General features: G+C 40.9%; 8 protein-coding genes and 1 long non-coding RNA gene across 36 annotated transcripts in view; 5 read left to right on the top strand and 4 right to left on the bottom strand.

Annotated features, from left to right (window-relative positions):
- The first annotated feature begins 30,535 nt into the window (after window positions 1-30,535).
- LOC122777406 (rhodopsin) lies at window positions 30,536-32,035 on the top strand. Its single transcript, XM_044038630.1, has one exon. The coding sequence runs from the start codon at window positions 30,629-30,631 to the stop codon at window positions 31,688-31,690; it is 1,062 nt and encodes a 353-aa protein (XP_043894565.1). The 5' UTR covers window positions 30,536-30,628; the 3' UTR covers window positions 31,691-32,035.
- Window positions 32,036-36,981: 4,946 nt separating this feature from the next.
- Window positions 36,982-152,310, bottom strand: LOC122777537 (membrane-associated guanylate kinase, WW and PDZ domain-containing protein 1-like). Of its 13 annotated transcripts, none has more exons than XM_044038839.1 (25): window positions 151,646-152,310; window positions 121,327-121,443; window positions 92,409-92,528; window positions 89,233-89,421; window positions 86,833-87,100; window positions 85,421-85,468; window positions 85,055-85,137; window positions 83,432-83,470; window positions 80,587-80,644; window positions 80,330-80,448; window positions 79,816-79,833; window positions 78,423-78,545; window positions 77,719-77,904; window positions 76,882-77,493; window positions 66,398-66,432; window positions 63,305-63,560; window positions 60,742-60,833; window positions 58,297-58,492; window positions 57,890-58,192; window positions 53,023-53,190; window positions 49,820-49,904; window positions 49,664-49,721; window positions 48,044-48,187; window positions 45,882-46,020; window positions 36,982-42,748 (listed from the first exon to the last, which is right to left on the bottom strand). In XM_044038839.1, the coding sequence occupies exons 1-25, from the start codon at window positions 151,941-151,943 to the stop codon at window positions 41,640-41,642; spliced, it is 4,863 nt and encodes a 1,620-aa protein (XP_043894774.1). In that variant the 5' UTR covers window positions 151,944-152,310; the 3' UTR covers window positions 36,982-41,639. The 13 variants fall into 13 exon arrangements, with proteins under 13 accessions (XP_043894774.1, XP_043894775.1, XP_043894771.1 ...); XM_044038840.1 differs by having other exon boundaries at window positions 53,023-53,226; window positions 86,833-87,055; window positions 151,646-152,309; XM_044038836.1 differs by lacking the exon at window positions 79,816-79,833 and having other exon boundaries at window positions 53,023-53,226; window positions 151,646-152,309.
- On the bottom strand, window positions 128,155-130,986 carry LOC122777538. Of its 2 annotated transcripts, XR_006361332.1 has the most exons (3): window positions 130,922-130,984; window positions 130,725-130,838; window positions 128,155-128,331 (listed from the first exon to the last, which is right to left on the bottom strand). It is a non-coding gene; the product is annotated as an uncharacterized LOC122777538 (long non-coding RNA). The 2 variants fall into 2 exon arrangements; XR_006361331.1 differs by having other exon boundaries at window positions 130,725-130,986.
- Window positions 152,311-162,272: 9,962 nt separating the features above from the next.
- On the top strand, window positions 162,273-186,362 carry LOC122777564 (ephrin type-B receptor 2-like). Of its 5 annotated transcripts, none has more exons than XM_044038887.1 (16): window positions 162,273-162,411; window positions 171,037-171,101; window positions 171,988-172,672; window positions 175,385-175,540; window positions 176,192-176,527; window positions 178,148-178,272; window positions 179,728-179,890; window positions 180,373-180,481; window positions 180,678-180,742; window positions 181,924-182,046; window positions 182,642-182,889; window positions 183,091-183,306; window positions 183,538-183,687; window positions 185,218-185,411; window positions 185,531-185,686; window positions 186,185-186,362. In XM_044038887.1, exons 1-16 carry the CDS (start codon window positions 162,297-162,299, stop codon window positions 186,291-186,293), a joined length of 3,015 nt encoding a protein of 1,004 aa, XP_043894822.1. In that variant the 5' UTR covers window positions 162,273-162,296; the 3' UTR covers window positions 186,294-186,362. The 5 variants fall into 5 exon arrangements, with proteins under 5 accessions (XP_043894822.1, XP_043894821.1, XP_043894820.1 ...); XM_044038886.1 differs by having other exon boundaries at window positions 181,921-182,046; XM_044038885.1 differs by having other exon boundaries at window positions 180,675-180,742.
- Window positions 186,363-192,514: 6,152 nt separating this feature from the next.
- On the top strand, window positions 192,515-197,491 carry lrrc38a (leucine rich repeat containing 38a). 2 transcript variants are annotated; one of them, XM_044037395.1, is made up of 2 exons: window positions 192,515-193,427; window positions 196,331-197,491. In XM_044037395.1, the coding sequence occupies exons 1-2, from the start codon at window positions 192,800-192,802 to the stop codon at window positions 196,576-196,578; spliced, it is 876 nt and encodes a 291-aa protein (XP_043893330.1). In that variant the 5' UTR covers window positions 192,515-192,799; the 3' UTR covers window positions 196,579-197,491. The 2 variants fall into 2 exon arrangements, 1 of the variants encoding a protein (XP_043893330.1); XR_006361256.1 differs by lacking the exon at window positions 192,515-193,427 and adding an exon at window positions 194,753-194,998 and having other exon boundaries at window positions 196,331-196,391.
- A 1,539-nt stretch (window positions 197,492-199,030) lies between these two features.
- On the top strand, window positions 199,031-200,521 carry LOC122776868 (dynein regulatory complex protein 10-like). Its single transcript, XM_044037625.1, has one exon. It carries the CDS (start codon window positions 199,031-199,033, stop codon window positions 200,519-200,521), a length of 1,491 nt encoding a protein of 496 aa, XP_043893560.1.
- Window positions 200,522-201,804: 1,283 nt separating this feature from the next.
- Window positions 201,805-246,983, top strand: vps13d (vacuolar protein sorting 13 homolog D). Of its 6 annotated transcripts, none has more exons than XM_044037621.1 (70): window positions 201,805-202,345; window positions 203,628-203,789; window positions 204,661-204,738; window positions 205,470-205,660; window positions 206,097-206,177; window positions 206,618-206,734; window positions 207,146-207,250; window positions 208,466-208,636; window positions 208,883-208,983; window positions 209,102-209,270; window positions 209,958-210,059; window positions 210,214-210,403; window positions 210,650-210,832; window positions 210,936-211,066; window positions 211,193-211,247; window positions 211,762-211,929; window positions 212,374-212,504; window positions 212,593-212,725; window positions 212,837-215,107; window positions 215,199-215,350; window positions 215,424-216,464; window positions 217,162-217,252; window positions 217,353-217,479; window positions 217,568-217,748; window positions 217,849-218,031; window positions 219,833-219,974; window positions 220,345-220,561; window positions 220,953-221,124; window positions 221,419-221,534; window positions 221,798-222,022; window positions 222,110-222,405; window positions 222,601-222,734; window positions 224,021-224,176; window positions 224,328-224,520; window positions 225,183-225,257; window positions 225,345-225,545; window positions 226,175-226,264; window positions 227,243-227,383; window positions 227,738-227,863; window positions 228,525-228,599; window positions 230,829-230,931; window positions 231,848-232,000; window positions 232,167-232,302; window positions 232,416-232,463; window positions 232,568-232,718; window positions 233,011-233,227; window positions 233,318-233,565; window positions 233,652-233,843; window positions 234,363-234,489; window positions 234,590-234,732; window positions 234,880-235,010; window positions 235,096-235,271; window positions 235,723-235,846; window positions 236,729-236,964; window positions 237,061-237,163; window positions 237,489-237,646; window positions 238,163-238,271; window positions 238,651-238,821; window positions 239,316-239,420; window positions 239,709-239,858; window positions 240,494-240,643; window positions 240,771-240,867; window positions 240,961-241,106; window positions 241,641-241,775; window positions 242,417-242,584; window positions 242,739-242,871; window positions 244,090-244,285; window positions 244,768-244,899; window positions 244,990-245,230; window positions 246,059-246,983. In XM_044037621.1, exons 2-70 carry the CDS (start codon window positions 203,693-203,695, stop codon window positions 246,188-246,190), a joined length of 13,119 nt encoding a protein of 4,372 aa, XP_043893556.1. In that variant the 5' UTR covers window positions 201,805-202,345; window positions 203,628-203,692; the 3' UTR covers window positions 246,191-246,983. The 6 variants fall into 6 exon arrangements, with proteins under 6 accessions (XP_043893556.1, XP_043893555.1, XP_043893554.1 ...); XM_044037620.1 differs by having other exon boundaries at window positions 217,849-218,073; window positions 230,826-230,931; XM_044037619.1 differs by having other exon boundaries at window positions 210,214-210,412; window positions 217,849-218,073.
- A 515-nt stretch (window positions 246,984-247,498) lies between these two features.
- LOC122777450 (immunoglobulin superfamily member 21-like) lies at window positions 247,499-258,608 on the bottom strand. Its single transcript, XM_044038709.1, has 10 exons — window positions 257,730-258,608; window positions 252,816-252,928; window positions 252,178-252,299; window positions 251,951-252,069; window positions 251,601-251,716; window positions 250,087-250,612; window positions 248,841-248,941; window positions 248,396-248,588; window positions 248,269-248,298; window positions 247,499-248,183 (listed from the first exon to the last, which is right to left on the bottom strand). The coding sequence occupies exons 1-10, from the start codon at window positions 257,797-257,799 to the stop codon at window positions 248,101-248,103; spliced, it is 1,473 nt and encodes a 490-aa protein (XP_043894644.1). The 5' UTR covers window positions 257,800-258,608; the 3' UTR covers window positions 247,499-248,100.
- Window positions 258,609-258,804: 196 nt separating this feature from the next.
- LOC122777449 (rho guanine nucleotide exchange factor 10-like protein) overlaps window positions 258,805-271,580 on the bottom strand; it is a 13,934-nt gene continuing 1,158 nt past the window's right edge. Inside the window, exons 2-23 of one of the 5 annotated variants that reach the window (XM_044038705.1) lie at window positions 271,077-271,202; window positions 270,618-270,812; window positions 269,655-269,758; window positions 269,322-269,399; window positions 268,006-268,185; window positions 267,310-267,426; window positions 266,625-266,717; window positions 266,382-266,552; window positions 265,265-265,410; window positions 264,344-264,516; window positions 263,976-264,091; window positions 263,604-263,731; window positions 263,405-263,505; window positions 263,187-263,308; window positions 262,863-262,949; window positions 262,532-262,743; window positions 261,534-261,691; window positions 261,273-261,415; window positions 260,546-260,717; window positions 260,193-260,309; window positions 259,406-260,031; window positions 258,805-259,336 (exon numbers count right to left, since the gene is read on the bottom strand). In XM_044038705.1, coding sequence (XP_043894640.1) covers window positions 259,427-260,031; window positions 260,193-260,309; window positions 260,546-260,717; window positions 261,273-261,415; window positions 261,534-261,691; window positions 262,532-262,743; window positions 262,863-262,949; window positions 263,187-263,308; window positions 263,405-263,505; window positions 263,604-263,731; window positions 263,976-264,091; window positions 264,344-264,516; window positions 265,265-265,410; window positions 266,382-266,552; window positions 266,625-266,717; window positions 267,310-267,426; window positions 268,006-268,185; window positions 269,322-269,399; window positions 269,655-269,758; window positions 270,618-270,660 — 3,066 coding nt within the window. In that variant the 5' untranslated portion in view covers window positions 270,661-270,812; window positions 271,077-271,202 and the 3' untranslated portion in view covers window positions 258,805-259,336; window positions 259,406-259,426. Of the gene's footprint in view, window positions 260,032-260,192; window positions 260,310-260,545; window positions 260,718-261,272; window positions 261,416-261,533; window positions 261,692-262,531; window positions 262,744-262,862; window positions 262,950-263,186; window positions 263,309-263,404; window positions 263,506-263,603; window positions 263,732-263,975; window positions 264,092-264,343; window positions 264,517-265,264; window positions 265,411-266,381; window positions 266,553-266,624; window positions 266,718-267,309; window positions 267,427-268,005; window positions 268,186-269,321; window positions 269,400-269,654; window positions 269,759-270,617; window positions 270,813-271,076; window positions 271,203-271,580 lie in introns of all 5 variants that reach the window. The other 4 variants (XM_044038708.1, XM_044038704.1, XM_044038707.1 and 1 more) reach the window with 4 other exon arrangements.

The following is a 271,580-nucleotide window of genomic DNA, read 5'->3' as shown; positions in this document are numbered from 1 at the left end:
GTCAGGAAGATCAGATTCTGATCACATACGCTTACAAATCTGATTTGGGTTGCAGTCTAAACAAGGCCAAAAAGAAGCAGAAACTACACTTTCTAGTGTGGTTGTATCAAATGCGGAACATTGATCAAATAGCAGTAGCACAGCAGGTCCTTTATCTCCCTCTCATACAAAAATATATTATACTTTACAGTTCATACGCTTTTTTCTGAAGCACATTTAAAAACCCTGTGCAGAAGCCATCTTCACATCCAGAAAGTAAATAAAGTAAAACAACAAAACAAAATCATACTGCACTGCAGCTTGTGAGGGAAATTCATAACCCTTGGTCAGGGGTTAGTCTTATTAAATCAGGTTTATTATAACATGGAGCCATTGCAAGTTGAAAGTCCAGTCGATAGGAGAACATATTAATGTACAGACTGAGCTATAGTTTTAAAATTGGTTCCAAGAGAAAGCTATTATGTTGCCAAAAAGAAGCGAGTCAGAGCCTGCTGTAAAACCAAAATATAAATAAGCATGGAGCTGGGAGCAGATCATTTGAGAGACAGTTTGTGCCTTCTTGATTCTAATCATTATATAGGTAATTATATGTGTCATCTGTTGGCGCTTTTCCACTTAACAGCATGACTCGGCTCAGCTCGGCTCGGCTCGACTTGACTTGTATTTAATTAGGTATAGTAACTGGTACATGGTGTTTTTTTTTAGTACCTGAGCCGATACTAAAATGTGACGTCAACAGAATGCCGGCCACTGATTGGTCACAGAGTGTCATCACTGGAAGAGTCATGAACACAGGAATGCCAAAAAATACTTAAAAATCCTGAAAACATGCTTTAATCTCTAATATTTAGCTAAGAAATGTCTAAAATCTCAATAATTTAGACAGGACTCTGGTGTATTTAGCGACAGCACTGCTGAAAGCCACTGATAGCGAGTCGAATCACAAGCCGTTAGTGTTAGAGTCTGTGCTCCGGTCATGCAGGAAGTAATGAACTGGTCTTTTTAATGAACCGATCCTAATGATTCAGTACACCGGGAAGAGCTTTGCTCGTCACCAGTTTGTGTGCGACGTCATGGCAGATTCATGCAGCCTTGCTATGACAACGTTGAGGTGTATAGTAATGGAAAATGACGAGTGGTACGAGACCTGTATAATGGAAAAGCACCATTAGAGGACTGATCTTCAGGATTGGCGATGCTGTCAGGCTGTGTACATGTCTGTCTTGATGTTGCATCTATTCTCCTTGGCCAAGTATATTCAAATAAACTTCCTTCAACTTAACTCATCACAGTTCATGGCCTTTTACACTGTTCCCCAAAACATTGGTAGCAAAATTCCTCCAACGCAATTCATGAAATGATTCCAGATTCAATAGACTTGAAGATTCAGTCACAGTTGACGTTTTGTGCAGGCCTCTCAAGTAACCAGTGCAGAAAAGCAGAATAAATATTACTGAAACAAACAAAGTTTTACAATCAGTACCCATAATAAAAACACTGTATATATATCCTGATACACAACAACAGCATTTATGGAAATATATTGCCCGTTCTGCGGTTGTATTGCACTTGTTTTATTCCCTGATTTGCAATAAGTCTAACTCTTGCTGGAAACAAGCTGTTGTAAAGACAAGTCTTGAGGCAGTTAATCAGCGTTCACTAGAGGATGTTCACAACTATCCTTGCTGTTCTACTCCCCCAAAAAGACCTGTAAACAGATATTGGTGCATAAAACAGAGCGAGCTTTCCTTTAAAGTTATATTAAGAATTCGAGTGAGACACCAACTCTTTCTGTCTGACCTCCTGAGAAATGTATTAAAAAAAAATATATCCATAATACATCCATAAGACTGCTGAAACTCAACTATGTGACCTCAGAACCATTGATCACAACCCTCTGCTGACCGGACCGGGTTTATCAGGGTGAATACCTATGAGGAACTGTCCAATACATTACAAAGAACAGAAACATATTTAATTTCAAATCTTCAAACATTGTTATTGATCTTGACTGATAGTTCATCTCACAGTTATGCTGGGGAATTCATTTTGAACAATCCATGCTTGCGTTAAGATTTAATTTGGCCTCAGACTCAAAGAGATTTGGAACATTTGTGGACTGTGAGGCACGTAATCCAATAAAAGTAACCCAATAACTCACCAAAAATAGTTTTAACAGCAATAGATCCAAAACTGTGGGGGTCTGTGACAGGGTCACACATCCAAATGAATTTCTGACACCTCTGATCCAGTGGGGGAAATAATTGAGCCAAAGGGCATGAAGATGACGATGTAACAGCCTCGAGTTAATGGAGGAACAGTGAGGTAAAGGAGATCAATAGCTGTTTGTCTCCAAGCAGAACAATAGCGGACTGCATGAACAATCCTATTCCTTATGAGTCATGCAGAGTCACTAATAAAGCCATTTCCTTTCCACACTTCTCTGAAGCAGGTCTGAGTGACACAGTTCTCTACATTTACAGTAGGCCTAACACAGAAATGACTACATGATGGAGTGGGAAACTGATTCAACTGTTCAGCATGAGTGAAGACACTAAAGAAAAGAGTGGACAACTGAGAATCAGATGACATTCATTACTTAGAATGTATATTATTACATCGAACGCATCACTGAGTAAGTTCAAAAATATCTACTGCAGTACCCACATCTCGGGCTTCAACTGGCTCAGTATCACATACATGGCACATTGCCTTGCGTATCCTCTCTCATTTGGCATGGTTATGACTGGGGAGATTAGAAGAGCTGCTTTGAGGGACAGGAAGAATCCAGAAAGATGAGAACGAAGGAGAACTTCACAAACTGTGCTAAAGAGACAGAGGAGACAAAAACGTCATTGGGTGGAGAACTTTGGACTGTGATGAAGAAGGATGAGACTGAGGAGATGAGAGGAACTGTGATAAAGAACTTGAAACTTTGATAAAGAACTTCAAACTCTGGAGGGCAGCATTAGACTTCTCAGTGTATAGCTTGCCAGAAATTGCTCCTCTCCACAGTATAACATTAATCGCAGTTTAAATTCTCCACCCAACTGATTTCCTGTAGTAAGTAACAAGTGTGACAAGAAGGAGCAGAGAACAGAAAGAGAAACTCGCCAAAAAGAAGAGGTGAGTTAATGTAAATGAAAATTTAAAAATTGTCCATTTGGTAACATGGCACGAATCAAAGTCAAGCTTTCAGATCTACCTGGACTTCACCGCCAGTGTTAGCAAGAAGTAAGCAGCATTAAACCCCATGCAGGCTCTTTTTCAGAAAGGAATACAGTTTTGCATGATTTGTCCTGTGACACTTAAGGTGGACTTTAAAGGGATGTCTCAATCCTTCAACACCACCGAAGACGCACAGAGGTTCCACAAACAGTGAAGTATGAGCAACTATCGTACCTACAGTATATGCTACAGAAATAACAATGACGCTGTTTTGTTTTGTGATTGTGATTTCTATTGTGCTATTAGTTGGCTATAATTTTATTTTATATTATATGATTTATTGTATACATTGTATGATTGTATTCATTGTATGGGAGCCAGCCCTTATTTAATGTAGTTTAGGTGATGATCCAGTGCATCTTGAGAAGATGAAGTTCATTTTTATAGGATATTTGTATTTTGTGTTTTGCTATATTTAAATCTAGTACAGACAAACCAATGACCACCAAGAAAGGATCAAGATGAGTTAGACACTATTTTAAATTGTCTTACCTTGTTCTGTCTAATTGTTAAGCCTATGTTTCCTCGCATTAAATGCTGAATAAAAATAACACCTGTGATGTTCTAAGGATGGGTGGTAACTGTTAAATTCATTGGACTAAATGGACTAGTAAAATGCTCAAGAGTGTTTTCACATCGAAATAATTAAAGAGCTCAGGACACTTTCCTCTAAGAGACACATTCAAAAATGTGTGACCATGCCAGACCTCGCAAACCTTGGTTTGGTAATGTTTTTCACTTCAATTTTAATGCTAAGGCCCAGTGGTTCACATAATAATGATAATAATACATGCTCCTAACTGGAATGATGTTGATTTTGCACACACCAATTGATATTTGTGGGGGATTTGAATTATGTAATAGATCCTAATCTCTACCACCCAAGCTCCAAGTCAAATCGTTCCATGAAAATGTGTAAATGGTTTTTGATGTTGATTGAAAAAAGAACAATCCCTCTGACTGTGGAATGGCGCTGGACAATTTCTCTACTTAATCCAGGTGCAAAAATCATAGCTGTGTGCTATGTGTGCTAGCTTGCCGACTAAATCACGCCTTTAATTATTTCAGACGATCAAACCAGTTCTAAAAAAGGACGTCACTTTTTTCAAACATTCCTAGGCTCCTCTAAATAATTTATACCTTATACTCTTAAGTGTGTTCCTGAGGCAGTCATCTCATTAGATGCTGTGAAGGCCTTTGACCAAATAAAGTAGGAATATTTATTCAAGGTCCTTCAAAAAATGTGTTTCTGGTGATGAATTCAGCTAGTATAGTTTACGCTCCTCTATTCATGTTGACTGGCAAGTGTTATCTTCAATTCACTCCACTCCACGTATTGCCCTATATCAAGAGGTACACAGCAGGTATGCCCACTGTACACATTAGCTATTGAATGGTGTCAGTTGCACTAAAAGCATCAACATGATGATATGGGATAGAACATCATGTATCTCGATTTTCTACATCCACCAATCCATTTTCTACCGCTTTATCCCATGCAGAATAAGCAGAGTCCAATCAATAAAAATGAACTCAAGTACAAGAATTAATTGCACAGTGTCAGGTTTTTTTGCATGGCAATTAACAATTAACACTGGATCCTGAGCAATGCCAACAATCAGCAAACAGTAGAAACATTATCAGCACACCAGTATTTTCTCCCCAGAAAAACTATCACCTAACAAGTGATGTTTCAGACCCAAGCATTTTCACAGATGTATGGTGCTGCAGATGTATAGGTTTGAGCTTTTACTTTTTCTGTTTGGGCAAATAATGCCTGTTATGGACATTTTTCAAATGATTATTTTCATCATTTATTCACTATCTCCTGCATTCCTTGTATCTGAATAAAGTTGTGTGCCAAAACATCACCTGGTCTGTAATAAAGAATTGTTTTAGGGGGAGCAACTGGTGTCTGGACATTTTTACTACTTGCTGATATATTGACAGCAACAGAGAGATACACTTGTCGGCCCATTAATTACATACATCTGCACAATTGCCTCTTCTTTATTTTCTTTTTTTAACAACCATTTTATTCACCAATTTAATGTGTACAAACAAATTAAATATTGCAAACATAAATCTAGGACATTGACAGGTAATGTGAGGCAGCAAGAAGAAGAAATAAAGCCGAACAAAACAAAATAAAACCAAGTACAAAGAAACAAGAGAGACAATAAAAGGGTAAACATCCAACCCACTTGTCACCAGCTTGCTTGTCAAGGTAGTTGCACTTTGGGACTTGTCTTGGCCAATATTGAAGACCTTCACATCTGAGCACACTGATGTTAAATGCTCTAAACTGGGGGGTGGAGGGGTTACTGCCACCTGCAGTACTCCATATCAGTTACTGAGCAGTTTCTTTGCTCTGGGGAACTGTGAGTAAGACACACGGGGGTTTTATCTCATCCATCACAGTGTGGTGTCAGGGGATGACAAAGCTGTCAGGCCCCAACTCTTAAGTCTTTCTTGTGAAAGAGTTGACTGTGTGTGTGTTTCTGTGTGTGGTGGTGGTGATGTTGAGTGAGATTAAGCACAGATGGTTTGTGTGTGTATCTGCACGCTTGGAAGTAACCAGAACACGTCACATATAGCACACTTCATTTTGTTGCATATAATATGCAAAACGGTGTCCATAGTCATTCAAAATGTAATCTGCAATCTCAAATACAAAATAGTACACGGTTTTGCCCACTCCTTCCCAGATCTCGAGTTGGGAGTTGGGTAGGGATGGGTACCCAACTCTGGAGGTTTGATTGACGTTAAAGGAATATTTCACAGATTTGCATTTAGCTTTGTATAACTAGAATAGGGGTAGTATTTTTTTTAAATAGTGCTTCCCAACCTCAGTTTCCCCTGAGTCGAGAAATATCTTCATTCTTTCTTTTTGTTACGTGCCCACCAGTGACACTTGGTCTGAGGCTTGAAACTGCAACGCTAATTCCGCACTTTTCAGACCCACTCGTAGGGAGACAGAACCTCATTCCCAGAATGTCAAAATGGGCCGTCGTCTTTGCTAACATTTACGCTAACAGGACCAAGTGTCACTGGATGGGAAGCACAATTTTTCTATTCTAGTAATACAAAGCTAAATGCAAATCTGTGAAGTATTCCTTTAAATCTAACTGCCAAATTTGAACTTGACGCCACATCTAGAGAGTCACGTGAGAGAGTCAGAATGAGTGCAGAGCAGAACGAGATGACGTCTCAGCTGAACCTTGTTAAATGCACACACGGCTAGGACGCATACAGTTCTCGTTGCACAGTGCAAACCTGGACAAGGCAGCACCTCCAACCTGAAGGGAACACTCAACAAAACACCAAACATGAAGAGTGCGGTGTATTATTGTATGTCAGAGCCTGAAGGGAAGCCCCATAGGTGCAGTCACAGGTAATGAAACAGCTAATGTTAGCCTGCTTGCAGCCAGCACTAGAGGTGACACATGACACATTGTTGTGAGTCAATACAATACATTTTCCTACATTGTAACTGTTTCTTCCCACTGTCATAATGTATCTAAAATGACGGTGCCGCTCTATTTTATTTTATTTTTTTTCTTACCAAATTTGAATTAAAAACTAAAATCGCTTGTTTACAAATTCTAACCCTTTGCTGTGGCACTGCGGTCACATCACTCCAGTTTGGTTTGAGTCTCCTTGATGAGTGTCTCGAGCTTGATTGGAGTCCACGTGTGGCAGACTGAATTGATTGTCTGAATTGAGACACTCGCAGGACCTTTGAGAAAGGTCAACGCGTGCAAAGACAGAAAGATTGTGGAGGAAAACATGGGATGGGAGGGGCCCGGCCACCTTTTAGCATTACTATGACTTGATGCATGACGTGAAGCTGAAACAATGCTGCAGTCGCTTTGGTCTTTTTCAATATGCATCACTGAGCAAACGGATAAATGCAGGAACATATTCTGCAACCATGCCATGCACTATATTCAGGTCAACTAGTGTATCTGCCTCTGCAGGTATGAATCAGCTCCACGCTGAGAATAGTATTTACTCTTACATAGACCGCTGGCCCACTGTATAGGGCAGGCAGTGTCACTGAGGAGTTTTATCTTCTATCAGTGTCTGCGTCCATGTTTGCTCTTTGATTTAACTGACTCTACAGGCTCATAAGCAAGACTATCATCCTTCACTGTCTCTGTGACAGGAAGTCCGACGCCCAGACGCTCATCAACAGAGGCAATGTCGCACTACAGAACTCACACAACAGAGACATATTGCAAGTTAATGATTAATGATACGACTGTCATTTGAGGTCTTTTCCTTTTTTTTTTCTTTTTTCTTTTTTCTCTCCTCACTTACATCACATCATTGTCTACCTGTGCTGGATGGATATTTATCAAGCAACATGATTCCTTGTAGTACAGCATACTGAGCCTGAGGAGTCATTTCATCCTCTCATTCATAAATCAGGTCATTCAAACAATGTGCATACAATGAGCAATTGGTTTAATAGGCTGGCTTCAAAATGTAATACACAAAGTAAAATAATATGCTCTTTTGTCATGTTTTTATTTATAATATCTTGAAATATTAATATAATATATATAATTGAGTCAGCCCCCATTGCAAAATAAGGCATTTTCTTACATTTCTCAATAGGGATGGGAAGTGATAAGATTTTCACAATTCTAATTCCATTAACGATATTGCTTATCGATCCGATTCCTTATTGATTCTCTTATCGATTCTCATTGGGTGAGGGACTAAGTACACATTTGTTTGTATTAACTCTCTTTACTATCTGATTTTCACATTAATTGGTCTAGACAAAAAAATAAATGTTTGGCTTTTTAAGCCCAGCTGCTATTATGTGCCATAAAAACTAAAAACACAGCCTGCTCTGTGACATTGGTGTATCCTCGCCTCAGTCACTTTATTCTTCCCTAGCTAGAGGTGCATGATGGACAATGACAATGGAGATTATTTGTATAGTAAAAGTTACGTAGCAGTGTACGTAGCAGTGTATCAAACACACGACAGTCCTGCAAATGAATTGCATGCTGTGTGGCCAAATGTTTCTGCATCTTGGACGAAATGGAAACTTTACAGGTGTTGCAAGTGACCGTCTTGTCGTCGTTTTGCGAGAAATATAACCCCACTTTAGCCTGCCTCAGGCGCCAGGTTTGCTGCGTTCTGAACCAAAACAACGCAGTGCGTGTGTGACGTCATGGCGCATTTGCAATGAGCAATGAGTACTATCTACAAACAGGTGGTGTGGTTCCAGATAATGATTTTAATGTTAGTGTCCGTGGAGGTATGTCTAGAGTTTTGTATTTGGTTTATAAATGCACCTGCTATTTGTGGTGCTGGGCATCAAGCCTTGATGTGTTTACTGAAACACTGAAACCATTCAAAGCTGCAGAAACGTATTTTTCTCACCCTACAAAACAGCGGCCATTGGTTTCATGCAGCCAAGATATCCCCTCACTGCAGCAGCTGCTATTCAGCCGAGACCAGAAACAATTCACACTACTTCTTAAAGGAGTGGAGGAACTGCCATCACACACACAAAAACTCCACAACATTCACAAAACAAACATGAAAAATGCTTATTTCCTCTGGGTGAAAACACATTTTGCTGTAGACGTGGGGCCAGAGAGACATGCGGTGTTCAGTTTGATAGGCCCTGCTTTTTATAGGTGACCTTCTCTATCTCCACAAAACATCACAATTCCCAGGAAGTGCCGTTTCCTGCCACCAAGGTGTGAACATTTACAAGACATACTAGGACTTTGATGGAAAGACTCTGTCCCAGTGTCCCATCTCCAATTACCATGCCTGCTTTTAGCTGAGGCAGGTCTGTGTTTTCCTCCTTAGATATCAACCACTTACAATCTAAAAAAAAAAGAAACAGCATAACTGTTTTATTTTTTGCTATTTGATGTTCAATTGAAGATTATTTTTCAGAGTATCAAGTGTTCTTTGACCTGAATATGTTAATTAGATGGGGTCCATGTGAGTAATCCATGTAATTGAGGCTAGATCTGTGTGCATCTGTGTTTATTGTTTTGATTTGAGGCTGGTGTTTTCTGGCACCTGAGGGGTTAACACTGGGTTCTGACTCCTCACGCTTAAAACCACTAAGAGCTTTCAGGAGATGAGCCATTGATTCCCTGGTGACTCAACGCACAACTGCACTGCTACAATACAGGAGGAGGAGAGCCATGTAGCAAAGTTAATCCACTTTCATGGGCCACACAACAGGGTTTGGATCATAACGTATAATTCAAAAGAAGATTTAGGAAGAATAAGCTGTGTGTTGATGTCTGTGCTAGACCCATGCATTCGCTGTGCATTAAAGCAGCGAGAACTTAGGAATGCCATTAAAATGCTACCCTGAAACAAGTTGTCCTTTCCTTTGTAACAGAGGTCACTAACTGGCAGCCCACAGTCTGTGTCTGGACCTCGACTTAAATTTTTGTAAATTATTATATTGTAGAGCTCAGATGATTAATCGATTGCTAAATTAATCGTCAGCTATTTTGATAATCGATTAATCAGTTTTCTCATGATTAAAACAAGATTTCTGATTATTTCAGCTTTTTAAATGTGAATACATTCTTTGTCTCTTTGCTCCATAAAACAAATAAATCATTAAAACTCAATTATTTTAGTTTGTGGACAAAACGAGACATTCGAGGTCATCATTTACAGGCAAACTATAAACACATGTCTATTACATTCAAACCATTGTCAAATAGCTTCATACAATGCTGATTAAATCTATCACGTCCACATAACTCTCTCTGTGTCTCAGTATAGCTCTGTTTAGATTTCATGTGGCCCGGTGAGAGTCTTGTGCTGCATACAGGAAGTGGTTCGTTTTATGTCACAACAGCAACATTGATTTTTAAATAAGTATCCATATAAATACAAACAAAAAAAGTACAAGTAAATGACTGCTCAAAAATCCCAGATAAATGCTTCTTGACCCCGCCCACCCGTGCTCTGCTGCTGTATACACACAAATGCACCCTCAGTCAGGCCGGAGAGTATTGCTATAGACAGAACCTGTTTTCCGATGAAGGACGCAGCACACAAATAATGTTACATTGTCTCTGTTCATGAATAACATCAACAACTACAGCAACAATCACCAAAACTGGTCATAAGACATGATAGTCCAGAGCTAGATGACCCCTCTCTATGCACATGATGTCCCATCTTGCCTGTCTCCACATGTTCCACCATTTACAATCACCTGTATCAGCCCTCCCTCACATACACGCATATAGAGATAATGTCGACAAACATTGTTACTTGTTACTATCAAATTACCTCTGGAACTGAGCTGTAAAAAACAGCTGTAAGAGAGACACAAAAGAAAACCCATGCTTGCGTGTCCACATTCAGGAGGACAAAATATTTGCAGGAGGACTTTGTGACAATACATTTACACACAGCATGAAATACAAGGGTGCAGTGGAACACAAAGCACTGAAGATGCACTTCACACTGTGACCTTGCTACGTCTGTATCAGCACTAGCTCGAAATCTCTACTTTGGTTTTTTTGAGACTTTATCTTTTCCACTGAAGTAAAAAGAAACCCTTTTTTGTGGAGATCTCATATTCAAGGGAGATGAAATTAAAATAGATGGCTCAGAAATGACAGGCAAGGTCTTTGGCTGCTTTTCTCTTAGAAGTCATCCTTGCTTCGTGCAGAGCTGTTTCCATCTGTCACAATTTCTAAAAGGTTGGTCTAACTGCTGTGTTCCTCTCCTTAACCTCCGCTGAAGCAGCCGCTCATTATACGGTCTGTGTGCATGACTCCCTCTGCATATATCACCACGACATTACAGAGCATCAAAAGTGTGAAGCCGCGAACACAATCCCTTCGGCTCTGCCACATCCACTTTGTCTGCATGTAATCTGATAAGACATTTAAAGACAACGCGTTCAGTAGTCGAGATAGAAACCACATGGGCAGTCTGTGCTCTAACCTCATCTTATCAGTTGCCGCCATTGCATGTAAACACACAAGAGTCTATTAAAGGTTGGATAGCCCCCATCTCTGGCCACACGTTTACTTTATAAACCGAATGTTCAAACTATAAATGAAATAATTTATTCCTATATGTACCTCTAAAAACCACATCGACATATCTATATAAACTTCTAAGTAATGCTGAATAAACCTCTGTGCTGCATAGCACAGTAAAATGATGAAAGTCATATCTGGAGATCAGATTGCTGATTCAATCAAACAGCCATTTGCCTGTTCTGTGTGAGGCAGTAAATCACCTGTTATTGAGTCTAATATGCAGTATGTGTTTAGAGATTGCAGTCCTCATCTCTCCAGCCCACCCATGGCAAGATGCAGAATTCACAAAGAAAAACTATACACTACACTACACTACTGTATGGGCCTACACTGTTTACCTTTTATACACTGCTTATACTGTACTGCAAGGATATTTATTGTTCCAACTTTTTTTAAACTGGCATAAAGCAATTAAATTGTTACCAGTGCAAGTTGCCAATAAATACACTGGCTACATTACTTGTGTTATTAACTCCTGGCTTGCCAGGTGAGGTGCAGGACTCGAAGAAGAGTCCGCCCTTTACAGCTTGTACCCATACGTATTGCCATTCAGTCCCTGTGGCCTGAAATGTTACACTGTATTAATGAAGGAGCTAGCATCTCTGTTTTAGCAGCTGCAGGGTGGAGGGCTTGGGATCTGACCTTGAGGACTGCTCTTATTCCGTGTAGATATTGGGATGTGGCAGATCTCCTTGCAGCCTCTTTATGGTTCCCATGTGCCTGTGGGACCCCAAGGTATTTGTAGCCGTCTTGCAGAGTTACTATGTTGCCTACAAGTAGTTCCACTGCCTCAGTCCTGACCACCATCAAGTGGAAGGAGTTTGCAGGACTTCAACTTGGTTAGGACCTTATTTCTTAGGTCAGTTGCCCTTGTGCGGATGGGCAATGTTCTTGCTGGTGCTTGGTACCCAGTCTCGGGGTGTTGGGAAGATGATGAAATCTCCCCACTGATCTGTCATCCTGGTTCCCCTATGCCATAGCAGCTTGGTACCACTGACGAGGCACGTTGTACCTTCTCAAGCTCTAACTGTGATAGTAAGCCGGACAGTTATGCGTTCTTATAAAAGAACACTGAGCTAGCAGTTGTTTCTTGCTCAATATAGATGTGAATTTCTAAAAACATCCTTAGGTTCCTCTATACTGTACCCCTTCTCTTTGGGCTTGCTCCTATCATAGCATTCCATCAGAATCCACCATCCTATTATCTTCACTTCTGGTGCAGTGGCTGGCATTGTTGCCACACAGCAAAAAGGTCACAGGATCCTAGTTCAGCCGAGGACTGGCAACCTTTGCAGGGTCTACCCCGCCTTTTGCCCTACTTCACTAGGGAATGGTTCCAGCGACCCCATGACCTCATGTGGACGATAAAGCAGTAGAAAGTGAATGAAAAAATGATTAATTGATTGATATGGTTTTGAGTGCTCACTGAATGATGTGGCAATAGATGTTGCCACAATGTGTTGCATGAATTAAATGTCAGGTATTAAACAATACATAAATTTGGGTGGAGAGCATTTTTGTAAACTGCACTGCATCAGCATTTCTTAAACCCCGACTTCATAACAGGATGTGGCACGTGAATGATAATGGTTCCTATATGACGTGTTATGCAACTCCGACCATTTGCATTTCTATTTCTGTCTGCTCCCAAGCATGCCTCCATGACTGTCAGGGATTTACAGCTCCAGTAGGATGTTACCTCATCATGCTGGGGGATGGGAGGTTGTTTGGGAGGGGGCAAGGGTCAATGGGGAAACGCTCACTCCTATTCCCTGCGAAATGGTCTGTTTCAATCATCTCTAATTTATATGAGAAACTCATTTTTGTGCAGGGCAGAGAGAGAGCAGCGGTTAGACAGATAGGGTTACTCTGACTATATTTTGGAAAATGAAAGGTGCAAACATTATTTTTTTTCTGGGCTAAACTCCTTTATTGGTCAAAAAACGTATTTTAAAAAATAGCACTGCTCGTCTGGTGCATCAATTTCAGCTGGTTCACAGAAATAAGTTACGTGCATGAAGGGGAGTGAAACAGTTTAGGCATCAATCTGACTCTTCTTCTTTCTTTAGAGGTCGCCACAGAGGATCATCTGCCTCCATCTTATCCTTTCCCTTACGTCCTCATCTGTTACACCAACTGTCTTCATGTTCTCCTTCACAACATCCATGAACCTTCTCTGTGGTTCTTTCCTCCTGTCCGGCAGCCCCATCTTCAACATCTTTTTAGAAGGTTGCTTGGAAAATTCATTGGGCTAAAAAGTATAATTTGCAGGGTACTTTGATAGGTATGACAGCAAAGGCTATCGATTTCACATTAGTTTATGTATTTAGTCAACGCTTTATTAACTTAAGAGTTAATATAATAAAAATTCACGTAAAATGTTATGGACATGGGTGTAGTATGCACCAGCTGAGGAAATTCATAATATGTTGAAGTACAATCACATTTAGGTAAGAATATACTGACTGTGCCACATGTTTTCCATACTAATCATCTCCATACAGCTGAGTGTCTGGAGATTCGGCAGGTAAGAGTCACCCTGCTCAGTTTTTCTGTTGCCTTCACTTGACTTTCTATGTTTTCTTTGGGTTGATTTTGTGCAATTGTTTCTTATTTTGGTTCACCCTATCTAATGGTTCCTACTCTAAAAGTGGGTCCATTTTCATTTGGTTGTCTATCATTTTGATAGAATAATTAGGTGGTTGAGAGGAGTTTTACTCCCACTGCCACCTTTTAGAAATCCAAAGTCCTGACATTATTTGTTCTCAAATGACAACCCCTTCAGCATTTGCTTCTAAATGACTTTTTACTCACTGGGTTACTGCTGCACACACACAGCTAACTGACGGCTACATGCCCAAAAATGAAATGGTGTTTGATAATAGTCAAACAGTTTAGGGGAAAGTCTGTTCTTGACATCAAAGTACTCTAGTACAACACATGCTCGGATGGCTGCCACCACAGGGAATGACTTAAGTAGATTTAAATAAACATGCCCTAGACACAAGTCAGTGACTAACACTGACACTAGTTTCCACTGTTGCTTCTGAATAGTTTTGCAACTGAGCTAAAAGACACATTCGGTGCTTGTATGCTGTGTTTTATGCTCTTACATTTTCTATACTGTGTAGCTCCTTTGCTGTGATTGATTTGACCTGCATGATTCAGTAGGTTTTTAGTCTTTGGTTCATATTTGGTTGAACAAAAGCAACAGTGAGATTTTTATTCATCAGACACTACACATACACCCAGTGTAGGTTGTTACAGGCTCAATGAAATCCAGTGTAAGGCCAGAACAAGGCCATGAATCAAGGCTGTGCTACTGTTAAGCATTTGTAATGTTGGTGTCTGGAATATTAAACTGGGTAAACTGGTTCTGCACTAAATCTCCGAGCTTAGCTGACATGAGCAAACTGTTTGACCGTGAGCTCAGACAGCGTGGAGCTCTGCTCCCTGGATGAGCAGTGGATTTTGGGAGGAGCTGTGCCACTTGCCTCGTCAATGACCAATAAACAAATCTGAATGTAAAAGGAATAGTTTAATTTGAAGATTTACTCTGGCATATAGTTTATAAGTAGAGTCTTTTAGTGATTTTTGTTATTGTTCTGCCTCTATTTGGCCTGTAGACAGAAACAATTGTATTTTGTATGCCACATCCTTCATCTGAATACAGGCTCTGTCAAGCAATACTATCAGACTTGACTGAGGGAGCATTTCTGTGTATACAGCAGTAGCACAGAGACTAGCGTGGACAAGAAGCACATACTGTCCACATTGTTTTGATCAATTGTTCTAAAAAACTCTTGATGAAAGCAAAATATACATGGAAACATTAAAGAAATGTTTCAAATGAATTATGGATAGGACAGATATAACGATATTACAAAAAAAAATCAAAACATTTTGAGTTCAAGCAAATCCACAGAATCAACAACTATGACAAGGTAGTGAAGTTTGAATTGATTTCAAATTGAATTCTAAACTGTACAAGGAACCAGTGTAGGGAAGCTATCCTGATAAACACAGTAGTGTGGAGCTGATAGGTTTGAATGTAGCGGACAATTGTTAATATTTAAAAGTTACACACTACACTTCAAATCTGTTTTTGCTTGTGTCCCTGGCGGCAGCAATATTTTTCAGTGACCATTCATGTCTTGCACACAATGACATCTGTGTTGACTATAGTCACACTAAAAATAGCGGGAATACCTGGGATGTGTGAACTCACTAAAAATAGACAATTAGCGCTTTTGCCATTTTTTCACACATGCATGAATTGTGATGTGACAAACTTGCCGAAAAAATGAGCAGGAGGAAGAAGAAAATAACACCACCACAGTGCCATCACGGCCAATTTGTACTCTGTGCAAAAGATGGAGACAGACTGAGCCTTTAGTTTGCACTTTGCATTAATTTTGTCTGTCATCGAGCACATTGCAGGAGAGCTCACGATAATGGACGAAACAGGGCAATACCACCGGAAATCGTGGGGGCAGTATAGAGTCAGTAGTCCAATCAGTCAGGAATACGTTGAAGAGGAGTCTATACGGGCACTTTAACCTGGCTGCCAGAGCTTGCTGACTTCTCCCTACAGCCAAAACTCAGTGGCATACTCCCAACCAGCATGTCAATGTTGGCCCCATAAGGGCTGAAAATACGCGTCCCAAGCGGGTTTTTCCCTGGTTTCCATGGTGGCCCCTCTCGTGTTTGAAAATATTAAGTTCTGTCTCAAATTGTAAAAAGTAAGGTTCGGAACAAATATTTATTGCTAATAGCTACACTTACAGCCAGAAGATGAGTGTGTGTCATAGCAAAAGTGCAGGAAAGATGCAGGAATTGGCATCATTGCAAAAATGAAGACGATGAAGACAAATTGTTGTATTCACCTGGGTCTTGGTTTCCCACCAAGGCCAAGCTGAATCAGATCAACACCAGGGTGCATTGCAGTCATTTGACTCAAGTGAAAACCATTTACATTCCCACTGGTCAAAAACCAGTTCAAATGTGTGATTAAACAGGATTTTTGACACATGGAGTAACGGGGGTGTATGTGGGTAGTACATCTATGATGATTTTAAAGTGTGCGGCAGCAGGTTGAATGAAAAGACTACTCCACCAGTAGCTACACGCAAGCACAAGTGCTTATGTAACTAAGTGGCGGATGATCATGTTAGCATTTTGGGTTTTTCAGTTCTATTCCAAGCTTGCAGGGATTACCGATGGGCCTGGCATATTTTTGGCAAGATCATCCAATGTGGACTGCGTGTCATTAAGTGTGTGAGTAGGTAGAGACAGAAGAAGCACAGCTGTGTGTTTACACATGGGGGAGTGAGGGGAGTCAAAATGTAACAACGTACCGTGCTTTATTTTCTGTATTGTGTTTAAAATAGCCGGCTTTAAGCCATTTAACAGCTGTGATCATGACAGACTGTGCAGCCTTCATGTATGACGATGGGAGACTGCCTTTTGCTTCACAATGCATCCAGAAACACAAGCAACACATATGCGTCTGATAGAGCTTTTATAAGCCATGATGACACAGAAACACACGAGATGTTTGTCACCTCATATTTGATATTTTAATGCGCGCAGAAGTTAAAAATATCCTTGTTAAGCATCTGTAAAGGCAGGGAGGGCGAGCTCCATATGGATGTGCTTCTGAGTGAGCTATTCCCTTTGATTGTCTGATGAAAACTGTTGGAAATGTTACTGCTGTCATGTGGCTAACGCAGGACCAACATCCTTTTTTTTTGCTGCTCAGACTTGCAAACGGATTGGTTAATTTGATGTAAACATCCCTCTTAACAATTGCATTTATAGTCTGTCATGTTTAGCCTTTATACTTTGCTGTGCCTGCTGTCAACACAAGGCAAGAATGCATCATTTAGAGCCATTTGCGTCAAGGCAAGACTGGACCATTTATAGCAACAAATAGCTTTACGTTTGTATTTGATGGAAAGGATGCACTATTCAGCATTCAGACAGGACAAAAAGCCGAAATAACGCGACAGACATGTTTCTGTGCGATATGGCATATACATAATGCACGAGGCGAGAAATGCCAGTGAATGTATGATAAGACACCACAACATGGGGCAGGAGGTTACTGGGCTGTAGAGATAGAGGCAGTAATGACCATGCAAGTGTAAGCTGGCCATTTTCTAAAGACCATCCAATTGACTTGATTGAAGTGCATCTGCAGCTAATGATTATTTAAATTATTCTCATTATTTTTATAGTGTTCCGCAGCTCAAGTTGACCTCAGCTGGAATGAGGCGGAAACATCAAACTTTGCTCGATAACTGCAAATGATGTGTAAATGCTCAATCAGCCAGATGGTTGTGCTGTCATTTAGAGTCACAAATGGCAATCTCGGGTAACAGAACAGCTCTCAAACTGCGAGTCTGATTGACTTGAACTTTGACTCACATGTCTAGTTCAATGTGCTCAACAAAAAGGATTTCCTTTGGAGAATGCCTCCTTTAACTGTTCCAGTTACTACTACATTTCCTTTAGATTTGTGATTGTGGATAAAAATTATAAAATACTGTCAAGCTGCTCGATCTTATTGAGTTCAGACATTTACTAACAAACTTACCAGATGGTGCAGCGTATAGCAGGAAATCAACCATAACTGTATAAAAATGGGTACATATTTATGAAATTAAATTCAACAAACCTCATTTCCAGGGCCACACGGAGCAAAGGCCTTTCTACAAGGAGTTTGCGTGTTCTCCGTGTGTGTGTGTGTGTGTGTGTGTTTCCTCCCACATTCCAAAAGCATGCAGCGGTTAATTGGACACTCACTGTTAAATTGACCACAGGTGGGACAGTGAGAATACATGGTTGTTTGTCTCTGTGTGCAAAATAGATTCATCTATACAATAAGCAACAAGTGTGTGTGCACTTAAAATCCAATTGAATTACAGTATCCCCTAGAGTGGTAAGAACATGAAGTGCCCAACTGGCTGCCATTCATATGTGGCCTCTAATGCAAAATATAAATAAATACATATATAAAAAACCTATTGTTTCTAAAGGAGGGCCTTTGTTGTGGAGAATTCATTTTAATTTCCGTCTCTCTATATGTCTGTGCACGATACGTAACCTCTATACTACAGTTCGTTCTGACCAGTTGTGAGCAAGTAATTGATTGGTTGAAGCATTCCATGAATCTCCCATGAATATCACAGGTGTGCATTATAATGAAAAATTACACTCACTGTCAGACACTGTCAACCCACACCGTTATGCCTGGTTCAGGGCAGATTCTCTCGTCGCTGTCTCTGTCTCTCTCAAGATGCAGTAGACATGCACAGCGTGATCCAGATGTTATAAATTATGCCCGAAATGACTTTTTTCCAGAAATTAAATTTGAATTCAAATTAGCAGTCATCAGGAGAGGAGGAGAGGATGAGAAGGAGCAGGATATGGAAATCTCACAGTGTTTATGTGACATCAGCGAGGGAGATCTTGGCAGTGAATGGGCACCGGTGAGATACTTAATATAAGCCTGATGTCTTATAATGCTTTCTGATTAAAACAAAACAAAAAATGTGTCAGGAAACAATAGAACAGTGAACTCAGATCGAGCTGTCAACTCGCCCAGATTCATACAAACCAAAGCAACTCTCACACTCCTTTTTCTCTGGCTGCACAATTAATGGAAATGTACATTAACATGAACAAAGTAGTGGAAATAGCCTGTGTAGTGTGCAGGATATGCTCAGTGTTAGTGTTGCTAGGCAACCGTCAAGTAGGTCCAGGTTGTGGAAGTATTACTGTTGGCAGAGCTAAATAAAAAACGTGTAAATGTTGCATATTTATATAGCAGTTTTATTCATTCTGATGACCACTTTACATTACATTGGTCCTACTGAGGTTCAATCTGAGCTTCAGACTGATGAAGAAAGGTGAGTCAAGTGATTATGAAAGTGCCATGGTTGTTGGTCTGAGTATTTTAGGAACTGATGATCTAATGGGTTTTTCACACACACAACCATCTCTAGGGCTCACAGAAAGTGGTCTAAGAAATAGAGCAGATAACCAGTGAGCTGCAGCACTCTGGGAAGAAAATATCATGCTAGAGGTCAGAGGAGAATGACCAGACTGGTTAGAAATGACAACAGTAACTCAAATAATCACTTGTTACAAAAAAAAGGTATAAAGAAGAGTATTTCTGAATGACGTCAAATCTTTAAGAAAATGTATCATGCTATTAGGTATCTCGCTTTGTCATACAAGCTTTGTATGACAATAGACTGCGGGTGTCACCCAGTTAGCTGATTGTTATGGCCACCCTGACTTTACCCAACCATTCTACTCTGGTTCCCCAAGGGTACATACAGTATGGGCTGGTAATTTTGGTACTATTCCTAATGGAAATGCAACAAACACCAAACCAAACTGAACTGAACCGTTCCACTCGATGCAAACACGAGACACTGGTGGAACTAAGGCAGACTTCAATCGACTCAATCAACAGTTTAACCACAGGCTTCTCAAATAAAGCCGTTTGACCTTGGAGACAGACGGAGCCTTTCATAGCGGCGACTTGACAGAACACAGTGTCATCTTGACATGAAAAGAGGGTTTGATCATATCTAGTGTTGTATTTGTCTTTTACAGTCAAACACTTACTATTCACCTGTAACCTCCTTCAGATCATCAAGCAGATGGGCTGTAAAAACCGTTCTAGTCCATTTTTCCCAGTCACAACCTTCCAAAGCCCGATCCATCATCTGCTCATCTGTCTCCTCGTCTGCTCTTGTCCCTCCCTCCTCGTTAAGAAAATTGGAAATTGTGTTAATTCCCTGACATGTTTTAAACTCCATCTCCCTTTTCTCTGCCTCTTAAATTGCCGACACACTTGACACATTTGTTGAGGCAGCCCTGTCGATGCATATCCTACTTAAATGTTCTCATCTTCACCCACTTTCCACCGTTCACGCCACATTAATGATGAATGCGTTCTAAACATATGAGCATGCTGCAATTTGCCAAAACTAATCTGCTGTGGAAAATTGGAATGGAGGTTGTGGCGAGCAGGACGTTTTGTACAGAGGCTTTTTGGGTTTTTCCTTCATGTTGGACACAAGAAACTTCATTAATGCAATGTCTAAAGTTTAACTACATTAAAGTACTGTGTACTGTATGAATATCAGCTAATGTTATTTAATCTTCACAGTTTAAAGTATTGAAATTAAACAGGTTGTGATGTGTTTTTACTGACTCTCTGATCACCCCAAGGCTCATTGTCCCAGACTCCTCCCCCCCAACTGTAATCTACCTGTGAATTTATCTGCCCTTAGACAAAGAGAGAACAGTTTTCATTTCTGTATTTTCCACTCTTTGTAAATTTGATGTTTTGGTTGTAATCTGTTGAAATAGTTTTCTTTAATTGTGACACTTACTGCACATTGGTCAGTCCTGAGGGAGGGATCCCTCACTTGATGTGAGGGGTCTAAAGACAGAAGGTGTTAATTGCTGAACAGACTGAAAAGCCCTTCGAGGCTAATTGCATTTGATGTTGGGCTATATAAATAAAATGGACTTGACTTGACTCTGACCTGACTGGGAAGGAGCCACAGTACTAAAAAGACAATTATAATCTCACATTTAGACTGCCTGTCAAAATCAGTCAATCTGCAGTCTCTTTGTATCTTGATTCATGTGTGACACATGTTTTTATTTGATGCTTTATGAATTTCTATTTTAAATACTTTAAATACTAAAAAAATTGTTCCTACCAGGTCATGCTTAGTTTCAGCTTGAAATCAGCTATAAAAAGCATAGATTTTGGGGCCACAAATACCATTAGACACACAGAAATATAATGCATTATTCAACCACCTTGGCTAATTGAACAAATTCTGAAGTAATATGAAGACTGACTGTGCCAAAGCTCACTGACACAGATCATAGTCATCTCGTTTTCCTGTGACTGAGTGTAACATTAATAGGTAAATCTCTAAAGCAAGTTAATCTGTACTAAATTGACCTGATGCTCTTTGACATAAACGGGTGTACCATCTTTAATTCAACACCACCAGCTCCAGCTTTATTCTCCACATGTGGGTGAAGGGCGGGGTACACCCTAGACAGGTCGCCAGTCCATCATATAGTTAGAGATGGAACGATACTATTCGAAATGGGAAAGATTTAAATAAAGATGAATCTATTGCAAAGCCTCCGTCTATGTAAACGTATTCTGACGCAACATGCAGCTGCCCTTTTGATCTCATTACAACACAGTCTCTTTGTCTTGTTTTAATTGGTGTTGTCTTTTTTGTCTTTTCCCTTTGCTTCATGTTGTGTACTTATGTAAATTCATGTCTTCTGTCATTTATATTCTGTTTGTATTTGTGGTCGTCATGTTTAATTAAATTCAGGAAAATGTTAATTGCAAAGAAACCTCTTCTAGCCCCACGCTAATAATAACTTGAAGTGTGGAAATAGAGTCAAATGACGTGTCAAACCCCTCTTTGTGTGAACATGCACAGAACCTGAAGACGAAAACCTGTTTAGACAAAACGACCAACATCGCGATCCTCATTATCTCTGACTTAGGCTTTAGGTTTTGTCGAGCCAGCTCGTACAAAGAAAGCCTGGATGTGGTGAACATGCTACAACCCTCTGTTTTTACACGAGGGGGCTACTGGATACTTGGTTACAGAAATGTCCCACCATTTTCTTCCGAATTATTATTTTTACAGTGACAGCTTTTGGGATAAAAGCCTTACATTAAAAAAACAGAGTAAATGCTGCCTCGTGCTAGAGGATAATTGGCCAGATTTCTGTCCCGATCTGGTCAATCGTGGGTCCCTTCCGATTTTAGGCTGATTTGAACAGATTATCTGGCCAAATTATCCTGTAGTGATTTCAAATTGTAAGTATTAAACACGTTTGATATTTACGACTGAACAGTGATTGGGGCGTGAGCACAAGCCTGCAATAACCAATGGGAGCGTACCTTTGTTTAGAAGCGTAACTTGGCCAAGTTGATTCCGTCTTCTCAGCCGTGACTTCATCCAGAGTTATTTGCTTCATGATACACTCCACACAGAAAGGTCCTCAGTTGAAGCGAGACTCAAACCATTGGCCCTCTTCCTGTGAGACAAGAATTCGAGCCGCTGTGACACCATGTGACCTGTCAATCCCTATATGTCATTGAAGTTGCAGAGAAATACAAAACCAAGGGATTGTACTTTGTCTTAAAGCCCACATAGACCGGAAGCTCCAATTAACGCTGCGTTTGTGTGTGTATCTGCATCATTACCGCGTTTTATGAAACCCTAAAGTTTCAGAACAAACAGTTCAGCCACTGCTGAGAAAATAGTGTTGTATTGTTTTCCTGGGCTCTGCGAAGCGGATCGGCACTTCCTTAATTTGATGTCGTCATCAAAAATCCTCACCACTCCTCTCACCACCGTAGCGCCTCCTGGTGCGGGCACTAGTCCGGGCACATCCGGTTGCGTACATTCAACCGCAGAAGAAGAAGAACTACTCTCGTTGTAGCTGCTGAGATGCAGAGCATCCACCGTGCCAGAGGGGGAGCTGTGTATCTGAGAGCTGGCGTATCTATTACGTCACTTCCAGGTACCTGGCCAATCACAGGACAGTGGGAAAGCTCTCGTTGGCTGGCCAATCACAACACAGTCCACATTCTAGGGGTGTGGTTTTGGTCTGAAACAGCGCGGCTGACGAGAGCGTCAGTGAGGAGATATTTTGATCGGCTCGTTTGCAGCGATTAGGAGGTTTTTAATGATGAAAACAAGTTAATATATGTAAGTAGACCTCCATAACTAACATATATGTGTGATACAAGCATTCTATGTCACCTTTAATATCTGAAGTAATCAAAATTAGTCAGAGCTTAAAGCTCTCTGATAGTCAAAGACACAAGAACAAGCGTTCCATAACAACACTTAAAAAATAGATGAATGAATTTTGTGACTGCCTCTTGGCTGGTAGACCATTATTAAAATACCTTCAAAGATCCACTAGCAGCTGGATAGAATTTTACAGATGATATGAGACTTCCTGTGAGCACGGATGCATGCCAGTTGGCTCGGTTGCATTTCACAGTTGGAGGTTTGGCTTTTTTTTTGGGATAGAATTTGGTCTATTTAGTAGCTCTGGACCAGTATTAGCCCAGCTGGGCTGACTGGCACATCTGTCATGACTACACTAGCATGAGTGTGGTTATCAGATGTGTTGGGTTCTGGTTTTGCTGCATTTAGTGTCATGGGCACCAAACGCGACAGGGAAAAAAAACATTTGTACTTGTACAAGCTTGACAGAAAAAAACTAACAATGGGATCAAGGCTGACCCACATGTTTATCCTTACTAGCTGCTAACTAAGCTTTAGTTAACAGCCCCAGAATCTGTGTCTGTTTAGCATGAGAATGATGAGAGATGATAAGAGTGTGGAGATGGCTGATGAATGTGTGGCTTTGAAGCGCTTGTTGTGTGATCATGTGCAGATGAGAGCGTAGGAGGTGTTTGTGCGTGCGTGCGTGCGTGTGCATGTGCGTGTGAGTTTTTGTTGATAAGGGTGCGCACACAGTGGGAGATTTAACGACCAGAAACTGGGGCTCCTTTTTTCTAAATCCTAAAACATCAGGCTTAGCCCCGGTGGTTTAGTCCTGCATCCTTTGCATATTCACTGAATGTGTGTGTGTGTGTGTGTGTATGTGTGTCACACTGAGCTCGCCACACACTCCACAGAATTTCTGCACTCAGCACATACACCGAGAAGATTCATCACCTTAGCAACCGTTCGATTGAAAGATGATGAATCACGCCAAAGAGTGCTAATTTCTTTGCAGTTGTCAAACATGAACAATGGGCAGTACGAGGGAGTCACAGTGACATCACAACAGGCAAAATGTTGTTTGTGTCCACTTAAAACACGACCATAAAGAGACCAAGGTTAATCACGGGATCGTTAAAGATGGAAATACTGACCAGAAGCAAACACCCAGCTCTGCATCAGCTTTATTTCCTCACAATACAAATGGCTACTTTCTTCGACGATGCCAATTACATGCAGATTTCAGATGCTGTGCCCAACCACCTGCACTAAAGGATCCAAATATAGGTCCAAGCACATGCCTGACAGATCACTCAGAGAAATGCTGATGATTTCAGGTGAGAGTGGATGAGGGTGTGTTGATGCAGTAAGATCTGATACCCTGCCGTGCACCCCTGACCTCATCATCTCTGCACATTTAAGCTGACTGAATGTGCTCTGATGCTTCTTCTTTCTTTTTTTTCCCTCCCCCTTACAAATGGCAGTCTTTTGTTGACTTGAGGCTCTGAGAGATCCCTCTCACACACGGTGTGGTCCATTAATCTGAGGCTGTAAATGGGAAATAGACCTCATCCCATGCTATATTTGAAATAATGAACACATTTTACCCCTAATACAGCAACAACAAGCAAATGATGCTTCAGTGACTGCTGTAGAGTCAGTACAGACTGAGGTTAAGAGCTCCCACTGCTGGTAAAGATGTGGAGAGCATAATGCAGCCTCTGGAGCTGGTAGCTTTGTTTGATTTACAGTCATATTTTTAAAACAAGTGACTGTAGTCCTGTGAATAAATGATATACACACACATGTGTATATCTATAGCTATATCTATATATATATATATATATATATATATATATATATGTATATACACACACACACACACATATATACATATTTCAATTTGTATGTGATATATTAGTATACAGTATATACTTTTGACTTTTTTACACATCTGTATTTGAAGCATGAATCACAACAAATTATACAATAGTATAAAAAGAAACAAAAAAACCTGAATATAACAGAGTATAACAACTTAATGAAATCCAACAAAAAGAAAATTAAAATCAACCACTGAGGTAAAATTGACACCAATTATGTAAAACTGTAAGAAACCAGGCACTGTTAAAAATTTGATTGAAAAAATCGGAATCCCTAGCTATCCAATAAAAGTAAGTTTTTAAGCGTGATCCGGATCTAGCTACTTAATTTCCTCAAGCAGGTCATTCCAGCGCCTCGGACCCGGAAAGCAAAAGCTCCATCTCCTTTAGTTTTGAACTTGCAAATAAAGAATTAAAATGTTCTGTAATTAGTCGATGGAGGGCATTAAAAACTATAAAAGATCTTACAGTCATTTCTAAAAACAAACTGGAAGCCAGTGTAAAGAGGCTGAAATGGCATTTAATCAAACGTTTTCAGGGAAAAGATTCCAGGGGTTTGGGATCTCACCGAAACTCACATGATTTAACGTGACTTCAGAATATAAACACATGACAGACTGATGACTGACTGTCGGCGTCATCAGTTAATAGCCAGTGTGTATGTTTTGTGCTGAGAAACACAAAAAAATGTGGATGAAGTCATGGCTGAGAAGACGGAAACAACTTGTACAAGTTACCGTTTTAAACAAAGCATGCAACATGTGTGTCCTCACTCACATTGATTATTACGGGGTTCTGCTCACGCTCCAATCCCTGTTCAGTCATAAATATCAAACATATTTGATACTAACAATTAGAAATCAGGAAGACTCTGATGGTTTCTTTTAAAAGGTTTGATGTAACCAACAAATAACCAGAAACAGTATTTTTTCAGTCATGTTACAAGGACTTCTGTTCTGAAGACTATGTTCCTTTAATTAAACTGAAGCAGGACAGGGCTGATTATAAAAGATTGCCTTTTTAAGAAAGAAAGATAAGGTGATGTACAAGTTATTTAATCGCATAAAATATTATTCATATTTATTTTACAAAATAAGTTATACATTTTTAAGACGTTATCTTACCAAAGGTTAAATCATATATTGCAGCTCAAGACAAATTTTGTTTAGTGAGAGAAGGGACAACATGCATATTATATACTGTACTATTACATATTACAGGATTACTACATTATATGGCAATTTTAATAACCTCATTACACTAAATCATTGAGAACCCTCAGATCTTCAGGTAGCAGTTTTAATTTAATTATACCCAAAGTTTCTGTTCTTATGGTCCTCGTCTTTGGAACAGCCTCCCTGAGGACCTGAGGGCAGCAGCTTTACCTCGCTTCTTTACTTCCATTGCTGTTTTTAATACATAGTACGAGCCATTTGTCGGCTGAAATAGTTGTTAGGTGCAGGCAGGCCGGTGGGTTGCTTTCTTTGATTATACTTTTATCCTGTGAAGCACTTTGAGTTGCATTGCCTTGTACGAAGAGTGCTACATAAATAAAGTTGGATTTATTCAATCAATCTATCAAATGCAGGGTGGCGCCTCCCTCTTGTTGTGGGAAACGTTCAGCCGCAAATTCACATAGAAATGATCCTTACTTTGTTGGGATCTGGTAACGTCAGTTCAGCCATGACTTGATCGTCATGCCACAGACCCTCAGTCTGAGAGTGGCAGGTTTTCTCATAATTCCCTGACACCAGCTGATGTTATTTTTGCTTTAATGGTCTGACGATATATAATCTTCAGTGTGATACAGTACGCATGTGGGAGCTGGTGCTGTGGAATGTGCCATGTCCTGGTCACAGTGTTCCCTTCTCTCTACCGGTCACTCAGCAAGAGAGTTCCTGTGGGCAGAGTGAGAGAGCATCACACTCTGCCCACTTACTTGTCCTTCTAAAAACCTCAGTCATCCTCATATGAAAGAGATCAGGCAGTGACTTGATGACTTAAGTTTTATTTGTCTAGGACTCAGTGTCCGTGTCAGATCTGTGGTTGTTAATCAGTAAATACATTTAGTTTTACATTAATTTTTCTGATTAAAATATGACTGACGTTTGTCAAATGGAACCTTTTCTAGAGTGTGTCCATCTCAAGGCTGTAACAAAACATGTTTCTCCTTCATAAATTCATAAATTATCCATTAGTATAAAACCAAATCTCAGTGTATTATTCATTGGAAAGGTTCTAATCTGTGGCATTTATAAACTCAAGGTGGACTTATTTTTAGACTCCACAATAAGGTGCACTTTTAGTTGAGTAAACTCTGAATGCTAAGTCACAATGAACCATTGAGCAGAACCTTGGTGTACTGATAGACTCAGATTAGACCTTCAGCACTCACATCAAGTAATAACCATAACAGCCATTTTTAGCTTAAAAACATATCCTGAGTGTAGAGGTTTTTGTCCCAAACAGAGCAGGAGAAGCTCATCCATGCTTTCATCGGTAGACTCACCTATAGTAAGGTCTTTAGGTCTGGAACACAAGCATTCCATATTAAAATCATATAAACCTTACAGACCTTCTGAACAAGCTATCAGTGGAATTGAAATCAGCATCAAATGTGAATAATTTTCAAATCCAGATTAAAACAGATACTTGATCTGATTGAACTTAAATCTTGACTCTTTTGCTTCATGGTACTTTAAAAAAAAAAAAAATCAAGGTAAATTGCTGTTTTCTATCATAGACAATGCTCTATTTTAGTCTAGCTTCTTGTTTTTCTGAATGGGTTTTGCCTCACCTGATTACAAGTTTGATATGAGATTTGTGCAAAGATCAAATTCAAATAACTTAAGTGATAAATCAGAATTACTCTGTGCGCATATAAAAGGAATTTCACTTCAGTTTGCCATTACTCACATATTAAACAGGAGCCTGTAATGAATTTAAAATAGTGGAAGGGTGGGCACAGTGTGAGAAACAAAAATATGTTAAAGAATAAACTTTTCTGGGCCACATGGTTGGTGTAGTGGTTAGGTGTATTCACTTAGGCTTCCAGAAGAGGGCAGCAAGACACCTACAGATCAGCCAATGGAGGGACAGCAGCTCAGCAGCAGATCTGTCCTCCTCTGTAAATCCTTTACAGCATGTGGATGAATAACAGCTACAGACTGTAGCTCATTACAGTTAAATGGTTTCAGTTTAAATTACAAAATAGTGAGACACTTTTTGTTAAACACCAGTTTACCTATGTAATATAATTATGTACACACTTACCAGAATTAGAATCAATTAAAAGTACTTTCTCATCATTAATATCAATGTAGCCATATTGTAACAATCTTCTATTTTAGACTATTTATTTTGTCACTGTTTGTTTTTAGCTTTAAGAACGTACTGGCATTACAAGGAGGCCGATACAAATACTGTAACACTGACATGTTGCCAGAGTTCATACCCTTTCAATTTACTCAAATGTACTCATTAATAGTGCAATTTTTCACCAAGATCCTAAGAACGGAAAAGAAATAAACGCACATCTGAGCGCAGACACCTCCTTCAGAGTGAGAGTTGACCCTCTGTGACATTAAATCCATTACAGGAGTGTGAGAGTAACACATTCATAAGCCCCAAATCTCTTTAACACAACACCCATTAGGAAAGTGCTGAGCTCTTTACCAGCAGCTAAGATGAGCCAGCATCACCACGGCCTCTGCTCTACATTCAACATAGGAATTGAAAATGTACCTTTTATCATTGAATAGCATATCAAAATATTTATTAAGTCATTTTAAAATACATATTTTGGCTTGGACATGAATGTATGTAATTTATTAATGTATTAATCTGGGACTTTAATCAAAAAAGTGGGTATAATATCCATCTCTAAGATAATGAATAAAAAGTATGTAGTTAAACATGCAAAATTAGATAAAGAGTGTGGGGTTTTAAGTTGATGAATTAATTAAACAGTGCCCTGTTTACTGGGGCTTTGAAGGGTCAAGGTCAAGGAGCTGGAGAAAAACATTAAACAACACAGAGACAGATTTGAAAGAAATCAATACAATTATGAAACATACAATCCATGGCAAACTGTTAAAAAAAAGACTGTAAAATAAATAAAGTTTGATGTTTAAGAAGAGTAAGAGTGTTGTGAAAGGAGTTAACTTAAATAATAAAACCTAAAGTTAAAAGATGCGGAAAAGTAAATAAATATTAAATAGTAAATAGTAAATAAATATTAATATATTAATTTACATTCACTGGCCACTTTATTAGGTGCAGGGGACAGCTAGTGACAAAAGTGTGGTCTTTGCTTTGAGTCACTGTCACTATCATGTCAAACCAATACTCATCAAGGCATTGTTCCCAGAGAACTGCTGCTCACTAGATATTTTTTCTTTTTTGTAAAGATATATTAGGCTATTATTACTCACTTTTCTTCCTCATTCTGATATTCAGTTTGAACTTCATGACCATGTCTACATGAATAAATGCAGTTCCCTACCATGTGATTGGCTGATTAAAGATTTGTGCTTACAAATTTACACTAGGGCATAGACACTTGACCCAAGCCTGTTGGGACCTGATGGAATCTTATAGGTCGGGCAGGTATGGACATATATTTTGAAATTGTAATCGGATTCAAGTCATGTTGACTGGTATAGCATCATATATATTTTTACTTCATATCCATGTTTGTATTAACAGTGATTAACAGTAGATTTGGGGTCAGGATCAATCATCACAATACTTTATTAATCCCCGGGGGAAATTTTTTTTTGTTCCAGATGCTCCGTGCAAAGTGAAATAGAAATACAGCATGAGTGGAAACAATGACTTAAGATATAGATATAAATAAAACAGTAAAATAGGCAATAAAATGCAATAAAATGAAATATAAAATAACACAATAATAAAGTAGACAATCTGGAAATATCAAGCAATTGAGGGAGCTTTCCCTCCAATTAAATGAACTGTATTAACCATGAATAAATATAAAAAAAGACACTTCAGTTATATTCACAGTAGATAGAGTACACAGAAAAGAACCTTAATGTGCGTTTCTGAATGAGATTCTTGGACCAAATAATAAATAAAGGAAATATATATATATATAAAAAAAACAACCCTGGAACCATCTCTCCAAAGGCAGTGCTGACACTGAGGACACAGAAAGGTGTTGTATAGGATGACTTGCTTGACCTAGTGAGACATAGCCACCCCAACAGGCGACCTGTCACACAGGTAAAACTAATTAATTCTAAAACGCCTTTTAAAGATAGAAATTCATGCTGATGACGCATGTTTGCTTTTGATTACGCCTGGACCTGCAGGAAACTTTTTAAACATAGTTTTCTAATAAGCAGTCATTGTGATAAAGTAGGGAAGCAGGTGCAACCTTAATATCTTGATGAGTGGTCAGTTATGTTTGCATAGGTGGCTGGATTAGATATTAACTGTGGCCTAAATCACTTTGTGCTGACGGATTTGGAAAGCGATAATCCAAGGTGTGCCTTTTTAAAAGCCCGACTGTGGCCAACTGGGTCCATTTGTAGCAAGGCCCCTCTCCTCCATCTCTCTTGAACAGCCAGAAGAAACATCACCGAAGGGCTGATCGCCACCGCAAGCCGCAAACATGAACGGCACAGAGGGACCATATTTCTATATCCCTATGCTCAACACTACCGGCGTTGTCCGGAGTCCTTATGAATATCCTCAGTACTACCTTGTCAACCCGGCAGCTTACGCTGCCCTGTGCGCCTACATGTTCCTGCTCATCCTCCTCGGCTTCCCCATCAACTTCCTCACTCTCTACGTTACCATCGAACACAAGAAGCTGCGAACCCCGCTAAACTACATCCTACTCAACCTGGCTGTGGCTAATCTCTTCATGGTGTTTGGAGGATTCACCACAACGATGTACACCTCTATGCATGGCTACTTCGTTCTTGGTCGTCTTGGTTGCAACCTGGAAGGATTCTTTGCTACCCTCGGAGGTGAAATTGCCCTCTGGTCGTTGGTCGTTCTGGCTGTTGAAAGGTGGATGGTTGTCTGCAAGCCCATTAGCAACTTCCGCTTTACGGAGAATCATGCCATCATGGGTTTGGGCTTCACCTGGTTTGCAGCCGCTGCTTGTGCCGTTCCCCCTCTTGTGGGCTGGTCCCGTTACATCCCTGAGGGCATGCAGTGCTCATGCGGAGTTGACTACTACACCCGTGCAGAAGGCTTCAACAATGAATCCTTCGTTGTCTACATGTTCGTCTGCCACTTCTGCATCCCACTGTTTGTCGTGTTCTTCTGCTATGGCCGACTGCTCTGCGCCGTCAAGGAGGCTGCTGCTGCCCAGCAGGAGTCTGAGACCACCCAAAGGGCTGAGAGGGAAGTCACCCGTATGGTTGTTATCATGGTTATCGCTTTCCTGATATGTTGGTGCCCCTATGCAGGTGTGGCCTGGTACATCTTCACAAATCAGGGTTCTGAATTCGGCCCACTTTTCATGACCATCCCCGCCTTCTTTGCCAAGAGTTCCTCCATCTACAACCCTCTGATCTACATCTTCATGAACAAGCAATTCCGCCACTGCATGATCACCACCTTGTGCTGTGGAAAGAATCCTTTCGAGGAAGAGGAAGGATCCACTACTACCTCCAAAACCGAAGCCTCCTCTGCCTCCTCCAGCTCTGTGTCACCAGCATAATAGGGCCATCTACCAAAGGCTCCATGATCCACTATCCAAGAAGAAGACTTCTGCTCCTCTCGGGAAACGACTGAAGGCTAATGTCCACAGAAATAACTTCTTTTTTGTATTTCTACAAACAAAGTTGTTTAAACCTAAAGACAGTTACAGGAAAGGTCAGCCCATTACAGAGTTGTTCCTGTATGTACAGAATATCCAACTTAACAGTCTATGATTTTTTTCCTATGAGTTAAAGGGGAAAAATGTTATCTTTTACAGTTGGATCCTATATGATATTGGCTTATTTTTGAAAGTAGAGGCATGTAATCAAGGCAACGTAAAATAAAACGCATTTTGCAAATGGCATCCTGTTTATGTTTTACTTGCAATTTGGTTGGCAAAGTCCATATGACTGTAGTTTATTTAATCAAATGAATAAATGTGAATAACCTACTCAATTTATATTATGGAGAGACTTCTGCCTTTTTGTTATTAGATAGTTACAGAGAGAGTGGTACAAAAGGTTCCCATCTTCTTTCACAGTGGTATTTGGATTTATACACTAATCTCCTTTCAATCACAGGTCACCTTGGACTTAGTTTGTCCTAACTGTGAGATTATGACCCATATGATTAGTCAGGACGAATAATACTTGGCACATCATCTAACTTTATCTCATACTGAAGAATTATCACATTAACTGAAGGTTAACATGCACAAAGATTTATTGGATAAAACAAATCCTCATCTGCAAGGTTAAAGAATTGAAATTGCTCAACTGCAGTCATGGGTTAGGGTAAAGACTTAAATAAATAAATTATGATAAACACACTAACAACAATACTATTATTAATAATAAAACTAAATTTGTAGAACAGAGAAACGGATCACATTATTCTTGCAACCATTCATTCTCATATTCACACCTATGGTCAATTTAGAGGGCCCAGTAAACCTTTGCATGTTTTTGGACCTTGGGAGAAAACCCACATGTACATAGAGAACATGCAAACTCCACACAGAAAGGCACTTGGTTGGACTGGGTCGCAACTTCCTTGCTGTGAGGCAGCAGTGCTAGCTAGTACAGAATTTAACTCAAATATTATCAAGGGAAGTAAACATGCCAATAAAATGGACTTGAAGGATGTCACTAACTCAGGTGACCTGGTTTCCTCAAGCTGGGCATTCCAGCATAAACATATTTAAGGTTTATAACGTTAAGTCATTTAGTAATGAGTAATTTAAACTTTTATTTATACTTATCAACAAGGCACAATCAATGGAGAGACAAGGTAATGAACAACAATACTGTAAAATAAATATTAAGATGAGCTGACATACTTGGTATTGGTCTGTTACTGGACAAAATCATTGCATCAGACACAGAAGGGCTCTCAATCAGTCCAGGATCCAAACCAGTGACTTTCGTGCTCTGAAATTCTTGCGAGCCACTACTCTACCCTTCAGATATGAAAAGGCAAAATCTGATACAATCTGTAAACTAAATACAGGCAGCAACAAGATGTCCACCACCACTGTCATGTGACCTGAATGCAAGTGAAGGCTCCAAGTGTCTTCCACAGAGTTTTGGAGCATCAGGTTTTGAAATGTGGTAAATTCACAGATTCTTTAACTTCCAAGTTGTTTAACAGGAAAAAATACTATATTGGACTGATAGACACAGAAAAGTGGTATCAAGCTAAACATATATTTTATAGGAAATCACTAATTGCAAACAAATGCATTAATATATACTAAACAAGTACTATGTGTGTGCAGCTGCTATATAATATCATTAATTTATTCATGTTTGAATACTTAACTTTTCGCAACTGTCAGAACCTAGAAAACTAACTTTCATTAAGGACAATCATTTTCAAAGTCTGTTCAAGTTTATAATATTGTTGAGTCCTAACGTGTTTTTCTGATGCATTACATTACATGTCATTTACCAGATGCTTTTATCCAAAGCGACTTACAATGGATGCTAAGGCTGTGACATGATTGATCCTTTTCAGTTTTTGTGCCACACTAACAAATATTATCTCAAGATCCCTCCCGTAATGACCTTCATGCGTAGCTATGGCAACCAACACAGGAAAGGATCTCTTGTGGAATACAGATATGCTCCAGCTAAGGTATCAAAAGTAAAAAAAGAATCACTTGCTGCTTTAATGTTACACTTTAAAGGGGACATATTATGCAAAATCAACTTTTTAACCATTTTAATACTTATATTTGGGACTCTGGAGGCCCTACCAGTCGCCAAAGTGTCGAAAAAGAATACGCAGTCATGTTTTCGTGGTCCCGCTTAGTGTAAGTATAGGCGATAAAACACTCGATGTTGAATTCCCTGCGCTTATGACGGCAGCATGCGCATTTCACCGCGAATGTTACCTTGTCCATCTTGTCCCTGCAAGAGTGCACGCGATGGAGGAAGAGTGGTATTATGTCAACGTGGAGGGACAAGTGTGCTGTTGGTGGCTGCACAGTGGAGCACAGTGTTTTACACAAACTTCCAGCCTCAGAGGATTTTATATATGAAGCTAATGTGCCGGATAAAGTCAGCAAACGTGTGTTTGTGTGTTCGCACCACTTTGCATCAGACTGCGGCCAGCGATCGCCATATTTAGCCGCATACAGTCACCGGTCTGATACGGTTGCATACAGCACCACTGGCGATCAGCGGTGGTGATCAGTGGGGCTGTCCCCGAAGTGTTTTTAACTGATTTACAGTTCGGCAGTGTTCGGCTCGATCCTTATGTAGGACGTCTCTTTCTGTGACGGCACTCTCGCTGTTTTCTGCGCACGCTGCCATGTTGATATTGTCAGAGAACTAGTGGAGGGAGGGGATGTAGGAGGCAATCTTAGGAGTGCATGAATATCAGACATAGAAGGTACTGTTTTTGTTAATAAACCACTTCATAAGAAGAGTCCAACATAAAACACAAGATCTGATATTGTGTTCATACAAGAGATGCATCAAGGAAACATTGCAATCTCAGGTGTGTCTCAGTGAGGCTGTAGACCAGGAGTCTCCAACCTTTTTCTCTTCAAGAGCTACTTTGACAAAATGAAATCGGCCAAGAGCATACTTGTGTTCTTTAAAGTTTATTCTTCTAAGACCTTATTTCAACTCCAACAAACTTAATGAGATTGTTCTGCCCGAACATTTACAAAATGTTGGTTTCCACAACTCACATTTTGCAATAAACATAACAAAAATTGTATATATTTCATGTATAATTCTAGAGCTGCAATTAACGATTATTCATTAATCGATTAATGGCTTGGTCCATAAAATATCAGAAAACCTTAAAAAATGTTAAGCGGTGTTCGTCAAACCTGGAAATAATGATGTTCTCAAATGTCTTGTTTTGTCCACAAACCAAAATGATTAACTTTTAATGATTTTGATGATTGTTTTATCTTAATTCAATCAACCTGAACCATTCCCACTGACAATGTTTCATATACATATATAAAATGAATTTTTAAACAGCCCACACACACAAAATGGTGTACATTAATTATTTTAAATGTTCTTAACTTACACCACCGCATAGTGCACACAAATTATTAATTAAATCACATGTCAATCGTGTTTGACAATGATTCATTGAATTACTGTCTCTCAATAACTCACATGCACAACTGCATGTGCTTTTAACTCACAAAACCAACTGTTTAGCTTTGTAGCATTAGCTAACATATAGCAACAGCACACGTTGTATTGCTAACACATAGCACTAGTTCGATTAGCACAGACAATTATCAGCACAGACAATTATCCACACAGAAATACACAATTAACCACATTCTCAAATTCAACACACTCTCATATACGCCCGATTGGTTTAAAACATTTTCTCAGAAGCATAAAGTCAAATAATAATGATATATTCATGAAATGAGTGAGTAATTAGCCGTGGTTGGCAGCGCTTAGCATGCTATGCTCACCGGAGTTTTCCTCGACAAAAACACGATACACCTGCGTGCGATGTCCAGCAAAACCAAAAACCTTCTCACAGGTGCGGGTACCTTTGAGCACCAATAACTCAAAAATAAAGTTAAAAAATAAAAGTTGTATCCACTCTTCAAGTACTTATTGACATTAACTTGCTCTCTATCTCGGCCGTAGTGTTTCTATTCTCGTCGGTGTCGGTGGAGAAAAAAAAAGAAAAGCCGAGCCGGGAAAAAAACAAAGGAACTATGACCGTGAGCAGTGCTTGACTAATGTGTGCCCTGCTGGTGAAAACAAGGAACTACAACAAAATACAAAGTCATATTCATACCCCGAGTGTGAGAGAGTGAGTGTGAGTGCGCCACAGGAATTCCCCCAGCAGTCAACTATAAGCTTTATCAAAAAAGGAAGGTTTTAAGTCTAACTTTAAATACAGAGTGTCCGCCTCCTGAACTATCATTGGGAGCTGGTTCCACAGGTCCACTCTTATCAAATCCTATTTAAATATTCATCTGACAGTCTTGTACTGATTTGACACACACACTTGTCGTTTACACTCGTGAAACAAAACTATTTCCTGTTTGTCGTGAAAATTACTTGTATGAGCAGCTGTCGCGGTCATTGTTGCTGACCATCTCACAACACCACTCACTCGAGATGACAGCAGCGCAACTGTTTGATTGACAACTAATTGTCAAATAACCGTTTAGTGTTAGAACAGGGACAGGACACCTGAGTTTTTACTGGATAAAAATGTAAGCAGGTTATGTTCCATTATTGAAACCTTTGATGAGCTACTTGGAAAGCGACTGGGAGTTACTGGGAGCTTGCAAGCCACTCATTGGAGGCCCACGCTGTAGACTAATTGCAGCTTTGCATTAACTTTGTATAGAGCTTAGAATTTGAAACAAACCACTCTTGGTCCAAAAAATTATATTTAAAAAAAGGCAACTTTTCTGTTAATGTTTATATCACAAAATTAATCTGTCTTTTGTCAACTTGATGTGGGCCATATGTTACCAGTATGTGCCTTATAACGATTGATACATTGCTAATAAAGGGACACTGCACATAATTATGAGTTATTATAGTTGTACACGTGTACGGACAATATGTGTTCTACAAATATGATTAATTATCTTTGCAAAGTAGAGAATAAAGGCAGTACAGCTGGCAGCTGCCACTTTAATATGTATCAAATTTGCTGTTGTGAATAAAACAGCCCTGAGCTGCCTATTAAAATTCTCTCTCTCTCACACACACACACGTGATCAAAAGAAAAAAGCTAACAAAGGCAAAAACCTCTCCTGAGGCTTTACTGTAAAGATATATGAGGAGATAGGAAACCTTTTGAATTTGTATGGAAAACTTTATTTGATAATAAAAATAGCATTCACAGACTTCTTTTGATAGCTACATATACATTGTAATCCATCTCAAGGAAAAGAAGCTGGATAAGTCCACATCTACTTGTACTTAGACTAATGTTATGTATAGCTTCATGAGTCAAATAAAGCTATGAACAATGTAGTATTTATACTGTATATGCATAGTTTTATAAAAAAAAAAAAAAAAACAAAAAAAAAAGATTGGCCCATATACATGTACTGCTTTTTATCAACACAGAGACAGCTTTATGTCCGGAGCACATTGCAAGAAATAATGCTTGAAGAACACAGACTGCATACAAGTGCTTTATAATACAAAGGCAGGCTAACCATCGAGAGAGATCCAAAGACAAGTCTTTCTTCTTCTTTTTTTTTTTTTTTTCAATGTCTTTACATACCTGATCCAGAGTCAATCAACACATTTCCCATAAATCATCAGGTCCATTTCAGAGATATAAACACAATATCACATTCCTCACTGCTGAGGTTCTTCATAAATTTCTCTTTTGTACAAGAAAAAGGCAACATTTCATTTTATTTACGGGTTCCTAATAGTTAATTTATCTCCTGTTGATGGACAACAGATTCATTTCTTAAATGTATTTCTCTTTTTTTTCTAAGTCTTTTTTTTGTTAAATACAGTACCATGGCAACAACAGTGATCAAACAATGCATTTGTTGTGGTTTATCCAATATATTTTAGTTCATTTTAATGAAACATAAAACAGAGAATACACACAAAACACATTATAAAGCAGCAGTTAGACTCCAGTGGGATGACGGCATGGCTCAGCATGGCAGATTGGTCGCCTCCTGTACCAGGACTCTCCATATGTTAGACCAACACAAAGAAATACATCAATTCTGTGTCAGAACCCAGGAGGTGGTCGGTGCACAAATCATCAACATGAGAACAGGGTTAACAGTTACTGTGGGATTACAGTGCATTTTCCTTTTTCCATTTATTCTCACTCAGACTTATCAGATAACGTGGTTAAACTACAGTTCAATTTACACATGCAGCTTGCACAGGGGTAATTTACACATTGGTTTGACTTTAAAGCCTCTGCACACCCACAAAGTGGTTTTCATTTAGTTACTCAAGCTTATTAGACCTGTTCTGGTTTGGAATTGAACTATTGTGGGCACTCGTGATGTCACAAAAGTCGAAAGTACTAACGAGAGTGATGTCACAACACTTCAACAAGTCATCCCACCCAAACAGGTGCTACAACAAGAATCCAGTTTGTAACATTTAGGACGATTTATTGGGAGAAATTTAATATACTACCCCATCATGTAAGTACAAGTTAGGTCCGTCACCTTTTCCAAAAATAAATGTTCGAATTTATAATGATCTGTACTTCATACTTCCATGAGCCGCCACCATCGCTCGCCTATTACACCACAAACGTCACAACTGTCATTACTTTATTGACAATTTTAATAATTGTTACTTGATTAACAGTGCTGTTGGTATTCATAATATACAGCACTCATCAGAGTAGTGCGGAATAAACACTAACACTCCCTTAACGGGAAATCACTGACAACAGCTTTTGACTAAACTTGAATTATCAAGACCCAACTACATTTCTATTCATTACTATCATTTGCCAAAAACACAAATCTGTCAACCGGATTTTCGATCGAGTGCGGCACTCTTTTTATTTATAATATTACAGAATCCTGGTACACGCAGACTTTTATGAACCATTTTACAGAGAGTGTCAAGTTAGATTATATGCGGTTATTCAGTGGACACCATGTCTCTCCACCAAAGCCTGGGGTTGCTTGCCATTTGCAGAGAGAGTTAGTACAAGTAGGCTTGCAACTCCAACATGCTGTCGCTGCTGCTGCTGACACCGTCATATGACATGACAAGTAAAACCAGATGTGTGCCCTCTGCTGGATTCTAAGGCGTACTACTTAACTAGGTGCTTATGAGATGGCTGCATACATTTTCAGCAGGTAGCTACAGTTCATATGTGAACTTCATGTAGAATTTCGAAGAATAAGTGACAGCCCCAGTATTAATCTATAATCTCATTTGTTTTTGGTTCATTGTTTTAGGCCTAGTCCACACAAAGATTTCCTCCCGCAGTTTAAAAAAAAAAACCTATTTCCTCCACACGTGTAAACACAAAAACCCAACGTTAGGTCCTGTCAAAAACAAGCCGAGTCAACAGGCGGTGATATAACTGTGACTGTAAAGCCTTGTTGGTCAATCAGAAGAGAGAAGAGAAAGTATCACCACCTGTTCCACTAGGTAAACAACAATGGCGCGCTGCAGGAAAAGGAGAATTGTTTGTTTGGACTGATAGCTTGAAAGCTAGAAAGTCTATTAAGCAATGCAAACACTAGCAGAGGTCCGGCCATTTCAGATGCCACTACATAACTTGCCTCATGTAAACAAATGTGATGACATCGCAGCACTGACAGAAGAGACACCGTAACATTACAACTGGAGTAAATGGAGATTATGAAAACCTTCAACCTGGGAGGAGTTTTCCCAAATGTGCCTTTTCAGAGACTGTTTACAGCTACATTTTCAAAAATATCCACCATTGTATGGACTAGGCCTCAGAATGAGACTTTTATATGTACTTGGGTCTTGTTTTACAAAAGTCTGCCATCTTACACTGATATGTTTCTATAACAGCCAGAACAGACAAATCAGCCAGCGTGTGCTTTTCCTGTTTTAAAGCAGAAACCTATCACGGAAAGAAGGAAGAACGGCTCCACCTAAATAAACCAATGAAGACAAAGGAAATGACAGAAGAGCTGAGAGTTATGAAAAGAGTGTTTACATCCTTTCTGGTATGTGAAGGCCACCGTAGTTCCCTGATGTGCTTGGGAAAGGGAGGGGAGAGCGGAGGAGTCCTCCGCTTGTTGCTATCTACAGTCTCACCATTAGATGTCACTAATTCTAACAGACTGGACCTTTTAACAAGTGGAGCTGTGCTGTCAAACCCAAATGTGTCCACACCTTCACCCCAGTCCCAAGAAAAGGCCTAAGGTGAAAATACCTGTGCTGGTGGACTATAGGTGTGAAGAGGCTTTAAATCGTTTTTCTTTTCTTTTTCCGATTTTTGAAAAAATTACATTATGGCAGCTTCAAGCTGGTGTCGTGGCATAATGCAGACTCAATCCAGACTCAAGTACTTCATTTAGATGAGCAAAAAACTCATTTCCCCACAACTGAGACTCTACCAGAACAGTAATGTGTGTAGCTGAATGCCAGTCAAGTCCCTCTACCTCCTACATCAGTACACACTGAATAAAGATTTTTATAATCCTACTCCAAGCAAGTAGTAAAATGGTATCATTGGTAGTGATCATAGACCATATATAAAATGTGGGTGTAGTCCTTTGCTTGCAAAACAAACCCGTTTTGAAGCCTTAAGGTTAGCACCATGTCAGAGTCGTCACCTGCAACCGAGCATCTACTGGACGGTACAAAGTGTCTATTACATGGCGTCCATGGTGTTTTTCATCCGTTTAAATCAAAATGGAAACATAACTTACAACACTGACATCACATTCTATTGAAGAAGACCTAAAATTAGTGATTGAGAACATTGACTCAACCAGGAAAATGAGAAAAAGCAGCTAATTTTCCCATAGACCTTTCTTTCTATGACCTTTTGTGATCTGCTGTGTTTGTTTCTACTGGCTGTGAAAACTAATTGCCCCTAGGGGATAATAAAGGTTCTTGAAACTTGAAACAGAGTTATTTTTGCAACCAGTGGAGCCTACGTCCACATATACGGTCTATGGTGGAAACGAATGATACCAGTGCCAGTTTTCGTATCAGTTGACTAGTTTTCTGTGTTGGTGTATTTAGGCAAAGAGCGGTGAGCTGCCACACAATTCATGGATGCAACACAAGTAAACATACAGCATGCTTTCCCAGGTACAGTGTACACTTCTACCTTGGTCCTTAAACGTTCAACGACGCTTGCTTGAGATATGTGCCAATTTAAAAAATAAATAGTGAGCAAAAAGAAAGTAATATATTACTTATATAATTATTACTCCTAGATTTAACCATCAGATCTTAATTCTTTTTTTCTTTTCTTTTTTTGACATTTTGCCTCAAGTCCAACGAGATTTTCACAGCTCTTGTGAGCCACCAGTGTCTTGTGCTATAGTTTGTTCAGTAAAGCGATTCAGGAATGGGAAAAAAATATCCACATAACGAGTTGAAAACAAGTTTAGTCGTTAGAAGTTACCACAACTGGAAGCATGTTTCATACCTCTGAGGGAACAAAATATTTAGATTCAGCAATGCCTACAAAAAAAGCAATATCACTGATTTCATATGCAGGCACATACAATACCTTTACTATAGTACAACAACCTGTTATGTTCAAAGTAATCGGAACGATGACAAATCAACCTGTATGAGCGGAGAGAAGGATTGTACTCCTGCTGTTTTTATGAATCTCTGGATGGAATCACAAATCGTTAAGTCAATCAAATGAATCATTAGATCAGTCAACCGAATAAAGCACAAGAGTCAGTATCCTCAGAAGTACAATTCCAGTGTATGGTACATAGTTTGCACAGATAGAGGAGAGAGTGGGGGGGTGGGGGTGGGGGTCTCTGCTCTGCTCTAGATGCTGAGGTCTTTGGAGCTTTCTTTGTACAGCCTTCTCTTGGGCTCAGGGAGCTGGCTCGGGCTGTGGCCTGCTGCTGCGTTATTGTTGTGGCCTGCGTTGTTGAAGGCAGCGTTGTTGTGCGGAGCGTTGTTCTTCATCATGCTGTAGTAGTCCTTCAGTCTGGGTGCTGCTGCATAGTTCAGCTCCTCCCTGCTGTAGGTGCTGTCGGGGGAAGAGTCCCGCTCCATTTTGTATCGTCTATCCGGCGTCCCATTCATCGGAAGTCTCTCCTCCCTCCGCTCTGAGGAGGAGTCGCTCAAGAGGTTGCCATTCTTTGTGGTTCTGTCATGTGTGCGACCCATGGAAAGAGATGACGTGTCTCCGTAGTTGTTGCTGCGCTCGGGGGTCGTGGCCTCGCTCATCCGCCCAGCCATCTGTGAGTCCTTGAGGAGCCTCCGCTCGTATAACTTGCGCTCGGGAGTGACCGCGAGGAACCCTCCGTCGTCGTTCTCCCTCTCAGGTGTGCGGTCCCGCTGTGCTCGCTCGGCCCTGCGGTCCATCGACTTGGCCCGCCGACGATCGGGAGACGAGGCACGTTTCCGGGTTGGTGAGCGGTCAAGGGAGCCGCGGCGCTGCAGCCGGGACCTCCCGTCCAAAGTAGAGCTGCTGCTGGAGAGCTCTCGTCCCCTCAGTTTCTCAGCAGCGGCAGCCTTCTTCCCCGAGCTGTCTTTCCTCAGAGTCTTTAGGAGTTTAGAGATGCCGCTCTCCGAGTCAGACTTTTTGACTTTGCGGCCTCGGCTCTTCTTGTTGCCACTACTATTGCTGTTACTGTTGTCTGGAGACTGTTGTCGCGGGGAACTTTTACTGTGATTGTTATTCCAGGTGTGATGATGGTTGGGGTTAAATTGCCGGCCTTGGTAGTCCATCTGATCTGACCCAGCCCTGTCCCTGTTCCTGTCCCCGTCTCGGCCACGCACAGCCTCCTCCTGGCGTGATGATTTGTGAAGGTCTGGTGGATAACTGGACTCCAATGAGGTGTGATATCGGCTGTTGGATGGCAGCGTTCTCACTTCCGGAGTGTTTTGTGCCCCGGGTGTGGGAGGGTGCCCGTCATTGCTGCCGTCTACATGAGAGGAAAAAGGAGAAGAATCGTGTTGAATGGAGATAACGCACAAAAGGAGCAGGCATGAGAGAACACCTAAAAGGTCCAGTGTGTAACATTTAGCACAGATGTATTTACTACCCATAAGTAGTTTGTATGAGCCTGTAATCACTTTAAAATAAAAACTGTTTCGCTTTCGAAGCCTAAAGACCCTGCACACCTGGTCACAAAGGTTGTTGCAGTGTGAGATGGAGCTGAAGCGACACTTCAACCGATATCTCGGCATTTCTCATCCAAACACTCATGGACAGTTAGTGAAATGTGCTGATGTGGAAGCTCTAGCTATCTATAAATGCAAGGAATATCAGTCTATGTTTGTAGCATGTTTGGTATTGCGAGTTCCATCCAAGCAAACTGGATTTTCCTTAAGTAGTCAAACTGAGTGACAGATGTGGTAAAGTTTAACTTCCTAAACTAAACAAGCTCTCTTCTTTGTCGGCTGTAACCAGGTTTTTTAAAATTTTTTATTAAGAATAAAGACCACGTCATCATCAATGGATGCTGACATCTCTTCTTTTCTACAAAGCGATTTTTCTTCTCGCCTTTGCTAATTTGTTGTACTTGATGTGAACAGAAAGGATGCATCGATCCAAATGATTCTCCATTCTATCTACGTTGCCGTTGATGTGCATTAGAATAAGCCTTCCGTAAGTACGTCAGCCGAGGGCCTTGCTCGTCTCACTGTTTCTATGGCAGCCATAGCATTTTGAAGCAGACGTTTACTGTGCAAAAAAGCAAGAACGGCTCCGCCCACATAAACCCGAAACATTAACCAGCAAGAAAGTAGGAGGAAACAGCAGGGAGCATGGGAGTCCAGGAGAGGGCGGTGACTGTTTGCATCCTTTCTGGTATGCAAAGGCCTTCATAGTTCTCTGGCACACATACGAAGGAACAGCTTCTACCCTGGAGCTGTCAGACTCCTGAACTCTCTGTAGCCCCCATCGCCTTGCTGCCCCCACCCCCCACGGACTGTACTTTGCACATGCCCCCAGTACCGCACACCACCCTTGCACCAAATTCTTTTTTGCACAGCACCTTACCTCCAGAGGTTTTAAAGTTTTAATCATTTTTTAATTAATATTTTGTTAAGTTAAACTGTTGGTTCTTCATTCTTCTTTATTGCTGGGCCGACCGGGTTCTGGAGAGACTGATTTTCGTTCTGACCTCGTGTCTAACGTGTGTCTAATCTTGAATCTTGAAAGAGAGGGGTAAGCGAGGGAGTCCTCCATTCATTGAGCTCTGGTGTCACTAATTCTTACACACTAGACCTTGAACATCGCTGTGCTCAGCAGACATGACTTTCATCGTTGAGTCGGGTGAGCTTTTGCACTGACGTGACAGCAGGTCAATGCAGAGACTTATGGAGATCATGCATACACGTCTGCTCGTTCATAAATATACCTCATAAAGATCCAAAGACATTCAAACCAAAATGTGTGTATAACCAGAGGTGTCAAACACAATAGATGTGGGGCCAATGGACGTCTAGTCAGCTTAAAGCAGCTCACAACAGATATAAGATATTCATGGTGCTATCTCACAGAATTTCAAAGTAAACGTGCAAACACACTGTGTTTAAAGCCATGTAAGTGGTGGGTTTGATACCTCTGATCTACACATATATATAAATTGTATTCAAAGTGATATATCACTTCAATACATCGTCTCTATGAGGCTGCGGGTTTAAACATAAGGTGATGTCAGCAACAACAGCAAGTGCAACACATTGGCTAGTGTAGGGCAGTGGGGGTTATCAGTGACGCAGCAGGCACCTAAGAAATCATTCAAGACACAATGGTGAACGACTTAATGTGCATCTCTGGGGAGAACAAACCAAAAAGAAAAGCAGAAACAAAAAAAACAAGCGCGTTTGTGGCTGCACGTTTGCCAAATTAGAGACGAGTTGCAATGACAGCAGCATGTGACACACACTGGCATTGAATTAGTCCCTTAACAGAAAGGTCTGAAGCTGGTGGAGGGAGAGCAGTCGACCATGTGTGGGAGTTACACAAGTTAGAATCAGGCATGGTAAAGACAAGAAGCATGTACACACATGTAAACACGCCCACGCACAAATCAACAAAGTGGAATGCATGTACTAGGAAGGGTGAGTCAAACTGGAAGGGGGGAAAAAAAAGATGACAGGGAGAGTGGATTGGGACAGACTTTTGGCTACAAACCGTGGTTTGATTTTGGCCCATTAGGTAGAAACAGGGCTCTCCCATCTTGTCATTCCTCATTGTACCAACAGCGAGATGAGGAGCCATCATCGCTGGAGAGAGGAGGAGGAAGAGCCCAGTGACGAGAAAGAATCAGAGAGAAAGGAAGGAGGAACAGAGAGCAGAGGACAAATAGAACAGACAAGAGGCTGTTTTTAAGGTGTTTCTAGTGAAAGACAAAAAAAACATTACATTTTATACATGATCAACCTACAGAAGTGTATGGTATTCACCTGAAAAATAAAAAAAAGCTCTGTTTCTGAATTCATGAGATCCTTTTCACTGCTAAATGTAAACCGATTGGCTCTGTTTTTCCATACAAAAATAGCAGCATTGCCAATTTTTAAGGAAGAATCATCTCGTTTGTTCATAAAAACGGAGCTTTTTTATTTCTGTTTCAACTGAATCCAACATGCTTCCATTGGAACCACCTGAGAGGAAGGGAAGTGTCCGGAAATTAGATCCCAGATAAACAAGAAACAAAAATGCCGAGAAGCACAACAATGCGACTCAAAATTGTGCACACGGAATAATCAATGAGCACAGCAGAATACTCTCGGGAGGAAATAATACTATAAAGCTATAAAACATACAAACTCTAAAGTGTATAAATCGCATTTGTGGGAGCCATCTCGTCATTGATCGATAACATTTGACGGTTCAAAATTCAATTATATTATTAATAAATCAAAGTATCTGTGTGTTAAATATTTATCATGCGAAGTAATGGCCGTCATGAACAGTGTGTCCCTGCAGTGCAGTGCAAGCAGATAAGCAGCTTAATTCTGCTCTGCGCCAGTAATAAGATTTCAATGCTGGCATTAGCAGTGTATGAACATGGAGAGAGTGTTTACATTTGCATTTTGTTTACATACCATACTCAGGTACGGATCCATCTCCCCGCTTGAGGACGAGCCGCGCTCTCCGACCGCCGTTCTTGATCAGTTCGATGGCGCGCGAATGCTTCATGTTTTTTGTGCTCTCACCGTTTATCTCCAGGATCTCATCTCCCACCTGAACCAAAGAGCAGCAATACGTTATTATCAAAGTATTTGCAAAACCTGGTGAAGTCCCGTTTGTGAACAAACACCAACATGGCACAAAGAGATTCTTATAGAGCGGTGGTCCTCAAACGTTTTATATCAAGTACCACCTGAGAAAATAAGGGCTAACAACGTTAACACACAGTGGTGAAAATAGGCCGAGCAAAGTCAGCTACGGGCTACGGAGATTTATTCCCATGAAGATAGTTTGCTCGCTCGTCATCCTCTTCCTCACATACACTGCACACACTACTATTAGGTTAAGATGGAGCGAGAGATAAGATGACCACATATCCTTGTATATACAGCAGAACATCATTTCTGATTTCCCTCCAAACACCACTGGTGGTAGTTTGTGAACCATGGTTATAGATGATGTCATGACCGGTTGCCACATGGTGCATAGACAGGAACAGCAACATTGCCCCACAGAGGCAGGCAGCAGTAACTACAGACAAGCTGCATTGTAAGAAAGTGGCTGTAAAAAAATAACCATAGTCAAACAATATAAACACTATACACATTTCCATGCTACACCGTTTAACTGGACTACTGCCCTTGTCCCAGTATGCAAGCACTAGCAGGGAATTGATTTATTGAATATGAATTGAGGCGTGTCCACTTACTAGCTGGTAACATGTCCCTTTTCTGCTTGTTAGTATTAGGTGTTTTACGTGTTGACCCTATTATGTCGATAAATTAAGCTGGCAGCTAACAGCTAGCATCCTGGGTATGAGGGCTAGAATTCAAAATCTGTCAATTATTTTACTAGTACTTGTCAGAAAATGTTGAAAAACAGTGGTTGGTGTTTATCCATCCTGGAAATGTTGACATTTGTGAATGTCTTGTTTTGCCCATAAACCAAAATGCTTGAGTTTTAATGATTACTTTGTTATATGGAGCAAAGAAACCAGAAAATATTCATATTTAAGAAGCTGAAAAATCGTTTAGTTTAGTCGTTTCATTTAGTAATTGATGGAACACTTGTTGCATTCCATACAATGTCTTCCTACTTCCATTATTTAATAGAGCATAAAGTCAGTCTCCAAAAGATGTACTGTACGTTCAGCTTCTTCTTTTACTTCCCGTCTCAAGGCATGTGGGCTGGAACTGTGGCACGTGTGCAGGCCTGTGCCAGTTTGGGCCCAGTTGAATGTTAATGTAGTAATAGTAACTTAACTGAGTTAGTTGGAGTAAGAAATGTAAACATCTTAACTTGCATTTTAAAAGTCCAGTTGTAGTTGGACTAACACAATATTGCAATCCTGTACTGACTGTGGGAAAGTGAACTTTTACGAGTGCTTTGTCATTAATGCATTTAGCTTCTAAATATTTAATGTTGTACAACAATTTGCATTTAGCTTGTATTACTAGAATAGGGGAAGTATTTGTGAAAAAATGTGCTTCCCAACCTTAGTTTGCCCTGAGTTGAGAAATATCTTCATTCCTTTCTTTGTTACGTGTCCACCAGTGACACTTGGTCCTGTTAGCATAACAGTTAGCAAAGATGGCTGACACTGTTTACATTGTGGGAATGAGGTCCCGCCCCCTACGAGTGGGTCTAAAAAGTGTGGAATTAGCATTGCAGTTTCAAGCCTCGGACCAATGAAGATATTTCTCAACTTTCTCGAGGTTGGGAAGCACAATTCTTCAAAAAAACTAGCCCTATTCTAGTAATACAAAGCTAAATGCTAATTGGTGAAGTATTCCTTTAAGATATAGATATATAGATCCATCAGAATAAAGTGAATTGACAGCTCACAGTGAAACAGTAGGCAGATTCATTTTCGTCTTCTGAAGTAACTCAACATTTTAACATATGCAACTTAAAAAGTTGAAAAAGCAGGTCCAAAGGGATTTACTTTTGAATAAGTATTTTTTTTTTGTGTTTTCAGCATTTTCACTTTGAAGGGCAATGTGGACTGTCAAGATTTATAGAAGACGTGACTTTTAAGAAAAAGACACCGATAATTTCTTTCTAATGAGCTCCATACCCTCATCTTGCCGTTTCTGACAGCAGCCCCGTCCTCGGCTAGTCTCAACACGTACAGGTCCATGCTGTATTCCCGCCCTCCCCTCAGGCTGAAGCCAAAACCTTTGCTGTCCCGCTCGAGGTCCACAGAGTAGAACTCGGCATCCTGCGAGATGGAAAAGACGAGATAAAGAGAGTCACAGGGGGAAAAGAGACAGGAGGGATGACTAATCCATAGTGCAGTGGAGTCAAAGCATTGGGACAAATCGAGCTGATGTCCCGCAGAAACTCACAAAAATGTCAATGGCACTACAATGCCATTGGAAGGCATGAATAATGAATGTTGCTTTATCCTGTGAGCTGGGTACAGATCACTAAGCAAGGGCAACACAAGGGCTGGACCAAAACTGACCACATTCATCAAAGATTTCCTTCTTTATTCCGTCGTTTTCAATTGTATTCAACGTGAAACTGACTCATTTGAATGTTGTTATTTAAATGTCACACAAAAAAACAACAAGTCTCAAGGGTTTTAAATTTGTAATAAAGCCTCAAATACCGGTAAAATATTTATAATTCCTTTTGAAAAGTTCCTTTGCACATGTGGATGGGTTTCTATGAATAAATTATAGAGCTGCTTTGTTTTATGCCCTAGATATGCAGAGGGAGGCCCAATTCAAGGTTCAATAGTTCAAATGTTTTCTGCCAGTTTGTTGTTCAGAAAGAATAACTTTATGGGCAAAACAGTTCATAATAAATACATCATGTGCAAACACATCCTTGATTTGAAAATACCCAGAGAAAATGAGATATATGATGCCCATTAGAGGTGTAAAGCAAAAAGTATCGATTCACGTGAAGATCGTGATACTCATCCTCAAGGATTCTAAATCGGTTCAAAAGTTCCAAAGTTGTCTGTGTGTGTGTGTGTCAGGTTACACCCGGGACGCTTGTGCAAGTTTAGCATACTATAAATGCTTTTAAAGCTTTTCCTGGCTTTACTTTTGTGTTCACATGACGACAGAACAGCAGAATAGACCCTCAAATTAGCACTGAATCATTTTTTTTATGCAATTTTCATCCTATCGTGACCCAATTGTATCATGAGATTCTGAAAGGTTCACACATATGCCTATATTATTTCTTCTTCATCTGATAAAACATAGCAGTTTAATAGTAACATATAATACACTAAATTGCTTAACTTAAATAGCCATTTATGGTTTGTTTTTATCTCCACCTCTGCATTTTGTGTCTTCTACATCTTTTAAATAAAAAAAAGTAATGTGCAGAATGAACAGGAAACAGTAATAGGAAAAAGTCAACGTGTGGTCATTACGGTAATTTCACTCGCGCTGTTGCAGGAAGCCCGCGAATCATCGTACATAAGTTTCCAAAGACTCAACCAAATGTTATTTTAAATATGTTTTATACTGTTCTTCATTTTAAATTGTTAATAACTGCCAGATGTTTAATGTTATTCTGGAAAAGTGGGCAAAAGCACCCACTCACAGGACAGTTTTCTGACCCCTTTATGGTTAAAAGAAGGCAAAACAAAAAAATAAGGCTTGGGTGTTAAAGGGTTAAGAACCTGCAAAAATCAATCCACCTCTGCTCAAAGGAAAATCAAAGGGATTCTTACCTGTGTCTGCATTTGTGAGGGAGGAGGAGGAGGGGCTCCTTTAGACTTTGAGTTATTCCTTTATTTAAAAAAAAAGAGAGAGAGAAATGAATAAAGAAAAGCGAAAGAGAGTTGTATTAGTTGGGTATTTTAGAGAAATTGTGCGTCATCTCTCACCGCAACTCTGTCGACTGAGGTGTGTGCGTGGTGGTGATGGTAGCGATCTTCTCGGCGTTGGTCAGCAGAGAAGCGTTGGAAGATTCTGGTGATTAGAAATGACCGAAATAAAAATGAGTTCCTTTGGCATAGCAGCGTTTTTGAAAATACACACGTGAGAACAGCATGTTCAAGTGTCTGCTTTACAAAAGCAAAAGGGCACACGTTTGTTTCCATTGACACAACACGTCTGCCCGTGTGCTGCAGCAACATCATCACCATCAGTCTTTCACTCGCTCCTCGTTGCTGGAAAACAGGCAGATTTCCTCATGTGTGATATGTGAAGTTAGACTAAGGCAGAGGAGAAAAACAAGAAGAATCATCACCGCTCCTTTTTGTCAGAGCCGTGCAGCGTCTTCTGCCACACACTTTGCGTTGAGCCTGTGAGTTAGCGAGCGTGTGCCTGTGTAGGAGTTTGCTCCCACTTTTCTCACCTCTCTCGTCTTATTTCGGCTTCAGTCTCTGTCGCTGCAAAGCTCTGCTCGGTGGCTTCATTTCAACTCAGCTCGATTTAAATAACTTGTGTAAAAGTATCAGTGTGTGTGTGTGTGATACTCATCACATCAACAAACTTTCAAGTTAAGACTCACTTTTCTTTGCCTTTTGAGGATTGTTAAGACGCCCCAGGTCCTATTGTGACTATTTCATTGTGTCATATATGTATATTACTATATATGTATATATATATATATGTATATATATATATATATATATTTATATATATATATATATATATATATATATATATATATATGTTGTATTTTTTACATCTATTATGTACTATAGTGCACTTAACCTACAACTCTGGTTGGTTTCAAATGTGCTTTATAAAAAGTCTATACAGGTTTACCTTGACCCTAACATATGTACAAAATACCATTTTCCAGTGCATACAAACAGTTCATCATCTGTTAAAACAATCAAATAGAGCAATAAATAAATAAATAGTCCTTGTGTATCCACCACTTATGAACTGACTGAAATGTGAGAAAACAGCGTGTGTTGAATGGATTTCAGGTGACCCGCCGCTCCATATCAATCTATCTATCAACACAGACACTATTGTCTGTGTGAAATATCTATCATCACTAATATATATTTTTATTGGTCAGCCTGGCATCGTCATTTGAGTTTGAGACCCTTGATATAATAGGGAAAGGCTGAGTATATATTATTATTATTATATTATATACTCAACCTTTCCTCTTTATTCTCTGCCAGATCATCGTTCCTTCTCAAGTGTTCCGGTTTTATTTCTTGTCGTTTTTGACATTTGAAGTTTAAACCTTGAGCTCAGCCAGGTTTTCATGCCCTCGCCTTTGTGCCATGGTCGGGATTATAACATATATTTTCAAACCCTGCACAATTTGCTCAATTCCTATTTGAATCCCCTCCTTGCCACCTAAAAGTCGATCTATAGGTGAGCTTGTAAGTGGCTTGAATTTGATTCTGGTGACCGTGATTAGCCAGTGGAGGTCGGTGCACTGCTGTGCACAAAGACCAGATGAACTGCAGCATTCTGAGGAATCTGCCAGCAGGTCACTGCAGTGGTCAGTGGTCAGTGGACGAGAAATCCATGACATGTGCCAAGAGCTGGACTGCGCGCTGAGTCGGGGCTTCTCTTCCTTGTTGTAGGATAAAGTGGTACAACAGGGCCATCCTTTTTCACGTTGAGTCTGATTATTGACAACAACTGTAGGGTTTTAATTCTGACCTCGTAAGACACAGAGGAAGTCTCATGTCCACCGCATCTATATACGCTGCCCGGCAGAGCTAGTCGTCAACTATTTTTATAATGGATGAATCGGTTTGAAGCTTTTTTCATTATTAAAGCGGGATTTCTGATTGTATTTGTTTTTATTTTCTTTGTTTCTTTGCTCCAAATAACAGAGAAATCATTCAAAGTGAATCATGTTTGGTTTGTGGACAAAAACAAGACATTTGAGAACATCATCATTTCCAGGTTTGACGAACACTGATCAAATTCTTTTTTTTTTATGGACCAAACGATTAATTGAGAAAATAATCGACAGATGAATCGATTATGAAAATAATCGTCAGTTCTGCGTTAGTGCGTGGGTTTTGTTTGGGTTCTCCAGGTTCTGCAGTTTCCTCCCATATTCCAAAAACATGCATAGGTTACTCGGACACCCTGGATTGACCGCCATCTCTATAGCTAGTGTTGTCCCTGTGTCCAGGATGTACCCCTATGTCAGCTGGGATTGGCACCAGCAACACTGCGACACTCACGTGGAGGATGAAGCGGTAGACAGCGGATGACTCATTCATTACACACACTGATTGTCCAGACCTTAACTCCATTGACAATCTTTGCGACATACAGGAGAAGACTTAACACAGCAATCCCAACTTCTCCATAAATAATGTATAAGTCGGTGAAAAATGAATACGACTGTGTATTCAAATAAATGTTGTGGCATTATATAAGCTTATTGAAGTAATGCCACAGAGAGGGTGTGTCGTCATCAAGCTAAAAGAGGTCCAACATAAATTCATGTGTGTGACTTTTTCTGACCAGGCACCGTAAGTTTGGTCCCAACTCTTACAGTGGAATCTCCACGATTTTGGCATCGACAGTGTTCCGTGTGGTGTCACTCGGGATATGCAGTATATAATGAATAAACGTACAATGTCCTGTTCACATAATTACATTATGTAAATGTATACATAAAAATGAACTATGTTTATGAACCATAAAGTGTTATTTCCTTGTTTGATTTGTAGTTATTTAGGCATTTTAATCCCCTACAGGACCCTGCTTGCACTGAGATAAAACGCAGCTCTATTTCCTTCCGTAAAATAAGCAGAGGAGATTAACACCGAGAGGAAGCACTTGATTAAAGCAGTGTTAGAGCGGTATTTTTATTTTTTTTTAAAAATCCTTTTGGGCTGACAAGATATTGCAAAATGGCGACAAAAACAAAAAGAAGAGTTAGTGCTACAGTAGTAGTGTGTGTGTGTGTGTGTGTGTCTCCGAGGGCAACTTTACTCCTACTCAGTGACTCACTCTGAAACAACCAGGGTTCACACCCTGTTGCAAAGTGCTCTTGCCTGTGAATAGCAGCAGTGCCCTTTTCTTCCCACCACCACCATGAATAAGTCACATCATATACTGCATTATGAAACAGCCGTGTGATGCTTACCATCACCGGGGATGATCCTGAGCGAGACTGTGTTCCCAGCCTCCTTGATCAGGTTCACGATGTCCGAGTGCGACTTATTGGGGATGGAGCATCCGTTGACGGCCAATATTCGGTCCCCGACTTTCAGCTTCCCACATCGGTCTGCCGGGCTGCCCTCGATGATGCGACCTATTTTGTGGGGCATTGCCACACAAGCATTTCCAGCTTTTGTGTCAAATATACATGTTTGTTTGCGTGTGTATTGTTTGGATGTTTGATTTGATGTGGTGTTGAATTTGAAGGGGAAAGGACAGACAGGGAAAACAGAGAAAGAGAGGAAAAACAGAAAGATTAATTCTCCAAATCACCACACCTCAGTTCACCCAGAGAAAAATCATTGGTGTTCCACACATGTTGCAGTCAGTACATACAGAAGATGTCCTCTACCCCCCACTACCTGACATGTAAATCAATAAACTGTGAAACATATGCAACCAATCAGGACTCACTGTGGCCGATTCTTGACGGCCTGTCAATACACTGGCCACGGCCTCCACCACACACACCTCTGGGATGTCAGGGATCAGTGAGCACAAAGCTCCAGCCTCTAGATTATATATGACCCCACTATCATGTGGTTTGATGCAAGCAATGCAATTCTGACAAAACTGCACGGGAGTGACGGTGTTGAATATTACATGTCTTGTTTACACAGAAGCCCTGAGCAGACGCTGAGGATGTTCACTTCCCTCCCTCCATATCACACGCTCACTCCGCTCCCCTTTTTCATCCAGTACATTTCTTTGGCAACACTTTAGATGATAGCTCAGATATAACATGGTAATAGACCTATCTTATATCTTATTTCTAACGAAGCATCCAGGAAATTGCTTGGAGATAATATTACAGTCATACCATGGTTACATTAAGACCTGGTAACAGCCAGTGGTCAGAGTTAAGAACAACTGTTCACACCTGGCATAAAAATGCATCCTTGATGCGCCTTCTGCGACCACTGAAAGATAGGATTTGGCTTCACCCGCCCTTTATTCAAATACACTCTGACTCAGTGTAGTAGTGGTGCTTCCCTGACATGCTTGGTAAAGGGAGGGGTGGTAAGAGGAGCCCAGCGTATGCTACACTCTGCAGTTTCACCATTAGATTGTCTATTATCTGGAAAATTACATTAGAAATAAGACTGAAATCCCATGATATTACCTGAACAGTAACAGTAACTTTATCATACCTCAAAACAAATGCACTCGTGTCCTGTCACTGTCTATATGACATGATATGGAACATTACTCGGTGTGACAGGCACTCATGATAGACAACCTAATCTCTACACACAACACCAATGCCGGGTCATGAATGGAAGAGAAAGATTGGGGGATGGGCCCAGCAAAACTGCACTAAAATGGTTTCCATGGTAAATGAGAGATTGAATTAGCTAGAAAATGCTTCAAGCTAAAAGAAAATTGAAAAAAAAAACAAAAAAAAAACACCTAGAACACTTCTCAGGGAAAATCCTGAGAGCTGTGTTTGTGGGTTTTTTTTAACTACACACTCCTAAGATCTGTCAGATTTCAGATTTCATGTCCCACATAGTTGGAATCCATTAATGTGAGAGTGTGCGACGCTACAGCACAATCCCAGATCACCACATGAAAGCTCAAAGTCTGTTCATTTAATCCTCCCGAAAGCAGCCATGACGGGGCAGCGCAACGAGGCAGCGGCAAGCAGCAACCTCAAACGACTGGTAGACATTTAGACATGGCTGCTGGGTGAAACTGTCACTGGTGACGTTATTAATATCACATTAATTCTTGCAAAGCAACACTGTCGGCTCACGGGATCAGTTTCCATGCGCGGTTAAGTCGGGTTGTAACACGACTATGCCATTTAATTGGGCTACTGTCCTTGTCCCTGTATACAAACACTAGTAGGTACTCAATTGTGTGTACACCTCCGCTACGCTAGGTGGCTATATACTGCTATTTCAACTTGTTAATATTAGGCGTTTTCCAGGCACGTCACAGACCAAAACATCTTAAAAGGAATAATTCCCAACCTCAGTTTACCCTGAGTTGAGATATATCTTCATTCTCTTCTTTGTCCTGTTAGCGTAACTGTTAGCAAAGATGGCCGACACTGTTTACATTCTGGGAATGAGGTCCCGTTCCCCTACGAGTGGGTCTAAAAAGTGTGGAATTAGCGTTGCAGTTTCAAGCCTCGGACCAAGTGTCACTGGTGGGCACGTAACAAAAAAAAAGAATGAAGATATTTCTCGACTCAGGGGAAACTGAGGTTGGGAAGCACAATTTTTCCAAAATACTAGCCCTACTCTAGTAATACAAAGCTAAATGTCTCGGTGAAGTATTCCTTTAAACTCTGGGCTAGTTCACTGTTTTTCAGTGTAACCATACTTTGCCTTTAACATTCTGAATTATTTCAGCTGACAGCGCAGGACTCCAGTCTCCGCGTCAGTACAATTCACTTGCCGTTGTATTATCGGGTCAACTGTGGAACATTGGCAGAGCACCTAGGGTCCCACTGAACTCTCCATGCAATAGTAATTTGATTTCAGACACATTATCTGGGTGTGTTAGTTGAACTTTGACAACATTTGATTTATAGTTGGACTGGTTAGTTGGATTAGCACAACCTGGGGCCAATGAATGTCTACTCAAGTCAACGGGGGGAAAACAAATGGGGAAAAACATAGTATTATATACTATTATTTGGCTGGCAGGTGTGTCTTAGCCACACGTGCTGTGTTTAACAGAAGAGGAGGTCGTGGGCAATGTTTTCAACACAACATGATATTGGAGGTTGGGCATGTGTCGCCATTTTTGACAACTTATTTTGATGTATAAAGCATACATTTGTTGTTGCACTGCGTTTTGCACAGCAACACTGTCGGCCTCAGGAATCAGTGACGTTTCACTTGACAGTCAATGTTACACCTCATCCATCCATTCTTGTGTTTTTTTTCCCCGTGACGCACCACCGTGCGTCTTCATAATGGCTAACTACGCAAAGGAACCTTGGCATGACATTGGTGTTGAAAATGAATCACTTGGAGGGTAAATACCAAATTTGGTCGAGGACAGCTTCTGCAATTCCTCTTCGGCGCCCGGGCGGCTTTAATTCATGCGCCGCTGCCGCTTTGTCTGTGACGCGTAAATGGTATAGACAGATATATACTTTGCTGAGTAGAGTCCAATTACATGCTGAATGAATTGGCGGGGGCAGCTGTGAGCCATGAATCTGTGATGATGGTGTCTGTGACAAAGCTCTAGACGGCCCGATCCTGAGGGACTGTGCTCGGCACACGGACAGATTTCTTTCTCCATGAGCTTGTGACAGCAGGTTTGTGACCTCAGTCCACAGCATTAAGCACTCGTGTCACTCATGTCAAATTCCAGTTGCTTGCTATTCATCTAATGGAATGAACTCGGTGAGTAGAGGCCGTGAAAAAATGCGAGCAGAAGATGGCATCCGTCATTTCATTTGTGCATTCATGATCACTGTGTGAATGTGTTTTTTTTTTTTTAAGAGTAAATTCTTGTGCATGTCTGCAAATGTTTGAAAAGCGCATGTAAAAAGTCTTTCATTTCTTTTTGGCAAAATTCTTGAATAAGTGATCTTGCCTATAAAAGGTGGTTTAAAATGGTTTGCGTGCCTTTATATTAAGCAACTGTAGCAAATATTACAGTGGCAAAAAGAGGCTGATTCTGTCATTTAGGTTCAATTTAATAATGACTTGGTGTTTGCCTCCTAATTCTCATTCTTGTGGAATAAAACGTATCTGATATCTAGTTATGTTTATTTATTCAAGGACAGTGGGGGTTCAATATTTGACCCTAAGGTTCTGTACACACACACACACGCACATACATATTTATTAGTAGTTTTTGTTATATATTGCTAGGAGATGCTGAAAAACGTGTGCTATAATGACAAATAATTCATGACCATAACACGCCCTCTGGTTTTCCATCTTACCTTCCTACTAAAGGCACTATGAAGTTGTTTTAATGTTTCATACACTGCAGTATTAAAAAGGATCAAAAGCTCTCATGTTTAATCTGCTCAAACCTGCAGAATCCCGATCAAATGATGGGCATTCGTTTTTTAATTCTTCACAGCAGTGGTATAATCGTGCTCTGTGCCATTTTGAGAGCAGAATATTGCCGTTCGTGAGTAGGGCTGCACAATATTGAGATAAAAAAATCAATTATGATGATATGACTTGTAATAAATACAACCAAGATGTAAGTATAATGTGTTAATGTCTTTCTTAAAAACAACCACTCAAAAATATTTCTCAAAGCAGAGGTCAATGGCCGTCTAGTCTGGTCAAGAGGGGGCCGGTCTGGAGAACAAAAGTGGCAAAAACAACTGTTGGGTGAGCGAGTGAGCAACATGATCTTAAAAGTATAGATATATGAGATTGTTTTGATATGGAATGATGCATACTGCATGTGTACGTCAAAAAATAAATCTATTAATATCAAAAACAAACAAAAATAATTGTGAAATGAAGTGAATAACAACATTAAACACTAAATACTTAAAACACTAAATAAGCTTATGTATAGAATTTACTGCTGATGTAATAAATTTAACAATTTGTTTTCAGAGTAAATAAATCCCAACAGAAAACACCAATCATCGGACAAACTATTCATGCAACATGCACCCATCCAGATTGGACATACCCAAACGATCAAAGCGTTGCGTTGGATTAAAATCAAAACTGAATCATGTTATCGTCTGAGGTCAAAGAGAGTCAGCCCGCGACAAACAAAATAAATGCTCATGTCAGACTGGATAGAAATTCCCATCAATCTCTGCCAGCTGCAGCTCAGCCTGTCTCACTCACTGAATGTGGTGCCGGCGTCAGGCCTGGACACGGACGACACGATGACGAACCCGAAGCCCTCGTTCTCTCCGCGCTGGATCTCCACGTCGTACGGCTGCAGGGAGGCGGGCACCACCGCACTTCCGCTGCCACCTCCGCCACCGCTGCCTATGCCGCTGGTGGATCCACTGCCCGAGCTGACGGTGTTGAGCGAGTTCTGGCTGCCCTGGGGCGTCCGCTTGCCCTCGGTCAGGCTGGGAGCCTGGGTGCTGCTGTGGTGGGAGGAGGCCGGCGATGGAGGAACGTCACCTTCTCCTTTTGACCCTGGCAATGGGGCAGAAGAGCCTGGTCAGACACTGTATTTCTACAACTTTAAAACAAGTATTTGTGTTAGGCGGTGGCAAGTGTGTTGTAAAACTCGTCGTCACCTCCAAATCCAGGGGTCTTGCGCCTGACGGTGAGGTTGACATGTCCCTGTTTGGCAGCCTGCTGCATCAGCTGCACAACCAGCTGGTGGGACTTGCCCACCACCGCTGTGCCGTCTACACAGATGAGCTCATCGCCCGACCGCAGGCGCCCGTCCTCATCTGCTGCGCCGTACTTCACTATGTGCCCTATGTAGATCTGAAATAAGGCAAACACACACACCAAACACGAGACTTGAAAGAGTTTTTTCTTCGGGCAGATTCAGAGGTTGTATACTCATGTCAAAGGCCAATCGCCTGCTTTTCATATAATGGAATTAATTCAAAGGAGAAGCTCTAAAAATTGATGTTTTGAGAGTGTCGCCTTTTGCACATAGTCATTTTTGGGTTTATTGACACTAAATTGTTTGTGTCTGCAGTAAAAACTTGTTGATCTCGCTTGTCAGAGTCAATAAAGGGGGTATGAAATGGTTTGTGTGTCTTTATATACACAGACTGTAGAAAAGATTGCAGTCGCTAAAGGAGGCTCATTCTGTCATTCTGATTAAATGCCCTATTTATCGAAAGGTTAAATTTGTTAATTACTTATTCCTGTGGACTTAAAAGACTTCTCTTCAACAAGTTTCGGTGAGACTGAATGAAATGCAGTGCACTGGTTAACCTGTAGCTCAGGAAGTGCAAGGTTAAAAAGCAATGAAAGAAAACAGGCCTTTAAACGTGTAGTTTGCAACTTTCACATACAAACAAACGTCTTTTACGTTCAAACCAAATGAGTTCACGCGATGCGGATTAAGTCTGTCGGCTCCGCATGACTCGCGCTCTGTGTTTATGCACAAACACTCCCTCAGTCAGGTCTGATAGCGGTGCTTTTCAGAACCTGTTTTCAGCCGGACACTGCATACAAATAATGCTACATCCTTTCTGTTCACAGAGACCAAACAGAGGCAGAATAACAACACCATCGAGAAAAAAATCACAGAAATGTAAGCACCGCAGCTTTAAAACCATCCACGAACACACTGCAGATCACTGCGTGGATTAACAGCTGCGTGCTTTAAGCGCTTTTTATCAAGTCATTTATCATATCATGACTGAAACACGCTGCAATGTGAATTAAGGGTTGTAATTGATATAATTGAAGGCGGCTAATTGAGAGTCATTCCACCGGATTAAATGGAATGGAATGATTTGAAGAGTAAATGATTCTATCAGCTAAGAGACTACAGAGACTAAGTGCGTCTCCTTATCTCCTCAGCATGACTGAGACTGCTGTTGCATTACGTAAAGGTATTTGGGGCAGGAGTTTGGAGAAATCAAGAAAGCCTGTGTATCGTATTGGGGCCACACAGACAGTTTTGTGCTCCAGGCTTTGTGTGGGAGTGTACGTAAAAAAACACAACAACAAACAGAACCCGAAACAAGTGCACAACTATTGTCTCTGGTACCAACTCTTGTGAGGTTGACCTGAAGCCTGCCTCCATTTAGTTTCCCCTCTATTTCTGCCTTCTTCTCCCGCCTCTTGCTCCCTTGCTTTTAAGACAAACAGGGCTTGCATCCAGAAGGATCGCTGGCTAAGGCCTTTGACGTTCTTAACAAGCTGTCTATAGGATCCTCCAGAGAACAACTCCAGTTAGAGCGAGAGAGTGATGTGTTAGGACTGTGTTCTACTCGGGATTGACTGCCGCTGCAAACAATAAAGCACAAGAAGGACGGGCGGAATCCACCAAACGCGTTCAAGTGTGGTTGTATGAGTTATTGACAAATTGTTTACACACAACCGGCCTCACTGAAAACATTCCTGTAGACATCTACCGAAAGAACAAGAATGCGTTCATTTCTCACCATTAAACTGAAGTTAGTAAACCGATCACTGTCCTGCACTTCAAGTAAAATCTATGTTTTCAGCTTGTGCCGATACAGGAGCCGCTCGTCAAACGGCTGCCTCTGGTGGTAAGTTTGTGTCACTGAGGTAAATCTCACCAAAGGATTTCAAACACTGAAGTCACAGCAGTGGATTAACAACTCCTGTGTTGCTGATTTTGTCTCTGGACTTTGGTGCAGGAGAGTGAGTGTTGCATATGATAGTTTGTGGGTGATTTGCAAAGCCTGAGCAAAAGTCGTTAGACACCATTATTGGATAACCATCACTCCTAGAAACCTACAACAAGCATGTTCGTTGACACGTTTTCCCGGCACTCTGCATCATTGATCCTTGCTCTGATTGGCTGTATGTCTATCCAATTGGGTACAGAGGCATTCTCATCCACGTCTCTTGGTCTTGAAGGTGGGAGGTGACTACACCCTTTTGCAGGCTCTGGCATTAACTAGGCTCAGGGTGGTTCTTTGGAAACAGCGGTGTGAATGGTGGCACACTCAGCAGATAATGTATCATGACCTCATACAAAAACATTTGTTATTGATGAGATTTAACGGTGGAGTGATACTTACAGGCTCCCCTGGCTCATTTCCTCCCAGGATGCGAAAACCGAAGCCTGTGTCCTTCCGCCAGAGAAAAATGTCCTGCTCCTGAGAATCTGGCACTGAAACAAAGAGGAACCAGCAAAGAACTGACTGATTAGCATCTTTGCAGCTTGCACACATTCACATAAACGTCCAGTTGTGTTATTGCTGGATTCGGATTCGATCACTTTTATTAGCCTTCATTTACCACATGTGCACTCCTCTATTTTAGAATCGCTGTCCTTCTTATCACACGTGCAACTATCCGCTAATTTCTTCATTTTAAATCAGAGACTGGTGGCATATCCATAGTCTCTTTCATGATATAAATCAACAAGTATACCTAGGACGTTTGTACCTTTTTGAAACCACTACTAATAGGAGATGAACACCTTTGCCACTACCAGTGGTTACTCTGCCCTGTGTTGCTTTTTTATTTCATGCCTACATCACCCAAAACCCTGCAAATGAAAGGAGTTGGAGAAAAAATACACAGAGCACAGTGTCATATGTGACTTTTTTTTTATAATTTGATGTCTGCCCAGTGCCACAGCGCTGCCTGCTGTCTGCACGGCTGCCACACAAGGCCAGTAGTGAACCCATTAGCTTCAGCGCTACCGTTCCCTCGATAACTCACTCGCTGTGATTCAAAACTGCTGCGGCGAGACTTGTAATTAACCCTCTGTTGACCCATGACTGCAGAGATGTAATCAATGTGAAGTTAACAGTAAAAGGAGCAGTTGTGTGCCGCATCAGGAGACAGGTGACACGAAGCACAACTCCCAAAAGTTCCCATTTTAGTTACACTGGAGGCATCGCTGCACCTACTTGCAGATGTAAGTCTCTCTATGTGTGTGCAAACACATGTGAAAACACACACCGAATCTAGGCTCCTTTGTTGTTTTCTGATTCCTTCTCTCTTTCATGTTCCGTGCGTTTCACCCTCCTCCTTTGCCGAATTAAAAAAAGGGTCTGCAGCTTCTACGGGGGCTATCAAACAGATATACCAATCAGCTGCAGTTAAAAGCAGCCGCTGTCTCTTTTTCTCTCCACAACCAGTTAATATTTAATCATCAGCAGTCCTAGATTCTACAGGCGGCCGATGATCATTAACCAACACTGCAATGTGAGGCATGAACGCTGCTCTTTATCTGGCTGGAAACATCAGTCGTGTCAGGAACGTCGCATCAGAGACATAGACACAGACCTACTCTGCTCTTTAATATCGCCACTGTTTAAGGAGGAGAACATGATTGGTTCAAATCCAACTGGGGTGTCCCTGAGCAAGGCACCCAACCGCCATTGTTCCAAGGGCACAGAAAAGTGCTGCCCACTGCTCCTGTGCGTGTTCACTACTGTGTATAAAGTATGGTTTAAATGCAGAGGTCCAATTGAACAATCACTAAGAGTGAAATTGTGTGCAAAAAAAGACAATTCTAACTAACAGTAAGAAGATGAAACCATCCCTTTTTAAAGTATCTATCCTCTTTCTGTGGTTTGTCACCCTTAAAGTGAATCTCTCTCTCTCTCTGAGTCTCTGAGTGATGCAAGGATGCAGCAGCAGCAGCAGCAGAAGAAGAGGCAAATGATAATGAGGAGTTGTAAAGAAGCTGCCTTCTTTCTAGTGTTCCAGTCTTGGATTTTCCACGGACATAACAGTAGGACAGCAGCTGTTTGGCTAAATGTGGTTCATAAGGTGAACTGTAACTGGTTAGGGTAAGTGTTTGTAAATATCCAGTCAAGCACACCTCGACCACAATAATCACAACTCCAAATTGTAAAAATCTGGCCTCTAAAACAAACTTTTCCTCACATGTTAGTGAAGAAACAGACACTTTCCAGCCTTTTGTCTGTATTCTACCTTGATTTGTTTTTGTATCTGTGCACTTTCAAAAGATAAAAGTACAGACAAATGTTCATATTTCCTTTATTTCTGTGTTTCGAGGTTTTACCACAGGGCTGACAGATGGGAGGAGATTTATCAAAGTGTGGCTGGGAGTCGACGTGAAAAGCTCCTGCTGCGAGTGTCCTGAAATTGCTTGACCTCAGAAACAATATTTTCTTTCTGTCACCAATAGATGTCAAAAACAAGAATGGAGAGTAAGATAATTATAAATCATGAGGTCCTTGGATAGCTGACTAGAACTGAATCTTCCTGAGTTATTATGCCACATGTGACACATGCATATGCACACACCAAACTACTCGACAGCAGTGTTTGGCCTGTTTTCAAGGACACTTTCCTCTCGGAGGCCCCTTCCGTCACTGGATGAGTTGTTTTGCAAACACAAAGGCATTAACAAACACAAACACGCGCACAGAGACGTAGCTCGTGGTCACCACACTGAAACGTGAACAGTGAACTCCACACAACTTGCTGATGTGATCCGATGCGATCTTCGTTTCACCAAAATAGCAATAATGAGGCAAATGAGGCAAGGAAAAAAAAAAACAAGCCTAATTTAATATATACGGACAAGTCTAGAAAGGAATATAAAATGTAAAAATCAACAGCATTTTAGAGAAAAGACACAACATGAATTTTACTCACATCGGCTCTCGTACATACTCCTGGACTGAGCCCAGATCTTAAAGGGGTCCGGCTTCTTCTGGAGGGTGAGGGTGCCATCGGCAGGGTCCTGGGGGGGCAGGCCCGGCAGCGGCTGGGTGGGGGCAGCAGGAGTGGGAGCCACGACCTCACTCAGCATGGCAGAGGGCGGGTGACTGGGAGAGTCGGTGTGGGTGCTGCGGTGGCTGCACACACTGTGCTGGGAGCTGCTCTGGCTGTCTTTCCTCTCCAACTGGTGCTGTGTGGACAGAAAACAGAGGGAGGGAGAGAGAGAGTGAGGAGGGAGAGAGAGAGAGAGAGAGAGAGAGAGAGAGAGAGGGGTGTTTGAGTGATAGGAGTTGGATTTAAGCGTGAGATGGAGGTATAGAGGGCAGTGGGAGCAGAGAGAATGCGAGAGTGATAGGTGAGATAGTGATAAGGCCGAGACAGAGGGACAAAAAAAAAGAGGTGAATGAGGAAAGTGTTGGCGGAGGACAAAGAGAAAGGGGAAAAGAAAGCAACCAAGGTCATCTTTTTTATAGACGTTGCAGCAGAAACATCTCTGATGGAAAAACGTCTGCCGGAGAGTGAAGAGAAATGATTTGGTTTCCATGGTTGCCAGACAAAGGCGGTTTTGAGATGTGAGGGAATTTGACTAAACAAAGACACGGAATCGACAGAATCAAGGTTGATTTCAAACTAGAGATGTGTCATATTGAAACAACAGAGACCAAATGGTGGGTGGGATAGAGGTATTGATAGTGTTGCTTATAAATAATGAGCTGTTTTAACAAAAAACAAGTGGCACTGGGAATATTCAGACTGACATCAGCATGCTCCTTGTGCATCTCACAGCATCTCTGACGTGTATTTTCCTCTCACCAGAATCGGAACTAAACCATCTCCCATTCCTATCCTTAAAAAAATAAATACATCTAAACACAGAATAGCATAACGCTGTCCTCCAACTCAACCATTTGGTTCGTTTGTATGAGATACTGATGCATCGTCAGTGCCGCAAAGCACCATAATCCAGGCTTTGGTGCGGGGAGTGAGTGTTAAGAAAAGCAAACACAAACTTCAGCTTCCTGTGAGAAAAAGCTGTCTAATGGTGACAAATACATTCTTAAGGCATTAAAGAACAACGCAGGATTTCTGCTTTTGGCATCATTATGTAATGACAATATTACAACATTCAGACTGCACTCCCTAACAGGTAATTAATGCAAGCGTTAGATTTTTGCCCGTATTAATAAATAAAAATTGAATTTGAATTGAATTAAGAGTCACCCTTTGACTTCACTGGTCTGTTAATTAAACTGCACTTCCTGATTTATATTTTGTCACGTCACTGGTGCCTAAATCAACACACCCACTAATAGCACACTGTGTTTCAATGCTGTGCTGTTGTTGGCCTGTAATCGTGGCCGCTAAGCACTTTGTGCTCTTCTGTAACCTTTGATTAATGCAAGATTATTGTAAAACATATTATATTATAAAACTTATTATATTCTAAAACTTGACTCCGATAGCACAGTCTCTGTTGACTGTGTGCACCGATTTAGACTCTGAACTGGAGGCAAAAAGGTTGTTGTGGGTTGACATGAAGTCACATGCAGTGTGACATTTCAGTGAGATAACACAGAGGGGGGGGGAAAACTGGCTTTTCCTCTGTGGTAAACCAATCCAAAGTGACAGTCCCGCCCCTCCTCCATCCAACATGCCATTGTGACCTGAATAGGTGACGCCCCCACACTCACGCTCACCGACGGATACCACTTTCAAATTAATCCTAATCCCAATTTCCTGACGAAATCGAGGGGACGCTGCACAAGGTTTTCCCACTCAGTTGAATTCATCGCTGACCTTGAATGAGTTTGTCCCGAAAAAAAACTCCTTCTGCTTTCTGGGATTAAGTTCATTTCCTGTTTTATATTGAGCGCTTTCTCAAATTTAAAGAAGTAATGATCGCTCTCAACATTAATGCTAATGGCTACAGCAGAATTGATTTCATATGGCCCGCCACTTGATATCACGTTATAACTTGATATTATGACTTATTTCTTATTACTTTGATATCTTTTTCTCAAAAAGTCACTTTTTTTCTCACTTGACCAGCCCTGTACTCACCAAACTAGACACTAGACTAGTGTTCCACCTCAGTTTTTTTTAGCGGAGAGACAATCTGGATAAACTTAAAAATCTGATTTGGGCTGCAGTCTAAACACAGCCTCAGTTTGAGACCCCATCGGCTAGAAGATAAATGTGCATCATCATGGCTTTGTGCCGGAAATGTTGCATCTAAAAATAGCGAGACCAAGACCAAGACAAATTCAGCTTTTTACTGGGACTTACATTCCCACTAATCACTAAAAACACATTCCCACTGGCAAAACCTGATATTTTTTTCCACCAGTGGGAATGGAGTATATCTGTAGGCTACTGTAGTCAGTACATTTCTGCACAGTTACGTTGTAATTGTACTACACTCCTTCTCCCAGTATACAAGTGGGGAATCGATTTATTGAATTCAGTGAGTCAGCCTTCCCCACACAAGGTGGCAACATGCGCCCTTTCAGCTTGTTAGTATTTGCTAAACTTTAGCTAACAACAAGTAAGTTGGTTTCTACCATCTATACACTTCAACATATAGAATTCTTTAAACTGACAAAGCAGAAATCTGGTCCAAACTAGATAACGTAGATGCATTTTTGTCTAATGTCACATCAACATAATAACTGATTCACTGCCTTTAGACAAACAGCATCATCCCTCAATTTCTCCTATTTCTGCCTCTCCCTTCTCTCATCCCTCAGCTGAGGCTGTCTGCTCTCTCCAACTCTCCCTCTCTCTCTACCAGCTGGTCACTGTTACAGTGTTCTGCCTGGACTACGCTTAATCAGTCATAGGATGGCAGGAGTGGAGGGATGAAGAGATTCGGTGAGAGGACGGAGAGAAGCATGTCGTGGACAGACTGTGGTCACAGTAAAGATGGACGGTAGTAGGGATGTTTCTGAAGCTGAAGAGTTTGGGGTATCACATGAAACATCCATTCCCGCATTAACACACAAAAGAGTTGAAGCTCATAGTACTCACCACCAGCTTTGGACTCCTCTTGGCTGGCACCACTCCTGCAAAACATCGGCACAGAGACAGAGAAAGCATTAATGACCTGCTGTGCCTTGTCCGCTCTGATCAAAAAGAAAAAAAAAAAACTCCCTGGGACGAATGGATGGAGCCTGCAGAACTGGCCCTGCTCTCTCCTCCTCCTCCTCCTCCCTCTGATTCTCTCTCTCTCTGAGCAACACGCTGCACAAGGCTGCCCGCTAGTCTAAGTGATCTCCTCCCCCCTGTGCCGTATCCAGCTCCACACGGCACTCTCACCCGTGCTATTAGAAGAGGAGCACCAGATCTGTCAGTGTTAGACAGGCTGAAAGCTGCTGCAGCAGCACACTGGTCCAAGCTACAGGTTCCCTCCCTCACTCGTTCCCTTCCCAGAATGCTCGCGAGCTGTCTTCAACTCAGCCGCTCCAGCAGAAAATCAACTCAGTGAGAGGCAGCTCAGCAGCTCAGCAGCTCAAACTCCTCATATCAGACAGAAGAAAACCTCACTATGCCTCACTATGCACACACTGAACAACCACAGATCTGCTTCCTCTCCTCTCCTCCCCTCTGCTTTGCTCAAGGCTTACTCGGAGATCTTCTTCTCCCCCTTCTTCCTCACACCATGACATGCTCTGTTTCTATCTCCCTCCCTCTCTCTCTTCCTCTCATATACCAGTTAACATACTGTACAGACTCACCAAGAAGATCAGTCTCATTTGTGCTAGTGAAATATTTATACACGGGGAGGCTGTCAGGGGAGAAGATTCACACTACTGTGGGGAATTATTCCACATTTCCACTCAACTGCCCTTTTTTCCACATCCATCACACGCCAGGAAATCCATTCACAGCATCGGTGTCTCCGTCACAAACGTATTTACACCAAATCTATACACTCTGAGGTGATTATTTACCCCACATGCTGTGAGGCTGCGCCGCCTTCCAAGAACATTCCTCTCCCTTACCCTACTTTGTTTTCCTGCCACTTACGACGACACCGTACTGTACGGGGAGTCAAAAATAGACAAATGAATGCATCAATGACACGGGGCAGGATTGGGAAGGAGGAAGTATTGCCGTTGCCAAGGTAATCAAATTCCGTACTGTATACAGTGGCGGCAGCACAAAATATATTCATTCTCACCCTTTCATCTATTACACCCTCTTTCTCCTTCATATCTGCTGTGAAGCCGAATGAAAACGTATTATTTTTCCTACCCAGCATGCACTTGGAAAAACCTACTGGGGGTATTAATGGAAGGTTCTAGCGACATTAACATAACATGTAAGCATCCATCTTAGGCTCTTTCTGCTGCATTGGCAAAAAAATCATTAAATGTTAAAATTCTCCGTTGCAGCACAGCCCCTTTCTCTACACAATTCATAATTTATCCTCTCTGTTTCTCAACCCACTCCTTCTCCTCCTCCCTCTCTCTCTCTCCCCTTCAGATTACGGGGGGAAGCCAGTTATTGGAGCAAGGGGAACATGTCGTGTTTTTGTTTGAACATGCGTGTGTGTGTGTGTCTGACCCCGAAGTTGCACATCTGAATTTCAAGGTTGTTTTATGTCATCAGACTCCGACAAAGGACCGTTCAAATGTGCAGGACGCTTCACATTCGGCGCAGGACTGAGTCCTTCCTACAAATATTTAACAAGGATCCATTTTGTGTGTCCTCAGCATGCGCAGGTTTTTTTTTTAGCTTTGTCTTGAGGAGTCTTGCCTTGTCTCCAGGACCTGATCCTCTTGGATCCTTGTCTTTGACAAACACTAAGTGTATATGGTGTAAAAAAAAACAAACCTAACAACAACAACTGCTTCATGTTACAACAGCAGGTTATGCAGCATTGGGGCCCTAAATTATAGTGAAGAATGCCAATAGAAACCTGTCACCTTGAAACAACTTCTCAAACTAGGAATGAGGTCAACATTATGACTATTAGACATACAGATAGAATTGATCAAAAGCCATATGGTTATTAAAGTGTGTGGGGGGAACTGGAGGGAACTTATGACTCAAGAAATTGCTATAGTTTGACCCCAACACTACAGCTGATTTAAACGCTGCGTGGTGTGAACACATCTTCATTCATAACACAGTCTTTATAGCTTCTGTCACTGTGGCGATGTGGCTGCTGATGTACAGATTTAAAGCCTGTGAGTCGATCCAAACTGGCAGGATGTAACATTCATGAGGAGCAGCTCGACGAAGGGCACATGGGAAATGGCGTGTTCCTGCACGTACACACGCATCTCGGCAGAGATGCATCTATAAATGCATGCATGCCATACATATGTAATGGCAGCGCAGGCAGGTATGCAATAAGCAACTCAATAAGCTTGTGTTTCCACACAGGAGGGGCGTTTACAAATACACACAGTATTTGCGTTATCAAGCAGTGCCATCGTCTCGTTCTTTTTTTAATCTTCTTTTACAGGACAACAGAACGTGGCACCATTTTAAGACAGAATTCGAACGCTTCTCCACACCGAGTAAAACTGTGACCGTTGTCAGCCAAATGAGAGAGGAGGTACACAAACTGTGAACGCAGCCCGTTGACCTAAACTGCCTCTACATATCAATGCTGAGGCGGCCACTTTGTCTGCTTTTTATACAGTAGACAGTGAGTCATGTTCAGAATAAGAAGCACAAGTACAAAGAAGCATGCTAATGGGCAAGAATACTACTCCCAAAGAGGGCAGAAATGAAGACTTTAACTCTTGTGTTCAGACGTGAAGTTCAGAAAATGTCAGCAAAAATTGTTTGCCATTCTCAAAATAAAGTATGCAGCGGGAGATTGTCTGGGTCAGCAGTTAAAGATTTCTGGATACAGCGCAACACACTCTCATCACGTTCCATCACAATTATAACACTGGCACAAACTATTGCCAAGAAAACAATACTTTTTAAGTGGAAAAGCGGGCGGAAAGAATCAACATCTAACAATGGCTGAATCATCTCACTCAATAAATATTAGTGGAACGCAACAATTTTAACTACTTATCGATTGTTGTCGCTTTACATCCATCCATCCATCCATCCCTCGTCAACCACTTGACTTCACCCACAGCTCAAGCCGGGGCCCAAGAGTTCCCTTTCCCTGGCCACATCGTCTACGTCCAAGTCTGACTGGGGGACCCCCAGGACAGCTAAGAGATCTAATGAACACCTCCATGGGAAGGCACCCTGGTATCATCCTTACCAGATGTCTCAACTACCTCAACTGGCTCCTTTCTACACAACGGAGCAGCGGCTCCACTCCAAGTCTCTAAGGGAGACCCCCAGCTGCCCTTCTAAGAAAACTAATTTAATTTTTCTCTCGGTCATAACCCATCGCTCATGACCATAGATGAGGGTAGGAATCCAGATTGACCAGTTTTGGCTCAGCTCCCCTTTCGTCCCAACGATACAGCAGTGCGAACACAACACCGCTTCCGCTGCTTCACGCTCCAGTGTGGAACCTCTGTCACCCCCATTGGATTTCAGACTAAAACTATCAAAACAGTGTGCGGTCTCTAAGATCCTGCAGTCTTAGAGAAAGAAGTCAAATTGTAACAGTACTGTGGTTAGTTATGTGTTGTAAGTCTGTCTTTTATTTTAACGTTACTTGTCCAGACTGCACCCAGGAGCTTAATTGGAGCTGCATGTGAAGGGAACAGCAGCAGCTGTGATTGGCACATGCAGGCATTTTCAATATCGCACATGACAGGACATGGCACATACATGATTATAATACAATTGTGGAGTCCTACTCATTACTCAGGTATATTTTTGGTGGTAGAATCCACTTGTGAAACTTTCTGTGGGCACTTCTTGGTGTTGTCGGCCATAGTGGTGCTGTGTGAAGCTGTAGCACTGTCTGTTTCTTCTGCCTCACCTACTCAGTCATGGTGTAAAATGCTTTGTGTGCGTAACACAGGATTGTGGCCCCAGACAATTTTAAAAAGTGGTATATTGGGAAACAGAGACAGTCATGTGGAGCTTGATCAACACTGTGCAGGTTGTGAATGAGAGAGAAAGGAAGAGCGGCGCAAGGAAGAGCTGAACAAATCAATGAGCCTCACACAGCTCTTCAATGAAATTAGATTTTACTCGTTCGAAATACCAAGAAAATGGTAAATCAATAGAGCACGGTTGATTCATTTGTGGTGGGCTATGACAAATAAATCTTCGTCATCAAAAAAAAAAGATTTGAAAACAATGTTTGATTCATTTTAAAATTGTAGAGGGCCAGAGGACATCAGCTGTGTAGGCAGTAGTGATGGCTCGATACTACTTCTTCTTGTCTACTGATACTGAAATCAGTGTGATACAGACATTTTTACATCTTTTAAACAAGTGAGCTGTTGACAACCATTGGCTGTGTGACGTCGTCTTCCAGTTGTAAAATGAACTCCCGTTGAGAAGCCTCAGAGGTGGCTCACTGCTACTTCTGAGTTACTTCCGGGGCTTCAAACTGGACGACTATGTTTACATTTGTATGTACCATTTTGAAAACATAAGGCTCCAACTCTATATGACATATTCTGCTCCCGTAAAGAAGAAATAAAAAGCCCACATTTTACATCCAGCCATTTCTGGCTCATCCGTAGAAAAACTGCATTTACGCTGCCAACAGGACACGGCCACATGCAGCATGCATCACATCTGAATAATGATCAGACCTCAAATGCATCACAGTTATTGAACTCACCGCTTGCAATCACAATACCTGAAACGGATGATAATCACAGGTCTCAAATGAGCATAGAAAATGCATATCGGAATATGTAACACAATCAATGAATGACCCAATGTTCCAACATGCTATTCAAGCAGTGGCCTTGACAAGCCTTCAAAGGGCCCGCACATGCAAGTGAGCGGCACGTCATCCAGGTCTTACATATACGTTGTTCGAGGGCGTATAACATGAGTAATGTTACATTTTGTTGAGCCAAACCTGTACATATTTGTCCTTAATGTAGTTTTAACATGTAAGTGCTATTATCCAGTTATCCTCTCTGCTGTAACATCATCTATTACCAGCACAAATGATCCCCCTTCCTTCATTTCTACTATATTTTATGTCCTTCCCTTCTGACTTTTCATTTTCCTTCTATTTCTATTTCTCTCTCTCTCTCGCTCTCTCTCTCTGGGGACAGGAGTGCTGTGCACGATTGTCATGGCAACAACGATGGGGAGACAAGATGGAGGAGTCAAAGCTGGCCTGGCCTCCTTTACAGGAGAGAATAAGGTGTGTGAGAATACCAGATGCTATCTTGAAATTAGGTAAGACGTTGCAAATACTGAGCGGAGCTGCTTTTGCAAATGTGCTAAATGTCTGAATCCTGCTCATCACACCTGCCTACAACATTTCAGTCCACTGCAGATGAGGGTTGAAGCCAGGAAAACAGTTTGAAAATAGCCATATGGCTTGAACAAAGCAATTCTTCTTCACTACTTGGTTCTTGAGCAGCTCCTTCTCTCATTAATGCAGCAATCTGTTTTACATCCTGTCTTGTGTATCTCCACTACACAAATTACATGTTACTATTCTCCCTTGTTCTTGGTTTTAACGTCCACAGGATTGAGACTAAAGAGACCATTTGTTAGGCAGTCAAAAAAAGCTAAAAGCGTGACTGTGATTGGCAGAAGAATGACTTACAATGGACAATCTTAAGACAATAAAGAGCTCATTGTTGAACTGGTTTTGTTTTACGTACAATACTTCTTTGACACGTTTGATAATTGACACTCGACACAACTTTACAACCCACTCAACGTTTTCAATTTATGTTCTGGTGAAAGGCTCCAGTCAGACATTTTGAATTTACTACAGGACAACAGCAGCGTAAGAAAAGTGCATTTGAAGATGAATGATCGTCACAGAGATGGTGACAACCAATCAAAATTCTACAAGTGGGGGACATAAGAGGAAACCACCCGGTGTCTATTTGGGCATTTGAAGGTGTTGCAATACAAGTTACTAGGAGTTTGCTGTTCAAAAAAAAAAAGCAATTGCTTTGGGATATTGTCAGGAGAGAACCTAGAAATTTCACATCTGGTCAGACGACGATGAAAAACGATGAACCTTCTTGCTGTGGGGTACCAGTGAGAACCGCTGCACCCCCCAAATATCTGGATTTGTGTAAGAATATCATTTTGTATGAATGAAAATTCTGTGCGTCTGCTGCAGGAAGTTGTATACGAAACTGGAATATCACGATCACTGCGGCAAATCCCCGTGATGTTGTTTGTTTGACCTTGTGCTTTGTTTCCTCCAACAATAAGTGACTGTTCTGAATGATGAGTCACAGATGAAGGGTTAAGACTACTTCTTCTCCCCCAGGAGAAGTCCACCTTGTTCCTTCTCCTCCTCTCTTCCACCGATCCTGATCTAAATCAATCCTCTCATATGTGCTCTGTCCTCGTGCTGAACCTCCAAAGCTGTTGAGCGAATCGCACTCTCACTCTTTTAATCCTCTACTTCCCCTCACATTTGTCATCCTCTGCACTCTCCTCTTATCTGCCTTGCCTCGTTCCACTTTGCTCCTATAACTGCTGTTGTGAGTGACCATGAGCTATAGCTGCTAGCGATCACATAAAAGGTCACTTGCCTCATTCTGAGACAGAAAAGCCAGGTACAAAGCTCTGGTAAATGATTATGTTTCTATTTTATTAATCCACAAATTTGCATAAATTATATATTTATTTAACCTTTTCCAGTAACATGTTGGAAAAAGCCCATCACATTTACCCAACAGAGCTCAATTCACTTGTTTAATCCAAACCAACAGTCCATCCATCATCTATATCACTCATCCAACATGCAAACTACACACAGAATGGTTTGTCTGGCCAACAATCTAAATCTCACACAGTAACTATGTTCACATGGACACAGGTAATCAGAATCGTAATAAAAATATGTCATGTAAACGCGCCAATCCAAAAACATATCATATAAACAGCTGATCATATTATTATTATTATAAAAATCAAAAATCAAAAAAGAACAACATACAAGAAAGTCTCTGACGGGGAAGAGGCAGGAAATGAGACGGCTTCTTCTTCTTCTTCTACTTCTGTAGAATTAAACAACACTGTGTACGTCAAAATAGTGACAGAGCGCTTGTGATGCATGTGTACGCGCGCCACATTCGCATCATTTAATTTTGTGTCCGCGTAAACGATGAAATTGTAATGAAACCTTTTCGGAATTAAATATTTTTGCACATGCACAGCCATGTGCAAAAAAACAAACTCCTTAAATATGTGCAGCATGAAGCCTTATTTAAGATTCTATAGTCACTTTGAATCTGCATCTGGGACCAAACTCTCTGTACCAAACTCTCAACTGTCGCCAAACGCTGCTGCTGAAAAGTTGCTCAAACTTTCAGTTTTGCTTCACTTATTCTTTGGTCTTTGATCTGACGTTTGGAATTAAGCCAACCCCCAAAACTGATCCTAATATCAAAATGACTGTCCTCCATCTGTGATCAGCTATTCTGGCTGTGCACCACAGCTGGGCATAGAGAGAGAGCGTGAGAGAGAGAGAGAGAGAGATGGAACGCATCATATTCCTTCTGCACAAGTGAGAAAATGCATAAAATGCATAACTGTACAGCAGAATTACATCATAGGAGTAAGAATCAGGTAGAGTAATCGCAACCAATCTGACAGCTGAATGTGTTCCACACCACACCAACTGATACATTGAGCTGACAACAATGGGGGGTGAAAAGAACTGTCTTTATAAATGATGGATTATTGTCTACAATTCTCAGCAAAAAGGCACAGGGACAGCTACTGTATCTGCTGAAAGGAAACACTGTGCCAGGGGACTGCATCATGTCCCTCGAGAGCACATCTAGTCTTTTTTTCTCAACAGTTGTATAGCAACAACTTGACAGCCTCACAGTTTGCTATTTTATTTGTCATAATTCTTGCGTGGCTCCTAAACATCGCATGTATATTGCATGCCTCTGAGCTTTTCCTTTGATCGATGAAAATCGCATTCATTTAATTTATTTCAGCGTTTATATTCAGTCACTCACATGCACAGGGCCCATAATGATGCTGACATTTAGCACAATACAGCAGTGTCATTCCAGCAACAGTGCACAAGGTCAACTCATTAGAGAATATAATTGATGTTCAAGCGAGGGCAGCAACTTAACAACAATAAAGACGCAACACTAATAAGAGATGTAGAATATCCTGCAGTGTCTGTGTGGAAACTCTGCTTGCGGGGTAAACAATTTGTTCTGTTTGGATATTTCCACAAGAAAGAACATTTATCTGTGTCAGGACATGAATGACACTCTGTAGTAGTGAGAATCCACACAAAGCAACCTGCACCATTATATGACAATGATACTGTGCGGCAACAACAGCACATTAAAACCAACAGAATACACAGAAATCCAAGGGTACTAGATGCTAAATAGGGTGGCCATACGTCCAGATTTTAAATACCCTGTCCTGCATCCGGCACAGCCTCCAGCCGGATGCTCAGTTGTCCTCCTTTTTGGAGTTGCACTGGAAGGCATCATAACTTCCAATGCCATAAGATCTATGGTCTAACAAATAACTGGCTGCAGTCAATGTGACAGAAAAGCTGAAAGATAAAACATGTTTTCATTCTGAATAGTCAAATTCAATTCAATTCAATTTTATTTGTATAGCTCAAGATACATTATCTTAAGGCACATCGCATAGACATTCAACTATGCATTTATGTGATATGATGGCGTGAAAATAATCAAGAGAAGCATATAGTTCTGGTCCTATTTTTTCCTCAACATTTTAAGTCCAGAAATGTGTTGTGTTGCCAATGTATGGTTTTAAAACTGTGCACTTTACATGGTATTGTTCTCGGATCTCCAGTGCCAGTTTTGAAATACTTTTTCGTGTACGCATACATCACAAAATATCATAAATTAAATCGTCTTGCAATGAATAGTGTGTCTCAGAATCTCTGTATCATCATATCATCGTTATCACAGACAAAACTGTATTATAGTGTAGTTGTATGTCCACCCTAATGCTAGACATGGACTGGTTTCCGGTTTCAAGCACAAACATCGCTCAGGTTGCAGTGTAGAGTTACATGGTGGAGCATCTACAGAAGCACTACCCATGAGTCTTTTACCAAATTCAAGGGAATCTTGTCTTAAAATGAATGTTTGCAACCAGCTCCGAGAGTTAGCATATCTAGCATTGGGGGAAATAAACACTATAGGCTAACATGGTTCATATTCCATCACAGGAGCTAGCTAGCTTTAATGCGAATAGCTCAAAAACTACACAGAACAAGACTCTCAGACTTGTTGATCGTGTTTTTTTTGTTGAACAAAGTGCATTCATCAAGGCGAACACAGCAGACGTCACATCCCAATCACTTTAGCAACATTAGCATCTCTTGCTACACTGTTCTGCTAACCTCTGATAGCCGACTCTAGCAACAAATGCCATGCTCCTGACATAGGTATGCCAACATCAGCTAGTTTGCCCCTTTTTACGACATTTAATTAAAAAGAAAATAATGTGTGTGTGTATTTGTGTTTGTTATCTCTTTAGGACCTTTTCTTGCATAAACACTGACCTTGTCAAGACCATTAGTCCTCATGGAGACCAACACCTGGTCCTAATGAGGCAGAACCTAATTTCTGAGGTGGAAAGGTTTAGGGCAAAAGGCCTGTACATACTTCAAGAACCCCCAAACGAGGGCTGAGGGAAAATAATGACGTCATTTTTTTCTCGCAACCCTGTATGCACAGGCCTTTAGTCTGTTCAAATGAATACAAGTCAATGCAGAGTCCTAGAATAGATGCACAAACCTGTGTGTCAAGTATGTGTGCACCAACAGACACATCATTATAGCATTGTTCTTAGTGGTTTTAGTGGCTTAAACATAATTCAACAATATATTACATGATTTTTTTCTAAAAACACATACTGCTACTGTTGCTGTAATACTGTGGACCTGTGATAGATTTGTTTAAAGACATAATTTATGAGTCTCATAGTGGTCCATGCCTAATATACAGTATGTGCAATACTGTGATCAAAATCAACAAAAATGCATCAAACATCAGACATGAAGACTGACAGAGATCCATCTGTATTCATACTGTATACGAGTCCCTGACCTAATGTGCTCCTCCTCCCCTCCTCGCTCCTCCATCCATCTCGCCTCTTTATACTCATCCTCCCACTCCTTCCCACACTCATCCTCCGGCATGCTAACTCAGCTTATCATCTCTTTACCTCTTCTCATTTCATCCCATCCAACTTTGAGCATTTTCACCCTGCCACCCACTCTCCATCAGTTTTTTCTCCTGCTCTCGCATTATGTCACTCGGTCTGTGCCAGCTATCGCAGCCACTGTCACTGCATTCTTTTGTGTTATTCACTCCCACCCTATCATGCCGAAACATTGACTTTTTTAACGTATTTATCCGTCCCTGCTGACTTGAAAATGTAAAACATACCTCTTTGAACGAGCATGGTGACCTCACTGCCTCTTGGACATTTGCTCAGCAGGTCCACCACCTGGTTGTGGCTCATATTTTGGACATTCCTCTTGTTCACCTCCATCAGAATGTCCCCCTCTTTCAGGCCACGGCACCGCGGATAGTCCACTATCTGCTTGACCCTCTGCCCTCCGCCCGTCAGGCTGTCAGCAATGGTGAAGCCAAATCCTTTGTCTCCCTTCTCCATGTGGATGGTGATCAGTTCGGGCTGGGTGGCTATGGACGACGCCAGGGTGACCACGTCGCTGGAGTAACCGTGCGAACCGTTCGACGCAACCTCAGAGGACGGGCTGTGTGGCCGTGCCTCCCTCATGCCGTTATCAGGTCCTGCCTGGTTGGCGGGTGAATCAAATGTCTCCTGACCGTTGACGATGATGGGCTCCTTGTCCAGGATTGCCACTGAGGTCACCAGGCTTGTGTTAGGGTCATCGGGGTCAAAGGGTAGAGGATATCCACGGCATAAAGCCAGGTCCACCATGGAGCCAATTGGGATGGATTGGAAGATCTTCACCACCTGAGCATGGGTGTATCCCAGCACTATAGTGTCATTCACACTGACTATCACATCACCTGAAACAAACAAAACAAAACACTGTTATTGATTCTGTTGTTTGCACAACAATCAGCAGCTATGTAAAGTTGTAATGTGACCCTGCTGTTGTTATTTGGCATCAGCCTACTGTTGTGCACTGATGAAATTTCAGACAAAATGGATGGATGCACTGTAACAACAGTGTAGTGCATGTTGTTGAATATGTAACAGTGCCCCCTGCGGATGGTGGTTGGGTACTGCACCTGTCTCCATCTTGCCATCCACAGCCGCAGGCCCATCCAGCACCAAACTTTTGATCTGCAGAAACTCGTCTGGCTCGTCGCCTCCGACCACAGTGAAGCCGAAGCCGCGGCGACTCTTCTTCAGCTTTGTGTTGATGAAGGTTCCTTTCAGCTCTGCTGGGTTTCTTGTGAAGAAAGGCTTCCCTCCTGCAGATCATCAAAGACAAATAAAAAAACTGTCATCCTTGTTTCCATCTACATGGACTCTTAGATCAGGATAGGGAGGCAGAGATTTAACACTTCAAACATCACAGTAGGTCACAGTATTTGATTTGTATGTTTATACATATGAACATGTGTTGTCTGCATCCATTCATCTGTCACTTCTGCATCTACTAAAGGAATATTTCATATTTCTTTCTGTCAAGAACATGCATGAGACTAGCAGATACTACACTGACCACATGACTGCCAGTAGGGATACAAGGATTTTTGCCATTGGGCCTAAAAAAAGCCACTGGCTGACCTAATAAAATATGTCTAAAGTATATGTTTGCTAGTTTATTGCACAATAAGACTGAAAGTCTTTGAAATGGGCATTTTCAGTTTGCTGGGTCACAGGAGCTGCTTGTCTACTGCTGAATCGTTAGATAGGTACTGTATACTGTATATATATATATGTATATATGTATGTATATAAAGTGTTCACGAGCATAAATATTTACGTTTGACTCCTGCAGGGCCGGGAGGTAGAGCAGGTGGGATCTGTGGGTCCCTGTAGGTCTCCAGGTGGTTGGGAGCGTAGTTTGCCAGAGGAGCTGCTGCTGAGGAGTGCTCCTCTATCCACTCTGTACAGACACAAACACACCTCCTGACACTACGTACACACTTTAATCCACACACACATGCAACACACAGGTGTATTGTCATGCCACATACATGCACACACATGGACATAACGGCAACACAAGTACACACATAGCTTTTAAGCACACACTGTACATATTCCCCATCTGATTCAGTTGTATGCCTCTGTTGTGATCAGCTTCTACTCCTTATTATTTTTATTTTTATATGGCGCACTGACTACATACTATTGATAATGCAATATGAGGAAAGTTCTTTCATTTTGGCAGGGCTTCCATTATTATTAAAGGAATACCTCACTGATTTGTGTTTAGCTTTGTATTACTAGAATAGTAATAATAAAATATCTTCATTCTTTTTTTTGTTACGTAACCACCAGTGACACTTGGTCCAAGCCTTGGTCTGAGGCTTGAAACTGCAACGCTAATTCCGCACTTTTTATTGCCACTCGTAGGGGGGCGGGACCTCATTCCCAGAATGTAAACAGTGTTCGCCATCTTTGCTAACAGTTACGCTAACAGGACCAAGTATTCCTTTAATATTAGGCTTCAGTTTGATGAATTATCAAGTTTTTGAATTATTGTTGTCACAATTGGAGTTTCTAAAACACGTGTGGTACACCATGTGCCTGGTTTCTGTGAATTATAAATCTCAACATTTTTGTTGAATATGCTAAATTAGGCATTAAGATATCCTGTTTGCAATATCTGTCAATGTTTGGTTTTCTCCATTATCATTTTTTGCATTTCTCGACTTTGACACAAGAAAATAAAACAAAGCCAGTGAAAAACCGGTTTCCTGTTTTACTTGTTGCTTATTTCTTCCTCTCCCTGCCCTGATGTGTTTCACCTTCTTTCAATTTACATCAACTTCCTTGTGTATAAACTTTAAGCCTTCAGCTCCCAGTTTGCTTTGGTTCACATCTTTTGCCTCCTTGTTTTCTGGATGCAGATGTTTTTTGCCACAGTAAGCCTGCATTTGGGTCCTCAGTTCTGCTTATCCATATAGTATCCATGACATGACAACTATTACTGGATTACTGTACACTGAAGAAAATGTTAAATAAGTCGTGAAAGGTATAATAACCATGTCAGAAGTTATTTGATGGTGATTTGTCGACAATCTGTCAAATAATTATTATTATTATATATTGTGTGTTGAGATTCAAATGAGTTGAAATGAGTGTGAATGTTCCTTTTTTTTTAACATAAATTACATCAGTCTAACATTAAGAATCTTAAAGTAACTTACTGTAATGGCCTCCTTCAGCTGTGTGTTAGACGATGAAATAAAGTCAGCTGCAGCAAAATTGCCTGGCACATCTACAATAACGTAACTTCCAGACTAGTATGCACCTGTTGTTTTCACCATATACATTTTTCTTATACATAAATCACAATTTGCACATTCCGATAAACTCTCTCGGACTCAGTAAAGCTAATTAAATGGTTAAATACAAAATGATACAAAGCATTTATGATTTTAAACCACATAAATGATATCCGAAACACCAAAGACAACACCAGGGCTTGGGCCAGCTTAATTTTTATTATTTTTTTTTTCCTATCAAACTTTAGTTTGTTATGAGAATGAAAAATTTAACTTTAAGAGTATATTCAAAACGTTGCAACAGGAAAGAAAACAAGAAAAAAGAAAGCAACAGTCTGGCCCAATCCTGGGGGAGCACTTGACAAACTAGAAAGACGTGACAATCACAGACATGAAGAAAGAAAGAAATGGTGCCGTGTCAGGGCAGGAAACGAACCTCGAATATACCGCTCACCTTCTGGAGGCTGCGGCTGCGGCGGCTGCTGCTGCTCCAGGATTTTCCGACGCCGCGCCTCCACCACTGGGTTCTCGTACTGCGTCTTCCTGTTTATATGACTGAGACAGACGAGAGGGAGAAACAATGCAGTCTAAATGCAGGTAAATGCAGCCTAAAGGAGAAACGGGAGATTTGCAAACTTGGAGAAACTCTGTTCTTTTTTGTATTTACATGAATCAATAAGGTGATTAACTTACTCTACATAATAAACTCCGTACACTGGGTCGTCTATTCTCTCCCATCCTGGAGGCAGCTCTGAAATACAGAAGACACACAGAATAAAACACTTTGCACCTCAGTCAGTAGCAGAGTAGAGAAGGTAAATATATACGGTAGTAAAACTACACCTACAGAACATACATTATATCTCTTGTTATAGCGATACAGTTTCCACATTCAAGGCAAACTTCACTGATTTGCATTTAGCTTTGTATTACTAGAATAGGGGTAGCATTTTTGAAAATTATGCTTCCCCACCTCAGTTTCCCCTGAGTTGAAATACCTTTTTTCTTTTTTTGTCACGTGCCCACCAGTGACACTTGGTCCAGGACTTGGTCCGAGGCTTGAAACTGCAACGCTAATTCCACACTCGTAGGGGGGACCGGACCTCATTCCCAGAATGTAAACAGTGTCCGCCATCTTTGCTAACAGTTACACTAACAGGAAGTGTCACTCAACTTTGGTCCTGTTAGCAATCAGGGGAAACTGAGGTTGGGGAGTACAATTTTTCCAAAATACTACCCCTATTCTAGTAATACAAAGCTAAATGCAAATAGGTAAAGTATTCCTTTAAGGTCTTAGAGTCTCTGTTGATCCAGCCATGCTATACTGCTTAATTTTGAGGGTTGCAGCCAGTCCCACAGCTGACATTCAGTGACAGGCAGGATTCACCTTGGCCAACATTCAGACCCAGTTCAGACCAAGTATTAACTTCTGTGCTGAGTGAACTAGTGTCTAATCACAAAAACCACCGTGGGAGTTAGTTTGGAGACACACGTGGCCACATTCTTGAACAAATCCAGCCTTAGAATGCATCAAAGATCATCCGTTCATCGTATAATCAATCAGACTTTGTAGCCACTCACGTGTCTCACTCTTATTTCATGTGCGTGACCGGAGTGTGATCCCAATTTGTAAAAAAAAATAAAAATCCACAACAAAAATCAATGCTTACAGCTATGCTAATAGACGGAGGGTGATTAAATCTTGTTTTTTTTTACCAGTGGGATTGGGGTACATCGCCTCACCCACACACTGACGCACACAAACACTCTGACATGTGTTCTTGCAAGCAGACATGACACCTGAGTATCAAATACAGGGCAGGTGAAGCCAAATCTGATTTCATGTGGTCATAGGAGATGCATCCAGATTGCGTGTCAATAATATGCTCAAACAGCCGCACTTAACGCTCACCATTTGTGGTCGGGTCTCTCAGGAAGAATGTTAATGCCAGGCCTGAACAGGGCATTTGAGAAAGAAACAGCCGTTCACACCGACTGTCAATTGAGTCTCTGATTATTTCTAACCACAACTGTGCAAAAACCAAAGCTCACACACAGGGAGAACATTCGATGTTGCACAAGCAGGATCATTTAAAAGTGTTTTTGAACTAAAAGTTGAAATACTAAACAATCGCATCAGTGAATGGACAACATTTCAAACCACACCTGAGACAGGTGGACACACCATGAGTGTTTTAACTAAATAATGACCTGGATCATTGTCCTCCTGTCTGCATTACATTTGTTCTGACCATTCAGACCAAAGAATCTCACAGCAAGTGTGATCCACTTGTGATCCACAGTGATCTAATGATGTGTTTCCATGATGGTAACAGGTAACAGTTCGGTTTGGTACAGGAATGTTACAGCCCCGGGTCAGGCTTGCATTCACATGAGATGCATCCAGGACGCATATCAATGCCAGGTGTGAACAGCTGTATTTGTACGTGCTATTCACTGACGATGGACTTTAATACCAGGTGTGAATAGAACAGCTTCTAATGGGTCGACAATAGTCTACATAATGTTATTCTTTTGCTAAATAATGACACACAGACGCACACACACCCAACCACTGGGAAACAACAACCAGACAGAGCCTCTAAAACTGACACCTTCCCATTAAGACGTTGCCATCTCAGTTTTCCACTTCACTGTATTTGATTTTGGACAAAGACATTACCTCCTTGTGTTACTGTAGGCACCTCCCATGTCCAGTAAACATTATCATACGAGACCGGGTTTCACGATCAATAACCGCAGCAGAGTGTCTGCATCTGAGCGGCCGACAACAGTAAAAGACGCAAGTCCAGACATTCAAGTGCTTGTTCGAAAGACCGCTGACGGCTGATTCCAGTACAGGGTTGTTTGTTCTACCTGTATATGGGACAAGAACTGGCCGTGAAGAAAAAAAGGGAAGCTTCATCTTCTTACATCTATCAGTGTCAGCAAAACCTATTCCAGGTGTGTTTTTGTGAATTAATTTGAGACTGCACTCCTGCTAGTCACGTTACAGCCCAGTGAAGATGTAGAATATCTTGATTGACACATCAAAAGGAAATAAATCCCTGAAAAGCCAAACCTTTTGGGTATGGATCATAGAATTATAGACACAGCGACGCTTCACTGCATACTACGTCACTACTAAACCACACGCGGTGTATTCCACGGTCAAACATGTGGCTGCTTAACGCTGGTGGAAATACTACAGGGAGAGATTTGGAGAGTGGAGCGAGACACGTAATATAATCAGCTGCCAAAAACTATTAGTGTCACATTTGACGTAACAAAGACATAATTTAAGATGATCAGTTCCACATGGCTTTAGTTACCACTTCTTAACACAAATCATTTGACTACATGACTTCTGCAGGGAAGCAAATCCATTACAAAATTCTATTTTTATCTAAAAGTGACCCAACAGTTCCTAGAAAGGACATAAACATTTTTTCATTTGGTTTTTATCAGAAAACCTTTTAAGAGATTATCTACAAGTCTTAGAAAAAAAATCACCACAGAATAATCGTCATAATCTTACCTAAATCACTCTCCAGTTCTTCTGTATGTATCCCTTCTTCTCCAAGGTGAAAGCAAGATGAAAAGAAGGAGGGATGGAGTAGAAAAAGGATGGATGATGGAAGAGAGGTGGTTTGGGTGATGGAGGAATCAAGAGTGATCAGGGGGGAAAAAGCAAATAGAAACCCCTTAGTCACAGAACAGACATTGAAACATCTGAAGAAAGCATTTAAACTCCTGTTCAAAGCCAGTGTGTCACTTTTACATTTCACCACTTGATGGTGCAATTTTGCAAAATTTTTTGTTCTGGAATATGAATTTTTGTCAAATGTCATTTGGGAGTTCTACCTCAAGTTGTGAAAAATAAAGTCTACATTAAATCCCAAATGTAAGACACACACACCACATCCGATAAAAACAAATACAATGTTTAGAAATATACTACGAAAATATGTCACCGCGCGGACTACATCCATATTATCACGTTTTTCAGATAAAACGATCTGCGTCCACACTTTAAACGTCTTAAAAGCGCACAGCATATACGTGTACGTACCATTCAGGTTCACCGCACGTGGTGGAGCAGACAAGAAGGTGCTTCTAACGAGACACAACAATGGTTTCCTAACGTCTACTCATCAGTAAAAAACGTTGGTGTGACCTTTCACAATGCTTTTAAATTTGACAAGTCTGTCATCAGGAATAGTTTTTACAAACTGAGCATTTTTAGCAAAGGTCAAAGGCTATGTCCCCCCCACCCCCCAGAGATCTGGAGAGGGTAATCCACGTATACTTCAGCGTCGATGAAAGACTGATGTCTCGTCTGCAAATGGAAGCGTAATCGTCAGCACATCACACCGATAGTGGCCTCACTCCATTGGCTACCAGTTCTAGTTCTAGTTTTAGGATTGATTTTAAAATTCTCTTCATTGTTTTGAAATCACTAAAAGGGCTGGCACCTCAATATCTGGCTGAACTGCTGCACCTACACAGCCCAGTCAGAGTGCTTAGGTCGGGCTAGTCAGCTGCTGTTAGACGTCCCAAAAATAAAGCTTCAGACCAGAGGTGACGGAGCCTTTGCAGTGGCAGCTCCTCGGCTCTGGAAGGCCCTGTCCTTGCACATTAGAGGCATCCAGACTGTTGAGCATTTTAAATCGTCTTTAAAAACCTACTTTTACTCCATCGCGTTTAACTTTTGGACTTTATGTTGCTGTTTTTTGCTTCTTATGTGTTTTACTGTGCTCTATATCGGTGCTCTATCAATTAACTTTGAGTTGAGTTGAGTTGAAAAGTGACTTCTTTTAAGAAACCTTTGACAAAGGTGACACTGAAACAAATGAAGAGAGCTTTTCCTGATGTGGCCATAAACAACCAGTCAGGAAGTGAATGCAGATTGTCAGTTTTTGCCCTGGAGCTTCAAACTTTTTGGGGGTCTACAATGTGCCTAGTTAATGTAGGAGGCCGGTGTGAAGGCAGCAGACTGTATGTGTTTCTAAATGAATTTAAACATAGCAGTATGGATGTGGCCTCATTCCACAACCAGGAGCCCCATGTGTGAGCTCAATCACCAACCTCCTGTCCCCTAAACCACTACACAGAAGTGTAAATGCACACAATCGTGGGTCAACGACGCGCCGCGGCTTACCATCGTCATCGCACTCTTCCAGAGGCCGGGACGCTTTGTCTCGACACCGCGGGTCCATCCATGACGTGGTCTTTGTGTTGTGGCTGAGAGGAGACAAACGAGACAAACGGAGTAATTCAACACAGGCCGACGCGCGACAGCAACACACAACAACAATGAGAAAGTGAAGTGCATCAGCAAGTTTACAGAGGGCAGGGGGCACGTGCTGCAAAGGAGGAATGAGAAAAGCAGAGTGACACAGGCGGCACATCAACACACAGACGTTAAAAAACAAAACAACCAAAACAAACACAAGCAAGCGCACTTTCTTTCTCTATTGTTAAACAAGAATGCAGTGTAATTCAGTGATAGCAGAAATGAACATACAAGCTCTGAAAATACACAGCCATGTCCGGGTGGGGTGTCTTTGCCGTGCTGCAGAGAGGACAGAGAGGTGGAGGTAGTCAGGTGATCAGGATGTGATCTCCTTTAGAGATCGGGACATGCAGGGATTAACAGGAAAGCAGTGGCAGCCAGGGGGTTGGGCAGGTTGGCTTGGGGAGGCCTAAAAACCAAATCGGGGGTGGGGGTGGGGGGGGAGACAAGCCACTTGGACGAACAAAAGGGATTATAGTGCAGGTAAAATACACAAAACACCAGCTGTGGTATGAGCAATGGAAAGTAGGGCTGGGCAATATGTAAAACCGTAAAACTCTTGTTCATATCTTTGAGTGGAATATTGAATAGTTAGTGTTTTTATCATGTGATAATGCTTCATCACATTTTAAATCTGTTATACACTGTAAATATCAAACCGAAACTTGATTCAAACAAATCTATCCCAAAGGAAATTGGAATTGCAATGTCTTTAAAAGAAAAAGAAAAATCACAACTACAATTGTTCAGATCTCGCTGTTGCCTTTAATCTTAGGTGATATCTGATGCATTTCTTTGGCTTTTAAATGTTTTGTTTTGTAAACTTAGACAAGATTAGCTAACAATACCCTTAATTTATTCGTGGATATTCTGTTGCCGCCTCGTCGTTTCCTCACATCCTGTGATAATATTCTGCTTCTGTCACTCTGCTGCTGTTTCCCCTTTCAAACTGTTGCTGACACGTCAAAAAAGGGACCATATAGGTTAAATATTTGAACCTATTTGAACGACGCTCATGCTTATGTTTTCAATGGCTGTATATATTTCAATATTTATCCCCTTTAATAAAATTACATTTACACGTGCGAGAAACAAAGCTGCTCTAGCACAAGAAATGTGGCTTCAAATGTACAAAGAGTTGTAAACGAGTTTTCCAATATTTCAATTACATGCATTATTGATCAATATGTAATTAAACTTATAATAAATATCATAATATTTGACTAATTTCAAAATGATATCAAAAATGACCACTGAATGATTTGGGTAATTGCAATTTTTGTGACGTCTGTATAGTATTTGAACTTTTTGAAGTAAAGCCATAGATTGAAACAAGACGGATGCACTGAAATATGGCAAAAAAAAACACACGTTAAAAGGTATATACAACATAGAACAATCCAGAATGGAAAATTAATGTGATTTTGCCAATTGCACTCTTTCAAATTTTGAGTTCAGCCTTAGAAGATGTCCAAATTCAAAGCAGATATCTTGTCATGATTGTGATATAATATCGATATATTGCCCAGCCCTAAGCTACAGTGACAAATGCTTACACAGGCAGTACTAAGATTATATGTGTGTGTGTGTGTGTGTGTACAGGAGATTAAAACAGTTATGTGTTGCAGGTTGTCGATACATACTCTATGAAGTAAAGTTCTCCGTTCTCCGTGTAGGCCATCTCCCAGTTTTCCGGCAGAGGTCCCAGCGGGTCTTCAGGAGAGACCTGCGGCTCTGCGAGCGTCTGCTGCCCACTGTCCGCCGTGGCAATGGCCGCATTGTTCAAACCACAGGATGGAGCATTGTCACGCGCGGGGTACGGCCGGAGGATGCCGCCGCGGCTCTCGTCCTGATCGTTAGGGTTACCTGTGCACAGCAAAGGAGAGGGGAAGAGACTACGCACTAAGGATCCTGGGCGACACAACACCAAACAGCACGGAACAACAACAACAACAACAACAACAACAGGAAGAAAAAAAGAATACAAAAATGCAGTTTATGCCTCTTGCATGCACGAAAAGAAGAAAATGAACAAACATGCAACTTAAAATGCACAAAACTCCCAGCACCTCCCCTTCCCCCATGCCCATACCCCAGCCCCTTTTCTAGTGTACTGAAAGAGCCCCAGGAATATGCTAATTCTTTCAGCAGCAGTCTTTCCCAAACTCAATTTGACCCCCTTTTTTACCTCTCTACCCATAAACCTCTTTCTCTCTCTCTCTTTTAAAGCCAGCAATTCCCAACCCCCCATTCCCACTCATTCCCCGGCTCTGGCCCAGTGTCCTCCACCGCTTCCGTGGCCCTTTCAGGCTTGATCAAATGCTAATTCACACACTCTGGCAGCCTGGCAGGGGGACACAGAGAGGGAATAGATTCCCAGCAGAAAAAAAACAGGAACACCGTCTATCACTCACTAAATGGGATAAAGCTGAAAGGATATGGAGGAAAAGATGTGAAGCAAGAGTGTACAAATCCATTCCAACTGGTTAAAAAGACAATTTAATCATGTGTTTTTTTGACTGGTGGGAATGTGTTACAGCTTCAGATCATAAGGCGACATTTTCCTCCTCGTCTCCTCTACCTTTTGCCAGCGTCACGCGCAATTCTACAACTCAGAACCATCTCCCTGCTGTAAACGGCAGTTTGCGTCGATGTTTGTAGCAAAGCTACACTTTGTACAACTTAGAACCGCACGCAGAAGGATTTATTTCATCAATCGGATCATCTAAACAAAGTAGTTTACAAATAGCAACGACCATAACATTATTGCTGACAGTTATACGTGTTTATTTTTGTGTTGTTATTTTTTTAACATGTCTTGTTTGTTTCACGTGGGTCATGCAGGGGTGAAAAAAAGCAGCTTCCCCCAGTTTAAAAATCAGGTTTTGACCAGTGGGAATGTGTTTAATCTGCATTCAATCCCGGGTCAAATGTCTGCAATGACTTCACCCTTTAAAGCTTTGACTGCATTGGTGGCAACACACTCATTTTCTTCTTAACTTTCAGCTATGCAAATTCCTGCATCATCATTTCCAGTGCAGCAGCACGTCAAAATTACTTTTTGCAACTTGGGACAATGCTCAATATTTCTTTTTATTTCTACATTTGGATCAATTTAAAGATCAATTCAAAGAGGGAGCAAAGTGAAAGATACAAAATAACAACCGGCGCTACATTGACACCAAGATCTACAGTGTACAGCAGTAGAAATAAGAACATCTCTCTCAGGTCAAAGGTCAAAGGAATGTTAATAAATAAAACAATTTGGTTGGGATTGTTGAGTCAGCACGACTAACCAATGTATACAACCTGTTTTATTATTATTTAAATATTTTAAAAATGACAAGCCATTGCAACCTAGTTCATGATATGAATGTGCACAGTAAAAGATTTGTGACAACTCTTACTGCCGCTTATGTACCAGCTTATATTACTCATCACTAGGTAAATTAGGGATATTGAAGAGATCAACGTTTTAAATGAATGTTAATTTATTTTTTTTACTTATTGAAAATAGAAACATATAAATCCTGAGTAAAAGCTGAAAAAAAATCCTGCAAATTTATTTTGTGGCCCAGTTTCTGGGAATGTTATAGTTATAATGTAATAGTTATTGTATGGTATGGAAAAAAGTGGGAAAAATAAGCTGCAGGTGGGAGAGGATTTGAGGGTTGTGGCGTGGCGAGATAGACGTATCTTGTGAGCACAGCCTGTAATCTACTTGTTCCCCCACTAGGCCCCTCCTCACAGGCAGATGGCAGTGTTTGGAGGCTCACGGAGAGAGGAATCAGCATCACAAAGACATGATGTAACTGCCAGACAATATACAAGAGAGAGGAGGAACATAAACATACACACATTGTCTCTCTCCATTCTGTATCGCAAACCTCGGACACACACAAGCATCCACTCGAAGAAAAAAAAAAAAACATTTCACAGACAGAGAATACGACACACGCAGAGACAAAGAAAGTTCAGGCGGGAGAGGAGAGGTGGCGCTGCTACAACAACAACAACAACAACAACAACAACAATGCCCTCACCTGTGAAACTGTTGTTCATTTCCGTGGCCTGGTCGTCATCGTCATCGTCAGCAGGCACTACGCGGGCGTTTTGCATGTCATGGTAGGACTTGGTGCGCTTTGGGGCGGACCGCTGGGAGCCTGCATCACCGAGAATCACTGTCCCAATGATGGGCTGCCGCGGTGGCTTGGGGGTCCCATAATAGTTACCTAGGCAACAAGAAGGACATTAGCATGCTTGAGTGAGACACAGGAGGAGGCAGAAGGAGAAATGGAGACTGAGAATGAGAGAGAGAAAGGAAGCAGCTTAATCATAGATATAAGCTGCTGGTGTGAAACCAAAATGGGTGTAGTTTGTGTTTGTGAGGGCTGGAGAGCTGTATTGTCTAGACCCAAACTGTGGTACGTGTAGCACCAGTGGTACGCAAGCTTCCTCTGGTGGTACTTGGAGGAAAATCAGAAATTCAGTTCTACTGTAAACACCAGGGTATGTGATCAGAGCGGAGCTGAGGGATTTGACTGGAGTGTGTAGACGATGACCCAATAAGACCAAATGATCTTATTGGGAATAAATCTGCCTCCTGTGAAAAGTCCGTAGTTGACTTTGCTTGGCCTTTTTCCGCCACTGTATTATTTCCAGTATTTTCTCAGGCGGTACTTGGTATAAAACGTTTGAGAATCACTGGTCTAGATTCTGAAAGCTCGTGGAAGGACCAGGTCACAACATCCTCTCTTGCCGTACACTAATCATGTAACTGTTTTCATTTTTAAATACAAGAGGAATAGATGCAATAGATGAAAATATCTTCATCTGCGTGATAAATATATGTATTACTGAATTGGAGTGAGAAGCCCAACACATGTGCATAAGCTAAGTATGAAGCTATAGCTAGCAGCCTGTTAGCCAAGTTATAGCATCTTTATGAATGACCCTGTTTCTCAAAAGCATATCAGTATGATGTCACGCATGTCACACCTGACAAACCATATATACATAATTTCTTTTATTTTTTTTTAAACTGTGTGAATTCTCAAAACAAAGGTAATTAGTCCATTCATATTGCCAGTGGTTAGTCTGCCCTGTGGTGTTTTCACTCTCTGCGTCACGTGTGCATGAAATGAGTCACAGAAAGGAAAAACACAAAAAGGACACCACGGAGCTCAGTGACAATTAACATGTTTCCATACACAGTCCTCCATTCATTCCACTACTGCTCCTGTCTCAGGATACAAGAGCTAGTGACAAATGGATTTATTGAATGAAGTGTTTCCGACTCGGCTCCGCTAGGGGGTGAAACTTCATAGCTCAAAGCAGGTTTTGGTCAGTTTAGAATGCAGCAGTTGTTAGCATGTCAAGCACATCTTTCTGCCATTGATGGACTTGAAAATATTCAAGTAATTACTTAAAGTAATACCAGTGACACTTGGTCCGAGGCTTGAAAATGCAACTCTAATTCCACACTTTTTAGACCCACTCGTAGGAGGGGCGGAACCTCATTCCTAGAATGTAAACAGCGTCCGGCATCTTTGCTAACAGTTAGAAGAATGACGATATTTCTCCACTCAGGGGAAACTGTTGGGAACCATTGGGAAGAAAGTTTTTTTTAAAAATACTACCCCTGTATTCTAGTAATACAAAGCTAAACGCAAATTGGTGAAGTATTCCTTTAAGTTTGTTGTTGTAGCATTTCCCTGGAAACGTGGGTTTTTGCATCACTGCTAGAAATAAAGCAGATGATGAACATTGGAGGTGAAGTCGACTCCAGGGTGAATGCTGATTAAACACATTTCCACTGGTCGAAACCCCATTTAAACCCTAGTTTAACATGTGTTTTTCACATTGGGTATCTGTCACCTGGCCATCTGTCCTTGACTTTATGCTAAGCTAATCAGACTACATGCAATGGTAGCATCACGCCAGATTTTAGATTACAAATGTTTTCATACATTTAATAAAGATTTTGTTATGAATCAAGACTTCCCAGCCTCCTCCAGGTTTCTGGACAGCCCCAGATTCCTGTGGACAGGTTTTTGACATTGTCTGCGTGAAAGAGAGAACCGTGCCAACACACAGCAGAACCGTTGCCAAGCAGATTAATGGTGCAACAATCTCCAGCAGCCACGTGCACACTATCATTCACACAAATCAGATATTGCCCTGAATCACACACGGCCGCCAAAACAAACATATGCACGTGTTTACAGAACCACACAATATATAGGGAATTTACTATCGATGCGATATCAACATACACAATGTACATACAGTATCTTTAAAGATACTTTCTTCATGCTAGTTTTACTTGGTCAATAACTTGCATTCAACATGAAATTATATACATACAAGGTTGTTCAGTGTTAAATTACAGTTATCATTTACTGACTAAATTCATTTTGCATTACACATTTGTTTTTTTTATTGTGAAGTATACGTCATTCCATATCAAAACAACAACGTTCACTTTAAAGTCCTGTGAAATATCATGAGTGCCTCTATTGCAATATCAAAATTTTTTAATTTTAAGCTCCTATTATTTTTGTTACCACTGACCGACTCATGCCACTCTTTGCCCCCCCAATGTCATTTGACTTTGAGACCCATCCTGAATATTACACATTGGGTTATTTATCGTAAGTCATATTGTCAGAACACTATTCTACGACGCATATCGCAGGTATCTTAAAGGAATACTTCACCGATTTGCATTTAGCTTTGCACTACTAGAATAGGGGTGGTCCTGTTAGCGTAACTGTTAGCAAAGATAGCGGACAATGTTTACATTCTGGGAATGAGGTCCCGTCCCCCTATGAGTGGGTCTAACAAGTGTGGAATTAGCGTTGCAGTTTCAAGCCTCAGACCAAGGCAATATTTCTCGACTCAGGGGAAACTGAGGTTGGGAAGCACAATTTTTCAAAAATACTACCCCTATTCTAGTAATACAAAGCTAAATGAAAATCGGGGAAGTATTCCTTTAATATTGCGCAGCCCTGGTTGACACACTTGGCCGCATGTGCCACCTTCACGCACAGTCTAATCGGAACCAAGTGAGTACACAACTCTAACTGCCGCTCTGCATGTAGGAAAACATAAATGTTGACTGCTGCTACGCTTATTGTATCTGCGGCGAATTGGAACACCTGCGCTACGCTGGGTCGCACAGAGTGTCGGTTATGATCCCAGTCACTGTCATCCTCACCTTCATACGTTCCTACTTCCAGTAGCGTCCCACTCTCCTCGAGTTCTACAAAGTCCTCCACAGACAGGAAGTTGTAATCAACCCCTGGGACCTCTCCGTCTCGAGGGCGGCGGGTTGTACCTGAGGACGAGAAGAAAACAAAATCAAATCAGTAAGTGGCTGCTGTAAATCTTTTGAATTCAAGCCATGTGCAGTTGACTGGGGGTGACATCTTATTTTCCCTCCTGGCACAACAACATGTTCAATATTCCCTTCAGCCTCTCATTGTTAAAATGCAGTCAGCATCGTGACGTTCATTCAGGTTTTTTTTTCTGAGATGGCGAGCAGTCACGGGGAAGTGGCCTCTAAAGCAGGAAATGAGAGAGTTGTGAAATCAAGAGGGTGTGATTGTAATTCAGCACGGTGATTGGAATTCCAGCGGCTGGCGAGGGGCTGCGAGTGTCATGTCAGGAAATTAAATTGAGGATCACATCTTGAGCTATATCACCTCACGGGAAAGCACCGCCCTCTAAGTCACAAGATAAAAGGTCACCTTTAGCTACCGCAGTAGTTCCTGATCCCATTATCAATCCATCCACTTCTTCGTTGCGAGTGTGGAATTGTAAAATACAAAATAACAAGCGTAATGTGATTACAGTCGTAATTACTTAAGCAGGTATTGATAGGCAAAGCTCCTCTGTTCCCGATACGACTGTGGTGCTTTATGGCTACACTTACTGCATTCCTATGTGCAGTTAAGATTCAACTCAAGTATAACAAAGGCTTTTCAGTCTGGGGCAATATAAACGTTGTGAAACCAGAGAAGACACGAGACAATGAAACTGAGTATATTTGACATTATTCTGCACAAACGGCCCATTAAAGGTCTGACGATGCTCTCAATCAAACTCTTGGGTTTCAAATTTTCTTTAAAGGTAAACCATTATCAGCGTTTTCCGATGTCCTGAGCCCGATCCCCCTTTGGAGTTAACGATAAGAGGTGACTGTTGCATTTTACTTTGAAGTGAGGACAGGAAGGAGGAGGAAGCCCATCCCAGACAATGGGGACAGGAGCTATTGTGTCTCTGTCCTTAGAAAGAGAAGATGAGATGACAGGCCAGATGGTTGCCTGCAGTTGTAACCCATCTGTGATCAGGACAGAAGCGGTTTAATGCATATATACACACATATATTAATGTATAATAATGTGGCTTATGAATAATATCTCAACATTTCAGGCTTTGTCCTGAAACAACTATATGTGCTTCTCACAGGTTAGTGACAATAATAATACTCTGAAAACCCCAGGAAAGTCATATTCTATATTTACAAGCTGTATTATGCACTTAAAATACAGTTGTTACCTTTAATTTGAGATAATATCTAGTGTATTTTTTTGGGTTTCTCAATTGTAATGATGGATATTTACATGTGAAAGAGAGTGCCTATAAATGTGGTTAAATAAACAGGCTGGTAATGAATAATTTAATATCAATATAATCAGATTTTTTTTTAAATGCCTCAATATTAATGCTGCGACAGTCTTTACAACCAGGGAAAGTCATAAGATGAAATGAAAATATCCAACATGTAAGACCATATCCATGTCACGATTTCTTTAACCTGCACACACACTAATCCAGTGAGGTAGAGATCACAGTAGTACAGGCCACAGACACACAACAACGCGCCTTACACTCCGTCTCAGTGGTGATAAATAGATAAACAGTAACTCTGCTCGGAATAGGACGACTACATCATAGTAAGTCCAAAGCTGCAGCAGTATATGCTCCAGCAAAGCTGCTTGTCAAATGGCTGGAAAGCATCAGAAACGTCCTTCCCCTCCACATCTTTCAGATGTAGGCTTCAGGGATTAAAGTGGGGAATAAAATAAATGCTCTGACAGAGCGGATGGGGGGGTGTCAGTGAGGATGGATGATAGATATTCCCCTGCTGTGTGCGCTTCTTCACATTAATGAATATTAACATGTAGTATCTGTAACCATAAAACCATGACAGTCGTGCTATGTTTCAGTGATGCTTTATGTTGTCTCAGAAGGCTTTTTATTTACTCTGACGAACCTGGAAAACATGTCTTAACTTGTAGCTACAGTACGTTCATATTAAGGCTGAACATTCATCCATTTTCTGTTGCTTTATCCTCCACATGAGGATCACAGGCAGGCTGGAGTCAATCCCAGCTGACACAGGGTGAAAGGCACCAGTCCATCGCAGGGTCAACATATAAAGATGAACAACCATTCACTCTCACATTCAATTTAGAGTCCAATTCCCAAAAAACGCTATGGTATATTAATCGTAACGCTTCCTCAATACTGTCAGAAAAGATTATGCCGGGAACCATAGAGGTGGTTCTGCGCAATGTTACGTTATACGTAATGTGACATCCGTTTCCTTTAGTACACATTTATTTGTGTCATTGTCATTTAAACATAAACTAACAAACCACAATAATAGATACGTTTAATATCTGGCCACATACAAGTAGATACATTATTAAAACTATTAAAATTAACTTAAACATAAAAGGGCAGCAGTAAGTCAAAAAGCGAGCAAGTTTTTGTTTTTTTCCCTGTGTTTAAAAAGATATAGTCAGGTTCAAAAGAAATGTTCAAACATATTTTTGTTCTGTAGTTTACAGAAAGAACCCCCCAAAGTCCAGGTAGAGGTCCTGTAGCCGTTCACATCTGTTTTCCCTGAGAGAAAAACATAGTTAATATGTAGCATTTTTTATTGTTTACAGAGCAGTGGTGATTTTTATTTTATTCCAATGGGATTATTGTCATTTTTCTTCTTACTTTTTGGTTACTTTACTTTGTTGCTACATTATTGTGTTATGTTGGCATCAAAAGATATAAATAAAGGAAACTTTAAGACCTATAAGCAGTGTTCATGTGATTTTACACATTCATACAGTAGTGTTGGGAAATCAATTAACGCATAATAATCGTGATCATCGCAATATTGTGATTCATTCTCCGACAATAATCGTAACAAGAAAATCTATAATCGTGAATGTGTCGATTCATAGTGCTGTTTCTATTTGAAAACCATCAGTGGTTCAGTGCTAATCCATTCTAATACATATTCAGTTGTAAACGCCATTTTTTTCCCCCCCAAAAAACCCAGCAATCTGCTTTCAGACAAACATTTCAGCTCTGTGCACTCTTACTTCCCTCACCTGAAAACATGTATCATGTGATATCCACTCATCCGTGTAAACAGGAAGCAGATTTGCCTCGTTTCACAAAACACAGCTCACAAAGAAAGAGGATTTCTGTGATCGGACCAAAGACGGCGTTAATCTGAAAAGTCCCTCGCAAATTCACAGCCCACGACAGCTCGAACCAATGCTAACGCTAAAATTATAAAGTAAGAATGAACGTCCATTCATGGACACTAAAAAAAATCTGGGGTAAATCTCTATAGAGATTAACAATAAAACATTCTCACAGTCATCAAATGAAGCAACAGACCAAAGACAGTGTTACTGTTTGATAAATGTGACTCCAAGGACCCACAGACCTGACATTTAACAGCGTGACTTATGCAAGCTGCTGATTTCATGATAAAAGTCGGCATTAAGTTTACAATTTTTTTCACTTTAAATAAAACACTTTCTCGTGACTTGATATTGACATGTGACCTCATCAGACTGAGATAATGATCCATGAGACCTGACCTGATCTGATGGTCATGTATAATGTTGGTAAAAGTCACGGTAAGTGATTCTAATACAATACAATCAATTCTGCTAAAATCTCCCGTTCTATATGCACAGTGAAAAAATAATCTGGTTTTCAGACAAATATTCTGTACTAAAAAAGCCTAGAAAGACTGAACAGCAAGTCCTCAAATTGGAAACAGTTGTACGCCAGTCATCTTTTAGAGGCAGGAAAACAAACACAATGCATGCGCACATTCCATTTGTAGTTGGAACTCAAAATGTTTGGCCCCTGAACTCGGAAACCCAAATCGTCAAAACGACACTCGTGTTCTCAAAATTGCATGTTGAGCATTGTTATCAACTAGTATTGCTAACAATACCTAGCCTGAGAAATGTTGGCGTCTTTTTTCCTGACTTCTCAGCTGGAACGACGTGAACTCGACACCCGTTGACATTCCTTGAATATGTACAGCGTATGATTTCAGAAGCAGAAATGACAGGTTATCACTGTTCAATCGCTTCACCATCATCACTTTGCTTTACTACAGTTTAAAACGGGGTTCTGTCGTGTTCAAGCCTTTGCCTGCATATCCTGAATATGCAGACTCACACTCCTCATCCCTCCCGGGTGCAATCCAGCCCACAAACACCTGATAATAAGCGAGTGTTTGCCGTCGCGCCCCGCTCCGTACCTTCACTGCACTGCAACGCTGACTCTCTTCACCACTTATTTCTAAAAAAAATAAAATAAATCATGCTCAAGATGAATTGACGGGGACGAGGAAATTTAGCCGACAGGATGCAGCGCTCGGACTGTGAGAAACAAACAAGTCTCTCACACGGAGCGTAAATGAGTATAAATCACCCGACGGACTGTTTTGCAGCAGTGACGCAGAGGCAAAGTGCTGCGTTCACCTCGGTGGACTGAGATGAGATGAAAGTGAAGTTGTCTGTGAGTTTGAGTCATAGGACTGGGTGGTCCCAGGGTGGGCGACGCTTCTGAAGTGCAGTGTTGCTCTAATGATGCTGTCTGTACTGAGCAGAGAATGGACTTGTTATTCCAGGCTATTCCCCACAGTGAAGGGCACTGATAGGATGACTAATTCTACTCCGGCTGTATTACAGAATAAAGACTGAACAATGCTTCATTTACTCCCTCCATCTTATATTGTCGTCACATAAAGCAACGCTTGATATCATATTTTTTTCTATTTATGAACCCTTAAAATCTTGATTTTTAATTTGACAACCTCCTCTTCTGGGTTATTCATTTTTATCTTCAGTTTGTTCTTTACATCTCTTTCTCTTTGATTTCTCACAGAAAGTAAGAGCAATAGTTTTAACAAAATGAGGCATTAATGACGTCACACCAGTGGATTCTTGCTTATTCAGTGCTAAGAGGTCACATTGCGGTTAATCCAGCTGCAGGGGGGATTTTAAGATCACAGAATACGCAAACAAAACGAATAGAATGTTATGAATCGGATGAATCCATGTCCTGTGGTGAACAGAAACACGAGAACAAGCGGCGGAGACGCAGAGAAAAATCAAGGTAAGAAAAGATTTATCCGACATTCAAATCTCAAAGAAAAACATGAAATCTGGTACGATCCACAAAGCCTAAATATAACATAAATGAGTCACTAAAGCACCAACTGTAGAAACAAAATAAAAAGTGGTACCATTTTGACTTAATTTTGTCCTTGGAAGCAGAATAATGTGTTTTAAAAGCTGTAAAATGACTGGATCTGACTGATATCAGTATCTTAAGATTCTTTCAGACTGTGCGCTAATGTATCGGACACAATAATGTGGTATTAAGATATTTTCACCACTTCATACAGCCACTTTCACCAATGGCATATTCATTAATAATGGTGTAAAAATTTGTATATAATACTTTAGGGTAACACGATATAGTTTATGTTTCAAAGTATTAAAAACAAAGACTAACCCCTCCCCTCCCAAAAAACAACAAAAGAATGATGATGCTTTAGTTTATGTAGCTTCTGCTTTATATAACATTTTGCTCATTGTGTGCACATTGTTCAAACCACTTGCATGAACAATAAGGATGAGAGTGGCTGTGACGTATACCATAAAGTACACTGTCTGTGTTTGTGGCATGAACCCAAAATCAGACGTTACATAGTGTCAATGCAGGCAGTGCAGACCAGATGTGTCATTCGCCTTGTCGTAAGTTGTTTCACCATCAAAATAATCTTGAAGACATTATTTCAAGGTTGCAATCCTGTGTTTGGGGGATATTTCAGTGTCATACATTCTACTCTCAGGCTGAACAGACCAGCTGGACTCCCTCAGCACACACATTTCTATTGTTATACAACAGTGTTATCTCTGTTGTACTTGGTGTGCCGGAGTAAAAGTGTGGCCAGTCTTGCCTTCTGACCACCGCCACAGTGAGTCGTCTCTACTTTCTCAGTCCAGAGACACACTGAATGGGCCGTACTTGGCCCTGAACCCGGCTCTGATGAACTAACTTCCACTGACAGTCATCAATGGGCTCATTCATTCACTGTGAGAACCCGGCCTCTGTATGCATGAATGGAAAAGAGTAAAACAAGCACTTTTGGAAACATCATCTGTTTTGAAATATAGCAGCAAACTCCACAGAGAGTAATCTGTGTTCTCTGGAGAGCTTGCAAGACGGTACAAAAATGCAGAGTGTTCATCTTTCTTCCGAACATTGTTGCACCGTTAGGAAAATCCAGGGTATCGCTTTCATAAAAAAAAAACAAAAAAACCCAGAGGGGTAGCCATGATGGCAGTCCTGAAATACTGTAAATCTAAAAATAAGTGTAATTCAATGCATCCACAACACAAACTGCCACACGATTTATCTCTGTCACTCCTGAAAAAAATCAGATAATAATGAAAGTACAAACAACAGTGTATAGTATTCATGGGCCGATCAGGGCTCTTGCACTGCATTACATCACGAACCTCACGTGACTTGGTGCTCCAATTTTCATGTTAGACAGCGTGTCCTGTTCATTCACAGCACTTTCACAGTCTTGCAGAATCTTATGTAATTCTTCCTTTATTAAACATATCAGTCAACTGTTGCTTTGGATCAATTAATCAGCCTCATTGACGCAGATCACTCTAATGCTCTTATGGAAATGACATAACAGCCGTGAATAGTCCACTGATCAATGTGGTATCCTGCAGAGAGTCTTATAGGACGATCGATACCACTCTCAAGTCTGTCCACTAAATATGATGCAACGCGGCCGAGACAGCGTTAGTTAGCTTAGCATAAAGACTCCAAACAAACGGGAAAAGGCTAGCATGGCATCCTCTGCCTCACTCACAGAACCCCACACACACACACACACAGCTATTCTTCTGCTTTATCTTTCATTTATTTGGACAATCTAAACAAATCATCACTAATCAGTTAATGCTTAACCCAAACAAATCTTACTGCTAACGTTAACCTTAACCATAACCAGTTCTTCAGAAATGAGTTGGGGTTGGGATCAGGTTTTTGTCTCTGTCTTAGGACAACTGGGCTTTCATGCCAGAAAAGTTCCCAAAGAGGTTCCCACACCTTGGTTGACATCAAATTCAAGACTTTCTAGGACCAATTCCCTAAAATTCAAGGACCAAATGTGCTGACACAGCTTAAGATGGGAGGTCAGCTTCTCCCATGGCGTCCACTTTTATTGATTTGCAACACACTCTGCATCTGGACAAGTGATTGTCCTCGGGATCTTGGGTCAGTCTTTGTAATATCTCGCTTTGCTGAGCCAGAGATCTTGGAATTTACATTTCCCAGGCACCATGTCATTTATACAAACACATACTCACTGAAATCATCTTTGGTTTTGGTACATGTGCAGTGTCAAATTCTTTTTATTTTGAAGAACTGAGGGACGGAGTGGCTCAGTGGTTAAGACCGTTACTCTGGTGCGAAAGACATCATGGCCGCAATGGTCGCAAGTTTGACTCCACCCCTGGCTGATTGTAGACAATTCCATTGTAAGTTGCTTTGGATAAAAGCGTCTGCTAAATGACATGTAATGTAATGTAAATTTTGTATCTATGTACATATTGACACTAATTTACAACGCATGTGTCTGTGCCGTGGTAACCACGGTAACACTTGTATGTCAGGGACAGGGAAACAAACTAATTTAAAGGAATATGTTACTGATTTGCATTTAGCTTTGTATTACTAGAATAGGGGTAGTATTTTTGAAAAATTGTGCTTCCCAACCTCAGTTTCCCCTGAGTCGAGAAATATCTTCATTCTTTTTTTTGTTACATGACCACCAGTGACACTTGGTCCGAGGCTTGAAACTGCAACACTAATTCTGCACTTTTAGACCCACTCGTAGGGGGACGGGACCTCATTCCCAGAATGTAAAGAGTGTCCGCCATCTATGCTAACAGTTACGCTAACAGGACTAAGCGTCACTGGTGGGCAAGTAACAAAGAAAAGGATGAAGATATTTCTCAACTCAGGGGAAACTGAGGTTGAGAAGCACAATTTTTCAAATTGTAATGCTATGTGTGCTATGAAATGCTAATCGGTGAAGTATTCGTTTAATTAAGCTTGAGTCAAATTCGGACACAACTTGACCGTTGTGTTTCATAGATGACCAGCCTGGACACAGAAATCAGATCGTCAATTTGAACTTTCAAATCCAGCACATGGTCCTAGAACAAATGTAAAGCAAAGCAACAGTGGAGGAGAGCGTTCATGTGAAACTCAGATACAAGATATGTGTAGTTATGAATGTGAAACCGTCAAATGTGATCTGTGTTTCATCAAAACTGAGGTACAGTTTAACAAGGTTCCTGGTAATGTGAGCTTAGTCTGAGTTGCACTAATACCTGCTGTGAATGAATGATCAGATCACCTGAAACGTATTTTGCTAATAGGTCTAAACAGAGAGAGTGGAAAACAGAATTGCAAATGGTGGAATTGACACTGGTGCATTGTATTTTGCAATGTGACAATTTGCCATTTTAAAAATGGAATTAATTGTCAACGACTTTGAAATAGTTTCACTTTTCACTTTCAGCACGTTACATTATAATATAATTCTCAAAGGTAAACGTACTTTTAATCATCAAAACTTAAACATTTCAGGGTCAAGAAAAGATGGGAAATGACAATCCTATCAAACTGTCACTATGGTAACGCACGATCACAACAACAACACCATCACGACAGTTAAAGCAACTGCTTTTATTTTTATTTATCTTTTTCACGATCTGTGTTTTCTCAAATCAAAGACTTGTGATCTACTATATAAGTCTGGCATGAACCGACACGTGGACTTTAAGAATATTTGCGTCCAAAACAAATACAGTTTTTATTTAAAGGGTTGAAAGTGTTTAGAAATCATCCAACAGATAAATGAAATGGAATATGATGACTTTGACGTATCAGAAAGGATGGCTAGTATTACATATTTGCCAATAAACCCTTCTGGATCATTGTTTATCCACTCTCTTTTAAAGTGAAATCAACATGCTGCTGTCAAACATTTATGCAGCTTGCTTTTTTTTAGTAGAGCATTAACAGGTTTAGAAATATGCTGATGCATACTGTATTCAGGTTGTTCCATCAATGATCAATTGAAGACAATACTGATTACATTATGTCCCTAAATACCTTTTGTCACCCTATTGTAGTGTCATAAAAAAACATAATTCCCGCTGTCCATGCAACACACTTCAGCATCTTGTGTACCTCCCACCATCTTTCTAGATTTTCTGTGTCTCCTGCTTCCCCCGTGTTTTGTGTGTAAGCCGCGTCTCACCATTAATTCCTCCTACAAGGATGCTTAGCGTCTCTATTCCTGTCTTCTTGCTTTCAAAAATGTTCACAGGTTCAAGTGGGCGGAAGCAGCCGTGACCACAGAGTGTAATGACGTGTCCTCTCGGTGCGTTCAGGAAACAAAGACGCAGCAGCAGCAGCATCAAATGATGACATGTTTCTCTCCCTAACAATGTTCGTCAGCAGCCGCAGTCAGCAGCCACGGGGAGAAGAGCGCTGGATGTACATGGGCTGTACTGACATCTGCCAAATGGTGGCAAAGAGCGCGAGAGGACAAGGACGTTAGAAACACACACAGCGGCAAAAATAATCACTTAATGGGCGCGTGAAATTCCTGGCGCACACCAAAAAAAAACAAAAAAAAACACATGAGACGCCTCCCACACACATGCCCACAGGTTCTCCTCACATCTCCACTTTCATCTTGTCTGGGCATCATGTTATTGAGTGAGTTGCATCTCACTCTCTCTCTTTCACAGGGATGGCGCTGGATGCCTGTGTGCTGCATGTGTGTGACAGAGGGAGGTATTGATCTAAGCACTGCTAAATGGATAAAGAAATCCCGGCAAGCCTGTCCTCACTTCTGTCACGTCATCAACGTTGTCGCTAGGGCCAAGTTCAGACCTGCATCCACATCCTTGTAGGCTGATCCAATCACAAGAGAACAGCTCCTATGTGAATGGTCAATGCACCCAACTGTGGCTACAGTCTTTTTTTAAGTGACAAACCACCATCAGATAACCTATTACTTTACAACAGGGGTGTCAAACATACGGCCCACCAGAGGGTCCAATCCGGTAAATACTATTCTTTATTTTTCAGTTCCAGATACCTGTGACATTTTTGTGCCTTCATAGAACCCCTGTGATCAGTAGGTTGTAATGCATGTGTAAATGGTACATTTAGGCATAATGTTTCTGAAATTGCACTTATTTTTCTGAAGAAAGGTCATGTTTTGTAAAAGATACTTCTGCTGAGAGTTTAGCGCCATGTTTGCGTTCTAAAAACCAAATGTGACCCACACACCATACATAACTCCTTGAGGTTTGTCTCCTCAATGCTGTCAATCAAACTGATGTCCACTCATATCATATGTGCCATGTTTACCATCTATTTTCCCCTAAATAGCTCGGCCTATATGAAGGAAGAAAGAAGCCGTTTGAAGCAAAACATCAGCCAATTCAGCACTCACGACGCCCGGCCTGCGACCTTTAAAAGCGTTTAATTACAATAAATAATATTTTATTACCATTTTAAGCTACACAGAACCTTCAACATCTTAAAAAATATTATATTTTTACAATAAAGGTTTTTATTTAAAAGAAACAAATAATGATAGTGATAATTAATGAAGAAAATAGACTCTGACGACCAGAAACTGGCACTGGTGCCAGATACTTTTCCCGCCAACATGGCGGTGTAAACAAACAGTGTCATGTGACATCTGGAGCTCCATGCACTCATAAAGGCAGTGTCAGTTGACTGACACAGCTGGTGCTTGTTTATAAACATTGCTCTCCCACGAAACGCGTTGGACCTCAGGCAAGTGATGCCAGCGTGACCAGAAAGGCTAGTCAACCTGTGCCAAATGTTGTATGTTTATGTTGATTACATTTATCTGTTTCAGGGATATTTCTCACAATTCACACAATTCAATCAATCAACGGATCAAACAATGAAAGCAAATGGGCCCTTTGCACAGCAGCCATTTTGTCATGTTTCAGCAGGAAAAGCACATGAAAGTGGGGACAGCGTAACTGTAAAAGCAAGGAAGCAAAATGGAACTCAGCCATCATTCATTTGATTATTCACACCTGTGATTTTCCCACTGTGACTTGTCAAAATGGCTGCAGAACAAAGTTAATGAAATTAAACATTTCTTGACGGCAGCCGTAGTCTGGTTTTATTCATTTGTTCAGGGAGTATCATTTGGGTTTGGAGTGTTAGCCAATCAAAAAAGCTGAACTTTCAGGACCGTAATAGTCCAGATATCACATAGTGATCACCCTGTAGCATGTTTCCTATGAGAACGTAGTGGCAGACAGAGCTACAGTAACGTTAACTCAACAGAGCAGAGCTGTGTGTGCGTGTCTGCTTACATTTCACCTCACCACTCTCTACTCTAGATTCAGCGGCATTATGTTTATTGGTGGGTCATCCAGTACCAGCATAATGCAGTCCAAAATCTGAACACATTGCACTTGCTATCTTGGTGCACACACTGCTAACCACTTTATGCAGTAATACACATACACGCACGGTCAAAAACTTCTATCCATCCACACCTGCAGATGGTTATCCTACTGCACACTTCACACACTGCCTTAAAGCTCCATTAACTGTCGTAAAGCTCCAACACATTACATTACATGTCATTTAGCCGATGCTTTTATCCAAAGCGACTTACAATAAGTGCATTTAAACATTTGGGTACCAACAAGAGCTAGAAGTAAGTAAGTGCTTCAAGTAAGCCAAACTATAAAGTGCTAAAACAATATGCTTCACTGTTTTTACCATCCAAACACAAATCAGTCTTAAAATAATCATTAATGGGCCATTTACTATCGTTTAACTGTTGCATGAAGTATATTCAGAACACATTGCACATACTACATATACATACACTAAAAACACTTAAACATTTAACACTGCAAAATATTACTTTGTGAGTGGCTCTCACAGTAGGGATGCACGATATTGGACTTTTTGCTCACATACTAACATATCGGCAGTACTTGGGACTATAACCGATGAATCAAACTTTATTTATATAGCAGTGGGAAAAGACGGAACTCTATCATGGGATATATAATAACATATATACAATGTGTAATATTTTCCACTGTAGAAATAAATGTTCTTTTTTGTACAAAATAAATACTACTATACTATAAATGCTACTATAGCATAGCTATCTTCATGTAGACAACACACCTCGTGTTGGAAAGGCAAGCCCGTACCGTGGATCACTAACTGAACTGTAACTGCACCACCTGGTGGTAATGCAGCTATAAAGGAGGGGAAGAAGAACCTAAACACACACGCCAATATATGTGTACCCTATAAATAGTGTCTGGACTATAAATATCTGGTTGTGGAAAGCAGTTTCTGTCCTGGTAGTTCATAAAAAGCTCCAGAGCGGCGGACATGTGTCCCTGAAGTGGCCTGTTTGAGTGTGTGCTATGACCCACATCTTGTCTCCTCGTATTGGGCCACTCACTCACTGCTACTGCACATGCATCATAAACTGGAGGTGCGTCCGCACCGTCCTAACTCATTAATTACACTCAGAGGGAAGAATGCCGTCACCTTGCACTTCCTGCTCTGCATGAAACGTGGTCATCTGTAATTTGGAGAGTCATAATTTCCAGCTCCGTCACTGTGAGGCTTTGCTGTGGAGAATACCAATGACTCCAGAGGATGTGCGAGAGATTAATATCACAGGAAGAGACCAACTTTAAGTTCCGTGTAGTGACACCATTTCTCTGTAACGTGCCACAGAGAGCAACAGGACACACAGATAAAACTGAGGTGACTGTTATCGCCAGTTTAGCATTTCACAAAGTGCCAAAGTTGAATCCAAAATAATTATGTATTTGTGATTGGTTCCCTTTTTTTAGGAGATTCTGAAGCTCCTGCATCCCTGCACAAATCACTGGCATTCGGCTGGGTTTAGAAAAAGAGGAAATAAATATCCTGAGTATCATTTGTCCAGACGGTTATTGACACTTCGATACAGACCAATAAGGAATTTAACGCCAGTTCTTGAAACCCAACTCTACTCTTGATACAGAGCTGTGAACGTCTCTATGGAAGCAGATCATTTTTAGCTGAAAACAGCATTTTCAAGTGAACGGTTGTGGCGTAAATTGACTGAGAGTGTGAGTGTGAAATGTCGTTTTGTCTCTGAGCGTCAAGTGAAAACAAAGATGATGAATTAATTGAGTCATTCTCAAGTCTGCTTCATTTGCACAGCAATAAACCATCTTGACGTTTCTTCATCTCATTAAAACGGACTCAAACAAAAGCTAAACGTTAGCACGTGCACCCTAATGTAAAAACTTTTGCTGTGACACCGTGAAGGAGCTTCAATATCACGACGCAAAACATTTATTGTCCATTTCATGTAGCTGCAGAGAAAAGCAGATTCTAAGGCCATCTGGCCACTGAATCTTTTACAACTCGCAACTTCCACCGTCTTAGCAGCCAAGAATCCATGTTTTCCGTCTTGTGTCGCTCCGCGCGGCTCTGCATTTTATCATCACAAATACTGAGCTACATGGACTCACTGAGATGAGTATTGGCACAAAGGTCAAGGGGGAAAAAACATAAATGGGGTTTTACTTTTACTGTCCACTGTAAAGAATAAAAGGAAAAGAAATGTCTATATGAGATGAAGTTGGACTGCAGCCCTCTCTGGCAGCCCTAAAGGCGAGGCTGACTAAATATTTCATTCATGTAGCTGAGCGAATGTTTGTATCATCTAAAAGTGGCCTGAGCCTGACAGTAGAATTGACATGTAACATAATGTACTGCACATGCATAATACAGAGGGCAAAAGCCATTTTCAAAACATGGTTCATTTATAATCAATCAAATAAACACCCAGTCAAGATCAACATTAAATGTGGGGATTCGGGTTTTTAGGTTTGGCTCCATGACCTTAAATCGGTGGCATCACAATCAACAGCAAACCCTGGCATCAGCATGTACAGTATGTTTGTTCTGCCTGTTTTCAAGCCTAAAAACTGATGCTTGAAGCCTTCTTGACAAGTGCCTGTCAAAACAATTCCACTTCCTTGGGTCCACAGCAAAACTCGTAAAGTTCAAAGTCGATTGGATGAGCGGTTGTCGAGAAAATCGACGGACAGACGGATAGAGATTCCTCCATTTATGGTCAGATGCCTCAATAACTATTTGATGGATTACAATAACATCTGAGTACAGACACTTACTGTATGTCAGCATGAAGTCTAATTATCGCTTGATTATCTCCCACCACTATATATAGTGGGTTTTTTTAATTAATGACCAAATACCTGCAAACTACAGACCGTCTCATCAGCCTCAGCTGTGCGCTCATATTCAGCGCCAAAATGACGGTGAACAAGGTAAACATTAATTCTGCTGAGCATCAAAATCTTTGTATGGTCAATATGTGACTAGTTGTTTACTTCTTGCACTTTTTGCGGGTGAAGTAGCAACAGCATTCCCATCAATAACCATTCACCCTAAATAACATCCACTAGAACTGGATCATTCTCGAGTGTAATTTGGGAAAATGCTTCAAAAAGCTGAAAACAGAAACATTCACATTTGCATGTTCAGTATGTGTATAGTTATCTGTGTGTTGTTAATTGTTTGAATCTGTTAAGGTTGTTTAAGTGGATATAAAGTGCTAGAAGTGCACGAGTGTGCACTACACCTTAAAGAATGTGTGATATCTAATGGTGAGACCTGCAGATTGTAACAAAAGGAGGACTCCTCTGCTCTCTTTCCTAAGTGGAAACAAAGGGAAACCTGAGGAAGTACAGTGGCTTTACAACATACTATAGGATGTTGTTGCAAGCTCTGTCTGGTTTCTCTGTTTAGGCTGCTGTAAAAATCAAGGCTAAATGTTACACACTGGACCTTTAAAGGACTGTGGTGCACAACAGTTGTTTTTGGACATTTTCCAGTCTTAGCTGTTCATGTGTGGAACTCAGCAGGGGGGCAAACAGGTGAGGGGTAGCGACTTGGTCAAGCGTACAGGAGGCGGGACACTCACTTCTTGCAAGGGAAAGTCCACATTCATACACATTTGCAGACATTTATCCAAGCTGATACGAGTCATCTTAAGATTTCGTATTCCAATTTTATGGGACCAACGATCAGACCGTCTCAGTTTCCCTCTGCAGCTCCTCTCCTTGTCTCCTGCTGTGACCTCACACAGAGTATGGTTCACCCTGAACACCTGAACTCCATCCACACCCACATGACCTCATGCTCTGTGTGACTGTTAAGCTCTCTGGAGACGCGGCCTACTTATGATTGTGTCCCTTATGGCTGCGAAAGCTAATTTTCACTCACACACAGGCATGCACGCACCCACACACACACATACACACACATACAACCCAGGTGAAAAAAAACATCCTCCTGTGTGTTAACAATAGGCAGCGGGACTGACAGCACTCTGGTGACATTTGATCCCTGAATCGTCTTCCTGCTGTTGATGGTCTGGGGAGCTTCCACTCATTGTCTTACAAAGACACACACACACACACACGGTTTGACCAAACATCTGCTGTTTTTAACCCCTGCTGGTGATGAGTGTGAGCGTGACTGGAGTGGGGGGGTCAGTGAGACACAAGAACAAGCAACTTCCAACTGACCTTAGACTGAGCTTAGCCTCATGAGACGGTGGGACGGTGAACTGTGCAGGCAAATAAACGTGCACAGCTTTAGCTCCATCATAAATTGGCCCCGTGTTTCCAGGATAAACACAAACTCGGGTGTCGATGGCGATGCGTGCTGTTGTGAAAACAGAAGCTCGGAGGTGACGTGAGAAGAAATTACGTACATATCTCAGGGCAGACGGAGGAGAGGAGGGGCAGGGAAAGCAAACAGCCACTCGGGGAGTTAGCGGGGAACTCTCCTGGGCCTCTAAGACAATTACTGGAGCAGCATTGATTGAGGCAGCACTTTAAGGCCTCATCTACACAAGTAGTCCCTTAATACACTGGTCAGATGATGGGAGTGTCTCAACCACAAACAATGGCTGGGTGACCATTTCTATGCCACTTTCACACCACATACACCACAAAATACAGATGATTCCTATCAGATTTTAGAGGTCGCTATGCCATCAAATCCTCTTTGAGATCTTGATTTGCATCCAATCAAGTGCTATATGAGTCTTATGCATCCACTCCATCACGGGGACGATGACCCTTAGTTTCTCTCGCTCCTCAGCGGCTGTATGGAAGTGAAACGCCGCTCTCAACGTAACACCACATGCAGTACATCGGTGACAACGATGGCAAGTAGTCCTCCATAACAGAGTCATGGATGTGCTGTCGATGTAATGCCCATTCAGTACTTTTGTCTATCAATATGACAACAAGAATCTCCCATAGCAACAACTTCACAACTTTACGAAAGCATAAATAGTGTGTTCTTACCTTCACACTAAGCATCTGAACAAATTCAATTGCCGACCCTCACTTTCATTGCATTTTAAGTGCTTTATTCAACTCAGTCACACCTTTGGTGTTCTCAGTCAAAAATGACCTCCGTAGAAAATGAATGAAGACTAAGTATCGGCTGTTATTGACTTTGTTATTGACCCCCTTCCCCCGATATGACTAATGACTAAAACAGTGTGCTGAGTATAGGCTGCTATCTCCTTGACTTCTATCCTTGTGTCCACTCCAAAGTATTATATTTTTAATGTTGATCTATTTCGCACAATGAAGATAATGTATATGTGCCAAGTTAACCACACCCATTCCCCTTTAACAGGATATAAAAGCATGTGGTTATGACTCATATTTCCGTGTTAATAAAAGAGCAGTTGTATCACACGCTCATATTAGACCGCTAACACCACAATAAGGCCGTGTTCAAGGTTCAGTGGGGGAAGGTTTCAGATGCTAACAGGACTAATGGCGGATATTTGGTTCATCAGTGTCAACGCCATCTTCACAATCATGGCTGCAAATCGAATACTGCTGAGACGATCATACTGGACCTGTTTCTTTATCTTCTAATCTGACCTGCAGACCAAGGTGAGAATGATGTCCTGACCGCTGTGGTTGTCTTCAATCAGTACTTCCATCCCCCATTAAGAGGATTGCTGGCCTATAATGATTTATGAAGAGGAACGGCAGAAGCGATGTAGTGGAGGCCCTCAGATTAATGATTAAGCAAATAGCGATCCTCATCCAATCAGAGGCTGAGGTGCTGCTAAGAGCACGCCGTGCTGTTGTGGGTTCACTTAACTACCCAGGGGGTGAAAGAAGCTTCGACAAATGAACTTAAATGTCTCCTCCCCACACACATATTCAAACTAACTACTAACTGCTACTACTGTCTGTGTCCAGAATACATTATACTCTGATAAACATCTAATTACAATTCATCTGACAGATATTTGATGTTTGAAGTGTTAGTTGTGATGGAGCATTACAGCATGACACGATAAATGAAACTATGACTACTGTATATTCTAATGCAAGGTTCAAGTGTCTTTTGTAATTTGCCGGTTGTGACTTTGATTTGAAAGCGATGCATTGCTCAGCCCAAGTAAACATATTCTAATTATTATATCCAAGAAATTCTGATTCAACAATCCAAAGTCTTTTTGTGTCTTATTTTATGTTTAGATGACGTTAAACATTTAAGACATTTGGCTTATTTTATGAGGAACTCAATTGGCACAGAAGAAACTCATGATTGTCATGTTCTGCTTAAATCCTCTTTAGAAAACTGTTGTCTGGTCAATAATCTGATCTGGTTATTCTATATTTTCCATGTTAATGACTCATCTCACATCTATTCATCTATTTCTGCTCACATAAGGCACAAAGCTGTCAAATCTCGTTTACGTAGCCTGGGTGAACCCAGCTGAATCTGCCAGTGGTTTAAAGTCACTCTGTGGACATGTCTGACCACAGAGGCTTAACGCGACATCTAGCAGCTTTTGTATCGCTCCGATCTGGCGACCACCGACGAGCAGCTGTGTTTCAGTTTGGGCTGTTGCTTCCATTCTCAGCAACTTGCTCCACAGAGCTGAGCTTCTCCCAAAGCAGAGGTCATGAGACGCCATTACTAGCTAGCCATCGCTCCTAGAAAACTACAACAAGCACATTTTCCCTCGCTCTGCATACGTCATCCGGATCATTGGTCTGATTGGTTGCAGGTCTATCCAATTTGCGTACCGTGTCCGTTTGGCCACGCCCCATGCCATGCATGTGGGAGGTGACTACACCTTTTCCAGTCTGGTGTTAACCAGGCTACCGTCTACTGTGAACTTGTACTAAATCGTCTTTATACAGATATCACCCGTGGCATTATCAACCAACATTTCAACCCTTTCAAGAAAGAGCGTGACTTTTAACACCACAAGACTATTTTCTTGATGTGATTGTTTGGATGATGGAGCTTCCCTTTAAAGAACATAGAGAAACACACACACACACACAGAAAGAGAGAGAGAGACCTGACACACAATACTGCTGCTGCCCAACACAACAGGCCATTCTTTCAGCTCGCGCCACAACACTCCTCACAGCTGAGTCCCAGCCACTATTCTCCTGCTGTTCCCCATGCTCCCTCCCCATCTCTCCCCTTTCAATATATGGGGGAGAAGAATGATGACGGGGAGGGGGGCCTGAACATGAATAGTGGGCAAGCACAAACAATCTGAAGCGTCTGCAGCTGGAAATCTTGTAAAATTACACAAAAGAATGCAGGGTTTTGCTTCTCTTTCACCAACGAGGAAGCTCACCGCTTACTGAAGAAAGCCAGGTGAAGATAAGGTATTCATTTTTAAGAATGTAGCTTTTGAGAAAAGAGGAAGGGTGATTTAAAGAGGTTAAAAATCAAAGATGAGAGAGAAGCTGTGGCTGCATTAGCCAGTGGCGGTAATAATACTGTAATGTCCTCCAACAGCAGGAGCGTGTGTCAACACATTAGTGTTTGAATTCAGCCCCAAACCAAACATCATCTCAGACAGGCAAACACACATATGTGTGCACACAAACACGGCTCTATCGTCATCATCATCATCATCACACATGGTACAACACATCCCAGCTCATCAATATCCCACGGCAGATCTGCACAAACGCTGACTTACACACACACACACACAAATGCACCTGCCTTTGTATCTCAATCCGCCGTATGTTCCCAATCCCACATCTCTCCACATCTAATATCGCAATCTGATGATCACTCCCAGGAGACACTGCAAATGTCACAGACGTACCTCTACAATGACACCGCTGCCACGGCCGCCGCTTTCCTCGCTGTGCTTTATTCCACAGAAATAGTCACAGGGATGAGTCCGGGCAGACTGAATCCTGCTCTCCCTATTCCATCCAAACCATCCATGGATCATCCAGTTGTCTGTGAGCGAGTGAGTGACTGCTACACCTCCCAGCTTGTGAGCTCGCTCAGGCAGGCGGCTCATACGCAGCTGCCGTTTTTCTTCAAAGCTCCACAGGCAGAGCAAATTAGAGGTCCAGCCCAGCTTAGAGGCTAAGCCAATGTGAGCTATTCACTCTCCGGTTCCTGTCTGAGACCAATGGCTGCAGCCCCACAGCCCCCGCATATACTCCCGCCCACTGCCTATACCTCCCACCCTCTATCCCTCACTCTCTCCTTCTCTTTTCTTCCCTTTCCCTTCTCCTACTATCTTAGCCATAAATATAGACTCTCGACATTTCCTAACACATGGTGCTTCCTGATAAACACTGAGCTTCATATGCAGGTCTCCTGACTGAGAAAACCTCTTCAAGGGTTAATTATGGGTACCATGGGGCAGCAGGACAAGAAGGGAAGCAGGTATTTGTTTGGGAGCTATAATATTGTACAATATGAAAAGGTAAAATAAGGTATAAATAATAAAGTTGGACACATTGGTGTGTAGTGTTTTGTTGTTGAATTAGTGCTGAATTGGCTACAGGGTGGACAGTTTTCTATGTGCTGGCTGGACCAGATCATTAGGACCTTGGGAGATTAAGGTCTCCCTTTGCAGACCAAAGGAGAGCTTGTACCTGGCAGAGCAGGCCTGGACCTGTATGGGCATGAACTGTTGCCCAGGCAACCTGACCACAAAACCCAGGAGCTGCCCTGCGGGAAGAGGACTGCAGCTTTCTGTGTGAGTTCACATGGTCAGATCTGAGCCAAGAGCCCTCGTTGAACTCACAAAAAGTTCTGTTTGTCAGTGGAAATGCATGTCCTTGCAGAAAAGTTAAGTTTTGGTCAATTCTAAAAACATGGTATCATGACTTAGTGGACTTAAGGACTTTGCCCATTGTCACAGATATGAAAATGGGCAAAAAGTTGCTCTCTTTAAAAAAAAATCTTCTTTCAAAGTCTACAATATCTTAAGAATGTGTTTGGTGGAACTGCACACGCCATACATGGAATGAGATTGGACTGTCATGGAAATTCCTTATAGTATGAATCAAGTTGTGATCATGTGTCTTTGTAGATATGTAGATAAGAAAGACACAAAGTATGGAGATGCATTTAGGGATAAATGTCAAAATATTGACGAAATACTCATCTATCCTGAAAAGAACAACTTCCCTGACTGCATTAAAGCTCTACATCTGTAAAGTAGAACACTGAACATTCCACTGTGCCATTCAAAAATGGGAATAAACACTAAATCAAGTATAAAATAAGAAGATTGTGAGTATCTAGTCACTGAAAGCAAAGTTTGAGATGCTTCAGCTTTCCTTGAAGCTGGAGCATCACGCTCACTGCTCGGAGGCATCTAGGCCAACACACACACTCCAGAATATGTATGCTAGCAGAGCCAAGTCCAAGTAATCACAAGACACTCACACACAGATCAGCCTTCAAGAGACTCCATTATCATAACAGAGAATCTTTGTTCAGCCAGTGAATTAGCGCAGTTCATTCCCCTGACCTCAAAGACAGGGTTATCATCAGCGTCGTACTCCAATGACGACGACAAAAACAGACACACAAACAACAGCAAAAATGTCTGAAATATGACGGACAACCTGAACAAAACTCACAGTGATGCTCTGTTTCGTACGGTGAAACATGGCTGCTGTCACACTCATAAGCTGAACTACATAAGGCGGTTACGCAGTCTTGGGACATGAGCGTGGGTCATTAATCAGCAGCTGATGACTTTAAATTGACATGAGAATCTCTCTCTTGCCAACAGTCTTCACAACATTACGTCACATGATCAAAGGCCAGTCTTACACAAGCTTGAGCATGACACATAAATAAGTCGTTTGAACAAGGATGCTATCATGAGCTTCACTTTTACACCCCAGTGGCTGCTCGTCGGGATTTATTAAAGGGATAGTTCACGTACAACTGTGGTTGCATGAGGTTTTGACCGCTAATGGCACCACACATTTAAACAACTTAACAAAGGTTGAGTAAAGTCCACACCTACTTAAATCTGTGACTTACTAAGATTGTGTTTGCTGCTTTCTCTTGTAATTAGACAATTTCCCGCACCAAACTCCATCGACAAAGTAAGAGATTTTACATAATGTTTCACAGGAGTTGTTAATCCACTACTGCCTCCATCCTTAAATTCAAATATGTTATCTTGTGAAATCCTCCGTTTGGGTTTAAAGGAGTAACAAAAATGTACCAAATGTGGCAGCAGTAGACCAGCAGTTCCACTGAACACTGATTTTCTTTATGGGAATTGGTGGAGGAGAGTGAGTGGTTGACAAAACTCAGTTTTGGTCTTGGTACAGTTCATATGTGTTTGTGTTTTTATAGTACCAAAATAAGCAGACAAACGTGTGACAAGAGTAAAATGGTATGGTACGGTCTGGGTGGGGCTAGACTGGCTCCACCCACAACATTCAGCTCATTGGGCGACCGGTGTTTCTTCAACACCTGCAGTCTCTCTTTTTTTTTTTACAATGCTTGACGTCTTGTTGAGACAAATTGAGCGGGAAACAAAGAGCAGCCGGACGACCTCCGTTGTTGTCTGCTATGTCGCGCTCTATGTCGTCATTTGTTGTCGTTGCACAGGTACGACTTCCAGGGCTTGACCCAGGGCTTTAGCGAACCATACCATAATGGAGACATGGCGTAATGATTTGATATAATGGCGATTATGTTCTTAGGATATCACAGACATAGATTTTGAAAATAGAAAATTGAGGTTAATGCAATACATAGGCTTGTACAGTCTGTTCTGAAGTGCAGGTGCAGACACAGAGGTTGTGTTGATGCAACGGTTTATTCCGAATCATGTACCGTAAGACGCCTTTGGCAGGGGCCTGGAGGAGATTGTCAATAACAAAGACAACGTCAGAGACCACAGAGCCTCCAGTGCCAGAGTCCACCCACAGTGCCAGTCACAGTGACGATGAAGCAGGAAGGAAGATGTGCTCCTCTTTCAGAGCCTGTACGCGGACTGTGCTGCATTTTAATGAGAGCAGATGATGTTACCGTTTGTTTATCTACAAAATGTGCTAAATATGGCCATTAGTACGACACCACATACATGTAACACAACACACTGCACCTGTCTTTACGCACCATTACTATTCAACAACACATATTTGCCCTGCTTCCTCCCGTCGCCTCTCCATCCCTCTGCCGTTTCCAGGGACACGGCTCGTGTGTTAACACAGTAGATATCTGGTCACATTAACAAAATATGAACCTTGCATATGTGAAAGGCAGGCAGGCACACAGAAGCTGGGGGCCCACTCATCCGTTACGAGAATGAATGGCCATCATTAGCATGAGGCTCCCCAGCAGCACCCTGCAATGCAGCGACACACACACACACACACACACACAATGGCGAGTGCCATGCTTCCCCCTGCCACCCCCCCACCGGGGAGCCCTTTTGTTTGAGCAGCATCTGGACCTGACCTCCATGCATTCGAGGCTTGTGACCCCCCCACCCCACAAACCACCCCCACAATGATCTCCACACCGCCCTCCACTATCCTAACCTCCCCATAAAAACCTTCTCTGCCTCCACAGCAACCCCTCTCTCCTCCCTCCTCATCATCATCTTCCTCCACCTTTCCTCTGTCCTCTTCACACACAGATAACCCCCCCCCCCCCCCCACCTCTCTCCTCCCCCAACACCCCTTCGAGCTGAGGAGAGCAGCCATCTCTTGCTTCTTGAAAAGAAGCTCTGTGTACGAGCGGGCCTTACACAAAGCCTGCAGGGTGAATTAGAAAACCAAAGAGGGGAAAAAGCACCACGGCTACTGGCCATCTGTCCCTCTGGGTTGGACGTGCCTGCTCCTGAGTGTGCCTGCCCCTCTATTTCCTTCACATAATTCCCACCCCTACCCCCACCATCCCTGATTCCCTTAGCCTATATACACAGCATCAACCATACACACACACACACACATACCCTCTCTGCCATGCATACATCACAAGGTTTGGATGGTGGATGGCGTTGACAGAGGGGGGAAGGAGGAGAAAATAAGGAGCTGCCACTTGCCTGGATGCAGAGCGAGCGCGGAGCCAGCAAATCAAGCCGTAATCCCTGTCTTTGTGTGAGCAGCAAACAGAGAAATTTGTCTCCAACAATGATTTTCCCCGAGATCGGCAGTGGAGTGGAAAACAAGGAAGCAAGGGAGTGAAGGACAGCGAGGAGGGGAGGGGAGGGGGTGTGTGTGTGTGTGTGAGCGAGAGAGAGAGGAAGAGATGGAGGCTGAGAGCAGCAGAGGCAGGGAGACAGTGGGAGCAGCTAGAGTGTGACAGTGAGAGACAGGAAGGCAGCAGCCGCCGCCGAGCCACAGGGACACTGACACTCGGTGGAGGATTTAAAGTGAAGAGAGAATGATAGAGAAACAGAGAGAGAAGGAGGGAGGGAGTGAGGGAGGGGGAGATCAGGTGAGGGGAGGGGGGAGGATTGGTGGGTTCTGTTCTGTGGCTCAAACGCTGGGATAACACAGAGATAACCCTTCATCCACCGCGCGGCAGCTGTAGACGTGAGAGGGGAAAACGAATCCCGCGAGAGAGCGACTTCTCTATCAATTGTGACATTTGCCGTGCATGATAACAATGACCATCTGTGGCAGCAGGGCCTACGAGGGAGAGGGAGAGAGAGAGAGAGAGAGAGGAGGAGGGTGGGTGGCCAGGAGGAGGAGGAGGAAGGGGGGGTGCTCTCCCAATAAACACACATTCACACACATGGCCCAAAAGAGAGAGACACACAGACAGAAAAAAAAATGCACCCACCTCGGCCAGTGGTGGAGGGAAGGACACCTGTTCGAGTCAAACACAGGGTAGAGAGCAGCACATGTGCTCAGGAGAGGGGGAGGAGACGCACAGACAAAGGAAACAGAGGGCTGAGAAGTGTGGCTTTTATTTGACTGCCTTTGTCATTCCGCCTTGTCATGCCAAGACAATATTTGCATGTGTGTGTGTGTGAGAGGGAGCGAGACAATAAACAGGAGGTGGCAGTGATAGTAGGTCACCAACACACGGACAGGAAGAAAGAAACAGAGAGAGAGAGAGAGAGGAGGGGTGGCTAGTATAAACATTTCTGCTTTGTCTTGAAACCCACATGGACTCACAAAAAAGTCATTACAACACAGCCTACATTTACATTTTGCACAATCTCTTTAAAAAGATACCATTAAAGGCCAAGTATGTAAGTAAATTAGCAGTATTTTAGTAGCTAAAAGTAATAGTTGAGTAAAAGTACAACTATCTTACCAGAAAATGATGATAGAAGTCACCTTTTATAACATTACTTGAGTAAAAGTCTTAAAGTAAATGACATTTACTGTATGTAATGTACTTAAGTTTTAGAAGTAAAAGTATTTTTTTTAAAAAAGAGAAAAAAGTAAGGAGTTAGAATTGAGGAACGGTAGCTCAGTGGTAGAGCAAGTTGTTGCTCAACTGGAAGGTTGCATGTTCAATTCCCGGCTTTGCTCCTCTACACTCAAGTCCACGTTTGAACGTGTATGAAAGACGTGTGCATGCAGAGCATGAATGAATGTGTGAGTGAATGGCAAAGCAGCTTTGAGAGGTCATTAAAAGTTTACAGACCATTTACCAACTCTCCTCCTTCTGATTTTATTTGATAGTAACGAGTAGCCTCACGAAGAGAGTTAAGGGAAATGTACACAATTAATGTAGGAAATATAGCAGAGTTAAAGTAAAAGTTGATAGAAATAGAAATAACAAAGTAAAGTACAGACACGTGAATGTTATGTTTAAGTACAGTAACAAAGTATATGCTTCTTTAAAACACTGATACATGTGACATCTAATGGTGACACTATTCTAAGCAAATTTAGGGAACTTTAGGAAGTACTGAACTAATCTTTTTCATGAACTGATTCTAATGATTCTGTACACTGAAAGGAACTGATTTGCTCGTCACTAGTTTGTGGTGTGTTTATGTCACGGCGGTTTCGTGCAGCCGTGCTATGACGACCCCGCACACAAGGTACAAGTTCAAACTGCTATGCAACCAGGTTTTGTAAGTAGTAGAATTCACTTCTAAAACTGATGCTTCTTTGTGGTTTCAGTCAAACTCCAACCTGTTTTCCATCATCTTGCCTCCGTCTGTCTGTCTTGACATAAAACCCTCCTGTGTGAAGTGCAGGAATGACACGATCTAAACACCACTACACTGAAAAACACACTACAGTTTAGAGTTATTGTACATTTCTACAAACAAACACAATGGACCTTTAAGCCTCAGGGTGAATTTGCTGATGCTGAATGTTTTATTTTTGTCAGGAACTAAACATAGAATTGTTCTAAGTGCATTAGCTGTGTATTCAATCCCTGATGTACAGTATGTGTTAGTCTTCTGTGTCCTACAAAACAAGCATCACACAACATCTATGACTAGGTTTCCTTGAAAATGCTTCACAAAAGTTTTGTTTCTTAAAAGAAAATGAGCATTTACTGTATATGTGTGACACTGATGACATTAATAAAGAGAGCCAGTCACTGTGTTGCCTCCATCTGCTGTTACTGTAATATTTACTGCCAATAAGTTGAGGAATGTTATGGTTTCCTCCTCTTGTCCACCATTTTCACCATGATTTCTTGATATCATCCCTCATTTATTGAATCTCTTGCCACTTACATTACTTTTTTGTGATATTTCCATCTTTTGAGGAACATATCATTTTCATATTTATTCAAAATCAATGACTTAAGGCCCTGTTGTGCTGTCCACGTGCACCCAACACGCTCTTTGCACGCAGTTCCAAAATCTATGTGCTTTTCGTGTTGATAATGCAAACCGCGTCATGTGCACGATGAGATTTGGACCCAAGATACCAAGGCCTTTATGCTCCACTTTAGCATTGACTTGCTCCAGTGTTTCAAGTGGTCTATTCTACATTTTAAGCCCTCACTTTGAATAGTTAGGAAACACTCAACTGATGTTGAGCTTCAAATTTCAGGGCTTCAGTCGACCAAGAATTTCTTTGGTTGATTACAGCCCTAGTGACTAGTCACCAAAGTCACCACAGTTTCATGCAGCCGTGCAGTGATGACTCCGCCCACATTGAGTAGGTACTTTTTTTGTTTTTTTTGGAAAACCGTGCCATGCCGAGGCAAGGCGAGCCGGGACCACATTGGAAAAGGGCCATTATAAACCATCTCTTGTTTTGCTTTATTACAGTACAGCACTTCTGGTCAACTGTGTTGTTTTAAGTGTGTTTGGATTGGATTCTAATTTCTCATGCATGGCCCCAACAACCCCGTTACTATTACTACTAAAATGAATAGTAAGAAAAAGTGGTAACCCCTTTAATCATAGCCTAAGTGTTAATATCTTAGTATATTGTAATTTTCTTTTTTGGTAATGCATGTTTATTACTTATTATCTTTATCTTTACTTTCTTGTTGCTGTAACAATGCAAATTTCCTCACTGTGGGACAAATAAAGGACTATCTTATCTTATCTTATCTTATTGTAACTTCCCCTCTGTAATACCATCACTGGGAAAAACATATTTAGCATTTCTACTTTGTTCAACTTTAATGTCATCACAGTCAATCCGCTGCACACGGAGCGCTCCCTTATCATCCTGTGATCTCTGCGAGAGCCTGCCATGTTCGTCACATAATCAGGCAGAGGCAGGAATCTATTTTCAATATATCAGAACATCATAATCCCGGGCAGGGCACCGGGGGAGGCTCAGTGAGGCGGATTTACGGGTCACATGGCTGCGCACAAGAGGAGCACAGACAGCCAGGGACTACGGCAGAGAGAGAGAGAGAGAGAGAGAGACAGAGAGAGAGAGAGAGAGCAAAGAACAAGAGGGGAAAAGAAAATATATTCAAAGTGAAAGCTGCAAGCTGCCATGACTCGGCCCTTACACTCCCTGCTCAAAGGCAAATGAAAGCTGTTAGGAAAAAGTTGAAATTTAGAAAACAAATGATACAAAAAAAAAATCAGATTTCTGAATTTTGGCATTCTGGGTTGTTCAAGCCCCAAATGATGTGATTATTTAAGAAAAAGGAGAAAGAGTGAAAATCAAAAGTGCCGCCATTTTTGTAGGTGTGCTTCACCCCAAATATACATGTTTCCTAAAAGTCACAGCACAAAAAAACACACAAACGAATGATGACGTGAGCTCTACGATGGCTGATTGAATCATTTTTATGCATTTGTATGCATTCAAACAACTCCTTGAGGACTCCAGCAAAGTGGCTTCTTTTCTATTCAAATGGAAAACATGAACACGAGTGTACAGTAGTGAAATGAACTGAGTTTAGAGCCGTACTGTGTCATCCAGCCACAGATCACGGAGCGGTTTGTGACGTAACGCGTCCAGCTGTTGAGTCTGACGTGGCGCGCAGCGTTTGGCCCGAGCCACGCTTTTTTGGATATTTCACAGCCGTGTGAGACAGCTGCAGAAACAGCGCTGCGGCGCGGTCAAGACACGAGCGGCTTTAATGGGCAGTAAACACAACAGGCACTGGAGAGCGAGTGCTTGTTAAACATGCGTGCTTGTTTGTTTCTCCTTATTTGTCGGGATAATAAATAACGAAAGGATAATGAAGTGGAACAGAATAATTTATGAGTGAGTGAAAGGGAAGGACCAGAGTCATAAGAGATGAAACAAAGGAGGGGGGAAAGAAAAAAAAAGGCCAAATGGAAGCGGGTCATGGTGGTGAAGATAAGGACGTGGAGGGCAAATACAGCACTTTTACCAGATTTTCAGCAATTTAATTGACGAATTATCGCAATGACCAAGCACCCAATCAGAGCAGGGTGGCTAATATTATCTACACAATATTCGTGACAACATTTCTTCTTTATTCCCAAAATAATACGTCACAATCTAAAGTTCATAATAAAAGGCATATTTAAGACGCAAGAAGAATCTAGGAATCACAAAAATTAACTAGAAATAACTCACTTTCCCTTGATATTAATTAGTGCCACATAAAATTGTTGGTGTTAAACCTTTTCAGCTAATTAGAAGTATCTGCACCAGACGTATATGATAAGTGCTGATCCACAGCGTTGAGTTTAGACGCGTGGCTGTGAGGTGCATTCAGTGACCCTCAGAAATGTCAGTATGGCTGCAAGCACACATTGTTGAAACCGATGCTTGCTGCTGCTGCTGCTGCTGCCATTGGCCAGTCATTAGGCCATTGGAGAAGTATGGAAATACACTTCTTTGTGCTAACCACTATGCCAACCGTGTGGCACTTAAACATACATATAACACATAAATCAGTTGGCCTGTACTCACAAGGCACAGCATGGCGATACAGGTTGGCTCGGATGGTCTTCTGCAGCTCATGGTCAGGTGAAGACTTTTGAAACCTCAGGCTCAGGTAGTGCTTCAGGTCCTTGTTGAGCTTTTGACCTGGAAAGAGCAGAAGAGACAGAGAGAGCTGATGTAAACCAACGTCGACAGGGAACACATTGCTCGTGTCTTTGCGGCTTAAGTCCATGTTGACCAAAAGTAAGGTCACAGGAAGGGCAACAATATTTCCATAGACAGTCCAGCCAGAGGGTAGGTTGTGCTTTGTGATGTGGAAGTTTACAAAGCGAACGAAGAACAACATCGTTTCTGCGATACCAAAGAGCCAACGTAGGACATGGGTGTGCAAGGGAGAGGAAGGAGTGAGCACAGGAGTCTTCCATTTGTTAATATCTGCAGTCACACAATTAAATGTCACCAACTCTGGACACAGGACCTTAAAGAAGACATCAGACATCTAGTAAGACAATCAAGCATACTGGCATTGTTCTAACTATGTTACTGTCATTTTCCCCACCATGAGCTGCCTTTAGACGTGCACTTAACTGCAGAGATTTCTTGAAGATTGAGCTGAGGGGCAGTACATTCTTCTGCCAGCTCTCGACTATAATCTCAGGTTAATGTTGTAGAACGTAGCGGGAGAAACTCTGGGTTAATATGCTGTGAGGAACTGGATGAGTGACCAGCCTCACCCACTCACATGGAGATTCTCCTGCTGAACACCTCCCATCCAGATAATGTCCCACTGAGTTTGTCAAATGTAATGGAAAAACCTCATTGGGAGAACGTGATCTGGGAAATCTCCAGAAATGACCAGGAGTTCATGTCCAAACAAATGGCTGTAGCAAGAAATGTTGGAGGGAGGGAGGGAGGGAGTGTTATTTAACTGCCTTGATGTGACAGCAGCTGTGAGTGGAGCTTGGCTCTTAGCTGATAAAAGTCACACAAGGCTTCATGTGTTACATATGTTACAGCCTGGAAAAGGGATGTATACATATGACCACTCAGACGCTGCTTCTTCTCCGGCAGCTTCGCTGAGAATCAGTTGTATTTTTTATGAATGAAGTACAAAAAATACTTAAATATGAATATTACAACAATACAGCAATTATCCTTCCAGACGACAGGTGGACATTCACAAAAACAGTTCCTTAAATAAAAAACAAAACATTATCTAAACAGTAATTTATCTCTTTAGTCTATCTCAATAACGAGCTTCCAAAACAATCAACACAAAACACATCAATTCTTAACACACACACACACACATGCCCATCTGAAACTCTTAAGCTATATGTGCATCAGCAGTTAGTGTTAGTAAACATGCACGCATCACGTGAACCTCTCATCTTTGGCCACTAGATGTCACTTTAGACTGGCAAATTGAACTAAAACATAAACATGAATGTACAGCTTCCAAAACATTCAAAACACAACTAGAATTCAAAACAAAGTTATTTTCTAGTGCTTAAACACATAAACATTCATTGTCATACCTGGAAAAGAGATATATATACATAAGACCACTCAGACGACGCTTCTTCTTCGGCAGCTTCACCGAGAATGAGGTATCGTGCGGAGTGCTCCCCCTTCCGGCTTTAGCAGGCATAAGTAATCAATTACAGATCATTTATCCTGAGGCTAAACTAACAGATCTGACATCTTTGAAAGCCATATCAAAGTGATCTCACACAGTATTAACCATGTTAAACATTTTAAAACCCCTTTGACACCTCTTTTAAAGGACAAACATTTGAAACAATTCCCACACGTTTTTAACAGGTCTTTTTACCCTCATGTTTATGAATTTTACATATTTACTCATCGTTGTGAATTTTACATATCAATGAACTAACTCTTGATTTAGGATCTATGATCTTTTATGACCTCTGACAAAAATAATCCATCTATCACAATAATATTATAAATAAAACATTATGGTATGCACAAATTAGCTCTAGTCAAAGTGGGTCTCCATATGAAAAGTTTTAGGAAACACGTGCCAGAGAAGTTCTGTTTTGGACAACATTAACTCCATATATGTACAAATTTGAATTTCTAAATTTGCCACAGTGCCACGCGACAGACTGGCCGTGTGGCACTGACATCCCTGGAGCCACGCTGCGAGCGTCGCTAAAAATTCAGCGCCATCTGACTCAATCACAAACTAGAGAGGAAGTAAACCACAATCTACTGAATTTATTTCAAACGTGCAAAGAAATGATTAAAAAAAGATGTCGACTGTAGAGTTTGAGGCAGGTTTGGATAACTCATTAAAAGAGACTCTAATTGGGTAGAATCTTCAAGCTTCCTAAGCATCCAGCCAATCGGATGTCGCGATGCTGCTGGCTCAGTGTGAACAGAGCCCAGGCACTCACAATAGGGCCAGATGGTCAGAGCTCGCTCTCACGCCAGGGTCTCATTTAGGACCATTTAATGATCTCCAAATATATCATCCATGTCTGGGGGAGCTGGCAGCCACCTCTTAGGGGAGGTACCATGGCCTCCTGTCAGCGCCTCTGAGCAGCAGCAGAGGAGTTTCTCCTGGCTCTCTGCTTCAGGGTGACAGGGTCAATGTGCTGCTGTGAATTATTGGGGGGTCACTCTAAAGGTGGGTCAAGCAGAAAGAGCATTTTTGCCTCTGCAATATTGTACCAAACCAGTGACATTATAGTGAAGACACAGACCACTTACATGATTTTGAATAGAAATATCGTGCAGACTCTGGGCCTCTGGAATGATTTTCAATAAATATCTAGTTGCGATTATTTTGACAGGAATTGTGATTGCGATATGATTCACGATATCAGAGGGAATGGTACTTTTTACACCAATTTTTCTTATTTTCATTCGAAAAAAAGATCAAGAGATCTAAAATTATACTTTGAGTCTTTGCGCCTCCTGTGATTTGAAAATTGCAGTATTTTCGATAAAATTTCAATTCATTGTTGCCAGGATTCTGGTTTATCTGGGGGAAACACATCTGCCAACTAGCCATGTACAAAATATCTCATTTGCAGAGTTCCCATTCTCATACTAAGCTAAGTGAAACACACTGACCACTGTCCTCAGCTTCATACTATATTTACTGCAGAGACCTGACAGTGATGTTACATTTCTGCCACACAGCAGAGGCAGGAAGTGCAACTGAGAGACAAGAATCATGGGGAATAAATGGGCGGATGAATTGGGAGCATCAGTGGAGCGTCTGGGAATCAAAACATGATCTGTCATCTGCCGTTTGGACCAAAGGTGAGGCCCTTTGGTCATCTGTTTCATATCCATCTCCCCCCATCATATGTGTATTGTTATTGTTGTTATAATAATAATAATAATGATTATTATTATTATAATAATAATAATAATAATAACAATAATCTAATATTCTTGCTATGGCTGACTATGGTGTGGTGAAATCTCACAGTAATTGTCTATTTCACTGTCTTTTTCCGTTTCTACACCCAAACACAGATGTATAGAAAAACCCACTGTGTAATTCAGTGCAAGCAAAGCACAGTCAGGTAATGGTTACCTAGCAACCAGCCAGTGCTGACGACCATCAATACAATCCCTGCTAGGAGAGCAGCAGTCAGACTGTAAAAGGAAAGCCAGAACACCACTATCTCTCTCAACCCAACCGGTTGAGGCAGACAACCAAGCCAACCTCTGCCACTAAGTGTAAATAATATTATTATTATCATTGTGTAATCTACGTCAGCTCTACATGAAATCTACCCTGGGATAACTAATAACTGTAATATCTTTTCCTTAAAGCAAACCAAAAACACAAAACACAAAACAAAAATGGGACTGGATCATTAGTGTTTCCATCCCCATGGAGCACTGTCAGGAACAACACCCTCCTGTGGGAGTCTGTACTGTAAGCAGAGGGTGGGCCGCCCGGGCACCCTGCTCCATCAATGAGAAAGTCAACAAATATTCAATATTTATGAGGATTTAAGAATCACTGTGTGTGTGTGTGTGCACTTCATAAGGCGATTACTGAGTTTCTCACTGTACGTTTGATCACGAATGCTGTTGATGAAACTCAAATGAGAAAAAAAAAGACTACAGAATTGTAACTGTAATTCTTAATCCAAACAGACAGCAAATACATGGTTCAATGTTAAGGAAAAAAAAAAAACGGGTTATTTTTTAATAATAAAAAAAATAGCATTTTCCTCTTTGGTACCTTTTGAAAGTGTTTTTTTTTACCAGCAGCATTTAAGGGGAAAAAAATAACTTTTAATATTGAACAAAAACAACAAGATGTGGCGAGAAAACACGATATATCGTCTCTGCTATGCAACCACAGCACTTTGTTTTAAACAATAAACAGTGACTTGTTTAATCACACAGTCAATTGACTGGAGATCCTTTGGTTGTGTACAATAAGAGCCCAGTTGCAATCCTATTGCATATTGTTTGTTTCCTAATGTGCACATGCAGTGTTTGTCTGCTTAAAGACAGTACTGTATATCTTCTCATATGGAAAGGACTCATTCTTATTTTACTTTACTTATAATACCACGACTCTTTGAATCATGTTATTACGTGATACATAATACTGTCTACAAGAACGTTTAACTCTATACTTTTACAGAGAGAAACCCACGGTTTCACATGCATCACTGTACAGAAATATGAGTAAAAACTAATACTTAACTATGTTAGGTTAATTGGTATCCTTAAATTCTATCAATTTGCAGTTATCCGTTGTTTTTCTTGCTGTTTTCTTGCGTTGTTTTTCTTACGTTGATGGTTAACATGTTTAAACTCAATGCAACCAAGTCCACTTGCCTACAGCTGACAACTGAAGACGACTGGGTGACTGAGGACCTTCACAGTCACCCAGTCTAGTAGCTAAATAATCACTAAAGCCACGGTACGGTTCTATTGGTAAAGCCTTGGCTTAGAACAGTACCTTTACTTGGTAGGCGGGGTGTGCTGTCAGAGGTGTAGCTGGTCTGTCTCCACCCTGGCTGTATCATTTTACTCAGGGAGGGGTACCAAAGAATGGAATAAAAAATACGTACTGCACTGTACCAAACTGAACCGTGGCTTTAGACGATGTCATTCAAGCAGCAGAGGAACAAGACTCAAAGGTAAACTGCTGATGTCACACCTCAATATTCAATAAGTGTGTCAATAAATATTGGTATCACTATTACAGTTGAAAAGTAATAGCGATAATACACATGCCTATTATTAGCAGGCGCGTGTGCATGAACGGTTTATCACCATACTTGTATGTCAGCCGTGTGACAGACTGGCGACCTGTCCAGGACGTTCCCTGCCTCTCCCCTAATGTCATCTGAAACCATTGACTGTATATGAATAATGGACACAGTCGGCGGGTCTGATAAGTGAAGACAGTGTAGGAATGTACGGAAAGCTGAAGAGGCCATCATTTATCTGGAGGTCACACTCCGGCACAGTAAGACTGGCAGAGGACGTTCTCTCATCGGCTTTTACAAAATATAGCTCTCCGCTCTGATGCTGTTGCTGCTGTATTATTGAATTGACTTTGTTAATGAACACTCACGGCCATATCCCATGATCCTTTGCACATGCTGACATCCAGTTAGCCGTACAATTTTTGTCTAGACTGGAAGACATGAACCATCAATAGACATAAGAAGACAAGGTTGTGAAGTGTCATGATACAATAAACATTGCGATACACAATTATTTTGAATAATTGACCATATCTTACACGGAATTTATTACAAAAACTACTTTATTAACCTTTAACAGCAAGGGCAAATGACGTGTTTAACCCTTCTGTTACCGATCCTCGGCGACAGGATTGGTAGCGATCCTTGCGTAATTCTCATTACCGTAACTCCCAGACTGTTTGTGATATCCAGAAAATTTAAATATGTCCAGGCTGTACCCCGCTGCCAGCTGAAATTGGCACAGCACCCCCACCCATCCGTCTTCTAAAGCGGTAGAAGACGGATGGATGGATGGGTACCGGAAAGTAGAGAAATAGAGCTTTGTGCCCATATACTTGTCATTACGGTAGAACCTCAGGACTTCCGCGGAACAACCAATCACAGACAAGAGTCACCAGGTCATCACATGTTTGTGACGTCAGCTTCTCAGTACCGTATTCCTAAACGGTTCAACATCTGCCAGATATTGAAAGTGAAAGTTATCTTGGGAAAAAGGAGCAGAAGAACTCACTCATTAAGCTTTATTTTTACTATTCTACCGCCTCAAAATCAGAATAAATCCAGGCAGCCTGATTATCTTGACGGTCGTAAGAGGGTTAAGATCTTAATATCGTGTCAACTGATTACTGCCACCACCCGCTGGCTTCATTCTGTACTGCACCTTGGGTGATGTTTTTGTCTTGAAACGACCATCACGACATTTGCTGCCCTACACTTAGTGTCTTTTACACCGGGGGATGTTACCGCACAGGTAGACGTTTCCTGGGAGCTGAGATGTTTGTGGAGGTGACTGATGATGAAAGACTACGTGACAGACATTGGTGCTTTTTTTTTTTATCCCCAGATGAGGCAGAGGGGAGATGTGTGAGGACGTAAGGCCCCTGTCCTCTTACAGATAGAGCGAGAGGGAGATGGGTTTAACCCAAATCAGAGCGGATTATACACATCTCCTCCCTGCCTACAGTCCGCCTTACATAACCTTAAATCTAGTTATGCATCCCTGTCTCCTTTTGGGGTTGGGGAAAGGGTGGTGGTGGTGTGCACCCTCACACATCTAGGGAGATGGTAAGTAACGCAGATTCAAATTCTGAGAGCACAAAATATAAGCCGTAAAAACACACAAAGCAAGTATAAGTTTGAGGTTTGTATCGTTTAATCTCACGTGGCATTTAGACGTGAATCGACAAAAAAACCCCGCCATGAAAACATGTCAGACTGACATATGGTGGTGACTGTTTAAGCACGAGCAGGATACTTCAGCTGCAGCCTATGGTTCCATGTAACAGCTGTCCTCGGCACACGTCAGTCATGCCTGTGGAGATAAACACGCCAGCTGGTTATCGTTATTATCATTTCCAAACAAGACGTGACGGGAGTTGTGACTTTGATTACAATCAAATGAATATACAATCAGACTAATCCAATCAATGTGTTGATTTGCTCTGTCGGATTCATCTTGTAGAGAATGTAACAGGTTTGAGGAGAAAAGGAAATGTCCATGTCAGTGTGTGTGTGTGTGTGTGTTCAGCTGCTGATTGGGATTCATCGCCCGCCCTCTGGCTCAACACTGCCCTCTGTGTCTCACAGCCTCACTGCCAATAAGACTGCTTCATGCCGTTACCGTGGCAACCCAGCACCAGCCAGTAAATGAGATGTGTGTAGTCGTTGTGCTCTGCTGCCCCCCAGTGGTAGAATTGCAGTATATGAATTAGAGGATTCTTTAATCTCTTGTGAGATATAAAAATGTTGGAAACTGGCGACGACAACAATCCTATTGACAGATATTGTGATTGCGATATGATCCACAATTCAAATCTCATTCATGCATTTTAACAAATAACAAATAACTACAGTGTCTTCTGATTGAAATATAGTAATATCTATATATTTAAATCAGGATAAAAACACTTCTCTTTATTTGCACTGTATGCCCTTTTAATGATTTTGAAGCAAATCATTATTATATGCTGCAATCTTATATTTCATTTCTCTCTCCTTTTCTATTTTTCTGTACTTAAATTGTTTTTATTCAATTGTTTTTATTTTTATTTCTCCAATTCTTACTGTTAATTGTTTGTTTCATGTAAAGCACATTGAGTTGCCTCTGTGTATGAAATGCGCTATATGAATAAAATATATAGGTTCGCTGCAGTGGAGACTGGATAGATGTGAGTTTTTTAATAAAGCTATGTCTCTTTTATGAGCCAAACACATCATCGGAAAAGCAACCAACAAATACACAAAGAAACAAATAAAACTACATCATGGTTTCTAAAGATTGGCATCAGCCATAGGGAAAGGTGCCAGTTTATGTAGGTTTATATAAAATCACGTAATTACAGCTGCTCTCTGAGGGAATGTTACACAGTTATTACACTGTAGTTGCAAAGGAATTACTGAGGCAACCAAAATATACATTATAAGATAAGAAGAGCACGGTAGCTCTCTTGCTTTCCCAGGATTTACTGGAGGAGCCACAAAGATGCCAAAGGTTTTCATGCAAGCATCTTTAAGGCACATAGTACATAATGTCTAAATCCATTAACTTAATATGCCAAATTCTTGTGGAATTGTTTGCTTAAATATGAAGATTTTCATTTGGAGTAAATCACACAATTCTCCAAGATTTAAGCTACCGTACATGATGTTGCTTTTCAATATATTTACAGTAATAACTTACCATGTAGCATGAAAAACAATTAATTAAAAAAAAGGCTAAATTTGAAGAAAAATGGCCAAAGGTATTTAGTTTAAATCTAAATTAAATACTCAAATCAAGAATAATTATGGTGTAGAACTTTACGTTAATGTAAATTTATCAAAAAGTTGCTAAGTTAAGACTTTTTGAGTTGAAATCAGAGTAGTTTTGACATTGTTTTGGTCTTGGTGTCATTTCTTTTGTTTCTCTGTGTGCACTGACTCCTCATTTGCTTTTAATTTTCTGTTCTTGTTTGGTTGTGATAGAATTAGTGGGTGGATATGTGGTACTTTTCCAACTATTGTCTTAAAAAAAAAACCCAATGGCCTGTTTGTTGCAGTGTATAATCCACATGAAAACGCAACTTTCCCAAAGTGCCGTTTTTCTTTCTTGTGCTTAAGAAGTTTTCCTTAAATAGGAAATTGTTTAAAACAATGTCTACATCCTCATAAAAAACCCCGCACTAAACCTTAACTCCCTAAACCCGTTTTCTAAAAATGGTATTTTAGGGCTCCCAAAGTGGATGAAAAGTCAAAAAGATACAAAGCTTTTGTGAAATCTCCTTGTGTGCGTGTGTTTCGCCACATGCTAACCTTAAAATGTGGCTCTCTGGGAGAAACAGATAATGAAACACTGTGCAAACACACTGACCTATAACATAATTGCTGTCAGTGTTTGTCTCGCGTCCTCTGACTCCTCTTTGGATGGAAAACCATTATTTATTCAGTTTGGACTTTGATTCTTGGGGGTTTTATTTGTTTTCATGGTCTTCATCTGTTCTCTTCCCTGTTTTAATTTTAGCTCTCTTCACAAAGACAAAAAATAAATAAAATAAAATTACACACTGGACTTTATATGTATATATATATATATATATATATATATATATATATATATATATGTATATATATATATATATATATATATATATATATATATATATATATACATATATATAGATATACATATACATATATATATAAGTATATAACTCATCATATGCTCACCGCTGTAAAAAGACTTCATCCACAAAACAGGGATCATTCTGGGATTCCACTGTTCTCTCTCTGTTATCACATACAGATTAAGAAGGCACCACTCCGTCTGCATCTTTCACTCTGCTGTGGAGTTACTGTACAATTACACACACACACACAGACACATGGGTTCTCCATTGCAGTTACATTTCCACTGAGTCACCTACTAAATCCTTAAATGTCCTATAATGCAGCCGCTGCAGCTCGCGAACCATGTGAAGCTGATAACACCCGGGAGCTCGACACAAACACAAAGAGGAGGCATTTCCTCCTGAGGACAAATAATATTGTATTTCCTCTGACTGACCAATTCCAAATAATGACCGCAGAGTAGGAACTGGAAATGCTGGTTCTTAAACAGTAAATTCCATTGTTCCAGCAGCTTCCTGTGGCTCTCAGGACATCCCGCCAGTCAACACTGCACTCTCCAGTTACACATGAGAGCATTTAACTCTGCATTATCTGGCAATATACGGAGATGCTGTCTGAGAGAGGTGAACGCGGGGAGGGATGGAACAGACAAAACTAATCAACTCCCGCTCTTAGCTAGTGATGGGGCTCCTCTGGGCTCCGTTGGTGTGAAAAAGCCGCTGCAGCTATTAGGCAGCCATTACTGTGGTGGAGAGGTCCCTCATACAGACACATACATTGTATACAGGCCCTGCAATCAGTGTTGTAAGGGTGGAGAGGAAAAAACAACAATCACAGAGTGAGGTCCACCAAAGAGCTTTGGACCAGACCTCAGCCTCCTCCTCCTTCTGTAATTACTCAACTAAAAACCAGCCACACCCACTGGGGCTTTCAGGGTGTTCCAACCCTCAACCGTCTGTCAGTGCGGTCAAAGGAGTATGGAGTGTGGACTGACTGTTTTGTCAAATATGAATGTAATTGTTGTATTATTTCATTTCCTTAAATCATTAAAGTGAAATGAGTAATCAAGCTTCTGGAGAGTATTTTGGCCCATGTGACTTCCCTGTGAGAGAATTAGGGGAGTAACATAGGAGAGAAATGGCTAAAAGTCCTGTATAAGTAGAGGTGGGGGGAGGTCAAATGGCGATAAATGGTTGTTTTTTTGTGACAATTTTAAGGGCACGTCCACACACTACGTCCACGTAGGTGAATACAACAAGTTTTTATCATATTGGCATATTGATAATATCCAGTGTAATGTGTGCAGCAACTTCTTCTCTGTATGTGGTGTAGTGTTACAGCACCGCGTACAGGCCTGGCATATGTACTACAGCTTTTTCGAGTCGTTACGGGGGGTTCCGTGTGGAGCAAAGAAAAAGATTGTTAATGTTCCATTTCCGTGTGGATAGGATTAGAGCTGAAACAATTAATCGATCAATCGATTGTTCATCGATTACTAAATTAATCGACAACTATTTTGTTCATCGAGGATCTGCAAGTAGTTCACTCCCCCAGATCAATTACATTTCAACTGGCTTGATGAACAGAAGTGGTTCAGAGTAGCAGTTGCCAGTTTTCCTTAGTAAGTATTTGAAGGACGTTCATTTGAAGGCTCACAAAATGGCAATAAACATGAATTGCGATACGGACCGAACCAGCACCCACGCATCGCGGTACAATCAAATGGTGACATATTGTCCCAGTCTTCATTTTCAGTATACAGCGTTCTGACCCAGTTCTTCAGTGCCGCGCTGCTGAGTCAGAGTCAGCGGTGCATGATGGGAGGAGCGGTTTCTTACAAGACTCACAGACAAAGACTCGCACACTCACATTAAGGCGAGCAGAGGCAGTGTGTGTTCCACCCCAGTGCACTGCATCTGTTCACGGCTAAATATAACCACACAGGAACCGAGGCCTGCAACCGCTCCCTCTGCTCCGTGTAAGAAGCTGAGTGGGCCAAAGGTTGGAGGGCATCATCCCACCAATCTGCCTGCAAACACTTCTCTGTTGCAGTTTGTGCTATTTTAATGTGTCCATTGTCTCTTTTTTCCTCACACATGTAAAAACACATATGCTTCACGTCAGCTGAACGCTCCATCACTTCGAACCGGTTGCCTCTCTTCCATGTCATTGCCTGACTGGGCGTCGCACACAAAGGGCCCCCCCCACCACCTCCCCCAAATATCTCTTCTTTCTTCCCTCCATCAACTACAGCAGCAGACTGAAACACGTCACACCACAGGTACAAGTGTGTCATCAGCAGGTGCCTTACATGATGGAACGCAGACATGAAATGATCACGTTAGGCTTTGAATTATAGTTATGCATCTGTGCAGGAGACACATTTACCTTTACTGCCTTTGAATTCTTTTTCATATGTATATATATGTATGTACAGTATATATATATATACTGTACATACATAGATATACAAACATATATATACACACATACAAATATATACATGCATACATATATACGTACATACATACATACATACATATACATACATACATCCATACATCTATACATCTATACACAAATATATGTATAGATTCATGTAAATATATATATATATATTAGTGCTGTCAGTTAAACGCGTAATTAACGCAAACCCATTTTAACGGCGTCAATTTTTTTAGCGCAAAATTAACGTTCTTTTTGGCCTAGCAAACGTTGTCGTTTTTTTCACATGCTGTTGCAACAACTAGTAATGTTAGAAAAACTACAACACCACACCGGATCTAGCTACACTGGAAACGTTTACGTTACGTTTTGAGTGGATGGCGAGCACTGTGCGCTTCTCCGTATCCAACGCAGCCTGGATCATTTGTCGACACACTCCCCACATCCAAGTAATGATGTATGCAGTGTTACCAACCAAGCTGGCAGACCCCCGAACTGTAGTAAGGAGACCACCGAAGACCGCTAGCTCCTTTAGCCCGGATTAGCTCATTACGGCAACAAAACATTAAAGCACGGGACTTCGTCTGTGCCTCTGTCATTCAAGGGACATTTAGAATAGATAAAAATGTGCGATTAAATGCGATTAATCGCGAGTTAACAATGACATTAATGCGATTAATCGCGATTAAATATTTGAATCGTTTGACAGCACTAATATATATATACATATACATATATACTGTATACATATATACACATATATATATATATATATATATATATATATATATATATATATATGTACATACATAGATATATGGGTGCATGGATGGCTTCTGGGGATTATGTTTGAGCTCAGCCTGCTTTCCAGTTGTGGTAAAGTAAAATAAAATATGGGGGTTGAAGGGAAACTCCCATTTTTGTTTTTGCCAAAACATTTCGTCAATGATGAGGCGGCTGCTCTGTGGATCAGTCTGTGAAGGATTTTTGGGAGAATTATTCAAAGCATTTCCAAATGGATCTCGCCCCAGACCTTTGTATAAATAGAACGTGGCCTTTAATTTTTATACTTCATGCAGACGGCCTGCCAGAGATGATGAATGAGAGCTCCTAGAGCGACAAAACTGTATATAGATGATGGAAAACATCATAACATCATGTTTGGATGTTTGTTTTTGGTTAAAGTGGCAAGTTCTGACCAAGTGGTGATCATTCCTGAAAAATGTCACTTTGCACACAGAGAATGAATATTATTACTAGTTTAATGACTGAAACATACCTTCTTAATGAAGTTAAATGGCAAAGGTTAACACATTTCTGGGTGATTTTAATGCCTTGCATGCCTCCTACCCATTAAAACATGAAAAGGATGCAAAAAAATGAACACAGCAAAAATATTGTATCAAACAAAATGTAATGAATGGAGAGAGTGGAGAAGAAGAAGCCTTTTTTTTCCAGTGAGTCAAATAAGCACTAATCTGAGGGCTGTAATTTAAGAAGCTTCTCCTTCAGTCGAAACAAACCAGCAGTTGATGGAGAGTAGTAGACTATAAATCCAGTGACCTATATACTGTACATCTGAGCTCTCTGCTTATATAAATAAAGATATGGGACACACACTCAAAATAGCTATTTTAACCAATAGAGTATGTAAGATACAGACTCTTTAAAGGGTTATTTAAGGATTTTTGAAGTGGAGTCGTTTGATGTGCAGTGTAGGGCTGCATAGGCAATGATTCAATAATATATATCGCAATATCATTTCCTATAATGTAGGTTCAATATACATTGTTTTGATGTTTATATGTCTATTGCAAACACACTTTGATGTTTGATGTGTTGCCTGATTGATTAACCCTTAGAACACAGAGCATTTAGGCTGCTTTTTCCCATTACTATGTTAAAACGTATATACAGAGGCTATAAGAGTGGGCAATATAGAGTGTCATATAGGCTATCATTTATTTCAGCACAACCTGTAGGCAATCTGACAGAATTTAAAATGAATCCGCACAACCATGAAAAGCCTGTGTCTTAAAGGTGTCTTAAAGGTGTGAGCTGGTCGATAAATGATCCCACATGATCCAATTCAAAAAGAAGTACAAAGACATTTTTTTCTTCAATGAAATACCATTGTATATACTATGAATAGTATGTATCATAATACAAATATGTATATGTGGATATGTATATTAATTAGAGGCAAATATGCTTCATCCTGCTTTTCAGAGATTATTGAATTTCTTGTCTGGCTCTCTTCTAAACTCTTTAATTTGCTTAAGGTTTCTTTGCAGGATAGGAGGTTTCTGTCAGAGCTAGGCCACTGGAAAGGATCTGTGTGCAGAGTCGGTGTAGAAGAGCAGCCAATGGGAGCGCCGAGTTATTATTTTGAAATGAATGCAAAACTTGTCTTTGTGAGGAGACATGAACATGAAAATAAACATCAACATCTTTCAAACTGACAAGACTTTCCGGAGCAGAGTGATAACATTTACAGGAGGAAATCGTTAAAAACTCAATGCACACAAACAGGGTTTTTAATAGATTGAGAGGGGGAAAAAAGAAAGACAAAACAGAAGCATCTGGTACTGACACTGCACATGGACTACACATGGACTTGTTTTCCTGCTCCCTTTTCCAACTGATACTGAAGTTCACCCAGAATAATAGACCAAAGTCCATCAGTGACCATCAATCAGCAGGAGCACTTTTTAATCCAGTGATGATGTATCGTCATTATTGCCTGGCAACACATCAAGAGAATAACTGTGTTGTGATATAGTATAGAAACCTTGATCGCGTATCGCATCATGACTTACGACTCAGACTGGACAGGAAGTGCGGACAGTTTAAAAATAGAAGCAGTAAATACAAATAGTTGTGTGAATCTGACATGATTACATAATAACACAGTTAATGTGCTGAGATCACTAAAAATGAGATGTGGCACTGCTTCCCACTCACTGCATCTCTGTCTCTGTAGCGTTTATCTTTGGCTGCTGTGAGAGCTTTAATGAGGCACTGATTTATTGTGTTCGATGCAGCACAATAATATGTCAAGTCCTCTTCAGCGTCAGCATAATGAGCCCATTGTCACACAAAGCCGGGAATCATATCAGGATAAAATCTCACTCAGATTATGATGCTTTAAAGGTCCAGTATGTAAGAGTACAGATGAGCCCATTGTCAAATGGAATACTAAAGGAATACTTCACCGATTTACATTTTGTATTACAAGAATAGGGGTAGTATTTTTGAAAAATTGTGCTTCCCAACCTCAGTTGTCTTTCATTGCAGTCTTCCTTGTTCAGGAAACTTAATTGGAGCTGCACGGTGAAAGAAACAGCAGTAACTGGCAAAAGAAGGCACATAGTCAGGCAGCTGCAAAATTGAAAATCAAAATCAATGTAACTAGAATTGTTAAGTCTTACTAAAGACTAGTACAGACTAGAATCCATTCGTTTCAGTGTTGTGTGCTTCTTCCACCTTCCAGAATAGAATAGAAATACTTTATTCATCCCCGAGGGGAAATTGTTTGTTGCAATGTCCTTTACATTGTTGTTTGGAAATAAATAAACTGGCATCACAAACGTTGAGAGCAAATGGAACATGATGCATCATCAGTTGGTTTTTGCAGTCCGCCATGTGTTCTGTACCTTTCTATCAGACCCTCTTGCACGATTTTACCAGGAAATGCTTTTTAAAGGCACAAGGTCTGCACTATGTTTGGCTGTAATTACTTGACATCCTTCCTACTCATTGACCTTAAGCTCAACACCGGCTTGAATCTGCCTGGGTAAGCATTGGAAATGGTCCAGTTCTATTGTCATTGCCTCTGCAGCTCTGGTGGCTTTCTTGTGGCTGGAATGAAGGACGGGGGAAGGAAGGAAGGAATGACTGATTGGTTTTTATTATTCACATGACATTGGCCTTCAGCAGAGCAACAGTAACACAAAGGGTGGAAAACAATCTAATATCATACATGTAAGTTTGAGAAATTGAAGATTTTAAAACATCCCGGATCTATGAAAGGATCTGAAGGTACAACCTAATAACTGTCTTATTTAGGAGATTTTATTGACAGGAATTGAATGTAACCAAATAAATGCAGTGTGTATCCTTAGGTGAACTTCAGTGCTTTTGATGTTTTTTATTCTGTCTCTGTTATATGAAGCCAAGCAGCGTTGTGTGAACTCATTTAACAATGGGTTAAATGTGACAGGTGTTTGTTTATATTTTTAAAAATCCAAACAGTTGCTTTTGACTGAACGTATACCTAAGAGAGAGGGAGAAAGGCCATCACTACTAAGCGAACTGCTTGGCAGGGATATTATCCACCATGTTTACCACTGGAACCACCATAGTTAAAAAGTTGCAGAGAGCAGTACACAAAAACAGGAAGTGGAAAAACATGTTACATCTGCACATCTGGATCAGCCACTGATATAATTGCTCTTAAAGCTCCTGTTCAACTGTTACTGTTTCAGGTTCAATTTGAATATAAGGTGGATTGATTCATAATTTTAGCTGATTCACTGGCTCCTGACATTTTAAACCTTCGGGCATTGGCAGACATACACCATGTGGGGACGCAGAGCACCGCCCTGGAGGCTCCACAGCCATGGCTGCGACTGGCTAATAACAAGCTTGGCACAAATTATGGTTGAGTGGCTATATTTGTTCATTTCAGGGCCACCGTTACTGTGTGTTGACAAGGATGTTCTCCCAATGATTAATGACAAAAAAACAACTGTTTACTGCTGGTGTGAGCAATACGGAGCCAACAGTATGTTGAGGTCAGAGATACTTTCAGAGAAACTGTGATGTTGTGATGCATTCAAGGAACCCTGTAAATGTAATTATGTCTGCAGTACACTGCTATTGCCACCTTGTGGTAATAGATACACAACTAATAAGGTAGTATGGTCAATGGATAAGCATAGACATATACACATATATACATATATATACACACACACACACACACATATACATGTACATACATATATTGTCATGCTCCGTAGTCACTGTCATTTTATTGTGAAAGTTCCCCTCTTGTTTTGAAGTCTTTTTTGTCCTTATATACATACATATATATATATACATATACATATATATATATATATATATATATATATATATATATATATATATATACATATATATATATATATATATATATATATATATATATATATATATATATATATATATATATATATATATATATATATATATGTATAAAAATTGTGCTTCCCAAATTCAGTTTCCCCTGAGTTGAGAAATATCTTCACTCTGTTCTTTGTTACATGCCCACCAGTGACACTAACACTGTTAGCATAACTGTTAGCAAAGATGGCGGACACTGTTTACATTCTGGGAATGAGGTCCTGTCCCCCTACGAGTGGTTTTAATAAGTGCGTAATTAGCGTTGCAGTTTCAAGCCTCAGACCAAGGCTCGGGCCAAGTGTAACTGGTGGGCACGTAACAACAAAAGAATGGAGATATTTCTTGACTCAGGGGAAACTGAGTTTGGGAAGCACAATTTTTATTTATTTAAAAATACTACTCTTATTCTAGTACTACAAAGCTAAATGCAAATCAGTGAAGTATTCCTTTAAACGTATTTACTCATCCTTTAAAGATCCACTATCAGTCAACCTCTAGTTGACAGCACTAGTGTGGTATCAGAGAGTTGGCTGTAAAAATGACAAGCATGTACACATTTATCATATGTGTGGTGTTTTGAGTGGAGTTCTTGGCAGTCAGTGCATTAAAAACACTGTGGTTTAGGTGTAAACTGAACAGTCCTGTCCTCTGTCTAAGCCAGCCTGACCTGCCTCGCATATAAGTATTTCTCCCCTCCACCACCTTAACACCTCAGCCCTCTGCACAGCCAGATGCTGCCAACTTCTGACAAACAGCTGCAGTCCAAGGTCACTCCCTCTTTTGGACGGACAGAAGTTTGCAAACAGTCCCGACACAGTAACAGAACAAATGTCCGGTCTGTTCAAGGTGGAACATATCATGTCTGTTTGACCTTCAAGCACCGGCAGAAGCAGAGATTTACTGTTGCCTGTAGATCTGTTCTCAACTGTACAGAAACCTTTATAAATCTAAGTTATTATTATTATTATTGTTATTATTTTTATTTTTAAAAATACACAACTGTCTGTCAGTGAGATTTGAGTCACTTTCAGGTCTTTACAAAAGGCAGCTGAGCATTAAATAAAGACAAAGAGTGAGGGTTCAAAGCAAATTGAATTTAGATACAACAGCTCAAGACAAAAGGTTCCCATCAGTATGTCACTTAGTCAAGTATGAATTTACTGTGACTGTAGCGATTCAGAGCTCCAAGACAAAGAAGCAAATCATTTTAAAAAGAGGCGTACAGTATGTCAGGTCATGGTCAGAGGATGAGAAATAATGGTTTTAAATATAAGTTTAATCATTAGTCATAACCACAAAGTGCAACGTGGTGTTCGTAGAGAAGGAACAATTTTTATTGAGACATTGATCAACAATAAACGCTTGTGGGATTCATTGTGACTATTGTTGCAATTACAAATATTATGTCAATCTTTTAGTTTGTGTATCATCACAGTCAGTATACAGTCTATAGACTTTTTCTTAGTTTTACATTAATAATGGATGGATTTGATGAAATTGCTCGGTCAATTAAAGAGGAAGAGACTTGACACCTACTTCAACTGATAGGACGCGAGGGGGCAAAAGAAAGAGGAGGTGGTTAGAGCCTCGACTGAGCCAAACGAGGGAGAAACAGGGAGAATGTCGTTGTCCAGTCACATAGCACAAAAGAGCAGTTTGACTGTATGATATATACAGGAATAGATGTACAGAGTAAAAAAAAATACAATATTAAAAGCTGGGTACAGTGACAGTGCGGGGATTGAGTGTGTTGTGCTTTTGTCACCAGAGAGATGACTTCCAGCTGTGCATGCAGCTGTTTATATGCAACACATCAATCACACAGTGTGAAGCTGCTAAACACGTGTAGTCTGAAGGCTACAGTGAATCCACATTAGCCTGTTTTCATTTAAAAATGCAGAAATGCTGCTCCGGATTCTCCTTATCCTCTTTTTATCATCGCTTATTTTCAGCGTCACATGACGTGTGTTTAGGATGTGTTAGTCTGAACACAGATTACCTCTGACACAGCGCTGAGACCCTAATCCCTACACTGAGTGTTTTTATATGAAAACACTGTTTTCTAATGAAGCATAGGAGTGTGGATCGACACCTTCAATCCTCTCTGTCGTGACAGATGTTGAAGCTGCAGACACAGAACACTACAGTGCTGCAGAGGACATTTCTCTGCTAATAACCGTTAGCGTTGCAGCTTTCATCTTTACTACCGCGACTAACTCCAACCATCACAGACGTCAAGCTTCCTCTTGACAGTCATGACAACTTCAGACACAAGAAGCCACTTCCTGCAAAGCTGCTTTGATTTACACGTCCACCTGCGACAAGCTTCGGATATAGGATTGTGTTTGCACTCACACACACACACACACACACAGACACACACACTGTGAGTGTGTGTGCTGTGATTGAACTTTTTCACCTTTTCATGAGAAAAGCAGTCAAGTTCCTCCAAATCTCAAACATCAAAGTACAAGAACAGCAAATACAAAACAAACAAAAACACCAACTGAAGATGGATATTTATTAGAAAAATGACTAAAAACATATAACATTTCAAAATGTCCCAATAGGTCAATTAAAGTCTACTTGTAAAATTGTCAACTCATCAACATACTGCTGTGTCAGACACGAAAAAAAAAGTTTTATCTATTATTTTATCAACTAATTGAACTGACTAAACTTTGAATGCACTGTCACAACCCTGAACAAGTCACAACCCTCATAATAATTCTACCACTAGAGGGCTCTGTGAAAGATAAACAACATGTTCACCTGAAACATATTTGAAAAACAAAGAAAAACACCTGCAAATCATCACCACATGACCCTGATTCATCTGAACAATGTAACAAAATGTTCACATTTTCTGTGCGACACATCTTTCCGAAGCAGCGTCCTGTTTAATACAGGAAGTGATGCGTTTAAAAAGATTTCAGGGGCAACAAAGGTGGTAAATGAACTACAGTCTAGAGCTGAAACAATTCCTCGAATTAATCTAAACTATTTAGATAATCGATTCATCGGTTTGGAGCTTTTTTCATTATTAAAACAAGATTTCTGATTGTTTTAGCTTCTTAAATGGGATCATTTTCTTCATTTCTTTGCAAAATGAAGAAAGAACAAAGAAATCATTAAAACGGAATCATCATCATTTCCACGTTGGACAAACATTGATGAATGTTTTTTAACGTTTTCTGACAGATAACTGGAGAAAATAATCGACAGATGACAGATGACCGATTATGAAAATAAGTTGCAGCTCTACTATAGTGACGGGTGTATGTACTGTAAATAAACAGTGAGTATAAGGAAAATACTACAGTGATGTGTATCTATTCAAATATTTCAGTGATCTGTACACCTAAAAACACTACAGTGGCAGGTGTGAAGCTTGTGCATACATAAAATACTTCTGTGATGTCTATTTGTAAATACACCACAGTGATGTGTATATAATTGATGTATACATGGTCATATGAGAGTGATGGTTTGCTGCTCGTGCTGTTAAACAGCAGCTGGCCTCCATAACGTTCCATAACTGCCGAATGTAAACTGCTGAATTAATCTTGTACAACTTTGGGTCACTAACCTTAATAATTCATTAAATATTAACAAGCAGTGCCCTGCCAACAGGAAGCCTCTACAGCTTCACATCACCGAATCAGAGCCGGTGCAGCCTTCACTGCTTCACTTCGAATCTCTGGAGATGGACAGAGGAGGAGGAGGGATGAAGAGATCATTTCACCTATAGGCCACCGCCCGAAACACCAATGTTCATATAAGAGAGAGTAATGTTAGCATTATATTTGATCAAATGAGCACTTTTAAGATTCATTTCTAGAAATATCGCTCTCCAGTTTCTCCAAAACGAGCCTGATGACAGAGGAGGAGGTGTGTTATTTTGCATCCGAGGGAAGGCTGTAATCACGGAGCGTAAAAACCACAACAAAACCAGAGGAACAGACTAAAAGTAGAACTTATGATTCATGTGTATAAAACAGAGCCTGTAATGGTGTGTAATCCCTTCCAGATGTGTGCGACTCTAGGGGGAGCGCAGCTTAAATGTCAGTTTATCGCCACTATACGAGAATCTGAGCATGCGCGCATGCGTGTGTGTGTGTAGGAGTGTGTGGGAGTGTGTAGGTCACCGTCAGCGCGTTTAAAAACAGCATGAGAAACAAAGAGTCTGACTGAGTGAGAGAAGTCACCGACAAGCTCTTAAATCTCTCTAAGAGTGTTTCTGTTTTCCTGGATCATGTGATTCGAAGACAGGAGGCAACATTCACACACACACACACACACACATATTTATAAAACACACATTCAATAAGAAAACAGCAATTTCAGCTCTGAATAATAACCTCTGTATGTACCACGGACACGTCCGCGTGTGACGTGAGAAAACTCTTTACGGAGGTGTGCATGTCTGTTGCTATGACTAAATAAATGATGAAAGACGTCTTTAAATAAAAGATAAGAGACGACGTTAGATGATGTTCACGACATCTATTTATTCAAATATTTAATATACAAAACACTACACATTATACCAACAGTGTTTCAATATTATGCCGTCGGCAATAAATGAGTAAATACATCCAAACTAACTATCTTTCTTATTTAACAATAACAATGAAAACTCTGGGCTGTAGAGTTTCAATGAATTCAACAATGACTAGGACACACGATAATTATTATCGGCACAATGTCGGCATCAACAGATCTAGGCTTTAAAAATGTATGATCAGATTATATATGTACGTATATATACATATATGTGTATATATACAATGGAAACGTGGCTATTGTGTGAACACAGGTCACGTGAAGCTGGATCTCATCTTATTTGGTCACTAAAGATGCATTAAAGGCACATTTCTATCTGAATTTGTCATTTCTCTTTTGTTGTTGTTGAGCAATATCCTATAGTTTTCCTAAAGTCCCTGAAAGTGATATTTCTCTTGTGTACTGTATTTTAATGACATGCTGAGGTGAAAATATCCAGGATATATAAGTTATACTGCAAAATTCAGGCAAAATACACCAGAATATTATTTTTTGTCCATATCACCCAGCCTCAGATGGTCATAATGGAGGTTTCTCTGGTGTTTACTCTGTGTCTGTGAATCATTGACCTACTATTAACATGGTGGAGGCACCAGGCCTCACTTTTCTCAGGGAGCAGCTGTCACGTCCATTTAGAAGCTTAGTGAATTGTGCATTTATATTTGATCAGTTAACATAATCATTACAACTGAGACTAATGGGAGATACTTTTGGAAAAATCAATTTGTCCCTGTTTAGGTTCAATCACAAAGCCAAGAAAACAGACGGCCGAGTATGAGACGAAATTAATGATTCACTCTCCCTACACTCCTCCCCCCCATACATAAATGCATTCCACTTATATAAGCATTAGTCAATCACAAGTGTTCGTGCGGAACAAAGCGATGAAGAGCCAAATACACCGAGACCTGTTCTTTCTCCACCGCTCAGTCATTGATTATGCAAAGCAAATATTTGTACAGTATCGTAGCTCAGAGAGGTCACAGAGGTCAGAGAGATCAGTGAGCTTTATCACATGCCTGTCAATCATTTCCTTTAAAGAGAAATACACAATTTCATTTGAATGTAACAGATTCAATAAATCATAAATCAATGTAAATACGTGTTGCATTTATTTAATTGTTTTATTTTCCACTGGAAGTTACATTTATACCAAAGATTACGTCATCATATTTATTGATGTGATTTCACAAACAATTTAATTCTTTGTTCTGCACAAACAGAGCAGACCAGTTGTTTGAGCTGAGTATTTGTTATTTAAGGAGGCGGGGAACTAGCAAAGAAAAGACATTTGTCCAGAGAGTTTGTCCATCAGTCACTTTTTTGCAGGGACATTGCCACCTGTTGACCTGTTGGAACAGGAATCCAATCCAGTCTAATCCAACTTTATTTATAAAGTACTTTAAAAAACAACAACAGCTGAAACAAAGTGATAAATAAAAGAAATGATCATCTGCTATAAACACCATGATGCTTACATCAGACAGCTGTTTTCCCTGTATGCTGTATCTGCCCATCAAGTCCACCATGAATACATGAATAAACAACTGTTACCTTAAACATATCACTTGAGTGTATTTCACATCCACAACAGAACAATTCTACTTTAGCTTTTTTTCTCTCTCTGACAAGACTCCGTTTGAGGGGAAACACGAGGCGTATAAATTCCACAAGGCGCCAACATCTCGTAGCTTATAAACCCTCTCGACGCATTTCTTACTGATCATGCCATTGATATGCTGCGGAGGATCCGACTCCCTTTTATCAACCGGGGCATTCCTTTACAGCTGAAGTCATTACTGCCAGAAATAGAAGTGCTGTATTATTCCCTTAATTAAACAATGCATGTATGTCTGTCTGGTCACAGGTGAGATTTACGGATTCTTGGTATGAAGTCCATGGTTCGCCAACTGGTACGAGCTTCCTCTGGTGGTACTTAGAGGAAAATCAGAAATGCTGTTGGTGCTGAGGAATTCTACAGTGTCCAATTTACCTAATCCCCATATTGCATGTTTTTGGAAGTGTGGGAGGAAGCTGGAGAAAACCCACGCACACACGGGGGGAGAACTCCATGCACAAAGGCCCTTGTTGTGCTAATTAGAGTAAATTATAATGTTATATGTTTAAATAATGCCATCAATCATCATCCAGCCCTAGACAAAAATAACATGGACACAGGCCAGTTTTTTTGCACCGAAAACATCCCGCGTGCCTTTGTTCCTCGAACCCGGGTCTTCGTGCTGCAAAGACAAGAGTGCTGTAATCTTATCTCACAAGACACAATTACAAGTTACTGTTAGTTATTACAAGTTAATATGTTGGTGATGAAAATTCCCCTTTCCGTTCACTTTGTCTGCTTGTCTAAACCTCTGAAAAGTCACCAACCAGCTTTTGGTGTAAATGCAGATATTAGTGACCCACAAGCCAGAGCACAACTCGGCTCAAGGACACTTAAGCAGGACAGAAGCTTACTTCCAAATGATTTAAACAGATGGTCTCTCAAATCTTTCTACCACGACAGAGTGGGGTGACGGGGGAAAGCAAGATGTGACCTGAGAGGATGGGTGAAGCGGAGAAAACAGTGCAGAAGTCTGAGCACGGGAGCGCTGCCGTTTCACTGAACTCCTGGCCCCACGTCTCAGGAATGCCTGGCATCTGCCAGGCTGCGTTCACTGTGGTCGGGTTCGACTGAATTCAAAGATCAAAAAACGACCAAGGGCCATTTGTTCTGGAGATCAGACAGACACTCAGTCAAACCCCGCAGGATCAAAGCACCATAAACTCCCAGACCCTTCAGGTGCTGGAGGAGCGTTAGTCACAGCAGTTCCTTTGTTCTACATCATCACTGTGTAACATATAGCAGAAAATATGCTGTCGTTCACTTGCAGCTACTGTCAATCTAATGACATGATACACCATGGCACAACCTTTGTACCTTTCCACAGATACGCTACAACTGTCACTGGACTCACTGAGCCAGGACAAGACAATGACGACAAGACCTTCCACCTCTGGGGGTTGACTTCAAGTGCTGATAAAAGATAAGCACGGCACAGGTGCGTCAGCGGCCTCCCTCTTGTACTTTAACCTGAGAATGATGCCACACCATAAAGCTATGCATGATCCACGTGGGCCTCTCTGTAAACAGTGTGAGAGGTGTTCACAAATAGCCCAATATAAAGGGAAAGAAAGAAGAATAGTGAGTGTATTTGCCTTTCATGTGTACTGTGTGTGAGTATGTGTTTTGGTACAGAGTCAGTCAGAGGTTTTCAAAGTGTGGAACAAACCTCACCCGGGGGATTTGAGAGTGAGGATGAGGAGCAGGGATGAGGAGTATTTCGACGCGGCATAAAAAGTCATTTGCGTCCTTACTAATACATGGTTGACTTGAAGTAAATGTGTATAACTGTTGTCATTTTTAAGGATCTCCATTTCTGCCAGACTAAAACACAGCCCTTCAACATAAGGACTTCAAAATAAAGTCACTCTTTGGGGCTTAAATACATCAGACGGTAGAGAATCTGAAGCAAAATATAGCATATTCTGTCATGTGGATGCAGCTCCAGTGATGGTGATTGGGTCACGCCAGCAACATTTATTTTGAGGCTGGAGTCGCCGAACTGACCGTGGCCTCCAGTCACTGCTGGTGGTAACTGATCAATAGGTCAATATTGGAACATTAGTCCTTCTCAGAGTCATAATTTGGTCAAATCTATCTAGAAATATATTTAAATTTATGGTTTTCCGAGTCTACCAATGCCTTCGTAGAGAATAAATACATAAAGCTGCTTAGAAATCAGAAAATAATGTGTCTCAAAGCTGCTGAACTTGCTTGATAAATGGGTTATAGTTTCAGTGACAACTAACATCAGCAATCCAACTGTTAGTGCCTCATTTGGCAAACTTTAAAGGTGACATAGAATGCTTGTATATATATGTACATTTATGTTAGTTATGGAGGTCTACTTACATATATTAACTTGTTTTCATGATTAAAAACCTTCTAATCGCTGCAAACGAGCCGATCAAAATATCTCCTCACTGACGCTCTCGTCAGCCGCGCTGTTTCAGACCAAAACCACACCCCCAGAACGTGGACTGTGTTGTGATTGGCCAGCCAACAAGAGCTTTCCTACTGTCCTGTGATTGGCCAGGTACCTGGAAGTGACGTAATAGATAGGCCAGCTCTCAGATACACAGCTCCCCCTCTGGCACGGTGGATGCTCTGCATCTCAGCAGCTACAATGAGAGTAGTTCTTCTTCTTCTGCGGTTGAATGTACGCAACCGGATGTGCCCGGACCAGTGCCCGCACCAGGAGGCGCTACGGTGGTGAGAGGAGTGGTGAGGATTTCTGATGACGACATCAAATTAAGGAAGTGCCGATCCGCTTCGCAGAGCCCAGGAAAACAATACAACACTATCTTCTCAGCAGTGGCTGAACTGTTGTTCTGAAACTTTAGGGTTTCATAAACGAGGTAATGACGCAGATACACACACAAACGCAGCGTTAATTGGAGCTTCCGGTCTATGTCGCCTTTAATGGGGTCCTAAAATAACAGTTGCCCACAGATTCACTGACTGACTTCACTGTGAGCTTCAAATGTCTGTTAAAGCTGTAGTAGACGGGATTGCTAGAAAAAGTGTTCATCTTTGAGTCACATTCCCAGGTTGTAAACACTGTAGGATCCAGTGTGATGATGATCACGGACACAAGGCAACCTCTCCATACGTGAAACTCGCGTTGTATTGCCTTCGTACTGCAACTCTATTTCAGTCTCTCTTACCAGCAGCTTAGGCAGTTCCTGCCAACGTTGGAAAAGCAACCTTACATCAAAGGGATGTGAACACAGCTGTTTGGAACCCTCTATTTCCTCCTTTGGTGTTTGGCCGGGCAGTTGGCATCCCTAATGTTGCATCACTGCCTCTCTCTGGGTTCAGCCTTCCATTTCCTGAATAAGATTTGTCTTCTTTTTTGGTGTTTTATGGCAGTTGGAATGCATCATTTTTTTAGTCTTTCTCCCTCTAATGTCACAGGTCAGATGTCCCCATGTTTGAAATAAGATCCTGGAGAAGGCGCAGCGTTAATGTCACAGTGTCAAATATTAAAACAGTGAGATTTTCTACCCACATGACATCAAATCACAACCACATGCACACAGAAACCTCCCATGGAAACTTTCTAGTGTGTGATTATACATTTTGTTGTATAAATAACAAGCTCTCAAATCTCCTTTATCCCCGATCTGAAGTGTTATTTACAGAGATTAATCACAAGCCTGAGCCACAGGAGTGTAGTATTCCACCTTCCTCTCAGGAATGTTGAGGTGGTTTCTCTTACTGCATTCCACAGTGGGAGAAACACACCTGTGGGCACTCTTGTACACCACAGCGGTGACTTTCCTCCCCACACACACACACACACACACACACACTCTGATAGGGTTTCCACAAACAGTGCAGGGATGACATGGACTCCTGTAACAAGACCCAAGGACCTTTTCAAGGAAAAGAAGAGTGAGCCAATCTACCCCACCGGTCTGTCATCTGGTCTGGATAAAACTTGGATCACAGACCCAGGCCAGGTTCCGCATGGGAGCCCAACAAGACTGTGAGGCACAATGAAGGTTCTGTGAGATTGTCAGAGGATACTCGTCTCCTTTAATTAGAGACAAGGAAAATCTGCTGCCTCAAGCAAGACACTAATGACTGAGCCATGAAGTCAACTTGGGACGCCCTGAACGTCTGCAGTCAGGTTGTTGCAGCAGGGTTTCAGTACACGCTGTTTCCATTTGTCTTCAGAATAGGGCTGTGGCTTTTTATCTGAAATTCAGGGCTCTGTTCAAGGGGCAAGGTTCAAACTGTCTCTATTCTCTCCGTAAGTGCATCAGACTGTCTGAAGTACCACTTGGTAGGGATGGGCATTTCTAGCTAAAGTTATTATTTAAATATTTATTGGCATTGTTTCGTCGAATATTCTCCAGCACATGAGAGCTAGTGAAATGAATGCAGCGATCACTGATGAAACATTTATTATGTACCTTTTTCAATATATAAGGAATAGTCACAGCAACTGATCTACTTACTCATACTCGTGCCTATGCCATGTGGTCCAGCAAAGGGCACAACTTTGGAGGAAAGACTAGAAATACAAATAATTCAACACCAAAAGCATTTGAAAGGGGGCATGTGGAAGTATTTTGGGTCCGACATCATAGATGGCAAATTAACAAAGACATCCTCAGACTCATCTGTTCGCTGTTAACCTCCATCTTCAAAAGGAACAGCACGTCATGTACCATCCGTTCGAACTTGATATTTGGAACAAGTGACAGCCCTAGTTCGGACGTTTGTGGATATTAAAAATCTCCCATGGTGCAAATTTGTCCTGCAAACACAAAGCAGCGTAACGCGCCGAGCTCTTGTCCCAGAGGTCGACACTTTCAGATTCAGATATCAAGCGCTGACCGTCTGTGAAGCCACTAATGGATATACAGCACACCAGCATTGCCATGATGCTACTGAGGTTATGTAACACCGTTAATGATTTCCCCAGAGAGGAGGCACTGCGGGCTTTGACAAACATTGTGTCCGTACGCGAGTGAGAGAATGAAATGGACACATAGTATGAGGGGAAATACACAAACATCTAAACTATCTAAACGTCCAGATTTGGCAACAAAAGGTTTGGATCTGTGTCTGCGACACACAGCCTCGAGATGCAGCAGACTGGGTCAAGCACATCTAACATGAAGGAAGCACTTCCACAAATGAACCCATCTGCCCATGAGTGAACAATGCACCCTTCAGTTTATATATAAAAATATAAAAACTACATTCTTTAACAGAAAGAACTATTTGCTGATTATTCGACATTATTTTCAATACCAGATGAACCGTTCCGTTTGTTTGTTTTTTTTTAAATAAAGAAAACATCTCAAAACACTCCAATACTAGCTTCCAAAACAGATGTTCTACTACTCTTTGTCTTACATAACAATAGGCTGAATATGTTCGTGTCTGAAGCAGTTAGGTGGAAGTAGTACAACATATGGGCACGTTTCCTTGGATTCTTCCTTGTTGCAGCCAAAAGTTCACAAAAATGATCACAAAAACAACCAATTGTTACTTAAAACCTTACTTTTTTGACACCGTGTCCTTAGTAAGACAGAATGTCAATGAAATAATCACCGATTTCTATCATTTGTTGCTTTAATTATATGCAAAAGGTCCAGCGTGTAACAGTTTGAATATACTACCCATAAGTATGTTTAAAAATAAAATACTTCCGGGGTTCTGTAGCCTTATGATAAGCCTTTTAAATGGAGACCATGTTTCTACAGCAGCCTGAGTGGACAAATTACCCAGAGCAAGTGTAAAACATTTTGTAATTGAAGGACAATGTAGTTTCCTGACACAATTGGTAATTTATTTTGTCACCCATTATTTAGTGAAATGTAAAATCAACGTCACGTTGTGGAGTTTGGCCAGTGCCATCTTGTTTCTTGGAGACCACATTTTAAACCATAGGATGGAACTGGGGAAGACATGAGGACTGGCAGGTCACCGTTAATGACATCCACTGTCAATCACACCATAGCCCCGCCCTGAAGCATGCGGTAGTATCCGCTCGACTCTATTTAGGACCGTGTTTGACAAAATGGACATCATGCCGTGTTTGAGGACGAAACCTGAACTTGACCGTTGTCCACAGTCCACATAACACTTTGTCTTTGTGTAATATAGATCAGGCTGTGTGTGGTCACACCACAGCCACAAGAAATGTCACTCACGTAACATCACACATGTGACAGAGGCGGCGCAGACGGGTTTTTGAACGCAGCATGGATTCACTCAGCAGACCCTCAGCTTAAATGTCATAAAATGTCAATATCGCTACAATTAGCCTGAAGATTGAGGATGTTATAAAGGACGGTTTCATAACAACCAACGTAATGTGACACAGACCATACAAACCTAAGCTTTCTTGATAAATACTTCACTTTATAACATGTCTTAAAACAGTTTCTTTATTATCATGTCTTATAATATGAGTTATAGATTAAGCTTTAGAGCTGTACTCCAGATTGCTGCAGCGGAGACATGAGCAGCAGCATCTGCCCTTTATTGTGAATATAATTATTTGTTGCATTGTCAACGTGAGCAATATATATCCTTTGTATATATCACAAAGGATATACCGATATTGCAAAGACGGCTTGAACTACAACACATAGTAGATTGTTCCTTGTAATAGTTTGAACAAGAACTCACGATATTAGTTGATTTTGCTGGTTTGTTTGTTTGTTTGTTTGTTGGCTTTACTGAACATTTGTTCCAATATGGGGTCTTACCACTTCAACCCAGTTAACCTAATCCCCAAAATGGGATGTTTTTGGACTGTGGGAGGAAGCTGGAGGAAAACACAACACATCTGAGGAGAACATGAAACCCCACACAGAAAGGCTCTTGGTTAAACCAGGATCCAAACAGGTGACGGCCTTGCTGTGAGGCAACAACGGTAGCCACTGTACCACCATGTCACCCATATTTATTGAATCACTTATTCTTATTAAATTGTGATACTTTATCATATGATGGTCGGTGGATGGTTGTTGGCTGTGATGGACTGGCAGTCCAGGTTGTACCACCCACCCACCTTTTGCCCTATGTCAGCTGGGATTGGCACCAGCGTGACCCTCATGTGGAGGATAAAGCGCTGGAAGATGAGTGAATGAAAGACATTAAAAAAAAGAAAATCGCCCAAATATATCGGCAAAAATCTCCTCATGGTATATTGGCCATAGAAAAACCCACATCGGTCGACAAAGTTCTCTCTTACCTTGGCGCACAGTTGTGAGTGAGACTGGATCTTTGCAGCACTGAATCACAGTTAAAACGTCATAGAGCGGTAATCCTGACACGGGCAGCCCCTCCACCTCCAGCAGCAGCTCCCCCACGCTGAGTTTACCCCCCTGATAAACCACAGCATCCTCGCGAATCTGCGCGACGTACGCAAACTCTCCGTGCTCCGCTCCGCCGCGCAGCTCCACGTTCAGCTCCCCGCACGCGTCGCGCACCAGCGCGCACTCGTTGACTTTGGTAATCCAGTGGTTCTTCCTTTGAATAACTTTTGACATGATGACTTAGGTCCAACTCAGCCGAGGCACAGACAGAAAACTTGTGGCTGTCTTCTGTGGGACATCCCGAGCGGAGACATGCTGCTGCTGCTCCACCACAGCGCGTGGATCACAGCCCGGACTGTTGTTTCCGCATCTTAAACAACAACACGCTCTGATTCCTCAGTAATCCACTCTCTAATTACCCGCTTCCCATCCAAGGACGCGTCTCCTCATTAATATTCCTCTTTAATCCAACAATCCAACCTTTTTTTTGGAACTTTCCAGGACAAGTTAACTGTAATCCAGAGAGCAGATTGAGTTGTTCCCACTAAGCAGGTATCATGACAAGTTCATTCCCTGTGTTCCTGCGCTGAGGATGGAGAACCAGTGGGGGGAAAGGAGCGCATGCGTCCAACTGCTACTCCACGAGGGGGAAATCCTACAGATCCCACTCACTCATGAGTCTGAAGGCTCCTCCCAGTGACCACCCAGCTGTTTGTACTGCTTTCAAACACGGATTACACTCAAAGATCTGCACGTTTAATCCCCACCACAGGAGCCCCCCCTCTCCCTATTTTTTATGAATAAATCATAGAAACTCACCACGGGACAAAGTCTACTCTGTACAGTTAGTGGTCCACACTTCAAACGACCTGAGGAGACTTGGTTCATTGAGTTCAGTCAGATTTTAAAACGTTCTTTTGATTCTATGTAAGTATCAGGGCTGTGCTGAAGAAGAAAAAAATGAAGCTTTCAAGAGTAAACCAAAAAGAAAAAGTGTGGTGTACGCCTCCGTTGACATGATGCGATGCATAAATCTGTCCAAAACCATCTGGGTTTTTCGTTTATAATCAGTATCCATATGCCATAAAGAGCGGTGGACCCTCTGTTATTGCACTGACAACATCAGAGACCGTAAGGATCTAAAATGTGTTTGTGGGTGTGTCTGCTTGTCTTTCTCCCCTGCAGGCTGGCCGGAGAAACCCCTTTAACCTGGTTTCCCTCCAACTCACCTGCTGAAGATTACCCTGATTGCCACTCACTCGCTCCTGTCCAGTTGTTTTACTTTCAACTAAGTTTTTGTGTTGAGTTCCACTCCTCCTGGATCCAGAATCTTAATTATCAATCAAATCCAATTGTTTCTTGAGAAACTATAAAACCTCTCTGCAGTCGACCACTCCCAGGCGTTTCCTCCCAAGTCTGTGTGATTCTTTCTTCGGAATAGACTCCGTTTCTTGACGCACAATGTTTTCAAAGCCTTGATTCCGATGCTAATGTGGTGCTGATGGGCCAAAAGATTCTGTCCGTGTTTACGAAGTGGAACTCCACTTCTTCCTTATCTTGCAGCAGATCATCTCAGATTTTGTTGTGTCTTTGTTCTCAAAAGCTCAAGTGTTTTTCTTCAGTAATTAGTTGTTAGTTTAAAACAAAATGTACTTGTGGTTGGACAGATTGATGGATGGAGGGACATGCAGTATACTAATAAATCCAGTGTGTAACATTTTCAAATATACGACCCATTAAGATAAAAACTTTTGGTTTTAATTGTCTTATAATCCTTTTACGTGTACTTTACGGAGGCTCCTTGCTTTACGGAGGCCTCCGTGTTTCTACACCAGCCCCAAACATACATACTATTACATTATAAAGATGTAAAGAATGTTTACCACACAAGTGAAAACGATCACATAAACCAACCAGAGAGTGAAAAGAGCTGTGAATAGTGTTTCACGCTGCCGTCACGAGCAGTTTAGGGTTACAAGCAGAGCTGAGGATCGAGCTCATGGCCTTCCAGTTGCAAGACAGGCCCCTTCTACCACTGATCCACTCCATTTACATGTTTCTTTTATATCAAGGCCATTGTAGCTCCCTGACACGCTTGGCACTGTTTGTTGCACTCTGCAGTCTCCAGTTCTTACACACTGGACCCTTTGAAAGGTACAGGTTACAGCCTGTGACTTATATGGTTAACTTAGGGTCTGTAATAAACCTGAGCCCAATCTGCATGTCTTTGGAATGTGGGAAGAAGGAAGAAGAACCCACAGAGACACAGGAAGGGCTTAAAAACTCCTCGGGTCAAACAGGGATTTAAACTGGAGACAATGTTTCAATAACAATATTATTCAAAAATATGTGGTGTGTCTACAGTTTGAGAGGAGTGAGCAGGGACGAGGTGAGGGCGAGATGACAGTGTGGGTTTGTTCAGATAAAGAACATTAGCTGCCACTTAACCACAGAGCTGCGAGGGCACTGACCTGGATAGCAGAGCATAAAATCTATCCATCCATCCATCCATTTTTATCACAGTGTCTCCTGAGTGCTGGAACTGCATTTTGTCTCTTTGTCCTCTCTCCTTTTAGTCATATGGTAAGTATTAACTTGGGGATCTGTGTGCATATGTATATGGTAAAATAAACAACATTTATAACTCTGTCATTTACGCTGCTCTAATGGCCACTTGTCACATTATATCCTCAATGCAGAGAGGACGTGACACACACGGATGGTCAACAGCCGTGACGTCGCCCATAAGAATCTCCATGTTGTGGTTTTGCCACTGGAAGTTCAGAGGTGTCACCTGCTCCTATTGGACGATACCTGCTGTCAGTCACACTGGTGTCCACTCATGTGTGTATTTTCCACTCAATGGGATACAAATTCACAAAATGACATGCTCTATTTAAGCATACGATAACTATTCATTGACATTTTATCATAGATTTCCTTTGAAATTGAGCAGAGTTTCTCCCTAGTGGCTAAAACCAAAAGATTATGTTCATTTGAATACATACAGTCTATAGACTAGATATGTAAAAAACGGTTGTGAGGACAAGAGGACAAGACGAGGTTTACGAGGATCAGGGTAATTGAGATAGTTAAGATTAGGCTGATTTAGAGACCAGCGATACTGACCAGTGGCACTGAGGAAAAGACAGGAAGCAGAGCTGGAGGTAGCAGAGATGAAGATGTTGAGGTTCTCTTTGGGAGTGACGAAGATGGACAGGATTAGAAATGAGTCAATCAGAGGAACAGCACATGTTAGATGTTTTGGAGATAAGGTCAGAGAAGCCAGAATGAGATGGTTTGGTCATGTACAGAGGAGGGATAGTGAGTATATCGGTAGAAGGATGCTGGGGTTGGAACTGCCAGGCAGGAGGTCTAGAGGAAGACCAAAGAGAAGGTTTATGGATGTAGTGAAAGAGGACATGAAGTTAGTTGGTGTGAGAGAGGGGGATACGGAGAACAGGGTGAGATGGAGGAGGTTGATTCGCTGTGGCGACCCCTGAAGGGAGCAGCCGAAAGGAAAAGAAGAAGAAGAAGAAGAAGAAGAAGAAGAAGAAGAAGAAGAAGATTAGCCTGATTTACACTATGTTGTTTGACAAAACTTAACGAGTCATGTAAAGTCGACATTTCTGCTCCAGTAAAGAAGACATTAAAGTTGAAGAGCTGTCCTTCCTGTATGTCCTAGGACACTGAGGCACTGTCAACCGTCAGCTTGCAGGGAGACAGGCAGGCTCTCACAGGCTCCGAACACCCACTCCAACTAACTTGAGCCATAGCAAAGAAGAGAATGAGAATGGATCTGTCATATATGACCGTGTCTGCTGTTCTGCAATACTTCTGTCCTGAGGGTCAGTATCAGCCGTGGTCTTGGAGCGTAACCAGCTGGCTGTTGCTGCCGTCTTTCCCTGAATGTCTTGGGTTAAGTTGATTCCAGTGTCCTTTATCTCCAGAATTTCGTCTGGCACAAAAAGCAATATTGCAGTCAGGAACATCTGGAGAAAAAGAGACAGTGATGTCACATAATGTTCAGTTTTTTTTTTACTTGCTGCTTAAGCACAAACAGCCCTGGTGTCGGGATGAAATGACTGACGCAGCGAAAAAATCCCAGGGGACTTTTTATAAAAAAAAAATATAAAAATAAAATTGATTAAGTTATCTGTGCTTTCACCCCAAAAAGGCTTAACATTTAAAACATGAGTCAGCAGAGACAGACACATGGTAACAGCTGCAGCTCCAGCTGCATTCTCTCTGTCCTTCTCGCTGCTGACCTTTAACCCTCTGTTTTAAGTAATGTGGGACATTTGAACATTCACAACAACATGGTAAAAGGTAAAGAAAACTGATTTAAGAGCTGCGTTCATGTCTGTCTAATTCACTCTCTGCTTAGTTTTAGAAGTCACTTTTTTCCATGGATTTAAGAAAAAAAAAACATCTATGTAAGCTCAAATGTGTGCTTGCTGATATCCAGACAAATTTAAGAGACAAATTTAAAGATATACACATAAAACCAGGTCAAGCAGCACACAGCCCATACATTAACACATTGTTATACATATAGGAACTACTTCCATAAAATAGAGAAAATGCCAATTTGAGGATTATCCCAAATTGTATCTTATATCTTTATTATTATAAAGATGCAGTCAAAATACCTCCATACAATGAAAGCACTGTAAGAGATACAGTAGATAGTATTTGCTCTGGCTCCACCTACTGCTCATAAGGTGATATGCTGCAGGCTGTGCTTCTATCCAATCACATTGTGTTCTGAGTTCAAGTGAAAGGAGATGGCAGACAAGGACATTCAATTAAAAAAATAGAATGTGAGAAAATGTTGAAATATAAATGTAGTAAAAGCACACTTTAGAATAAAAAAAAAAGCAACACACGAAAACGTACCTGGTGCCTGGATCTGTCACAGGGACATCATCCTTCATCTTCTGAGTAAACCTGTAGGATATTAAAGAATAACACAGTGGAATTCTGAATTCTTAAAAAAAATGAACAAGAATAAGAGACAAACAATATGTGACAATAAATTGTTTATGATTTATTTGAGTTATGTGGAAGAGTATTAGGGCTGAATAATAACAATAAAACTTCGGAGAATTCTGACTTTAATCTCCGAATTCTGACTTTTTTTTCTCAGAATTCTAACTTTAATCTCAGAATTCTAACTTTAATCTCAAAATTCTAACTTTTTTCCTCAGAATCTTTATTTTTTTTCCCTTTCTATAGTTTTTTTTTTCTCTTTTTTTCGTGGCCCTAATAATTCCGTAGATTTATGCTAAAGTGAGATAAACAAAAAAAAAAATGTCTTCACATCCCCCTAAATTAACCCAATTTACCCGTAAGCATTTATACACAATCAGTTTACAGTATCTCAGAAAAATATCCCCAGTTTCATGCAGTCCATGAGGCTGAATAGTGTTTATTTAGTAAAATCCAGAGGCTTCCCTTTTTAACGTTTTTAATTGAATCAGGTTCCCCTCCTCTAGGATTTAACAGCACTTTTTGCGATACCAATAACACTAAGGGAGCTTTGTGATCATGATTCCTCTGTACATGTATTCTGATTGCAGCACACAGTATATCCCTGTCAAACCCAGCTGCTACAGGGTCAAGTCATTTGACTCCGCTGTGACTTTATAATCCGCAGGGAGATTCAGCCACACAGAGCCAAATGTAAGGACTGTAGCAATGGGACCCTGCTAAGCTCTCGTCCTCTGCAATCAAATCATCTCACATCCTCTGGGGTTAATTCTCAGCATCACTCATCCTCTGCTGAACACTCTTCATCGCTGTATCAGAGCAAATAGGACAGGGTTTAAATATCATTCAAATGAATGTGTACAGTGGCCTTATTGCATTTCATAAAGAAGGACTATCTGATGCAGTGGGTATGTGATGGTGTGTATAACAAGGATGGATTCTGGAGGGGAATCATCTTCCAAAGCTTTACTTTCAACAGCTTTTCAGTCAATAATCTGCTGACTCCATGACCAAAGTCCTGCAGTTATGTCACAATATGACTCCTGACTATGAGCAAATTCCACTGGCTTCACACGGCTGTCTCAACGAACACGGACGACCTCAGAATATGAATGTTTTTGAATGTAGTGACTCTGTAGAACCAGTAGAGGGAGCTGTAGACTTCAGATAAATATTGCCAACCTGACTCACTACTTTCTATCTATCTATCTATCTAACCAAATATGTTGTGTTGTATGTTAAAAAATAAACAAATAATTTAAGAAAACAAATTATTCACAAAAGCTAATTTAATTCCCTTCTTTCCAATTGAATCTACACTTTCTCTCTGTCCTTGTGTGAACATTGTCCTCATGTCTCCTAGCTCCTCCCTCTGTGTCAACTTGGTTTCTATTATTTATATTCTCAAACTTTACAATCCCTTTATTATTTTCTAATCAAGTGCATTTCGACAGATCCCACTTTTTTTTTTTAATCAAAAGATCTCCAAATTGTTCATATTCAGACTTAATTAAATTCTATGAATGATAATCCCTTACACGTTTGTGTGAAGTGAGTTTCTCATGACAGTTTACTGGTATCTGTATATAATACTTATACAAATGTTGGGAATTGTTGAGTTTGAGTTCCTATAAATCACATGTTTAGGTAGTGGTTACCTAAGATGTACAACGTTTAAATTAATCAGTTCCATAAACTAAATTCAAGGAAAAAAAGCTATAATTTGTAGGTTTGTTCAACGTATGTTTTTGAATTTGAGCATTCAGATGTAAAGTGCATTTAATTTGATCATGATATTTTCTTTATGATACAGCTTAGCATCCATTTTGACAGGCCAGAGACGAAAAATGGCAATTTGAGACGGTCATTAATGACGGCTGAGTTCCATTTAGCTTATTCAGTTTCAGGGTGCATGCTGCTTCACTGTCCCACTGTCCTGACTTGCATGAACTGAACAGAGCCAGCATTAATGTGGTCAGTAACAATGTTTCTAATACCATATGTGTCCAAATAGCAGCTGAGCAAAGAGACCATTACCTGCTGAACATGATCATAGTTTTCCTCCTTTTATGAGCAACTTTAGTGTTGATTCCACATAAAGCAAATTATTTAAATTAAAGTTAAAAGGAAACCGTTTTAATTTGACTAACTTTTGACTAACTTTCTGAAAGTTATCCAGAGATGTAGATTGAGTAGATTTGTGTGGCTAATATGGATCTGGATTGTCATTGTGCGGCCACACATTTGTGTTTTGTCTTGTGTTACATAATGACCATTCTGTGGAATCTTAAAATCTTAGCACCTCGGAGACGTCCAGGGACTCTGTTGCTCTGCGCTGAAGCCACAGGAAGGCACCACAGCTTTGCAGCTCAATATGACCCACAAGTCAAGACAGATTAGATGTGATTGGATCGCTGATGGTTCGTCTGACCTACAATCTGCTGCATTCTCCTCGTCATCTCCCTGGGCAAAGGTTTCCATGGGAACAAGCTCTGGGTTCCTTTAATCTGTTGTTTTTTTCAGCCCTCACTCATCCAAAGCCATGCTGGATTCCTTTTTGTCAGGCTCATATTCTTCTGCTCTATTTCCCCACTGAGCTCTCTCTCTCTCTCTCTTGATCTTCCTCTCGCTCTCACGTTCACTCTATTTCTCAACCTCTTTCTCTCACTCCCTCCCTCACTCTCCCTCAGCCTCACCCTTCATTTCACTCTTTCAGTTTCTCTCTCACATTGTTGTTTACTCTCTCTTTCACCCCGCTCCCTATCATTTCCTCTCTCCTCTTTGCTCAGCTCTCTCCCTTAACCCCTTTCTCTCTCTCTCTCTCTCTGTTTCTCTCTCATCTGCCATCACTCTCGCTTACCCCAACTTACTCACTACCTCTCGCTCTCTTTGTCTTCTTCTTTGTGTTTGTATGTACATGACATACATGCATACAGTATGAATGTACACACACTTGTGTGTCCATACACGTGCATGCATACATGCATAGTAAATCCATATAACAGCGTATATAGAAAATGTAACCATAAATATTACATTATATTACATTTCCTCAGATACACTTACAGAGTTGTTCACTTGTCTAGAATATTTTGATGAGGATTGACTTTGTTTTACAGTTCACAGAGTTTCTTTCTCCACTGGTGAAGTGAAAGTGTTGAAGTTTACCGTGTATAATGATTTTCTGTAAAAATGTATGAAGATCTGTATGCTCTGTTGTGTATAACGTAACACAACTTAACACAACACAACACGAATTAGTGAAGTCATAGTGTTGAAGTTCACCGTGTAAAATGATTTTCTGTAAATATGTATGAAGATATTTATACTTTGTTGTCTATCACGTAACACAACATAACAAAAGTAACACAACACAAAGTAACACAACGCAACACAACACAGCGTAACACAACACAACATAACAAAAAACAACACAACATAACACAACACAACATAACAAAAGACAACAAAACATAACACAACGCAGCGCAACAAAAAACAAAACAACGGAACACAACACAGCATAACACAACGTAACACACAGAACACAACACAACGTAACACAACACAACGTAACAAAAAACAACACAATGCAACACAACACAATGTAACACACCACAGCATAACACAACGCAACACAACATAACACAACACAAGCGTAACACAACACAGCGTAACAAAAAACAACACAACGTAACACAACACAGCGTAACACACATAACACAAAACAATGGAACACAACACACATAACACAACACAGCGCAACACAACACAACGTAACAAAAACAACACAACGTAACACAACACAATGTAACACTCATAACACAAAACAACGGAACACAACACAGCACAACACAACGCAACACACATAACACAACACAACATAACAAAAGGCAACACAACATAACACAACGCAATGTAACAAAAAACAACACAACGTAACACGACACAACGTAACACAACGTAACACAACACAATGCAACACACATAACACAACACAACATAACACAACACAGTGTAACACAGGGATGTCAAACTCAAATGAGCTGGGGACCCATGAGCATCTAGTCTGGGCAAGAGGGGGCGGGTCTAGAGAAAAAAAATATTGCAATAAAGAAATTTATGGTAATATTTCACTGAAGGTGCTGGTTTTGATCTGGAATGATGTAACATACATATATGTATGGCACAAAATCTGTTATTAAAATTAACACTTGTAATTAAAACACCAACCACTGACTTATATATGTAATTTAATGTTGAATGTTATACATTAAATATGCCATAATTACAAATGAACGTGTTATTGTTAGAATTAAATATAAATAGTATACAATTGGTATTGTATTGTAAAAGAAAAGGCTACATGTGGCATGTAGTTTGACTTTTCTAACTGAATAATAATAAATGTGTATCACTTCAATTATGGTGGACATTTAGTCTCAGATCCTCGCACTATACCTGCATCATAGCCTTTTTTTTATTGTGCGCCAGAGGTTCACATTGTGTGCAGAGAGAAACCAGTAAAACATTGCTATGACAAAATGTCACTGTGAAGCACCACAGGGCAAAGCATGGCGCCTTCAAAGTGGCCATTTAGAGAAAAATCTAATTCAAATGTGTAACAGTAACAGATCTGGAGAGCATTGTTTTTGTTTGGACCCTCCCAGTACAAGTGCTTTTGTCTGTGTGTGAGAGAGTGAGAGGGAAATAGAAAAAAAAACTGCTCAATGCATCATGGGAGTTACTCCAGGAGATTAAGTCCATATATGCACATTATGTAGGCATTGTGTTCGCCTCCTGAGTCCAGACCCAAACTGCAGACACATACTGAAATGAGACTCTTTCATTCACAACATCCAGTCACAGCGGGGCTTCAGGAGTAAGGATGTGCAAAACCAGGACCAGCAAAAGCCCTGTGGTGCAGAATTGCATCTTAAATCGAGCCCCTAGGATGCACTGTAGTATCAGGCTCAATAAATTTCAGATTTGTTTGTTCACTGGTCCTGAGACGTTCAGATGAAATAACAGCCAGTATTCAACCTTAAAAATACAGTATAATTCACCGTTACATTCTTTAAAGATGCTCATACTGTACCTGGAATACTGGACAACAACATACACTGAAGTCTGATCCTAAACCAAGACCTGACAGAGACACAAATAGAAATTGAAATGTACTGATGAAATAAAACTGAATAATGTCAATAATTATTATGGCGTTCATTTCTAGGTTACACACTACAGCTTTAAAATAAGTGGAATGTAGTTAAAATTAATTGAAATGTAAATGACTTCCAAATATTTTGAAAGCACAGGTTTTTTTTCCCTTCTTTCTCCAGACTAAACCTTCAGTACATACGGGATCACTGAGTGCAGGGAGCAGGGTGCGCCACTCCAACCCCCCCCCTCCCGTGTCTCCTCCCCCCACTTCACTTTGGTTTCGCCCAGACTGGCCTGAGCAGCAGCAGCTCCTCAGTCTTTAGCTCTCGCTGCTGCTGCTGCTGCTGCTGCTGAGGATAATAATGACGATGAGGATGGTGATGATGATGGAGAGGATGCTCTGTATCTCTGAATGAATGAATGAATGAATGAATGGCCCCACAGCTGGAAAGCTGCGCCATGAACGCATTGGCTTTAAACAGTGGAATAATGATGGATATGTTTTATTATTTTCTGTGGTTCCTGCCGTCAGTGTGGGCTGTCGAAGGTAAGCCGGCGTTTAACTCCTGTTGCAGTGTGTGTGTGTGTGTGTGTGTGTGGTGGAGCTCCCTCAGTAATTAGTAAAAGAAAAAAAAGAGACTGTTGTTCGTTGGAGCAAAGCTGCTGTTGGAATGTTGCAGTGTGAAAAACAGGCGACAAAACATGTCAACAGACTCTGACTCGAATTATTCTCTTATAATTAAGGCCGCACCATATTAGGAGAACATATACGTCGGTAAATATTGCAATGCCTTTATGAATTGCAATGAAATGAAGAAGAAATTTTCAAAAAGTTTAAGGTGTACATGACTTTCTGCTTTGGGTTCACTGCGAACAGTAAATCAGTTGCCATGCCAGACTATTGCTTTTTACTACTACTAATAATAACAACAATACTGCTTTCTGCTACTCTAATTAAAAATAAAAATAAACACCTTTGATTACCTGGATTGTTGACATAAATAACAAAATAATCTAAAAACAAATAGATAAGGAAGCAAGATAAATGTAAACATAAAATGACTCTAATTACAACTGCGTAATCAATTCTCATCTCATTTCTCTGCTGATCAAGTAATTGTTGTATGAGTGTGTTGCAGATGGACAGGGGAATTCAAATAAATTTGAATTCAAATAAAATAATTATAACATAAAAACATTAACAACAATTAAACTTCATAGAAAGAATGGATGGACATGAGTATTTGGTTACTTGATTAGTATTGTGACTATTATATATAAGTATAAGTATTCAGCACAAATGTGTTGTTCGATTAATGCATTTATAAAAAATGTTTTTACTCCAGTGATGAGATTTCTTGAATGCATCTTGAAGCTGCTCCCCTAAATTCAATGATCCTGCAGAAAGTGATGACATTTACCAGGATCATTAGCTCAACAGGAAGTGAACCCTGCATTACTTGAAGAACCCAAGCTGAGATATATACACAAATATGATATATTCAAGTACAAAAGCATTAGCTCAATGTTGTATGAATAATTCATTCTATTGTTGCCTTATAGGAAATATCTTTAATTACAAATGCTGTTAAGCGTCAGGTCAGCAAGTCCAGCTCATGCTGAACAGCCAGGTATTGTTTCACAGTGATGTAGTATTCTAGTCCGGTCTCAGACTTGGATTTCTGCTTTCTCGGACTCGTCTTGGACTTGCTCCTTCAAAGACTCGCTCTTGACTCCGACTCAACTGTATTTGAAAACCAACAGACTCGGATTCGACTCAGTCTCGACCCTTCAAAGACTCAGGCTCGGCATAGGCGGTCTCGTCTTCATCACTGTTGATTCAACCCACACAATTCACACATTCGTTCCAACTGACAACTGACGTGTTTGCCTGAGTTTATCGACTGCCAATAAAATGATGGATCACTTGTTTTAACTCATCTGGTTTAAAATCGACACTCAGTGGAAACAAACGTGCAAATCATCTAATGAGCTCTCCAGAACTTCTCCAAAACTCAGTAGCCAATCAGCAGGCAGCATCCTAAGGCACGCTCACAAACAAAAAACCACAGCGCAAAGATCAAGTGAGGGAGCGCAAAGAACAATAAAATACAATATTTTTGAATGATTAAATCGATATTTATCTGCTTCTTAAAAAGTGTTGTTTAAAAATATTGACACAAATCTAGTTCCATACGCAACACCTATTGGGCCCATTGTTGGTGAATAGTGCTATCAATATCTAAACAACATGTTTTCATTGATTCTCCTTTTACACAAGACCACATTCTGTTTCCTTGAATTGGCCCCTGGGGACAGATAAGGTTTTTTGAAACTGAAAACTGAAACGTAATGGGATCATTGTGATGTGATACAGTATGTGTAGTTGCTGAATCATCTGTATGGCTGTATATGATAACTGATTCCTATATGCAGACAATGTTCTCTGCACCCATTTAGTCATTTAGTTTCTTCTGTGTGTATATTTTTTTGGGGAATTTGAAGTTTTCATTGATTTGCATAGCTTGGTACATTACAAACTAATTACACAGCAACATCAAGAGACAAAGAAATCCCGCAGAAGGGGAGATTATACAGAATACACTATATTTTAATAATAATTTTAATATAATAATTATCAAACAAATGGAATAAATATATAAATAATTAAGTAAATGGCAAAAATAGATTGAAAATGACATACATTTTGTCTTACTTTTATAGTGGTAGGACATCTGCGCAAAAGTGATGCTTTTATTTTGAAAGGCTAAAATACCGGAAGTAGAAAAAACGAGATAAACGTAGCTAGTGCCAATTAAGGTCGCAAACTGAGTCTCGACCACTTTTCGTGGTTTATTTTAGCACTTGGCTGACAAGGGCATGAGGTCTGTATATGTTTTATTTTGTATTATGTGTGTTTTGAGTTAATCTTTCTTCTTTAATCTCAGTTAGTACTTACTTACACAGAGTTTCGTGTGAATGTTATGCTAGTAGCATCACGTCATAATTACTTTTGTTTTACACATTTTGTTGCTATATTCCTATATTAAGGTGTTTTTCTTAAAATATAAACACCATTTTTGGGTAGAAATATTGTACATTTAGCACTTCAGCAGAGGGTGTCTGAAATAGCATTAAAAGATAACTCCTATGTTCATGTCAGTGAAAACTTGTATTTAGTTTGTTTCATTTTTTTGTCTTTCCACCAGCTCTTATGATATGTTCAGGATAACTTAACTTATCTTTGGAGTGAATTAAGTTTTCAATTTGGTTTTTGTCAATCTTAATCAAAAACAATTTTACCCATTCTCATATTTCTGGGGGTTTAGCTAATTTTTAGTCACTAAGTACTAATCTGGCAGCTGTTATTAGTCCAGCCATAACCACTGCAAATGTGTCTATGGATATGTTGTATAATTGTAATCCATCTCCTTCTTTTTCTTCCCTAAATTATCAACAGAAGTTATTATTAATTAAATCACACATTAAATATATTCATTTTCCTCAGTGGCTTAACCATTCCCTCCTGAGGGATTAATTTTGGTTAAGAAGTGAGATAGAGTAAGAACGGAATAAATGTTTTTATCTGTTCAAGAGCTGGTCCTCTTCATATAGGACATGAGAGGGTTCTGTGGAGATCTTTTTGACCAGCCTTAGTGTGTGTTTAGAGCAGCTGTTGAAAGGTAGGTCTCCAAAGGTTGACCCATAACCTTGACGTTGACAGGGTGTCTGCATAGAATCCAAGGAGGTAGGGTTTAGTATTTAAACCATATGAAGTTTTAGTCTCTGTGAGGACTACTGGTCCAGAAAAGGCCAGCAGAGTATCATAACTCTGCGGCGCCTCTCAGCTGAAGTTGTGTTGTACATAATTGCTTTGTCTTTGTAGCAGGCTGTGTTGTTAATGCCATTCACACTTCATTGGGTCTCATGAAGAAGTTTGCACAGGAACAGTGTTGTTCTTCGGTGAGAGCAGCAGGAAAGCGTGTAATTAGATGCAGCACATGGTGTCGCAGAATAATTTGTTTATCGTCAAACAATTAATTACACTGGCTTCTCAATGTTTATTTATTCTTCTCCAAATTCTTGAAGATCTACTATGTGAATTGGATGCTAGTATGTACATTTTTTTAATGGAAAAGTGGATACATTGACAGCTTTTTTACCACAACCCACAAATTTAAGTGCAAAATGAAGCCACGTCCAGTGGGATCTGACACACTTCAACAATTGTAATTTCATTTAACAAGCTCTGATTCTCTCCAAAATATGTGTGACAGTAGCCAGGGGGTTACTCTTCATGTTTGAAGAAAGAAGTGTTGTACTGAAGAAATAGAGTACCACAAAATAAGGAGAATTTGTTTTATTTGCACACACAAAAAAATAGTGACAGTGAATGTGACCTCTGCATTTAACCCGTCCTCTTTACACACCAGTAGTGAACACACTTTACAGCACTTATCTGCACCCAAGGAGCAATGGGGGTTGTGCACCTTGCTCAGCGTCACCCTAGTCCTTGACCTGAACTGGCAGCCACCCAGTTGCAAGCCCAATTTAGAACTGTGTCAGTGCTGATCAACCATCACACCTACAGTCAATTTAGAGTATCCAGTCAATCTCTGCATGTTCACGCAAATTTCACACAGAAAGGCCCTCAGTTGAACCTTGATGTGAACCAGGGACCTTCTTTTATGCTCAGTAACATAACATTTCCTCCATTTAAAAAAGGACAAATTCAATTTTGATTTTGATCCTTAAAGTTTTATATTAACCCATTTGACCCCACAATTGTCCTCATTCCTTAGAGACGGTACTTTCTGTTCTTGGATAGAAGCCAGTCTGGCCTTAGTGCCCTTTGCTGGCATTTCTCAGTAGAACTCAGTTATCTAAGCCAATCAATATTCAGTGTCAGGAGCGGCACAGTGCTCTCTGCCCCTGGGAGCACTGACAGAAAACATCGAGCTTCAAAATGACTCATGACCCAGTTCCTGGTCGGCCTATGGTTCACCATGACAAGAGAGCCAGCGCAGTGTCATATCAATGACCAGACTGTTGCCATGATAGAGCAGCTAATCCATGAACTGTCTACAGTGATATACTGTATAAATCAAGAAGGTTTATGTTTTAATTGTAGTCTGTTCATAACCTGTCCAATAACCAGAGGAGTTTAGACAATTAGCACCTATCTTAATCATAGAATTATTTCAGGCAGTGTTTACTTTTTTATTTCAGTAAATGTTTTAATTTACAGATCAATCTGTTTGTAAAAACATACAATTATATGTATGGCCTTAATTTAAACAAATAGAAATGGCTTGATACTAAAGATGTAACAGTTCCCTCAAGTCACAGTTTTGTATGTACCTATTTTGGGGTCATGGTTCAGTATGAGTTTGATAGAATGGGGAAAAAAAGAAACTAAAATAGAAATGCACAATTGTAGATTTATTTGAAAGTATCTAGAACAGTGGTGCAAGTTAAAGTTTGTACCACCTACTCTTGGTTATCTGAAAATATCCAGCTGCACACTTTTATATATATATATATATATATATATATATATCTTCTATACATATAGATACACACTGTTTTTGTGTGTGTACACAAAAAATAAACCGAAGGAAGGAAGGACATTTTGGGTGAATGAGGATATTTTGTGTGGTCCTCAAACTTTAGACTTAGTTTTTAGGGTTAGAATGCGTTAATCTTAGGGTTAGATCCGTGGTTAGGATTAGGCATTGAGCTGTGTTGGCTAAGGTTAAGGTAAGGGGCTTGGGAATGCATTATGTCTGCTTGTGGCCTCACTAAAAATCCTTTACAAGAATGTGTGTGTGACACCCACACAGACTCAGAGCACAGATGCTGCATTTGTGTCTGGTGATTTTAATGAAAACCTTTAATATCTTGTTTTTGTGCATCGTAACCGACGTGAAACAATCATAAAAATATGGGACACAGCGTTACGAAAGGATAGTATAACCTTTCGCTCCACACCACTTTCTGTGTGTATTTCTTATAGTGTTTAGACTACCTACAGGTTGTAGTATAATTGCAAACATAAAGAAGTGCCTTCAAAAAATTTCAGGAGTGGATTCTACTGCTCCTAAAACCCAGTCGTTCTGCAGTTTGAAGGGATAAATGCTCCGTGTCCCCACCTGTCCCTGTGCTCCCACAGTCAGGTCTGGTATTATTACTTGGCAGAGCCCGTTCTCAGATGAAAGACGCAGCATAAATCGCAAACCTCACTTATATTGTAAGTAAGGTTACATTGTTTATTTTCAGGCAAGAAGAGAGGCAGAATTATAATATTAACAAACGAAAAGAAAATCACCAAAAAGTATGCACTGGAGCTTTAATCAAATTACAACTTGCAGCAGACCACAAGAAATCACCTGGATCCTTTTTACTGGATAACACAATAATCCAGCCATGTACAGTATCAGTGCGATTGCAGACTGCGTGCAAATATGATGTTCAAATGTGCACTTGAGTTTGCTTTAGTTGTAATAACGGTGTCTGATATCTAATTAAGAAAAGACGAATAACTCCGAATAACTCAGGCCGAGTGCTGAAGGCAGCGTGGCAGGAAGAGCTGTGACAGAAAACAAAGTGAATTTATTCCTGTGGGTTTAATCCAGCGTGGCACACAGAGCGTGGCACAGCCTGCAAGGATTATGTGTGGTGGACTTATTTGGCCCACCCTCTCCTCCTCCTTGCCCTACTTTTCATTGAAGCACGCAGAAACAGGCAGAAGAAGAGGAAGAGCTACTTTCCTCTTTCCATCTTGTGGATATATATACACATATATGTATATATATCCTAACACTGGGATATTAATTTGGTGAATCACAGATTATGTATTAGTCGGTTGGGTTCAGACTGTAGAGTTTGAGGAGCTGCCCATGACAACTGTTTAGTCACGAAAGCAGGGCAACGTATACAAATACCACCCCTCCACCCCCTCCACCAGCAGCCCTCACTGTCCCCATTTCCCTGCTCCAGTGTCACGTCCCGTCATCAGCTCCCGTCTGCCTGCATTTTAAATGCTCACCTCTTCTTCATTATTAACAAATGTACAATATCATGTCCAGTGTTCTATGCTAAGCTCCTCTCTCTATCTCTGATCATGATGGATGTCAGGTTGACATCTCACATCTGTACACAGGACAGACGGGCGGTACTAGCTGATTATCTTGATTAACTGTTACATATATTATAGGAACAAAGGCACGTGGGACGTTTACGGTGCAAAAAAAATGTAACTGGCCTGTGTCCACGATGAATATTCATATTCATCAAGGGATGTTTGTATAATGATGTGAAAGATTACTACAGAAGCAGTCAGTATTTTTTTTTTGTCTAGAGCTGGACGATTGATGGCAATATTTATATATACATATATGTATATATATATATATATATATATATATATATATATATATATATATATATATATATATATATATACATTATGTTTATAATTATATTTTCTCTAATTATAAATAACACCTATTATTATCCTTTTTGAATGTTTGACATCAGATGTGGGGCCACACAATGGTGTAGTGGTTAGCTACACCAGTGGTTCTCCCTGTGTGTGTGTGTGGGGGTTTCCTAAAGTCCAAAACATGCAATATAGTGATGGGGTTAATTGTCCCGTGATAGACTGGTGAGCTGTCCAGGGTGTGACCCCCCACCTATCACCCCATGTCAGCTGAGATTGGCAATGGATGGACCTCAGATGTGGGAAATCTCTCTCATTTTTCATACCCATCTATACACTGCTGGCACAGCCATCAGGAGCAGTGTGGGGTTAAGTGTCTTGCCCAAGGACATATCGGCATCTAGACTAGCAGAGCTGGGAATCAAACCCTCATTCGTCATTGTCCCTCCTCACTACAGCTTATTTCGGTGCCAATACCAAACCTTCTATGTACTAACATTTAGTTCTATGAATTATTGAAGGGTGTTGCCTTTGAGTAAGGACTTAAAAACACTTTCATTTGTCAAAAAATTAATGAAATGGAAACAGAAAACAAAACTGTGCAGTTAAATGTCACTGTAACCACCAGCCAGTGAACATGTAAAACACAAGGGCAGCTTTAGAACAGAGGCGTATTCAGATCTCGAGGTTGGTCCGTCGCTCCTGCTTCCTTCTTGGCTGAGTCTGTGGGAATTGGTTGCGGGTCAATGCCCTTGGCCTCTTTATTCCCCTTTAGTGGCGGCTCTGACACCTGCCTCGCTGCTCCATCCCAGCTCCTCATTAATCGCAGCTGATACTAACAGGAAGCGAGCAGCCGGAAAAATGGGCCATTTGGATTCAGATCCTCCTAATGATTCAAATGGCTGCTTCATTTGAAGTGAATCTCACATTTTGTGGTTATATACCGTAAATGTATAACCAGTTTTGATGACCACTCTGTAGTGGAGCTATAGTGTTTGCTGTTAAACTGTACACCCAGTCACAGGATGTGGGACTTCTTCACACCTTTAAACACAGCTGCCAAAAGAATTTAGTGTCAGGGATCAAACCACCAGCCTTCTGGTCAGAAGATGAACCACTCTAACTCCTGAGCCACAAACGTCCCACTGTATTATACCTAATTATCCAAAACAAAGCTTCAGTGAGAACAGAGAAAAGTGCCTGTTGCAGAAATGAGAGATGAATCAGTAAAATCAGCAAAAGGACATTTAACTCTCTGCTGCAGCTTTTCTGTGTGGAGTTTACATTTTCTCCCTCTGTGTGCGTCATTTTCCTCCACGTTTCCAAAAACATGCCAGAGTTAATTGGAAACTCTAAAATTGCCTGTGTGTGTGTGAGTGAAGGTTTGAGTGAAGGTTTGTTCGTCTTGGCACTGTGACCCATTCAGGTTGTACCCCACCTTTCGTGCTATGTCATTTGGGACTGGCCCCCTGACCCTCATGTGGAGGATAAAGTGGTACACAATGGGTATGGATGGATGGGTTTATGTAGCTTTATGTCTCCAAAACAATGACATAATAATACGAAGTCCTTCTGAAATGGAGTGGAAGAAACAGATAGAACATGTCAACTATCCACAGACAAAAGGGAAACTATATCTGCTACTATTATGTTGATCTTATAGTGTTTGTTGAGAAATTTGATGGACAGACATGTAAACTCAACTATGGCCTTCTGATTTTTGTCTTGCAGAAACACTAATGGATTCAACAACAGCAACAGCAGAACTGGGCTGGACAATTTACCCGTCACAGGGGGTGAGTGCACCAAAGACAAGGGACGGTGTTGTAAAACATGCAGGCTACAGCTGTGGTGATTGCACTAGAAATGCTCGATACGTTTTGATTGACAGCTGGAAAACAACACATACTGTACATTGATCTGTTTGGAGTGGAAAGACAAGAGGACAGTGGTTTTTTCAGTGTCTCAGTGTCAGTGGATCACCCAATGTTCTGAATTATAAATCAATTCAGTGTTATTTTTAAAGCACAAAAGAACACATCATGCATTCCCTCAATGCACTACTTTACATTTGAGCAGTTGCACCACAAGTAATATAACGTTATTCTGGAAGCTGTTAACTGAGATCTTATCTAACCTGAACCAAATGTCCACTGTCAACTTTGCAGTCAGCTCAAGACTCACTGCCCCATCTGGGTGTTTTACACTTAAAATGCATGTAAATGCAGATTCACATCTTCACCCATTATATGAAAATAACATGTGAAAAAAAGATTTATCTAAGGAGTAATAGTCTTCTGATTTCTCCTCTAACACGATAGCAATTTTATTTAAAAAATCTCTATGAAGTAGACCACTGAGAGAGAAAGAGCGCAAAAGAGAGAGCTTTTTTGCTCCAACACACCTGATTCAAATAAATGGGTCGTTATCAGGCCTCTTCAGTGCTTGCTGATGAGATGACCATTTGAAACAGGTGTGTTGGAGCAAGGGAACCTCTAAAGGACCAGGATTTAGAAAACCTGCCCTAACCCTTACCTTCTCCCATGGGAATGCGCTAACATTGTATGGTGCTCACGAGATGAGAAGAGGTTGGGTAGGAAGTCAACAAATCTGTTTGAATGAGTTTCAGATGTGCCTTTATTTTGTACATGCTTTACTACATTTTGTTCTTGTCTCTTTCAGTGGGAGGAGGTTAGTGGCTATGATGAAAACATGAACACCATCCGAACATACCAGGTGTGCAATGTCTTTGATAGCAGCCAGAACAACTGGGTACGCACCAAGTACATCCAGCGCCGTGGTGCTCAGCGCATCCATGTCCAGATGAAGTTCTCAGTGCGCGACTGTGGTTCGATACCCAACGTCCCTGGCTCCTGCAAAGAAACCTTCAACCTTTACTTCTACGAGTCTGACTCGGACACAGCTACCAAATCATCCCCACTGTGGATGGAGAACCCCTGGGTGAAGGTGGACACTATAGCAGCTGATGAAAGCTTCTCTCAGGTCGATCTTGGAGGTCGCATCATGAAGATCAACACTGAGATCCGGAGTTTTGGACCAGTTTCGCGAAATGGCTTCTACCTTGCTTTCCAGGATTATGGCGCCTGCATGTCACTCATTGCTGTTCGGGTCTTTTATAGGAAATGTTCCCAAGTAATCCAGAATGGTGCCATTTTTCCTGAGACTCTGTCTGGAGCAGAGAGCACCTCACTGGTAGCAGCCAGAGGAGTTTGTGTTCCAAATGGTGAGGAGGTGGATGTACCCATTAAGCTGTACTGTAATGGAGACGGGGAGTGGATGGTGCCCATTGGACGGTGTGTGTGCAAAGCCGGATTTGAAGCAGTTGATAATGGTACAGTCTGCAAAGGTAGGAACCTGACAGTGCTACCTTGTTGTTATCGCTTGTCAAGCTAAACCTTTGGGTTGAACGTGGAAAATTGTAATATTTTTTTACGGTGTGAAGAAAATTATTGCGATGCAATTTACAATATGCAAGATTCAAGATTTATTTTTATTAAATAAATCTTTTTTTTAATTTTATTTGCCATTTGTGCATGAACCATTTAGTGCAATATTTCCAAAGTCAGTCATAATCATATAAATCTCAGACAATTACAAATTGTGGAAAATTGGGTGCATAATATAACATTTATGACTATTTTTACTGCCATTTTTGTAACACCTCATAATATTTTAAGCAGTCAAGCCAGCCAGATATAGTATGTTTTGAGAAATAACTGCTAAAGGGTTTTTAAAATGAAGCAAATGACAGTGGAGAAGGAAAGGAAAAAAGTAGAGGGTGCGATTCTGTCACGCCAACTAAATAACTTATGTCAGTGGTGTGATTTGTAGCAGCAGGAAACTTGGTTGATTCATCTCATGTTTAATTCAGTGCTAACAGCTTTATCTTTAGATTTTCTGGCAAAACTGGTAAAGCAAGGAAGGCAGATAGCATCAGCTGTCGCTTTCAGTTTGAGAATTGTGTGGTATCATGTGTTTCAAGCGAATGGGGGAGCAGGAGATCTAGTTTGGTTTGCTATAGGTCCCCATATCTTTTTGCCTGGGGCCCCCAGTTTTGCTTCAGATGTTAAGATACAGGCATAAAAGCTCTGGGTAGATTCTCATTCAGATTACAAAATTCAGATTTCTTTAAACATTTCACTCCTCATCCACAAGGCTTTATTCGGACACACTGGAAATACAGTTAGCATGACCCATACTTCACACAGGTTAATTCTGTGTGCTCTTTACATCAGAAGATGGAACTAGGCGTGACGTCACCCCCTAGTTCAACGTGTTCCAGTTGAGAAGTTGGAACACCTAGCTATTGTTAGCAATACCAGTTGTAACCAGCGCTTCACTTGGTATTTTGTGCACACAAATAGCATAGCAACATGTCTACGATGAATAATTAAACAATACTATATGTATAACTGATTTACTGTGACACAAATATGACAAAAATGCTATAAACGGCAACAGTAGCAGTACTATGCGGCAGCCATTTTGGAATCTCATGTCAGGGTGGTGACAGTGTTACCAACTGCTCAGTCAGTAAAGTAGCTATTGGCTGTCCTAGAAGTCGCTAAATGACGTCATCACGTAATTTACATAATTGGCCATGTAATTGTAATGGACGCTGTAGGAGAGAAAAGTGAGTAAAAAAAACACCATAAATGTGTTAAGAACAACAAATATTTCTTCTTTTTGATTCTTATTTTTGTTTAATGTCACAATTTCAACCCTCCCACTTTATTAGCTTGGGACCGGCAAGGGACCCAAAAGAGACACCCAGACGGAGTTACTTGTTTTTTTTAATTTACATATGTAAAACGATAGATGCTTTCACATCAGAGTCTCCAAAAATCTCCAATTCAGAAAACATTGCTAGATTTGTCGCTAGTCATTTTTAAAAAAAAAAGTGGGGTCTGAATACTTGCTAAATATAACAACAAAGTTGCTAAGTTGCCAACACTGGTTGATGAGGTTACTTAGAGTTGGCAAGTTAGAAATCCTTACACAGCAACACCCCCAACCTTGGAAATTCCGAATCCCGACTACAAATAGAACGCACAATAATTCCTAAGTTTCACCACCAATTTAAGAACTGAAGACTTGCATGACAAGTGGAACAAGAAATCCCGATGTCCGGTTTCTACTGATTCAGTTCCTTTTGTGTTTTGTTATAAAGATATGATTTAAGGCTATAGTAGAAATGAGATTGTCCAACATGTCAGTTGTTGGTGACTCAGGAAGTAGAGCAGGTTGTAACTGAGCCTCAGAATTACCCTTCATAGACAATGTGCTAAAAATAAAAGTGCTGTATGAAAGTGTTTGTGAAAAGGTGAATAAAACCTGAAAGGTAAAATGTGCTTTTAGTGGTTGCTAAGAATAGAAAGGCCTGTTACAAAGGCAGTACACTTACCATTTAAATATTACAGTGGAACAGTCCTGTTATAGCGTATCCATTTTTACCTGCCACTTTAGTTCAATTCACTGATGCAACTAACCAGGCACAAAACTACAGCTGATGGTCCCATTTAAGTTAAACTTGGTTATTTTGTGTCAATGGTAGGCGGGCCACTTAAAATCAATTAGGGGCCAATTATGCAAGTTTGCTTTAAAAGCAATATATCACATTTCATTTAACACGTATTTACAATGTAACGTAACGCGATCCACTGCAATAAAGTGATACCCTGTGTTTCAATATTGTGGTAGAGAAAATTCAAACTCTGGTAGATGTTTATCATCACATTAAAAGTCACAATAGCAAGGGGTCAGCGTCACAGTCATCAGTCTCCTCTGTTCCAAATTCTTTTTTTTAGACCCAGTGGATAGCAGAACTGACAACATGTCACTCCAATGCTCTGACCTTTCTATGATGCAGACACTGTGGGGCAATATGACTAGACATATATGCTGCATCCAAATGTAGAGATAACACACATGACCCTTTTTTTTCCTTTTATTACTTTAAGATGTTGAAAGCTACTTTAAGATAAAGCTAATTTATTTTCTTTCTCGTTTCCCTCTTTTCAATTTGTGGCCTGCACCGACTGTGTTTCCCTGCGTATAGCGTGCGTGTCAGGCTTCTTTAAGGTGGCGCAGGGAGAACACAAATGTCTACAGTGTCCCTTCAACAGTCGCACCACAAACGAGGGAGCGACTACCTGCGTCTGCCGCAGCAGCTACTACCGCACTGACTCTGACCCTCCACAGATGCCCTGTACCAGTATGTATACACCTGCCATCAACTGTCACATCACAATGTGAAACCAGAAGCTACATAATTTTTATATATCAACCCAGTCTCCAGTGTCTTTTGTTGCACTTGTAGATTTCTGCAAATCTTTCTGAACCGAAAAGATGTCAACAGTGATCCACATTAAGTTGATAGTGTATTAACTGCTTCTTGTGATTTGGGATTAAAGGAGAGTTTATTGGCTGAAATTGAATATACTGCCCTTAAGCAGTGTTGGGCATATTATTATCATTATTTTTTTTTAAAGTAATTAGCTTTAGTTACTAGTTACTTCTCCCAAAATGTAACCTAGTTAGTAACTGAGTGAAAAAAGTAAATAGTTACCAGGGAAAGTAACTATTGCATAAATTATTGCATGAATTTGCAACCTCATATTAAATGAAATGGACACTTAATAGAATAAATTAAACATATGTTCAATTATTTATAATAAAACCAAATATTAAATATGTTGAAATGAAAGGAATGTCACTTATTATAATCAATTATGAGCAGAAAACATTATACACTAACTATACACTATTTTAATATTGCTGTGCAATAATGTGAGACATGACTATTAAACACAAGCGATGTCTTAGAACCTTTGAATTCCAATTCTGCGTCTTTCTTCTCTTCCAGCTGTTCCCTCAGCTCCACAAAACGTCATCTCCATTGTGAATGAGACCTCTCTGAGGCTGGAGTGGAGTCCACCACAGGAGACCGGCGGCCGAGAAGACGTAGTATATAACGTCATTTGTAAAAGCTGTGGCAGTGGACGAGGAGGCTGCACCCGCTGTGGAGACAACGTGCAGTTTGTCCCGCGCCAGCTGGGACTCACCGACACGCGTGTGCGCATCAGTGACCTCCTGGCTCATACCCTGTACACCTTTGAAATACAGGCTGTCAATGGAGTGTCCGACCAAAGTCCTTATTCACCGCAGTACACATCTGTGAACATCACCACCAACCAGGCTGGTAAGAACCCACTGTAACTGATGGGAAAACTTTAATTACCAGGCTGAATGGACTGCTTTTATCCATTGATGTGCAGTCATTAATTACGATATTTGAACCGATACGTTACCAGTATTGGTATCTGGAATTCAGTACCGGTACCAAACTGTACCTTATTTCTGTACTTTTAAAATGTATTTCAGTTGTAAAACAAAGTCGACACTTCTCAGTTTCAGTTTTTTATTAAGAAGATTTAAGAACAGTAAATAAATAAATGTTAGTTAGAAATAAATATAGAACATTTAGGACCAGGTCAACAACAACAACAACAAGTTAGTTCATCTAATCAGTCAGCTGATAATTACCTGAACGTGTTGATGAGGTGGATTCATCGCTCATTTCGTTGTCTACGTTTCTAGCTTGACTGGCTTCAGGGGTGTTGCTACTAGCAGTGCTACTGATTCAGCAGTCGTCACTTTCCATGAGTAAAAAATGGTACATTCTTCAGCTTTTAAATAAATCCCGTGTTTGACCAGGTGCTTCATCAGGTTTGAGGTGTTTCCCCTGGCCCGCCTTGCATTTTGCATCGCAAATAATTACATTGAGCGCTGTCTGCGTCTAATTGTGTGAAATGCAGCCACACTTTCGACCGCTTTTGGCTCGCCATTATTGCTGTCTGTTGTAGTCTTGCGTCGCGTAGCTCTCACGTTCATGCGCGCTCTCTCAGACATTTCAATTACCGAAATTTGGCACCGATTAATTGAAAAGTGACAATACTCGCAATACCATGCAAATCAGTACCTAGTACAAAAAGTACCGGTTTTCGGTACCCAACCCTAATCTCACCTTAGTTTGTTTTACTAGATCGGATAAATACCTGGTATGTGGTCATGCGACATGAGCGAGGAAACTCTTATCAGATTCCATGGGGCTTTTTGCATATAGAGCTCAGTTTGTTTATTCTGCCGTTTTGGCAGGAAAATGCAAAAATGCCAGTGGCACTGGCCAGTGCCAGTTTCACGTCATTAGAGTTCACTCCGTGCTAAAAATTTCAGTAACTCAAGAAATACATTTCCAAACCTGACAGACTGGATATATCTGACCTTTATAATCCCTCCAGGTGCTGCAGGTCATTTCTCCAGCCTGATTGGCATTAGTCCAGACCTGCAATATCCTTCCAAGTGTCTGATAAACTTGTCTTCATTCTACTTTGGAGGAGGCTTACACAGTGCATTAAAATCATGTAAAGTAGACAAGATCTTTAAGTATAATACGCAAGAGATGGATTCTGCACCTGAGATGAGATGATGTGTTGCATGATGGGATTGTGTGACGTCAGCCTTTTGGAGCTCTGTGTGTGTTTGAGTGACAATGTAATTGTGGCAGAGTCAAACAACAATGAAGGATGTCTGCCTCTGGATCTCATGTAAAAATCACTCTTATAGCTTCCATGTCTGAATTTCCCTCATGGAGATCAATAAAAGTGTATCTTATGCTCCAATTCCCGAGTGGTCCTACTTATTGACTTTCTTGACGGTTGGATGAGTAGGTCCAGACGTTTCCGTGTCAGGAACCATTTAATTTCTGCCTGTCAGAATGATGTCCTCACCTCTAACGCCCCCTCTTTCTTTTTTTTCTCAGTGCCGTCGGCAGTGTCCATCATCCACCAGGTTAGCAGAGCGCCTGACAGCATCACACTGTCCTGGTCCCTGCCTGATCAACCCAATGGCGTAATCCTGGACTATGAGCTGCAGTACTATGAGAAGGTACCACAGTGCTGATCAGAGGATTCAAGGTTGCTAATAATGTCTGGACCCCTTTGAGTGGATAGGGCTGAGCAAAACACACATTTGTCTCGACTAGCATTGTTAGGAAAAAGTGCAATAAAAAAGATAAAACAAAAATCAATATATCAAAAGGATGCATTACTACAATTTCCATCATGGGTCAAAACAAGATATGTGTTTGAGAAGGAGCAGGAAAAAGCACAATGCTTCATCACTATTCATCGCAGCTACATCAACTCAAACATTTACTAAATTAGCTCAAAAACAATACCCTTTCGTACACTCCGTATTAATCCTTCATCAGTATTTAGCTTAACTCTACTCATTTCTGTACTTTCTCCAAAAACAAGGACTTTATAGTCTGTTCTAAAGAGTCACCCAGCAGATTGACTTTAGAATGGTTTTCACACAAGGATTAGGATTAAAAAAATGTTTTAAAGGAGCTTTAAACTTAATCTTTGATCTTCTGAATTTCACTAGACTGTAAAATAATGCATTGGTATGATCATAATATCGAGTAGAGATGTGCGGATGAGCTGTAATCTCATCCGCACCTGCTGCTAAATATCAATAATCCACCCGCAGCAATGTTTTGTTCAACAACTGACAACCGCACCCGCCCGCCACTCGGTCATCATTCATTGTAGTAGCAGCCTGCTAAACATGCGCAGATCGTCTAGGTCAACTCATTTCTTCCTGTTGAAAAATAATGTTCACATTTCAGATCTAGTCAATATGTTAACCTACGTATTATTTATTTGTTTGTTTATTTATTTCAACCACAGACCCACCCGCAATTCATCCAATTCTTTTTTTGGTGTAACCGCCAACTGCGTATCTCAAATATCCAGCCTTGTTTATTTATCCTCATTGCTCTTTTTTGCAGTATGTATATGCTTTGAAGCAAATTGCAACGGCTGAAATTTACCATTATTCACCTTAATCAGGGATTAACATTTACTCAATGGTTTTACAAATTATTTAATTATTTTCTTTATTTAACACAGTGATAGGTTTTTGCGATCATTTAATCTCCATTGCATATGTAAAGTGATTCATATGCAATGGAGATTAAATTCAAGCTTCCATTCAATAATCACACTGATAGTTTGTAAAAAATTGTATGATGATGAAAGCTTGATTGATCATAATTTTCCATAGGGTGTGACGTTGAGAATGTCCATTTAATTTTCATTATGCCTTTGTACTCAGCTAAATGTTAGGACTGCATTATAAAGCCTTATTTAATCAAATGAATGGATCCAGGGAACTGAAACGCTACAGTGCTTTACACAGAAAGTGCTGCAGATATTTCTGTTGGTGACATTCAGTATTTCCACTGTCGTCTGTGCTCCTGTGTGGCACACCTTGAAATGAACTAAGACTCTTGTCTGATCATTTCCAGGTTTATAATCTGTCATGTTTGTGTTTCAGAACCAGGCAGAGTGGAACTCATCTCTCACCAGGAGTCAGACCAACACTGCAGTCATACGAAGCCTCAAGCCTGGAACCATCTACGTATTTCAGGTCCGAGCTCGGACTGTTGCAGGATTTGGACGCTTTAGTGGCAAAATGCACTTCCAGACAATGACTGAAGGTAGGATGTGCCATGCTTTTTGCTGGCTTAGTAAATGTGCACTCACAATTGTCTTACATTAGGAGTTATGAAATGGTTTGTGCTTTTGAGGGAACTGTTTTTGGAAGTTCAAACTTGCAAAATCAAGAAGTTGACTAAAAATCCCTAAGAAACAAGCACTGCAATGAATGATAATATTCATCATTCAATAAATTAAAAATATCTGGTTTTCACCACAAACCAGATATATTCAGTTTACTGTCACAGAAAAGCAACTTTGAACTATTGTGGTTGACTTCTAATTGTGTAATCGATTATAAGGTGCATCTCTACAGCAAACATGTAATCACTGAACTAAAATTGTTTAAGGAATATTGAAAGAAAAAGCTCTTCAGGTAATCATGCAATGGGTGGAGTCCCTATTTAATTATTATTAATTAGAATTAATGATTGTATTATTAAAAATAATTCAACAATGTTGGTTTTTGTCTTTGGACCTGTAGAAGAATACAAGTCCAGTATCCAGGAGAAGCTGCCGCTCATCATTGGCTCAGCTGCTGCAGGAGTCGTTTTCATCATTGCCATCACTGTCTTCATAATTGTCTGCCACAGGTGAGACGATAGCATGATATATCTTCAGGTGATGTGTTTTTTTTATCTGTATTTTCTTACCTAAAACCAAATAAATATTACTCAATCACTGTGTATTCCAGCTGCTAGTCTGCTAAGTGAGAGAGTAGAGATACTGTGTTTGTTTGATTTTTCTCTGAGAAAGTGAAAAGATGCTTGTCCCATTTGTCTCCAGCAGGAGAAGCTCAGACAGACCAGAGTCAGAGTACACAGATAAACTCCAGCATTACACCAGTGGCCACAGTAAGTATCTCTTACTCTGCTCTGCCTTTGAACACTAACTTGAGTACTGTAGTGGTCGAAGGTTTTATATTTTTTCTTTCAGATTTTACTGACATTTTAGTGGCTCAAATCACATAGAGGACCTTAAATGAGAAGTGTTTAAAATTCCACAGTCCATGGGCAAGACGCTGAACATGTAATTGGTCCTGACGGCTGTGCCTGGACTGTGTCAATAAGTGACTTGTGATGGAAAACAGCACCATGAGTGTTTGTGTGAAAGGCTTTATATATGTATACAAACCATTTTCCAGGCACAGACCAAAGATATAGACAACACACTAAGGCAATAGGGAAAGGGACTGAATCTTATTTGGTAACGAACTGGAGAAAGTGCAAACCTCCACCAAGGTACTCAGTTTCCCACAGTGTCAATCACAGCCATTCTTAGGCATAAACGAAACATAACATTTTAACATACTAGATACACTATAGGGCCCAAAGTCTTTGGACGCTTGACCATTACATCAACAGGGACTGTAATTATGTATTCAAATACATTACTTTAACTGCTTCTACACTTCTTAAGATTTTTTAAATTTTGTCAAGCCATGTCTTTGTAGTCCTGGCATTTTGCACTGGGGCACAGTCATGTTGGAGTAGAAAACAGGCCTTCCACAAAGGTGGAAGCATAGCATTGTCCAAAATGTCTTGGTATGCTGAAGCGTTAAGATTGCGCTACATTACAGATAAAGGGCCAAGCCCAGCCTGATTAACATACCTGAATTCAATAGTAAACAGCTTTGGCCAAATACTTTTGTCCATATAGTTATCAAATGTGTTAAAAAATAACATATATATATATATATATATATATATATATATATATGTATATGTGTATGTATATATATGTGTATGTGTATATATATATATGTATATATATATATATGTATGTATATATATATATATATATATATATATATATATATATATATATATATATATATATATACATACATGGTCATCATAAAAACTAAACAACAGAAATGAAACTCAATACTAATAGTCACCCTTAATATATTTCACTCCACTTCATCATCCTTATACCTTGCAATTATAATTTTTTATATAATTATTTAAAAAAAACAAAAAACTTTTGACTGGTGGTGTACCATGTTACTTTTTGTCTCTTCTCTCTGTTGAAGTGACACCGGGAATGAAGATCTACATTGACCCCTTCACATACGAAGACCCCAATGAAGCAGTCAGAGAGTTTGCCAAGGAGATCGACATTGCCTGTGTCAAGATCGAACAAGTGATTGGTGCAGGTAAAGAAGGGCCGTGAAGTAACAGGGAAATGATGAGAATGCAGATGTTTTGAAGCTGACATTTGATGAGATAAAAGCAAGAGGAAAGGTGATGTTAGGGTGCTTTCTATCCACTCTAACATTTTTATAAATAGATTAGTACAAAAAACTAGGTATTCTATCAATGTGTTTTTCTCCAGGTTCTCCAGTTTCCTTCCACATGTCAAAAAACATGCTGTGGTTAATGAAGCTCTCTCAATTCCATAGGTGTAAGTGTGAGAGTGAATGGTTTGTCTCTGTATGTTGACCCTGTGATGGACTGGCTAGGTCCAGGGTGTACCCCACCTTTTGCCCTATGTCAGCTGGGATTGGCACCAGCAGCCCTGCAATCCTCATGTAGAGGATAAAGTGGTAGACAATGAATGAAACCCTAATGCCTATTCAACCCTTCCCTCTCAGATGTAGCATGAAGTTGAGCATAACAATGCAGAGTCAAAGTAACTGAACCCCCCAAAAAAAAGATATTTCAAAGGTATATGTACTAGGTGAAATTTTAAACAAATTTTTGCTTTTCTTTAAAATTCACTTTCCACTGACTGCTCTGTCCTCCTGTCAGGAGAGTTTGGGGAGGTGTGCAGTGGAAACCTGCGTCAGCCTGGGAAGAGGGAGATCCTCGTGGCGATTAAGACCCTGAAGGCCGGCTACACCGAACGCCAGAGGCGGGACTTCCTAAGTGAGGCGTCAATCATGGGCCAGTTCGACCATCCCAACATCATCCATTTGGAGGGAGTGGTGACCAAGAGCAGCCCAGTGATTATCATAACTGAGTTCATGGAGAACGGATCACTGGACTCCTTCCTCAGGGTAACAGAGTCAAACTGATAAATGGTCAAGTTTCTTTGAGTTGAAAAGGAAAATATTTTAGAAGGCTGTGTAAATTGATTGAATTTGAAACCTCTGATCTAAACCAAAATTCGACTAGGAATCATAGTTAATTAATTTGTCAGGTTCGTTAATTTGCATGGTTCCATTCAATAAACTGAATTTGAAGTTTCCTCCTCAAAGCAAAATGACGGGCAGTTCACGGTGATCCAGCTGGTGGGAATGCTGCGAGGCATAGCAGCAGGAATGAAATACTTGAACGACATGAACTATGTCCACCGAGATCTGGCCGCGAGGAACATCCTGGTCAACAGCAACCTGGTGTGCAAAGTGTCCGACTTTGGCCTGTCACGCTTCCTCGAGGATGACACTTCAGATCCAACCTACACCAGCGCTCTGGTGAGTGAGTCGTGATCCCGGGAGTGTGGCATTAGATTTATAAATGAATTGAAGGAACAGATACAGATAACCCAAACTGTTTTTTTGCTGCTTAAAAGCAAGTTTCTTTTGAGTTTGCACAAATGACACTGCTGTGAATTTATCTGTGTAGTGTCAGATCATTTAGGTTGGAGGATTCGCTTTCTAGCCACTGTGCCACTGTTGACCTCCACCTTTGTGGTTTTTGTCCAGGGAGGAAAGATTCCCATCAGGTGGACAGCTCCTGAGGCCATTCAGTACAGGAAGTTTACCTCCTCCAGTGATTGCTGGAGCTATGGCATCGTCATGTGGGAGGTGATGTCGTACGGAGAGAGGCCGTACTGGGACATGAGCAATCAAGATGTGAGTGACGCAAAATGTAATGTAAAGGCAGCGTATTTTATTCCAAATCACAGAAATGATTTGTTTTGTGGATCATAATTTAGTCAGAGTTTGCTTATGTGTGCCACACAGTCACACATTAACAATGTGCAATAACGTGTTGTAGAACTAGGCTTAATTGTAAACCAATCTACTAATAGATAAAAAAATAAATAAAGAATAAAGAATGTCACTTTGTAACTTTTTAACTGGTCATGTTTAGCCCAGTTTAGAGTATAAGTGCTGCAAGCAGAGGGAACCTGTTAGCCTAGTTCTGTCACAAACCATAAAGTTTCTCCTCCAGCAGACGGACTTTATCTGCTCACTGTGTTTACCTTCTTCAGAAGTGTGTAGGCAACATCCCCACGACATTACTGTTGTAGAGCATATTGAACATACAGAATATTACAATATAGAACAATAATACTATGCAGACATAGTCTAAATTTATGTAAAAATGGAAAACAAACAAAATATATATATATATGTGTGTATGTATGTATGTGTGTGTGTATATATATATGTATGTATGTGTATATGTATGTATGTATGTATACATATATATATATATATATATATATATATATATATATTTATATATATATATATATATACATATATATACTTTTTGAATTAATTATTAATTGAATTAGTGAGATTAAAAATGCTTTTTAAAATGAATATTCAATTTTTTTTTATTTTTATTAAATCTCTGATTCAGCTGCAGCCTAACACTATCGGGCTTCTTAAAGGCAAAGACCAGCTCCATGTATCTCACCATCGTGGTCACTGATACTGCATTTGGTCGTTTAGTGGAAGGCAGAATCACATTCTTACGTATACTTTAGACTCTGATTGTTTACAACTGAGTTATTTACTATGTGTGATGTAATGGAGGCAGTTTTGTGACAAAAACATGTAATGTTTTTATTTAACTGTTAAAGCTAGCAATCCTTGGTCCTTTTGCTTGTAATACAATACAAGAGCTCATGTGTCCTTGGGCAAGACACTTAACCCCACGGTATGAAAATGCACTGCACATTGATGCGCTGCATGAATGCGTGAGTGAATGGGTGAATGGAGAAACTGCAGTTTAAAGCAGCTTTGACTGGTCATCCAGACTAGTGATATAAATATAGCAGAAATACATAAATATGGTGCTTCTCACGATCCTCTATCAGCAAGTATATTTAAAAAGTACAAGATTCCAAATCTATTTCTGCAATACACACAGTAGAAGTGCAGAGTGTGGATGTGACTTGAACTGTGAGGGTTAAATAACGTTGGTGTGTGTTTGTTTTTAAGTTGTACAGTCACTGTGTCCACTTCACACTACAGTACTTTCAGAGTTGGAGGCTCAAAGTGCAGACCAAAGAATTCCTTTAACAGCTAATCAAAGGTCACATTGACCCCTTTACACACTACACACTTTCACTCACTATCTGTGAGAATCCCTAGAGAAATACAGTTCTAGTCATTTTCTCTGACTTCTGTTGTCTTGTGAACTCGTAGGTCATCAATGCCATAGAACAGGACTACAGGTTACCTCCACCTATGGATTGTCCAAACGCTCTCCATCAGCTGATGCTGGACTGCTGGCAGAAGGAGCGGAACAATCGTCCTAAATTCGCCCAGATAGTTAGCACCTTGGACAAGATGATCCGTAACCCCAACAGCCTCAAGGCTATGACACCGTTGTCGTCGAGGTATGGCAGCAGGGAACTGCTGGGAACCTTCCCTCACTTGCTCCAAACATGAACGCTCATGGCTAATTCCCTTCCCACATGGCTCTTCTTCTGTTTCTTTGCCCCTTTCTCTCCACCAGCGTCCACTTACCTCTGCTCGATCGCAACACTCCAGACTTCTCCTCTTTCAGCACGGTGGACGAGTGGCTGGAGGCCGTTAAGATGGGGCAGTACAAGGAGAACTTCGCCAACGAAGGCTTCACCAGCTTTGATTTGGTGTCTCAAATGACCATTGAGTATGTTAGACATTATTCTCTTCTCTCAAACACATACAGTATCTGAGTTATACGAGACGGATGAGCTGTGTTTCCACTGAGGGGAACAGTTCAGTTTGGAACAATACCGTATGTAATTAGATTTAGTAGTAGCAACACTATTTCAGATTTTTCTAAAAGTACCACCAGAGAAAGCTCACGTATCACTGGTGGTGTACTTACCATAGTTTGAGAACCATGGGCCTAAAACACTGAATTAATAATAGGCATTAATTAATGGTGATAATTAACATTTATTACATTCTGAACAACCACAGGCAAAGATTGTTTTTTGTTTATCTATGCAGAGCAGATCCTCTGTGATGATATAATGTTGCTTTGCAATGAATGTAAAGATTTATTTATATTACATTTTTTGGCTTGGATTTTCAAATTTAGCAAAAAATGAATCTTTTAAGTTTTATTTAAATTGTTGAAGAGAAAATATTGAGGTGAAACTAACATGTGTTTTCTCTTCAGGGACATCCACAGAGTGGGCGTGACATTAGCCGGGCACCAGAAAAAAATCCTTAACAGCATTCAGGTCATGAGGGCCCAGATGAACCAGATCACTTCAGTGGAAGTGTGACCTCAAACGGGCTCTGTTTACTGTCCAAAACCCAGCACCGGGGCCACTCTGCAATCTCCAGGAACCTCTGGGGATGACCTACACACACACATTGACTTAACTCTGACCTCAGACTCAACCTCACTTCTTCCACACCTTCTCCAGGCGGTTCCATGAGTCTGCAGCACAGCACAGATCTTTACTGGTTATTTCATCGTCAGGTAACCAGATACTTAGTTTACTTTCGGCTCTTAAAACAGCTCAGCGTCGTGGGCCACCGTGTTATTTTAAACTGTTCTTTTCAACGGTAACACACCACACTCAGCTTCACTGCCACCAGCATTAAACATCCGGGACAAAATCAGTTTTTACACTTTGCTTTGGTAAAAAGACCTCACTATTAGGAAAGAAAGCTCAGCAGAATTTCACCAAAATGATGCCGTAAAAGACAAAACTACATGATCAGCTGCTATAACTAATATACAAATGCTTTACTGAAAGCAAACTCTTTTTCTCTTTACCTCAGCGTCCCATATTTTTCACTTAGTTGTGCTGCAGTTTGTGGTTTTTAGTACCAGAAAACTTCTAATTCCTCTCTCTCACTGTACCATCAGCCCCTCTGGTTGGTTGCAAAGCCAAGTCAAGCACAGGCTTGGTGTAACTTTGTAAAAACTCATGCAATCGACAATGGTTCTGGACTGGTGAATATTCACAGTGCTGTCACATCCATGTCAAGTCCAGGAGTGGTGAAGTCCACCGCTTGGATGCTTTCCTTGATGGCTCGACCCTCAGGGCGGGACAGCGCAGTGCCAGTGTGGTTTGTCCCGGCCTGAAGAGCACGAGAGGAAGACGGGGAAGAAGACGATCGAGCAGCTGGAACTGCATACCAAATACACTTCAAGAAGTTTATCCTCTTTTTCCAGAACTCTGACTCTGAGAACTGGTTATCAACGTCTAACTGTGAGCCAACAAATTTGCATTCCACTAACTGCCATAAAAACTGCCATGTATCGGACCAGCAGAAGAATAACAGCTAAAACAAGAGGCCAAAATACTAAATGAATTGGAAGTAAAACAACTAAAATGTTGAGTGGGGAGACTGAAAGTTCGCGTGTTTTGATATTTTTCCACTTTTTATACACATATACTTATACAGCACCAGCTTTATGATCAAGAAAGACATGGAAGTCTCTTCATTATGACAAAGCTGTCGGGCCATACTGTAGAATGCACCTTTTTAAGCTTTTGAGAAAAAAAAGTCAAGGAAAAACCTCAGATCAGCTGTATCCTGTGATAAGATGACAAACATGGAGCATCTTGAAGTTATACTTTGGTCTGGGCTTAATAAAGAAGGAAATACACGTTGGCATCAGTATCGGGGCTTTTGGAAAGACAGTGTAAGAAACTAAGACTCTGGATTTTGAATCCAGAGGGAGTGGAACTCCTGCGAGCGTGGCCTCTCCCATGTTGTCAGAGAGCCGCTTCATGGCATATTGATTCTTATAATAAACTGAAGGCATATGGCATCACAATTAATTGTGGCATAGACAGAATTAGCCATGGATGGAAGCATATGCCACTAAAAAAAGTGGAAAAAATCATAACTATTTCGTCTTCTACGACTTATTCATTCTCGAAAGCTTAAACTTTTTTTTCTTGTGTATGGCCCTAATACCCCGTCATGCTCTCTAATATATGGATCCTTTAAAAATGCATGCATTACAGTTTTAGTCACGATAGACATTAAAATGCACCAGCACGGCGTCCATGGCTGAATACACACCGTTGCACAATACATGGATGAACTCACGTTAAGGAAATACATTTTGTATGAGCTTCATATTGACCTTCAAAATTCTCGTTAAGTTAATTCACACAACAATAATCAAGAATTTTGAGGGACCAAGTACCATCAGGCTTAGGTTAGGTTATGTTGTGTGAAAATTACTTTGAGTTGTCACAGTAACACATCCTACAAACTAAATAAATGACTCCAGAATTTAAATGTTGTCGTTATAAATCTTGTACTACAGTTAGCCGCTGTGGTTTTATCAGCTCAAAACTGAGGAACATCAAAGGGGGCTGTAAACACTGGCAGTTTCATCATTTCAATAATCTGAAGAAATGACGTCATTGATCATTTTGGGTATTTCTTTGGGACACACAGGTTTGTGCCCCGCAGCTGCTCTAATCATGTCTCCATGTGCATAATCCCTTTATGCTTCCAAATGATTCAGCTTAGGTGAGATGTCAAGTTTGTTCACAACCACTCTGTGCAAGGATTCTAAAGGGAACACAAAGGGTGAACTGTCAGAGGTCTATTTTATTGCTTTTATATTTTCTCAGTGTGCTTTTGTATAAGTGTGTATCTGCAGTTAATTCAGCAATACAATCATTTATAGTTCACAGTGCAGACAAGTGACTTCTCACCTTGAGTCATGTGATGTCATTTTTTTTTTTAAGTCATACTAAAACTTCTTCCTTCTACTGTACCAGCACCAAGCACAGATTCACCCATTCACCGTTCATGTGTTTGAGTCGTTATACTTTCATCAGTACATTTCTATTCCAGTGATTCCCAAACACTGGGTCGGGACCCACAGATTGTGAGATTTCATTGAGATCATTTTTTGGCTCCCTAAAACAGATTGGCAGAATCTTCACAACCTTAAACTTCAGATTTCTGCACACATGTTTTAAAACGGAACTATGTAGGATTTTAACCTAATTTAACAGCTTTGGAGTCATTGTGTCACAGTCTCCACTCCCACTACCGTCTGTTAGTGGAAAATCAACCTCACAATCCTCAGAATCAGGAGGTCTCGGGTCTCACGAGAGACACAAATTGCTTTACAGCACCTACACACACACACACGGCTACCAGTCAACTACTGATTGATTAAATTAAGGCAGCAATAGTGTTATTTTTGACAGTCATCATTGCAGAGCCAGTGAAAAAAACAACCTGTTGTCATTTAAACATGTTAGTCTGACTAATATCTAGCTAGTCTTAGTCAGACTAACATACCTGGATAATGCCACTCATAGTCCAAATACTCCACTTAGTTGGACTTGGCTTTCCAGTCGTCCCACTCTTTGACACTGAAGTAGAAGGAGACAACTGCAGAACAAACAACATGATGGCATCGGCTAGAGTGAAAGCTACACGGAGGACCCACTTTTGGACTGACAGAGAGACAAAACATACAGAACCACAGCACGATCCCTATCCCCCATCCATCTCGTCATTCACTGCTGTATATAGAGATACAGCGCCACCTGTGGAGGCGGAGTCAGATGTAAACCGATTTTCTCCTCCGCATGTATGGGTGCCCCTATAGAAAGTTTGGGAAACAAATTCAGGTTTTCAAACGTTTTTCTTAAAGGATCCTGGGGGGATAAATGGGTGATTTAAGGTATGAACAAAGTTTGACCTTCCTGTACAATCCAAACTGGTGCGTAATTATGTTTAAACCCAAACTAGATTTCATTTTATTGACTCTACAAGACCAGCTAGTCTCCAAAGCACATTAGAAACTGTTTTTCTCATGATCTGTGAACATTCCCGGAATCACACGACTTGTTTTGCAGGTTTTAAAGACTTCAGTCTGAAAAGAAAACGTGCTTCTCTGCTTTTACCCTTTCACAAAGATGTTTCCAGTACCAGTCTGCACAGTTTGATCACATGTATGTATGTGTTTCATAAACAAAGAGACTATTCTGTACTGTACATACAGTATGCATGGTATGCACATGTCAACGTTATGACACATACTGCACACGAAGACAGTATGACAATGAATATGTGTTGAAACTAGCATTATTAAGTTTGTTTTATTCAGGGAAACAACACAGAAACTCATCAGAGGAAAGCTTGGTTCCACTACGTTTGCTCTTCCTTTATTCAAACTCTGTTCCACAGTAGTAGTAGTAACTTTAGGGTCAGGATTATATTTGTTACCTTCCATTTTGACAAATCGTTAGTTTACAAAATAGTTGGAAACACCCGTCACCTTAAATCATAATGTGGAGAATGAGGTTTCCCCGGAAAAAAAAGGGCCATCAGTGGCCAGTAATGAATGTCTACAATAAAAATATTGGATCAACTGACTTGCACTAACAGAAGAAAAAATGATGTAATTACGATTACAAACAAGTGTATATTTGTACAAATAAAAATAAAAGTTCACTTTGAACCACTGGAAAAGCTCTGGAGAGCCATGTAAACTTAAAAATGACAAAAATACCTACATACTAAATACTTAAAGACAGATTCACCCACAGATCATTCCACTTGATTCTTTTTTGACTCGTCCACCACGTGTGTTCACAGCCAAACTACAGATTTACTGCTTTAAGCACTGGTTGTCTCTTTGTAATGAGCTTTCTGCGTTAGACTCTCAATGTATAGTTAAAATGGAGTTGATTTCTTTGTAATTGTTCAGTGTGTGTCATGTTTTAACATCACTGGCAGCTTCCTAGTGCTTGCAAACAGCTGGAACGTTCTGGTTCTGACGCTACATTTCGATTTAGAAAAATCGTATTTCCTTCCCAGACATCACAATGGAAAATGTGGTGATGATGAAGAAAGACTGACATGAGCCTTACAGAGCTGGATTCAGTAAATGTTGGGCCAACACTTGCATAAATAGTTAAGTCTATGTTGAACTGGCAAAATGACTTGACCAATTTCCTGGAAATCCAGGTCAAACTTTTGAATCCAATACTTCAGCTTCATGCAGTACCTCCTCCCTTTACCACACTATCTTCCTTTTTGTGTTGAAAAGAATCCACCTCTGTGTAGAGGGTAGTTTTTAACAAGATGTCTGCTGACACATGGGACACGGGGGGGGTGGGGGGGGGGTTCACCCACAGCCAAACACACCTGTCTTCTCAGCCCTCACCACTGTGATCTCACTCCAAATTTTTGTTTTTATATTTTATGTTCTTGTGTATAGATGTATATTTGATGGTATGCCTGTGAATTTTAATTATTTGTTATACTGTGACTGGTTTATTTTGTAAAAAAAAAAAGGACACAAAAAGAAAAAATGAATAACAGTGCGAGAAAATGAGTAATAAAGAAAGACAACGAAACAGAGTTTTAACATGCGTCTTCGATTTGTTGGTTGTGATGTGTGTGTAGAGGGCACCAAATGCCATTTTATATGTGGCATATACAGTATATGTACATATACATACAGTATATATATATATGTATATATAAATATACATATATATGTATATATATATATGTATATATATATATATATATATATATATATATATATATATATATATGCATATGCCACAATAACACACACACATATATACATATACACACATACACACACATTGTATGGATGGACAAAAGTATTTGGCCACATTTGGAAAGTATTGAATTTAGGTGTTTTAATCAGGCTTTGGGTCTTAAATCTAAAGTCCCATCACTCGCCAAGTGTGTGGAGGCATTTAATGGCTTCTTGCACTCTTTTTGGACCGTGCAGTGGTCAAAGGTCAGCTGTCGCAGGAAGTGAACAAAATGCAGCCGAGATAATTGCATTCATTTTTTTAAATAATGTGGTACAAACTTTTTTTAAAGTGTAACAAATGGTAAAATGAAAGTGTAAGTGATTCTCAAAACATAGATCAATAAAAATACTTCAAAATAAGAGAGGCACCTATTGATTATTTCACAGAATGTATTTAACAGGAATTTCTATGTATCTGTGTCATATATATATATTTTGGTTTAGGGAGAAACTCTCAGGGGACAGTAGAGTTACACTGAATTTATTCTCATTTTGGCTGCCCTGTGGCTTTTTTCTTTTCGCATTATTTGTTAAACGTTCACATAGATTATATACATTAGCTCTCACTGTCTGTTTGCTGCTAAACCCTTAAAACGTGTTGGTGGATGACTGTGAACTTAGACCAGGACAGCTGATAGTCCACTGGTAACATCGTCACATGATGGATTTCACTTCTTCTGACCACACTGTTGACAGCCGGGATAGTTGCTTCACCTCGGTAGCTGACTAGCGAAGCATGGAGGGATGTCGCCGTTAATCTGCACAGACAATCCGACATATACACACACAAACGTCTTATGCCGTACCTCTGGATCGTTGGCTGTATTTACATCTGTGTGTGTTAATCCTCTTCCCTTTCACATCCTCCCCCCTCTCTTCCCTCCTCGTCACTCTCTTGCATACTCTCCTTTGCTCCTCCCCTCTCTTCCCCTCAAAGCCAGCAGGATGCTATTTGATCCAGACTGCTCGCTACGTGATCCCCTGGAAAACAACACAACTCTATCGCTGTTCATTGGCTTTAAAGGCTCTTCTTCGTTCGCATGCAGGGATCATGAAAGGATGCCAATGCCACGCTGAACCCACATGGTTTGACCGTTCCTTTCCTTTCCCCTCCTGTGAGCTTATCGGTGCATCTCCCTGACCTCCCCTCCTACCACCTGACAGAACCCGCTCACCCTCCCCTCTGTCCCAATTAATGCTGTCACCCCCTCAACAATGTCACCATGCATTAACTGGCTGCAGCCTCTCCTCGCTTTGATCTCCTCCACTTTGCTCGCACGAGGCCACAACTGTCCGTCCCACTGCTCGTGTCCAGACCACCACACCGTGGACTGCACTGGCAAAGGTCTCACAAGAGTCCCCGACTCCATTCCTCTGAATGTTCGTCGTCTGCTGCTCTCCAACAACTGGATTCCTTGGATCCCATCAGACTTCCTGGTCCTCTACAGTGATCTCGTCTATCTGGATCTGAGAAATAACTCCCTCACCAAAATGGACCCAGGAACCCTGAGTACATCCTCCAGATTAGTCTTCCTGGACCTAGGGAACAATAACCTGACAGATATTCCTTCAGGAACATTTGGGGAATCCAGAAGTTTGATCAAATTGCGAATGGGGAACAACCCCTATCTAACTGTGGTGGGTAAGGATGCTTTTATGGGCTTGACTTCCTTGAGGGAGCTGGATCTGGAGAGAAATGGCTTCACAGAGCTGGATGTCAGAGTCCTCGAACCCCTGTCTTCCCTTCAGATGCTTCGACTCGAGGGGAACCCCTGGCTCTGCAACTGCCACTTTGCCAAGCTTTTTGTGTGGCTGACAGAAAACAGCCACAAGCTGCCTTCAGGTAACATACAGTGCTTTTAGCAGATTTATTTACCATAAGTGATAATTGATCAGTTGATTTTAAAACAGAGTTAATGCAATGAATTGTTTAAAAAAGTAAGTATGAAAACAACTCTTCTCGTTGGTAACAGTGATGTGATGCAGGGTTCTGTACTCGGATGACGTCAACACTACTTTGTTGAACAAGTTGCAGCTTGTTTACCTGTGACATTTTCTATGATCATGAGTTTGAGGCAAAGCCATGGTTTTGACACTTCGACAGACATGACTGATACGCCACACTGATTTCAGTGTTATGGCGTTTGCATGGATTTAAGGCACGTGAGGTTAATGTAAACACTGATTTAAAAGCCATGCTTACCTCTGTAGTACCACAAATTATTATTATTCGTACCAGCTTAGACCTGCAAGTTAATGCATGCATGTATAATAATATTGGACACACCTGTTTTTAAACATCTTGAATGTCCTTTGGAAACTTATTGTAAAGTGATCTGCTTATTCTAATTTTATTCTTTTTGAAAAATAGTCGGTGTAAGTGTAAATTGGGCATAGGTACAATAACTCACATGACGGTTAAGCACCGGTTTCGAATCCCATTTCGACTGAGGGCTCTTCTATGTGGAGTTTGCATGTTCCCCCCCTATGCACATGGGTTATTTACAGGTATTATTAGCTCCTCCCACACTCTTTGGCGATTAGGTTAATTGGACAGGTGTGAATATGACCTGTCCTAGTGTATACCCCTATGTCAGCTGGGATTGGCTCACATAGGTGCAAAAATAATGACATCAGTAAATATGCTTGGTTCAAATGTGCAAAGAATGCTAACATTATGGCCATATTAAGTATTTTTATGGTATGTTGACAGTGGGCAGTCTACATGCCTCCACCACGTCCAACAATTCCCTTAAAAGAAATGTAGTCAATTAAAAAAATTAATTAATTTGAATTCTTTCTTGCTTTGAACATACATTTTGGAGGTTTTTAATTTGGTCAGATACGTGAATTTAAGTGAATTTGAGAATGAAAGTGTGTTTGTTCACTATGTCGTTTATTCACATTATTCCTCCATGTTGACGCCTGTGTGAATTTGTCTAATGCACCTGTGTACAGTATGTAAATGTAGATCATATCGTAATTGTGTCTGTCTCTGTGTTGCCATGTTATCTTCCTGCCGATGTGTATGTGTAACCCTGTGTGTTTGTATCATGTGCAGAAAAGGCATGTATGCATTAAGTGTGTGCGCCGGAATAAAAAACATTTGCACATAATATACACACACATTTCTGCATGTACACACCGTTACATGTGTTTGTTTTAATAAACATGGAAATGTATGTGTGTGTGTGTGTATCTGTCTGTCTCCTACATGTCTGTGTGAGCATGAGTCTGACATCACGTGACTGCAATATCACCGAGCAACGAGGTCACCAAGTCTCCTTTTGTGTGGAAAACCCCTTCTGGTCGTACAGTGACTCAAACACACAACTGCACGTGGACACATTTGACAGTGATGAAGAGTGACTCTTGGGCACAGCAGTCCTGCAGAGGAGTCAGGATAAACTGGAGGTGCCTCTCTCTCTGTATACTCAGTGTGCAACCTTGTCGCCTAAAAAAACGCGTTTTTTGGTTCAAACATTACTTATTTACATGTCTGAAGACATGTGCATACTAACCTGATAGTGTATTGGCATACATGTGGAAATAAGGGGGGATCATAATGATATCCTGGTTACATGAGGCTATATAGGCTTATGAAGACAAAGCATCAATGGCTTCTCAAAGTCCAAAGTACCAAGTATTCTCAAAGTATTGATTCTAGGACGACACTGTGAAACAGAGCGTATCATCTGCATAGAGAATAATAATAATGATAAAAAGCTGCAAAATTAGTGTGAATCATTCTTTCTCAAATTTAGTGAGAGGAGCAGATTATTCATTATCCTTATAAGGAAATGTACATGAAAGAGTAGTTGTGTTTTTTTAATATATACATTTAACTTCAACTCTTCCTCCTTTATTTTCAATGTGTGCTCACCTTGTGAAAGTGAAATGGTATAATGAATGTTATTGATGGTTTATTGCACAGGGAAATGACTCAGTCACTGCAATAATACGTATAATAGCAAGGATTAAAGGTGCAGGCAATGATGTAACCTTGGTATCTGTCACATAACAGGAAATCCCTGCTCTGACCGGTGCATTGTAATGATTGTAAATAAGCAGTGAAATCTGCATCCTGTTAACCAGTTCGTAACATGCCCAGAGTGTGTGAATGGTGATGGGATAGTTAGGTTGAAGGCCCTGGTATAGTTCTGCACACAGTGTGGTTTTGGAACCGCATGCAAAGAGTGCGTTGGGTGCGTGGACAGCACATGCACGAAACGAACCTCCGCCCCACTGGTAGGTGGAGTATACGTAAGTCCCGGTCACCGAGCAGAAAAGACATCTGAGCATCGACCTGGCGACCCTCGTACCGGCTGACACCCAATTCCCCTGCCCGACGGGCCTTTCGGGAGCTGTAGCATTGTTCTCTTCTACTTTGGTAGGAAAGCGTCGCATTTGCCGCTTCCAGACTTGTACCACCACCCGATGGTGATGTGGGCTACTACAGGACCCTTACACGCGATAACACCAGGGTATGAGATAAGCAGTGTGACGGCATGTGCGCGAAGTATACCATGAGCTTTAGCAGTTTTCCTCTGATACAGAGCCAAAAGAGTGGCTGCTGATCGGATGGAGAATTACACTGTTTATAGGATCAATTCTGCACCAGACACTCACAGGTCAACAATAGACATCGTTACTGGTCCCCCAACCTGCATTGTTTTATTTGATCTGAGCTCCAATTTACAAGGCGTAACTTTGATAATAATAATTCATTGTTTTCACGCTTCCCAGGTATGGAGGGGATCGAGTGCGCTCTGCCTCTGCTTGGACGTCGCATTCCCCTCAGCTTGCTCTCTGAGGACAGTTTCAGGCAGTGCCATGGTAACCTCACCCTCATGGACTACCTCATTGTCATTTTCTCTGGCATATGCGTGTCAGTGGCAGCCATCGTAGCCAGTTTCTTCCTCGCTTCCACAGTCCACTGTTTCCAGCGACTCAGCAAAGGCAGCAATGGAGACGAGGAGGACGGGAACCAATGACGGGGAAAAACGTACACGTTTTTGCACTGAGCTTTCTGTTCCAATTTCAGGTAAAGTGTGAGAGGAGGGAGGGATTAGTAGTGGGGACAGAGCTGTTTCTAGGCTCTCAAAGGGACATTGGGGGCCCTCTTCGAACTGAGTTAGCTAGTTGGAAACATGCTGAACCAAGAAAGCTTGTAAATTGTCAAATCTGTGATCACAAACAAGGAATTATGACTGTTTTGGGAAATGTGAGCCGTCGTTTGTCCATCTTTGAATGTATGAATTTCAATTTTGGTTCTCTGTACCAATCGACAAATCAATCTTAGCAATGTTGCTAACCTTGTTCCATGTCCATACATCCTCAAGTCAGTTTTTTTACGTCAGTGAGTGCACTTCAGCGACCAGATTTGAATCCAGTGGAACAGGATGTAGAACAGGAACGTGGCAGCGTCAATTTGAAGCCGAGGAATTCCTAACAAAGCCCTTTTGTATTTTTTCCACAGCACATTTGTATGGTATTCATTGTCAGTTTGGCATTGTTTGAACTTGTGGTGGTTTTCTGAATGTACATTGGATTTTAATCTGATGAACATGCGGCATTTTATTAATTCTATACATTTCCTTTCAAAATACCTTGTGTAAATTTGCCGAATGAAGACATTACAGAGGACTGATTACCAGTTTGTGTCATAATGAACTTAAACTGCCTTACCTGAACATGAACCTCATGTAAACATCCTGAAGAGCTAAGGTCCTCTCCGTAAAGCCCCAGATCCTCCCTACCTGATGATGTTGTTACCTGAGTGCCAACTGGATTTTGTAATCTCTAAAATGAAAGGGCTTCATGTGTGGTGATATTTCATTAGGTGAAGTAAAAGGCATAGCTGACAGTGGATTGCAATACACATGTAATAAAGAGATTTTGCTGAAATGTGAAATGCATAATCCTTTTTTTTTGTCTGATAAAACTGATGATTATCTGTTAACCTTTCTCTCTATCTGCAGCTGTGTCTCTCTCGATGCAGTCTTCTTTGTCCAGGTTTTGGTTTACAGTATTTGTTATTTATTATTTTTTTTAAATTTACAATTCTTTTAAAGTGATAATTCAGGTTGTGGTGTTTTGAATGAGTTGCTCTAGCACATGGAAGTCTACAATAACATATGAATACTGTATATCCACCACTTCATCTCACTCTTACAGTCATTTCTGTCTGATAACCAAAGTTTGAATCGTTTTGTAAACCGCTCACTCAGAACACATAAGCACACATAGGTTGTTTATCAACCAATCATAAAGTTGTGTTATTTTCTGATTTTTTCATAATACATTTTTCATACTGTTCGGATTAAACCAACTCAAACGCAAATAGCAGCTCCCAAATTCCAGCAACCTAAAATCACTGATTTTCTTTGTGGACTTTAACCATTAACTCAGTGTAACATTGCAGTTTGGGTTGTATGTTCATCCCAATAGAATCCCTATAAGTGCTGGTGGTTATGTGTGTAAAGGCATGATGTGACGGTGACGGTTCAAAATGGTAGAAGCCTGATAGTGGATCTGTGAGGTGGAACAGATGGCCCCACGCCACTGTGGGCCCGGACTGGATTATGCAGGGAGAAAGCACAAGAGCCAGCCAATGGGACTCGGGTGTTTATTAGAGTCAGCAGCAGTAGTGTAATGAAGGATTTACATCTGCTGCCAGGACTGATGTTGGTGTGTGTGGGGCGGCTGGAGTGGAGATTGTCATGTTTGTGTGCTCTGTGTTTGCAACATGGGACAACAGAACGACAAACAGAGCCATGGGAAACATGAGGCTTATGTTTGCATCTATTTTGCTTTAATTTATAATGATTAATCAAAACTGATATGTTTTTTTGTAATTACATTAATGTCTATTCAGTAGATAAGGTTTATTACGCTCTTATTTTGTCCTGCTACCACAAACCGATACTGCCGTAAAGCCCAGGGCACCGGTCAGCATTTTCTTTTACGTCGGCCTCGTTTCCTTCTTGGATTTTCCTTGGAGTTTATTGCCTCACGAAAAGCACGAGTACAGAAACTTTATGTCCCGCAAGAGCGGCAAAGTAAAGTAATATGTCCACATCTCGAGCACAGTAAACCCCCAAAATGTTTTTGTTTGTTTACTTGTACCTCATCATAGCACATGCAACACCTAAATGGATCATAGGCAGATCAAAGGCAGTGTGAATGCTGACTCTGAATGCTTCGTAATAATAAATATTTTTCATTTGTTTGATTGTAAAATAATAATAATTAGCAGAAGAATGCTACATCGTGGAAGACAGCTGCCATAATCGATATCAAAGGAAGTGTTTCCGAGCAGTAAGACAGAAGGAAGAGAAGGCGACTTCACAGATGCTATCTGCCATAAAACACTAAGAACTGCAATAAGTGGGTAAAAAAGGAGAAAACAAAAGAGAGGAGTCGTTTTTAACTACTACTAACACCATGGAGTTCTCGGAGTTACCTAGTGATGCGGAAAGAATAATTCAGTGTGTGGATGATCTGAAGAAAAAGCTCCTCTCTGTGGAGGCGCAGCGAATCTCGCGCATATGGGAAAACTGCATCAGTCAAATTGAGATTGTGGCAACTCTGCCCGCCGACCTCCACATCGTTTCAAGTGACATGGATAAAGAGCTGATCAAAAAACTTAAAAAGCATCAACTAGCGTGTGAACGACTGGAGAGAGAGACACAAGAGGGTCTCGAGCAGGAGTCAGAGGGAGAAGCGACAAAGGCAAGGTCCCATCTTGACAAAGACGTCCAGAGTTCTGTCCGGGATGTGCTCCGGTTTCTCCGCTCACATCCAGATGCCATATTTGGTTTGAGGGCAGAACAAAGTATGGAAGCGGGAGAGAGTGAGAACAAACTAATTAGAGAGCTTAAGGGGTTTCACAGCCATATGCTAAACAAATTACTCACCAGTCCATTTGAGGAGTCACAGTCCACCCTCCAAAATATGGCAATTACACCTCTGCAGCAAGTCCTCCATGATCTGGAGCACACGTCTTCACAGGAAGCAGAAGTAGCCAAAGCCATCAAGCAAATACATATCAAGATTATTCAGAAAACTGCTGAGGTTGAAAATCTGCGGCAACAATTTTCAATGTTATCAATCACAGATGAGAAGTATCAGCGGCATCATCACGCGTCAGAGGAAAAGGCAAGTATGCAAGAGAAAATCGATCATCTCAAGATTCAGCTCAACATTTTAAAGCAGGAGAACACAGCGGCATTGGTAATACTCCACAAGGAAGATGAGAAAGTGGAGAAAATACTTGACTTGCGCCAAACATTTGATAACGATGTAGAAGAAAAGGAGGTGACCTTGCAGCAGGAGAAAAGTCATCGTAAAAAGGTGGAGGAGGAGGAGGAGTTGGGGATGCAAGGCACTTTGCAGCAACAATTGGTGTCACAACTCAAAGACAAGAAGGATCAGCTACAAAGCACTTCATTGGAGAAACGGGCACGTATGCAACAGAGGATTGATCAACTGGAGATTCAGGTCGAAAAGCTAAAAAAGGAGAACTCAGAAGGGGAGTTCGCGCTGCAACGGAAAAATGACGAAGTGGAGAAAATAAAAACAAACCTGCGCCAAACCTTCGACAAAGAGCATGAAATAAAACAGGACAAACTGGAGACGGAGGAACTTGATAATGAAAAAGAGCTGAACAAGTTGAGGAAGCTAGAAAACGCCTTTTCTGTGATAGAGGAGGAGTTCAACCAGATCGAGGAGAGGCTGGCGGAGGAGCAGAGGCGGAAGGAGCAGCTGAAGATACAGATCAAAGCTGTTATTATTGCCCAATCGTGGTGGAGAGGCTACAAAACTCGCAAGGCCTTAAGGAACAAGGTCGAAAGTGAAGTGGGCGAAGTAAAGGGCAAAAAGAAGAAAGGTGGAAAGAAGGGCGGCAAAAAAGGCAAATCCAAAAAGAAAAAATAAACCAGTGAATAGTTTCATCCTTGTTCTATCTACACCCACACACAGTCTCTATGTAGGCCACCTTTACACCTGGCTTTAAAAATGCATTTCCTGTCTGGGCGATCGGATTTGATGTGGACACCGGAGACGCATGTTAATACCAGGTGTAAATGTAAGTTCCATTCGATTGCTATCTGATCACAGAAAACACGTTCTAATGTCAGGTAGAGTCTACATGAAGCAAATACCTCTGTACCTCATTGTATTTTTTCACTGTGTGTATTTATTTTACACCTTTATGTATTATTCCTCATATATTGAAATAAAGATGTATTAGTGGTATACATTTTCTTGGAGTCTAAGCATATAATCATTTCCCTGGTACGTCGATTGTAAACCCCAACACTCATTTGGTGAAGCTGTTGTCACCCTAAAGGATTTATTTAATGTTGGATGACATATAACATCTCCTGGCTAAGAAATGCAGCACCTATAAGGGTACTGGAAATCTACGTTAATTGACAGTCTGTGTCTGCTGTAAATGTTTTATCATCTTAAAAACTGTTTATTGTAAGATTTCACCAATTATGGTGAAATTATTTTCATTTGACAGAAATTGAAGCTAAAAATATCTCGATTAATTACACAACTATCCACAGGCTTCAAACTTCGCAGGTGACTCACTAAGGGCACTGGTGTGTGCAGTGACGACCTTGGTGAAATTTGGACAAGAAGTGTGACGGATACTGGTAGAAATGCAACAGATATATTGCCAAATGAGTGAAATGAATAATTACTCTATATTCCCCTTTGTGTGCTTGACCATAAATAATCTACTGTATGTTTTTTCTCTTGCTTTTCATTTAAAATTTGTATTATTATAATAAAATCCCTGTCAAATCAAATGTGCAGATCATCCACTGTTGCAGCCCCTACAGAGGGAGACATTATTATCATCAATCAATCACTATTCATTGAAGCATACATATAAACATCAAACCAAGAAACATCTCCACCCACTCCACTCAATCATACATTTACCCACACAAATACAGTCATACCCTGATAAACACAAGCTGTTATCTTTGTCAGTACAGTTGTACCTGTTTCTTTTAGGCAGTATCACGATGTGCCATGTTTGCTCATTGACATTTGATTTGCAGTTCGTGTTGCGTTTATGGTATCTTCCTTTGATAGGGTGCAGAGCGGCTTGAACGCAAAGTAGCCATTTTCTCCAGTTCCACTCAAACGCAACATAAGAGGAATGGTTTGTTTTGGTCACGTGACAGGAAGTATGTGTTGGAAGTTCATAGCTCCTAGGAAGTGTGGTCATTTGCAATGCAGCGTACACATAAGTCTGTACTTTGGAGATACAGCGATCGCTCTTTTATTCTTGGAGGAATAAACTGAGCTCGCTGTACAAACACACCGGTCAGTGTTGCGTTTGAGCGCGACGCCGCCGGCTTTGTGTTTTTGACATGCTCCCTTGTTATGCTAGTTGTAGCTAAGTGTCAAGCTAACTGGGACCACAACCTTGTCCTGTCCACTGTCACCACGACCATGGGAGTGTTTCACGTTGTTTACTCGTGGTGACGCTTTCCAATAACCTCGTCGTCGTTTTAACTTTGTCCTTGCTAACGGTTGTTGTTTAATGTGTTGACAACCCATGACACGCGGATCATGTAAGGCTGTCTGTCTCTGGAGCGTGTGTCCTATATTGCTGAGTGACTGTGGACTGTGACGGGACACGAGCACTTTGTAAAAGTGCCATTAGCCAGACTGAGAATGGACTTAGCAGACCTGGGTCCATAAGTAGACGAAGAGCTACAGCTGTAGTCTGAGTCGGTGAGTATGTTTCATTAATGTTAACGCGGGGTTTATGGCAGCCTCCCAACTGTCGCAAAGTTACTGTCACTCTGCCAGTGACGGGGATAAGTGTCACGGCAGCCTCTGCTAAGCCGTGGACTGTGATAAGACTTGGTATTTCTAATTCTGCAACTAACTTTAATGTTGCCTGTCAGTGAAGTTGCAGTATGCTGCCAGCTGTGAATTTATCCACATTAAACGGATTTTCTGGAAATGTAAGGGAACCTGTTGGACGTGTTTTAGTTTCGTTTCTCTATAGCATTGTTGTGTAGGAGTCTGTCCCCCCGTCAATGTTACCATTGAGTCGGAGACAATACAGGAGGACGCGTATCTCGACTGTGCGCGGTAATGTTGTCTCTTGTCCTGCGTGCCGAATATGTCGACATATTATCAATTTTGAAAGTCTGTAATGTCAAAGTTTAGATTATGGAATGTTGTCAGTCATAGTATATATTATATATATATAGTGACACATTATTAGTCAGCGCTTACTGTGTTGTGTGCGCCACCTTTAATGTCCCCAGTGCTGGAAACCAGGCTGAGACCTGGGAGCTCACTCAGTGAAAACACAGCTGCCAGAGGGGACACAAGGAAAAAACATTTAGCCACAACAAAAGTCTATACTAGTGGAATCTATGCCACTTAAGTCTACAATGTCTTAATGTTGCCATAGAGTATAGCCCTCTTTGGTCCATTTACAAAAATGCTCACTTCTCAATCCGCTCTTTTATTGTTTGGATAAGAAGTGAGAGATTTCAGTTAAATTAAAATAAACACACACCCTTTGGTGGATTGTTAGTCCTGACCTCCCATACTGTATTTCTGTCAGGTTTAACATGTTTATTGTGGAAAGTCCAGTAACAACAGGATGTGTGTTGTCTGTATTTATTTCACTTCCTGACTTGGTGATTGGCGCTACGTTAAATGACATATTCGCAACATCTACAGCATACTTCTAACTTACTAATGTACTAGAAAACCAACATCGGAAGACACCACAGCGTTTTCTCTTCTCTCTTACGCAGACATGTGACAGATGTACTGTATTGCCAAATGAACCAGAGAAAGGAATGGCGACAGATCCCGCCCTCACCTTCCTTTGATCTGTCATAAAGACAGAACTGTGTTTGGCAAATGGTCTCCCTCTTCTGTAAGAGGGCAGGATGAATTTGGCCTGAAGAAGACACACTTGATTGATTCACTTATAACTGCTTTATACCAGCACATGTTTAGATTAAATGACTTATCTTTTGTTTCTCAGACATTGAGCACCCGAGGGCAGTTTCTCATCATCATAGTGTCCTGACCTCATCCTGAGCTGTCAGGATGTTGGAGGGCCTCGTTGCCTGGGTGCTAAACACGTACCTCGGCAAATATGTCAGCAACCTGAACACAGATCAGCTCTCCATCGCCCTTCTGAAAGGTATGCAGCAATGCTTCTATTTTTCTGCCGATGTTAAACTAGCTATGGTTAAGATCCAGTGTGTAACATTTTGTTGGTGGAAATTGAAGTACTGCCCATAAGTATGTTTCTAAAATTGTTTTGTTTTTTTCCAGCATTACAATAAGCCTTTTAAATGTACTTCATGTAACATGGCAGCCAGAAACCGAGAAATCAGCCAGAGCATGCATCTCCAGAAAAAAATGGCAAATAGATGCACATTTTTGCTGGAACCATTTAAAACGTTTAAAACTTGAGGTGTAGTTTAAGACGTTGAACACCAACTCAGACTCAAACACACAGTGTTTAAACCCTTAGTGCTCACGCAGCACAGATCTGTGCCACAGTTGCACCCATGTTAAATTGCCTTGGGAATAATACACAACTCCTTATATGGACAACCTGCGGGTGTGTGTTTATTGGTCACATATTCAGGCTTTATGATTCATTTCATACTGCATTTTTAGTCGTGATTCAAAGTAGCAATAATTGTGCAGGAGTCACAAAATTGGCTGTTTTTCTTTTCTTTTTGTTCATAAAAACGAGCCAAGTGAACTTTGAGTTGTGACCTATTTCCAAATTTCACAAATTCACTGCAATTTTAAACATTTTGAGTACTTTTTGCTCAGGTGTGTTTATATAGTTGGTAGAAAATTGTTTTTCCATCGGATTGCCTGGGTTGTGCTGAAAAAAAGGATAAAAGACACTCTATATTGCACATTATTATAGCCTCTGTATATACTGTATGTTTAAACATAGTGATGGGAAAAAAGCAGCTGAAATGCTCTGTGTTCTACGGGTCAACAACTTGTAATGGATCATGTGAGTGAAGCTCTTTGCTGTAATTTCTCAGGTGCAGTGGAGCTGGAGAACCTCCCTCTGAGGAAAGATGCCCTGAGGGAATTTGATCTTCCATTTGAAGTCAAAGCAGGTGAGACAAGCTGACTGTGTTATCATGGAGGACAATAGTCCAATATTAAACCAGTCTAAGCAATAACCTGACTATGGCACTTCCATGTAATTATCGGACTATGCAATAATAGAATTAACATGTGATATAATCTTATTTTGATCAAAATCTGGATATTTATTATAACATAGTTTGTTTTTTTACTCCAGTGCACTCCAACATGTAAAAATAAATATAAATGGACAGACATATTCTCTTTGATAGGTTTGGTTCTTATTTTTCTGTATTCCTGTTGCATTTTTTTGTATTTGTTTATATGTTTAATATTGTTTGTTGTATATTAATTATGGATTTTAAATTGTTTTAATGTTTGTACAGTGGCCTGAGTGTTTTGAAAGGTTCCTATTAATAACATTTATTACTATTATATCATAGGGTAGAGTGCCTTATTTGTGGGTTTTACTTTGATTTAAAAATATTGATTTTTATTCATTCAGCTTCTCGTAGTCTTTTGTCATATCCCCCTTTATCTGGGAATAGGATATGGCAATCTGTTTAGTTTATTGTCTGTAGTATGTAACCATATTAACATTAACACGTTTTCAATTTGGAGAAACTAAAAGTACTCTACCTTCACTCAAATATAGAATTAACACATATTGTGCGCCTTATATCCAGAGGTTTGTTCTTATGCCGTCAGCTTTAGGCTGTGTTTGTTACTTTCACCCACGCATCGTCTTATCCCTCACCAGGCTTCATTGGCAAGATTACTCTCCAGATCCCCTTCTACCGTCCTCACAGTGACCCATGGGTCATCTCCATGTCCCAGCTCAGCCTCATCATTGGTCCCGCCCAGCCGCAGGAGTACGATGCAGAGAAGGAGAGAGAGGAGGAGAGTGCACGCAAAAAATATCTCCTCAAGGCTCTCGAAGATAAATTCAAAGTAGGTGGTTCAGCGTAAAAAAGATTTGACAGAAAATGGGACTTTTATTTGGTATGTGTTTTTAGGCTTTGGGTCTTTACTGAACCTTGCAGGCTCATGGGGACAGTAGAGGGGCGAGAGAAAGACTATAGACAATAGAAATGTTCCCTGAGCTTTCATTCTCTGGTGTTCTGATTTAATGATTTGAAATCTCGGATGAAGAGCATCAGTATTTGATAGTATTAGATAGTTGTAATTTTAGGACAATGGATGATCTCCTCTGAATCAAACAAGTGACCTGAACCTGTTTTGTCCTCTGTCCTGATGTGTGTTTGTCTCCCTCACTTATTTTAATGTCAATGTCTCTTCCCAGCACCCTTATCTTGAACATATTTTGTTGTTGTTGACCGTTATATACATTATTAACAGTCTATATACATATGTTTGTCTTCTTCAGAGTGAGTGTGAACAAAGAGGCGAGTCTTACTGGTACTCTGTCACTGCCTCGGTGGTCACCAGGATTGTGGAAAACATCGAGGTAACTCATACGACATCAGGAATAAAAAGAAATGGAGACGTCTTATTTAGTAAAACAAAATCAAACAAAAGATCATTAGTAGAAGAAAAGAGCATTTACAACTTAAAATTACAGTGTGTAAGATTTAGCCAGCAGCATGTTGCAGCTGAATATCTTGTACACCTCACTCTACCCTTCCAAACATATAGGATAACCTATGGTAGCCTTCAGTTGGGATTAAAACAAAGAAGTTTAGTCCAAGAAAACACTGGAAACACCTATTGACTGAAAGAGGATCACAATTTGTCTTAAAGCCAGTGTCATTTCCACTTATAGCAGTGAGAAATTAGGTTTTACTTACTGTAAGTATATACACCGCACTTAGTCACATCATCAGAGCCTCCTAATGTCATGAAGTAGTTATTTTAGTAGCTAAAACCTTTTTTCTGCTCTATGTGTAGCTGAAGATCCAAGATGTGCATCTTAGATTTGAAGACGACTTCTCCAACCCAGAGAAACCCTTTTCCTTTGGGGTTTGCATCAAGAATGTTTCCGCTCAGAACCCCTCCAAGGAGTCGGTGAGTGTTCACTCGAGATGTGCAATTTCCTTAAGCCGATAAGTAGAATTTACTTTAAAAACTGAAAGTCCTCTGAGGCCCACCCCCATACCATCAATTTTAAAAATTCAGTGCAGATTAATTCACTTAATTTCTGAATCTTTCAACACATGCATGTGGTTATTACAGCTGGGCTCCATGTAATATTTGAAAGGTTTCATTTCACAACAAATTGCGGGATTATTCATCAATGTAATTGAGTGCAATTACTGAACTGTAAGGCCTGTTTGCTGACTGGTTGATGGTACATGTTTTACAACAATTTAAAATGAATTAATTCCAAAACTGAACATTAAAAACATATACATTTATGTAGTTATACGTAATGACTAGTGAAATATTCACTCAGGGTCTTTGTTCTTGTCTTTGCAGACCCAGAAGCTCCTCCGACAGAAGCAGCTGGAGATTGAAGACTTCTGTGTGTACTGGGACACGGAGAGTGCAATGCTGGGAAAACTGCCTGCAAACCAGATCCAGGTTAGTCATGTGGTAACCCTGAAAACTTTAGGAGCCACGTCTTGGCAACCATGACATGGTTCTTCCTGGAAAGAGGAGGGTCTTGTGGCCATATTGTTTGAAGTTGAGAGTAGCCAGTAGTGCTACTGCAGCTACAGTCCGGCTACTCCCCTAATGTGGACGACTGCTATAATGTTTAACCATAATTCAAATCTTAGCCAGTCTTAACTTAACCAGTTCCTCAGAAATGAGGTTCTGCCTCATTAGGACAAGGTTTGAGACCATGAGGAGAGTGAGATCATAAATTTCAAAATGCAACAATGTTAAAGCATTTTAGAGATGGAGAGCTTTTCTGGAGAGGTCATCTGTCACACATGACCCCAAATATGTCTTTGTTTTCATCCGGTGGGAGGGGCTAAGGACAGAGTGCTGCGGAATGAGTGTCACTCACAAGCCAGCTCTTTTACTTCCAGGAATCTTTTACTTTTCAACCCTTAGAACACTTTTTTTTGATTATACAGTATATACAGAGGCTATAAGAATGTGCAATGTAGAGCGTCTTATATCCTTTTTTTTCAACACAACCATGGCAATCTGATAGGAAAAAAATAAATAATATAATGTAATATAATAGTATAATATAATAATATAATATTCACCAACTATAGAAACACACCTTAGCAAAAAGTACTCAAAATGTTTAAAATCGGATTGAATTTGTGAAATTTAGAAATGTGTCACAGTTCGACGTTCACTTGGCTCGTTTTTATGAACAAAAATAAAAGAAAAACGGTCTATTTTGTGACTCCTGCACAATTATTGCTACTTTATATCACTGCTACAAATGTGATATAAAATTAATCGTAAGTCACATAAGAAGACACATTAAAACCCATTTTTAAAGCCTGAATATGTAACGTATAAACACACACCCCCAGGATGTCCATATAAGGAGCTGTGTATTATTCCCCCAGCAATTTGCAAAGGGTGCACCTGCGGCACATATCTTTGCCGCTGGAGCTCTAAGATGATTCACATTTACAATATGGATCGAAAACTTTCACATTGTCTTTTAGTTGTTATTTTAGTAGATAGCCCTGAGAGATTCAACATGGCCTAAAATGAAAAGATTTTTAACTTCTGCAGACATCGACTGACCATACATACTGAAACATATTATGAGAATAGATCCCATGTTTTGATGTGAGGGTTCTGATTTGTCTTGTCACTGTTCAGGATGCGATGACACAGTGTATGCAGAGTCGGGAGCATCAATACATCTTTGAGCCCGTTCGCTCTTCGGTTCTGCTCAGAAGAAACACCACGAAGGAGCCGCTGAGGTCCCGACACACTCCTCGAGTCGAAGGCCAGATTCAGCTGGAGCCCATGTCGCTGCGCCTGTCGCAGGTTTGTGTGAACACCTGATTCACTTATTTTTGTTGGTAAGAACGTATACTTCAAGGAACAGAAGAAAATTCAAACAACAAGAGTGTGGTGTAAGGAGTGTAGATTTCTATTGACTTGAAAGAACAAGCCAATAGAATTTCATTTTATTTCCTCTGTGCTTGGTCTGGCTAATGCCTACTTGTTAGCTCCTGTAATGTAATATTCAGACAAAGCAGTGACCTTTTTTGCATGGCTGTTTTCCATTAGGTGCAGTACCAGCAGATCATGGCCTTCCTTAAAGAGCTAGACCGCAGAGAGAGAGAGCTGCGTTACCGCCAGTGGAGACCCAAAGTCCCCATTTCAGGGAAGTAAGTTTACACCTTAACACTTTTTTAGAAGCAAAAAAAAAATCAATGTGACGTGATACACGTACTGTTTGTAAACGAACCTTTGAATTAGAGGCTTTGACACTGATTGTCGTTGCAGCTGTCGACAGTGGTGGACGTTTGCCATCCAGGCAAACCTGAGTGAGATCAAGGAGCAGCGGAGGCGGGGCAGCTGGGACTTCGTGCTGCAGCGGGCACGAGACGCTCAGACCTACACCAGCCTCTACTTCAGACGACTCAAAGCAGTCCCACTGAGTCCTCAGGAGGAGGTACGACACTGGAACACACACAAGATATATCCACAAAACAGATAGAGATGCTGTATTATTCCTCCTGTTCACCTTTTAATATAACTCTTATTTGTGAAATAGGATGAGTTCATGTAGAGTTGTTATTGCAAACAGTCCAAATGCATCTTAATGTTCATTAAAGGTTAAAATTTGGGTTCATTTGGAGGACATGTTGCCATTTACAGCTATTGACACAATCAGTTGGTTTAAATTAATTCAAACATGATCATTTTCTTTTAATAAAGATGTCAGATTTCATTTTAACTTCAGTTTTATGGGCCATTAACTGTGGAGATGAAGCTCATCAGAAGGTGTGATGTTGTTTAAATATGGACATAACGGTAATATTGCAAAACAGTAGTGGTTCCCAAAGACTGGGTTGTGACCCACAGATGTATCGTAGGAGACTATTTTTTGGGTCCCAAAATTAAAGTTGCAGCATTTTCCTAACCTTTTAGTTAAGATTTATGTGTATAAACAAAATTTATAAGGGAATTAAAGCCAAAAACACAAAAACACAGCAAGGCTGAGAAATTCATAGTCCTCCATGGCTCCTTTATCATCTCTGAGCAAATGACGAGAAAATTACGCCTTGTCAGCATACCAATGTGCAATATAATGAAAATTATGAGCACTTGACTGAACTGATTCTTCTGACTCGTCTAGAGTGAGCTGGAGCGAGTGGAGGAGGAGCAGACGATCGAGGAGCTGCAGAGTCTCAGAGAAATTGTCCATGACTGGTTTCGAAAGCAAGAAGATATTGCAGAGGTAAGCTCTTAAATGAAGTTACAATACCAACGCATCAGTGGTACATTAGGAGAAAATCCTGTTAACTGCAATACTGTCAATGTTTGGGCTGTTCTCACAATCAAACATTTCTTTTGTAGCAAATCTGTCTTTGTCATATCCTCTCCTCTTGCAGAGTGTGCGAGAGCCCAGCAGTGACCCCCAGCCCTGTTCACCCAGCACATCTATCCCTAAGAGTGGGAGCTCGGGGATGATTCAGTACCTGCAGTCCTGGTTTCCAGGCTGGGGAGGCTGGTATGGAGATTCCCAGGACCCAGACAGACCTGAAGAGCTCTTACCAAGTCCGTCTTCCTGGGATATTTTAGGTGAGATAGGTGAGCTGTCTTTGGGTTTGTCAGAAGCAAAAGCAGAGCTACGGCACAAATCAATTTTCATGTGCTGGTAGATTGAAGAAAAAAAAGAAAAGAAAAAACAAATCATACAATTTCTTTACAGATCCAATGGATTAAAATGTAATACAATTATTCCTTCCTGTTTTTTTTAATAGGATCTTGTATACTGTCATGTTAGTAACGGTGTTATTTTTTAACTTGTACAATTTGATTCTGCAGCAGAGACTGAAGACTTGTTCGATCCACTGGAGGACTCTCACACACTGAACACATTCACCAGGCGAGACCACCTGTTTGCACGGCTAGAGTTCTTATTGGAGAAGGGCAGTGTCACGCTCTTCCACCAGGACAGGAGGAAGGACATGCTGCACGAATCTGGAGTCATCCAGTTGGAATTCTCAGGTACGCAGGCAATATTTGGAGAGATGTAAATATGACTCCATTTAATTTTTTTGAGTTTTCAGCTACTTACATGCGGCTGGCTTCGCTGTGCGTGTTTCCACAGGTGTGAAGGTGATGGTAGAGTCTCTCCCTCGCTCCGAGTCATCCCTGCTTTCTGTTAAACTGGGTGGTTTGTTTCTGAGAGATTTAACAACGCAGGACACAATCTTCCCTGTTCTTGTGTCTCCCAAACCGGTAAGCAGTGATGGACAGAGAAGGACATTGAGTTGATTATGTAAAAAAAAAAAAAGTCTACTTAAGTACATTATAATTTTGTTATTTGCTATGTTGTAACTTTTTTTTAAAACCCTTCACCTTTAGGACAAAGTTGTTGTTAACATGAATCAGCCGTCTGGGCAGTCTAGCAATACCTCTGGTAAGATTTATCTTTTTCTGTTTAGAGTTGCTTTTATAGTGTTTTCTCATATTAAACTACTTAAATTGAATTGTTTACAATCAATAATTGACCGACCTTCCATTTGTTTTATGCCATATTTTTTCCATAAGCTTAATCAAAGCATAATAATAATAAGCCATTTATTTATTAGCATTAAGCATAGAGTGGATCTGGCGACTTGGGTGTGTTTTTGAGTCCCCTCTCTTTATAGGTCAAGCACTTTGAGGTTGATCTTATATTTAACGATCATTGGTGCGCAAGCTAATGTGCTGTGACACCATAGCACAAGCTAGATGACGTCATTGAAAGAGCGCCAGTCACGCGGTGGAAAACTAAGTGACTAGATTATCACATAATCTGCTTCATATGAAGAACAATTACACAGTAGTTGCAACTACAGCTAATAGCTGTAATCAGATGATTATGTAATAATAATAATAATAATAATAATTATCTCTCTTAATGAATATGTGTGGTTTGTGTTGTGGTGCAGAATGCTTGTCATCGCCAGTGTTTGAGATGATTTATGAACAAAACCCTGCAAGGTGCAAGTTTGAGAGAAGACTGGAAGTAAGCACAAGTCCTTTGAACATCATCTACAACCCACAAGCCATCAAGAAAGTGACTGAGTTTTTCTATAAAGGAAAAGTACACACCTCAGGTAAGTGCTGAAGCACGCCACATACATACATACATACATAATTATGGCTCCACACCATAGTGTGATAGTAAAAAATAACATTATCCAAATGTATATTGGTCTCCCTTTAAGCCTTGCTTGCTTTCATTTTCTTTTCTTGGCCACTGGGGTGGAGGGATCGCACAAAAATGACAAATTATATTAGAAAAGAAAAGTGTTTTAACAAAACAATGAAGAGACTCACGTCCACTAGCAGTGGTTTCTTGCTACTGCTATGTTTTTAATGACAGCGACTCAACAGGAGACAAAAAACAGACAAAAGTTGTCTGTTGCCTCTTCAAATAAGCGACTATAAATATTCAAACTATTCTAAACCTCTAAGCCACAACTCAAATGAAGAAAATGTATCAAGCAAGCTACAAAACATTTCTTGAATGTAGATTAAATAGAGTCTATGATCCACAGGTTTTGGCTATCAGTCAGAGCTCGAGCTCAGAGTGGCAGAGGCTGCACGGAGGCAGTACAACAAGCTGAAAATGCAGACAAAGGCGGAGATTCGACAGACCATTGACCAGCTACTTGTGGGAGAGTTTATTGTAAGAGAATCTCTTCATGGCAATGTGAAATATTTTGATGATTCAAGTTTACTCATTTCTAAATAGAATTGCTTTATTTGTTTTGTAGGAAAACAGCAAGCGTTGGACGGTGAAAATGGACATCTGTGCACCCCAGGTGATTTTCCCTGATGACTTCTTGTCAGGGGATCCAATGTTAGTCGTCGTGGATTTAGGCAGGATTCTCCTCACAAACTCTCTAGGTATAAACAATCAGAAAACTTTTTGTCCTAAACATAAAACCAAATACATTATTCTTATTCCTAATGGTTTCTATCTAAGATCCAATGTACTTTTGCTCATTTTCATTGTAGATGATCACAAGGCCAGCTCTAAAGCTGCTCAGCTTGAACAGGAAGACATGAGTGATGATGAGTACCAGACGCCTCTTGCCACACCACCCGAGTCTCCTCCACCTGAACTTGATATACCTTTGACGGCACTTAAAAGTCCTGAACTCCCCAGCCTCAGATCTCCTGAAAGTGTGCAGGCTTACAGCAGAAAGCTTTATGAAAAATTCAGTTTGTCATTTAAGGACCTCCAGATAATGGTTGGCCGCTACAAGGACAGCTGGAAACACCTTCAAGAGAGTGAGGTAGGCCCCACTCATGTGGTTGAGAAGTTCAATGTCCTGCTGCAGCTTGAGCAGAGACTGCGATATACATCAGACCCCCAGCTCCCTGGGGCTGTGCTGTCAGGAACGCTACCAGACCTCAAAGTTCATATCAACCTTGAGAAGATGACTGCCCTCAGGAGTTGTTTGGCCAGGCTAAGCAGCCCAGCTGTGAGTGAAGAGATCAAAGGTCAAGAGGGGGGCCCAAATTTAAGGTCTCCTGAGTCTCTCTCTACCCTCCGTCATGACAAGATCTTTCAGCGGGAGGACAGTTCCTGGAGGCTGCAGGGTTCAGCAAAGAACCTGACCCAGAGTGTGACGACGTTAGAGCAGCACACGCGGGAGGTCCTGGTAGAATCCCGTCTCCTGTTAGCTGAATTCAACATTAACTACATGCAGCTTGGTGTAGAGAGTGATGGCCGTTACATATCTGTTCTGAAGGTATTTGGCACGAATGCCCATTTTGTCAAGCGGCCTTATGATGCTGAAGTCTCCCTGACCGTCCATGGGCTTCTGCTTGTGGACACGTTGCAAACTTATGGTTCAGACTTTGACCTCCTTGTAGCGTCTCATAAGCATCTCAGTTTTGACATACCCACGGGCAGCCTCCGAGAAAGCCAGCCTTCAACCCCTGTATCATCCCCTGACGGCAGGTCCCCTGAACATCAGGGCCACCATGCTGAGTCATCTACCATGCCCTCAGATGGAACCTCCCCTTTCAGTTCCCTTTTCAAGGACCAGGAGGCCCTAATTAAACTGGAGTACCAGTTTGTGAGCTCAGACTGTCCCTCAATGAATCTGGACAGCTCCCTCCAGGTGACAAGCATTCAGGTCAATAATCTGGACATAATTCTCAACCCAGAGACTATGGTGGAGCTGCTTAAGTTTCTCCAGAAGTCTTTTCCCAAAGAGGAAAGCTCCTGGACATCATCAACCCTGCAAAATTCAATGCAGTCCTACAATGCAGAAGAGGAGGTGACCTTCCAGGCCACATATGACCAGAACAAAGAATTGACTGTAGAGATCCACCGTCTTAATCTGCTCCTTCTTCGGACTGTATCCACTGGCAGTGTCCTTGCTGAGAAGAAAGGCCTTAAGATTGCCACTGCAAGCATCGCTGGCACCAAGGTCAATGTGTCTATGGGCAGTCGGTTGGACATTAATGGTTCACTTGGGTCCCTGCAGTTGGTGGACTTGTCTCAGGAAGGTGGTCGAAGCCAGTTTGTGGTCAGCATTGGCAATGTCGAAGACAGTTCCTCGAGTCTTGGTGGACTAACGTTCCCTGGTGATACGGGAGATTCTCCTTCAGGAGCTTTATATTTTCACTTCATGGAGAAAACCCAAGGGGAGTGTTCCTTACAGCTTCAAATGGCATCCCTGCACTATAACCACAGTGCAAAGTTCTTGAAGGAGCTCAGCCTTTCTGCTAATGAAGTCGAAGACAATTTCCGCTCAATGTTGAAAAGTGCTGCCACCAAAGTGTCAACAGTTCTAGCAACTAAGACAGCTGAGTACAGTGGTATGGTTTCACTTTTTGAGACTCCCTCACGGAGAAGTCGAACTCTGAGCCAAAGCTGGGCTTATCCATTTGAGGATGAGGAAGAGTTTCCCAAGGAGGAACCTGAATCCACCTTGGACAACTTCCTGGTGAAGCTCAACCTCAATATCAGCATTGACTCACCAGTTGTGTCCATTCCACGTAAGCCTGGACACCCTGAGCTGTTAGTTGGTCATCTGGGACGCATAACAATCCAGAACTTTATTACTGGGCAGGACTCTGATGGTGAGAAGTTACAGGTTTTTGTCAACGATATTCGCCTGTATTCACTCAATATGAGTCATTTGGTTTTGAAACGGCCAAACAGAGGGGATAATGCTGGCAACATGTCACCATCCCACAATAGAAGCATCAGTCAGGATGAACCGCAGTTTACACGTCATGACTTCTTTGAATCTCTCAGCCGGGGAAAAGGTGAGAATACGGTTGCATTTTTAATGACAGTCAATGTACATTTTATATGATGCTTGTAACACAAGTGAACATCATTTATTTTCTTCATCAGCCTTCCATATATTGAAAGACACCTCTATACAGTTCACCATGGAGAAAGTTCCTGTTGATGAGGACACCTACTTTACCTTCCCCACCACAGAGGAACCATGCAGGAGCACAGGGTTGCTAATAATTGAGGGCAAATTTGTCAATCCTGTCCAGGTATGTGCTATGTAAATACTGTATATTCATTTTGTCCATTCGTTTTTATTAATATTTTACTCGTTTGTCATAGGTGTTCCTGTGCAAGTCTGTGTATGAACAAGTTCTTCAGACCCTGGACAATTTGTCTCTGATTGAGGAGCAACGTGTCACACCCAGCCAACCACCCACACCCCCGCCCCCAACTCCTTCCTCCACCAGACCTCACCGTTTTCCTGACCCACAGGGAGGGCTGTTTGCAAGGGACCCTCCCCATGTCAGTTTCTCTCACCCGTCACTTTCCTCTCCTTTGCCTCTACAGTCATGCAAACCTGGTCTTCACTTGCCCACGTTCACTCAGCTAAAAGTAACCTTACATGTCTCAGAATTGCAGGTTCAGCTCAGTGCTGATCTGACCCAGGGTACGCAGGACTTAGTCAGTCTGCGCTTCCAAGATCTGGAAGGAGACTTTACCAAAGATCACCCTCACTTACTGTCTGTCCAGTTGGCTCTGCGCTCGCTGCTAATGGAAGACCTCCTGGAACAGAACCCGGAGTCAAAGTACAAACATTTGATGGTGTCTCGTGGTGCACCAAAGGCTTCAACCTTCAGTCCAAAGGAATACCTTTCCCAAAGTTGTCCATCATCGTCTAATGCCCTTTTCCCAGACATGCCTCGTTCACTGCCTGCCCACATGGAAGAGGCCCAGAATGTCTTTCAGCTTTACCAGAGGCATCCCTGCACGCCGTCGGCCACCAGTCACAAATCCAAAATGGACCCAGACTGTCCAAGCACTCCACCCCCGTCCCCTACCCGCCACACCCCCCACTCTCAGCCACCCCCTAATTTTGATGACTCATTAGTTCATATCAATGTGCTGCTGGTGGACCAGAACCATCCCGAGTTCAAAACACGCTATGGCAGTGTGGGACGCAGTGTGGATGTTGACTTCAACTGCCTGGATGTTTTGATCACACTGCAGACCTGGGTGGTGATCCTGGACTTCTTTGGTATTGGCTCCACAGCCAATAACCATGCAGTGAAGGTCTACCCCATGTCTCCTCATCCTCTTTATGAGCCTGACATCAGTGAAGATGAGACAACAGAGGTCATCAATACTAAAGTGGACCTAAAGGTAGGTCACTGTACTATGTACTAGTTGGAATGGTTGACTTTCTAAATAATCGGAATCACTTTGATAGCCATGTTGCGCTTCATGAAAACATAGGTACATATAAATTTTGTTAGCTATGTTGCGCTACATGAAAATGTTTAAGAATAGATCCGACTGCCTGGCCAAAAAAAAGTCCTATAACACTAAATAGCCTTTAGCTGTGATTATGGCACTCATTCACTGTGGCATTGTTTGCGATAAGCTTCTGCAATGTCACAAGATTTATTTCCGTCCAGTATCGCATTCATTTTTCACCAAGATCTTGTATTGATGATGGGAGAGTCGTACCACTGCGCAAAACCTTCTCCAGCACATCCCAAAGATTCTCAATGGTGTTAAGGTCTGGACTCTGTGGTGAAAAGTATGTCTCATGCTCCCTGAACCACTCTTTCCCACTTTGAGCCCAATGAATCCTGGCGTTGTCATCTTGGAATATGCCCGTGCCATCAGGGCAAAAAATCCATTGATGAAATAATCTGGTCATTCAGTATATTCAGGTAGTCAGCTGACCTCATTCTTCGGGCACGTAATGTCGCTGAGCAGTGCTCCAGGAGCAAATTCAGACTGCCCAGATGTTTTCATGAAATCTCTATAAGCCTCTACCTTCTGTCAGTCCAGTGTCATCATGACTAATTCTTTTCATGTGTTCTTTTTTTAGGTTCATTCTTTGTCTCTTGTATTGAACAAGAAACTCAATGAGCTTGCCAGAGCGAGTGTGTCCAAGTTATCTGCTCATCTGGACTTGTTGGGTGAGTATGGGAAAAAAAAAAAACACATTCACCTCCACAACACATTCTCTTTCTTTTAGGTTCATTTGTGAAAGTAATTTAATGTTAATGTCCGTTGTAGATGGTGACCTGGCTTTACAAGGAAGTTTAGGAAGTTTGTCTCTGAGTGACTTGACCCCACATGGTGATCTCTATCGAGAACGGTTCACCACGCAAGGAGGAGAGGCCCTCAACTTCAACATTCACAAGTACATTTTACCACACAATGTTAAAGAACTTGTTTTCTGTTGTCACATAGCTGTCAATGTAGTCTCTGTTGTGTTCTGGTTCATTCAGGTATGGCCAACCCGATCCCTACCTGGAGCGAGAATGTGATATCAAGGTGTCTTTGCAGATGGCCTCAGTGCAGTATGTCCACACCCAGCGCTTCCAGGCTGAAGTGGTGGCTTTCATTCAACATTTCACACAGCTACAGGATGTCCTGGGCAGGCAGAGAGCGGCAATGGAGGGCCAGGCTGTGAGTAGTAACTGCTGGATCTCTTTATCATCACATAAGAATAACTAGACTCCAATTCCCCCCACCCAAGATAATTTCATCAGCTTGTCCGTCCAAACAGGTGCGTGATCATCCTCAGCGGGCATCTAGGGTTTTGCTGGATATTGAGGCCGGGGCCCCAGTTCTTGTCATCCCAGAGAGCTCGCGGTCAACAAGGGTCATCGTAGCCAACCTTGGCCAGCTGAGGGTGCAGAACTGCTTCCTGCCTGCAGGAGCTCATGGAACCTTTTCTCTCAAAGACAAGGTAGAGAAACTCACCATGGCACATGCCTTTTTCCCTTCACTGGTGAGTCACGCTCAGGGTTTATGCGTGCATGCAGAGCTTGGTTTTGTGTAAATGTACTGACAACATGAACCAGTCTTGAATCATGATTTTTGGCCCCTTGATTTGGTAGTTGATTGCAACAGGAAACCAGTGAAGAGGAAAGGAATGAAATACAATAAAGTTTCTTCATGCAAGATGTACATTTTACACATTTTTGCATTTAAAAAAAACAAAGATTTCATTTATTTTGCTTATAGAATTTTTGTCTCCACTTCCTTAATGTCATGTTTGACACACTTGTGGAACAAAAAGTCAAAAACATTCCTAAGGGAAAAGTGTATTAGCTTAAAATAAATTTAAAAAATGCTCTGTGTGTCAGTTTTCCTTTGTTACATCAAGGAAGAACAACCAGCGTTAAATGTTTTATTCATCATCATCATCATCATCATAGTCATCATTCATGAGTCATTAATATGCATCTTGTATTTTTTTTTGAAGAATTTTATACTGCATGCAAATTCATACAAGGACCCATCCATTTATAAGGTACACAGCATGGTTTTACGTTGATGTGGAAAAAGGTTGTTGGTTTGACCTCTCTAATTTCAATCTCCACCATGTTTTAAAGAAGAAGAATCTATCTAATAAGACAATATAGAGAGCTGATGAATGACAGTGTACTCTATGTCAAGGATTATTGTGACACTTCACATGTGTTGCAGCTGCTACCTGCACTTTAAAAGACTTTTTGTCTTTGTTGTAGCACTTTAGATCTCTGATTCTTCCATACTGATACTGATACTGTGATACATTGTCTGTGATACCCCTGGTTTGCAGTTGGTGGTTTTATGAACAGAGCATTTTGTGTTGCATGTGTGTTTGAAGGAATACACCAACTTTCCTACCTCCTGATCATTTAACTCTAAGGAACATTTACAATTTTGTCCTATTTAAGAAACATATACCCAACTCGTCCTGAGTATATAGAAGGGAGTATGATGAAAATGTTGCATGGGATTCAATGTAGATAACTTTGTTCTGATTCAAAGTTGATCACATTGAAACAATTTTGATTGAAAATGATGTGTAAGCTGATGCAATGACCTTAGAATATAGCGAGGGATCATCTTATACATAATATTTGAGTTATGGAGCAGCCTTGCTTCATTCCCTTGTAAAGAGGAAAAGAATAGAATCACACAACTGTTTGATGATGTTAGCCCTTACCAACTGAGAAACCTCACACACTGTGATGTCAACACCAAACGGCTTCCAACAATCCACCTTCAGTCATGTAGTGTATAAACAGATCAGTGAAATTACTGGAAAGTGTTGGTGTATTGCTTTGATACACTTAAATCTGGAAACTGACACGTTTTGTTGAATTTTATTTGCTTTCATTGACAATTTTCCATTATATTTAAAAGTGCAACATACTGTCAATTCACTATATATATATATATATTTTTTTTTTTAATAATTTGTTTTTTAATAATAATGTCAGCGAAATTCAGGGAGCTTTATCAAAGAATAGGAACTTTTAAAATAAACCTTTAATTGCTCCAGCCCCCACTTTGAATGGCTGAATTCATTCTGTCAATAGGGATTGGAAAATTTAAACTGAATTGTTAAGATTTGGTAAACCATCTCAAAAGCTATTGGTATGTTTAATTTTAAAAAAAAATAGTCATCCGCTTGATTGTGTATGTCTTGGATCATATCGTGGCTACATGGACTCAGTATGTCTAACTGAATGTCTCTTTCTTCTTGCTTTAAAAAGGAGCGTGTGCGGAGTGCAGCAGCTAACAGCAGTCAGCAGGAGAAAAGTAGAAGCTTCTCCTCCTCTACAGGTTTCTCACTTGGCAAACCCCAGGCCCCAGCCAATGGGAGGGTCCCTGAAGAGAATGGCCAAGAGAGCATAGGTTTGTGTTGCCGCAAACACTCGAACAAAGACATACAATGCACCTTTAAGTGTTATAAAGACATCAGTAATGACATTTACTTTATAAACCTTAAAGCTGTTTCCAGACACTGAAATGTTGCCTACTAAAATCACTCCAGATATTTGCAGGAACTTCTCCTGCCAGCAGCCTTGTCAGTTGTCTGCATAGTGTTAGAGTGATTCACAGCGAGACCATGAACGTTTGAAATAACTTAAATAAACTCAATACAAATTGCTGTACAAATAATTGATGTTCTGTTCCGTTAATAACCAGAACCTTGTGCCGATCTTTTCTTACTCCACTGTGCACTCCAGTAAAAAAAAAAAATGCTGTTTTCTTCTCTCATTAGAGGACCACGTGTGCCTTTTGGACTGCATTGCACTCGACTTACAGGAGATGGATGTCTTTGCGGCCGAGCGTCTGCCCTGTCAGCCTCAGGACTGTGCCAGTAAACCTCCTGACATCTCTGACCTCATCTTCCCTACGTACTCTGTCCGTCGCACCGGTGAGAACCTGCTGAAGGACCGCTGCCGCCTCAAGCTGAAATTGGAACGGAACCTGGACAAGTATGTCTTCCTTTTTTATTATTCTATTGAAAGTAAAAGTAGGCAGATTTATTCCCAGTAAGATAAATTGCTCTCTCACCATTCAAAGATCAATATGTGTGGCATGAGAGAAAGTGCCCAACTTTTCAATTTTCTCCTGTCTTCTAAAAAGCTTTCTGCTTAACTGTATTCCTAGAAACAAAGCTATACCAGAATGTAGTTTTCTTGTTTTTGTCCCTTCACACAGTGTTACTTCCTGTGCAAACACAGTACACATCACTGTTGGGAAAAGTGGGTTCTTTGTTTTTATTAAACTAAAAATAAAAAGAGAAGAAGACTCTCTTTCTCACAGAATATAGAATATAACATGTGCGAGTGCAGCACCATACTCAGCCCTCATGCTTGTGTGCAGGGAGATGTGCCACGCAGTACCGGACATGTCCATCCACGGCAGCCTGTCGTCAGTCCACTGCTGTCTGGACCTGGAGCACTACCAGCTGATCAGAGGGCTGCTGGAGAACAACTTGGGCGAACCAGTGGAAGAATTCCTCCGACCCTACAATCTGCTGGACCCCAGCATCTATGTAAGAAAGCACGTACACTGTGTCAAACTATGTAAACATAATGTCTTTGTACATTAATTCATGTGGCTATTTCTGTGATGAATAAATATGAGTAACTGTGAGACCTCCAGTGGTGAATACCTGCACAACATTATTAACTTTTTATTTTCAAATGCAAAAACGGTGTCAGAATTCACCAGTATCAACAGTTTTCAATTTTCTGTTAAAACCAAACTGCAGAAATTTTCAGATTAATTTCTATATTGTGTCCATATTTTTTCCTCAATTACATGTATGTGTCATATCTTTATTCAGACTGTGCTGAGTGGTGATGTCTACACTACCTTGTCCTTCCTTGTGGACATGATGGACGTCAGCCTGGAGCTCTTTGACAGGCCCAAACCAACGGAACACAAATGCTCATTGGCGAGGTGAGCCTCCATGGACTGCACCTATGCATTTCTTTTGACAATTGTTCAACCTATGCTCTTCATGCACATGTGGGTTAGCTGTTGGGTGAAGTAATGTTCCTCACAGCTCACTGTTAGTTCATCTTAAACCTTTACTCTTCTTTTCATTTATTGAATAACTATGTTACGTCATAGTTGAGCATTTAAAAGACACATTTTTACAGTGAAGTGACAGAAAAGTTGTATTTCTCCTGTAATTCTTGTTATATGTTCTCCTTGCAAAGGTTTGACTTCATGAAATCCAAGTTACTCTTTGAGAGTTTCTCCAATGGATCCAAGTCTGTCAACTTGGTGTCTCACTCCCTGCTGGCATATGACACTCGCTACACCGGACTGAATAAAAGAACGGCTCGAGCCGATGGGGCAAAGCACAACGTCTATGACTGCATCCTCCAGCCTTCAAAAACAGGCACTAACCGGGCGTCACTGCAGCTGGAACTCCATTACAGGTATCACAGGATTCATTTCATGTGTCGATGCAGAGAAATTTAGTGTTAAAATGTCACATAGTTAAGAGCTGGTTCTCCTTCTTGCAGGTCCACACGCGACGCTTCCTGCTTCACGGTGGTCCTCAACAACCTGAGGGTCTTTCTCATCTTCGACTGGCTCCAGCTGGTGCGAGACTTCCTGCGAATGCCAGCCGAGAAAGTGACGGTCGGCGCCGAAGGTCGTCAGCGTTGGCCCAGTAACACCAGCACTGACTCGGGCACCTCTGCCGTCTGCACCACCGGGGCCGTCATGCCAAAGACTGTCAAGAGTGGCGTCGTCACAAAGAGGTCCACAGTGCAGGTCACCCAGGACCACTGTCTGGAGGTCAAGATCAACGTCACAGGTCAGAGGAAGATAATTGTTCTCTAAGAAGATTGAATAACTGTTAATTAATTACTGTTAACTACTGATGACATTTCTCTGGGCTGTTGGCAGACCACATTCAACTCTTTGAGTGAACGTCTAAATCACAGATTTTGAAATGTAAATAACCTTACCTGTGTATATGAAATGTTTGCATTGTCCTTTTGTTCTCCAGGCACAGAGTTCGTGGTTGTGGAAGACTCATCCTGTCCAGACACAAATGCCATCATTCTGAAAGGCACCACTGTCCTCACCTACAAGCCTCGTCTGTTGGACAGACCGTTCTCTGGCAGCCTCGCAGGAATAGAGGTGAGGTCTCCCGCTGTCATAGCAACAGACCACGGTTAAACATTGCTGCTGAAGCCACTAAGTCACTGCTCATATTCACCAGATTCTACAGATGACAAGATCCCCAGTCTCAGTCAATCTGCTACTTGTTTACATCAATCCAATCCAGTCCAACTTTATTTATAAAGCACTTTAAAAACAACAACAGCTGAAACAAAGTGCTATACATCAGAGATAGATAAAACAAACACAATATAAGAACATAAGCCCTAATTGACCTAAGAACAAACAATAAAACATACAATAAAACTATAAAGGGCCGAAAGCCAAAGAGTAAAAATGGGTTTTAAGATGCGGTTTAAAAGTTGACAGTGAAGGGGCGTGTCTAACATGCAGTGGAAGATTGTTCCACAACAGAAAAAGGTCTGTCCCCTCTGAGCTTCCGTCGAGATCTGGGTATTCGTAGGAGCAGCTGATCAGCTGACCTCAGAGACGGGGCAGGAGTGTAAGGATGAAGCAGCTCAGAGGATTTAAAGGATTTAAAAACAAATAAAATAATTTATTTGTTTTTAATAAATAATAAACTCCAGCCAGTGGAGTTTTTAAGCCAGTGGAGTTTATTAAGAACAGTTAGTTTTAGTTTTTAAAATGATTGAGGCTAAAATAGGTGTTGTGTGTTTCCTCTTATGTGCATTTTGGAAGCGCTGGAGATGGGGGACAGCTGACTGACTCCAAAATAAAGTGCATTGCAGTAATCCAGGCGAGACGTAATAAACACGTGGATTACTGTCTCAAAGTGCTGTTTTGATGCTTATAACCTTCGTTGGCTTTCTTAAATGAAAAAAAGCTGAACTTCACTACTCCACCAATTTGACAGTCCAATTCAATGTCACTGCCCTGTCATTTTAAAACCCAGATTTGTGACTGTAGACTTAACATGCGGTGCCAAAGGGCCTAGGTCAACAGGAAGGGACTCACAGGAGCCATTGGGTCATAAAGATATAATAATATATACTAAAACTGCTCCTTCTATAGCTATATTGCTTACAGACGTGCACTGACCCATAATATCCATGAGATTGTCCAGAGGGGTTGTAAGTGAAAGCTCTTGTCCAAGGTTCCAGGCTCCACCCCTCACCTGGGTGTTGTGGACATTCTCCCGCTGTTGTGAACATCTCTGACCTAAACTGTGTTTTTCATGCGACCCAAGTCTCCAGCCGTTTTCTGGAGTTCGTGTCTGAAAGCAGTCTATTGTTGCTACACAGGAAACTGGGCTGCATCACTAATTGATGTCTTTTCAATCGCAGGTGTTCTCCTGTCGGCTTGGCAGTGAACAGGAGACGGCGCTGTCCATCATTGACCCTGTCAACATTCAGGTGGAGCTGTGTGGGAGTCCCACATACCAGAGTAGCTCAGGTCTACTGGATGCTTTCAATGTGGAGGACATCCCGCCACTGCTGGAGGTAAGGAGTTAGCAATTAGCCAAAAGGTTCATTGTAGAGGGTCACTGCACGTTTTATTGTGGAAGTAAAACAAGGAAAAAAAAACAAATGATGATGATGTAATATTTTTACATCGTGTCTAATGATGTGACATGTGCTTATTCTCTGTCAGATTCAGTTTCCTGCTCTCGACATCCGCCTGTCCTACAACGACATTCAGCTCTTCTTGGCCATCGCCAAATCCATCCCTACTGCCAGCACAACACTACCACCCAATTCTGACGAGACGTCAAAGACGGCCCTCAGCAGTGACTCTGCTGCCACGGCCAAAGACAGCTTCAAGCAAAAGACTGAGGCTCTCATAGGTTTGTCACCAGTCTTTAGATTTGAGCAACTGGATGAGTATTTATTTTTTTCATTTTTGGTTGGTTTGTATAGTTTTAGTTCCTCCTGTACGGCCTCACGGTAGCCTTGTACTTCCCATTAAATATCAGCTGTGGTGAACAGTTTCTACCAAAGGGCCTGAGTACTGAAGATAGAAGTAAAAGTGATTTATTTGGTTGTCAGAACAACAATAAAGTAGCAAATCCACAGGTTAGTAGTAGGTAGAGTTTCCACATTTTTGATACCTTTTCCACGTTTTCCCTTGGTATACAGTATTAAAGTAACTAGTACAAGGCTTCCTAAACATTTACACTTTTAGTAATGCATTATTATTTCGAGACAAGCTAATTTTTAATACCAGCAGGGATTTTATTTACTGCTTTTCACTTCAGTCAACACAAATTTGTCCAGTGGTCCCCACTCTATAGCATACACTATAGATGGATGGATAGATGGATAGATGGTCAGCTAGCTAGCCAGCTAGCTAGATAGTCAGCTGGCTTGCTAAATACTTAGTCAGCTAGGTAGATACTTCACTAACTACTAGACAGACAGACAGACTATACACTATATAAAATAAGTTATTACTATTATTTGTCTTTAGTGGAGTTCTTCTAAAGTTGCTAATTTTTTTGCTCCACAGAGGGCCAACTCACACGCTTACAAGACCTGGGCTTCAGGAAAGAGGACTGCAAAAGAGCTTTGATCCTCTGTAAAGGTGAGTGAGGCCTTTAACACCCTACGGAGTCTAAATTACGATGAAATGATGAAAAGTTCTGTAAAAACAGCGTAATGCGCTCCTCAGGCCAGCTGGATCAGGCAGCCACTTGGCTCCTGGAGAACGCTGAGAGCATGGCGGGTCGTCCCAGAGCCAGGTCGGACTCTGGCTCCAGCAGCCACTCTGCTCCTCTGTCTGGGGTGGAGGTGAAGGCTGAGAGTGTCTGTATCTGTTTCATCGATGACTGTCTGGACTGTGACATACCACTGGCTGAGTTCACCTTTTCTAGTAAGTCTTTCCTATCTAACATTCGCTATGACTGTTTGATGTTTTTAGTGCGATTATTGCAGTTTGTTGATTGGTGTTTGTTGTTGCCTTCTGTCTCTGTAAACATGGAGTAGTCTAGTGGCTATTATAATAATATGGTAACACTTAATGATGAGGGTACATTATTCAGCATTAGTAAATGCTGTGATAAACATTTACTAACTATTAATTTAAGTTTTAACAAATCATTTATTTATGTTATTTAGGTATTAAGTCATGCATTATTCAAGGGTTTATAAAGTGACTGGTAACATCAGTTAACACAGTTATAACTGTTAGATGTTTACGGGAGTGCTGAATAACCAGTACTTAACAATTATTAAGCCATTAGTCTTATAAATAAGATGAATATGCCTTACATGAGCACCATTTACTATGTGTTGCGTCTCCTTCCACTACTTCCCCTCCTCTGAATTATGCACAAATGTAATTTCTGTTGGAGAAAGCAGATTATGTCACTTAAGAAAAAATCATCCTAATAAATCAGACCTGCACGATAAATACCTAAAATACAAGTTTGTACACTCGGGTACAATAGTGCCGTAGTTTTTGAGCCTGTGATTGACTATCTTTCTGTCTCTTTATTACAGGGCTTTATGTGCTGCAGCGCATCGGCTCCACACAGGAGGGCAAAGCCAGCTTCATTCTGTCTGGAGACTACTATAACAGGGAGTTGTCAGGTAATACGATTTACGTTTGTGATGATATTTTGTGTAATATTTATGTTTTTTGTACACATTTGTACAGGACAAGCATTTACAACAGCATAAAAAAACACAGTGGGAGGTAAACATGCACGACATACAAGGCCACTTAACCTAAATAAAATGCCATCACCTGATTTTCATTCATTAAAAACATCTACAGGAGAAGGTAGACTCGTGTCCTGATTGTTTTTTTTTTTTAACATTGTGTTGTTGGGAAAAACTCTTCCCATAATTGCAGTTACCTATAAAGAATCTTCATAAAATGAATGTTGTTTGATGTTGCAGAGCAGCACAACATGTTGCTTTATTCATAAATCAAATGCGGGGACATTTGAAGGTCACATAAATCATACAGTCATTAAAAAAAACCTAATTTCTTATTTGTGCTCTGCCTCATGTTGTAAACACTATGATGCAACAGTATCGGCATAAATGAATGACTCGCAGGATTAAGTTAAATTTTGCAGATTAATTGTCCTTCCTGATGCCTTCGTTGATTGGATTTAATGACCTGAGGCAGAAGCTTTTGATAAAGTGCAAACAGATACTGTGTTGTCAGAATATAATTAGCCCGTTATAAATAGTTGCGGAATGATGTCATCAAACACCCTGTAAAACAAAATGTGATTCAAATGGACTTCACTTCTCCACATGATGTTGAACAGGAAGTTTGATACTGGTGTGTGCAGGTTGTGCAGGTCAATATGTGTGTGTGTGTGTGTGTTTGTCTCCTTCACTGGACATGACCCCAACATCTTAACAGATAATGACGCAGAATTTGACATGATTTAAAGCCTAATTTTAAAAACACGTGACAGCTTTTTAAAATCATTCAAAGTTGGCATGGTGGTGGGACTGTAATCAAGCTTATACTGGCTTTAGTTTTAGCTTGTTCTTTGAGAAGATCTTTTATTATGGTTAAATGAATAATGGACTCTGTGTATGTTTCAGGCTGGGAGCCCTTCATCGAGCCTTGGCCCTGCTCCCTGGCGTGGCAGCAGCAGGCCGCCGGCCGCCTCCACCCTCCACGACTCAAGATGGCGATTCGAGCCAAGCAGAGACTGGACATCAATATCACCTCTGTTCTGTTGGGTGAGTCATGGCTGGAACAAGCTCACACACTATATTGATAACTTAACTCTTGAGACTCTTGAGAGTTTGCTGAGATCATGCCAAAGTCATTAGAGCCTCAACAGTCTAGAAATCTCTCGCTCTTGATCTGAGACATCCTGACCTTTTCAAGCACTTCTTTTGGGAATATTTGAACATATTTCAATAAGACTACATTTGACTTTCCCACACCTGGAAAATTCTTCCATAATTCACAAAGCTTAATTGTCCACAAACCGAAAATGTTACATTCCTGTTATGATCGAATCACTATGTGTGACTTCAATGTGCAACAAGAAATAAAGGCTTGAACATGTCTTTATATCATCCATTCAGAACAATACAACACCACCAAGAGCTCCTGGATCGCTGACTACTGTCGTGAAGAGGAACAGAGCCCTCAGTCTTCACCCATGATGCCCTGGATGGGATCCTCAGTCGACCCACCCAGCCTTGGACAGAGTGAGTTTAGGCTACCCACTGAACCTTAAATGACCCACTGGGTATACGTGTGTGAGTGTGCGTTAATTTGTAGGACGTTTAATTTCTACATTATCTGTTAGTGTTTCAATTGTTTAAAATACCAGCACTGACGACTGAAATTACAATGAGTTTAGATTGGCGTCAGAGAGAATTAAAACATTGATTCATTGATCAGTTGAAAAACAGAATAAAAATAAGTTATTTTAGGACTAGTAAGGCTATCCTGTCTGTTTGCATTCATCCCAGGAGAAACTTGGTTGATGGGCTACTCCGCTCTGAGTCGTAGAAGTTTTAGTTGTTCATCTCCAGTATTCATAATGCTTTGCTCGATTTTAATAAAATGATGTTTGCTAACGATGACAATGAAATGGCATCGGCCAAATCAACAAACCACAAAATCCACAAAACTCATCAACCAAGATCTTCTGGTCGTCTAACTCAGTAGGAAGTAACTGGACTTGTTATGCTGAGCAAAAATGAGATCATTTGGAGTGATGAGCATGATTTGCACTGTTCCTAAAGGTAGTGTGATGATTTGCTGACGCGGGGAAGTGAATGAGGATGATGAACGTCTAACCCTGTTGTGTGTGTTCCCTCTGCATGTGTCTCTGTTGTGTTCCCTCTGTCTCTCTGACATCAGGTGCTCCTCTTGCTCACCTTAGAACTAGGAGCACAGCCAGCTTGACCTGCCTCGAGCAGCACGGTCACTCCAGAGGTACAGTTCGGGGTTTAGTCGCTCAGTCAGAGTAACGCAGCTCTGATTCAGTCATCATTAATAAGTGTTCCCCACAAACTGCAATGCAATGTGAGGCAAAATAGATTGGTAGTAAGTTACTATTGTCTTTTTATGGAGCATGACCATCAACTAACAGACAGGACTGAATTAAACCTAAAATAATATTTCTGTACAGTATATCAGTCATATAATATATCCGTAATTATATTTGGAACAATTTTAAAAGTTGCGGAGTAAAAACAAAATGCATGAAGCTGATTTAAAAGATGAAAATGAAATCCAGATAAGTGTGCACACATTGACTGGCATGAAGACTTTTGATCATTTAATGTTAATGAGTCAGTTAAAATGACAAACTCACATTTGTGTTAGGGTAACTCACGCCCCTCAGCCTCAGGAACACACATGGCTGAAGAAGCTCGAACATTATACATCTTTCAAAAATATTTCTCTTGTGTCTGTTTGTGTGTGTATCTTTGTGTGTTTGTGAGAGAGATGATTAGTGAATCCTGATATTCTGTATACTTCTACAGTGCAATCATTATGTTATTAATACTTTCTTATTGTGTCATCTAAAAATGAATATTACATTAGAAATGTAGATCCTTACCTCTCACATACATACGGCGTAAGATTCGGCTGCATCTGGACCATCATTTCACAACAGACAGTTCTAGTTCATTTGAGCCTAACCGTAGTTAGAACATATACATGCTCACAGCAGGAATCCTGTTGAGCCACTGAATACAATAAAATCTGCTACACAACTTAATGAAGACTGATAAATGTTGCCGGTTTGAGTAGCAACAACCATGATGATGTCTCTGCTAAGTGTGTCTTGTCTGTCCTTTGTCTTCCTTTGAATTTTTGCCTGAGCAGCATGGACTTTGTTATTTATTTTGTTCTCACTGCATGTCCAGCACTTGTGAATGCTGGTGGACAAAACCCTTGACATGATACCACAGAACTTCCATGGTTTCAGTAAATGGTTGACCTAGAGCAGTGGTTACCAAAGACAGGGCCCCGGACCCACACGTTGGTCATGGGAGATTTTGCTTGGGTCCCTCGAGCAAATTTGCAGCATTTTCCCAACCTTTAACTTAACAATTATGTGTACATGTTTTAAATGACATGCATGAAATGAATCTCTTGGTTGAAATTGTAAGAGGAGGCCTTTAAATTAGCAACTCACATTGCTATGCACAGACCTAACAACTCAGTATAGACCAGCTGAAACTGGCCTCTGTGTAACCCACTGTTCCTCATTAAATCTTTGTTGAACCTAACTTCACTGAGGCAAAGGACCGATTACACAACTATGCAGTCCTCCCCAAGGTCGACTTGAGGTATGAGCAGAGGAAGGCGCCAAGCTTCTTAACCTGACACCTCTCCTTCTCCTCTCCTCCAAACCAAAGATATACCTTAACTCTGAGATTCCCTGTTAACACCTCGTTGTTCATGTTAGGCATTATCTCAGTTCTCCTCGGATCTGCGCTGTCTTCAATAACTAATTTCAACTTAACTCATCACTCACTCCAGAAACTCCATCCCTGGTCATCTCACCCGATGATGAAAAGCTCCGCAGCAGTGATTTGTGTCATCATAGTTGGCCATCTTTAAAAAAAGTGGATCCCCATATAGTAGAACGTTTTGGAAACACTGGCCTAGAGTAGGAAATGGTGGACATGTTTGTTTATTTATACCATTCTGCACTTTTGTTTATAATTTGACTTTTGCTTATTCATTTTTGCTGATATGAAAAGATCATTTTATTTCTGTGAAAACAGTTACAGGATACAGTTCTACGATAGTGTATATACAAAAAAATATTGTAGAAAGCAACAGTGTGTGCTCATTGTGTGGTTCATTTCATTTTTTGTGAACAAAGTCACGTTTGGGTGCTTGTAATTCATAGTTCATGCCGCAATATATCTCCATCTGTTTACTGTGCACTACCTGAGTGATCACTTTATTAGGAACATTGATATTCATACATTATGTGTTCCGCCAGTCATATGGCAGCTATGAGTGTGGGTCAGGCAAACAGATCATCTTAAAAAAAAAAAAAATTCTTTTCATATTTTATTGCATAGCCTTTTTTCGTTCACTTTTCTATTTCTAATCTCAGAGCCCATGCTGAGATTAATAGCTGTGCAAGTTAGCTTTGAGTCATGTTTCTGATCTGGTTTTCATTTCTGTCTGCAGCAGATGTGAAGCTGTCCAAGCGGAGGCAGCCGTTCGTCCCGTATGCTCTGCGCAACCACACAGGATGTACCATGTGGTTTGCTACTCTGACTACAACCCCCACAAGGTAACTGTAACCACGTAAAGCACTGTAATGCACTTTAATGCGGCGGTACAGTGTATTTTTGGAGCTATGGACAGACGCCTAGGCTCTCAAGAAATCTATTCACTCTGGTATTAACGTAGCAGTTATAAATAAGTAAAAGTAAGTGATTAAGAGGTATATTACACCACATTATTAATGAGGTGTAATACAGATACAGGCTATCTCCAGTGTTTTTGTAACCTGGATAGGTTGAAGCCTCTATGATTTTCAGATTTTTCCAGATGAGGCTTAAAACTGTACATCACATTCCTCACAATTATTCAGATCCAGATTCAGGTGTGAATGCACTCAAGTGCGTCCTGAGCTCATCTTCAGATCTGACAACAAAAACCACACTGGGATGTGGCCACAGGCTTACGTCTGTTAACACCTCCTCAGCTGATGTACTCTGACAGTTACTCTGCAGCTTCACAATGAACTGAAGTACTTTGAAATACAACATCATTTCCTTTTCTTAATACTACTACTTAGTTTGTGCTGCAACTGCATCCATAGTGCACTGATTTATTCTCTCCCTCTCAGTGTATAATCAGATCTTACTTGAATGCCTTCAGTTTTAAGGCAGTGGTCAGCAACTGACGGCCTGTGGGCCAAAACTAGCCCGCCAGCATTAATATCTGGCCCCGTAGATTAATTCAAAAATCAATAAATCAATTGTTTACTTTACTTCAAAAAACATGCAGAATTCATAGCCTTTATTTTGAAAAAAAAAATATCTGAGAACTGAGTCAAAGAGCAGTTTCTCTCAAATTTGAATATTGAATAGTTTAGATTAGAAGAAAAAAGTTTAGTAGAAAAAAAAACAAGTATTTGTTCGATGAAAATATGATGATTTCTTGCTGACCCCTGTGTTAAGATATTCACTTGTTCTCCACAGGGTGGCGTTGTCACACAGCAGTAGTGCAGACTCCATCTCAGAGGTCCACGGTCCAGGAACTGATGACACTCACAATGTGAGTCAGTGGAGGGAGGTGCAGCCTGGAGAGGAGATTCCCTTTGAGTTTGAAGCCAGAGAGAAACTCCGCCACCGGTACAGCTCTTGGTTTTTTACCCTCAAAGTCAATCCAGTGTTTGGACTGTTTACTGTTAAATTACTGTTAAGTATAGTGTAAGTGGTGGGCGATATTTTAATACACAGTCTTGTCAGTCATGTTGTACTAATGTATGACTGATCTCTTGCTGTCACTGCGCTTCAGACACACCCACGAGCTGAAGCTTCACCAGCTGCTGGTTCGAGTGTGTGGATGGGAACAAGTCAAGCCAGTATCTGTGGACAAAGTGGGCGTTTTTTTCCGCTATGCAGCTCCAGATAGAAACAACTCTTCCAGCACTGTAAGTTTGAAAACTCCAAACCAAAATTCAAGTTGATTTGAAATGAATTGTTCGTTTGAAGTAGCTCAGACTTTGATGTGAAGCATGTGTTCTTTTCCTTCACTTTTCAACAGGTTGGCAGTCCTCTTAGCAGAACCAACATCATCCACCCACATGTTTATGTAAGTATGGCGAGTCTTGTTTTTGGATCAATTAGCAGTATATAGGTTTACTATATACATTTAATAACTTGCTGTTTTGTGTTTCCGTGCGAATCGCTTCTCAGTTTTCAGCTCTGCCTCCAGTCAGAGTCGTGTTCTCCATCACAATGGAGGGCAGTGCCCGGAAGGTCATCACTGTACGCTCTGCCCTCATGGTGAAGAACCGCCTGGATGTTCCAATGGAGGTCCGACTGGACAGTCCCTCTGCTCCCGACAGTAAGATACTGCTCCAATTTTGTTTACATCATGATTTATCTGCAGTGTTATCCCAAAGTCATCCCAAACAGTGCATCAGCAAAAATGTAGGTTCCATTTTAAACGTGTTATAAGAATGTGATTGAACTTTGAGGAATAAATAAATAATTTGACTGCCCTACATTTTTAATGCAATTTAGTTATTTTACATGTATAACAAATGTTGTTTAATTATATAAAAATGTGCTGTAAATGATTGAATGAACATTCATATTGTTTCATTTTAATGAAGCCAGTGTCCCTGTGTATGTAGAACCAGTGGTGTTGCCGCCCATCCTGCCTGCTCAGGCCTTGGCAGTCCCCCTCCACCTGACATCCTGGCGGCTGCAGGCACGGCCCAAAGGTCTGGGCCTCTTCTTCTGCAAGGTTCCCATCCACTGGACCAGTGTGGAGCGGCACGGAGAAATCAGCAGCAGTAAGAGGGAGTGTCAATCGGCAGACTTCAGTGACAACATCAAGCATAACTTCAGGTAAAAACAAGCTCTGAGAAATGTTTGTGGTTGTTGTCTTCCTGTCAGGTGGCACCACTTCTTTCATTCTGTATATTCTGTGTCTTACAGGTTTTGTGTGGTCATCAAAAAGGAGAACTACCCTGAGCAGCAGCCTGCCAAGACAGTCTCTGGCAGTACAAAGCAGATCTATCGACAACCAGGACACACCATCTACCTGCTGCCCACCATGATGCTGGCCAACCTGCTGCCGTGTGACCTCAACTTCTACATTAAGGGGACACCCATTAAAGGATCGCTGAAGCCAGGGAAAGAGGCTGTACTTCATGCAGCTGACACCTCACAGAACATGGAGCTAGGTCAGGAGGATGGGTGACTTTCTGGACTTCATCTTCTGAACATCTTGTGTTATTCTCACCCTTGGTGTTAATGGTGTGTCCCTCAGGAGTCCTTCTGGAGAACTTCCCTGTGTGCAAAGAGCTGCTGATTCCTCCCGGGACTCAGAACTATGTTGTCCGCATGCGGCTGTATGACACCAACAGACGCCTGATGTGCCTCACCATTCGCATCATTCTGCGAGCACAGGGGGCGCTGAAGATCCTTATCTCTGCCCCCTATTGGCTCATCAACAAGACTGGTAATGCTATCTTTATCTTTAGAGCTAATGGCCCTGTTAAAACTTGGTATTAACATCGGTCCGGGGAGGTCTGATGGCATGTGGACAGCTCTTTACAGTACAGCTGTTTACACCTGGCATTAAACCGCCTGTAACCACATGTGATTAGATCTGGTTCCCCACGCCCTGTATTCAAATATACACTAATGTCATGTTTTTTCATGAGAATAAATGTTTTCAGCTAATGTGACTGTACAGATGTGTCCCCAAAGAGTCCAAAGTGAACCAAAGCGCTAATTACGCTGTTGTAACATTATATTGGTATAGGTTCTAATGTATCCTAAGGATATATTATGTTCATGGAGGCTCAGGAATCTGTCCACATGCATCCTTAAACCACCTTTGATGTGGTTTTAGTAATCAGATCTGACAAATTCAGGACAGGACAAAATGTGAATCCTAGATTTGAATGATTTGAATCTTTAAAGTGCTGTACTCATGTACTCTGTTATCATTCCTAAAGCTGTTTGTCTCCTACAGGTCTGCCATTAATATTCCGGCAGGACAACGGCAAAGCTGACGCTGCAGGTCAGTTTGAGGAGCATGAATTGGCCCGAAGCCTCAGCCCAATACTCTTCTGCTACACAGACAAGGAGCAGCCTGCTATGTAAGTATGAGATCAGATTTGACTTCAGATCAGGCGACACAATTCACAGGACATCCCTCGCAAGTCATCTTTATTCATTTTTCCTTTCCTTTTGATCCAGGTGTACCATGAGGATCGGGAAAGGAATCCATACAGAAGGAGTTCCCGGCTGGTGCCAGGGCTTCTCCCTGGATGGAGGGAGTGGAGTCAGGGCAGTGAAGGTCATACAGCATGGGAACAGGCCTGGACTCATCTACAACATAGGCAAGTTTGCAGAATCACAATCAGTACAAAGGACACAGCGTGAACTCAAAGACTGTCTGATTAATGGATGCAGCATCAGCTCTAATCTCCATCCTCAGACAGGAGGGTTTAAATTCAAATAAATCTAATTGTGTCTGATCAATGCAGGAATCAGTGTGCGTAAAGGGAAAGGACGCTACAGGGACACTCACATAGTGACCTTTGCCCCACGCTACCTGCTGGACAACCGCTCTACGCACAAACTGGCCTTTGCTCAGAAAGAGTTCGCGAAAGGAAAGGTGAGGGTTTTACGTGCACTGTGGAGCTCAGGTTTTGTTCCATGTTGTTGAATAAATCAGTGATGAAGTGATTAACCTGTCCAAGGGTACGGTCAACCCCGAGGGTTACATATCCACCCTGCCAGGCTCCAGCGTTGTCTTCCATTGGCCGCGCAATGACTACGACCAGCTTTTGTGTGTGCGCCGCATGGATACCCCCAACTGTACATGGTCCGGAGGCTTTGAGGTCAACAAACCAAAGTCCTTCCATGTCAACATGAGGTGAGCTACTGTACAACGATTACACTTAAGTTTGGGCTGATAGTCGATGTGGAGTCAATGTGGATGGTTGTTTGTCTCTGTGTGGCCCTATGATGGACTGGCGATATGTCCAAGGTGCACTCCGATTTTGAGACCAATGTCAGACTGATACGAATTATTATATCGGCTCTTTCATTAGGAGAAAATACTGTATATTTATACGTGTCTGTTTTTATTCTGATATAGTTAACTCATAGCAAATAGATCATTTCACCAGTTTATCACTGTCTATTATGTATTGTTCACCTTTTGTTTTTGTTTTGGTGCTTCAGGCTAGAAATATTATTTACAGTAAATCATGAATGTGTCCTCTATGTTGTGCTATTGACACCTAATAGGGCATTTTTCCCTATGAGTCAAGTATTTGAGCTATTTAAATACACAGAAGGTTGACTCTCTTGGTTTTGAACAGGGACACACTTGGGAAGTGTTTCTTCCTGCGAGCAGAGATCACCCTGAAGGGAGCCACCTATCAGGTCTCCTTTACGGACACTGACCAGCTGCCTCCACCCTTCCGCATCGACAATGTCTCTGAGGTGAGCCACAGTGGAAAATCTGAGTCATTTCGGACCTCCTGATTCCGCTCAGTCTGGGACATACATTATGCACTTCTGATGTAGTGTGAAAGTGATTGGCACTTTCAGATGGCACCTTATCAAAGGCATTCTTTATCTTTCACTCTGATGCACACAGGAAAGTAGGTGTCACAGAAGCAGTAATGAGTTTGTTATTAGTTGTGAAGGATTAAACCAGACAGCTTGGAAACACTTTATTTTGATAGTCATTGTTGACTCTATTAGTAATCAACATGTATTCAGTATTAGTATAACAACATAATCAGTTGACACTTATTCAACTGTTAAGTGGCATCTAATTAATTCATTGCCAGATGAATATAAGTTGTGATTCCAGTGCTTATTAACTACTTCTCTGTAGAATGTGCCTGCGTCTTATTAGTTGATTTACTAACAGGATCATATCAACATATGATCACAATTATGACAAATTCTTTGTTGATTATCATTGTTAACATCAAATTATAGATTTGTTGACAATTAGTTGCCTATCTGTTTTTCAGGCAACTATCCTGTAGTTACCATAACAACTACTATTACCAGGGAAACTACACTTGCATCAGTAAACATGTGTCAGGACCATGTAATTAAAGTAAAAACAGTGTTAACTGACATGATTGACATAATATCTGTTATTGACACGATACTGAGAAACCTGTTTACTAGTGGTGAGTCAGCAATGGTCGATCAGAATGAAGTGATACCGACCGCTTATGTTCAACAGTCTACTGTTACACCTGCACACATCTGTCAAATTACTGTGTGAAGCAACCATGGGTATTTAATTGCATATCAGTCAAATAGACAATGTATAGACACATACTGTATGTTTGGACCCTCCAGGTGCCGATCCAGTTCTGGCAGCACGGTGTGGCTGATATGCGACTGCACACTGAAGTGAAGGCCGGCTCAGAGCTGGACTACGCCTGTGATGAGCCCACACTGCCTCCCTACCTCACTCTGACTGTGAAGGGAGCCGGATCCTCAGATGTCACAGCCGACATGAACTACTTCAGAGAATACAACAAACTCTACTATGAGAACTTCATCTACATCGCCGCCACACACACGTTCACACAGTATGTCAGGACTTTCCCATTTTATCTTATATAATATTTTGTCTCATAAGAACATTCCTTTCATGAGGGTAAACATTGTTATTCTATTTTTTGCAGGAATACTGAGAAAAGACCTGTTGGGAATAAGCGCCCAGTGAGCCGTGCTGAACTTGTACTTGATGTGGACACAAATACACTGAGGGTCATCCTGAAAAAGAAGGTAACGTTTTATCTATTAAAGGTGTCAAACAATTGCCTCGGAAGTGATAAATGTTGTTTGATAAGTGTTGAAATACGATTGAATGCATGTTTAGAAGGTAAAAAGTAGCACTGTACTTTCTCCACTCCACACTCACTCACACACAATGTCGGATTTATATGATTGCATAGTAGTTATAAAGACATATCTGGCCATTGATCAGGCAAAATAAGACATATGTCCTCAATATCTTGGGCTTGTTGAAAATGTTGAAAACAATAATGAATGAAATAAAAAAAAGTCTAACAATGAAGATATAGTAACAAGTATGTTGACTTCTGTTTAGGAGCCAGGGAAGCGCTCCCAGTTGTGGAGAATGACTGGGTCTGGCATGCTGTGCCACGAAGGCTCGTCTCCACCACAGAGCAAACCGGCCCAGCCTCGACCACTGGACTCCTCTTTGGTGCTCGATATCGCCGGACTCGCAGCTGTCAGTGACAACAGGTTTGTACTGTGTGCAACAGTATTGTATCTCGGGCTGATATCGCTTCTGATTTCTGATTTTGAACTGATTCCGATCCACAAGGTCCACAAATTTGTTACAGATTAATCTAGAGGTGTTTCAGTATCCATACCAATTTTGCTTGGCTGTCAAAGAGAATTTCACAAAACTATGCTGCAAAATGCATAAACCTTGTTAAGCTAAGCTGCCTTCAGACATGCACTGAAGTCCAAATATTCTATAGAGATTGTCCAGAGAGGCTGTGGAAAAAGCTTTTCTGTTATGTTGACTTAGTAGTGAATAGTTTAGAATAGCTATAGTGTTTTATTTGTGCCTTCTTCCTTATTAGATCCCATCACAGAGGTGATGGAGGGATGGTGATGTAGTGTGCGATTGATTAGTTTTGAATCTGCTGTAAATTTATGTTTGTAAACAATCTCCTGTACTACATGACGGAACCCAATTTGGAAAGCAAGTGTGAAAATTGGATGTAAAAATGGAGCATCTGTCTCTCCCAGTTTTGAGCCTTTAATGCTGAGGAGGCCTGACTCCCGCCGCAGCACCACCCAGACATGGTACTTCAGCTCCGGCATGTTGACCTGTGGCCTCCCACGGCTGGTCGTACAGGTAAAAACGCCTCCCTACAGTATACAATCTCTTCAAAAAGCATTGCAAATCCTTTGTGTTTTTATACATTTTATTGTTGATTAAAATGTAATCATATCAATTATTGCCTAAACTTGCCACTTTATTCCTCTACTCCACGTTTGATTATCCACGATAACAATGTTAAAACACGTTTGTAGAAATCTGCCTTGGCTCCTGTTTTATTAAATTAGTCTATAATAACTCGATCTTAAATACAGTAAGTGTAGAACAGCCAGCCACCAGAACACAGCACAAACAGCATTTAAAGAACTCTACTTTAGTTGGTAAATGGGCCTTTGATTTTCTCCACTGCAGTTTTCTTTAGTTTCTCTTATGTACTGTGTCTTATACCTTTCAGGTAAAGGGTGGTGTTGCAGGCCTATATGATGGAGCACAGGTGGTGCTGGGACCAGATTCTGGGCTCATGGATCCTGGTCCCGAACAGCAGTTCATCAACCAGAAGATGAGACCTGGTTCTGGGGTGCTGTCGGTTCAGGTGCTGCCAGACGGACCCACCCGTGTCCTGCAGGTGAGAATAAGACCATTAAAGCCCAAAAGGAAAAGTATAAATTGTATTTTTATGCCCTCATGAAGGCAGCACATTTCTGTCTATACATGACTTCCATCCCATTCCTGTAGACACTAAATCCCAGGAATGCCAAGATTAAATTCTGAAACATTTGGGACAAAGGTTCACATGGACTTGGTCTAACTTTTCATTTGTTTTTGTAATGTTTGTCCTTGGGGGTTAGTGTTAAAAGTTCAGCATGTTGCCAAGGTGATTAACCTCTATTATAGGTGAACCAGCTTCACAAGATCAAAACCTGCAAATCCTGTTTCATAATACAGACTCATGTACTTCCATTGGACATACAGTTTGATTACTTTCTCCTGATATCATGCACTGGAAGTCCGATTACAGAGCCTCTTGTAATAGTAACATCTGTTAAAAGCTACGATACTATATACATCCCAATCACGATGATAGCCAACCTCACGTTTTCTACTTGTCCTTGTTTGTAGATCAGTGATTGCACCCAGAGGAGAGTGATCCGCAGCTCGTCCAGCACAGAACAGGACCGGAGCAAAGAGGACGTGGAGAAAAAAGAGCCTGAGCAGGAACTGGAGGTAATTACAACGTGTGACTTTCATAAAAAGTCTGTGTCTGACATTCAGAGTCAATAGTTTCATATTGTGTTCAGATACTTCAAACAATTATGCAGCAACATGCTGTGACTTACAATATTTGTGACTGTATGACATCATTTTACCAAATTGTTTGACAAAACAGTTGAATAACAAGTTTATTTACATTTTAAACTATTAACTGCTCCAATATTAAAAAAGTAGGGGCTCAGACTCATGTAGTGTGTACAGGACAGGTCTACAATTATTTCCCTTTGTCTTCATTTGCAGGTGTTGGTGAACTTGGAAGAAGGTCTGGGTGTATCTCTGGTCAGCAAAGTTCCCGAGGAGCTGGTTTTCACCACACTGTCTGGTATAGACGTCCACTTCACACGCACTGCTGCCAATGAGGTGCTGGAGCTCAGCATTCAAAACATCCAGGTGAGCTCACTACAGCTAAGGAAATGTTCATGTATTTTTTACAGTACTGTGCAAAAGTCACAGCAATCAGCTGTGTTTTTGTTATGACTCTTGCACAGTAATGTTCATAACTGCGTTCCCTAAAAAGCAATTCATCATGTATGGCATGCAAAGAAACATAATCCCTTTTGGAAATGACATGTCAATGTCACTGACAAGTGCATATTGCTGTTCATACAAATACTAAATGTCCTCCTTACATTCAAAGCTATTCCTAACATAGCTCTTCCATTCCTCCCCAGCCTAATTCTTATCTTCACAACGACTCTTACTCTACAATCTTCCTCCTCCCTCCTCCTCATGCTACCCACAGAGCTTTTAGCCGTATAGCTCCTCATCTCTGTAACCCTCTCCAGTTAACCATACATTATTCTGACTCTCTCCCATCCTCAAATCTCGCCTCAAACAGTTGCCTAATGTTTCATTGTTTTTATAGTTGCTGTATTCGTCACTTCCTTGAAATTTGCCCATTAATACAATGTATTACTATTATTCAAATACAATTTGTTGTTGTGATCCAGAAGCTTTGCCTATGTTGCACATAAGTCTCACATCCTAACCTAACCAATCTTTGGTCTGTCGTGCTCTGGTTTCAGGTGGACAACCAGTTGCTTGGTACCACCCAGCCCGTCATGTTGTGTGTCACTCCCAGCTCTGGCGAAAACAGTGTCAATGACATTGGCCCAGCACTGCAGATTAACTCTGTCAAGGTTCCCAGCAACCTCATGCTCACTGATCTCTTCAAGGTGAGAGAGTCACACGCCCTGAATCGCTGCTGTGTTCAACGACAGAGCCTTACACCAATCACAGATGTCTTTATTTTTCATTCTGAATCATGAATCATGTGACCAATGATTTTTCATGTGTTAACAGCACCTGATGGTGACCGCCCGGCGCTTCACCGTGATCATTGAGGAAAAACTGCTGCTCAAACTGCTCAGCTTCTTTGGATGTGGACAGACACAAGCGGGTGCGTCTTTACTCTTCATATCCGAGTGACGACGCTCTGACTGAATACACTAGTATTGTAACGTCAATGATCATTTTATTTTTTTGAATGCAGAGCTGGAGAAGTTAGACGACCTCCACGAGAAGCCCAGTGAAGATGCAGGAACTCCCAAACGTTACTACTTTGAGAACCTGAAGATCAGTCTGCCTCAGGTCAAACTGAGCGTCTTCACCTCTCACAAACTGCCTCCAGATCTCAAGGTACCGCCACATGACCGTTCTCTATCTTTCAAACTACTTTTCTTCCTTTAGTTTGACGCTGTGGAATGAGTTGAACGTATAGTTTATACTGTAACTTTAAACTTTTGATGGACACATTTGGATAGTTAATATGTAACGTTTAATATGTGATAAGCACAAGGCATATTTTTGTAGCAGGTGTTGCAGCATCATGTGCTCTTTGTTGTCTCTTAAACTAACAAAATAACAAACAAAATTCCCTCTAAACACCAAGGGAGGCACTGCAGGATGTGCCCAGCTTTAAATCTGCCCATCTCTCCTCATACACTCACATAGAGGGCGGAAAATAAAAACACAAATAAACCTAAAAAAGAAAGAAAATGTACTACATTTGGGTTCAGTTCACATCATTATGTGCAAGTGTCACCTATGACTTACCTGTGGATTAAAGGAAGTTGTGCCACAGCCTCCTGTCACCACAAAAATTTGAGTCTCTTAATTCTTGTTCTTTAATTCACACGTTTCCTGATGTTTGCTCGACATTGTTTGCTCTAGGCTCTGAAAGGCACCCTGGGTTTCCCACTGGTTCGCTTTGAAGACGCCGTCATCAACATGTACCCGTTCACCAGAGTGCATCCCTACGAGACCCAGGAGATCATCATCAACGACATCCTCAAGCACTTCAGAGAGGTAAGAACGACACACACTCTCTCAACTCAGTTCCCATTTCCCATTTCCAGTAAAACTACATGTTTGGTCCAGGTTAAGAAAATCCCACTTCATTAATGTCTGTTCTGCTACAAAACTTGATAAAATCATCAAAGTCCAAAATGGCTGCCTTTTATTAATCAGACCTGGCTCAGGTGATAGAAAATTAAGTACAGTTATATTATATTCAGTCTTCTGAAAGTCATTTTCCTCAATATTTTACACACTGGACCTTTAAGAAAGTCATTAACTATGTTTAGTGCAATTGTATGAGGTACACATGAGTGGGAAGAACTAATTTTAGCCACTTAACAAAATCACTTAATAAGGTCTATTATATGCTGTTTTAAGAATATGTTCACCACCTTTTCTTGCTACTAGGCAGCTCGTTGTGAAAAGATAAGGGAAGTTTGTGACATAGTTAGATGTCACAGTTCTTACAAAGTATGATTAAAAAAGATAAACAGTAAACAATAAACTGTATGTATGTATATGTGTCCATTTACCTGCTGAACATATCTCTGAACATGTGGTGTCAAGTGTAGACCCAGTGTTCTCTCTCACTCTCTCTGTGCTGGTTACATTATAATCAAACCTACTGTGCGGTGTTTCCCCGTCTGAAGGAGCTGATGAGCCAGGCAGCTCAGATCCTGGGTTCTGTGGACTTCTTGGGAAATCCCATGGGTCTCCTCAATGATGTGACCGAAGGCGTGTCCGAGCTCATCAAGTACGGCAACGTGGGCGGTCTCATACGCAATGTGACGCATGGCGTGTCCAACTCAGCTGCCAAGGTACAGCGACTTCTACTCGTGACTTGTGCAATAACTTGTTTTGGTCATCATATTCAGCTGGTGTTTCAAAATAGGAGCCTTTTGCTTTCTAATTTCTAATTATCTAATGATGTGTGAAGCCACTGAGTGCAAACATGGTGTTGTCGTGCGTCAGTTTGCAGGGACTTTATCAGACGGGCTGGGGAAGACCATGGACAACCGGCACCAGAGTGAGCGAGAGTACATCCGATACCATGGAGCCACCAGTGGAGAGCACCTTGTAGCAGGAATCCATGGACTAGCTCATGGTACAGCTTTGACTCATTTCAGTTTTCAGTTGCTATCAGTGATGCTGACTTTTAGCTCATTTCCTGTATGTTGCTGCCGCTCCCGTGCAGCATCAGATAAGGTTGGACAAATATCTTAGAATACATAAAACTAAAGCCATTAGTGTTCAAAATGGATACATTCAGTTTCGCCCCCTCCTCCCCAGACTCGAGACTCTAGTGGGTTTCTGAAAGATAGAAACAAGGAGCTTTACGTTTACCCCGTGCTACACTATGTTCATGCACATAACCATACACATATTTAACTGTCCCACCACCATTTCCATCTATATTTATATCAGGGCTGAACAGTCAGACATTGTGTTACCTCAGCTTTGCTTCACTCCTTTTGATTTGAAATAAATCTATAATTCAAGTTCTTCTGACGCTAACTCAACCCAGTGTCTAAGTTTGAAAAATGACAACAAGTGGGCTGAGAGCTGAGTGAGGGAGAGTGGGGAGCAGTGTAGTGAAAGGGAGGAGCCTGGAACAATGAACTCCGCACTTATTCGACACTTAAGAGGGGGATCGAAGCATGTGCCAGTAAAGCAAGAGTGGACGAAGCAAACCAGTGGCAACATTTGAATGCAGTAGCTGCTGTTTGTATCATTTCAATACTTAATACATTAAACTGTGAAGATTTGTACCTGGATCAGCCTAATAACATCACAACACACACTTATACACTGGATTCCTCCTAAAAAGGGACTTTGATATACACTGGTCGGAATGTAGTTGTTAATAAAGACTTTTGAGTGTGATTAAAAAATGTGAATTATTGATATTAACTGTTCCACATCAGCAAAATCAAAAAAAGTATTGTTTTGAAAGCCCTGTTCAAATATAAATAGTGTGTATAGGCAGATCATTCGTATTAAATCCGTTCAGATTAAAGTGCAGTAAATGCGTAGTACAGTACATTACACACACAGCTAGTACAGTAAACATTCTGTACATGAACTAATCCTCAGCGTGCGCTGCTGTATTCCAGCAATAATTAATGCAGTACATGCTGTGCTGTGTCAGTGGTCAAAGGATATTAATCCAAATCTCCCACAGTTCACACTGTGTTCATCGCTCATCACCGCGCTGTATAATCTCACCTCTGATTCTGAAAAAGCTGATCTCCTCAGTGATGATTTCAGAGTTCGGTCCACCTGTCAAGTTTTGTCCTCTAAAATAAGCTCTCTTGTTTCCCAGGTATCATCGGTGGAATGACGAGCATCATCACGTCTACAGTGGAGGGGGTGAAGACGGAAGGCGGAGTCAGTGGCTTCTTCTCAGGCTTAGGTAAAGGTCTGGTTGGAACCGTCACCAAACCAGTGGCCGGAGCGCTGGACTTTGCATCAGAGACGGCTCAGACGGTGCGGGACATGGCGAGTCTCAGTAACCACAGGTGGGTGGAGTCTATTATGTCATCGTGGAAGATTACTTGTTCCTGCTCCAAAGAAGCTGAAAATCAGTGAATGCAGGTTTTTGTAATGTGTGAAAAATTAACATAATATTTGCTTCCTTTACTGTTCACTTTATATTATGTCTCAGCTTTATTTTTTATGGTTTTTTGTTCTATCTGTCCACTTTTCTTATGGACATGAAATCTCAAGCACAACCTGAAAGCGTCCTCATTTAACCTCAGCATTTTGTTTTGAAGGCTGTGGTTTGTGACAAAACTTACACATAATAAAAAAAAAAAATATAAGCATATCACTCAAAGCTACTATTCAGAAAATCACGAACTCTTCAGAAAGTAGGATTTTCTCCATGTCCACACAACAGTCAATGCTCAGTCTTCCAAAATGGTGACTAAGGTGGTAACTGAATCTTCTCTGCTTCTCTGCTCTGTCCCTGTACGTGTTGTGTTGTTGCTGCGCTGGTCAGGCTGAGCGTGCAGCGCGTCAGGAAGCCCCGCTGCTGTAAAGGACCTCAGGGTCTGCTGCCTCGATACTCTGCCATACAAGCTGAGGGTCAGGAGCAGCTCTTCCGCCTCACTGACAACATCCACTCAGAGTTGTGAGTCTCTTGAACCGATCGTAGACTAACGCACCGATTACTTGCGCGTCCACCGCTCCCATACTGACTGTGTCCATTTACCCACAACAGCTTCATCGCCGTGGAGCTCATCGACAGCTACTGTGTCCTCATCTCCTCCAAAGTGGTCTACTTCCTGAAGCCAGGGGACTATGTGGACAGAGAGGCCATCTTCTTGGAGGTCAAATACGACGACCTGTACCACTGTCTCGTCTCTAAGGATCATGGGAAGGTGTATGTGCAGCTCACCAAGAAGGCTGAGAGCACCAGCAGTGGTGTGGCCATTCCTGGCCCTTCCCACCAGAAACCCATGGTGAGACATTTTTCTTAGACCCTCTCATTGACTCATTTCATCAAGGAAATCTGATGTTTTAGTAACATAACAGTATTTTTGAAGCATTATTTCAGATTTTTCCAGCAAAAAAAATGTTGCAAACCACTCACTGTCCTACACCCAAATCCATAAAGAAAACAAGCATTTTTCAGCTCCTGGGTAAACAGGAGCTACTGGACTATGGCTGCCTAGTCTGTCATTCTTAATGAATTTTTCCGGCCATTTAACTTGAAAAATAAAGCATTTGCACTTTCTGGTGGATGCAGCAGTGGATGCGCAACTCCCATTTGCTGTGATTTAAAATTGTTGATTTTCTCCATGGGCTTTGGTGCAGGAAATGAGCAGTTTACGTTGAGTTTCCAGAAAAAAAATAGTTTAGTTTCCAGACCTAATAGGCAATCTAACAAGACATCTTAAGATAGCCTAGACTTAAGCAGACATAGATTTGGCTAAATCTGATTTGCCTTGTGTCCCAGCTGGCAGGGAGAGAGTCAAAGGCTGGGTCCAGGAGACGATGGCCACCCTGAACTCTCCCTTTATCATTTACACGTGTTACAGGGTTAATTTTGCAATAAAAATATATATAATTTAATCATTAAGTGACAGTAGCTCAGTGTGGATCAGTAGGTAGTGAGCATTGACAGTAGGTGGTTCAATCCCTGCAATGATGTTTGATAGAAAATAGTGCTTTTATGTTTTAATGTGTGTGTTTGAGTGATCATCAAAACTATTCGCTATTACATTGATATGTTAGTGTTACGATATGAGGTTGTTGACTTCAGTGTCATGTGACAACCCCTTCCACAGGTCCACGTGAAGAGCGAGAGTCTCGCGATCAAAATATCTCAAGAAGTCAACTATGCCAAGAGTCTGTACTACGAGCAGCAGCTCATGCTGCCCGCCACCGAGAACGAGGACTATCTGCTGCTCGAGTCCTGATCGTCCGATCACTGACTTTTTCTGAAAATGTCCGGGAGGTAACAATTTTTATTTATTTTGTAGAGAAAATAAATGTTTTTAAAAGTGTTCGACATTATGCAATTAAGAGACTAGATGCTCGTTCTAGTCACGTGTACATGCACAAGCACTCATGCAAAGGCAGTGGTAGTTTGACTGTGTATGTATAGCGAACAGCTCTAAGGTGTTTCTCTGCTGACACACGTCCTTACATGCGCCATGTGTTTGTGAATAGACAGAAATGTAAATAGAGTCACACGGCAACACTATAAAGCAGTGTACATAGTGTATTAATTAAGAAGTATATTATGGAATAATGGCGGAAGCTAAAATGTGAAATGTAACAAAACTGCCTTTACTACTCTATTTTGTGTATGAGAGTAAATGTGGGTTGGGTGGGTTGGTGGGTGGTTGGGGGCGGGGTCGCGAATTGCACTGACACATGCAGGGGTTGGGACCTGCAGCTCACTGCCTCACATGATCTGGAGCTGTCCATCACTGTCTCTCTGCCTTTTTACAGCCACACACCTCGCGCTCTGAGAGTCTCTACTTTTATTTAGCAAGCCCTTTTTTAAAAATAAAAAAAAAATAATAATAATAATGTTTGTAGCCAGACTTCACTCTTAACGCTTTTGGTTTGGGTTTTTGGTGTCGGATGAGATTTTTCCGTTTGAAATGTGTGCTTCAAAGAGGAGGAGGAGCCTCAGTCTGTGATTCTGTAAAATAACACACATGGACACTTGCTTTAAAATAAACCAACACCACTGCAGCAACACACTGTGTGGGCCGTGTTATTGCCAAGCATCTAAACAGATGTATAGGTATTTATTTATATGCTAGTGTTTGGGCTTTAGCTTGTACGGCTGTTTTATCATCAGCAGGTATTAGGATTAGATTTTTTCTCTCATTTTTAAAAGTCCAGCTTTTGTTCAATAGTCACCGTCACATGGCACCATCAAATATCAATCTCTGTTTCCTAACTATTGTTCTTTTAATTGTCAGAGAACATCAACCAATCCTAAATGGAAGAATTATCACAAAAAGTGTGGTTGTTTGAAATAAATATTAATAATAAACAACATACTGTATATTCCAATGAGAATATAATGGGAACATTTGGTAAATTAATTTCTTTTTGTAAAAGCCATTGAGAGTATAAACATAAAGTATAAACATTGAAGTGTAACTTTTTATTTCTTCATTTATATTTTCTTTTATAGCCAGGTTTTATTTTAGTAGGCTAAACTTTTTTGAATATTTCTTCCATGCAACATGCCACAAGAAATAATGTTGAGTTTGAACAATTATTTTATTTATTTATTTCATATAAATACAGTTGTCAGCAAAATGTTGTAAGTGGAAATCCATGCTGACCTTAAACGGTAAAAATTATTTGGAGCTTTCCAGCCCCAAATTAGAGCTCCATCATTTTAAAGCAGGAAACGCTGATCTCGACGTAGCTTCACGGTTCATAAAGCTGGTCCTGCTTCAGTTCAATAGACACGATTTTGGTCCCCAAGTAAAAATAATTGAAAAGGAATATTATAAGGATGCTGTCTTTGGGAGTTTGTGATGAAGGAAAGCCAAAATAAAGGCCCAAACAATCCTGGACCTAACTTTGGTCCTGACATGGTCAACAGGGTTTTTTGAAGACAAAAATTGTGTACATATGCACTCTACATCCAGAAACTTCCTTTTCAGTCAGAGACATGTTGTACAAGATCTGTTCATGTCTCGCGTTCAGGTCGTCCTGCTCCTTAAATATTCCTGTTGCTGCTAACAGCAGGATGGAGATACTGTAAGTGGGATGGGCCTGTTATCGAAGAGCTGTTGCCACAGGTAGATGTCGGTGCAGGTGCTGAGTGGAGCAGCAGCAGCAGCAGAGTCTTGAGTCACGTCAGCTCACTGACAAAGCACAGCAGCGGCAGCATGGACGTTAACGTCAGGGAACACTGGCTAATCCCCACGTCCGTAGCTGCACAAATAACAAAGGGATTACACATTTTTTGCTATGACATACATGTAAAAAGTTAATAACGTTAACGGCGGCATAGACCTACCGATCAGTTGTTTCTTCAATCTTGGGTTCTCTGCAAAAACAACACAACATGAATACAGCATCGACTGGCTGCACACTGGACAAAATGATAAATTCTGAGGTCAAAATGCTTCCACAAACAAACCCACCAAACAAAATGAGGCGGGTGTGAGTGTCCGTGGAGCCCAGAGGATTCTGGGCCATGCAGCGGAACATGGAGCCATTGAGATCGGCGGGGACTCTGTCCAGGACGAGCTGTCTACCGCGATGCTCCTCTCGGCCGTCCAGCAGGCGTCCCCCGACCATGGTCCAGGTGAACATGGGCTCAGGGAAGACCTCGCTCTGCAGAGGAGAAACCAGAATGAAGACTCTTACAAGATAGAGATTGTACCGATTCATGTGCGGCTCACATAGATCAGAGCCCTGCAAAGTTACTACATTCTACACAGTTACAACCGTCAGGTAAAGAAATCAATATTGCTGACCAGGAGGACAGAGCTCAAACAGCGGTAAGTAGAGTACCTTAAAAAAATCATATCCTTGAAATTGTAACGACACACTGGTGATATTTCACTGTGTCTGTGTGAAACTCACTGCCGACGGTCCCAGCTGGTAGTCCTGGACTGTGATGTACACCGTGTCTCCCACCTTGGCCCTGCTGGGACTCATGGATAGTTTTGGTCCTCGTGGAGCAGCTGGTTGAAAAATACACGCGCACATTGGACAGTTTTTGGACAATGAGACAACACTACTGTATATATATATATGAATAACAGAAAACATTTCTAGGTTCTATCCAACTGCTCCGAAGAGATTCTCTACACGTCCAACACCTCTTCATGTAACTATAAACCAGCTGAAGGCTCAGTCTGACTTAGTCACTGTTTACTGTTCCCACTTCATTTTGATTTAATGAATCAGTGGTTTATTTGCCCCCATTTGATTCTTTGTAACCTTGAATTTCTAGCTGCAGTCTGTTCTTTGATGGGCATTTTTTTAATGAGCCAGACATTTATGTGTCGTGTCTGGCTGCTAAACTGTGAATCACCATGGCAGACTATGACTGCTCTCCGACGCGCGTGTCGAAGTACCGAGAGAAAACGGGGAAAAAGACGAGCTCCACGTCTCACTTTCAATTTTGCGCAATTGCATTTCAACATACCAGAGAGCTGCTAAGGTTGCTGGAATGGATTATATATGCCCAGACCCTCTTGAGACTTTTAAATTGTCTAAAAATCTACTTTGTGTCTGTCTGTTATTGTGTTGTGTGTTTCGCAGGTGGTGCAATATAATATGGTATTTCTATTGTCTGCTGCTGTTTTATTGATGTGATTATGTACAGCACTTTGGTTGCGTCATGGTGCTTTTCCATTATACAGTTCTCGCAGTTGTACCCGGCTCGACTGTACCCGGTTTTGGTTTCAGTCACGTCATTTTCCGTCGACGGGGTTGTCATAGTACGGCTGCACGACGACTGCTATGATGTCATTTCATACGCGGCACAAACACACAAACTGGTGACGAGCAAAGCGGTTGTTTTTCAGTGTAACTGAATCATTTGAGTCAGTTGATTAAAAAGATTTGTTCACAGAACAATACTTCCTGCATGACCGGACACATTTCCACGCTAAATGTTGGAGATTAGTCTCTCTGTCTGTTGACGTCACTTAGGACGTATTGTATTGCATAGTATTGGCTCAGCTCACTTGAAGCTAGAATTGTATAGTGAAAAAGCAACAGAAACGTGCTTTATCAACACATTTTGACCTGTGGGAAGTTGTACTGCGGACATAATTATTGAGATTGGAAACAATTCTGTAAATTTAGCAGAATGACTCACCCAGTGTGACCTCAGCCTGCATGGGCATGGACAACGCAGGGTGGCTGACCTCGCAGCTGAACAGAGCATCGTTGTCCAGCTGAGGGTTGAGCCTCCAGGTCAGCATGGCTCTCACCTCCATGGTGCCATCGCCTGCCGGCTGCTGCCGGTGCTGGAAGTAGTAGAGTGGGTCACTGCTCTGGACCCAGCGGGGAAACTCTCGGCTCACCACCGTTTCAGGGATCGTTTCAGTGGTCGGCTCGGGGTCGGACTCTGACCCCTGCTCCTGAGCCTGTTCCGAGCCAACGTCTGGGCCATCTTGGCCCAGCTGAGCCAGTTTCCCCTCTTCTTTCAGCAGGGACATGGACTTTTGGAGTTTAGTGTCATCAAGGTCTTGACTGGTGGGAACCTCAGAAATCCAGTTCCCCATCTTGCGTTGACCCTGTTTCTTTTCTTGACTTGGTTTCTTTTTTTGGACTTCCACTGAGGAGAAATTCTGGGAAGATGGCAGCACATCTATAAGCTCACCGTCCCTTTTAAAGTGCACCTGGAAGTTAGAGACAAAGCTAGGTGAGCTCAACAAAAACAGTGGAAGAACATTTTCTAATTTTCTATCACATAGTTGTGTGTGTCATGGCTGACTTTATAGCAAGGATTGCTAACTTAGCTAAAGCGATGCCAACTTCACGATGTGTTGTTGTTGGGTTTTTGGACGTTAAACCTTCTCTAGCATGGCTAACACTCCACTTTGAGTCTGGAAAGGGAAGTTACTGCTTCCAGAACTAAATCAAAATGCCTCTGTATGCAGTTGGATAGACCCACAACCAATCCAACCAATAAACCACATGACGTATGCAATGTGAAGGAAACTTTGTCAACAAATGTGCTTGTAGTAGTTTTCCAGGGGGCAGGCTTGCCAGGCTAAGTCTTCTCTAGTATATACAGTGCATATACACACATCCATGTAACCCCTTCATATTAATCACTAATAGATTTTGGAAAAAGGTCACAGAGGACACGGCTCAAAGCTCTAAATAGCTTTTTCAGACTTGAGTCTGCAGCAAGCATCGATTGAAGACATTGGATTTTTTTGTCTGCAGCAGAATTTGATTGAAAGAATTTAGTTACTTTAATCATATTGAGGTCCACACACCGGCGTAGTCGCTAGCACTGTTGCCTCACAGCAAGAAGGTCCCTCGTTCAAATCCTGGTTTGATCGAGGGCCATTCTGTCTGGAGTTTATCTTCACCCACAGTCCTGAAAACATGGATAGGTTTATTGAACACTCTAAAATGCCTGTAGGTGTGAATTTGAAAGTAAATGGTATATCTTCATATATGATTGCTTTGTAACGGACTGTCCGACCTGTCCAGGCTGTACCCCGCCTTTCACCCTACAGTATGTCTGCTGGGATAGGCTCCAGTGACCCGCGACTCCCATGTGGAGGATCAAGCGCTAGACGAGTGACGAATGGGAGGATTATGAAGCGTCCCTTCCTCGCCCAAAAAGACAAAGAATAAAAAGCTCTATCTCACCACGGGAGCTGGCTTTGCTCCAGTGACCACGCAAACCAGAGTGAAGTTCTGGGCCTCGTAGCGGCTGAAAGGAGCTTGAGCGTTAGCTGCTACCAGAGAGATTGAGTTGGGAGGTACTGCAGAAAAAAACAACAGCAGAGACAAGTAAAGTATGTTCTCAATATTCTTAACTTTATGATTTAATTGTGCTCAGCTTTGACTGTTCTCTCTTTAAAAGGTGTGTACTTTTATAACTTCTAACTGATGAGTATTTGTATAATAACTGCATAGGTAATAAAAAAGTGTACACTGTGAAACCTTGAATTATAAACTTTCAAATGTTCATCTTCTTCCAACCCTGGAACACATACCAATGACAGTGAGGGTGATGCTGCCAGAGGCTAGAAAGACTTTGTCTCTGGAAGTTTTGTCATAGATCCCGACATGACACTCGTACAGTCCGTCATCTTCCATCTGGACCTCAGGAACCCTGTCCGTAGAAAAACAGAGTAGATTTGCCAACTGTTAATGCTGAACAACTCTGACCCTGATGGAATTGAGTGATATGTGGATGTCATGTAGTAGAGGCTCGTCTTACCGCACAGTTGACTGGTAGACCAGGTCTTCCTCTCTGCGGCTGTCCTCCATGTGGGAGTGGCTAGTGTTGTAAATTGCATCATAGGTGAAAATCTTCTGCTTGGCACCGCCTCCTTCCATCACCTGAGCCGGTGAGATTTATCGTATATTAGCGTCAAATTGTAGCGGACAATAGAAGCCAACTTTAACTCTAGTGAATTATCTTGTTTGGCGGGATCAGGGCCGGCTCTTGGCATAGGCGATATAGGTGGTCGCCTAGAGCGCCATCTGCTGGAGGGGCGCCGCGAGGCGCAAAAACAATGAAAATAAAAACAATGAAAATAAAAATGATTTTCTATTCCCAGTCGCCCTCATTTGGATGTTCTCTCTTGAAAATAATAAATATTAACAAATGAATAAACAATAATGTTCCTAAAATGTGGTGCTGCTGAATCACATGACGGGTGACCTCAGGGTCAGAGCAGGGGGTGGGGCACCGGAGAGCAATCTCGCCTAGGGCACAAAATTAGGTAGAGCCGGCCCTGGGCGGGATGAATGCTAATTGTCCCCGCCCACAAACGCTACCCTCAGTCAAGAACAAACGTAGACAAGATGTTGAAATATACAGTTCCAACACATGCATAGAATTTGCATGCTCACCTGAAACCACACAATCTCTCGGAGTTTGCCGTCGGTCTGGAAGTTGCACTTGAGAGTGACTGTGTCTCCGATGACGACGGGAGGAAGAGGTTCAGTGGAAACGGTTAAATAACCTGCCAAACAGAAAGGACAAGGACACTATTCTGAATGAGTTCTTAGTCATTTGATACTTTACTCTTTTTTTTTTTAAAGTGAACTATAGCAGCCCTAGTGGGCCGTTATTTGTGTTTTAAAATTAAGTTGTAAATTACTGTAAAATAATGTTAAAGTCAGAAATGTGAATTCAACCCAGTCTTTTCACACACCAGTAGTGAACACACACAAGTGGACAGCACTTATCTGCATCTGGGGAGCAATGGGGATTGGGTGCCTTGCTCAGAGGCAATCCGTCCTGAGATTTGAACCAACAATCTCCCAGTTAGAAGCCCAATTCCTTTCCTCTTCCCCATGTATGATAGATTTTAAGACCTAATATAGCAGGTAACATATATGTATCTATACGTATTTGGCAATATTGTGAGATTTTATCTGTGAGTATCCAGTGACAAAACTTAAAAATAACAGCTGTATTCTGCAGACACTGGTGAAGATGATGTCATTTTATTTTTCTAGGAAAATGAGGATCTGAACAGCTGTGCCTCGCAGCAAAGGGAGAGCGTTTTTTGTTTTGTTATTGTTGCAGGTTTTTTTTTTAGACAATGTCTCAGAGCAAAGGTAACACGGGAACACGACAAAGGTCAGAAAACATCCAGAACTTTACAGGAACAGATTCAGATTGCACCTGGAAACAGACAAACAACATGTGCTGACCAGTGAAACTGGATTAAAACACAGTTAATTTTTAAGTTCTAGTTGTATCTGTGAAGCTGATATAAGGGAAATGTGTGTGAAAACATCAACTATTTCTTTATTATGGAACGGCAAAGCCATAGAACTCATGTCCCTAATAAAGCAGCATCATATGGTACATATAATATGATTTTGTCAGACAATGTGTAATGTGATGACTTTGAAACCTTAAAATTATACAACAAGAAATAAAAAAGAGCGGATTAACGTTTGAATAATGTTGGATCAAGCGTTTGCTGTGTGGATTTTTCCTTGAAATGCTCCAGAAACATTTTTAATATGGACTTTATGGCTAAAAGCTGACCCTGACCCTCACACACAGGCAGCTCACAGCTCTCTGCTCACTTATTCTAATCCCCATATGCAACAGTATTTACACCCGGGCCGAGAGTTACGCGTTGATGTGCTGTGACCACTGGGATTCAGCGGGTTAATGCAATTAATGCAAAGTCTTCAAGTGCACAAACGTGCGACGACTGACCCACAAAACACACACACACACAAAGCACATGGATGAACACGCAGAAGAGAGACATTCATAAACATGACTTGTTGCTAAGCAACATCAAACAATTACTGTGACAAATTCCCGTAGGGCCATGTGGAGTTTAGACAAAATATTGTATTTGAGTCGTATATATATATATAATATTGTATATGTGATTAAAAATACTCTGTATACAATCGTATATACAACACATTTTGTGAGACACAAAGTATTACATAATATTGGGTTTCAAATATATTACACTGATTATTGCAGTAAATAAACAATATAGTAATAGTTTGGTGATCATTTTTATCATAATGAAGTAATATTATGCTAATAGCATGTTCTTTCCTTAGCGATCACCAAGTAACAGCCTCATTTTATTATGTAATATGGTTATTATTAAAGCATTTTAATGTGAAGGTATTACTTTGATGATAATGTATATTATTGTTGTTACTACACTGGGAATTGCATTAGAAATAAGACGATATTTTATTTTTACAGTCACATTACTAATGATCACCGTGTGGGATTTAGTATAATTTCACATGTAAATATGTATGTGATACAAGCACATGTGATTCTCAGATTATGGTCTGTCGAACTGTGTCAGATTTTACACATGGTATAATTTCACATGCTGTCTTTTCACACAGTGGGACATTATATTTATATCTGTGTGCGTGTGCACGTGTCCTGTCGCTTTAAAGGGACAGAGACACAAATCTGCCCAGGAGCAAGTGCAGCAGGTGTGTGTGTGTGTGTGTGTGTTTGTCTTATAATGTCCACGAGCGGAATGACTGAGACACTGCGGTGTCCTCTGTTATCACGGTCAGCCTGACCTCCTCTAACACTGGCCTGCGCTGCAGGGGCGTCAACCGCGTCCACAGATTATTTTCCCCATGTTTTTCCCCTCTTAATCCTCGCTCCAGCTTTTTCATTCACAGAGCAAACCCATTTGCCAATCTCTGTTCTCTCTCTCCACACACACACACACGGAGATTAACACATATCAGAATAACCATGAAGTCCACTTGATTCATTATGTCCTGCCTGTTGTCGACAGCAATCACTGAAGTGAAGTGAAGCATATTTTGGGATTGAGATTAAGAGAAACAGCATTGTGTATATATTTCATTAAGGTTTGGCCACTCGTCGTGGTCCGACTTACTTTGACCAACAGAAAGGACAATTCAACAGCTTAGCCTTTTAGAGAGGGCTATATATAATCAGTTACATAATCAGTTCATCGCTCTATAATCAATTTTGGATTAATCACTTAAACCAGAGGTTTCAAACGCGTGGCCCCCTACGAGTACTTCACTCAATATCAGGTTATAATGAAAACATGGCAAAACAAACCTTGTTTACTGCAATTAAAATAATAATAATAATAATATTATTAGTATGTACACTTTTACAATATACTGTATATGATTGTGTTTAATGTTATGTTGTGTTCATTATTTAATTTACTTCATTCATGTCTCTGTTTGATATTTATACATTTATTTTGCACACATTTTTGTATTTGTTTGTATTTTTGTGTAAGTGTGCACAATTAAAACGTGTTTATGCTCATCACACACTCATAGTCCATATCGCTTGTGTTATGATGTAATTCATTATTTAATTTAATTTGATTCGATTTCTGTCTCTTTTCGATATTCGATTTCTTTCGCGTCATAGATGTGTTTTTATTGTGAAGGGGTGCATCATTGCATGTGGAAACAAACACTTTTACTTTGAAATACTGTGAAATATCATCACGAATATCTTTATTACAGTATCATGATGGAATATTTTTAAACTCATATTGCCCACTCCCTACTGAGCAGATGTTTTTTTCCCCCCAATTTCTTCTCTAGACCGACCCCCTCTTGAGCAGACTGGATGGGCCCCAGGTCATGTGACTTTCACACCCCTGACAGAAGGGCCCTCTGAGGGACAAATGTCATTATTAAACAACACTTTCACATGTTTTTTTTAGTCATAAAACGCTGGTCTATGTGCGTGAGGAGCACATCTCCTCAGACTCCCGCAGACTCCTCCTTTGCTCTCAGTGGAAAGGCTTGCGGCGTCTGCTGCTGCTGCTGCCTCAGATCTGTGTTTTGCAGCATTCATAATCTAAACTCTAGACAGGAGCTTCTAAGATCATAGACGGAACATCTGTGATTTCAGCCGTGGGATTAACATCCGTGCACTTTGTGGTGCAGGGACGAGCATTTAATCATTTTAAAGAACAGATTACCTTGAGCAATACGAGTCAAAAGTCAGACAATGTTTGAAGGTGAAACGGCATTAGGTAACTTAGCTGTTCTCCGCCGTTGTGATGCCAGGCATTTAATAAAGCTCGGGTTCTAAGGGTTCTAAGGAGGTCAGTGGTTTATGTGCTCCACGTTGAATGCTCAGAATATTTATTTCTGTCACCTTTTCTTTCCGTTTCCTAGCAGCTGCTAGCGCTCACTGAATTTAATTTGGCATATAAAGAAATTGCTTTGTGTCAGAGAACAACACAAAGGTTTATTCTTCTGTTCCAGTTATGAATAAGCGATGAGCAATAACTTATATATACAAATATCTAAATTAAATTCAAAATGTGAACATCGGCACCACCACCCCTGGTAAACCTTGTGCTATAAAGACAGCTCTAAGCTGTCGTTCATAATCCAGCCCCTTGCAATAAACCGTTATATTCAGTTTGATGTGAAGAGACTTAAACCTTCTTCAGTTGCATCATTTATCACAGTGTCTGTTTTCCACACCTCTACAACACTTTACCAAGCAAACTACATATTAGTTGCAATGATCGATTACCATACTTTAGCTCACACGTTGGATTTAGGGAAGAAATTTGAAAACAAATTTAAATGCATTTTTAGCCACAGCTCAGTTTCTATCAGTGAACAGAATAGACTTAGTTGTTGTGACATGGTTTAGTATTGAAGTTCAAACACTGCATGACGACTCCTCTTAACTGAAGTTCCAAATAAAGTCCAGTTGGAGACGATTAGATTTTCTTAGACGACCAAGGAAAAGGGTTAAAGGTCATCCCTCGTCCACGTATTTTAAGAAAAATGAATGAAGTCAGGAAAAATTCATGCAACAGAGCAATCTACAAAACTCAGGACCCACAGACTGTGGATCGTGTGAGATAGTGTTATATGTCTTATATGTAATTAATTTACCAAATATCTCTTGAAAATTGATTTGTTTAACAAATTCAAAACAACATAGGTGTAAATGAGTCACTACGTTATGCATAATTTGTGGTTTGGGTCACAATAGTTTAAAAAGTGGTCTGGTCCCCCATGTAGAAAGTTTTGGAAACAATGATGTAGATATAATGATATAGTCTCGTTAGCGTCATAAATCATCACCTTTCAAATGAACTATTAATAAAATAGAATCCTAACACAAGCATACAGTCTCACTTCTCAACAAAAACTAAAACACAAAATCACATCTGTCACTGTCCCGTAACTGTTTCCACGCTGAACTTTCCACGCTGCCCTGCTCTGCACTTCATTCACAGTGTGGGTCATCGTGGGATGGACATCGTGGACACTCACCGACTGTTGGACGAGCAGAGAGGAGGAGGAGGAGGAGGAGGAGGAAGCAGAGGCTGAGCAGAGCTGTCATCTTGATGGATTCTGCTGCTCACATCTTCATCACAGCAGCGTTTCCCTGACCATCCTTCACGCTGACACTGCCTCGCTCTGCTGCTCAGGGTAAAGGATTACAGCAGGGCTCTCTCTCTCTCTCTCTCTCTCTCTCTCTCACACTCTCTGTCTGTGCAGTCAACTGACTTTTATCCGTCTTTTCAGGCCATTGCTGCTGGGGGCGGGGATTGAGGTGAAACATGTTTATTTTCCGCATAACTGATGCAACTTGAGAGAAGCCATCAAGAGGTCAGCAGCTGTTTACATTAAGAACACATGTTTAGATGATGATGAGATTCATCATCAGGTCTGATGAGCCTGAGCCATCTGTGGAATCAAGATCTCTGGTCTATTTTAGAACTAGATTTATACAACTCTACTGTTTATTTCAGTCCATAAAAAGAAAGTTAAATACCACCAGGCGACACAATATAATTATACCAAAGTAATATATTATTCATTATTTGTTCTGAGTGAATGGTGTAAAACAGCCTTCTGTCCACTCATACAGTTTCATACATTATGTACCAACAGAGATCATGCGATTCATTATATGAAGAAGAAGAGAATCAGGTTCTTGGAGTGGTCATTAATCCTAGAGAAGCATGATCACGTTACCATTAGAGTGTTTGCTTTTACTGATTGTTTGTTTTATTATTCACTATAGCGGATGAAACAGATATTTGATGTGGCAAAGGTATTTACGCTGGATGTCCTTCCTGAAGCAACCCTCCCCTTTATCTGGGCTTGGGACTAGGAGTACACTGGATGTGGCCCCCTGTGGCTGGGGTCAATTTATAGCCCTTTTCCATTATGGTCCCAGCTCGCCTTGTCTGGACTCGCCTCACCACGGCACGGCACGGTTAAGGTTGGTGCCGAGACTAGGCTAGGCGATTGATACAAGAATCAATGACATGACAGTGCCCAAGCTTTTCAATCTGACCCTGGTGGCTGTGGTTGTCATGGCGTCATCCATGGTCATCTGTGGGACCTCATTTCTGTTTATTTTTTGATTTAGTATAATTCATTTCTCCATATGTGTGGCTGGGATGAGTCAAACATTTGTATTAGTTGCACAGCGCTATAAAAAACAGGTTCTGTGAGATGGCAACTCCTGTATCCAGAATATTTCCCTTCATTTTAAGCCGTTTTCCCATCAAGTGGAACAGTTCGGTTTGGTAAAGTACAGTGAGTTTTTTTTTTATAGTAATAGTATATAGAATAGTAGCAAAATAACTAGCGTTGACCTTTTCATTTTCGTCACGTTACGTACCTCACTGACACAGACATCGGGCACAGCCCACACCCGAGTAAAGGTACTGTTATCAGTCAAAATGCCGTCTTTATATACACACAGTCTATAGTTAGAAGTTATACTTCTCAGCTTAAATACAATATTTTTTAGGCAAAATGTACAGAAATCACCACATAAATGTCGATTGCTACGCAGATGACACCCAAGTGTTTTATCAGTGAAGAGTTCGCACCTGTAAAAGAGGTAAACAGTCTTGGTATATCTTGGTTTAGAGTTCGGCTGGATGCAGGAGACTGTAACACAATCTAGTTATCGTTCTTCCTGCTGGGTCCTTGACTCCAGACATATTCTATCACTGGCTGAAAGTTAAAGGGAGTTGCCACACCAGCAGTGTGTTTTCAGTCGAGTCTGAGCAAGTGTCTTCAGAGGCCGTCACTCCTATCCTGCGGTATCCTCTGCCACCAGAGAAGATGGCGGTTGAGGTGCCTCTGCTGTGCCTGACCTCCCCCTCCTCTCCCCGCTCCACCGGCTGACCCCTCACCCACACACCGGGGTCCTCGATCACTTCATAGATGGAGCTGTCCTCCAGGCTGTGCTCGAGTGACTCCGGTGGTGTCCTCGAGATCTCCTGTTCGGACTGAGCTGACAGCAGCTTACCAGGGAGCTGGCAGGTGGAGTAGAGGCTGTACTGCAGCAAGAGTTGCTTTGGCTTCTGTTCCCGTGGCGGATGATCTCCTGAGTCCAGGAGGTAACTGCTGTCCTTCCGGCTATGCCCTCTTTCATCTCCTTTCACATGCTCTTTGAGCCGCCCATCTTGCCCTCCATCTCCGTTCATACCCACTTCACTGCTGTTGAGGGTAGAGTCTTGTCTGAGCAAGTCAGAGATCAGCGTGCTGGATGCCGACACCAGGAAGTCAACCGGACCACAGTGAGCATTCACAGATGTCGTGCCTTTACCTGGAGGATAGAGTCACACAAAATCGGATCAGTTGCAGGTCTTTGATGCTAATATTAGGATATTACTATGGTACTGCAGCATGAGTGAGTTATTGCAACCTTGACATTGTTTATGCCTTAGGTAAAGGATAATATGCAGTAAACTTGTCGTGGTACTTTACCATTAATCTTAGGGATTCCCTCCAGGGTGGATACGGGGAAGGTTATGATGATGCCCTGACTGGTGCCCGCCCACAGCAGGCCCTTACAGATCAGTAAGCTGGAGACACAAACTTGACCTGAGACACAGAGAGACAACCAGAGTCAATACCAACCATGTAAAACAAGCACAGTGCTAATTATTGTCCTCATTTGAAATGACCAATTGTGAAGGCCTTTTACATTTGTTTGATTTCAGTATTCAGGGCAATAAAGTCAAAAGACTTTACAAACATGTAGAGAGAAAATCAGACTAGAATAAATAGTGACTATCTAGAAGCATCTGACTCTGTGTTAATCGCTCGTTTGGACGTACCTGGTGGTAGATGGGCGGTGCGTGTGGAGATGTTGACTTCTTGCAGTGGCTCTAAAGTCTCTATGTGGAACAGGTGGATGGACGAGCTTTTGGTGAAGGCCATCCAAACTCCTCCCCCTAAACGAGCCATGTGGCTAACGCTGCAGCCTGGGTCAGAGTGGGCTTCAAAACTCTGTGGAACAGTGAGAGGCAGAGAGTTCTGTCGACTTATGTCATAAGAAATTAGATTTTGGCTTAATAAATGTGTAGGTGTGTTTGCTATTATCCATTAAAGTTAATTGAGATGTCCTCATCCATTTTCTTTTGCCAATCACGCCATTGAACTGTAATTTAAAGGCGTTTCTCCGAGGGATGCACGATATTGGACTTTTTGATGATATATCAGAGTGCTTCGGCTGAAAAAACGTTTTTCCCTGCACCCAAACACATGTTGTTTAGTTTCTTTTTTAATTAAAAGGAATACTTCACAAATTTGCATTTAGCTTTGTATTTCTAGAATAGGGCTAAATACAAAGCTAAATGCAAATCAGTGAAGTATTTCTTTAAATTAACATAATATGTTGCATGTCGCAGCATATGTAGCTATACATTTCCTTCATTGTACAAAATAAATAAATAAATATACATATATAACAGTTTAACTGTTTTAAGACAGGGATGTTTTTCTTCCTGTTTCTACACACTTTTTCACGAGTGTCTAATCCCTGAAACATTTACACGAGCATACCTGTGTGTGCAGGGAGGAAGCTTCGATGGCAGTGACTCGGTTGGCACAACTGGCCCATACAGTGTGTTCAACTGACAGCAGACAGCAGACCGGCTCAGAGCCCAGAGGCACCAGGCTGCAAGAGCCCAGGTCCCAAAGTCTCTCTATGAGGAACAACAGTTCACGCTTTAGCACCAGTCCTGAGGCGACTACTCGAGTGTCATTTTTGAGGACCATAGTGAATCAAATGTAACTGTGACACTGATGCATCAGGTGTTTTACCTCCAGGCTTTCTCTGGTACACAGCTATTGTGCCATTGTGGAGTCCGGCGAAGAGCTTGGACAGTAGATGTTTAAGGCAGAGGACTGGAGAGCTGTCAGGGTTCGCCAAGGTCAGCTGGCACTGGACCGCCGTATCCAGGCTGCTGTACACTTTGATGCTGCAACAATAAGGAGACACGGGACACTGAAAGGAACACTTTCCTGTCATTCTATGAGTAAAATGTGATGATGGATCTCTGCGTTGAGTGCAGAGTTAGACCTAGCTGTGGTCGGCCTAGTTTACTGTAAAGGCTGGCGTTAACAGTTTCCCTCACGGTTCCCTAAAAGCTGATGTTCGTTAACATGCGACGTCCATGTCAAATTAGCCATTGAGTCACAAAGTGTGGGCTGTGGTCCCCTGTTGGGCTAAGAAGGTACTGCAGGTGGGCAATGAGAGGTCAACAAAAATAAATTTGAATTTTGCTTTTTTTTGGTTTGTCAGCTTTAAATAGCCATACAATGGGACAGCCAATGGTCTAGTGGAAAGGGAATTGGAGGGTTGTCCCCAGTCACAGGGGGTCACATCCAGTCAGGCATCCTCCTGGTGCCAGTCCCAGGCCTGGATAAATGGGAGGGTTGTGACAAGAAGGGTATCTGGCATAAGCAACGTCTGGCAATATCAAATATGTGGATCCGCTGTGAGAGAGAGAAGCCGATAATAATAATGATGATAATAATAATATAATAATAATAATGTATCAGCTGTGTGGACCTTGTTTAAATGGTGTCACTAGATTTGTAGTCTTCCGCACATTCCTCCCACAAAGGAATATTATCTCCTGTTATTGAATGGGGATCATTGATTGTTTGCTGGCTCAGCTATGATGGAGCAGTGGCTTTCAGAAAAAGGGAATTATGTGTGTGTTCAATAGAGCAGTTATTTACTAATATAATATATATTATATATTATATAATATAATAAAAATGAATGAGCAATGTTTTTTGTAAAAATGACTGACCTGCCGTCCTGCAGGCCGGCACAAATAATGTTTCCTATCTTGGCAGAACTCTGTGACTTGTCAGCCTCCTCCTCTGTGTGGACCACTGGCTCCCTCACATACTCCAGACACAAGACCGAGGTCCTCAGTGGGATGGTCTTGACCAGACGAGGAGTGACTCTGTTCAGAGAGAAGATCTCCACATGGCCATGGTTGGATCCTCCACCAGCTACCTGAACATCAAGGAAAAACACAGAGGTGACACACGGCTCATCACGACAATACGTAGGATAATAAGAATATGGTTAGCCTGTCTAAGAATGATAGAGTAGGTTCAATAAAAACCTCTCACCCAGAGATAACCCTGTGGTAATGTTGTGGTGGCTGTGCAGAAACCAAGCAGGCTCGACTGAAATGGACTATGAAGAGCTGCATTCAGCTACATAAGCAGAAAACACATGTTAGTATGAAGGGTACAGGAGTTCATCTTCACACATGTAGGGTTAGGGTTAAAGAAAAAGGGACATTAAAATACATATTCATGGAAAAAGCTGCTCTGTAGTCCAGTGCAAACACATTGGGTTTTACCACTGAAGCCCATGCACAGTTCCCATATTCTGCCTTTTTAAAGGAATATTTCACACATACTGTATCTATCAAGCAGAGCAGCTCTCACCTTCCGTGTGTGTGTTTTGGAGGAGAGAGCAGGAAGTTTGCATGTCAGCAGTGGGAAAGTAAATGGAGCTTTTGTCTTCTCGTCCTCTTCAGCACACTCCCACCCGGGATTGTTCTCCTGCCCTGAACACACACACACACACAGAATTACATTATCATCATAATTCTTATCATACGTGCATACATTTACGTTCTTGGGATGCATTAAAATGCTCTTACTCTGTGCTATCTTGGCGAGGTGAAGTCGGTTCACCCAGAAGATCTTACTTAGAGGGCTGGGAGTGTTGAAGACCACCCTGATGCTCACTGGATGACCAGACCTACAGACAAAACTGAATGAACTTCTGCCCACAAAAACCAGTGCTGTCCCTGTTTTGAGGCCCGCAGCGTCTTATTATATTAACCTCCAGACTCTCACCTGTCAGGTTTGCCTGGTACAGACAGATGGAGGTGAGACTTGTTGGCGTTCTGGATCTCCTCCTCCTTCAGGCGGATAAGTCTATGCAGAGCCAGACACCAGTCCTGTGATACAGTGGTGTTCAGATTCTGCCAGATACACAAGTGGGAAAGACAGAAAACAAACTATTTGAACTAACTATTAATGGAGTGCAGTGGCAGTTAAGTTAAGATATTTGGTAAATTTATGTTCCAGATAAACTCAAATGATCAAACCCAAACAACGGCTCTGACAGAGACAATGTTATGCAGGTACGTTTATAGCTTGACGTGCTTTCACTGTAATGTTCGCTTCAAACTGTTATTTCTTTCATAAATGAAGCACAGTTATTACCTGGTAGGTTCCACTGAGGGTTCCCACCAGCAGAGAGACTTCCTCCACCACAGCTAGATCATGGTGCAGCTCCTCCAGCTCTTGGTAGAGTCTGGGCGGACCCAGGAACATGTTATCTGAAACACACGAGTGTCACATCGCACTTTCTATCCAAAAAGAATCCACCCAACAATACTAGGGTTAGGGTTAATTTATCCATGCACTGACTGAATGAGGTGAGACTGAATTAAATAGAGACACATCATCTCAGAATAACATCACCTAACATCCGTCACAGCTGCATACACATCTGCACATCTGTTAATCTGGACCTAAATGTGTGAGTGTGTGTTTGGTGTAAGAGGCACATGTGTGAGCTGTGGATGTACCGTTGGTGCTGGATATGGAGCTATGGCGTCTCGCTGGGACGTCCCTGTCCCCGTCCCTGTCATGCATGTTGTGTCCCACCTCCACTACCTGTGTCTCCATCAGAGGGACACACCACTTCACTGAGTACTTAGGACCAGCTGAGACCAAGCTGTTGATGTCAGGGTGACCTCTGCTGGACAAAAATATAATTTAGTACAGTATCTTTTTATTCTATTCACATTTTGTTATGTTATATATTTATTGGTCTATCTACCTACGGGTGGTAAATAGCAGTAATTTGCTAAATACTGGTACAATTCAACTCTCCTTGTTTTATATCAGGTTAATGTTTAATATTATTATTATTATTATTATTATTGCTCCTTTCTAAATAAATTACAAAAAATACATGTTTTGTCTAAGGATGAAAACTCTCACAGGTGTCCACTGCTCCAAAAGTATCAAGATCCATTCACTACCAATGCTTACAGTACAGAAATACCTAATTCCCATATTAATATATTAATAAGTATGAAAAACATGTACTTGACACAGCTGTGGGGTTTAGAAAAAGCATTTTCACTTCACTTGACTGTTTCTTCCAGTGACAAAAAGTACTCAAACTCCTCAAATCAGTGGAACTAACATGAGATAATTTGGATAGCCGTAAGATGCATTCAAGACACCTAGTAAATATCACCACTAATGAAGTCCACAAACTAAATGTTTGCTGTTGCCACCTTGTGGTAATAGATGCACCACATCCTTGGAGTGGAAAGATTTGTATTTATAAATGAAATCATTGTTCAAAAAACCATTTGTGTTGTTTACTTTATATTATCAAGAGAATAATCAAATACTTAAGCCCAACCCTGAGGATTTATTTGAGCAAATATCATCGTCATCACAGCCGATGCCTCACAGAGGAGAAGAAAACTCACTTCAGGTTGATGTTGGCACAGATCAGGGTGTCACTGAGCAGAAAGAGTTTTCGCTCCTTTGATTTGAGGACTTGGCCTTTGTCCCCGTAAACTGTTTCAGTCAGCAGTTCACAGTGAATCAGTTGCCTGTGCTCTGAGTTCAGCAGCTGCAAACACACAGTCATTCAGCTTCATTAACACCAGCTTCCAACAGTCCATGAAGACACACGGTGATTACATTACACTCTTACTGACTGTAATACACAGGTCAGTAAATGAGTTTATAGAACAAACTATTAGTTATGCTACATTTTTAAAATGGTTCCAACCCATTTAGGTTATGAGGTAATCTGTTCTCTCGTAACATCACCAAAATAGTTCCATTAACCAAATTAACCAAATTTACTGGACAGGTTTATGGAGATTTCTTTTTGCACCAACAGGAAATAGTGAATAATAACAGTTCTCTTGTTTCACTTTTTTTTCAACTTTTTAACTACTACAATCTACTTTTCTAATTCAATCTATAAACAACTTATGAGAGAAAAAAAAAGAATTTCTGCTTTTTTCCATCACAAAAGTACAGTATATACAGAGGCTATAAGAATGTGCAACATAGAGCGTCTTATATCCTTTTTTCAGCACAATCTAGACAATCTGATGAAATTTACTCATTTTCACCAAATATACAAACACACCTGAGTTCTCAAAATGTTTAAAATCGGATTGAATTTGTGAAATTTGAGTTTACTTGGCTTATTTTTATGAACAAAAGTCTATTTTGTGACTTCTCCACACTTATTGCTACTTTATATCGCTACTAAAAATGGGATAGAAAATGAATCATAACTTTTACTCAGTTTCCTCAAATTTAAAAATTTAAAAAACATCTCGCTCAGTCCAGCTGTTGATCCCAACCCAATCTTTTACCAATGTTTTGGAAAAAAACATTCTCTAGTAGTTTGGGTTCAATTTGGATATCAATCAATAATCCATTAATCCTTGCAGCCCCAATTCATTTTTCAACATTGCATAGCATTGTTCTTACTCATGACAGTCAACAGACGCTTCAGAATCAGACTCTTCAATGAAATCAGTGAAAATCAGTTATCAGCCAATAATTCATGGGTGCGATGACCTTGGTGAAGTTGCGTCCCCCGACACCGAGAGCTAACTGCTGGATCTCAGCCTCCTGATCAGCCAGACGCTTCTGGTCGTTGAGCTTCTCGGCCAGAGTCTCCAGCTCGGTGAGAGCGAGCTGCAGGGGCAAACGGTCAACGTGGGAGACGGGCGTGTTCTTCAGCATGTCCTGAAGGTGACAGAGAACGAGGTCATTTACAGAGCGTTAAAAGGACGTCAATGTGGCACATCGATGTCGTACCTGCAGGAGCAGGATGAACTGAGGGAAGCGCTGGATGGGTTTCACCATGAGGCCATACAACGTGATTCTGTCTGAGCTGGAAGCCTGCTTCTTCTGAAAGTCACATGGAAAATACATATGCTTTGAAAAATACTGTGATATACAAGGTATATTTCACACATAATATAAGGTATACATTTTTTCACCTAGCTCTACCGATTATTAATGAATATTTTGCAGAAGTATCTCATAATTATGACTTTTTATCTGATAATTATGACTTTTTATCTGATAATTATGACTTTTTATCTCATAATTATGACATTTTAACCCATAATTTTGACTTTTTATCTCATAATTGTGGCATTTTATCTCATAATTTCGACTTTTTATCTCATAATTATGACTTTTTATCTCATAATTATGACTTTGTTTCACATAATTTCACATTTTTATCTCATAATTGACTTTTTATCTTATAATTTCGACATTTTATCTCAGAATTTCAACTTTTTATCTCATAATTATGACATTTTATCTCATCATTTTGACTTTTATCTCACAATTTTGACTTTTCATCTCATAATTATGACTTTTATCACATAATTTCGACATTTTATCTCATAATTAGCTAAAAATAGCTAAGTTTTTTTCTGGTGGAAATGGACTTCCATAAGTGATGGCTACACAGCTTAAATCTAAACACCTTAAGAAAGTCCAGAAATGCAGGTTTAGACATGCAGGCTCTCTTGATCAGTGCCATGGCGTTGGTGAAGTTGTTGATGTAGTCACTGTACACGTTCAGCACCATGGACTTTGAAAACTGTGGGAGAAAAGAGTGTAGCGTCAGATTTTGGTTGTTAAATTGAATAATGTGCATTCTAATATTCACAGCTGTAAGGGAAAACTTTATTAGCAACATACACATTCCTAGATGCAAACCTAGAAACTCACTATAGACCAGCTGTAACTGGTAATTCTTACTTTAATTCTTACAATAAGTCCTCTGTGCAACCTTGGTCCCCCTCTCTACACAGTATTGATACATCAAAGATTTTGTCTTTGTACTAAACTTGGGACAGAATTTGCGTTGGTCAGTGAAGACATACATGACAACCGCTGGGCAGTAAATCCTTCTTTCATAATGATCATTTATTGAGAAAGTTTGGAGAAACATGATAATAATAAATTAAAAAATAATAATAATAAATTAAAAAAATAGAGAATTGGCCGAGGAAGAAGCAGTTGAGCCAAAGTGCTTTACAATCACAGCGAAGGAAAAACAGCTCGACTGAAGATATGTTGAATGAATGTTTACTGACTATAAATCAAGTGAGAAGTAAGACTTACATTCAAGCTTCACTTTTGAAATCAAAATAGAAAATGTAGATTAAAAACTGACCGAGGCAACAAACAGGTCTCCAATCTTCTCGCTGCGATCCCACTCAGCCATCCGGGACGCCAGGGCGATCTGGAACATCGAGTGACACTGATGGATCTCCTGCACACGGAAAAAGATCTGACGCACCTTCTTGATGTTTAGGACACTGTTCTTTGGCTCCAGTAGAGGTTTATGATACTCCTGCAAAACAAAGACAGGTCACTCTAATATACTGAAGCTCATATTGATTGGCATGACAGGCATTATTTCCATAATCAATGAATATAGGTTTTGTGTCTTTTAATATTGATATTGGTCCCAAGGTACACAATCTTTTTTTTATTTGTCTGCACCACTGTTGTGTGCTCTGCAAAATTACTGATTTGATTAGATTTTTTAAAGTTATTTGATTTCATGATCTTGATCTAGTTTAAGTTTGACAGTCTCATAATTTCGACTTTTTATCTCATAATTTCGACATTTGATCTCATAATTTCAACCTTTTATCTCATAATTTCGACTTTCTTTGTTCAACTTACTAAGTTTTACCTTTCTTTGGGCTTCCATAGAGAAGAAATGAAGAGGTCGAGAGTTCACCAAGTTGTCTTTGTGAATTTATCATGCAGAGTGGTCAAGATGCAAAAGAGTTCTGCCCGAGAGCAGGATGTTACCAGGAAACAGACGTTCAGCCCCCCCTTATGTGCCTCTGTTCACGCCCTTTGTTTAAGCGCCTATGAGTGAAAGTTTGCTGCAAGTTTGTTGTGGTTTTGGGGAGCAAGTGATGCAGGTGTCGGTCCGTTTGGTGGAATGAGTGCATATGTTAATAGCAGGTTTGTGCACCTATGCACTTACTGAAGAAGTAATCATGAATTGTTTAAGTTGCATAGCTGACATGTTATAAAGTGTATCCCCAAACTTGTTTTTGTTGTCACTATTTTTGAGTCATTCATGTGAGAATTTAAACACATATTATGATTTGCTATCTTGCTTCTGAAGGCTGTTGTGTAACTGCAATATTACCTCACGTGAGAGCACTGTATTTCATCATTTCACTGTCATTTCATTTGACAATATTTGTCCTTTTGATATCCTGGAGTTATTGCTGCTTTGAGTTTGTGAATGTGTAACGTTGAAGACGGAAACCCAGACAATTCAATGTCTACGCTGTGTGTTCTTTAAACTTTTTAGTTTAAGATGTCATTTGACAAGAAAGCTGGAAAATAAGGACTGATTAAAAAAGTGAAAACCTTTTTCAAGCCTCTCATCTTTCTACCAAAGAAGCAAATCCTCTCCTGTCACGGCGATGGTCCCGTTACCTGAGAAGAGATGCGACTCACCTGAAGAATTCTCTTGAGAGAGTTCAAGTAGCTGCTCTCACTCTGTACGATGGAGCTGAGGATGAGACGTCTGACGACCTGAAGGAGAACACAAACAAACTTCAAGCTTCTCTCTCTGTTTAGAAAAAGAGTGGAGACTAAATCTGTTTCAGCTCAGTGTAAAGGAGTAGTTCAAATAAACCAACCCTTGGACATCAACATGAGATCTTATTACACAGATTAAACTAGAACTGATAAATGTATCGGATAATGAGGGATAACATAACATGAGCTGGTCCTCTACGATGACCTTGTCCATTTATTGTGAACACACACACACACACACACACACACCTGCTGACTGCTCAGTCCCTCTGGCGTGGGGCAGAGTTGAGCCGGAGGATGTTTAATCTCACACACAGTTACATCCACATAACCGGCATTGTCCGTTCCTTCACCTGTGGATTTAAAAAAACACAACCTCTTCATTCACACAGACTAAAACTTGATTTATCTGTTTTTTCTGAGTCATTTATTTTTTTTTTTTATAGTTTTTTTTTTTTTTCATTTGTGATACTTCGAACTCTCGCTTGATTGAACTTGATGAAACTAAACAAGCCGTGCATGCTGTTACCATTAAACCGAGCTCTCAATAAAGGAATGAATGTATTTATTGTTTCAAATGCTCTCTAAACTCAGAAGAAAAAAACATTCTGTAAATCAGAAATAAATGACTCAATACAACTTTTTTTTTCAAGTGAATGCAATGCGCTTCCGTACGTGGGCACCTGTGGTCCAGAATCGTAAATGTGGGAGAGAGTAGAATCATGTGGGATTTACAGTTTGTACAAAATGCAAGTGAAACAAAAACCAGACCAAGTGTGCCTCATCGTGTTCATCCTCTTTCTAAAGAATTTTTGTCAAACTGCCCTTGAAAACATCGACAGAAAGTCTTTCACGAAATCCAAAGGCTTGAGCCAAATGTGTGGACAAAGTCTCCATAATCTGTACTCCTATATTCACCCATTCATAAGCACATTTTTACTTCACATTCACAGTGTACGTTCTTCATTTTTATTCTATCACACGTCATTGAAACAACGGGGAATCACAGATGAAACAAATGACCTCCGGTGGTTAATGGATGAATTGTTCTCTCTCTTAAACCACAGACACAGTTTTCTGAACGGCTGTAAATTCCGTCACTTGTGAGTAAGAACAATACTTAACTTCTGCAGCCTCTGTGGTGAAAGAGACCGCCACACACTCAACATTGAAGGTTTTACGTGTTTTTTTTTCTACTTCCACTTTCTGTACCTGTGGAGTCTTTCCTCTGCAGGAACGATACTTTGCGAATCATGGCCAGTTTTGTCTTTTCTAGACCATCCTTTGTACCGCTCCTGGCTGCTTTCACGATCTGCTGCACCTGGAAAACACAGCACAGTCATACGTCCACGGTCGGATCATTCCAAGTATCGCAGTTTGTAGATCTTGTGTCACCCGGTGACATTCCTGCACACAGGAAGTGGTTGGAGTTGGAGTATGAAAACAAAGAAGCGCCCAAAAAAGTTTTAGAATTGAATTCTAGAGTTCAAAACATGCAGTCGTTCAGCAGTTTGATGGGATAAAAACTTCCTATCCCCGCTCACCCCTGCCCTGCTGCTGTATACACACAAACGCTCCCTTTGTACAAAGGATACAGTATAAAAATAATGTATTGCTGGTCACAAATACAGCAACAACAACAAATTATGGGACATTTTGCCAGATCCATACCTTGTTGTCGCAGCTCTGCCTGATGTAAGAAACATGGTGTGGACTCAAATGCACCGCCAGCTCCTTCCTGGTGACAGCACAGCGCTGCTTCAGCTTCAGCTTCAGGTTGAGCACGTCTGCAGGCAGCTGCCAGATCAAGACCACACAGGAACATTGTTAACATAATTACTGGCCAACGTCTGGAAAACCTGCCTGGATTAGACTCAGACAAAGGTGATTCTGCCCAAATCATGTGCAGGCAAATATGAAATTCTTTCAATAAACATGTTAATTCAAACCTGGTTACAGTTCAAATGTTTAATGGACAATTACAAAACCTCAAATTAATTTACAACATTTACATAGATGTATTTTATTAAAACCGGTTTAAAACACCAAATTATTCCACTCTGCTCAAAATAATATCTATAACGTTGAATCTCCTCTTTAAAATCAAGCGTCTTGTAGTTGAAGTTGGTTTATTATTCATACACCACTTATTTATCTCAATGCATTTATGTCCAA

This window comes from Solea senegalensis, linkage group LG11, assembly GCF_019176455.1.
Source record: "Solea senegalensis isolate Sse05_10M linkage group LG11, IFAPA_SoseM_1, whole genome shotgun sequence".
Lineage (NCBI taxonomy): Eukaryota > Metazoa > Chordata > Actinopteri > Pleuronectiformes > Soleidae > Solea > Solea senegalensis.
This window is presented reverse-complemented; position numbering and strand designations above follow the sequence as displayed.

Bases quoted from the DNA above. Each gene is read 5' to 3' on its own strand.
- vps13d (XM_044037618.1), top strand. From the start codon at position 203,693: ATGTTGGAGGGCCTCGTTGCCTGGGTGCTAAACACGTACCTCGGCAAA. The intron at 206,178-206,617 runs GTAACTCATACG...CTCTATGTGTAG, and splicing joins GGATTGTGGAAAACATCGAG to CTGAAGATCCAAGATGTGCA. The intron at 222,735-224,020 runs GTGAGGTCTCCC...TTTCAATCGCAG, and splicing joins GCAGCCTCGCAGGAATAGAG to GTGTTCTCCTGTCGGCTTGG.
- LOC122777406 (XM_044038630.1), top strand. From the start codon at position 30,629: ATGAACGGCACAGAGGGACCATATTTCTATATCCCTATGCTCAACACT.
- LOC122777537 (XM_044038836.1), bottom strand. From the start codon at position 151,943: ATGTCAAAAGTTATTCAAAGGAAGAACCACTGGATTACCAAAGTCAAC. The intron at 77,905-78,422 runs GTAAATATTTAT...GATGATCTGCAG, and splicing joins CGGCCCTGCAGGAGTCAAAC to GAGGGAAGCCTTTCTTCACA. The intron at 58,193-58,296 runs GTGACGACGAGT...CCCCATTGCCAG, and splicing joins CAAGACCCCTGGATTTGGAG to GGTCAAAAGGAGAAGGTGAC.
- LOC122776868 (XM_044037625.1), top strand. From the start codon at position 199,031: ATGGAGTTCTCGGAGTTACCTAGTGATGCGGAAAGAATAATTCAGTGT.
- lrrc38a (XM_044037395.1), top strand. From the start codon at position 192,800: ATGTCACCATGCATTAACTGGCTGCAGCCTCTCCTCGCTTTGATCTCC. The intron at 193,428-196,330 runs GTAACATACAGT...CACGCTTCCCAG, and splicing joins CAGCCACAAGCTGCCTTCAG to GTATGGAGGGGATCGAGTGC.
- LOC122777450 (XM_044038709.1), bottom strand. From the start codon at position 257,799: ATGACAGCTCTGCTCAGCCTCTGCTTCCTCCTCCTCCTCCTCCTCCTC. The intron at 252,300-252,815 runs GTGAGCATGCAA...TCACCGGCTCAG, and splicing joins GAGAGATTGTGTGGTTTCAG to GTGATGGAAGGAGGCGGTGC. The intron at 250,613-251,600 runs GTGAGATAGAGC...TCTAACTTCCAG, and splicing joins GAGCAAAGCCAGCTCCCGTG to GTGCACTTTAAAAGGGACGG.
- LOC122777564 (XM_044038884.1), top strand. From the start codon at position 162,297: ATGGCCCCACAGCTGGAAAGCTGCGCCATGAACGCATTGGCTTTAAAC. The intron at 176,528-178,147 runs GTAAGAACCCAC...TTTTTTTCTCAG, and splicing joins CATCACCACCAACCAGGCTG to TGCCGTCGGCAGTGTCCATC. The intron at 183,307-183,537 runs GTGAGTGAGTCG...GTTTTTGTCCAG, and splicing joins CAACCTACACCAGCGCTCTG to GGAGGAAAGATTCCCATCAG.